Consider the following 288358-nt stretch of genomic DNA (forward strand, 5'->3'; position numbering starts at 1 on the left):
TGACAACTTCCTGAACTCCAAGCATATATCGAAGTTTAGTGAACTTCGCCTCTGTGAGAGCCTTTGTGAAGATGTCTGCAACCTGATCATCTGTTGGACAATATTGCACTTCAAGAACATGGTCATGAATGAGCTTTCTGATGAAGTGCATGTGTAGTTCAATGTGTTTGCTGCGCTGATGCTGGACTGGATCTTTGCATAGCTGAATGGCACTTTGATTATCACACCAAAGTGTGGTTGGATGCTGCTGCTCAAAGCCAAACTCTGATAGGATCTGACGAAGCCACAAGGCTTCCTTACTAGCTTCCACGGCACCACGATACTCTGCTTCTGCTGACGAAAGAGAAATGGCAGCCTGTTTCTTACAAGCCCATGTAATAGGTCCTGAACCAAGAGTGAAGACATAACCGGCAGTAGACTTCCGATCATCATGGTCACCAGCCCAATCAGAATCAGTGAAACCAACTAACAGAGGAGCTGCTTTGGCACTGTAATGAATCCCAAACTGTACTGTACCTCGAACATAACGAAGTATTCTTTTAGCTGCTTTCCAATGACTTTCACGGGGGTTTTGCATAAAACGAGAAACAAGGCCAACAGCAAAGGAAAGATCAGGACGAGTATGGGTTAAATACAAGAGTTTTCCGACAAGTTGACGGTATAAGGTAGCATCAACTTCAGGAGAAGTACAAGAGACTGAAAGTTTGACTCCAGACTGAAAGGGAGAAGGGGCTGGCTTACAGTCTTCCATGTGAAAATGACGAAGAATATCACAAGCATACTTGGACTGGGAAAGGAAAATACCCTCCTGGGATTGCAAGACTTGAAGACCGAGAAAATAGTGTAAGTGTCCTAAGTCTGTCATTTCAAATTTCTTTTTAAGGCTGGACTTCACATGGTTTATAAGGTTGGGATCACTACCAGTAAGAATAAGATCATCAACATAAAGAACAAGGATGATAAGAGAGTTGCCCACTTTCTTGGTGTAGACAGTATTGTCAGAATGACACCTAGAAAAGCCAGATTCTAAAAGAAAGCTATCCATTTTGGCATACCAAGCCCGAGGAGCTTGCTTGAGGCCATAAAGGGATTTCTTAAGTCGACAAACAAGGCTGGAGTCTGTTTGTATGAAGCCAATGGGTTGTTCCATATAGATTTCTTCCTGCAAGTCCCCATGCAAGAAGGCAGATTTAACATCCATCTGATGGACTTCCCATTTTAAAGAGGCAGCAAGGGAAAGAACAAGGCGGATAGAGTTCATTTTGGCAACAGGGGAGAAGGTTTCAGTGTAGTCAATGCCTTCAACCTGTGAAAAGCCCTTAGCAACGAGACGAGCTTTATGTTTATCAACTTTCCCATCTGGTCCATACTTGGTTCTGTAAACCCATTTACATCTAACAAGTTTGCGTCCCTTTGGTAGAGGAACAAGATCCCATGTATCATTTGTCATCAATGAATGATATTCTTCATTCATAGCTGCTTCCCAATGTGGATGGCCTGAAGCTTCTGCAAAAGTGTCAGGATCATGATTTACTGGAGCTTGAGCCAGTAAAGAAGAGGCTCTTTCAAACTGAGAACGTGTACGTCGCTGATCTGTAGGATCACCGGCAAGATCACCTGCTGCATCCCGAGTAGCACGGACCCATCGTGGAAGTTGAGGATCCTGAGAAGGTGGGGGAGGATTATCATCCTCGCTTTCATCATCTGAAGAAGAAATGTTTTCAAAAGTAGAAGAGATAGGAAGAGGTGGCACATCCGCCGGACTAGGCTCGCAGGCCGATTTATTTTCATCAAATTTTACATCTCTTCTAATGATAACATTTTTGGACTTAAATGGAATAAGTCTATAACCTTTTACATCTTCAGAATATCCAACAAAAGTACATTTCTCACTCTTAGGTTCTAAAGCTTTATGCTTTTCATCTGGAATATGGGCCCATGCTTCACTTCCAAACACACGAAAGTGACTTACATCTGGTTTAATGGAACTCCAAGCTTCTTTTGGAGTGATATTCTCTAGAACCTTAGTAGGAGTGCGATTGATTATATAATTTGCACAATTAATTGCTTCGGCCCAAAAACTAAGACTGAGTCCTTTAGATTGCAGCATACAATTAGCCATTTCCTTTAAGGTGCGATTTTTCCTTTCAGCTACACCATTTTGTTGTGGAGTGTATGGAACAGTATGTTGCATTTGAATTCCATTTTCAGTGCAAAAGTTGATGAATGTGTTTTTAACATATTCTCCACCATTATCAGTTCTTAGCTTAAGAATTTGATGTCCAGATTGTTTTTCAACAAAGGCTTTGAAGGCCAAAAAGGTGTTAAATACTTTGCTCTTGAGTTTTAAGAAGTATACCCAAGTGCGTCTGGAGAAATCATCAATGAAAGTTAAGAAGTACTTGCAGCCAGAGAATGAAGCAACAGGAAGAGGACCACATAAATCACTGTGCACAAGCTGTAAAGGGGCTGAGGCGTGCCAAGAGGCACGTTTGTCAAAACTGTCCCGATGATGTTTTCCGAGTACACATCCGGAACAAACACCATCTCTGCAAGATACCATAGGAAGACCTGTCACCATATTTTCTTTACATAGATGCTGAAGGGAGCGATAGTTTAAGTGACCAAATCGCTCATGCCAAAGTTTGCTCACTTCATCATTATGAGCAATAAATACTGAGGGAAGATTTGATGACCCAAAGTTGTGAAACTTATACAACCTTTTGGAATCATCAGCAATACCAGTAGCTAGAATCTGTTTAGGATCTTTTAGATCCTTGATTACAACATCATGAGGTGAAAATTCAACAATTTTACCTTCACCTGAATGAGTTATCTGATAGACAGATAGAAGGTTGCAGGATAAGGTTGGAACACATAATACATCATTAAACTGACCATTGTCTAGATGAACAGTTCCAGTCCCTACAACATTAAGAGATCTATCATCACCAACATATATATTTTTGGTGTTACAATCATTTAAAGAAGAAAACATGGCTTGGTTTTTGGCCATGTGACAAGAGGCTCCAGAATCAATGAGCCACTCATGAGAATGAGAAGAAGAAGAAGATACATTTAATGCATAACCAGACTGAGATGATTGACAATGACATGCAGAAAGTGCCATTCCGGAAGTTGAAGTTGAAGTTGAAGTAGGCTCCACATGGATGTTATGTTTCTTCATTGCGGCTTCCAAGGCTTCCATCTTCTTAAAGCATTTAGATTCTAAGTGGCCATCTCGATTACAAAAGTTACAATGTCTATCAGTCTTCTTCCATTTGTTTTTATTGGTCTTATCATTTTGCTGAAATGATCTTTCATTTTGAGGCTGAGATGGTTTAGGACCATTCTTTTGAGGATATGACTTCTTAGGATTCTTTGAATTTGGTTGTTGCTGGGCGGCTAACGCTTTCGTGGAAGAGTTTCCAAGATTAAGAAGACCAAGGTGTAAGAGTTTTTCTTGTTCTCTTATTAAGGAATCACAAAAGGAGTCAAAGGAAGGGGCCTTGTATTCTTGTCCTTGACAAATGAAAGCTTCCCTTGTAGAATGGAAAGTGGAAACAAATACAGAGTAGGCTGGTCCCAACTTAGTAAGGATGGAATAAATAAGGTTACCATCTTCTTTCTTAACTTTAACACCTTCCAAGAGATATCTAAGGGTCTTGAATTTGGACAAGAAATCTTCAATGCAAGAAAAATTATTAGGATCCAAAGTAAGCAGCTCATTTTCAAGTTGATGGGCTCTAATTTCATTTTTAATCCCAAAAACTTTAGCGAGTTTTTCTAATGCTTCATGAGGAGTCTCAAGTTCTGCAATGTGGAATCTAAGATCAGGAGAAATAGACATCCCTATCAAACCACGTGCTTGATCTTGTCTATTTTCCCATTTGGCAGCCTTGTCTTCATCTTTTGGTTTCTTCTCTTGGTCTGTGGCTATTCTGTAGAGACCTTTACTTCTAAGTAAATCTTCCATGTAGGCTACCCATTGGAAGTAGTTAGTGCTGTCAAGAATGACTTGGCATGGACTTTCCATTTTGAAAAAAACTGAAGCTGAAGATGCTGAAAGTAAGTGTTCCAATGGATAGATCTCGAAAAAATAGGCGGTTTTAAAAAAAACGGCTCTGAAAAAGGCTTCCGGATGAAGAAGTTATGGCTTTTTGAAAAAAAATTGTTGACGTTGCCGGCAAAGTGCGCGAAAGTGCGGGAATGAAAAAATCCGCCCCCACAAAATGGAGACTTGAACCCAAGACCTCTACTCTCTTAAAATAGCTTTGAACCAATTGATCTATACAAAAAATTTGAGAGAGAGAGAGAGAGAGAGAGAGAGAGAGGGGGGGGCCTTGGTTTGCGTGCTTGCCTTGAGAAACCTCTTTTTCCCTACAAAACACAAAACACAAAACCCAACACGAATATACAAAGAAAAACGAACCTTGCGGCTCGAAGTTAGCTTTAGCCAAAAAACTAGAAATTTAAAAAAAAAAATCTCAAAGTTAGCTTTAGCCGAAAAACTAAATATTTTTCTCAATGTTTCTGATTTTCCGAAATCACACTAAGGTGCAGGGAAAAGAGCATACGCATGAGAAAAATCCTTCCTTTCTGTTTCTGATTTGCCCAGATCGCACAGAGTCGCAGGGCAAAGAGCATACGCAGAAATGAAAGGTATAGATTCGGTTAAAAAAAAAAGGTTAAATAAACTGAGACCGAAATATGCAGAGAGAAAATAACAGTAAACTGCAAAAAAAACACTATATACCTCCCGATCTGAAAAATGACGCAGCTAGGGCTACCGGAAACCTTTTCGCGTGAAACGAAAGGGGTTCCTCACTGGAACAGATGCTCCGAACGCAACAGAGCAGTCCTCTCGACCCGAAAGCAGTCAGAAACAGCAGATCTAGGAAACGACAGCCGCATGCAGTTCTACCCGCTTCAGATTTGGATCACCAACGGACGCGGCCCTCAAATAGCTCCGATACCATGTAGGAATTTACAGGGTAAGTTCCTCAGAAAGAACACCAAAAGGACACTGCTCACAACCAGATCTCAAATCAATACACCAGTATTTTTGACGTGGTTAAAACCCTCAAAGTGCAAGGAGGGAAACAGTCCACGGCCTGTCCCAACGTGGGTACTACAGGCAATTTATTAATCAAAGAATGAAAATTTACATAAGCTTCTCTCATGCACGGATTACACGAACAATGACCCTCCATGCGCTTTAAATAGAACTCATGGACCAATCGGGTGTCAAGCCACGGATCAAGTGTCGGTAATACCGAGGTGAGAGTGAACCGTTGGATCACTACATATCGTGACCGTCGGATTGTAAGTTACAAAATGTACAACGGTAAAGAAACACACTTTACCTAACTCTAACCTAACTCTATACTAGACCAAGTTGAACTTAACTATATCCTATGTGTCGGAATATCCTAACAATAGGATTTTGACAGGCATTCTCCAATGGCAGCATTGTGGGGTTTATTGACCTCCCTTTACCTATTTCCCACTTTCAAAAATCCTTTTGGGGCCATCACTGGTCTATCCATACCTGTTTAGGTGTGTACCTTAGCTCTTCATTGTTCATCAAACTTGATACAAATATGTTTGTCTGCACTTTATATAAGAATTTCAGTGTTGTATTTTCATAGGATTGAGTGGGGCGCAGTCATGGATCTTGCCATATTTTTAAACTGCTTAAGCAAGGTTGGGCTTGCTGTATCAACCGGTACTCTGAGCCCAGCAACAGTCCTTACTCTAACCGGCTTCCCAAACAACTTCTCCTTCCAGTTTGGCACAAGGACCTAACATTTCATTTTTTTTTAAATAAGTCCTTCCAGTTTCAAGCGCAAGGACTAGAGCACAATTAGATTTGCCACAGGTATATGACAGTGAGTTTAGCCCATGAAAGGAGGTTTACTTGTGGATAACATGTATTGGACAATTTAGTGTGGTGGATGGGACTAGTGGAGAATGACTGTAAACCTTACAAGCAAGTATATGCTAGGTCTGAGTGGGAGTTATTCAAAATGCAGCGTCCCTCCATGCCAGTCCAGCTGTAGTTACACATTATTGTTTTATAAACATTCCCTTACATGCTCCAGATATCTAAGTTATCAACAGATCTTACCCAGTTCTCAACAGATGCCAATGAGTGGCTTGGTTTGAATTCCACAGCTTATTTTCAAGTTCTCATGGGCTGATAGGAAGTTTGTTTGATTTTCAAGGTAATGATGGATTCAGAAACAATGGAATCATAAATAGGTTAATGAGTAATGGAAAAGCTAGAGGCGGTGCATGAGGGAAAATCTAAGAAAAGTGAGAATATGATGGGAGGGTCATAGTTAGTTGGCTAAAAAAGGAATGTAATTCAAAACAGCAGGAAAATAAACTTTGCAGAAAACAAAAAGGAAAGGACATAAATACAAATAAACTAACAACAAAATGAAATGAACTCTAATCTACTCAAGAGGTAACCACCATGTGGTGGATACTAGAAGTATCTCCTCAAATGATGGCCATTAACAGGGAGTTTTTCAGTTTCTCCCTGCAAAGTTTTCAATCTGTAAGTTCCTTGACCAATTTTTTCCCCAACTTGGAATTGGCTCAACCATAAGTGTTGGAATGTTGTCTTAAGCTGATCTCCATTAGACACCAATGCTTGATTATATCCTGAAAACACATATAATAGGGACTGTTAGCACTCCAAGGAACTCTCCTAGGTTGTAGCTCGGAGATGCCTGGTAACATATAATCTTCAATATTGTTCTCTGAACTATTGGAATGAAAGATGGTTTGGATCAAGCCATATAACCATTTCAACTCTGTTTTTACTCAAGACATGCATGAACATCCTCAACTTTACAAGGCTTTAGACCACTAATGCTCAATAGTTTATAGATTTAATGAATGGATGGAGAATACCTACTGTACCAGCAGATGCATATATAAACACATATGAATGGCCAACTACAGGAAGTAAAATAAACTTGCAAATCTAATTTATCAATGCAGTGATAAGATGACAGTTATATGGCATTAGACACAGAAGAAACATGAACAACCTGTTCAAGTGCAAGCTTGGAACAGAAGAGAAAATGGACATTGAACATATAATAATAAAAGAAGCTTATATTGCTAGAACGAAGATGAGAAGCTTGAGTAGCAAAGTCTCAATAGCCTCCAGAAGTTGAACCCTTGTTACATCTTGTTTTCAGCTATTTATAGCTTGTTTACAATGGTCCTGAGCCTTTTGAGGCTTCAGGTGTCTTAATCTATCCCTCTGTCTTGTTTAACTAATTGATTCCCTCAATAGGCAGGCATGGACCGACGGTTTTCCTCTTTTGACAAAGGAATAACCGCATTCAGATATTTTGGGTAGTTGTTGCGCTGTCTAGGAGCTCTACCGTGCCAGAGATGCCCCACAATCATTCTGTTTGTTTGCTGAGCTGTGTTGTCGATGCCCATGATTGCTTCTCAGCCTCTGTCTCCCGGAATTTATTTCTCGGCCTTTTTTTATGTGATAGAATGGGTCTTTGGGCCTCTGTTATCTTCTAAATGCAAATGGGGACTGCTTTCTGTTATAACGGAGAAATGATGCAACTGTGATAAATACTTCCAAACCGTCAACGTTTCAGACTTCAAAAGTCCTTAACTATGGCATATATATCTATCGGGTCCGCCCTTTGGGTCGCTGTCGCCTATCGCAGATGGCATGGTCCCTTTGTTCCCTTTGTTCCTTGAAATACTTGAAAAAACCCGGGAAATACATGAAAAAGGCCTCCCTCCGGACTTCAAATATTATAGATTTCATTCTTGAACCCTTTCGGGTCCAGGCTTCATCGCTATCGGTGCTAGCGAGTTCCCCTTTGTATTTCATTATATGAAGAAATACATTGAAAATGGGCTTTGGTAGACGTGAAAGATTATACATCTTGCTTCTGAAACCCATCGAGTTCGGGTCTTATCACGTTGTGCACATATACATGTAAAGGCTATGCCCCTTGGCTTTCCCAATTGTGATCCGTTGATGCGATGTGGGTTGTCGATCTGCGTGCGCAATCGACGGTCCACGTTGAATCGCCAATCGCGATCGCTTATTGCATACTGTCTGTGCCGATAACCTCTGACTCGCCTCCCCGACTGCGATCCGCCGATGCGATGTGGGCCGTCAATCTAATCACGTGATCGACGATCCTCGTTTAATAGCCAATCACCGTTGCCCTCGCCCCTTGGTTTCCACCAATGCGATGTGCCGACCCGATCATCAAATATTGCTGATTGGCGATGTCTTGCACCTATTGCCGCTACCTACCTATGTCGATTGTGATTTGCCACTTAGATCTGGGCCATTGATCAGCCAGATCTAACAACTGCTATGATTTGGACTATTTTTCGTGGTTTTTCATGGTTTTGGAGTGTTTTCGCCTCCCGGTAGTGCATTTCCGCCCTTCCAAGGGCTCTTGGCATGCGATGGTTTTGACTTTGAATGGTCCTTAAGAGGCTTTTGAAGACTTCAAGAGAATATATGGATCCATTGGCATGCTTTTAAGCAAATTTGGAGACTTTGGTGCATATTTGGATCCATTTTTTGGGCCATTTGCCAACAAGGCTAACACTGGCTCCTTCTCAGGATGAAAGCCTCCCTGTGAGGTTTCAAGAACTGCAAAGCAATGCCTTTCCTATAAAACAAAATTAAATTCTTCCCCTAGTGTTCCATTGGGCATGGAGTCATTTTAGCATAACATAAAAACTAAAAGAAAAAAAAAAAACATATGTACAATAATAAGGTTTTCGAGCCTTAAATGAAATAGAGTTTCAAGAACTGCCCGTTTACTGGCCTACCAAAAGGGCCTCCTTCCAGATTGTGCAGGATGAATGTATTGTTGCGCTGAACTTGAGCGATGACAAAAGGACCAGTCCATAAGGAGTCAAACTTGCCATGGTTACCTCTCTTTTCCTTCAATGCATCCCATTTGAGCACCCAATCACCAACTTGGAAATTTTCCACTTTTGCCTTCCTGTCAAAGGTTCCTTTGATTTTCTTCTGATGGACCTGTGACTTCTCAATCAGCTGCTCTCTGATCTGCTGTAATTCAACTAGGTTATTCATTCTTCTTACTAAGTCATTCTCTTCATCTTGTTCTTCTTGCAAGAACTTAGCCACAGGGAGGATTAGTTGGATAGGGAAAACAACATCAGCGCCATAAACCAATTTAAATGGAGAGTTCGCTATGGACTTTTTGATGGAAACTCTATCAACCCATAGTGCAAACTTCAACTTGGAATCCCAGCTCTTTTTGTTGTCTTCTAACAGTTTTTTTATTATCCTTACCAAACTCTTGTTAGATGATTCTGCCAGGCCATTTCCTTGAGGATAATATGAGGTAGAATGCACCACTTTAATGCCCATGGATTCAACCATGTCCATCAATTCTTTTGCCTTAAAAGCTGCTTCATTATCAGTGACTAGTTTGGTTGGGCAACCAAATCTAGTGAAAATATTCTCATTCAAGAACTTTATGACAACTTGATGATTGCAATTCTTAGTGGGTATAGCCTCAATCCACTTGGTGAAATAATCAATGGCTACTAAGATCCATTTGTGTTGGCCACTGGAATGTGGGTTAATCTCACCTATAAAGTCCAAGCCCCACTGTTGGATTTAAGGGCAGAGATTTTAGCTGCTGTCTTCCTGCAAATCTCTGACATTTGTCACAAGATTTTACAAAAGAAAACACATCAGAGAACAATGTAGGACAATAATACCCAGCCCTCAAGATCTTGTGAGCCATGGTTTTCCAATAATGATGCCCACCACAGTTGCTAGAATGAAACTGGTGTATGACCTCTACAGATTGTTCTTTATCTAAACACCTCAAGAGGATTCCTGATGGGTCTTTCCAATAAAGCAGATTTTTGTCAATGTAGAATTTGGCTGATCTGAGTCTAGTGGTACGAGCTTGACTTGAACTATGCCTTGGAGGAACTTCCAACTTCTACAAGAAATGAACTATGCTAGCATACCATTTGCATGTGGCTAGATTTTTAGCCACGGACTGATTCTGATTTTGCTCTTCTGATGCTCCCCTTGTTTGCTCATCATCTGAAGTTAAACTCATGAAATTTATGTCTAACAAGCTGCAATTTTCTTCGGCCATGAGCTTAGCCAAGCCCTGGCCTTTGACAAGCTTAGTGGGCTTCACCTCTATGTCAAATTCTATGAATTTTGCAATCCATTTTTCCCTCTTTCCATCAATATCTGGCTGAGTCAAGACATCTCTCACTGAGGCTGAGGGCACATATGCAATTACTTTGGAATGCAGAATATAAATCCTGAATGATTTCAAGGATGATAGCATAAGCTTGCTTCTCAATAAGGTCATACCTTAGTTCAGCATCCCTTAGAGTTTTGCTGAAAAAGGCCACGGGGTGCTCTATGCCTTCATCATTTTTCTGCAATAACACTGCTGATAGTGTATCATAAGAGGAAAAAGAGAAGATACAAAACCCCTTAGTGTAATCTGGGTTGATTAGAGTGGGAGCCTCCATGATAGCTTGCTTGATGGCTTCAAAAGAGCTTCTTGAAGCGGTTGTCCATTTTATCTCTAATCCTTTCTTTAGCATGGAAGTGATGTGCTTTACTAACTCTGAAAAGTTTGGAATGAACCTCCTTACAAAGTTGATCTTACCCAGGAAGGATTGGATATCCCTTTTTGACCTTGGGATGGACAATGTCTGAATGGCTTGAACCCCGGCTGGATCAATCTTCACACCTTCAGTAGAAACAATATGTCCTAGAATTTTTCCTTCTTCTAGAGAAAACTGTGACTTCTTTGGGTTGACTGAAATTCCAAACCGTCTGCACTTCAGAAAGACTTTCTTCAAATGTTGTAAATGATCTTTGTGGCTGCTGGAGAAGACTGTTATGTCATCAAGATAAATAAGGACAAACTTGTCCTTCTCTCCCACGAAGGCTATGTCCATGGCCCTCTGAAAGGTTGCCCCAGCATTCATCAGTCTGAAAGGCATCTTGGAGTACATGAAAGTGCCCCAAGGAGTAGTGAAGGCGGTCTTTTCCTGATCTTCAGGATGTACAACAATCTGATTGTAGCCTGAAAATCCATCTAGGAAAGACATGACTCTAGCCCTTGAAACTCTTTGTAGCAAGTGTTCCATGTTGGGCAGGGGATAATTATCTTTTTTAGAGCACTTATTCAGATTTATGAAGTCGACGCAAAGCATGATTTCTCCATTTTTCTTCCTTACCACTACCAGGTTGGCTATCCACTTCAAATATCTTAGGGGAATTATGATTTTTGCATCCAACAGCTTCTTGATTTCTTTCTCAATCAAAGGCAGTAAGAGAGGGTTGACAGGTCTTAATTTCTGCTTAAAAGGGGTGGTGTTCTTTTCCAGTGGGATCCTATGCTGAATAATGTTTGAGTCATAGGTTTTGAGATCGTTGTATTCCCAGGAAAAAATATCAGTGAATTGCTTCATGAGGGAGCAATACTCGGAATTCTGGGCAGGAGACAAATGAGTAAACAGATTGATGAATTTCGGATGGGTTGGGCTCCCTATATTATGTTTACAAACGGCAGACTCATTCTCTATTGTTGTTGGCTTGTAGGGCACGTCATTATGATTGAAAAGCTTCTTTAGAGGCACCAATCCCTTTGGTATGTGATTATTGGGCAACTAGACGATGCTTTCTCGGCCGATTTCACTTTTTAGCTTGGACTGGTCGACTTCTTCCACGTTTTGATTTTCTTGGTCGATGTGCATTTCAGCGAATTCCTCAACGACTTGTAAAAACCTATTAATCTCCTCATCATCTTCAAAAAATCTCCAATACTTGACATTGTCTGGCAGGGACGGTCTGTATTTTACTTGAACTTCATATGTCAATTTAGGAGGCAAAGGGGGAACAAACGTGCTAGCAGAGACAACAAGGGAGTAAGCAAGCTGGTTCTTCATTCTTGGAATATAAGAAATGCTGAAAACTTTGAAAGAATCTTTAAGCCTCCATACCTCATCCCTGTATTCTTTCAGGCTTGGATGCTTTGCTTGGAATGTTTTATTTACCTGCTGAATGATGAGGTTTGCATCCCCAAACACTTGGAGGCCTTTGATACCCATTTCCTTAGCAGCGCTTAAGCCCAGAATCAAAGCTTCATACTTTGTTATGTTTTTTGTGACCTGAAAGGCTAATTTGAATGACAAATTAACGTATTCCTGTGTTGGGGACACGAGGACTACACCTGCCCCTGCAGCTTATTTGGAGCAAGCCCCGTCAAAGAAAATACCCCAAATCTACAGGTTTCCATCCTTCGTGATCTGGCAAACGGGCTTTTTAAGTTGCGTGGAGGCCAACTAAGACTCTTCAATATGAAGAATACATGCTCCAAAATCAGTATCAACAGCGTAGATGGGATGATTAGTGGGATTCTTCTCATTGTTGATGATGTAAGCCAATTGTGCCTCTCTGTATAATCTCTCGCTCTCACCTCCGAAAACTGGGACAATAGCATAGGTCAGATCATTTTGTAATGATCCACCTAGTCTCTTGATCCAACCTATAGAAAGTAACATGCCAAATTTGGTAGGTACATCTGCCACCACAATATCCATCATCATGCTTTTCATAGGCAGCTGAGAAAAAGTGATGGCTAGGTCCTTGATTAATCCTAGACATTTCACTTTTCTAGAGTCGAAAGAAAAAAAATCATGATAAGGCTTAGTGATGTCGAGACCCAACTCGTCCATGACAGCTTTTGGCATTAAGTTATGGCTAGCTCCGGTGTCCAAAAGGCAGTTGTGGAGGATTTTATCATAAATTTTCAGAGATACATAGAATGATGGGGAGCTGTCCTCACCATTTTCAATCATTGGGCTGAGGATGACAGCTGGCTTGTCATCTTGTAGATTTACATAATCAGTGGAGGCTTGGATGGCTTTAGGCTCAAGGGCTTCGAGGATGGATCTTTTGAAGGACTCACTTTTCACTAGTTCAGTCAGAGGCATAGGTATTCTTAGCTTTTGAATTTCTGATTGAAAACTGAAAGGAGAAGGGGAATTGTCAAGGCCTCTTATCTCATGAGTTGGAGCTTTGAGGATGATAAGGTCAATTGCCGGTTGTTTTTGCTTATTATCTTGTTGTACTGCAGGGTCAGCAGCTCTTTGAACTGGAGCTTGCTTAGCATTATTTATCTTCGACCGCAGATTATATCTGCGCTGATCTTCAGCTTGTAGAGCAGCTTCCCCACCCCATTCTTGGTTAGTCTGGTCATTTCATAATGACTTTTCATAGGCAGCTGCGGTCAAAAAGGAAGCATTGCCTTTGTCTTCAAGGCAATGGATCTCATCGTCCTCTTCAAACTGCTCTTCCTCCATGACTACATTCTAGAAAGGGGTCTTGACCCTTTGGTCTTCATTGGCATCTTTGCTTCTTTGTAATATCTGCAACTGTTCATTAGCTCTTCTATATGGATTTGGATTTCTAGGAGCAAAGGTATTGGGAACTCTCCCTTTCCCAGGGTGCTGCTCAACCTTTAATTTGGAAATTTCGGAGGCTAATGACTCGATCATTTTGGTCATTTTATCTATCTTAGGATCAGAGGAGGATGAAGACTCGCCCCTCTGTCTTCTTCTATCAGCATTTCCCTTGAGTTTTTCTGCAGCCATGATGTTTGATTCTACTTCCAAGGCTGCATCCTACATGTCAGCCAAAGTAGCACACCGCCTCTCTCTCAACAGTAGGTAGAAGTTAGAATCAAAAGCATTAGCATAGGTGAGTTTAGCAGAGGTAGTAGTGGGCTTCACTTCAGCTGGTATCTTGCTATACATGCGGTTAAATCTCTTATTAAATTAGACAACAGTTCACAATTTTCTCTCTTTAAGTTCCCAAACTCAGTGTGGTAATAGAGGAGATCCTTCTTATCCCCCCAATGTTTTAGGAATGTATCATCTAAATCTTCGATATCCGCTATAGATCTTGTGGCTTGTTCTCTGAACCATTTTCTAGCCTCCCCATCCAGGCTTTGGACAAAGACTCTCATCCACACATCACCTTCACCAATATCTAGACTATCAGCATAGTTGTAGAATGACTCAATGTGTTCTTCAGCAGTGACACCTTCAGTTCCAGTGAACTTAGGCTTATAATTCTGATACTCTCCAGTGGGCATAGCATTCAAAGGAGTGGGTAGTATTAGAGGTCCATACCTAGCGGCTATGATTCTTTCCATTTTGGTGGGTGCTTGCGGACCTGCCATAACTGTGGTGACTAAAAGAATACTAGAAGTCTGAATGACAGAAGGCGGAGGAGTGATTGACAGGACCAAAGGAGTATGGTGAATAGGAGGTGAGGTTCCCTTTGGGCTAACAACAAAAGGAGAAACTAAAGAATAAGGAGCTTTATGAATTTCTGAGAGCTTTTCTTCACTGCTAGTATTAGAATCTGTACCCTCAACATGTATTTTTTCTATTGCAAGATCTTTTTGAAGAGATATAGAATATTGTTTAGGTTTACCTTAACCCGATGCTCCTTTCTGCAATACTTTCTTCTCCTTGATGGTCTTTTTCGGGTCACCTACTGGGTTAGCTTGCGATTTTTTAGGATTTCTCTGAGTATGCCTCACAAACTGAGCCAGAATTATGAAGTGGAGTCGCCAAGAGGTTCGGCCTCCGGTAGAGTCGCCAGATAGATGATTACAACCAAAAATGTGCCCAGACTTTTTCTATCATCAAAGTTGGGTCTGTGTCATTTCCCAAGAAAGCTGAGCTTCAGTTTCCTGTCCCCGGCAACGGCGCCAATTAATGTTAGCACTCCAGGAAACTCTCCTAGGTTGCAGCTTGGAGATGCCTGGTAACATATAATCTTCAATATTGTTCTCTGAACTATTGGAATGAAAGATGGTTTGGATCAAGCCAGATAACCATTTCAACTCTGTTTTTACTCAAGACATGCATGAACACCCTCAGCTTTACAAGGCTTTAGACCACTAATGCTCAATAGTTTATAGATTTAATGAATGGATGGAGAATACCTACTGTACCAGTAGATGCATATATAAACACATATGAATGGCCAACTACAGGAAGTAAAAGAAGCTTGAAAATCTAATTTATCAATGCAGAGATAAGATGACAGTTATCTGGCATTAGACACAGAAGAAACATGAACAACCTGTTCAAGTGCAAGCTTGGAACAGAAGAGAAAATGGACATTGAACATATAACAGTAAAAGAAGCTTATATTGCTAGAATGAAGATGAGAAGCTTGAGTAGCAAAGTCTCAATAGTCTCCAGAAGTTGAACCCTTGTTACATCTTGTTTTTAGCTATTTATAGCTTGTTTACAATGGTCTTGAGCCTTTTGAGGCTTCAGGTGTCTTAATCTATCCCTCTGTCTTGTTTAACTGATTGATTCCCTCAATAGGCAGGCATGGCTCGGCGGTTTTCCTCTTCTGACAAAGGAATAACCGCATTCAGATATTTTGGGTAGTTGTTGCGCTATCTAGGAGCTCTACCGTGCCAGAGATGCCCCACAATCATTCTGTTTGTTTGCTGAGCTATGCTGTCAATGCCCATGATTGCTTCTCAGCCTCTGTCTCCCAGAATTTATTTCCCAGCCTTTGTTTATGTGATAGAATGGGTCTTCGGGCCTCTGTTATCTTCTAAATGCAAATGGGGACTGCTTTCTGTTATAACGGAGAAATGATGCAACTGTGAGAAATCCTGCCAAACCTTCAACGTTTCAAACTTCAAAAGTCCTTAACCATGGCATATATATCTATCGGGTCCGCCCTTTGGGTCGTTGTCGCCTATCGCAGACGGCATGGTCCCTTTGTTCCCTTTGTTCCTTGAAATACTTGAAAAAACCTGGGAAATACATGAAAAAGGCCTCCCTCCAGACTTCAAATATTATAGATTTCATTCCCGAACCCTTTTAGGTTCGGGCTTCATCGCTATCGGCGCTACCGAGTTCCCCTTTGTATTTCATTATATAACGAAATACATTGAAAATGGGCTTTGGCAGACGTGAAAGATTATACATCTTGCTTCTGAAACCCATCAGGTCCGGGTCTTATCACATCACGCACATATACATGTAAAGGCTATGCCCCTTGGCTTTCCCAATTATGATCTACCGATGTGATGTGGGCTGTCGATCTGCACGCGCAATCGACGGTCCATGTTGAATTGCCGATCATGATCGCCCATTGCATACTGTCTGTGCCGATAACCTCTAACTCGCCTCCCCAACTGCGATCCATCGATGCGATGTGGACCATGGATGTGATGTCATCCGACGATCTGATTACGTGATCGACGGTCCTCGTTTAATAGCCGATCACCGTTGCCCTCGCCCCTTGGTTTCCGCCGATGCGATGTGCCGACCTGATCATCGGTGATCGTTGAATGGTGATGTCTTACACCTATTGCCGCTACCTGCCTATGTCGATTGTGATTTTCCGCTTAGATCTGGGCCGTTGATCGGCCAGATCTAACAACTACTGTGATTTGGACTATTTTTCATGGTTTTTCATGGTTTTGGAGTGTTTTCGCCTCCCGATAGTGCATTTCCGCCCTTCCAAGGGCTCTTGGCATGCGATGGTTTTGACTTTGAATGGTCCTTAAGAGACTTTTGAAGACTTCAAGAGCATATATGGATCCATTGGCATGATTTTAAGAAAATTTGGAGACTTTGGGGCATATTTGGATCCATTTTTGGGCCATTTGCCAACAAGGCTAACAGGGACAACAATTCAGACCCAGAAACACATTGGAGAATGTGTTCTATAGGAGGGACAGGATAGCTATCTTTCTGGGATGCTTGGTTCAAGTTTCTGAAATTGATACATAGCCTGATGTTCCCAATTTTCTTTCTTACTCGCATGAGATCGGCTACCCAGGGGGTGTGCATGACCAGAGAGATGATTTTGGCACCTAGTGTTTTGTTAAACTCTTTTTTCACCAACGGTCCTGGGCATGGATGCATCTTTTGAAGCTTCTGTTGGTAGGGCTCAACCTCCTCTTTACTCCCATTCACAAGCTTGTCATCTTTGAACACCTGCCAATTTGAGAAGTTATCAGGCATGGGTGGTATAAAAATCAATTCGACATAACATTTGTTCTTCTTTAATCTAAAATCAGGCGAAAGTTTAGCAGCCATACTAGCCATCAGATCATCATTTTGGTTTTTCTTTCGATGTATATATGGGGTATTAAAAGAGTCAAAACTGTCAATTAAGTTTCGTACCTCATGCTGGCACCTTACCAGGTGGGATGAATTGCAATGTATCCTTTTCCTTACCCGATCCACGATTATCTATGAGTCACCAAAAGCTTTAAGATTTTTTACATTCATATCAATGGCTTTCTTCAAGCATTGCAGCAAGCCTCCATATTCTGTTGTATTGTTGGTGCATGCAAACTCCAACCAGCTGACCATCAAATGTTGGTTCCCTTGCAGGTTGATGAGAATGATCCCAGCACCTACACCTTCAAGGCAGTTAGAACCATCAAAATAGAGTGTCCAGAACATAGAATCTAATGTTACATCAATTGAACCACTATCTAAGAGACTATTCCTATCATCTACTATAATACAGGATAGTTTATCAGTTGGATTATGGGAGGGAACTTCCAACTGTGTGTATGTCAAAGTTTCTTCAACTGTTCCTGCATGGAATTCTCCAAAACAGGTTTCTGTAGCATAAACATTGAAACTATAGTTCCCAAGGATGGAGTTGGTAAACATTACAGGTTCATTGGGACCATTTAGTTCTGTTACCACATACTTCATGTATCTTTCTCGATCAATTCTCAGCGTATCATCTTTTCCCTTCTGAGGTAGTAAGAGGTAGGACCAATCAGTTGAGAAATATCCATTGAGTTTTGCTGACCAATCCCTACTAAGCAGCATTCCATAGGCCTCGGGTATATCGACTACCACTATATCAATGACTTGTGTGTACTATGGTTTAGCAGCCATCCGAATCAACACATCTTTCAATTCTCCAATTACTTTCACATTTGTCATGTCCAATTGCATAATTCGAGTCCCAATTTTCTCAGGTATTGCATGTAGTCTTTTAGCAATAGCATAAGGCATCACAGTGGACGAGGCACCAGAATCTACTAGGCAATTGTGTACGTTCATGTTGAGGATTTCAAATGTGATAAGGAAAGGTGGGGTCATGGATTTTGATTTTCTCCCTATCATGGCTGCACTGACATCTTGGGGTTTTCGATTCATTTTGGACATAGTGGCTTTCATAGCTGATGGCATTTGGGCTACAATGGAGGTGTTGATAGGTTTGGACACTGACTTCTTGGTTTGGCTGCTTGGGACGGTGGGAGTTTTCGAATTTCTCTCATTCATAGCTTTCAAGATAAAATCTCTTTACTGCATTAATTTTAGCAAATCAAAGTATGTGATATTAGCCTTAGATTTCTTAAGATCATCCACAATATTGTAATCAATGTTATAAACAGGATAGGGCAAAGCAAACACACCAGTTTTTCCATTCTTGGTGGGGGTTTACCATCTTGAGTAGCCTTCGTTGCAGTGGGAGATGCATTTTCTTTCTCTGGAGGGTTTGCAAAAGGGGCATTCTTGGATTGACCACTGGGTCTACTCTTCTCAACAGGAACTTTGGGAGCAGGTGCCTTCACAGGGTGAACATCTTTCTTGGTCTGATCTACAGGCTTCATCACACCTACGAGTGGCCCTTTACTTCGTGTGTGGATTTCATTAGTGTGGACTTCTGTCATAATATCTCCTTTGTCATCATCGTTCTGATTTGTGTAGAAATCCCACAGTACATTGATTTGTTATTATTCATCCAAGGATTCTTCTACTTGGTATTCTCCCTCATTTTCTTGTTCTAGCTCCAGCTCCACTATAGGTTCTTTATTAAGGAGTGATCCAATAAGAGCAAGCTCTTCCATATTTAAACCCCCTTCATTAGGTGGGGCAAGCAGTGCAAGTTGACCATGACCACCCTCTATCTTTTTATGATAAAAAGGCTTGAAAGGTCTTCTGTTGTTATAATTTCCTCCATTCCCACTAGTACTCTCTCCAGAATTCCTTTTCATATCGATGACTGTGTTGGTCAGTTTCTTGATAAGCCGATGCAAACCTTCCACAACTGTGGTGTCCCTCTCTTTGCCTTCAGCCACTTTGTTATCACTTCCACTACTCTTCTTCGATGACTGAGAGGCTTTCTTTCCTTCAATCGTATGACGACATGTCGTGACACTGATCATTTCATTCTCAACTTTTATTGCTTCCTCAATAGCACCTTGTAAGGTTTGTGCATTACTTCTCTTGACCCACATCGCAGTAGGGATAGGGAGAGCAGAGATGTAGAATTCCATGAGCACCTCATCAGTAGGTCTAGCAGTAGCCAGGATTCTGTTGAACAAAGTATTGAACCAGATGTTAAAATCCTTGACCCTTTCTTTGGTGTCCATTTTCAAACAGGATAGCTCTAAAACTAAGGCCGCAAGTGTTTTGTCATTGTCGAACTTGTTTAATAAGGCCTGTTGAAAGGCACCCCATGAGGTAATGGATCCTATTCTCAAGCTAAAGTACCATGTGGAAGCCGAACCAATCAGAGTAAAAGGGAACAAGCGACATACCACATCCTCATCAGCTACCCCTAACATGCACACAGCCAAGAAGAAAGAGTGAATATGGCCATCCACAGTGTCTCCCTACTCAAGGTCGAATTTGGGCAGTACTCTTTTTTCATTTTTGGGTAAGGCATGCTGTTTTCCAAGTACCGCTACGGCATCCTGTGCAAGCCAAGGAGGGAATGCTCCCAGAGGAGGTGGAGGTTGATTCCCACCTGGAGGAGGTGGTGGAGGTTGATTCCCACCTGGAGGAGGAAGTAGAGGTTGATTCCCACCAGGAGCCGGAACGTTAGCCATATTATGGATAGGGAGGTTCTGGTCGAGGGTTTCTTCATTAGGATTTTCCAAATCAGGCCAGGGATTGCCTTCAGAAGGGGAATCCTTAGGAATTTCTTCCCAAGGAGAGTCAATACTTTGCAAAGAATCAAGCACAATATCTTCAAAGAGAATGGGATGCATATGTCTCTTCGTTTATATGATAGACCCTTGGCTTTCTTTTTGTTATCAGAGGTAAATACTAAAAGATAGGGAGCTGTGGTAGGGAACGAGCGTAAGCCCGAGTAAGTCTTCTGACTAGTTGTTCCCGAGTGACAGGATACTCCCACAGTGTCTCTTCCTTGGGTTACCTAGAAACAGGACTTAGAAGGGTCTTTGTTTTCTCGAAATGAGGCTCTCTCAAATGGGTGGAATGGTCTTTTCAGCCTCTACGATCCATACATTAATCCTTTTGAATCCATGGGTGGCATTTATAGATGAATCTTGAAAAGTTGTGGACGGCAGTTTAGGCCCTCCTTCTAGCGCCAATTTGTTGACATGGCGAATTTTCGCTATACCAACAAGGGGAACTAACCCGATCGCAAGCCCCAATTAGACCTGCTTTCTTTTGGAATGGCTAGTTTGAACGGGTTTTAAGGGACCTCGTAAACTGTTAAATGAGTTAAAAGATGGCTTCTGAGAAGAAGGCTTCAATTAAATCAACAAAATAACAGCTAACCACTCTTTATTAAATCCTATCTACACTTCTTCTAACTACTCTAGTCTATGTCCTAACTATCCTAATCTATCCTGCAGGAGCATGACAAAGAGAGGTTAAACATCATATATGAATCCCAAGTCTAAATGAATCAGTCACTGGTTCACATAAGAACAAGGCTGCATCAATTCGAAGTTGCAATCCAATCACTCATACAAGAATACACATTCCTTTTATGAAATTAAAGCTTGCAACTGATGTTTAACATAGTTTCAAATCAAGGACTACTCATGAATTAACTATGATGAAGAATCACCTTCAAACAACCAAAGCTAATCATAAACTGTAAGTCATCAATGGGCACAAACACAAATCACATTCATATTTATGCTCTCAACAACATCCTGATTCTTAACATATAAAGAAGAGGAAAATCAAACTGAAAAAAGGCTCCTTCTCTGACCCAAACAATCTTCCTTACTCACAATAAACAAAAGCTGTTCTACCAAACGAAAAAACCCTTCTCTCCTATCTGGAGGTAATACTTCACAGCTCAAAATGACCCTCCCCTAACTGAATTTTCACCTCCTTTCTTTACATTACACAGATCCGAACATACAAAGGAGAATGGTCCATGAGGTTGTTGACATGTCGAAGTCATCTTTGCTGGAGAATTCTACTTCCCAGGGGAGGGATAGAGAATGACTGCGTATCATTTTGTTGCACTTGTGTGGGATGGCTATTATTCCTTGTCATTTCTTAAAGGAAACTGAAGATGCTGTGCTTATCATCCCACATCTAGCATGCCTTGAGGTTCATCTGGAGGGAGTGACATCTTGGTGGATCAGCACTGTGCTTCCCTTTCGACACAGAGCGTGCCTCCATTATGCATTGTGGCAGTTCATCCCCCTTTCTGTAGACTACGCTTTTGCAGTATCGACACCAGGGGTGCAGAGGTGTCATCTTGACATACATCGCCTTTATCTGCTACCAGATCCACTCGAATTTGCCTACAAAGATAATTCATATTAGCAGTGATTATGAAAATATGATAAAACGCCCAAGAACAGCTCTCGTCATCATTGAAACTTTAAATGATAAGGCGCAATGCAATCAAAAGGAGCGAGTGTGAAAGAATCAACCCCTGGCTTAGCCAACGTCGCGTTGCGACCGAGTTGCAATCGCACATCTCCACGGGCAATCATGTGCCATATCACCCCTATCGGATTTCCTTCGAGAACCCAGATCATGACATTTCATAGAAAACACAGGAATACATGGAAAAGACCACATTTGCCCACAAGGCCGGATTTCAAAATTTATAAGCCCGGACACATAGTTATCAACGGGTCCGCTTCATGGAATTGGACCTTATGCATAAGCGCTAGACCTTTCCAATAGTGATTTAGCAATGGGGAGGCAGTGTTATGAAACCAGCTCAAGAAAAGATAGAAAAGATAGATCAACGCATTAGAATTCAGCCTCTTCGAGAGGGCAACCTCATTTACATTACATAAATGAACAATTATTGGATGATACAAATGACAAAACCTCCTTTCTATATATAGGAGTCTAAGGAGTCACAATATAATCCAGCCGACCTAACAATAATAATATAAAGCCACAAAAATAACAATAGAGGGATTCTATGGGGCACATAAATAACAATATGGGGGTAATAGGGGCACAACAATATAAATAAGGGGTATAACTACAATAGTAATGGGGTAATCACTAGTATTATAGGGACCCAACATGCCCCTCTCCTTCAAAAAAGTGTTGTCCTCAACGCTTGAGTAGTTCTGGATACTTCTGCATAAAATTCTCATCCTCCCATGTGGAATCTTCAGCGGATAAGTTCTTCCACTTGATAAGATACTCTGAAATTGATCGATTTCGTAGCTGTCGAGTTCTTGTTTCTATGACTGCTTCCGGTTCCAATATAATTTTTCCTTCCTCGTCAAGTTCTGGCAATATTGTTTGAATTGGGAGCTTGTCACCTATAACCTTCTTTAAACATGAAACATGGAAAACTGGGTGCAATCGAGAAGCTGCAGGAAGCTCCAATTTGTATGCCATAGTACCAATCTTTTGCAACACCTTGTACGGACCATAATACTTTGGTGATAATTTATTATCCTTCTTAGCTTGCTTTAGGGACATTTGCTTATATGGTTGTAGCCGTAGGAATACCCAATCACCTACATCAAAACTTCTTTCACTGCGATGTTGATCTGCCTGTTGTTTCATTCTATTTTGTGCCAACACGAGGTTATCCTTTAAGAGTTGGAGGACTTGTTGTTGATGTTCGATGTGATGTTCCACTGCCTGAACCTTAGAATTTTCTCTTAAATATGATGTGATGGATGGTGGTTGATACCCATAAAGTGCCATAAATGGGGTCATTTTTGTTGTTGTATGGAAGGAAGTGTTATACCACCATTCAGCCAGAGGCAACCATTTGACCCATTGTGTCTGTTTATCAGATACAAAGCAACGAAGATATCCTTCCAAACATTTGTTTACTATCTCAGTTTTCCCATCAGATTGAGGATGATAAGATGAGCTATGAGCTAACTGAGTACCAAGACAAGAAAATAATTCTGTCCAAAAATTTCCAGTGAAAATGGGATCTCTGTCACTTACAATAATCTTTGGGTTTCCATGTAGCTTTTGAACTGTTTCCATAAATGCAGTAGAAACTGTACTGGCTTTAAATGGATGTGATAATGCACAAAAGTGTGCATACTTGGTAAGTCTGTCAACTACCACCATGATGACACTCTTTCCCTCAGACTTGGGTAAACCTGTGATAAAATCCATTGAAACCTCCTCCCAACGTTGGCTTGGAATGGATAAAGGTTGTAATAGACCCGGTGTCTTAATTGTTTCAACTTTATTTTGCTGGCAAACCAAACATTCCGCCACAAACTTTTGAATATCTGATTTAAGGCCATCCCAAAAAAATTCCTTCTTAACCCTGTGGTAAGTTTTTAAAAATCCTGAGTGCCCTCCTAAGGGAGAAGTGTGCAATTCCATAAGAATCTTTTGTTTTAGCTGGGAATTCTTACAGAGGTATAAGCGATCTTTGTACCATAACGAATCATTTTTCCAGCTAAATGTATCAGAAGTACTGGAATCTTGTTGTAGCTTTCGAATAAGTGCCCACACTTCTTCGTCATTCTTCCATTCCTCCCTTGCTTCGTTTATCCAATCTGGTTGGATAATAGAAATGGCACACAACAATGCTTCCACATCCTCATCCTTTCTTGAGAGTGCATCTGCCACCACATTTTGCTTCCCTTTTTTGTAGATGATTTCAAAGTCATAACCCAACATCTTTGTGACCCACTTTTGTTGCTCTTCAGAGGATAATCTTTGTTCTAAAAAGTATTTAAGGCTATCATGATCCGTTTTTACCTTGAAGTGTCTTCCCATTAGGTAGGGTCGCCATTTCTTAAGTGCATGGAGTATTGCCAACATTTCCTTCTCATAAATAGCTTTGCTTAAAAACTTTCCCTTGATTGGACGACTTTCAAAAGCAATGGGTCTTTCATCTTGCATTAGAACAGCACCAATTCCATTTCCTGAAGCATCACATTCCACAATAAAGGTTTTTGTGAAGTCCGGTGTAGCTAAGACCGGTGCTTGGCACATTGCCTCTTTAAGATGTTCAAAGGCCTTTGTTGCTTCCGGAGTCCATGAAAATGAATCTTTCTTCAATAATGTTGTTAGAGGTGCTGCTATTCTCCCATAATTCTTAACAAACTTGCGATAATACCCTGTCAACCCAAGAAATCCTCGCAGATGCTTTATGGATGTGGGGATTTTCCATTCCTTAATGGCTTTAATTTTGCTAGGGTCTACCTTAACTCCTTCATGAGATACAATATGACCCAAATATTCCACCTCCTGGACTCCAAAGAAACATTTGGATCTTTTTGCATATAATTGTTTCTCCTCCAATAGTTGTAGCACCCTGTCAACATGTTCAACATGATCCTTCCAAGACTTGTTGTAGATTAGTATATCATCAAAAAATACTAACACAAATTTTCTAAGGAATGGTTTGAAAATTGAATTCATCAAACCTTGAAATGTTGAAGGTGCATTGGTAAGGCCAAAAGGCATGACCAAAAATTCATAATGACCCTCATGAGTTCTAAATGCCGTTTTCGGAATGTCTTCAATCTTCATTCTGATTTGATGATATCCCGAACGAAGATCCAACTTGGTGAAGTAAATTGATCCATGCAATTCATCCAGTAATTCATCAATAACAGGAATGGGGAACTTATCTTTAATAGTGAGCTTGTTGAGCTCCCTATAATCCGGACACATGCGCCATGATCCATCCTTCTTGTGCACCAATACTACTGGAGCTGAGAAAGAACTTTGACTTGGTTGAATTATACCAGCCTCTAGCATTTCTGCAACCATACGTTCAATTTCACTTTTTTGGGCATAGGGATATCTGTACGGCCTGATGTTTGGAGGAACACTTCCTGGAATCAGATGAATAGCATGATCATGATCACGCATAGGTGGGAGACCTTTGGGAGTCTCAAATACCTTGGAATGATTGTCCAGGACTTTTTGGAGATCTGGAGAAATAGATGATTCCAATGTGGAAACATCTAGCGAACATAATTGTGCAATTACACCTCTTTGCTCCTTTTTTAGAAGCTTTGTCATGCCATTAGAGCTGATTATCTTTCCTGGTTTCCCTGCAATACCCCTTAATTCAACTTCCTTTCCTTCCGTAGAAAATTTGATGAAAAGTTCTTGAAAATTAAAAGCTATTGTACCCAAGGATTGTAGCCATTGGACTCCTAGTACAACATCAGCACCTCCCATTGGAATGGAAAGCATTGGGCTAGTCAATACATATTCTCCCATGGATAGCTTGATATTATGGCACTTTCCAGAGCAATTTATTGTTCCTCCATTTGCAATCATCACTTGACACTCTGGTGCTGGATATAGGAAGCAATTCAATTCTTTTGCTACCCTACAATGAATAAAATTGTGGGTGCTTCCTGAATCAATCAACACTATTACCTTTTTCTTCTTGATTTGTCCTTCTATCTTGATGGTTTGAGGAGTGGTAATTCCCGCCAATGCATTACAAGATATGGTCGGATTTATTTGTTCTTCATCTAGGCTTTGTTCCTGGAGTATATCTTTTTCTTTTGACCTTTCTTGCTCCTTTTCTTCTTCCTCTTCACAATCTATGTAGAATAATTTCTTCTCAGCACACTTATGACCTTTAGTGTATTTGCTATCACAACTGTAACAAAGCCCTTTTGCTCTTTTTTCTTCCAATTGTTGTGGTGTCAACCTTATAGGTTGTGGAAGACTAGGGGCAACAACACTTCCGTCTTTATAGTTGTGAGTGGTATGCTTCCTGGTTGCCATAATTTTGCTTTCCATTTTTCTTGCTAACCTGAATGCCTTCTCTAATGAATCAGGTTCCCAAAGGCGAACATCATGTTGGATATTATCCTTTAAAGACCCTATGAACACATCAATCCTATGCTCCTCTGGAATATCTTTTACCCTTATGTTCAATTTTTGGAACTCCTCAATGTGCTCCATTACTGAACCCTTTTGTTTGAGACTTATCAATTGGCTAAAAAAAGTGTTGCTTTTTGTATCTTCATAATGTGCTATCAATTCTTCCGTAAAAATTGCCCAAGTGATAAATTGTTTACGAGAGCAAAGCCATTGATACCATACAAACTGATTTGGTTCCAAATATACAGTTGCCATACGTACCTTTTGTGCATTTTGCACATTATTGAGATCGAAGAATTGCTCCATCTGTAATATCCATGTGGCGGGATCCTTGCCATCAAACTTCCTCATATCGATTTTTGGAATATGGTGATTCTTCGATCCAACATTAGCGTCTATGGAATCATGATTAACATTTCTTTTGTTCTCATCATGAGTTTCCTTTACTACCTTTTCACCATTAGTGACCCTTTCTTGTAGCAACTTCTTCAATTCTTCCATGTCTGTCTTCAAATCTATCTTCAAATCTGCCATCGAATCCTCCATCTTAGCTTCCATTCCCTTTATCTTAGATTCCATGCCATTTATCTTAGATTCCACGCCACTTATCTTAGCTTCTGTTAGCTTTTGTGAGCGTGACATTTGTTGCACTTGTTCTTGTAATTTTGATATATCATGTAGCATTTCTTCCTCTTCTTCATGAGTCATGCTAGAGCTTTCAGGTTCCTTACTAGGTGTTTGCATTTTCTTTCCTCGGGGCATCAGTTACCGATAATAATGCTTTACTATGCCCTTTGAATTCCGTTAAACCAAGCTTAGACAAAAATTTAAAAAAAAACTACACACCTTTTTTCACTTTATAGAAGCCTGATATTGAATCTGATGTATCTCTGTAATTTTGGATCATCCAGTTCTGAAATTTCCACCTGTAGTAGCCTTCTGCGTCCTCTTTTCAATGCCACAAGTCTGAGCCAAATTGGATTCTCCAAGGAAGAGTTATGTGAAATCTCCCACAGTGACTTGCTTTTAGACTGGTTCAGTAGAGCGAACTTGTATGACGTGCCACGAGTCACTGTTTCAACCTTTGAATCTAAAACACACACACAAGAAACTAAAGTCCGTCCTCTTTCTATAACTTCTTACAAAATTTCAATCCGATCCCCAGAGAGAAAGTTATGACGATTTTCCCCAGGTCACCTGTTTTGAATGTAATTCAGGAGTCTGCAAAAAGACCAACTTCCTCAGATCATATCTCCGCAAATATCTCGCGAAAAGCTCTGAAATTTGAACCCAAGGTTCAACGCGATTTCTTCTCAAATGGGTTTTGTTTGTGACTTCTGAAACATCACAGAAAAAAAGTTATAGCGAAAATTCCACGATGACCTGTTTGGAGCAGCGAAACCCTAGAATCCAAAGCTCTGATACCAAATGTTATGAAACCAGCTCAAGAAAAGATAGAAAAGATAGATCAACGCCTTAGAATTCAACCTCTTCGAGGGGGCAACCTCCTTTACATTACATAAATGAACAATTCTTGGATGATACAAATGACAAAACCTCCTTTCTATATATAGGAGTCTAAGGAGTCACAATATAATCCAGCCGACCTAACAATAATAATATAAAGCCACAAAAATAACAATAGAGGGATTCTATGGGGCACAGAAATAACAATATGGGGGTAATAGGGGCACAACAATATAAATAAGGGGTATAAATACAATAGTAATGGGGTAATCACTAGTATTATAAGGACCCAACAGGCAGACCCGATAACATATATATTATGTTTAATAAGATCAGCGGATCCACCAAATCGCATATCATAATGTGCGTAGGCATAGGACCTCGCTGATAGAAAATTAGCGATGGGGAGGTGGACCTGATAACATATATATTCTGTTTAATATGATCGGTGGGTCCGCCAAATCGCATATCGTAATGTGCGCAGGCCTAGGACCTCACCGATAGCGATTTGCGATTCGGCGGGACCCGATATATATATATATATATATATATATATATATATATAGGTTGTGTTTAATAATGCGGTGGGTCCGATGCATTGCGGTTGCGTTACAAATAACCATTGGGTCTTCCTGATTGCGATATGTGATGCGATTGAGGACTGAATCACATAGCAATTATTTATGATAAACAAACCTTTGCCCTTGATCAAAGCGACGTGCGATAAGAGATAAACGGGTAAGTCAAATGTGTTTTGCGAAGCATTTCCCTTGTGAAGAGTTAAAAAAGGGAGATGAATATGCGATAGAAGGTTTTGCGTGTTAAATGCACGAACGGCCCTCGTAAAGGTAGGGGCAATTTTATGTGCAGGCATAAATGTACCATGAATACTTATGAGGATTGAAACCCCTGATGAAGGGACTGAATAAAGGGCTAGGCTAGGTTACGAGTGAACTATGCAGCACAGATTTATTAACGGGGCCTTGTCCATTTAGAATTTGAAGATTTGGCTTGCCAAAGAGTTAAAATCCTTGGGATGAAACAGATCATTCGGAGGAGTGCAAGATCAACTTTTAGGGGACCCATTCAAAATTTCTACTAGGGAAAATTTTAATAGGTTGGTGGTTGTAGCCACAACAAGACATAAAATATCCTCAAGTTTCTCTGATAAAATTCTCATCAAAGGAATCACCGATAGAGAAAGGATGCTAATGTTTTTCATTAGGAATTCCAACTTGTGGGATTCAAGGAAAATATGATGACACAACAAGGAAAGTAGGTATGAAGGATAAATTCCCTTCAGATGAAGCTACTACATGAAGTCGGGATAATGTATGATGACATGGGAGATTAAGCAAATTAAGAAGCCTAGATGACCTAAAGGTAAAATGAGGTATGTATGCTTGTATTTAATATTATAAAGTCATGTCGTATGGTTGCAGGTAGCAAGGATCACTAATTCTATTCTGAGAAGCATGATCAAAGGAAAGGAATCTCCGCCTATGAAAGAATGTTGGAAGGCATGAGTCATACTAGAAAAAAAATCAACATAATATGTCCTTATATGAAGTATGAGGTGGTTGACTATCATTGAGGAACTCTGATTGGAAGACCCTGGGAATGAAGTGAGTGAAAATATAGGAAGAGATCGTGATAATATGCAACGAAGGTAGAAGGAATTCAACAGTCGAAGTCCAAGAAGATTTGACTAGAAAATCTCCTGGAAGAATGTGAAGTCAGAAAAAGATAGAGACCCTTGACACTGAACATCTATGGGAAATGTGTCAATATACATGGAAGATGTTGATCTTTATAGGAAGATATCATGGTGAAATATCATCACAAAGGTAAATATGATTTGAAGTGATTATTTTTGAACTAACATCTGGTTGGGCTTATGTAGGACTGTCAAAGGGAAGATCTGTGAATGACTTAATAGCAGACTATATACAAGGATGTAATGTACTTCCAAGAAATATGGCATGAAAGTAGAATGACATGAAGCAAAGCCAGATGGAAAATTTGATGGATCACCTTCTGATGAGTTTGGGATATGACTAACTCATGGACAAAAGTGATGGATGATTTGTGCCCTATATACAAAAATTCCCAAAATTTGAAGACTCCTTAAAAGAAATTCATGACATCGAAGAAAAGAGCTCTTCATGTCGCTAAGTGTTCTAGAGACACTATAGGTCCATAGTTAAGAGGAAGCCTGAGAAGAAGTTTCTTACTTGGAGGAAACTCAGAAATTTCTAAGTCAAAATCTTAGGTACATTTCTCTGTGATAGGAATGGGTACATCAAAGGAATAAAACCTCCTGGTACAAGGAGCAATATACATGTTGTTTTGTGCTTCACTTGAGAAGACATAATGGAGGATTGTGTAATCATTTGGCACCTGATGCTCTTGTGGGATGAGTTAGGGAATACCATGGAAGAGTAGTCGTGGGGAACCGATATTCTTTTGGGGGCCGGGGATTCCAAGAAAGGAATAACCTTCATGGAGCATATCTTGAGAGAACCTGGGTGGGGTATGTTCTGAGAGAGACAATGATGAGGATGTATATAAATGATTTGTCTCGCCAACATTTTGCTCTATGGAGAGATAGAGTTTTTATTCAAGGCCTTGCTATATAAATGTAGGTTGGTATGATGCTATACAAATGAGTTACAAATCCGAATTATTGTTATGAGATAATCTTTAGATTGAGAAAGTCCAAGGTACCATTATGAATACCTCCCTAGTTAAGAGGGAGTGCTGAAAAAGTGTAACTAGGTTCGATCTTCATAATGACATGTAATTATGATTTTATGTAAAGAGATGTAAATAAGAAAAATGAAATTATTATATTGACTCAATTCAGGGTTTCATCAGCAACGAATTTTGTTTTTGAGTCAAGACTCCCATTAAGAGTCTTTAGGGTTTATTCATCTAGTCTTAAAAGAGTCATTGTCATGTAAATGAAGTCATGTTACAATTGGCAAGAGGTCAATATTGTCTATTCAAAGTATCCTCCAAGAACTTGTCACCAAACCCCTTCAAGTCAACCTAAAAACTATGAGGAAGCTGCAATATGAAGTCGGCCTAAACTCCAATTGTCAAGTTGCCCTAAAGGGCAGTGAAGAAGGGTATATATAGCCCTACTTGACCTCATTAGAGACACACAACTTGTACAAGCATTCACTGGAAAAGAGAAAAGAAGAAGGAAAAAGAAAGAGGGTTACGAGGAGGACGAAGAAGGAGCAGCAAAAGCGAAGGACGAAGATTCTTCTGGGTCATCATCTACTGGGTACAACGAATATTCTTCTCGGAAGTGCGAAGTCTAGGCAGCAGAATCTTATGGGCAGTGCGAAATCGGGGACACAGATTATTCTGGGAAGTGTGAAGTTTGGGCAGAAGATTCTTCTGGGGCAGCAAGAGAGAAACTCTAAGTGATCAAAGTAGAGGTCAAGGTTCACTCTAGAAGAACTAGAGACCGATATTCCCTAGGGAATTCATGGAGGTGTAGTACAATGAGATAAAGACCGAGTTTCTCTAGGAGGAAAGACGAAGAAGGGAAAAGCAGATCAAGGTGGGTGACAAGTGTCTTGGAAGGATACTATAGTCAAAGGTTCAATGTAATGGTCTTGGTACTTATTAATTGAAGGTCTAAAAGAATAATTTTATTGGGTTTTCCTCTCAAGAGGTGAGAGGTTTTGGCTCTGGCAGGAGAAGCCTATATTTTGTGTCACTTGTCTTTATTTTGATAATTGTCTTGATGAAAATAACATACTAATAAGCTAACAAAGTGAAAGATCATAAGTAAAATAAGAACAAGCATATCACAAGCAATTATCAAGCAAAGAAATTGTTAACATTGAATGCCCTAGATTTCTCAACAACCATTACCATCAAACTTGAGTTAAGACAAGTCATGGAGAGACTCATCAGGGATTGAAAGTTCACAAGGGGACAAGTTAGAAAAAACCCCAGAAGTATGAGAGCCATTTCAGATAAGAGGTTCAAAACCGACTCTACGAGCACAACTTGTCATTAGTACCTCCTTCTAGCACCATTTTGTTGACGGTGCTAGAAATCCGTCAACCGAGGGGGTCTCCCCGATGTAAAGTCCCAATTAGATCTCACACCATTTGGAGTAGGAACCCCATCCAGATTATTGGTAGATTTTCCTTGGCTACAAAGTTCAGCACAAGAGAGTAATACACAAGTATCTTCGAATCAACAAGTGAGTATGCCTTGTGAAATTTTTAGTTGCGGAAAGTATCAAGGTCCTTCTACCGAAAGGGGGGAGAAAAGTGGGCCCTTTAAAGACAAGTAATAATACTAATCTAGAAAAGGCACACAAGCACATACATAAGAATGAATCGTTGATCAACCAGCGAAATAGTTCACAAGGAAGAAACAATTGTTAAAGCAAATACAACACACTTTTAACAAGATAAGTACCAAAGCCACCAAAATAGTTCAATTTCCTTAGTACATATGAGAAACAACATACATCGCAAACATTCAAAGAACAATCTTACAATATTCACGACATATGCATGAAAGTGTGTCATCTCAATGAGCTTCTAAATTAAGTAAAAGTTCCAAGATACATCAAGACAATGAACACCACTAGCCCTAATAGTGGAGCATTAGAGTAGTCACTTGCTCCTCCAAAACAACTATCTTCCCATCCAATGCTTGGTAGGAGGAGCTAAGTTAAAAAGTCCTTTGCATGTACAATAAGGGTGTATATATAACAAATGGGGTTATCATTCACTTCCCATGTGACTCTTAGGCTACCCTCATGATTGTTTGACTTATCTATGACCTTTCGACTCCCACATGACTTTTCACATTACATGGATGACTCTTGGAATTCCAATTTACATTAAATTTTCCAATATAGGATTTACCTAATCCAAAAACGATGTGGCACATGATGACTCGTGACATGATATCATACTAATGCCATGGATTGCATGATGACATAGCAATTTCAAGCCACTATTTATTGTTTCTTTGTCTTCAATAAGAGATGTGTAAAGATCCATCTTCATGAGAGATATGCTTTATTCTTCATATCCACCCTCCAAAGGGTTGTGAATCGGATAGAGCCTTCATGCAACCATGATCCTTGATATTCTGTTGTAGTTTGGTGTTCCTTTGTCTTCTTGCCTGATGATCATCTTATCCCTTCAGCTTCATATGTGTCTTCTAGCATGGTCCCCTTCTCCTTTTCCTCCATCATCATCTTGTCATGATAAGATAGAGTACCTGCAACTGAAAACCATTCATGACAAGCCGACATCAGTCTGAAAACCCCTAACCTAACATATTTCATGAACTCACCTGTTAGGGCTAGAATTGGTGATTGGTTGAGTGACTGGTTAAGGGATTGTGTAGTTCCAAAGGCCAAGTTCTAGGATTGAGGCTTGAGACTGCACAATGCACAGTTCAGGATGGTCAGGTTCAAGAGATTGTGCAAATGAGGAGCTTAAGAGCTCACGGATGGGGCTTGAGCATTGAGATTGCGCGATGCACAGTTCTGGAGTCTTGGGCAAAGGGACTACACAGTTGAGGGACTCAAGGACTCAGGATGGAGGGTTGACCCTTGAGTTTTCCCATTGCGTAGTTATGGGAGGCAGGGATGCTAGGTGATTGTGCAATTGCGCAGTTCAAGAGCTCAGGGTTGAGGCCACAGCCTTGACACTGTGCAATACGCAGTACTGATTGGGAAGGAGAGAGAAATTGCATAGTTTTGGAGGTCGGAGGCTGCATTTAAGCACTGTGATTGCGCAGTGCACAATCCTGGAAGGAAGCGACTATGCATTGCACATTTCCAAGGGACAAGGATGTTGCTAGAGGGTGGAGACTGCATAGTGTGAAGTTCAGGCTGGGCAAAATGAGGTTGAGTGACCCAATCAGGGAGCTTTCCCAATTGGACTAAGTGTTAATCAATGAGATGAAAATGAGAAAAAGAGAGATTATGATCATGATCGCACACTTAGATCACTTGATGACACGACAAGGAACACTCAGAATGTATGAAAAACATGCCTTCATCAATGCAACAAGTTTGCGACGACTCTTACCAACTGCGACACAAAAGGTATACTTTGCGACAAAAGTTGTGACACTTGTGGGACAATGTTTGAAACTTTGGAAATGAGTGTGAAACATGTCTACATGATAGGAACAACTCATTATCACAAATATTTCCCCTTGAAACAAGCCAAAACTCTGGTTTACGCGATAAGCAACACTTCCCATGCCCAAAAACGACACATGCGATATGGAAAGAAAAGAGAAAACGACACTTGCAATATGAAAACGACGTTGAAATTGATACATCCCAGATCGAAGCTAACATGATAAAATACACTAATTAGAGTGAAAGAAAGCAAAAGTGACAATCGAAAACATGAAAACGACACTTGCGAGAGCAAAGGTGCGCAAAAGCGACAGTTTGAAAAAATCACCAAAATATAAGTACCAACACAGCTGAAAGTGAGAAACTATCATTGAACATGCACACTAATTGTCAACATGGGTTGAGCATAGCACAAACAATGTCTTGACGACTGCGTTAGGCCTGTTCAAGCTTGCATGAAAGAATGTGCTCATGAATTCATTATAGACTGAGCATGTGTAATCAGGTGACTTTGACACTTGAAATCAGAGAAGGGAAATTGAAATCTTAACAAAGCATTACCATCCAAGAAGTGACTACATAACGACTGATTGCAAGATCCATAGTACGCTCCAAAATTTGAGTGTAGGAAAAATTTTGCAGGGTATTTGTTGCAGTGACAACAATTTTGCATTTTATTTTATGTTCTATCTACATTTACTGTCAATGTGATTTATGGTTAATGTGTTTTTTATTGGAAAACTAAATTGGAAATTGTCACTGGGTTGCTAAAGGAACATTGAATTAATTGTGTTAAGCATAAAACATACCATTGTTAACTAAAATTAACATGGTATCATAACATAGGTGAAGACAAAGCCCAAGCAAGAGAGAGAAAAGCAATCACTAAGGGAGATCTGTTAGACAAGATTATTGGACTAGCCTTAATGGCTACTACATCTTACTTCAAATATGAGGATAATCTCAAGGACAAATCTGGCTATCATGCATGGAAAATGAATTTGGACTTGACTTTGGAAGAGAATGATGCCATGGACTATGTGCAGGGAAGAGTGGTAGAACCTCCTTCAAATGCATATGTTGCTGCAAAGACGAAGTACAATAAAGATGAGGTCAAAGCTAAGAGAATTATCATAGACTCCATTCAAAATCATTTGGTTAGCTATATTTCTAATTTGGGAACATATAAGGAGATGTATGATAAGTTGGTTGGGATGTTCAAAGTAAACAATGCAAATCAAATCCTCTTTGTCAAGAACAAGTTGAAGGACGTCAAGATGGATAAAGGGGAGTCTATCCAATCCTACTTTATGAAAATAACACAAATCAAGAATGACCTACTATCTATTGGAGAAGTTATTGTTGTCAGGGAGCTCACTCTCATTGCACTTGGAGGTCTTTCAAGAGCATGGGATGTGCTTAACACCACCATTCTCAACAATGACAATATTCCTAGTTTCGATGAATTATTGGCTAGATTCACTCAAGAAGAGATGAGGATGATGGAGAGAGACAAACCTTCAAATGGAAATGAACCTACTGCTTTCTTCGCTCATGCTAAGAGGAAAAGTAATGTTGGTCCAAGGACACAAGGTCAAGGATTCAAGCAGGGATTCAAAGAAGGAAGAAAAGGAAGGTGTTGCAATTATAACAAGTTTGACCACTATGTTAGAGATTTTCCTCACAAGAAGGATTCTCTAAGGGATGACAACAACAACAACAACAACAACAATTTCAAAGGAAATGGAAATCAAAGGAACAACACGTTCAAAAAGAAATAGGAATGCTCTCGCAGCTCAACACAGAAATGGTCGACCTCCCAAAAGGATGAGAAATTCCAGGTATGAGGAAAGTAATGTTGTAGAAAAAAAAATGAGCTTTATCTTATTTCTGTTCTATCTACTGCCTCTCCTTTGGATATTTTGGACATTGATTGATTGATAGTGGAGCCTCAAGGCACTTCACTGGGTACAAAGAGGACCTCTCAAATTTGATTGAAAAGATGACTAATTTACAAATCATTCTTGGAGATAATGCCACCTACCCTGTCAAAGGGATAGGTATTGTCACTCTTCACTTAAATCAAGGTCAAACCATTCATCTACAAGAAGTATTCTATGTGCCCAATTTGAAGAAGAACATGGTGTCTATTTCTTTGATGGAAGATAAAGGCTTCAAGGTAGCATTCATTGATGGAAAGGTACGTATTTGGAAAAGAAATCCTAAAGATGCATTTACACTTGGATTTAGGGTTGTTGGTATCTATCAAGTTGGAGGAAGTCCTTTGGGAGCCTTGACTTGCAATACTTCTCTTCAATCTAAATTATGGCACTGGAGATTTTCGCACCTTCATTACAAAGCCTTACCTAGGATAAGGAAGATGGTCACCAGTATGCTCGAGTTCAACATGAATCATGGAGGAATTTGTCAGAGTTGTGCAACTGGGAAACTTACAAGGGGACCATTCCCTTTAAGTGAAAGCCAAAATATTGATACTATTCAATTGGTCCATTCTGGCCTATATGGTATGTTGCATGTAACATCATTGGGAGGATACTTATACTATGCAATTTTTGTGGATGACTTCTCTCAGAAGACATGGATCTATTTCTTGAAGAAAAAGGATGAAGCATTCAAATGGTTTCGTTCTTTCGAAGTGTTGGTGGAAAATCAATCAGGGAAGAAGATTAAAAAATTTAGGATCAACAATGGAACTGAATATGAATCAAATGAATTTAATGAATTTTACAGAGAGGTTTGCATTACGAGGGAGACAATTGTTTCATACACTCCTGAGCAAAATGGAGTTGTTGAAAGGAAGAATCAAACAATCATGGAAGCCACCCGTGCCATGCTCCATGATCAAGGTCTACCGAAGTTCTTATGGGGAGAAGCTTCAAACACTGTCGTGTATGTTCAAAATAGGAACCTGCATCAAGCATTGGATTTCAAGACACCCGAAAAAGTTTTCACTAGTAAGAAACTTGATGTTTCTCATTTTAGAATATTTGGTTGTCCCATGTATTTTCATGTGCCTAAAGAGAAAAGAAACAAGTTAGAAGCATTTGGGAAGAAAGGTATATTTGTGGGCTACAGTGAAAATTCAAAGGCATATAGAATCTATGTGCCTAGTAAAAGAGAAGTGGAAATAAGCCATGATGTCACCTTTGATGAAGATACCACCCTTGGAAAAGCCATAGTTCTCCAAATCCCAAGGAAAGACAATGATGATGCTACAGAAAAACAAGATGTACCTCTGATAGATGAGCCTATGCCCAATGTTGAAGGCCTAATGGATCTCCTTGATCCACCTCCTGGTGATCCCTCTACCTCAAGGAAAATACCTTTGTGGCTCAAAGATACTCTCGAAGATGTTGAAAGACATATTGCTCCAAGAGGGACATTCCGTGAAAGTAAGAAGCCAAACATGTATCAAGGGTACTTAGCTTCTATGAGTACTATTGTTCAAAATGAGCCATGTATGTTTGAAGAAGTCGTAAAGCACCAAGTTTGGAAGGATGCGATGAATGAGGAATATGAATCTATCATGAAAAATGATGTCTGGGATGTGGTGCCTAGACCGAAGGACAAGTTCATAGTCACCTCAAAATGGCTATACAAAATTAAACATGGAGCTGATGGGAGTGCTGAAAAATATAAGCCTCGGTTGGTTGCTCGAGGCTTCTCTCAAAAGGAAGGAGAGGACGATGATGAGATATTTGCATTGGTTGCCCAATATACCACTGTCTAATGCATTATTGCTCTCATTGCCTCTAGAGCATGGAGCCTACATCAAATTAACATTAAGAATACTTTCTTGCATGGCTCGCTTAAGGAAAAAGTCTACAAGAACAAGCTCAGGAGTTCGAAGTACAAGATCAAAGGACACACGTATGCATGTTGAAGAAATCCCTCTATGGGTTGAAGCAAGCCCCTATGGCTTGGTATGAGAGGATTGACAGTTATCTTATGAAGTTGGGCTTTACGAGGAGCGATGTTGATCCTAACCTATACTTCAAGGTTGAAAAGGACATCCATATCATTTCGGTCCTTTATGTAGATGATCTCTTTCTCACAAGCGCAAACCCTCTCATTTATCAATGCAAGAGGGAGTTGGCTTCCAAGTTTGATATGAAATACATAGGACTAATGCACTACTTCCTAGGCCTGGAGGTCTGGCAAAAGCCAGGTGATTTTTCCTTTCTAAAGGAAAATACATTATGAAGTTTCTCAAGAGATGTGGGATGGTGGATTGCAAGTTTGTTTCCACTCTAATGGAACTCAACTTCAAGAAGCTATGTGGAAGTGTTGCTAGACCCGAATTGGAAAATCCTTCGAAATATAGACAACTTGTGGGGGCCCTGATGTTCTTGGTAAACTCTTGTCCAGACATATGCTTCATTGTGAATACGTTGAGTCAATTTATGGTTGAGCCTCATCCCATACATTGGAATGTTCTTAAGATTCTCTTGAGATATCTCCGTGGCATAATCAACTATGGATTGAGATACACTGTCGGGAATTTGAGGCTACATGGATACACTGATGTTGACTGGGATGGAAGTGTGGTGGATCAAAAAAGCACGTTTGGATGTTGCTTCTCATTGGGGTATGCTTACTTTTATTGGATGAGCATGAAGCAGAAATCGGTGGCTCTAAGCACCGCCAAGGTTGAATACATTGCAACTAGTATGGCTTGTTGTTAGCCTGTTTGGTTGAGGAAGCTTTTTAGTGAGCTATTTGAGCACGTGTTGGATACCACCGTGATATTCTGCGACAGCCATAGTGAAATTCTCCTTTATGAAAATCTCGTGTTCCACGACCGTTCCAAGCACATTGATATCAAGTACCACTTTATCCGGGATATGGTACAACAGGGAGCAATAAGGGTCCAACACATCGAGATTGATCAGCAAGTTGCATACATCCTCACGAAGCCCTTAGGGAATGTCATATTCTTAGTCTTCCGAGAGAGACTTGGAGTCGTGGAAAGACCCTCCCATGAGGGTTCCGCTTGAGTTGGACATTAAGCTATGGGAGCTCCTAGGCGCTTGGGGTACTTCTTGGAGCTATGGGAGACCATAAGGTGAGTGGTTTACCTTCCCCTATTAATGTGTTGTGTACAAGGTGAGTGGTTCACCTTCCCCTGTGTTACCCCATGATGGTTGATATGTGTGTAGGGTGAGTGGAACACCTTCCCCTACGATTGACATATGCATAGGATGAGTGGTTCACCTTCTCCTATGGCATATGAGCAGGATGAGTGGTTCACCTTCTCTTGTTGATTCTCTAGCATACATACTACCCATGTAGTGTGGGACTCGTGGGAAGTACCTCTCATTTGACCGATGAGTTGGGAAAGGTGGATAGGGACCATAGGACGCATCATTAACTGTCGTACTCTCAGTGTCTAGGATGCATGGTGTTCAACAAATTGATCTGGGATCAAGACTGATTGAGGTTCCACCTCTTGATTAACTTTTGTCAATGGAGAGTGGTAAGGTCTTGTGACTCACTCTCGATTGATTCTTCTTCATTATTCATATCAGTGTTCAACATAGCAGAGATGAGATGAGATACAAAGATGGTACACGACGACAGGATGGCATGATGATCGATGATGATGGATTGATTTCCAGGTGGAATTATCCCTAGTTGAGAGGGAGTGTTAAAATTGGAAACTAGGGCCAAATTCCACTTTGGACAGCTCATCTAATGGAGATGATAATTGCATTGAATTCCACTTTTCAAGAGGACCAAAATTGATCTAAAGATCATCAAATTTGGACAAACACAAATGTGTTTTTGAATTTATGCCCACACATGTGTAAATTGTCAAAGTCGGACACATCATCATGCAGGCTCATGAATCCTAAGAGACATGTCACGTCACCCTCAAGGTCTTGTATAAATACAAGTGACCTCTCACCTCACTTGGCATCATCATCACTCACACATTCTTCTCACTCCTTCTCTCATTGGTTCATATAACTATTGGGTATTCTCTTTCTCTCACACGTGTGGTGAGGACGAATTTCAGACAACGTATAGGGCCGAAATTTTCAGGAGTTGACTGAAATTTGACTAGCGTTGACCAAGTATTATTTGACCACAATTTTGAAGGGTTTGAACAAACTACATTGATTGGAACATACACCAATATTTTCTGGATTGTTTTACCCACATTGACCACAGCTTTGACCAAGTTGACGAAGTTTGACCGTAGATTTTATCACTATTTTGGGCTGACTTTGACCTATGCTGGATGTTGAGTTGGATTGCCTTTGAGCGATCGTAGGGTGAGTGGTTTACCTTCCCCTATTGGTGTGTTCTGTACAAGGTGAGTGGTTCACCTTCCCCTACGATTGATGACACGTGTGTAGGGTGAGAGGTTCACCTTCCCCTATGATTGACATATGCATAGAATGAGTGGTTCGCCATCTCCTATGCATATGAGAAGGATGAGTGGTTCACCTTCTCTTGTTGATGCTCCAACATACATACTACCCATGTAGTGCGGGACTCATGGGAAGTACCTCTCATTTGGCTAATGAGTTGGAAAAGTGGATAGGGACCATAGGACTATTGATGGACGCATCATTAACTGTCGTACTCCCGATGTCTAGGATGCATGGTGTTCAACAAATTGATCTGGGATCAAGAATAATTAAGGTTCTACCTCTTGATTAACTTTTTTCAGTGGGGAGTGGTAAGGTCTTGTGACTCACTCTCAATTGATTCTTCTTCATTATTCATATCAGTGTTCAGCAAAGCAGAGATGAGATTAGATACATAGATGGTACATGACGATAAGATGGCATAATGATCCATGATGATGGATGGATTGGCAGGTGCAATTCTCCTTAGTAGAGAGGGAGTGTTAAAATTCAAAACTAGGGCCAAATTCCACTTTGGACAACTCATTTGATGGAGATGATAATTAAATGTGTTTTTGAATTTATGCCCACACATATGTAAATTGTCAAAGTCGGCCACATCATCATGTAGGCTCATGAATCCCAAGACACATGTCACTTCACCCTCAAGAACTTGTATAAATACAAGTGACCTCTCACCTCATTTGGCATCATCATCACTTACACATTCTTCTCTCTCCTCCTCCCATTGGTTCATATAACTATTTGGTATTCTCTTTCTCTCACACGTGTGGCAAGGAGGACGAATTTCAAACATATGTATAAGGCCGAAAATTTCAAGAGTTGACTGAACTTTGACCAGCATTGACCAAGGACTATTTGACCGCAATTTTGAAGGGTTTGACTAGACTGCATTGATTGGCACATAAATGAATATTTTCTGGATTGTTTGACTTGCGTTGACCTAGTGTTGACTAGGTTGACAAAGTTTGACCATACATTTTATCACTATTTTGGGTTGACTTTGACCTCTGCTGGAGGCCAAGTTGGATTGCCTTTAAGCGACCATAGGTTGAGTGGTTTACCTTCCCCTATTGATGAATTATGTACAAGGTGAGTGGTTCACCCTCCCCTGTGTAACCCTATGATGGTTGACATGTGTGTAGGGTGAGTGGTTCATCTTCCCCTACGATTGATGACACGTGTTGGGTGAGAGGTTCACCTTCCCCTACGATTGACATATGCATAGGATGAGTGGTTCACCTTCTCCTATGGCATATGAGCAAGATGAGTGGTTCACCTTCTATTGTTGATGCTCCAGCATACACACTACCCATGTAGTGCAGGTCTCATGGGAAGTACCTCTCGTTTGGCCAATGAATTGGGAAAAGTGGATAGGGACCATAAGACTACCGATGGATGCATCATTAACTATCCTACTCCCGATGTCTAGGATGCATGGTGTTCAACAAATTGATCTGGGATCAAGGCTAATTGAGGTTCTACCTCTTGATGAACTTCTGTCAGTGGAGAGTGGTAAGGTCTTGTGACTCACTCTCGATTGATTCTTATTCATTATTCATATCAATCTTCATCAGAGCAAAGATGAGATGAGATACATAGATGGTACATGACGACAGAATGGCATAATGATTGATGGTGATGGATGGATTGGCAGGTGGAATTATCCCTAGTTGAGAGGGAGTGTTAAAATTGGAAACTAGGGCCAAATTCCACTTTGGACAGCTCATCTAATGGAAATGATAATTGCATTGAATTCCTCTTTTCAAGAGGACCAAAATTGATCTAAAGATCATCAAATTTGGACAAGCATAAATGTGTTTTTGAATTTATGCCCACACGTGTAAATTGTCAAAGTCGGCCACATCATCATGTAGGCTCATGAATCCCAAAAGACAAGTCACTTCACCCTCAAGGACTTGTATAAATACAAGTGACCTCTCATCTCATTTGGCATTATCATCACTCACACATTCTTCTCTCTCCTTCTCTCATTGGTTCATATAACTATTGGGCATTCTCTTTCTCTCACACGTGTGGCAAGGACGAATTTCAGACATACGTATAGGGCCAAAAATTTCAAGAGTTGACTGAAGTTTGACCAACATTGACCAAGGACTGTTTGGCCACAATTTTGAAGGGCCTGACCAGATTGCTTTGATTGGCACATAAACCAATATTTTTTGGATTGTTTGACCTGCGTTGACTGCAGTGTTCACCAAGTTGACAAAGTTTGACCGTAAATTTTATCACTATTTTGCGCTGACTTTGACCTCCGCTGGAGGCCGAGTTGGATTACCTTTTACTAAGCTTCAAAGGGGAAGTTTTATTGTTGTATTGACCATCTTTGAATTTCTAGTTAGGGCTAAATTTGACTGCAATTGACTACAAATTTGACAGGGTTGTTTTTACTTTGATTTAGCAAGTCAACTTTGACTTTTTGTACTCTCTCTCTCTCTACTAAACATTTGATATAATAAGAAGAAGAATTGATCAAGGGTCTTCCTCACATTGGGGTTTTTCCCTGGAATCTGCCAAATCTGGTGTCCTCTTGTCTTGGCTTGCCTTCTGCATTTTATTTTATGTTTTATCTACAGTTACTGTCAATGTGATTTATGGTTAATGTGATTACTATTGGAAAACTAAATTGGAAATTGTCATTGCGCTGCTAAAGGAACATTGAAGTAATTGTACTAAGCATAGAACATACCATTGTTAACTAAAATTAACAATATTCGACATCCTTTTCTTCTCTTCATCTAATGTATGTTCGAGTTGTTTCTCGATCAACTTCCTCCTACTTGTTGGCATGGTTGACTTTCGTTGCAGGTCAACTAAATATACTCCCACTCAAGCATCTCACAAACAACTACCCCCGATGGCCAACCCTATGTTACTCTTGCTCAATGAGGGTGCAATTTTTAGCCATATATATTTTTGCAAGTCGTCCCAAGCTTCTTTGGCATCTTTGTAGTTGGCTTCCAAAAAATCTTCCTATTCTTTTTGTCTCTATCTCCAATTGGAAGTAATATGTGTGCTAAGAGGAGGTTGATAGTCTATAATATGGTCAGCTCCCTTGTGAAGGAGAAATTTATGTAGCAAAGAAGCTATAGTACAAAATAAATTGCCTTGAAAGTCATTATAAAATCGAGATATGGTTTGGACAATAGAGGTTTGCTCTTCACAATGGTTCAAATCAACAATGCAAACTCATCCATCCCATCTTTAATTGTTTTTGACACAAATCATTCATTAGTGATGAGATTATTCATGTGGAAGTCTCTCAATGTTCTTATTTATCTATGGAGGGATTGCTTCCAAAAACATTTCGTAGGTTTTCATATAACATAGGACTCTTGTGTCTACTAATGTCAATCGATTCCTTCTCGCGTAATTCTTCAAATAATTATTTATGTTTTCCTCCCACAACTCATGGATCTCTTTCAAACTCAACATCTATATATGTATAATCTATTTTGAAGGACCCCTAATCAAGACTATTGGCAACAGAACCAATGTGTAATCTAGGAGATTATAGATAAGTTACTGATAGTCTTTCACATTAAGTATTATAAAAGTAACATACGATATTATACAAGCACACACATAGAAGAGAGTAAAGAAAAGAAAAGTAATGGAGACAGTAGCAATAAGTAGTTTATACAATATCAACACTACCACAATAACAACCACTATGTTACATAAATGATCTCATATTTATACAATTGATTCAATTATCTAGTAGTTACAACTACTTCACCGCATTGGCCAGTCAACCAACTTACATATTCAACTATCTTCCTTAGGTGATTGTATTTATTCATGTCAACTAGAGGGACTGCCTAGTAGGCCCTCCAACATGCTTGTTGGTTCACAAATTGCAAACATTCAAAAGAAACTCCTAGCAAATATGAAGATTAAGATTTTTAAAGAAACTCATGTTAGTGGAGAACGCATTCCTCACAAATAGAGTGTGTCAATTTTCTTGTTCCTAATGTGTTCCCATTTGCTTAGTTGAGAGGGCAAGTCGGTGATTAAAGAGGGCATATAAGAGTTATATTTTTTTATCAATGCAAGTATGATTGTTCTATACATTCTTTGCACAATTATTACACATTTACAATAGAGTCCTTACATTCTTTGAGGAGATATTCATTGGAAGGCATGGAATATTATTCATTTTAGGTAAGGGATGTGTAAGAACTATTTTGAGATAAGTAGGCTGCATTGCTTAGGCAAGATTCTCTTGCATATTACTGGGCACTCCTAAAGTTATGTTTAGGCAATGGTTTTGTAATTGTTTATATCTTGACAAGTTTGACTAAGTGAAAGATGGTACATTAATTATGGTTTAATTAGTGCATGCACAAGTAGTGCAAAAGACAAATGTCAAAGCTTCTGAAAAGCTATTGTAATCCATCTTGGACAATACCGTAATTTTTCTAGTGTGAATGAAAAGATTGTATTTCTTGTTCCAATTCTCTGTTTTGATGTTCACTACATTAATGTTGCAGATTTTCTAGATTCAGTGATATTGTTTTCAAAGCGGATTCCTTTCATCAATATGATATATCTGCATTCCCAATTCTATTCAATGTATTTGTGAATGCATATCTAAAGTTTTGATTGATGTTTCTAAAGTTAAGTTTTTCGCTGTAGAAAATTCTTTAAATGCACAAGTGTATCATGGGGATGTAAAATTACAACACAATCAGCAACTGAGTTAACCACTAACTCAACAAAGGATGATGCAACTGATTTGACACCCTCAAAATAGACAACCTCCAGTCCTACACATACATAAGCTCTAAAATTTAATGTAGCATTAGGTGTTATCTCCTAAAACATAAATAAATGATCCTTAAAAGTTAACTTTTTTCACACTTCAAATACAATCCTCAACTATTAATATATAAAATTATTATAGTAACATGATTAGTATATATGTTGTAGAGTTCTTAAAAAATTTGTCTTACCAAGAAAACATTGTAACTTAATTTATTTTACTTTCCTAAAATTTATTTATTAGTGATGAAACACTTCAATTATATATTAATCCTATCTCAATTTCCAAATATTTTGAATAAACTAATTGATAACTTAAATAAAGTGATTATGAACACAACACACAATGTTGTAAGTTCTATCCTAGTAATGCTTCAAACGTTTGGGGGTCAACAACTAAGACCAGGTTGACTACCAATAAAATATCACAATGAGATATTAATTTCTTACTAGTGCATCTACACCAACTGATTAATTTTACTTCCACCAAATAATATAAACACAACACACAATGTTGTAAGTTCTATCCTAGTAATGCTTCAAACGTTTGGGGGTCAACAACTAAGACCAGGTTGACTACCAATAAAATATCACAATGAGATATTAATTTCTTACTAGTGCATCTACACCAACTGATTAATTTTACTTCCACCAAATAATATAAGTAATAATAATATAACTTTCACCGCGAGAATGCATTTATCAAAAATAATATTTTTACCATTTTTCTCAATAATAAGCTTTTTCTAACATTTATCTTAACACTATTTTCCATTTTTCTCAATTATTGTATTTAAACGTGCACACTGAAATCTGAAGCAAAAACATTTTCTAACTTTTCTCATTGAAAATGCACTCCGTCGTGACTAGTAAATGTTTGGACAAAAAGGTTTTTTATATAATGCAAATTTTAAAAAAAAGTACTTGAAACATGCATAATTATTACAAACGTCACATATATTGTGAGAGAAAATTAGTTAAATAATATATATATATATAGATGAGAAATAAAATCCTAACACAGATGATAACAATGCCATCATATTGAAAAATTCGCTTCGAGGGCTCTGATGGCGGAAGTGAAGAAAATAATGGTGGCCGTGGACGACAGTGAACTCAGTCATTATGCTCAGCAATGGGCTTTAAACAACCGACATCTTTATGGAAGCGCTGTTTCTCTTGTGATATTTCACGCTCAACCAGTGGTAGCCTTCAACACCGCTGCACCAATGGGGATAACAACTCCTGGATTACTTGAAACGTTTTTGGTTAAACAGAAGCAGGTTTCTCAAGCAATCCTTTCTCGTGCTAAAGAGATATGTGCTCAGGAAAATGATATGGACAGCGAGAGAGCCGGGAAGACAATGAAAGGGAAAGCCTGTATTAACTTTTCTGAAAACCTGTCTGCCCATTCGAGCTGCGCGACAGGATTCAGTCAGCGCGTTGATGTAGATTTACGGCTCAGGGCGAGGGAAGATGGGAATCTGGTAACTTCCGAGGGGTGCCTGGGCATCTGGAATATGCTCATTTGGAGATTCGTTGCCAAATGGGGGCAAATGAAGGTTGCATACAAAGTGTTTGAGAAAAGTCCTGAACGAGATGCTACTGATTGGAATGAGTCGCTTTCTAGTTCTGTGAAGAATGGGAGAGAGGACGACGCATTGGAACTGTTCTGGGCAATGCCTAAGAGAAATGTGGTCTCATGCACTGCCATGTTTACAGGAGATGCGCAGAATTGTTATATGGACAGGGCACTTCTGGCCGGAAGCAAGCAGCGATTCTGCTCCTCATTTTCGCCAGATTTGCTTGCAGAGGTTCCTCTATTGATTCAGCCAGATCTGTTGGAAGAATCTCAGGAATTTCAAATCCAAGTCAAACTACTGGGCAAGACAAGGATGCATTGGGTTCGAACAACAGATCTAGTCCAGGATCTTCTGCAAAAACTGGAAAGCCGGATGGGGATCCCCTCCTCCTTCCTCAGATTGTTATATGAGGGTAAGCAACTAATGAGCCCCCTTCCTCTCTCTTTTTACAGCATTCATAAGGACGCCTCTATCGAGGCTTCTTTTCGCTTAAGAGGTGGTTCCTTTGGGCAGACCTCCTCTGCCCCTTCTTTCTCTTACAAAGATGCAGCTAGCAAAGACGCTGCGCAACCACAGTCCGCTTCGAAAGCAGCCCACCCAAACGCGGCTCCAAAGCCTTTTGTGGTAGACAAATCAGAGGAAATTCCTTCCATCAATTTCTCTCACGCCGAAATTGAAAATCGTTTACAAATTTTTGAAGAATCAGCACTCATCTGCAGATTTAATGGGCTTTGGCCTCGCACAGCAGATCTATACCAATGGATCCACTCCACTTGGACCAAAAAAAGCAAGATTTACTTATGTTCAAAAGGGTTCTTCATTGTGGTTTTTGACTCAAGTGAAGATTACCAGAAGGCCTTAATGGGAGGCCCTTGGTTCTGGGGTGCGGCTGGGCTCTTTCTCACTCCCTGGTTTCCAGAATTTGACCCCTCTACAGCAGTCATCACCAAGCTTCCGATTTGGGTCAGGCTCCCGAATCTTCCAGCTCATCTATGGCATGTATCTGTTTTCATTGCCATTGGAGAGACTTTAGGACGGTACCTGGCTGTAGACAGCTCCAGGAAGGAAAATGGTCTTTTCACCTACGGCAGACTTTGTGCAGAAATAGATATCAGTAAAGGACTACCGGATCAGATTAATCTCAAGATTGGAGATTTCCACTGGACTCAAACCTTGGATTACGAGAACACAGCCTTCAGATGCCGCCATTGCCATCAAACGGGGCACCTCCAGAATACATGTCCTCAGTTCCTCCAAAAAAAGAAGAATCCAAATCGCAAACCCAAAGCCAAGCGCTGGAATCCTTGTGAGCCTCCCCGCTCAATGGGCAGTCTAGATTTCTCTAGTTCGGATGAGGAGGAAACTGAAGCTGTTTTGCAGAAGGATGAGGCTACGGTAGCAGATGTGCAGAATGATGTGATTCCGATAGATACTCCCTCGGGAGCTCCAGCAGTCTCCTCTGACCCTCAGTTTTCTCAGAAACGTACTCATTGTTCTTCTTCCTCAGATTCTGATAAGGAAATTCAGCCGCCAGTGCAGAATAGTCTACAAATTGTCTTGGCTCAGCCAAACTCCACTGGGTGGGTCAAAGTAAACAAGAAAAAAGGCAACAAATGTCGTGTGGATGGAAATGTTTCCTCGGGGTAGTTCTCTGAGTTGAGTTCTTTCTTTTTGTTCTCCTTTGTCTACTGAGTCCTTTCTTGGATTGTCTCTTAGCGCGAGGTGGTAGCCTATCCCCTGTGGCTCCCTTGCTTTTCTGCTTCGCTTGCTTGCAAGCTTGATTGTACTATACTTTTCTTTTTTTAATAGAATTAGTCTTTATTCAGAAAAAAAAAAAAACAATGCCATCATATTACTCAACTTGTAATTATTATAAGTATCACATAGCTAACAACCAAATGGCCATCTACCACAAACTAAAAACAACCCACAAAGCATGACACACTAGCTGTATGTCCAATAACATAGATAACAACTATAAACATTTAACTCTATATCTAATCTATATGAACCAAATAAGTTTTTTTAGTCTAATCGATGAACAGGCTCCCTTTAGCCAACCCAAATGATAGGCATGGAAATTTCAATGCACACGAATTTTATTTCATAGAACCTTTGTTTGATATACATGTGCATATGTATAGTCAATGGAGTAATTTACAATCTAAGAACATGTTGCGTTCAGCACATTGCCATTCCACATGAGTCTATTTTTATAACACATTGTCAAATCTACTAAATCTAATATAGGGATACACCAAGCATAATATACATAGCTACCACAAGCCAAAGGCCCACAAAGCATGATGCTAACCACATGTCTAACCATTAAATAATAATTATGAACATCCAGATACATGTCTGACATATGTAACCCAAAAATGTTTTTTCATTTAGTTTTTGGCTAAGTTGAAACCAAACGATACACATGAAAACAACAATGCATTGCAATTTTATTTGACAGAACCGTCCACCACTATTTGGTACTCGAACAAATGTATAGTCAAGGAGTAAGTCACAATCTATTGAAACCTTGTCTTTTAAACATTGTCATCTATAGTCAAGGGCCGCTTGAATTGCTTTCTAAATTATGTGGTCAGATTTTATGGTAACCACAACAACGGTATTCTTATTGTCAATGCACAGCAATTTCATTTGATCGAATCTTCACCATTTATTCGATATAGATGTACATATGTATTTATTTGATATAGATGTGCATGTTATGACGGTCGGGGCGGTTGGTTTGCACACCCCCCGACCCGTTTCGAATCCTGCAGCGCTGCTGCCGCAGCTCATTTGCCCTGATGCATGAGCCCTGATGCTGGCGTTCATGTGTCCATGGTGATTAATCAATGATATGACGGTTTTCAGCGTAGTTCTGACACGTATTTGTAATATATGTATAAAAAAAAGAGGGCCCATGATGCTTCTGTAGGGAACTAGCCCCGCCCATTCTATAGTCAATAGAGTGATTCACCATCTCTGAATATGTTTCGTTCAGCACATTGCTATTCTACATGAGTCTATTTTTCTAATACAACATCAAATCTACTAAATCCTAATATATGGATACACCAAGTGTAATGTAGATAGCAACCACAAGCCAAAGTAAGGCCCACAAAGCATGACGCTAATTGAGTGTCTAACTATTAAATAATAATTATGAACATCCAGATGCATGTCTAATATAGGTAACCCAAAAATGTTTTTTCATTTAGAAACTCTAATGTCTATATAAACTCCTTTTGGTTAATTTGAACCCAAACGATACAGATGAAGACTTTCATTACATTGCAATTTTATTTAACAGAACCTTCCACTATTATTTGATACTCGTGTACATATGTATGGTCAATGGAGTAATGCACAATCTATGAAAGCCTAGTCTTTTACACATTGCCATCTATGGTCAACGGCCACATGAGTTGCTTTTCAAATTATATAGTCAGAGTTTTTATGGTAACCACAACAACAGTAATCTTATTGTCATCTATGACACTGCATGGTGCACTGAGTAGCTTAATAGTGGACTAGGCACACCCAATTTGTACCAGTGCCTGCCAACAATTTATAAGCACACAAGAATGGAACTTGCAACATAATTCATGCACTTACAACATTTGCCATTTAACAACGTGGACATATCTACCATTAACTTCAAATATGAAGTTTTAAATGATAATCATTACAAGTTTAACTTAACATGTTTTAATCATGAATTACTTGCTTCTCTTACAACATTCCTATATGTATGCACTTACCTTCAGTGTTTAACAAATCCACCAATTTTATGACAAGTTTCCTTCATCCAATATTTACAGTCATCTTCCTTTAGAATGATGCAGTTTTTTAACTCCACTACTTTCATATATGTTTCTATATCCACACTATTAGGGAGGTTTAATACCTACACAAATTATTGGCATCCCTGATTGTTGTAGGAATGCTATTCCTGGTTTTTAATGGCAAAAGGGGACTATTTGTTATGAAGATAATGGAAGAGACATGAACTTCAACGTACAGCTGGAGAAGGCAACAACTGATACTCTGTTGAGTTTTCAGGACTTTGAGATGATGAAGGTGCCGGTGAAGGGGCCTGTGCACTGTTCTGTATAGGTGCTCCATGGACATGGGAATCAATAGGAGAAGGATCATAATCTGAGTAATCATAGTTAGCTACTGTTTCTCCATCTTGCTTCCTTAAATCAGCTGCCAATTCAGCACTGTTACTTGACCCAAAACAGCAATCGATCTGGTAACAACACAATCACATCAGAAAAGATGCTGCTCGAGTATTTGAGTAACAAAAACACAGTACTTTTGCGACAGGGAAACTACAGACATTTAATGAACAATAAAATATGAAACATGTCTAACATCTCTATTTCAGCCAATCATGACAGACTGATTTTCCAAATCTGCAACACTTGCAAAGTTGGAATTCAATGATAAACAATTTAATTTGGAAATGTTCTCTTGAGAGCTCATCAGCGTTGTACTATCCCATTCACATGATATGAAAGTGGCATGTCAATAAACTCTTCAAGTGCCCCTTTGACACTAAGTGTCAATGCCTCATCCAAGAATATGTGTAATAAAAGAGATGCAAACCTAAGTTGAGAAATCAAAAATACTGAAAGTATTCTATGTTTAAAACCAACTTGCAAACAATGAACTGCTAACTGATCAGCAAATCAGCAGCACAATGCAAGGCACAAAAACGTAACTCTTTGGATAAACGTGAATTGAGAAATCACAGTTATCTCTATTGACTAAATAGCCTAACAATTACAATGTACGTGCCCAAAACTCTCCTTTGAATACCACATAGAAGTAGGACCATACAATTTTAATTCCTTGTTATTTCAACCACACAAAAGAAGAAAAAGTTGGGCTGTAACTACACTTGTGGACAAAGAAGTGTGAAAAATCGGTTACCCAATTCCTACTGCAGCAACTGATGTTAATTCTTCTAATTGTTAATTCGATTAACCAATTTACTTGCAGTGTGCTATGGGAAATATCGAATTAAATACATTGCAGCCTACACAAATAAAAACTGCGGAAACTAAATACAACACAGGAGAGAAATAATCATCACACACGTCTACACCACAATTTGTTTCACTGACTTCCAATCCCAGTGCTTTATGTACACCTTCAATCCTCGAAAGAAGATAGCATATCCCTTATCCTGAAACATTGAAACTACAATGAGGTTCATTCCAAAACCTGGCACATGCAATACACCTATAACATGAGTACTCTTGCTTGACTCCCTCTAAAAGGTAATTGTCCCTCTCCCAACTGGAGTACACTTAAGCTTATTTCCTGTTACCCACCACTAGTGGGTGACCCCATAGGAGAAATTTTCTCCTAGAGTTGTCTTCAGTCGACAGCCCCTAACAGTGACAAGTGTAGCTGATGTCATGCCAGATGTCTCTGTTCCCTAAGCCAATGATATATCCCCTCACCCATATGTCGAGATTGTATGTTTCAAGTTGGGCCATCCAATCCTAAAGGTAAGATTTTTCATTATGCAATTAGGTGCTTATGCTTGTTTTTCAAGGGCACACTTGGGTATGGATTATTGGGTGACTTAGAAGAAAGAAGGGTTTTGACTGTAGTCTTGTTACCTTACCTTAACTAGGGGGGTTAATCCTCAACCCTAATCTCGTGGGATCTTCCCTACTAGCTTACAGCTTTAGGATGGGCACCACTGGGGAAACCCCGATTTTGGTAGCATGGTCTTGTTTTCCCGCTTCACATTTTCCACTCCCCTCCGCACATTACATGCCCTATTTCATCATCTTCCTCTTTGGGTCCACATGACCACTAGGTTTGTTGTAACTTATTTTTACTCTTACAATAGTTTGTAAATTTCCTGTTATTTTCAAAAATAAAAACAAACAAGAAAGAGAAAAAGAAAAAAAAAGAGATAAAAATAAGAAAAAGAATAGAAAAATCAAAAGAAAGAAATGAAAAATAAAAATAAAAACAAAAAGAATATTTTACCCCTAGAATAAACGAGCACGTTAAAATGCCACTCTTTGTATTTTTATTTTATTTATCAATTTAAATATTGCTTTTATTGTAATAAAGTTGATTTGATTGCGGCCCGCCGGAGCTTAATTTTTATGCAGCTTTTTACGGCTACGATCAAGCGCACCGAGATCAACAGTATCTGATGCATTGCGGTACCCCCCACATTCTCGAAAGGTAATGGAAGGGGGGCGGGTCCATAAAGTGGTTTCACTCAACTCCACTTTTGCTACGTGTCCACTATTCGTGTATTGCGATACCCCCCACTTGAAACCACAAATAGCTTGCCCCCTCCCCGCGGCACAGTGCTTATCTCATTTTGCCAACACTCCACCGCTATTCCCACCATTATCACCTTCCGCCTACCTTCCACTATGTTTAGCCATGACTATTTCTCCCACTAAATTTAGTAGGGGAACGTTATATCATTTATTTCTCCCACTAACGTTCAAATGCATTAAATCTTCTACGCCATTAACAGTGAATCCAAGAAAAAGTCGTTATGATTTCCTTGATAAAAATTGTTATCCTAGTCAAACCAGATTATTTTGCCATTCTACCTACAACCAGAGCTTCTAGAACGACACCACAGATGAATTTCAAGCAATAGCAACTTCCAATCATCGTTACTTTCAGGTAATTTTTCAATTGTTCTCAATGATTTATTTTTCCCAAATGGCTAGCCACAAAGGAAAATCTAAAGTATCTACAGACAATCCTCTGTTACCCCCTATAATCAATTTAGATGAACTGCCCCTTATTGACACCCATTTCAAAATTATTGAAACCAATTGTGAATTCAACTTGTACAAGCTTCACAATTGGGCGTTTCAAAAATATGAAGATGCCAGTGACGAATTTTCTTTCTAGGAATCCTTACTTCCTCAGTTTTGTTTCCCTCAGACATACCATTTTCCAGAATTTGTCACCTGGTGTGGAGCCCGATACCTTCCCAGTCAGAGAGTTGTAATTGCTCAAAATAATGAGACTCTTTTCTACATAACCTCTGAGTCAATTTGTCAGGCCCTACAGTTAAACCCTCAGGACTCCCTTCACCCTTTTTCCATTGATGCCCTTATGGAGATTTATCAAAAACTTTCTTTTTCAGAAAGAGCGCATATCTTTGAGTCTTTTCTACCAGAAAATTCAGAATTACCCAGAACAAACCCACCTTATCCCTCTGCAATGTTCCCTGAGATGTCTAGGCAGGTTATTTCCTTAGTTTCTTGTCTGTTAGGATATCCCAATGATCAGTGGGTAGATGAAGTTATTTTGGGGTTCTTATCAGTATTTTCTTCTAGTAAAAAACCTTCACTCATGTTCAATTACAGTGGTTCCTAAAGTTCAATGCTGAAGGGCCATTCAAGCACCAATCAGTTTTGGTTTACTTATTTTTATATCATCAGTCAGAAAGGTCCAAGTTTCCTCTACATAAATTGGATGTTGAAGACAAACCACAGCGAGTGATTCATTGGACCTCATTAGTGAGGAAAACTTCTGAAGGAATCTCTTTTAGTAACTTTGTCAATCAATTTTTATATATGGCAATTTGTTTGTCAAGTAGTGATGCAGTCCCCAAAGTTTCCACAGAGATCAAAAGGACTCTACATTTGAGTGAGCAATCCAAAGTTGGAGACTGGTATTTATACCAGCTTTTATAGAGATTAGAATCTATGGTTGCGAGCTTCCACCTTACAAACTACCAATGTTCCTCCCCATGAGGATTTTTGCACTAGAATATATCACACAGATGATGAACATGGATAATGTTCATTTTCTTTCCAGGAAACAAAAATCTCAATTTAAAATGAAGGCACTAGTCGTCCCATTCGTAGTCAACACTAGAGCTGCAGAAAAAAGAATTCAATGATTTGTCAAGACAGATGAAGTTTAGATAGAGTTTCAGTTGGTCATTTGATTCATTAGGAGTAATATCATTAATGAGTTGGACAGAAGTCTACACCATACATGCACATTGCAAAACCTGAGATTGAATAGTATGCCAAAAAAGAAGAATGGGAAGAGAAAACACACTACAGGAAGTTGAGGCGCTAGTTTCCAATCAAACAACATTAGAAACTCCAAGGATGACAAAAAAAGAATTGAAAAGACCGAGAGAAAGTTTATCCCCAGCAGGATCAGAGTTACAGAAGGCAACATTCAAAGTGTTCAAAAGAAGAAAGACAATAAAATGTTGAAGAAGTGTCCCCAGAAGTTCAAACTTCTGAAGAACCTACCACAGTCATACTTTCAGGAGAATCTGCATTTTCATTACAGCAAATTGAAGAAACCACCATAGATTCTCCTTCTTCTCCTTCTTCTTCAAGGCAGCAAAGTATTTTTGCAAAATTCTTAGAGATGAAGAAGAAAAATGAGGCACTAAAAACTTCGACATATGCAAAGTTCTGGAAACAGTCTTCCACAACTCAAACTAAGTTACTTTCTGCCTTAGATAGTGAAAGAGGATAGTTCCAATTAGCATTTTTGGAACCAAAGGTCCCTGTGCCTAAGAGTGTTGAAGATTACAAAACCTTTGTGTTTTCATTTGATACTAAACAGATACATCCTATAGATCAAATTCATCTTCACAAGCAAGCAGGAGAAATGATCTACACATCCTTGAAGAGTTCTTCCATGGCAACATCTAAGCTACAAGCATCTCTGAACAATATTCATTCTCAGCTGAAGCTAGAAAAAATGTCTTCTCTAGCTAAGGATACCAAAACTAAGGGGTTGGAATATCTGGGTTTAAGGTTAGGATTGAATCCTAAATATGCAAAGGCGTCTGAGGAAATAATTAAAAGCAAAAACGTTGCACTAAGGAAACAACTAAGATTACCAACAACTAAACATCATCAAACACAAGAAGTAGGTCAACTGGAGAAGGAAAAGGAAAACATGCTTTGAATGATTGTGAAACAAAATGTGCAGATTCAGAAAATGGAAGAAGAGATGGAAAAATTAGTTAAGAGAACTTCAAATCAACACTGGAGTAGGGACATCTACAGCAGCAGCGTCAACAGCAGAAATAGAGTCTACTAGTCTGAATCCAGCAAAGCAATTATCAAAAGCTATGGGAGACCTATCATTAAAAGATATGGAGATTGAAAAGTTCAGAGTTCAGTTGGAGAAGACCCAAGATAACAAAATAAAGGTTGATAATGCATATCTTGCCAAAGTACAAAAAACTTTAGATTAACCAAGCAACTTGAAAAATATGAAAATGAATCATTGATTGCACAAACATTATCTAAAGCAAAAAAAAAAATATGGATTGATATAAATTCAACCATAACTGAACTCTGGACATCTATTGAAATCATTTTTGAACAGGAGGAACTGGTGACAAGGTCAAAGGCAACCATTATAGAAATCAAAGAAGACTTAGATCACAAGCTAGGAGAAGCAACCAAAATAATCAAAGTGCTAAATTCTAAAACAAAAGAACTGGAGGAATTTGGAATTGAAGACAGGACTGATATAGTCCTAGAAGTAAGAAGAGTTTTGACAAAAAGGAACTTAATGTTACAATTAGAAAATAAATGTCAAAACTTAGAAGCATAGGTTAAAAAATTTCATAGAAAATTTAATGTTTTACACCATAAAGGACTTCCAGCTCTACAAGATTCTAGTGGCCAATTGATTCCACTAGAAAATTACCAGCATGGATTGCATGAGATAGTAGCAGATAGAACAAAGTTTCCTAAAGTGGCAAAGCATTCCTTGAAGGCCTAGAATATGATTGTTTTATCCAACATGAAGTTCAACATTTGTTCATTCCTAGGCCAACATTCGAGAAGTATACAGAATTCAATGAGGCATATAGAAAAGTAACAAAATTTTCTATTCCAGATGATAAAAGATGGGCTAAATTACTTTAACTCATCGAGTAAACAGAATGCAGAAATTCAGCAACCAGTTGCAGGGAAAGGAGCAGAAAGCAAGATAACAAGAGCATAAAGCAAAGAATTCAGTTTGAAGCAGCAGTCATCAAACAACACCCTCGAATTGTGTGTTGATTACTCAAATCAGTTCAAAAAAGCTATTTTTATGTTTTATTTTTGTAATATCCAAATTAGTTTTGGATAATATTCTATTTTGTAATAAATTTTATTAGATTTAGATGTTTTTGAATTACACTCTATAAGTGTTTTGTAATTAGATGAAATAAGGGTTGAACCCTTGTGATGAGCTAGTGACACTATTGTAATACTCTGAAATATTTTTGAAGATAATCAAAGGATTTTGGCTTCATTCTTAACAACTTTTGTGTTCATGTGAGTTTTTCTTGTTTATTCATTTATGTTTTTCATAATTTATTTATGCATATGTTCAAGGTAACATAGGAGTTAGGGTAAGGCTAGATTGAGTATCAATCTCCCTGACAACCCGCTGCAAAGTTATAATCATTATAGAGATTAATTAACTAAACAGTTTGTTTATGTTAGTCCCTCTACATCTTTTAATTGTTGTCTTCTTTCATCTCTTGAACATATATTATTTGGCTGTAGAATTCTTTTGCACACATCAACTATATTTGATTAATTAAATATTCAATATGGATGTTTGATTATCACATATCTTCTTATTTTCCACTTTCAAACTCAATTTAAAGATTTATTCTGTTATGAATGAAAATCAGCCCTTTGAACTTCTCAGAAATATTTAGATTTTACAAGTGTTAAAGGTTTAATACATTGGTCATCCAATTCAATTAAACCCTTACTTAGATGCTTTGGCACAATTTCCTAACCTAAAACTGTCTACAAAGATACAACATTAGATTGGCATCATTATCGAGAAACGAAGTTTGAAGTTTTCCCTTGGACAACAATCAGACTTGCCTCTTAATGGTGAATAAGAGGTCAGCGGGCTAAAATCTTTCCCGTGGCGAATTCACTAGTTAAATCTGGCTTCACGCAGGCATACCAAATCTCATTAAGATCTAGAGCTCCTCTCCTTTATCAAATCCAAAGAGACTTGTGAGAATTGCATCTATCAGATGTAGATTAGAAGTTTCCACTTCTGCTTCTGCCTCTCTTCCACTTGAGATACCCTCACAAACTAAGCCTTTTTAATCAACCCCAATACCTGTTGAATTATCAGATTTGCCACCTAAAGTTTTAGAACTCCTTTCTAAAGGAGTAGATCTTCAATCTGCATTGCTAGTTCATCAGCTTGAGTCCTTTGAGTTTCCTGCTTCCCATTCGGAACCATCTAATACTAAAGCAGATCTTGAAATTGAATTCCCCGAATTGAAACTAGTTGATTTCATTTCCTCTCTCATACATACTTATCCTTCAATTTATGCCAAGCCTAGAAAGGAACTTAGCATTTATACCAATCATCTAACCTTTAAAGATCAAGAGAAAATCATACCTGAAGTTCAGAAATTAGTTGTTCATCCTCAGTTTTTCAAGAAACCTAAACCTCCATCCCAGCCATCTTCAAGCAAAGTTGTCTCTCCAAAACAAATAATTCCATTACAACATCAAATGGTTAGATTTAGGCCAATTGTAATAGCTCGGTATGTATACAGCATTAGTACTTCCACCACCAACCCAACTTCATGATTTTCCTTGAGGGTATTTGAAACATTTGCTTAGATTCAACAGAGAAACAAGGTCATCTGCAGAAGATCATTTGGCTGCATTTCTTGATTTTGCAGACAATATGAACATTGAACATGAGGATGTTTATACAGGACTATTTGTTCAATCATTAGAAGGAAATGTCATGATATGGTTTAGACAATTACAAGAAAATTCTATAAATTCATGGGTTGAATTAACCAACATCTTCAAGAATCAATGGGGAATTAAAAAGGATCATGTTTACTATTTAACAGAATTTGAAGATTTGAGAAGAAACCCTGGTGAACCTGTTGCAGACTTTATCAAAAGATTCAATAAGATTTATAACAAGATGCCACCAGATTGTAAACCCCCAGTCACTGCAGCTAAAGTCATATTTTCTAAAGCATTTGATGATGATTTTGTTGTAATGCTTAGAGAGAGAAAATTTGAAACCTTAGCAAACATGCAAACTAATGCAATTGAGGTGGAAGCTAACAGGTCAGCATCCAGTAAATTGAAAGCAAAGGAAAATGAAAGCCAAAGAGGAAAGTACTTCATCATCAAAGACCAAAGATGAAGAACACAAAATTGATGAAATAACATCTTTATTAAGAAATTTGTCTAATCGAATTTCAAGAATGGAAACTTAGCCTAGAGTAACCCAACAGGTTGCAAATAGACCTCTAGTTCAATATAGAAGACGTTTCCAACCTCAAATTTTGCAAATACCAAACACTGATCAGCAAATTCAACCTACATTAATGATTGATGATCAAGACCCTAAAGAAGTTGTCCCTGTTGTTACAAATGATATCAATTATTTTGAAGATCCATCATCACAAAATGTTATTGTCCCAAATCAGTCAGGACCAGCCTCTTGCTCGAAATCATGAGTCCTCCCAAGTTTCCAAATATCAAGCATTTTTTGAATTTCTCATTGTTGAACTGAATAGAAGATATGACCTAAGACCTAGACAAGATCCTGGTAGACCTGTAAAAAGGTTACCTTTGATGAACCTCAAGTGAAAGCTGTTGAAATACCATCTGTCCAACCACAAAATCAGTTACAAGAACAATCCTCTACTGAAAAACCTATTCCAACTATTTTTAATGTTGAAAGAGAATTAGAAAGGGTTAAAATTCATATTCCCTTATCTGAACTTTCCAGAAATCTAGGTTATAAACAACAAGTCTCCAAATGGATACAATCTTCAAGTGTAGATGCTGAAGGGGATGTCATTAGCCTACAAGATGAGAAGCCTTCAATTGTTTTTGGGCCTAGTTCAGATATGATTGATGAAAGTGTGCCACCTTTCTATGTTACATTAAAAGTTCATGATTTTCTTTTCTACAACTGTATGTTAGATTCTGGTGCTTCCCATAATCTGATGCCTAAAGTTATCATGGACCAACTTCAGTTGCAAATTACCAGGCCATATCATGATCTATACACATTTGATTCAAAGAAAGTACCTTGCTTGGGATTAATCAAAGATTTAGTTGTTACACTTGCTCAAATCCCTGTGACAAGTATAGTATTGGATATAGTTGTTACAGACGTTCCCCCAAAATTTGGCATGTTGTTGTAAAGATCTTGTTGTGCTAATCTTGGAGGAAGCTTGCAGATGGACATGTCCTATGCTACAATACCAGTTTATGGAGGTGAACATCTAAGGTTGTACAGAGAAGTAAGATTCATAAATATTGTCTGTAAAACTAATCAAGCAGTAAATCATCCTATATATGATATTGATCAATTTTGGATGTTTTACTTTAGTTGCAAGTGCTCTATCTAATCCTCAAACCAGAATTGAAGATACTGTCAATATACCTCAGTGTTCAGATAATTGTTGAAATATGTAACTAGGTTCGGTCTTCATAAATGTGAGTCACAATGAAAGGTACTTATCAAAAGAATGAAGAAAATATTTTTATTATTATTATTATGACTTATTAAAGCATCGGTTTCATGCTTGGGTCATCTTGTTTTAGGTCAAAGTCCCCATTGAGGACTTCTAGGATTTATTCCGAGTCATTAGTCATTGTTCATTAAAAGAGACCCTTCTTGGGCTTTTGAATCATGTAAAAAGAATTATTTTTGAGTCAAAAATGAATTTAGTCTCCTCCACACCAACTCGGCCTCAAGAAGGGTGATTTGACCACACTGGAAGGCTATATATACAAGGCAGCTTGAATTCATTTGGAGCAATTCACTCCCTCTCATAGTTTGATATCCTGAAGCTGGAAGTTGGTTAGTGCGAAGTTGGAAAAGAGTTGGAAGAACGCTGGAAAAGGGTAAGAAGTTTGGAGGGAAGAAAGAAAACACCAAGATCGAAATTTTGGGTCATCTATTGTTGGAAATACTGAGGGGGGGTAGTGAATCAGTATTTCTTTTCAATTGATATTTTTACCAGTGAAGATCACTTAAAATTAGAACACAAAATGAACAATGATAGAATAATAATTTTATTAATCAATGACGAGGACTCCAATCCTCTTTACAATGAATCAAGTACAATAACAATTAGGGCTCCAACCCTAGATGAAGACACTAACCTTCAATCCACCAAGCTCCAACCTGTATTTTGCCAAGCACCAACTTGGACTTCACGAGGCTTCAACCTCTAGGACTCCAACCCTATCTTCCCAAGACTCCAAACTTGTCACTTTGAAGAACCAGCCTCTAGGGCTCCAACCCTATCTCTCGTATAGGCTCCAACATGGTCTTCTTAAGGACTCCTATCCTCTAGGGCTCCAATCCACAGCTTCAATTCATCAAGATAAGTTTAATGATTCTTCATAGCTCCCAATATCTTCTGCAAAGAGCCCTGACAATATCTTCACCTTTAGCACTGCCCTTAAACGATCTCCAAGGCACTTAGGTCATCAATGACAACTTTGTCTTCTCATGAAGTTGTCACCACAACTCTTCATTTCACCCAAACAAAATCTCCAAGGTCACCTCATGAGGGCCTTCAACATTGCATCATAGTGTCTTCAATAAGTTGCTCAAAGTTTATACCAAACAATCCTTCAAGTGCTCCACAATGTTTACAACCAAGGTATCACTTCAATGATGCTCCAAGGTCTACTACAAATCCTTAAGTCAATACAAAGGTCTTCTAATTAAGGCCACTCCAAGTTTGTCTTCAAGAGTTGGTCCAAAGGATGTCTTCAGTTGCTCCAAAAGATGTCTACACCAAGCTTCAACTTCAATTAAGCCTCCAACAGGTGGCTGCTCTTCTAGTTTATTATATTAAGCTTGCCTTCAAATGATGCCAATGATGTGCTACTATACAAGCCTTAAGGTGCCACAATTGGTTAATAGATCAAACCCACTTGGTGTCACCACAGAACTATCATGTCATAATACGTGCACCAGATGTAGATAGTTTCAACAAGTTTTGCTCCCAAAAAGGTCTTCTTCAATAGGCCAGAGGTCAAGACCCAACCTCTACACTAGTCAACAAAAATAGTCACATGTCATTGTTTATGTTGAGCCCCCCACAGGTCTAAGCACTGAACCTTCAACTGAGCTGCCCAAGTGACTGTTCCAACATATCTGAACCCTAAAACTGATTCGAGGCAATCTTCCCACAGGTCATTATTCTATAGGTCTGTGCAAGTTCACAAGCTTCTGATCCGAGCTCTTAACTAAGCTTTCAACAGGTAAATTCAACACAGGTCTTGAGCCTTTACACAAGTCTGAGATGAGGTAATTCGAGCTTGTGACTGCCAATCTGGGCTAGAACGCAACCATTGTTTCGAGCTCCCACAAATATACACACAGGTCCGAGATAGAACTGTTCTGAGGTCTTCACTTCTTCAACCGAGTTGTCCACTGTTCCTGAGCTTGAAGCCTTCAACAAATCCAAGCTTGTAAGTGACATTGGTCTTCTTAGACAACTTCAAATTATCACGGAGATGTGAATTGGAGAGCAGTCTTTACTGGCCCGAGTTCTAGATTTGACTGTCCAAGCCTCTCCACAGTTCCGGCCTCTTACAAGATTGTCCTAGATCGGAGCTTGACGCAAATAAAACAGGTTTGAGTTATGTATATTTAGCTTTGAGTGATAACCCAACACAAAAATTAGCCCAAACATTAAACTTTTATGTCCTCTAGGCATCCTGTAATTTTTGTGCCTCTTAATTGTGTTCTTCACAGAAAATTGTTGATCAAATGAAGTGTTTTAGATGTTTATATACACTGGTTTTAGAGTTATATGAATAGACACGTCTATTGATGGGACATGTCAGCCTACACAAGTCGGCTAGGATAAAATATATTATTTTATCTTTAAAAAATCATTTTCTCCCAATCTAAGAAGAGTTAGAGGGCGAGTAATAGCTCATTACAAAGGGAAAAATGCCCTCTATAAGTTGGTGCCATTTTCATACTTGAATGAGGCCAGTTTACCACCAATAAAATTATTTTTGTGAACTATCATCATAATTTTATTCATGGCAATCTTTAGGATATTTGTGTTTTGGACAATGTTAGGGCTTCCTCTAGGATTAAGACATTTATAAGGATTAAGGCTTCCTTAGGGCATCATGAATCAAGCATTTAGGGCTAGGGCTTTAGGATTTTATTTTTTAGGCCTTCAAGTTTATGACATTCAAGAAGAGGGTTTCATGGAAAAGGCTCCTTCATTCATCATTAGATCATGCATCATTAGATTAGGGAATTGTCATCATATAGATAGGGATATATATCTAGGGAATTTGCATCATCTCATGCTTAGGGTTTTCTCCTAGGGTTAGCATGAGGTTAGGGCAACAACGGTTATTCATGTATTACAAGAATATTTGCCATCTTCAACAATGCCATATTGACTTCAATGACAACTTTGACCAACATCTATCTCCCACTTCTGAGGAGTATCTAGGGAGATCGAAGTTTTCATTGTCTAGTCGAAGTTGTTGTTGTTGCTGCTACTGGGTCGAAGTTGCTACTGCAAGTTGATGTTGTTAGGTCGAAGTTGCTTTTAAAGAGTTAACATCTGCAAGAAGGATTGAGGGTTGACTTGGTGTGGAGGAAGTCTTTGTCTAGGTCAAGAGTCTTGGATTATCTCGAGAAACTATTGAAGGTAGAATTGTTGACTTGGTTTTCCCCTAGATAGGGATTTTGCCCTGGCTGTCCACCTACATCTGTTATCCTTGTGCTATTGTTTTGGTAATTGCTTGATGAACTAAAAGATAAAAGAATCACAAGTAATTATCTATATAAAAAAATCGTTCCGCCTTTCTAATTTTCTAACATGGTATCAGAGGCAAGGTGAAGGAGGAAAAAGGCATCTTTGAGTATCTATTGAAAGGGGTCTAAAGGATTGATCAAGGGATCATATAAGGAGCTCTTATAAGAGAAGAAGTTCACTATCTTCAAGGGCAATGTCTAACACAATAAAGAGTGAGAACAAATTGGAAGGAGCATCAAACTACAGGTCATGGAAGACGAGAATTGATCTCATTCTTGAAAAAAACAAGGTCTTGGATTTGGTCAAAGAAAAGGTGAAGAAACCTACCGAAGAATCTAGTGATGCAGACAAATTGACGTATAGAGAGTCAGAAATATTGGTTATGACACTAATGGTAGAAAGCATAAAGGACAATCGTGTCCCATACATTTCTAATATAGACCATGCTCAAGAAATGTATGAAGTCTTATCAAAATTGTTCACTATCAAGAACATCAGCCAAGTAGCAAGTTTGAAGAATGAGTTAAGGACTACAAAAATGACTAAGGATGATATTGTGGCTTCCTTCTTTGTAAGGATATCTAGAATTAGAGATGAACTTCAAGCCATAGATGAAATTGTACCACAAAAGGAGCTAGTAATTACTGCATTATTGGGATTTCCACCTACTTGGAGTTCTTTTGCTTCAGGTCTCAACAGCTGAAAAGAAGCTCCTACCTTCGAGCAATTATGGAATGTTTGCACCCAAGAAGAAATGAGAATCTCATTAGTATCCAACAATGAAGAAGAAAAGGTTTCAAATGCATACTCCGCTTCTCACAAGAAAGGAAACTCCAAGAAGTCAAGAGGGCCAAGAAGGAAGGTTGATATGTCCAAGATAGAATGCTACCAATGTCACAAAATGGGTCACTATAGAAGTGACTATCCTGACAATCCGAAGAACAAGAAAAGAAGCAGAGACCAAGCCAATGTTGTTGAAGAAGGATCTCCAAAGAAGAATAAGCCTGAAGAACTGGATATAAGGGACTTACACTACTAAGTCCTTTGATCTAAGCCTTAGCTACTTCATTGTTTCATTTCTAGTATTTGTAGGTTTAACATATTTCTGGAAAAACATTTTTTATTTGTTCTTAAGATTATAGGAATCCCTCAAGCTTGGAGGGAGCCCACACCAACCTCCAAAAGATAAGTATCTTATTACCTTTTCATTTTTAGTCTTCCTTGCTTATCTAGTTTTTCTTGCATTAAATACTAATCACATTTCTATTCACATTTTCCTTGCTTAGGAAAACTTGTTGAAGACTCAAGGATTATGAAAGAAGGCCTCACAATACAAACTTCAAAGCATTGGAATTACAAGGTTTGTTAAGAAACAAAAAGGTATGCTTTGAACTACAAATTTTTGCTCTCTTCATATTCATTCTTGATAAACTATTACTAACATCATTGTTTCTAGCTTTCTTGAATCTTAAGAGATTCTTGATTGCGTGATTCATCATTATATAAATCTACCCTCCTTATATCTTTGATTGCTCTTGTGGAACCCTAAAAGGTTCTCTGTAAAAAACCCTAACTTAAGGGTATGTCGATGATAATGTGTGAAACTCTAGCTTACCAAGGGTTATTGTTGAAGTCTAGAGAAGATGTTTGATGCTTTGATAATGTCATGTTTAGGGTTTTCGTATCATTATGAAAACCCTAACTTGTTAAGGTTGAATGGTAATGTCTGAAATCTTGAACCTTTGAAGTATTGGTAACTTAGGGTTTGCTATGCTTTGTATTGAAACCCTAGATCATTAGGGTTTGGTAGGGTGTATAAGCAAGACCCTTATTTTAGATATTGTCCTAGTAATGAAATCCTAGGTATATGTGTGGTTGTTCAATCGAAACCCTACTCTAATCAAGTTTGTTATATGTCTAACTTTAATACACTGATGTTTGTATGGGTTTGACTAACACATATGGCATGCTTGTGTATGATGATGAAATCCTAGAAGTATGAGTTGACCTAATGGTTGATGGTCATGAGTCCTAGGGTTTGGAACTAAACCCTAGTTGAAGTTTGATTCTCTAGGATGATAGTATTTGTGAATTCTAGGGTTTTGTAACTAAACCTTAGTAGAAGTTAAAATCTTTGATATATGATGACAGTGTGATAATCTGGGATTTATGAAAAGTTGATAAAACCTGAAATTGTATTGTGGGTATTGAGAATGAGCAAAATCTAGGGTTTACAACAAACCCTAGTGGAATCTAGCCATGTTGTTACTTTAAATTGAGTTGTGATTGGTTTTGATTGTTAAAGCTCATGTATGAAATCTAGGGTTTTGCACTAAATCCTATGGTAGTCTAACATATGAGATCTAAAGTTGTTAGATGCATTGTAGATCTATATGTATTTGAATTGCTTCTAGGGTTTGCAATATTTTGTAGTAGGGTATGTCATACCTTTGGGAGAAATATTGAAACCCTAGATATAATGAAGGTTGTGTTCGAGATGCTCAAAGTCTTGATGATATAGTCTAGGGTTTATGACAAAAATCCTAGGAAGAAGTTGAAAAGTATGTCTCTTGTTTGTAACTAGGTTTGGGTATTTGATGTATAAAGATTGAGTTCTTCCATTATTATATAATTGTGATATGGTTAATTTCACGCTTCTATAGATTTGAGTGTACTTGCTATCTAAGTTGTGCAGGTACATAATCTTCAAGATGGTGAAGATGCTCGTAAAGTAAAGTTGTTATGATAAGCATGATGAAGGAAGTTATGTGAATGATGATGGTCATGATAACTCTGATAAGAAGGATGGAAGCCATGAAGGATTCCCCAATGTCATAGAAAAGAAGTTGATCTCCCTAGGTTAAGAGGGAGCTTAGGTATATTCCTTGTATAGGAATGATTAGATCCTCCTTGGTTAAGAGGGAGTGATGGATATGGTTCTCTAAGTCATGTGTCATGCACTAGACCGAGACTAACAGCCGTAAGTCTTAGTGAAAGTCGTGAGTGAGAGAAGGACACATCACTCTTGTCTTCATGGAAACAAGTCCCTAGTTAAGAGGTAAGGCATATTATAGTCATGATGGACACCTTGAAAGAAGATAATTGGAGAATGCATTTTGAGGAGTTGCTGAGATAAGAAAAGCGGGATCTGTTTGTAGAATATGTTGTTGCATGTGAAGTAGGAAAGGAAGATGTATGATTAAGGAATCTTCTGTCAAGATTTGTTTGAAAGTCCTACTATGATAAATTGAGAAGCAACATCAGTTTTCTGGAAGACCCCGGAGGTTTGTGTTTACTTATGTACATTTGAAAGTTTGTTACTAATTGGGGTTGTGTTTGTACAGGTAAATCTCTCAAAGGTTTGATAGCATGTTGGTTACACGAGAGAGATTTGTTACTGATCTGTTTGATCGGGGAGGATTTGTTACCGATTGGAATAATCGGGAGTGTTGAGGCTTTGTGTGTAAGACACATTGCCTGGGAGGACATCTGGCCGGCACTTTGTGTTGATGTCTAGATCCCAAAGTAGGGAGCATGGCATTGGTCATGGAGCTCTGACATTGGATATGCACCTAGATCCTTGGGTTGATGGTTAGCAAGTAAGCTTGATGGTACCTAGAGAGGTTAAAAGCTTTAGTCCATCTTAGTCCCACCCGGATAGATTGCCATGGTCAAGAACCTAGTTTATGGCATTGCGGTGCCTAAACTGTTGAGAAACCTTGGATAGATTGCACTGGTAAGGAATCTAGTTCATGGCATTGCGGTGCCTAAATTCTTCATGGTTCATGTGTTCTGAGATCTTCCTTGTACTTGTACATATGAATACCTCCCTAATTAAGAGGAAGTGTTGAAATATGTAACTAGGTTCGGTCTTCATAAATGTATTTGGGTCACAATGAAATGTACTTATCAAAAGAATCAAGAAAATATTTTTATTATTATTATTGACTTATTAAATCATGGGTTTCATGCGTGGGTCATCTTGTTTTAGGTCAAAGTCCCCATTGAGGACTTCTAGGATTTATTCTGAGTCATTAGAGTCATTGTCCATTAGAAGAGACCCTTCTTGGGCTTTTGATCATGTAAAAAGAATTATTTTTAAGTCAAAAAAGAATTTAGTCTCCTCCACACCAAGTCGGCCTCAAGAAGGGTAATTCAACCTCACTGGAAGGCTATATATACAATGCAGTTCGAATTCATTTGGAGCAATTCACTCTCTCTCTCATAGCTTGATATCCTGAATCTAGAAGTTGCGAAGTGCGAAGTTGGAAAAGCGATGGAAGAAGGCTAGAAAAGGGTGCGAAGTTTGGAGGGAAGAAAGAAGGCACGAAGGTCGAAATTTTGGGCCATCTCTCTCACTTCTGAGGAGCATCTAGAGAGATAGAAGTTTTCTTTGTCTAGTCGAAGTTGTTGCTACTGCTGCTATTGCAAGTTGATGCTACCAGGTCGAAGTTGCTTTTGAAGAGTTATCATCTGCAAGAAGGATTGAAGGTTGACTTGGTGTGGAGGAAGTCTTTGTCTAGGTCAAGAGTCTTGGATTATCTTAAGAAACTATTGAAGGAAGAATTGTTGACTGCGTAATTGTTGACTGCGTTTTCCCCTAGACAGGGGTTTTGCCCTGGTTGTCCGCCTACATCTGTTGTCCTTGTGCTATTGTTTTGGTAATTGCTTGATGAATTGAAAGATAAAAGAACATAAAAATAAAAGAATCACTAGTAATTATCTATATAAGAAAATATTTCTACCTTTCTGATTTTCTAACAATAACGACATTTGGAAACTGTATTTTGGTGGAGCATTTTCTAAGGATGGAGTTGGCGCAAGAATTGTACTCATTTCTCCTGAAAAGAAAAACATAACCCAGTCCTTCAAATTAGATTTTGAGGTCACAAATAGTGTGGCAGAATACGAGGCTTTAATTTTAGGATTGGAATTAGCTAAAAGTTTAAAAGTGCAAAACCTGGCAATATATGGTGATTCGGAAGTAATTTTAAAACAGATCAGGAATCTCTGTCAAACAAAGCATCCTAGACTCAAAGATTATTGGAATGAAGTATGGGACTGTGTGGAAAACTATTTTCAGGCTTTCAATATCTCATCAATTCCGAGAGAAGATAATAACCATGCAGATTCCTTGGCAACTTTTGCAAGTTCTTTTAAAATACCATCTCCTTTGCACTTACATTACCATATTGAAGTATAGACCTTCAATCCCAGATAATTTAAGACACTGGGAAGTCTTTGAAGATGATGAGCAGTTGAAGAATTTCTTACAGCGAATCAATGAATTTTCTAGTTTACATATTGAAGAAGAAAACAATGATGAAATGAAATCAAATGATGGTGACTTAGATTTGAACTTTAAACAGAAAAATTGTTGATCATGATATCATTCAGTTATCTAATAATTATATTCTAAGGGGATTAGTTCCCCTTGAAAAAAAAATTGATCAGAATGATATATCAAAGACTTCATTGCTAAGTTCACAACAAGAAGATGTACAGGTCTGTAGTATTGGTACTACAAAAGAAACCAAAAATGTCAAAATCTCAGCCAGTTTGCCTCGGGAAATAAAAGAAAAATATGTCAGTTTATTTAAGAAATACAAAGATGTATTTGAATGGTCATTTGAAGAATTGAAAACCTAATTGATATGAATAAAATATATTAAATATAAAATGATAATTGTAATGGTGACTAGTTAATTAGTAATTAGGTTGAAGACGCATGTCTAAATGGGACATGACTTTCCATGAAGGGGCACATACCTAGTATATAAGCAGGCCCATCTTTCTCATTTGTATCATCATCTTATTCATATTTTCTAATGTATATTCTTGTATCTCAATGGAGATATTTATATTCCAAGCCTTTTGGAGTATTTAACTTGAAGAATGAACTTTGTTCGCTACATTTGGTATCAGAGTGGTTCAATCCTTTGGCAGCTCCACCACTACACAGAGCCATGCTCTCTGATCCAGGTCCTTGGCCATCAAGGTTTCGTCAAAATTGTTGTCGTCAAGATTGAATCGTTTCGCTAAACCTTGGAGTTTCTCCTTTGCTGAGTTTGTTAGAGGCCCTTGGCCATTTAAAAAAAAAACCAATAATAAAAAATAAAAGATATTTAAAAACAAAAATAGAGAGAATAAAAAGTAAAATAAAATAAAATTGTTGATAAAAAGAGGGGCATATATTATAGCAAATAATAATAATAATAATAATAAAAATAATTAAATTAAATTACATTTTAAAAAAATTGAAAAATAAAAATAAAAATGAAAACAAAACTAAATAACAGAACAACAACACCATAAGCCCCTGCTATGCCGCTAACACAACACCGCTCTGCCATTAACAACTCCGTAACACTCCTCCGACCCCAATCCACCGCCATCAGTGAACAACGAATTTTGCCATCAACTCGTCTGCTTGCAGTATAATCTAACGCTACCCTCCGCTCTCAAAACCAAATCCTCCTGCACGCCTAGCCACTGAACACATCCCCGTCCTCCAACACTGTGCTGCAACTTCCCTTCATGCCCGTGCAACCAACTATAACCGAGTTCGAGCCCATCACAGCCACCTCTTTCGTCATTATCCATTTTCATCAAACCCCCGAGTCGTCGTCAGCTCGATCCATCATGCACCCACCAGTTCAAACCAAGTCGTCAACCATCTGTCACGCTGTGTCCATCTGATCGTTGTCGTTGGTCAACTGTGTCGTTGTCGTCTATCTCAGCATCAAATTCCGTTGTCATGGTTATTTCCATTAAACCAAAGCATTGCCCTCAGTCAAGGTGACGTATGGTTGGAAGTTGTCATGTCAGCCATTACATACAATTAAAAAAGAAATACACATTAAACGATATAATAGTTATTATAAAGCTTTATAATTATATAATTATATAATTATATAATTAATTTAATTAATTAATTTTATATATATATATATATATATATATATATATATATTAAAAGAATTTATAAAGGTGTTCAAGTTCAAATAAAAAGGAATCTTTCATCAAAGTCAATCATTCAAGAAAAGGAAGAATGGAGTTGAATTCAAAAGGAAATGAAGGAATATTTTCTGATAAAGGTATTCCAATGGTAGATTTCAGATTATTTACATTAAAGGGGTGTATCCAAGGGAAAGAAATTATTATCGCTATTAATACCAATGCCGAGAATAATTACATCAATATTAATTTGGCAAATCAACTATTAGTTCTAGAGCCAAATATAGTCGAACGAGAAGGTCTTTTTGGCGGAAAAGAATATGAAATTAATGATTTACAAGTGACAATTGATCATTATGAGTACATATCTCAATTTCGTGTTGTAACTATGTTTGAAAAAAAGGTTGACATAATCCTCGGTCGACCTTGGTTCAAGGAGTTCCGTACGTTCATTTTAATCTCAAAAAAAGATCTTGATGTTCTCTTACAAGAAGAAGATGGTCACGTTTCAAGACATGACAATGAAATCAAAATTGATAATGCCTTCAGCAAAAGATCTTAAGGATATTTTGAAACTAATGTTTCAAGAGAATCCAGAAACAGTATCAAAGAAGTAAAAAGAGCTTGAAGAAGTCATATCCAACAAAAATAAGGAAAATTCATGTTTGGAGTATAATCAGAAGCTACTTACACAAGTAAGAAAATGTAAAGCTAAGAAACACCAGTTAGAACAAGAAAAGGAAATTTCTGAAAAGAAACTCAACGAAACTCTATCAAGAAAAGAAGAGGAAAGTTTATGCTTAAAGAACCTTAACCAAAGGTTATTAGAACAAATCAAGTGTTTAAAAGTTGAGAAGCTTGAATACCAAAATAAAATTGACTCAGAAAATGAGGAACTTTTACGTCTCAAAAACCATAATCAAAGTCTACTCACTCAAATTAAGAAACTTAAGCGTGATAGGAAATCATTGGCAAACAAGTTAGAAGAACTTATCACGAAAGAAGTATCGAATGTAGTAATCCAAGTTGAAGAGAAAGGAATTAATATTGATCCAGTGAATATCACAACTCAAGAAGAAAACAAGCTAGTTGAAGAAAAGACACACTTAGATGTCACAGTTCAGAGTCCAGACAATGAACATCCCAAGTGAAGGCTTTGTACCCAACTCAGCAACATCGTCACATGAAGTAAATCAGAGTATTTCCACACACATGATAAGGGAAAGACAAACCAAAAGTACCCCTTACCTACGTCTGAATAAGAGGAACTGAAATCTCAATCAATCTACGAATTTGTATCACTTTGAACATAAAACTTATGTTCTAAAGAATACTAATGTTAGTAGAATTCAGTTTTGTGATATCAATTCACATGAAGTATCCAGTAACCACAAGATTCCACAGAAGATTAATTTAGGATGGTCAAATCCATTCTCGGTGCGACAATTTTGTTTATCGCTTAGAACATCATATCGTCTTGTTTCGAAAAAGATGACAGTTTCGAGACAAGAAGACATTCTAAGCAGAACAAAGAGATCAAGCCTTTCAACAGTAAGCTTTGAGGACAAAGATTTTTGAAGAAGAAGGCAATGTTATGAATAAGATATATTAAATATAAAATGATAATTGTAATGGTGATTAGTTAATTAGTAATTAGGTTGAAGAGGCATGTTTAAATGGGACATAACTTTCCATGAAGAGACACTTGCCTAGTATATAAGTGGGCCCATCATTCTCATTTGTATCATCATCATATTCATACTTTCTAATATATATTCTTGTATCTCAATGGAGATCTTTATATTACAAGTCTTTTGGAGTATTTAACTTGAAGAACGAACTTTGTTCGCTACACTATGACAAAGCTATTATTGAACACAAAATTCCTCTTAAACCGAGAGCTAAGCCATTTCAGCAAAAATTAAGAAGAATTAACCCAGACCTACCACCAATTATTGAGAAAGAAGTAAGAAAGTTGTTGGATGCTAAAATAATTGTTCCCTTAAGATATTCTGAATGGATCACTACCCTGGTACTTGTTAGGAAGAAAAATGGAGAAATAAGACTGTATCGATTTTAGAAACTTGAACAAATTGTCCCTGAAAGATAATTATCCATTACCAAAAATGGATCAATTGCTTCAAAGAGTATCAAGTTCTGACAGGATTTTAATGTTGGATGGTTTTTCTAGATACAACTAGATTTTGGTTAATCAACAAGACGGAGAAAAGACAACATTCACAACTCCGTGGGGTACGTTCATGTATGCCAAGATGTCTTTTGGTCTAATCAATGTTGGAGCAACATTTCAAAGGGCAATGGATCTAGCATTTGTTGGTAAGGTAAATAAATTCATAGTGATTTACCTTGATGATTTGATAGTGTTTTCTAATTTTGATGCTAAACACACCAAACACTTGAAGAAAGTTTTTAAAAAATGCAGTAAATTTGGGTTTCTCTTAATCCTAAAAAGTCACTTTTTGCAATGAGGGAAGGAAGATTGTTGGGACAAATAATTTCAAAAGGATTTATAATTGATCCTAAGAGAGTTTCAGCAATTCAGGTAATCAGTTAGCTTAAACAAAAAAACAAAAAATTCAGTCATTCTTAGGGAAGATAGATTTTTTAAGGAGATGCATACCTAATTATGTTGAAATTGTTAAAGATAATACTGATATGCTCAAGAAAGATAATGAAGTTAAATGGACCATCCAAACTAGATACTCTTTCTCACAGATCAAAAAGGCAATTTCAAAATCTCAAGTGCTTGCCAACCCAAATTATTCAAAACTTTTTAGTATTTTCTCCTTCACCTCAGATACTACCATAGCAGCAGTTTTATTGCAGAGAAATGATGATCAACATGAGCAGCCAATTGCTTTCTTTAGTAAGGTTATGAGAGATGCTGAACTAAAATATGACATCATAGAAAAACAAGCTTATGCCTTGGTACAAGCTTTGAAAGCATTTAGGATTTATGTTTTACATTCTCTTGCAATTGCTTATGTGCCTAACAATGTAGTATGACTCATACTGATACAGATGGAAAGACGGGGAGATGGATTGCTCAAATACTTGAGTTTGATTTAGATATCAGACCTACAAAGTTGATGAAAGGAAAGGGTATAGCTAAGCTGTTGAAATGTCACTCTTTATATTTTTATTTTATTTAGCAATTTAAATACTTGATTTTATTGTAATAAAGTTGATTTGATTGTCGCCTACCAGAGCAGAACTTTTTATGCAGCTTTTCACGGCTACGATCAAGCGCTCTAAGATCAACAACATTCGATGCATTGCGAGACCCCTTGCATTCCCAAAAGTTGGGGGAGGGGGGGGGGGGGTGGTCCACAAAGTGCTTTCACTCGACTCCACTTTTGCTACATGTCCACTATTTGTGTATTGCAGTACCCCCTCGGTTGAAACCACAAGCTGCTAGCAGCCCCCACCCCCACACACAAACTGCTTATCTCATTATGCCAACACTCGGCCATTATTCCCGCCATTTTCACCTTCCGCCTACCTTATGTTTAGCCATGACTATTTCTCTCGCTAAATTTAGTAAGCGACTGTTATATCATTTATTTCTCCCACAAATGTTCAAATGTATTAAATCTTTCGCACCATTAATAGTTAAACCAACAAAAAGTCGTAATGATTTCCTTGATAAAAGTTGTTATCCCCGTTAAACCAGATTCTTTTGCCATTCTACCCGCAACCAGAGCTTCTAGAACGACACCACAAGTGAATTTCAATGAATAGCAACTTCCAGTCATCATTACTTCCAGGCAATTTTTCAATTGTTCTCAGTAATTTTATTTTTCCCAAATAGCTAGCTACAAAGGAAAACCTAAAGTATCTGTGGAAAATACTTTGTTACCCCTTGTAATCAATTTAGATGAACTGCCCCTTATTAACACCCATTTCAAAATTATTGAAACCAATTGTGAATTCGAGTGTTTCAAAGCTATGAAGATGCCAATAATGAATTTTCTTTCTGGAAATCTTTACTTCCTCAGTTTTCTTTCCCTCAGACATACCATTTTCCAAAGTTTGTCACCAGGTGTGGACCCTGATACCTTCCCAGTCAAAGAGTTGTAATTGTTCAAAACAATGAGACTCTTTTCTACATAACCTCTAAGTCAATTTGTCAGACCCTACAGTGAAACCCTCAGGACTCCCTTCACTCTTTTTCCACTGATGCCCTTATGGAGATTTATCAAAAACTTTCCTTTTCAGAAAGAGCGCATATTTTTTAGTCTTTTCTACCAAAAAATTCAGAATTACCCATAACAAACCCACTTTATCCCTCTGCAATGTTCCCTGAGATGTCTAGGCAAGTTATTTCCTTAGTTTCTTGTCTGTTAGGATATCCTAATGATCAGTGGGTAGATGAAGTTATTTTGGGGTTCTTATCAATGTTTTCTTCTGGTAAAAAACCTTCAATCATGTTCAATTACAGTCAGTTTCTGTCAGATGCAATTCATGATCAGTTCCTAAAGTTCAGTGCTGAAGGGTCATTCAAGCACCAACCAATTTTGGTTTACTTATTTTTATATCATCAGTCAGAAAGGTTCAAGTTTCCTCTATAGAAATTGGATGCTGAAGGCAAACCATAGTCAGTGATTCATTGGACCTCATTAGTGAGGAAAACTTTTGAAGAATTCTCTTTCAGTGACTTTGTCAATCAATTTTTATATATGGCAATATGTTTGTTAAGTAGTGATGCAATCCCCTAACTTTCCACAGAGATCAAAAGGATCCTACATTTGAGTGAGCAATCTAAAGTTAGAGACTGGTATTTATACCAGAATTTTACAGAGATTAGAATCTATGGTTGCGAGCTTCCACCTTACAAACTACCAGTGTTCCTCCCCATGAGGATTTTTGCACTAGAATATATTAGACAAATGATGAACATGGATGATGTTCATTTTGTTTCCAGGAAACAAAAAGCTCAATTTAAACTAAAGGCACAGGTTGGCCCATTCATAGTCAACACTAGAGCTGCAGAAAAAGAAGTCAATGATTTGTTAAGTCAGATGAAGTTTAGATTGAGTTTTAGTTGGTCATATGATCCATTAGGAGTAATATCATCAATGAGAGTTGGGAAAAAGTCTACACCATATGTGCACATTGCAAAACCTGAGATTGAACAGTATGCCAACAAAGAAGAATGGGAAGAGAACACACTACAGGAAGTTGAGGAGCTAGTTTCCAGTCAAACAACATTGGAAACTCCAAGGATGACAGAAAAAGAATTGAAAAGACCGAGAGAAATTTTATCCCCAGCAGGATCAGAGTTATAGAAGGCGGTATTCAAAGTGTTCAAGAGAAGAAAGACCATAAATGTTGAAGAAGAGTCCTCAGAAGTTCAAACTTCTGAAGAACCTACCACAGTCATACTTTCAGGAGAATCTGCATTTTCATTACAGCAAATTGAAGAAACCACCATAGATTCTCCTTCTGCTTCTTCTTCAAGGCAGTAGAGTATTTTGACAAAATTCTTAGAGACGAAGAATTAAAACAAGTCACTAAAAACTTTGACATATGCAGTGTTCTGGAAACAATATTCCACAACTCATACCAGGTTACTTTCTGCCCTAGATAGTGAGAGAGGATAATTCCAATTAGCATTTTTGGAACCAAAGGTCCCTGTGCCTAAGAGTGTTGAAGATTACAAAATCTCTGTGTTTTCATTTGATATAAACAGGTACATCCTATAGATCAAATTGATCTTCACAAACAAGCAGGAGAAATGATCTACACATCCTTGACAAGTTCTACCATGGCATCATCTAAGCTACAAGCATCTCTAAACAATATTCATTCTCAATTGAAGCTAGAAAAGATGTCTTCTCTAGCTAAGGATACCAAAATTAAGGGGCGGGAAGATTTGGTTTTAAAGTTAGGATTGGATCCTAAAAATGTAAACGCAGTTGAGGAAATAATTAAAAGCAAAAATGTAGACATTACGGCACTAAGGAAACCACTAAGATTACCATCATCTGAACATCCCCAAGCACGAGAAGTAGGTCAGCTGGAGAAGGAAACAGAAAACATGTTTCGAATGATTGTGGAACAAAATGTGCAGATACAGAAAATGGAAGCAGAGATGGAAAAATTAATCAAGGAAAGAGTACTTCAAATCAACATTGGAGAAGGGACATCTACAATAGCAATGTCAACAGCAGAAATAGAGTCTACTAGACAAAATCCAACAGAGCAATTATCAAAAGCTATGGGAGACCTGTCATTAAAAGATATGGAGATTGAAAAACTCAGAGTTCAGAGATAACAAAATAAAGTTTGATAATGCATATCTTGCCGAAGTACAAAAAACTTTAGATTAACCAAACAACTTGAAAAATATGAAAATGAATCATTAATTGCACAAACATTATCTGAAGCAAAAGAAAAAATATGGATTGATATAAATTCAACCATAACTGAACTCTGAACATCTATTGAAATCATTTTTGAACAGGAGGAACTGGTTACAAGATCAAAGGCAGCCATAACAAAAATCAAAGAAGACTTAGATCACAAGCCAGGGGAAGCAACCAGAATAATCAAAGTCCTGAATTCTAAAACAAAAGAAGAACTAGAGGAATTTGGAATTGAAGACAGGACTAATACAATCCTAAAAGTAAGAAGAGTTTTGACAAAAAGGAACTTAATGTTACAGTTAGAAAATAAATGTCAAAACTTAGAAGCACAGGTTAAAAAAATTCATAGAAAATTTAATGTTTTACGCCAGAAAGGACTTCCAGCTCTACGAGATTCTAGTGGCCAATTGATTCCACTAGAAAATTACCAGCACAGATTGCATGAGATAGCAATAGATAGAACAAAGTTTGCTAAAGTCAAAGGGATAATCAGTGGTAAAGCATTCCTTGAAGGCCTAGAATATGATCTTTTTATCCAACATGAAGTTCAACATTTGTTCATTACTAGGCCAACCTTTGAGAAGTATACAGAAGTCGATGAGGCATATAGAAAAGTAACAAAATTTTCTATTCCAAATGATAAAAGATGGGATAAATTACTCGAACTCATCGAGTAAAACAAAATGCAGAAATTTAGTAACCAGTTGCAGGGAAAGAAGGAGCAGAAAGCAGAGAATTCAATTTGAAGCAGTGGTCATCAAACAACGCCCTCAAATTGTGTGTTGATTACTCAAATCAATTCAGAAAAGCTATTTTTGTTCTATTTTTGTAATATCCAAATCAATTTTGGATAATATTCTATTTTGTAATAAATTTTATTCGATTTAGATATTTTTGAATTACACTCTATAAGTATTTTGTAATTTGAATAAAGAAGGGTTGAACCCCTTGTGATGATCCAGCGACACTATTGTAATACTTTGAAATATTTCTGAAGATAATCAAAGGATTTTGGCTTCATTCATAGCAAATTTTGTGTTCATGTGACATTTTCTTGTTTATTCATTTATATTTTTCATAATTTATTTTTGCATGTGTTCAAGTAACATAAGCGTTAGAGTAAGGCTAGATTGATTATCAATCTCCCTGACAGCCCGCTGCAAAGTTATAATCATTATAGATATTAATTAACTAAACAATTTGTTTAAGTTAGTTCCTCTACATCTTTTAGTCGTTGCCCTCTGTCACCCCCTGAACATATATTGTTTCGCTGTAGAATTATTCACCACGCATCAGCTGAATTTGATAAATTAAATGTTCAATATGGATGTTTGATTATCACATATCTTCTTATTTTCTACTTTCAAACTCAGTTTAAAGATTTATTCTGTTATGAATGAAAATCAACCATTTGAACTTCTCAGAAATATTTAGATTTTACAAGTGTTAAAAGTTTAATACATTGGTCATCCAATTCAATTAAACCCTTACTTAGATGCTTTGGCATAGTTCCCCGACCTATAACTCTCTACAAAGATAAATAAGGGTCCACAAGACCGTGATACTCCCCCTCCCGTTGTCCACATGTCTAGGTGGAGCTTGGAACGATGCCCCAAATGTTGATGTAGCTAAAAAAAAAGGTAAAAACATTTCATGGCCACATACAAAAGAAAATGATACCAGAAAATGCAAAAAATGGTCGGGACAATAAATTTAGCATGTGGGCAAAATCCAAACATGAGCTCTACCCCTTATCATTATGGCCATCACCCTGGCTCCTAGGACCCCAACGAGTTCACCCTACATCATTAATGAACCCATGTATGTCCCGACCCCTAGTGGGCAATGAATTGCCCCACCTCAAGGGGGTAATCACTGTTATATCATACACATCATGCTCTCATCCCCTGGAACCCCAAGTAGTGTAATAAAAGAAAAATCAATAAAAGGAAAAAGGAAAATGAAGAATTGTGGGAAAACAAAGATCCAACCATCTCCCAACCTTGGTTTTGAGTTCTGAGTGGTGGCCTTTGAGACCCCTATATCCCAATACACCTCATCATTATTCACAAAACACCTACCACGTGAAGGAAGTACCTTGGACATGTCCTTCCCTTTAGGGACTAGGAACACTTAATAGGATTGTTCATTAACTACTCCCACCTAGGGAGGTAACAACATTACATAATCAAAGCCCCAAATTTCAAAGGGAAGCCCACTATGAAGTCTCATTTCTACCCTTGATTGGCAAGCTTATTCACTCAATTACACTAATGAATTATTGTGTCTAAAGGTGAGGAGACACATTAGATCTTATACAAGATTTGGAGGTGGTTTTATCATGGGTTGGGCAACTTAACTGGAGCCCAAGCCCACTAGAGGGTCATATTGACACTTGTAGGAGAAGCATTGAGAGATATGGGTTTCCATCATGTGACAGGGCATTATCTCATGGCATGGGTAGCCTCAACACCTTCAGCAGCTTGTTCATTGCCCCACATTATATGCGAGATGATGCACTTGGACTAGCAGTGCCCCCAGTCGACTTAGCATTGTATACAGGGTTTGGCAACTGACCTGAGGCCCAAAGAAGGTTTGTTTCATCCTTCAGACATGGGAGGGCAAGCACCATCTTTTGTGCCCTCATATGGAGGAGTCTACGGGCTTATTTGTCATCGGGAGACCCATGAGACCATTACTTGTGCCCCAGAGCCACTTTGGAGCACCACATGATTATTTACATGGATACTAAGGGGCCAACCCCTTGTCCATCATTCTTGGAGCCCTCTCCCTCATTGGGGCACGTTGAGGACTCAAATCGGCCTTCCAACGACCCTTCTACACCAATTTCATCATTTTGGCTCACGTATGGATGGCTTCTTAATCACTTTATGAGCTACTTGGTGGGCTTTCCAACAGGGACTTGTTATTTGCACATTATTTTATAATTGTAGGGGCTATTAGGCTAATTTGAATTAGGAAAGGGATCATATAAATAGAAATGAGTTCCATTTGTAAGAATTCATCATCATCACTTGGATCTCTCTATTGTAAACAAATTCACACTTTTTCTTTGGACACTATTGCAGATTCGTATAGATGCATTTTGACATTTGGAGCTGAAATTTTCAATCTTCTTTGGAGCTACTTCATGATTTGTGGTTGAATATATCATATTTTCATCTTGTAAGTGCTTCTTGTTGAACATTTTTCTTAGAATAATGTCTAATGTATGGAATTGTTGCAACTAGTTAGTGCCCTTGTACCCTAATTTGTTGAATATCATTTTGGAAAGCTATTTGGCTGGAAATCGCATATGTTAATCATTGCATGACAAATGATTAATGTTCCTAATGGATGAGATTTTGTCTTTCTTCTAGGAAACTCCATAAACCTTGAGTGGGTAAATGTTAAAGGTTGGTTGCTAGGGCATCAATCTTTGGCCTCCTTAAGGATCGTTTTGGATAATTTTAAATCATCTACGACTCCATAGCCCAAAAGACTAGGCACTAGTCCAAGAGGTTTGGTGATCAACTCATCTTTTCTCCATATTTTCTCTTCCTAAATATCAGTCCCCTAAAGGTAACGCAGGAATTGAGGGCTTGCAACGAAATTTTAGAGATGATTTTTCGAGAATCCAAAGGTCCACACATCAAGCTTAAGGTCTAGGCTACCTATGCTCCAAGTTTGGTGGGCATCTGCCTGAGTTTCATCCATAAAATCTCTTGCCCAAGGTGCCACTCTAAGAGGGAGGTCTTTCTCTTACACCTTGGGGACATCTTTGAGGGTTGTATGAGCTTAGTATTCATTGGAATAAATCATAACAAGCCCTTTATCCTGCCCTGCCTTGACCTGGCGAGTACCTTGGAAGTATTTCTTCCCACGATTATTCATAAAACCCTAGGTCTAGCGCAAGTCTTTCTTAGGTCTCTTAAAGAGAGCGAAGACCCCTTTGTAAGAGTTAAATCATCAAATAGAGCTTTTTTGAGACGTCATGCCTCATCTCCAGAGTCTTGACCGTAAGAATACCTATTACCATCATCATATCTAAAACCCTAGGTCATAATCTCTTCATTTTGGAAAGCTATTTGGTTGGAAATTGCATATGTTAATCATTGCATGACAAATGATGAATGTTCCTAATGGATGAGATTTTGTCTTCTTCCATGAAACTCCATAAATCTTGTGTCGGTAAATGTTAAAGGTTGGTTGCTAGGGCATCAATCTTTAGCCTCCTTAAGGATGGTTTTGGCTAATTTTAAATCATCTAAGACTCCATAGCCCAAAGGACTAGGCACTACTCCAAGAGGTTTGGTGATCAACTCCTCTTTTCACCATATTTTCTCTTCCTAAATTCTGGTCACCTAAAGGTAAGGCAGAAATTGAGGGCTTGCGGGGAAATTTTAGAGGTGATTTTTCAGGAATTTGGGGCTCCACACATCAAGTTTAGGGTCTAGGCTACCTATGCTCCAAGTTTGGTGAGCATCCACCTGAGTTTCATCCATAAAATCTCTTGCCCTAGGTGCCACTCTAAGAGGGAAAACCTAGGTCTTTCTCTCACACCTTGGGGACTTCTTTCACGGTTGTATGAGCTTAATATTCATTGGAATAAATCATAACAAGCCCTTTATCCTACCCTGCCTTGACCTAGCAAGTACCTTGGAAGTATTTCTTCCCACGATTATTCATAAAACCCTAGGTCTAGTGCAAGTCTTTCTTAGGTCTCTCAAAGAGAGCGAAGACCCCTTTGTAAGAGTTTAATCATCACATAGAGCTTTTTTGAGACGTCATGCCTCGTCTCTAGAGTCTTGACCGTAAGAATACCCATTACCATCATCATATCTAAAACCCTAGATATTTAGCTCTTCATTTTGGAAAGCTATTTATGTTGGACACCTAATCCTAAAGGGTTAGTGTGGAAGCCGAAAAGACTAAGCAGTCCAACAGACCTTGGGATCTGAAACCCAAGAGTCACAACATTGTATTATAAATGTACATCTCCTGTTAATAAGAAAAATGTACTCACTGATTTATCTTTCACATCTGTCTTGCTGTCCATGTGAGTTTAACATGGTATCAGAGCGGGCGAATTCTGGCCCTGCTCATATTTGAGCCACTTGTTTTGTGGCTTCCCTTTGCATGTCAGAACTGCAGACATTTTCATGTCCACTAAATTTATGGCCAGTTATGCCCTCATTGTTTGTCTTTCAACCGTTCTAGCTTGTCAGCGTCTCAAACCTCCTTGCGCATAGCAAATCTACCGCTTCAACCTGTAGTGCCACCTATTATCTGCCATCCCTATTAACAATGCATGTGATTCTTTGCCGATTTTTATGCCGCTGATACATATAATTCTTAAAAGAAATTTGGAAACGGCTCATATCATTTACGAGCGATGATGATATACGCTATTTCTATGAAAATTCTCTGTATCAATGCTCTGTCCTGAGACTGCGCACTGTCCTGAGACTGCGCTCCTCTGTCCTGAGATGCCTCTGTCCTGCGTCTCTGCCACGCCACTGCAATCACTCCATAACGCTCTCTATAACGCATCTGTTGAATAGTCGAGCATCACCACCCTTTGAAGCCGATGGCAAAGGCGAGAATATACTGATTATTGCTGAGAGACCGCGGCCTTGATTATTGTGAGTCGTTGAAACATTGCGGTAAGAGAGTGGAGGCTATGGTAAGAGCCCCAGCAATTCTGGGCTCCTGCACCCGTCACCGCTAAACCGAGGAAGGTTATGGTGTTGGAAGAAGAAGGGCACGGTTTCTACGCTCATTCATTCTGAAATCCACTTTAAAGTTGCATGCGCTGGCTGACAGGCCGAATGGCTGGTCCATTTAGAGCTCAAATTTGTATTGCGTGCTCATTACAATGAATTGCTGCAGTCCGTTGAACGCTGTGTTGGTGTAGCCATTCCAGGAGTTCCTCCTACGGCGGACTGTCAACGTCTCTACGAAAGGACGTGTTGTTTGGTGCTCGAGAATGCTGCTGTCATGTTATATTTTTTGTGTTGCAGTGCGGAGGCTGTATTTCTGAATTTTGAATATGCATTTTCAAGATTCTGGTCGCTTCCATCGCTGAGGAAGGAGAGGATATGACCGAGGAACACTGCATGCAACCATTGAAGCTCGTCTCAACCATCAGAATTTGAGAAGTCCTGAATATTGTGTTAGTTGAAATTCCCAAGTGGTAAAACTCAAATTCAAGTGCTACTTTGGAACTTACAGCATTCGAAGAAATCATCGATGCTTTTGAGGACAACGGAGTCAACATCGAGTTTCTAAACGTTATTCCTGAATTTGAATGTTCTCTATGTCCCTGGAATCTATTCGTCAAAATACGTCAAGTCTGCAACCATTGCTCGAGCCTTTGAAGTTTGGGATTCAAGATTACTGCGAAATGCATGAAAGTTGTGGAGGAATGTTAAGAAATGCGTTGAAGTAGAATTTGTGGAGGAATGTTGAGAAATGTGTTGAAGCAGTAAGTTATTTACAAGTTGATTGCATTGTATTGGTCGTGCATTTAATGTATTGAACACTGTGAAGGTTTGTCCCTCTGCTAGAATTTGGAATGTTCGTTGCATTGAAATAATTGTGTGTTCGCTGCATTATAATGATTGTGAGACCGTGTGCTCAGAGGTCTACGTCTAAATGGTATGCTGCAATGACAGTGCGTTGTGTGTCTTGAAACTCGGTTGATGGGTTGCAGTCAGAGATGTTTACGTGAATCTAGCGTTGCTGCTCCCTACGGGCTTGAGATCCAAGCAGTTTCATTCATCTGCAATTGTAATATCACGCTTGGGGATTTCTTCATTGTTGCCCTTCCACCAAAGCCGCAAGTTTTCTCGACTGTCCAGAAGTAGGGACTGCAGATAATATCACTATACACACCGCTATATGTAGCAAGGCAGACAGTCGGTGAAAAGTAAAAACCGATTGCTGTGCATCCCTTGGTACATTGAGAATTTAGAGGGTCGAAAGCACTCAAAGGTGCGTTGGTTGATGGGCAGAGACAAGGTTTGATACAAACCTACTTAAGCTAATTTTGATGCTGTAAATATTCATTGTTGACCATTTAGAAAACATTGCTTGTATCTTTATTTGATCAGTCATGGGCACTGTTTATATTCTTTAAAGTTGCAGCAATTTGGCATTATTTAAGAATTCATGTGGTGTATTGTGCGCTGTATTTGAATGCTGGACTTATAAAACAGCATAGATTATTCCAGCAGAGAATTATATGTGCCCTATATCGGTTTGGTTTCTACATTACAAGTGATGTTTTTTATATTTGGAATATTCAACACGCTGGGATTTGTCTAGTCATGTTAGACAGCTAAGCCTCCATTTCCATTCATCAATATTGGCGACAGACGAATATACACTGGGCATTCAGATAAATCATTATCAAAAGTATGTGTTGACACCTCTTCTGGATCTGGAATCAAAACTTTGGGTCAACTTTCAGCAGAAACGCATAAATATCAACCTAGAGCTGATAGAGCAGAAAAAGCAGTGCTACCAACTTCTGCTAGTGGTTGATGTACATCTCTAGCCTCTTGCTCAGGTTCTTCATTGATAGACTCAAATTCCTTCTGCTCTGCAATTATTGGCTCCTTATGGTATTCAGCATTCAGTGCTTTTTCTAGAAGTGATACCCTCTTTCTAATAAACTCAAGGAGCATCTTTTGTATATCTCTTAATTGGGCAAGAAGACTCTCTGAAGATCCAGCTTGAGGCAGCCGGCTTCTCTTCTCAGTTGCAAATGGTGCAGTTGCTGCTGCCCCAGTTGTGGAACTGTATTTAAAACTCATTATAGTTTATGTTCCTTGATTCATTTGCTGCACATTTTTCTGTATCTTTGTACTGTGAGTGGGCGCCATTTTTACTCATTGGGTCATAGTTGTAATCAGTGTTTTAAAGGGGTGTAATTTTGATAATGAAGAATATGCCTCGAATTACTGAAATATTAGAGTTCTTAAAAACTCTGATATATTCCTCTAATCATGAAACGTTCCAAATCAGCAAAAGATCTCTCTCAGAAATTCAAACATGTTTACAAAATGCACAGGAAAAGATCGATTTTTTGCATCTTGAATCACAGCTACAGCAAGAAGAGCTACATCAAAATAGACACCATTCTGAACCTGTTTTTGTTCAGAACATTGAGACAACCACCCATCAGCAGCATGTTAATAATGTTACAGTTCATTCAAATAAAGCAGCAGTTGTATATGCAGATGCAGAAACCCAGTCTGCACTTCCCAAGCCCATCATCAGACCTTGGGAACAGCTTGTCCACAACAAGCACAGAACTGGTCTTGGATATGACAAGGACTTGTCCTTCCATATTCCAGACTATGCCAAGCCCATTCAGTTTCAGAGTGCTGGATTCATTCATGACAGTTCACTTGCTCCTCATGACAGTTCACCTGCTCCTTATGACAGTTCAGTTTCAGCTGTTCCAGATTCTACTCCTTATGACAGTTCAGTTTCAGCTGTTCCAGATTCTACTCCTCTTCCACAGCAACAACAACAACAACAACAACAGATCGTGAAATGCCAACACTGTGACCGAGTTGGCCATTTGAAAGATCACTGTTTTGATCTTCATCCATGTAAGCACTGTCATAAAACCAGTCATTCTTCACACAGATGCTTCAGAAACAAACGTCCTGCAAGAACAAAGATTCATCTTGGATGGATCGCTTCTTGGCAATGGGCATCAACAGCCAAGAAGATATTCCAAACACATGTCAGAACTTGTTCTAGAGTATTGAACAGTCTTGCAGTTGAGTTTTCTCCATCTTCTCACCTTGTACCTGACAGGGGGGGAAATGATGGTCATCTACAAGCTTCCAAGTCACATCAAGCGAGCCTGAGCCACAACCTGCCACACCAGTTTCAGAGTTGTAGCCAGAGACAAAGATGTCTGAACATGCCTTTAGTTGGCAATCTGGGACACTTCCTCTAGCAGGAGACTCCAGCTTCTTGCCAGTTTTGGAAGAGTTCCAGGAATCGCAGAGTTGTTGGTCATCCTTAAACCATCACAGATTGAGAACACTTCCTCTAGCAGAAAACTTCAGTTTCTTGCCAGTTTTGGAAGAGTTCCGGGAACTGCACTAAGCGTTCCAGTGTTGGTGGTCATCCTTAAACCACCGCCCTTTATACCAACATTTCATAGAGCACATTCAGCCTAGTGCTGCCATGCATTTTTTGCACATTTTGTATTACAGCGCTCTTCTTGGACTCATACATAACCCTTCGGATTAAGGGGGGGAATGTTGAACACCTAATCCTAAAGGGTTAGTGTGGAAGCCGAAAAGACTAAGCAGTCCAACAGACCTTGGGATCTGAAACCCAAGAGTCACAACATTGTATTATAAATGTACATCTCCTGTTAATAAGAAAAATGTACTCACTGATTTATCTTTCACATCTGTCTTGCTGTCCATGTGAGTTTAACAATTTAGTTGTAAATTGCATATGTTAATCATTGCATGACAAATGATGAATGTTCCTAATGGATGAGATTTTGTCTTTCTTCCATGAAACTCCATAAATCTTGTGTCGGTAAATGTTAAAGGTTGGTTGCTAGGGCATCAATCTTTAGCCTCCTTAAGGATGGTTTTGGCTAATTTTAAATCATCTAAGACTCGATAGCCCAAAGGACTGGGCACTAGTCCAAGAGGTTTGGTGATCAACTCATCTTTTCCCCATATTTTCTCTTCCTAAATTTCGGTCCCCTAAAGGTAAGGCAGAAATTGAGGGCTTGTGGCAAAATTTTAGAGGTGATTTTTCGGGAATCCGAGGGTCCATGTATCAAGCTTAGGGTCTAGGCTAACTATGCTCCATGTTTGGTGGGCATCCCCCTGAGTTTCATCCATAAAATCTCTTTCCCTAGGTGCCACTCTAAGAGGGAAAACCTAGGTCTTTCTCTCACACCTTGGGGACTTCTTTGAGGATTGTATGAACTTAATATTCATTGGAATAAATCATAACAAGCCCTTTCTCCTACCCTACCTTGTGTTGAAGGAAATGTAACTAGGTTTGGTCTTCATAGATGTACTTTTTATATTTGTATTTATTCAAGAAAATAAATATTATTTTTACAATATATATCAATGAGTTTCTTGCTCATTGAAATAGGTCTAGCACATGTTAAGTGCTATAGGTGAGTCAAATAGTCAAAAGTAAATGTTGAAGGCCCTAAGGGCATGTTACACCATGTATTAGGGTCAAGAGAATACCTCCAAGCAAAGTGAAGTCCCCTCCTATTCAAAGGTGTAATATCCCATATCAGGAATATACCCCAAACACAAACAAACTCTAACCAAAGATGGACTGGGGGGCATTTACCAGATATGTCGCCTCTAAAAAGAGGATGAGTTCCGGAGGCTACCTGGCCCTTTCCAGACTCTATCTAAGAGTATAATAGAAACACACAAGTGGTATAATAGCCGAGAATGCTCACAAAGATACAAGTAACAATGATACTATATCTATCAAATAAACCATAAGCAGATACACAAGAAATGCAGAGAGAATGCTAAGCCATTTTATTATACTGAGTAATAAAATGAGTACAGGAGGTGATCAGGAAGATGGCACCTCTACTTGCACAAGGCAAGTGAAGAAATACACTCAGAATAACAAAGGAATGGCCCTTCTCTGATCTGCGTCCAAGCTGCTGGGAAACTGTTGTGCCGCTATTGCTGCTAGAAATCAAACGAGGATTTGGGGCTGCTCCCCTCCTCAGAAAAAGCTGAAACTCTGGAATCGGACTCTACTCGAGAAACCCAGAAAAACCCAGAAAGCTCTCGTGGAATGGCCGACCCCTGAAAATCACCCCCTTGGGGTTCTACGCAGTTCCTCACTGCTCTGCGCTGCCACTGAATAAAACCCTCCGAAACTCAGCCCCGAACTCTGCCAGACTCCTCCAATATGCAAGAGCTGATCTCTTGCTCAATCCCTCGGCTCAAATCCTCCACAAACCCTCAGTCTAGAACTGCGTCCCTCTCCCAGTGCTACGCAGTCCTCCAGAACACTGATAAAACTGCTGCTAAAATGTTGAAGATATCGCTACTGAAATGCCAACGAAAATACCTTGCCCGAGCAGGCACTCGAAGTCCCCCGGGGCTAAGGGTGACATCTCCGAACAGAGACACTCAATGCACTAAACAGTGCTGCAGATTAGCTAAACAGCCAGCATGCTCTAAAGCCAAAACGACTATCACAAATGCACATAACCGAATGATCAAAATGAGGGGGCTCCTCTCTCTTTTATAGCTTCTGCCTCTCTTAATCCCAATGGTCACCTTCTCCTGCGTGATTCCCCTTTTGCCACGTGTTCCTCCCCTCCTACGCAGTCCCTCTATGTGTCTGCGTGGGCTCCATTTCTGCGTCCCCCCTTTTGGCCCCCTTGGCTCTCCCTTTAAGTCACAACGTTGTGCTACTAGGAAGTGACTTTTATTCTAAAAGTGAGTTATGTCCCCCTTTCTCACTTTTTTTATTTACAAAATAACTATAGAAGGCAAATTGGCAAAATCGAATATTCCAATTAGCTGGGGCTAATTAGGAATATTACAAAAGGCACCATCAAAGAAGCTCCTTCAAGCATGTTACACCACCAAAGAAGCCATCCAAAGCAAGCTCAACAAGTTAGCCTGCAAACTTTCCTCAAGTCGACCTTCTAGTCGACCTAAAAGGAGGGACAATCCTCTATATATAGAGGTTGTCCACTCCATTATAACGCGTTGAAATATCTCTAAAATCAGCGAAGGGAAGTAGCCGAAAAAGAGAAGGAAAAGCCTAGTCTAAAGGGTCTTCTAGGGCAGCAAAGGAAGAGAGAAAGAAGTCGAGGTGGAAGGGTTTGTTTTTCTAGGGTTAACACAGCCACACGTGCAAGAAAGCAAGCGTCTACCCGCGGTTATAACAACAAAAACCCACAATAACATATCTCCTTGTTTTGGGCTAGTAAACAAGGCCTATAAGCCCTCCCAATCAAGCGAAGAGGAAGGGCACTCAAGCGAAGAAGGAAAGAGGCCACAACAAGAAGTAAACCACCACACGTGCGAGAATTTAGCACTGCAAGACAGTCACATCAAGTCTGCACCTACACCTTGAAGAAGGAGCTCATTTGGTCAAGAATAAGGAAAGGATCATCACACGAAAAGGGGCTCATCAAAAGTTGTCTCTTCTAGAGCAAGTGCAACAAGGTCTATCAACAGTTGAAAGAAGAACGAAGTGCCGGAAGAAGTAAGATGAAGTGCCGAAAGGAGATGGACAAAGTGTCGGAAAATAAAGTGCAAGAAAGAGGAAGGACTTGACTTGTGCTTGGAGGATATTCAAGCTAGGGGTCTAGGGTTTGGCATTGATCAATAAGAAGCTTCAATAAGAGAAACTTACTAAAGAGTTTTCCTCTCAAGAGAAGAGAGGTTTTGGCCCTGGCAAAGAGCCAACATCTTGTGTTCTTGTTCTTATCTTTTGGTAGCAGTGTGATGATGTTAAAATTGGCAACTAGGGCCAAACTCCATGTGGGTCATCTTATTTATGGCAGCGGATATTTTTCTTGGATTCCATTCGTTGAGAAGTGTAGTGTTGATGTAAATATCATCTGATTCCGACATGTATTCTTGGAAATATGAATTTATTCGTGTTATGTGACAATTTGTCAAAGGTCGGCCAGCAACCAAATTAGCCCCACTTGACCTCAATGTTGCACCATAAATAGAGGTGAGCTTCAAGTCATTTGGTCAATCATCTCTCGTGATCTCTCTCCACTTGTTTTTGGGTTTTGGTGGTAGGAGAGATCCAAAGAGAATACGCTGCCCTAGAGGAGATGCCCTAGCCCTAGACGTTATCAAAAGAGAAGGCTATATACAGTCCTAGGTGGAGACACCTCTACACAGTCAAGGAGGGTTTATCTACGCAGCAAGGAGAGGCCTTCTATACGCAGTCTAAGGAATTCATATGTTGTCCAAAGCCACAGTCAAGGAGGGTTCTTTATGCAGCTAGAGGAGGCTTCTATCCGCAGCATTTAAGGGTGCCCTAGCCGCAGCATTTAAGGGTGCCCTAGGCCGCAGTCAATGAGGGTTTATACGCAGCAAGAAGGGACACTTATACACAGTAAAGGGGAGGCCTTAAACCACAGTCTCAAGAGGCTTTTATCTAGCCCTAACCGCAGTGAAGGAGGTCTATTCTCAGCTGAAGATACGCAGCCCTAAGTGCCCTAACCGCAGGCCTGATCCGCAACTATTGTAGAGCCCTCATCCACAGTCCAAACAAGGAGTCTTTAACGCTGTCATATCTGGCCCTTATCCGCTGTAAGGAGCAGCACTTATCCGCAACAAGTGTAAGGTCACTTAGCCGCAGTCAAGGAAGTTTGAACGTTGTCCAGAAGTGAGCTGAGGCCTCAAGACGCTGTTAAGGAGTCCTAAACGCAGCCAGAATCACAGTAGATGACAGCGTTGTGTCAAGGTCATGAATAGGCATGAATTCAAGATTTAACTAGGCCTGTTGGAAGAATTTATAAGCTACAGCTAGCTGCTTTGCTAGGCTGCAAGCCATAGCAAGCAGCTAAGGCTGTCCTGAGGTAACATTGCAGTGTGTATTGACTTCAGGTGGCAGCGTGGATTAGGAGAGTCTCTCCTTGGTGGATTGCAGCTCTTGAAGGGGCTAGTTGTCTGACAGTGTGGAAGGTTACAGAGTTTCTCCTTGTGCCCTATCTAGAATTACAGGAGCAGGCATTCAGAGGAATATTGTTGCTGCATTGATGATCATCTAAAAGGATTAGTTACAGCACTCCTTGTGACTATTTGAAGTCTGATTGGTGTTGCATCTTAGAAAAGTCGTCATTATCAGAATGATGGACTTATTGATGTTGTCATACAATATCTAATTTGTATATTTGTACCATCTCTCTCTCTGCTGAACTATTGAAGAATATAAGAAGAATTGATCAAGGGTTTCCCCACATTGGGGTTTGTCCCTGGCTAGCGCCACATATTGTGTCCTCTTGTCTTCTGTTGTTTATGTTTATGTTCTATCTGCACTTTATTATCACGTTGATGTGATTGCTAATCTGAAATTGATATTGAACTAATGTGAAAAATTGAAGTAAATTGCTCTAAGCATAGAACATACCTAAAATTAACAGATGAAGTACACACACATGCATTAATAAGAAGAAGAAGAAGATTAAGCTAACAAGAAAAAGTAAAAAGACTCCACAAATTGTTATCAAGTAATGAAGAATCACACTACACCTAATTGCCCTAGATTCTTCAACATGGTATCAGAGCTAAGGTGACACATCAAGGAAAGGGCAACTCAAGAACACTCATCAAGGAAAGTCATCTACAAGGTTGAAGCATCAAGCCAAATCTACTCAAGGAAAAGAAGGCCTACCACCTATCATTCACCATGGAAGAATACATAGCAAGAAGAAGAGCCTTACATAAAGGCACCTACAAAGAAGAGCAGATTGAAGCAGGACCTACATCAAGCTACAAGTCATCAAGTGAATCTCATCATCAAGCAAGTCCACTTGGAGAAGGCAACTTGAAGAACATCAAGATCCTAGGAAGGCAAACCATCAAGTCTTCAAGGAGAAAGCAAATCCACTACATCTCAAATTCTATCAAGTACATGTCCCCTTCTGAATATACATCAATTTCGTTTTGCAAGGAAAGCAATAAATTGGTAGGTATCAATAACTTTCTTGCATGGAAGAAGAGGATTGATTTACTTCTCAATGAGAATGAACTTCTAGAACATATCAAAAAAGGGAATATCATTATCCCTGCTAAGGAACAAACTCAAGCCTTAGCTAAGTACAATAAGGATGAGACAAGAGCGCAAAGGATTCTAATAGTATCAATCAAAGACTCTCTAGTTCCTTATGTCTCCAAATTTGAAACATCAAAAGAAATTTATGATAAGCTAGTAGAGCTATTCTCGGTATCCACAACCGAAGAAGTAATATCTCTAAGGAATGAATTGTACAAGATGAAGATAACAAAGGAAGGAATAGCTCCCTACTTCATGAAAATCTCTGAAATGAGAGATCAACTTCAAGAGCTTGGGGAAGTCATGTCTGACAGAGAGATGACAACTATAGTACTCAATGCTCTACCTGAGGATTGGGGCAACTTCACATCAAGCATATATGCCAAGAAGGAAGCAACCACACTCAGTGAAATGTGGTCTCTATGCAAGACAGAGGAAACCAGACTTAAAGCAAAGGAAGATGTGGGATCAAAGGAATAAGCATTCGCTACCATGGCCAAGACAAAAGGAAAATTTTGCAAATTTGGTCCACGAAGAACAAACAACAAAGACATGTCCAAAATCCAATGTTTTGGATGCCAAGAATATGGACACTACAAAATGAATTGTCCTAAGCCTAAGAAGGACAACAACAACAAAAGAAAGAGGGAAGAAGCTCACATGACTCAAGAGGTGAAAGAAGAAGAAAAGAAGAAAAAGAAGGAAGATCCTCCAGATCTCTACTATGACTAGGTTGAACTCTTTACTTCAAGTCTTCTTTCAAGGTTTTGAGTAGGATAGGAGCATGTAGGAATAAAATAAAATTGCATAGCTAGAAATATCTTCTAGACTCTAGAAACATGAAGTACATAGAGTTCTAGATACTCATGTAGAAAGAGTATACCTAGAATAGGACCTCATCCACTATGAAAGAAAATTGATCATGAAAAAGAATCTTAGAATACCTCCATCATCAAAAGAAAAGAAACATTTGCAATGCAAGGGTCTTTAAGATCCTATGATGGAATCTTCAAAAGAAGGTTCGTAAACCAAAGCAAATGTCTCATTGGGAATCCCATTCATGGGATTCAAGAAAAGAATGATATGCAGGCAAGCTAAGATGAAGCAAGAAGGGCCACACCAAGGACAACCAAATGAAGCTAAGATGATCAAAGGAGAATCAAGATGAGGTATGTATGCATCAAAGTTTAGTCATGTTATCATTTGTATATTATTGAGTCATGGGAATAGTTCTATAACATGATAAAGTATGAAAGAATCTTTTGCACCAAGGACATGCTCGAAGGCATGTACTACAATACAATGAAGGTCAACAAAAGAATATGCTCATATAAGGAGTATAAGATTGTTGACTAAGAAGCAAGAAGAAAAGTTGACTAGTCCAAGAAGCAAGAAATGAAGAACTGCTCTCACAAGGAGCATAAGGCGGTTGACCAATCCATCCAAGAAGAGGCAAATGAAGAAAGAGATCAAGCATGTGAAGAACACCATGATCACCGAGAATCACTATCTGACAAGAAGATATCTCCCAAAAGAAGGCAAGACAAATCTGACAAAGGAAAGAAGGACCCTTGACACCTATGATGGCCTTGGAGATATGAAAGGTACAGATAATTGATTCTACTCTACAAAAGATGTCGTGATGAAGAAGCCATCTAGCTAAAGAAAAAGCAATGTCAGGATGAAGTCATGATGGGATACTACGTCGAAGCATGTAAACAAGCAAGTACAACAAAGCATCCATGAAAAGAGTATCTCGAAGCATGGACAAATAACAACAAAAATTGATGTATGGCAAGAAATCCACTTTCCACGAAGGAAACAATGACATGACAAACCATGAAGGAAAGTGATCAATGGATGTTGCCCTACCTAGAAGAAGTTCGAACAAAGACTTCATGACCTCAAAGAAAGGAAAGAGATCAAGCAGCTGAAGGACCCACGAAGGAGAAGTTGTTGATGAATTAAAGAGTCCCTAGCTAAGAGGTAGCTTTGACAAGTCCCTGATCAAGAGGGAGCTTTGGACCACCCCTGATTACAAAGGAGTGACAATTGTGTTTTTCCATTTCATGGGTCATGCACTAGACCAGGACTAACAACCGTAAGTCTAGATGAAGGCCATGAATGGAAATGTAGACACAAGATAAACACAACATTCTTGTCTTCACTTCGGAAGAAAGAATGGGAGGATTAGGTAATCATCTGGCATCTGATACTCTTTGAGGATGTGTAGGATATCCAAGACAAGAGTAGGGAAGAGGATCGATATTCTTTGAGGGCTGGGAACCCAAGATAAGAATAGTCCTAGAAGGTCATACTCAGAGAACACCCGGGTGGGTATGTACCTTGAGAGACAATGATGAAGGTGTCTATAAATCATTGGTCTTGCCAGCATTGTAGCTCATGATCTCATGAAGAGATGGAGTTATTAGTCAAGGCCTTGCACTGTGACAATGTTGATGGATATGATGCTATAACAGATGGATTGCAAATCCAGTTTCTCTTATGTGAATTCTTCATAAATTGATAACACCCAAACACATTGTAATATTGTATGAATACCTCCCTAGTTAATAGGGATTGTTGAAGGAAATGTAACTAGGTTCGCTCTTCATAAATGTACTTTTGATATTTGTATTTATTCAAGAAAAGAAATATTATTTTTATAATATATATCGATGAGTTTCTTGCTCATTGAAATAGGTCTAGCACATGTTAAGTGCTATAGGTGAGTCAAATAGTCAAAAGGAAATGTTGAAGGCCTTAAGGGCATGTTACACCATGTATTAGAGTCAGGGGAATACCTTCAAGCAAAGTCAAATCCCCTCCTATGCAAAGGCACCATCAAAGAAGCTCCTTCAAGCATGTTACACCACAAAATAAGCCATCTGAAGCAAGCTCAACAAGTCAACCGGCAAACTATCCTCAAGTCAGCCTAACAGGAGGGACAATCCTCTATATATAGAGGTTGTCCACTCCATTATAGTGCACTGAAATATCTCTCAAATCAGCAAAGGGAAGTAGATGAAAAAGAGAAGGAAAAGCCTAATCTGACTCTCAAGTGTCTTCTAGGGCAGTGAAGGAAGAGAGAAGGAAGCTGAGGTGGAAGGGACTGTTTTTCTAGCGTTAACACAGCCACACGTGTGAGAAAGGAAGGGTCTACCTACGGTTATAATAGCAGAAACCCATAGTAACATATTTCTTTGTTTTGGGCTAGTAAACAAGGCCTATAAGGCCTCCCAATCAAGCGAAGAGGAAGGGCACTCAAGCGAAGAAGGAAAGAGGCCACAACAACAAGTAAACCACCACACGTACGAGAATTTAGGGCTGCAAGACAATCACATCAAGTCTGCACCTACACCTTGAAGAAGGAGCTCATTTGGTCAAGAAGAAGGAAGGGATCATCACAAGAAAAGGGGCTCATCAAAAGGTGTCTGTTCTAGAGCAAGTGCAACAAGGTCTATCAACAGTCTAAAGAAGAACGAAGTGTCAGAAGAAGTAAGACGAAGTGCCAAAAGGAGAAGGACAAAGTGCCAGAAAATAAAGTGCAAGAAAGAGGAAGGGCTTGACTTGTGCTTGGAAGATATTTAAAGTCAAGGGGGGTCTAGAGTTTGGCATTGATCAATAAGAAGCTTCAATAAGAGAAACTTACTAAAGGGTTTTCCTCTCAAGAGAAGAGAGGTTTTAACCCTGGCATAGAGCCAACATCTTGTGTTCTTGTTCTTATGTTTTGGTAGCAGTTTGATGAAGTACAGACACATGCATTAATAAGAAGAAGAAGAAGATTAAGCTAACAAGAAAAAGTAAAAAGACTCCACAAATTGTTATCAAGTAACGAAGAATCACACTACATCTAATTACCCTAGATTCTTCAACACCTTGACCTAGCGAGTACCTTGGAAGTATTTCTTCCCACTATTATTCATAAAACCCTAGGTCTAGCACAAGACTTTCTTAGATCTCTCAAACAGAGCAAAGATCCCTTTGGAAGAGTTAAATCATCACATAGAGCTTTTTTGAGACATCCCGCCACATCTCCATAGTCTTGACCATAAGAATACATATTACCATCATCATATCTAAAACCCGAGGTCTTCATCTCTTCATCTTAAAGCTTTTCTTGGAGAGCTTTTAGGTTCTTTGAAGCATCAAACCATTATTGTGTCTCTCCTTGAATGGGCTTTATGGAATCACATCACACCTAAATCATTGATGTACTCATTCTAAGTGATTCCCTTCTCACCAGGACTCCTCCCATCAGTGAAAGTCCGTAAAGAGCAGGGGACATTGACTAAGGTGATAGTGGGTCATTGTCCCATTGTTTCCACTTGGTCTAATCGTTGTCCCATAGATTTCCCTCCTTAGGGCCCTTGCTAGATTGTGTGGTAACATTTCCCGTCTAAATCTGGTAGCCTATCTCCTCTTACAATGTGCCTTTTCCTCCACTCCAACTAGGCAATTTGAATTTCATGCATGACTAGGTTTATTTTTAGTGAATTGATCAGTTAATTGAGAGATCAATGAGTTTAAAACTGTTATAACTACTCAACTGAACCCCTATTGACTCCACTAAAGACTAGAACTCAGTTAACTGAGTTCAACTAACAATAACTCCACTAGATTGCTAAATTTTAGCAATCAACCCATGCACAACTCTACTTCTAGCCTATAACTCGAATTTACTGACTTAACTAGGAGACAAAGCCATGTCACTCCAGCTAACTGCAATCCAAGTCATCCTACTGATGTGGAAAATCAAATTTCTCCATTTGACTAAGGCACAAGTCAAATGAAGCCTTTTCTTGCTACATTTTAACACTCCCTCTTAGCAAGAAAAGGGTTCTACACCACCCCTATCCTGCACCTGTGGAACTCGAATTTGCCTCTTGACAATGCCTTTGTCAAAATATTTACATCCTGCTCCTCTGTGGGAATGTACTGCAACATCATGATTCTCCTCTTAAAACAATCTCTCAAGTGATATTACCCGATATCAATGTGCTTGGACTTGTCATGAAATACTGGATTTTCAGAGAGTTTGATACAACTCTGATTATCACAGTAAATCACAGTAGGATCCATCTCTTGACTGAAAAGACCAACAAGAATTTTCCTCATCCAAATGGCCTCGCATGTTGCTTGACTAGCAACCATATACTCGGCCTCTACTGAGTTGAGTGCAACAGATCTTTGTTTCTTGCTATACCAAGAAATCGCTACTAACCCAACACTAAAGACAGCTCTTGAAGTGCTCTTCCTGTCTGATGAACTCCATACCCAATCACACCATCAGTCCTCCTGTACCATACCCCAAAATTTGTTGTGCCTTTGAAGTATCTAAAGCACATGTTTTCTTGATTTCCAGTGAAGCTTCGTAGGCTTCACCATAAACTAACTCGGTTGATTTACATAAAATATGTCAGGCCTTGTGTTCACTAGATACATCAAGGACCCCACCAACTGTCTGTAGATGGTAGCATCTACTGCCTCTCCTGTAGAAGCATCCTCCTTCCTCCAGTTGGTAGCTAGAGGAGTGTCCATAGGCTTGCAGTCCTGCATATGGAATCTTTGAAGAATTCAAAGGTATACTTCCCTTGACCCACAAACAACTCTCCATCTCCTTGCCATACCTCCAAACCAAGGAAGTAGTGCATCAAGCCCATGTCCTTCATCTTGAACTCTTTTGCAAGGTCCTCCTTGAAAGACTAGATCAGCTTCTCATCCCCTACCAATATCAAGTCATCTACATACAGGACTAGAATGAGCAATTTTCCATCTAACACAATGTAGTAGAGATTGGCATCTGCTTCACTCTTGGTGAAGCCCAATCCACTAAGATATGTGTCTATCCGAGTGTACCAAGCACAGGGTGCTTACTTGAGACCATAAAGGGCTCTCCTAAGTCTACACACATGTCTCCCTATCAAATGTCTCAAATCCCTCGAGCTACTTTATGTAAATCTCTTCCTCAACCACTCCATTGAGGAAGGCAGTCTTCACATCCATTTGGTGGATCTTCCACCCCATCTGCGCAGCTAATGCTAGAATGGTTCTAATGGAGGAGTATCTTGCCACAAGGGAAAATGTCTCCTCATAATCAACTCCCTCTACCTGTGAGAAGCCTTTGGCCACAAATTTGGCCTTGTACTTCTCGATACTGCCATCAGCTACATGTTTCACTTTGTATATCCATCTGGAACCAACCATTGACTTGTTCTCTGGTCTCGGCACCACCTCCCATACATTGTTCTTCATGATGGAGTCATACTCCTCCACCATGGCATCTACCCACACTGGTTGGGAAACTGCCTCCTCAAATGAAGAAGGCTCAGAATCAATGAGTTTTGTCATAAGTGCCATATAACCAGTATACCTATCTAGTGATATCCTCTACCTGCGCAAGGATGTAGGAGCTCCCACATGCTCCTATGCATCTTGCACCAACCTGTCAGCCTCTCTGGCTCTCTTCCTCCCCTCTCCGGAAGATTCTTGTTGAGTGGGTGCCTCCACTCGGCCTCCTTTCTGCTCCCCCACATGTGGTTGCTCCATAACATCCTGAGGCTTTAACTGAGGCTCCTCCTTTGGAGCAAGAAGCTCCTCCTATGGTGGAATACTCGGCTCTCGCTCTAGAGAGCTTCTCATAGCCTTCTCCTCATCAAATCTAACATCTCTCCTCATCATTGTCATCTTGATTGAGGGCAAATACACCCGATATTTATGAGGTGTCTCTGTGTATCCTACAAAGGTCCCATCTTAGTTGTAGGCTCCAACTTTTTCCTGTTATCCTTGGGGACATGACAATACTCTGTAGCTTCAAAAATTCGAAAACGGGATACATATGGCTTCCTCCCAGAGAAAGCTTCTTCAAGTGTGATCATGCCAAGTATTTTGTGAGGGCTTCAGTTCTGCAAATACACTGTTGTATTGCATGCTTCTGTCCACAAATATTGTGGCAGTGTCTGATCATGCAACATTACTCTTGTAGCCCTACAATGCTTCTGTTTTTCCTCTCTTCCACCCCATTTCGTTGAGGATTGTGGGCTGAAATCAGTTCTCTTCTAATGCCTTCCTTGGCACAAAAATCTTTGAAAGCATTAGACAAATTCTCCTCCATTATCACTTCTCAGGAATTTAATTTTCTGACCAGTCAAATTTTCAACCAACGCTTTGAATTCAACAAATTTTGCAAACACTTCATCTTTCTTCTTCAAAAAATAGATCCAGCACTTGAGGGAAAAGTCATCTATGAAAATTACATAATACCTGTGTTTTGCAACTGAGACTATAGAAAATGGCCCACACACATTAGAGTGGACCCACTCCAAGGTTGCTCCATCTCTATTATCTCAGCCTTGGAAGGATGCTTTGACATATTTTCCAAGAGTGCATCCCTTGCAAACATCATGTTCGTCAATGGTGCATTTTGGAAGTCTCGTGCTGATCTACTGCATGATTTTCAAAGCTCCATGGCGTAGGTGACACATGCGCCTATGCCAAAGTTCTCCAACATCTTGACTCTGAACATGTTCTGCTTTGCTGCTCAATGCTGCGCATGCATCCACCTCTAGCTTGTAGAGATTTTTCGCTCTAAAACCAATTTGTTTTACTTGTCCAATAGCAACATGCTTCAAAAAGGCTTTCCCTTTACTGAACACCACGTCATATCTTCTATCCTCCAATACAGTGATAGAAATCAAATTTCTCTTCAACCCAGGAACATACATCACATTTTCTAGGCGAAGATCGGAGACTGACTCCCTCTTAAAGGTGATAGTATCAATCCCTTTGGTGCTATACCGCCTGTTACCACTCAAACTAGCAGGGGACCTAAGGGGCATCCCTACAGGGCAAATGTTAGGCCAAAGGCAACAAATGGAGACTTAGCCCACTATCACCTCAGGTAAGGCTCCCTTTTATTTACGGACTTTCACCGATGGGAGGAAACCCCGTATCTATGGAGTCACCAATGAAGGATAAGTCAATGAGTGAATATGAGTGACCCAAATAAACCCTTTCCCAGAAGGGTTTGAAGGATGGAGCTTGCTTACTTTCTAACCAAGGTACTATGTATTCTAGGGAAAGGAAGAGAGGATTTGTGGGTTAGGTTTATGAGATAAGATTGTGAAGGAGTTTCCCAATCCCTAAAATCCTTGTTGGACTTTGAAATCCCAGATGGTTTTTGAAGAATGATCTTTCAAAGGAATGGGACCACACGAGACCAAGTGGACCCAATCTAGACTCTAGAGTATGAGGAAAGAATGTAGCAACCAATGATATTCTTACCCTAGACAAGGTGGGGAAGGATCAAAGAAAGAATTTTCGAAGTTCTTGTTTTGACCATATGAGGTACTAGCCTTGGGGATGGCAAGGCAAGATTTGATCCCGGAGCTAGGACTTGTCTTTTCTCCCAACTCCATTGTTGGAATGGCTTCAAAATTGGAGGAAAGCTTGAGGAAAGGCCAGCGCAGGAGACCCTGGGAGATCGAACATTTTGGAGGGCTAGCTTGTCGGGAAATTGATGCCCTAAGTACCCCAACTTGGCTAGACCTGGGAGGAGGTGAAGAAAAATGATTTTTAGTGACCACCATTTGTAGATCAGAGCCTTAATCTTTGGGAGAATGGAGTCTATGATGAATATGACTACAATTTCTTGGTCCCTAGTCAAAGAGGCCTCAAAATCACTTCACTAGCCTTCTAGGTCAAGAAGAAGAAACCTTGCAGCTTTTATACTTCGATGTGCAAAGGAAATGGCATCAAGGTCAAATTCTTTGATAGAATTACCCCTAAGGAGATTTCAATCATATTGCATGGCCCATACATTGAGAAATGCTATAAGAGAGATAAATTCCACAATTTTAAGCAATAAATGCATGCAACAATTAGCCCTAGAACAACGAAAATCCCAGTCCAAAGTATATGACAAAAGTAAACAAGAATAACATTAAAAAGCATGTACTTACATGTAACAGAGTATATCTAACCATTCACAATTGCCAAGAGAGAAGCTCGAAGAGAAGATAGACCAATATCCACACATCAAAACTCATCCATAAAGCTCCAATTCATCCTCTAGAAAAAACGCGAAAATCTCAAGAGAGATAAGAGATCCAAACCCAAGTGATGATGAGAAATGAACTCATCCCACTTGTATTTATACACAACTTAGGATTTCAAATTAGCCTCCTTGGCCTATATAAGCCCCAAAAATAAACTAATGTTCTAATAATTCAACTTTTTGTGACAAGCCCACCAAACTAGCTCATAAATGAAAAAGTAAGCCTCTCAAGAGGTCATATAATAACCTATGCATGTTGTAGGGCCCGTTAAGAGACCCAATGGGGTCCATGGGTGCCACAATGAAGAGTAGGACCTTCAAAAGCAGTGGACAAAGGGGTGGCCCCTTGTAATAACCTGTGGTGTTCCAAATGACATGTGAGGGCACACAAGTGTCCTCATGGGTCTCCAAACAAATCAAAAATGTTTGTAGATCGCGTGCAAGGGCTAGGATGATGGTATAGATGATGAAACATCATCTTGCAAGTCCTGGATCATCTGCCAAGTGCATTGTGCAAATCTGGGGCCAGTTGGGCATGACAGATCAAGTGCATCTTCTTCGTCCAAAAAGTGAACCATGAGCAATCTTTCAATCGCTGTGGAGATCCACAGAGTGTTGTCTGTTGTTGTGGAAGCCCATGGCTCTCAACGCACACCCTACATGTGCCAATGTAGCCCTCTGGAGGATTAGGACCCTGTATAGAGAGAACAAACCCAAAATGGAGACCAACTGCAATCTTGCATAAGATCCAATGCGTCCCCTAGCCTTCCAACACAACAAGTCATTAGAGAAATCAAGTAAATGAGCTTACCAATCATGGACCACAGTTGGGGACTTCATAATGGCCTGTCCTTCCATAATGGGCTTCGGGGTGTGCCAATGTCTCCTAAACTCCAAATGGGGTTAATCAAAAATCCTATTAGATGGTTTCTAATTCTATAAAGGGGATGATATAGTCAAGGTGCATCCTTCAAAAGGTGGTGGCATGTGACAAATAGGTGAATGAAATAGGGGATGAGAAGGGCAGCCCTGGGTCACATGCAGGGGTACAAGGGTAGCTAATAAGAGGGAAGCCCACACTTGGGTTTATAATGTGTAGGAGGGAGAAATCGTGGTACATGAGGTGCCTTGGCCTTGATTTTTCCACCCTTCTTTATATTCCTTTTGCCTTTTTATGATTTTCTTTGATTAACTACTCGGGGCTCAAAAGGACTAAGAGCATGATGTATAAGATATGGCAGTGAATATCCCCCTTTTAAGGTGGGGTGGTTCATTGCCCACCAGGTGCTAGGACAGTCATGGGTTCCTATATGATGAAGGAGGATCATAGAACATGTAGGAACCACAGTGATGGCTATGATGATGGGGTAGAGCTCATGTGTTGGCTTGCCCACGTGCTGAATGTGTTTGTCCTAGCCATCTTTTGCATTTTTGGTACATTTTTCCTGTTGAATGTGGCCATATATGCTTTTATCTTTCTTTTTTAGCTACATCAACTTCCGAGCTTCATTCCAAGACATGACCCAAGGTATGGGCAAGGGGAAGGGGTGTGCTAACCCTATGTGTACCCAGTAGAGGGATGTGGACCCAAGTGGGAGAAATGATGAATGGGTAATAATGAACGGAAAGGGGGGAATATAAGCAGATAAGGGAGCGGGACCACAAAACCTAAATCGGGGTTTCCCATGAAATACCATCCCTAGAGCTAAATGGTCAATAAAAGAGATCACACGAGACTAGAATCCACAGTTAAGACCTAAAAGGGGTCTAAGGGACAAGAGCACAGACCGAGCCCATTCTTTCTGTCGAATCCCCCTATTAATCCATGCCCAAAAGTGTCCATGACAAGCAAACTACACTATTTAATTTCCAAATGAGAAGACATGCCTTTAGGTTCGATAGGCGCACCTTCAAATATACGATCATGGCAGATGGGCAAGGGACCGCATGGTTGGCTCAGGGGGCAAAGAAATGGCACAATGAGCAAGTTGGTCACTGTAAGGGGTTGTTGGCTACCAGCTGAGGACCATCTTAGAGAAAAAAAATCTCCAGGGGATGTTACCCACAAAATGGTGGGTAACCACACCCATCATCTCCAAGTTCTATGTCTAATTGTAGGTCCTTCTCCGCCAGGTTGCTGAAGAACTCCTTAGAACCTGTCATATGAAATGAGGCTCTAGAGTCCAAGTACCATACACTGCCTCATACAGTACTTGCCATGCATTCAATGAGGGTGAAATCCATTTCGAACTGTGATGCAAGAGCACCACCTCCTGCTCCTCCTGCATGCTTCTTCCCAGATTTCTTGTGCGGACACTTGGTTGCATAGTGTCCATATTCATGGCAGTGAAAACATTTCATTTTGTTGATGTCCTCCTTTTTTCCCTGGTTCTGGCAAGATTCTGCCTTGCCTTGGGCCTTCTTGCCTCGCCTTTCTTTCCCTTGCCTGCCAAGGCAAAGTTTTCTTCCTCAACTCTAGATGTGACACCATCTCTAGTGTTTCTTCTTATCTCCTCCTGCACCAAATCAACCCAAAGTCTCTCTCAATTTGGTAGCTTGTCTCTTTCTTTAACTGAAATCTTGATAGTTGTGGTAAGATTTGAGAAGGCCAAGGAGTGCTAAGCTCACAAGTTCGAATGTTGGCACATTTTCTCCTATTCCTCCAAGTTAATCTCGAACCCGAGTGAATCTAGATAAGTATTGTAGAATGGTTTCATTTTTCTGCATTCGAATGCTCCTGAGTTTATCTCTCAATGCCAATTTCTTGGCAACGCTGCTACTCTAGAATAGATCTGTGACAGTTTTCCACATTGCAAAAGGAGTCTCCTTTCCATGCAAGTTCGAAACCACATGATCTCTGACACCCTCCAAAATAATCCTCTTGGCTTTTGTTGTGTCTTTCTTCCACTGAGCAAGTGCTTGTGCATCTGATGTTGTTGGTTTTGGAATATCAATTTGTGTATATTCCCATACTCCATTGTCATCCAGGACAACTTCCATCCTGTCTTTCCAAGCACAAAAATTCGAGGTGCCTCCAATGCATACTCCAGTCTTAATCCATTGAAAGATATTTTTCCTGCGCTGAAGAGAATCTGCAACAAAAACTTTGTAAATCAAAATTTCTCTGCGAGAAGATCTGCAACAAGGTTTTTATGTAGTCTTTTGATGCTCTGGGACCATGTAGAAATTGCAAGAAATTTGCTATTGCTAATGAAATCAAACTAAAATGAAGAGAAAAAAAATTTCTTCTACTATTATGCGAAAAGGAAAACACATGATAGAAACACATGCAATAACATTCAACCATCAAAACACAAGGAACATAATGATTTTACAGGGGAACCCAACTCGGAAAAACCCCTCCACTGCTTTGCGTTAATTCGGATGTGAATATGGATCAATTACAATGTCTTGCTTCAATCCTGAAGCACACCCTGCACTACAGTTTTGATTTCCTGCTCTAACCAAGACTTAGGCCAAAATAGGCCTTTGCTCCCCTTATATTTCCTTGCACAATCCTAGAGGAAATTAGCCCCTTAAAAATACGAGAATTCTCTATTTCCTTGTGCAAATCCTGAAGGAATTGACCCCCTTTTCAATGCAAAAACACTACTATACAATTGATAATTATAATGTTCCTTTTCCTCCACTCCAACTAGGCAATTCGAATTCCATGCATGACTGGGTTTTATTTTAGTAAATTTATTAGTTAACTGAGAGATTAGTGAGTTAACAATTGTTATAACTACACAATTGAACTCCTACTAACTCCACTAAAGACTAAAGCTCAATTAACTGAGTTCAACTAACAATAACTCCACTAGATTGCTAAATTTTAGCAATCAACCCATGCACAACTCTACTTCTAGCCTATAACTCGAATTTGCTGACTTAACTATGAGACAAAGTCATGTCACTCCAGCTAACTACAATCCAAGTCATCCTGTCGATGACAAATATCGAATTTCTCCATTTGGCTAAGGCACAAGACAAATGAAGCCTTTTCTTACTACATTTTAACAATAATTTCTCTTGCAGTACTTACAGAGAACAATTCCACCAATTTTTCATAAATCTCTTTCTATGTCTTCAACTTTGCTACATAAGGAATGAGAGAATCCTTGATTGACTCAATAAGGATTCTTTGAGCTTTTACTTCTCCTTTCATATGCTTTGATAGTGCTTGAGATTGCTCTTGAGGAGGTTTGGTGATTGAGCATGTGACATATTCACTAACATCATTTTCTATGAGGATCAAATCTATTCTCTTCTTCCATGCGAGGTAATTCGATATCCCAACAAGTTTGTTGTTCTCCTTGCAAAAAGAAGTCATTGTAGATTGAGACATAAAATATAGAATACTTACTTGTTAAGTGAAGATGCTTCTTTGAGGATGATGTCTTTCACTAGATAAATGTTGCAGGGGAGCGCCCCCCCACTCGATCCCACTCCCAATCCACGCTCCGGGCGGGAGCGACTCGAGAGCAAGTCGAGAGCGCACTCCCATAAAAAAACTTGCGCTCCCTGCTTATTTCCAGAGCGAAGCAAGGAGCGTCGCTCCGGGAGCGATATTTATAACCCGGGAGTGGTCAGGGAGCGATCGCTCCCGGGTTGTAAAAATCGCTCCTGAAGCGACGAGAGCGAGCGGGAGAGACGCGCGGGTGAAAAATAAAAAATAAAAAAATCGGCGAACACAACTAACAAAACAAATATAACAAAAAAAAAATTTGCTTTTTGTGGAAATAAAGTGAAGGAGGGAGGGTTAAATAAACCCTCCCTCATTTCATTTCATCATTGTAATGAGTGAGAGTGAGAGTGAGATTGAGAGAGGGTGAGAGTGAGGAGCAAGGAGAGAGTGAGAGAGAGCAAGGAGAGAGCAAGAGAGAGCAAGGAAAGAGTGAGGAGCAAAGAGAGAGCAAGGAGCAAGAGAGTGAGAGAGTAAGAGAAAGCAAGGAGAAAGGGGAGATTGAAGAGCTTGCAAGGGAAGATTAGATGCCAAAGAGGTAGGCTCTACAATATTGAATAGAGTGTCTATCAATTTTTTTTTAATGTTTATTCTTCAATAAATAAATAAATTTTTCTCTATTTCCCATTCCATTTTTTTAAATTTTGCAAATTCAAAACTTCAAATTTCAAACATCATGGTTATATTTCTTGGAATTTTCTTCTTCTTGGTTCCTTTTTTGGTTATTATGGTGTTGGAGAGTAGAAAAAGGAAGGTTGAAATTGAAAATGAAGAAGGGGATGAAGAAGGGGGGCATAGTGGATTTGATGAAAACCCCGGTGAAGAGGAGCTGGAGGAGAGTGAACATGAGTCAGCTCAAAAAACTAAACAATACCAAACCCCATTGTGGAAATATGTTAACAAGCCTAACGCAGGGAAAGGGAGTGGAACCACTAAATTTCATTGCCCCCATTGCAACAATAATTACACAGGTTCATACACCCGTGCCAAAAAACACCTCTTCAGGAAAATGCCATGGGATGGAGATAAACAAATAGGAATCAAACTTGTACAGGTGTGTCAGCAACAGATAGAGCCAAATACATAAGGGAAGAGGAGGAAGCCCAATACAAATCTAAAAAATCGAAGGGTTTCTTTGAACCAAGCTCACAATCACATGCACAAAGAAGTCCTTCAGCGTCCTTCCAAGGCAGTGGATATGGAGGCACAGGGTCACCAGTTTTAAGGCGTAGAAGCATATCAAATTTCCTTGATGAAGGGTGTAGGAATGATGTGGATTCAAAAGTTTACAGGTTTCTCTATGCATGTGGGATACCATTCAATGTTCTTCGCTCACCTTATTGGCACGAAATGGTTTCTGCCATAAATGATGCCCCTAAAGGATACAAGAGCCTTGGGTATGACAAGGCAAGAACCATTGGACTTGATCATGAAAAAGCAAAAATATCACATTCTTTGAATAGAATGACAAGTTCTTGTACTGACCATGGGGTGTCCATTGTATCTGATGGATGGACAAATGTAAAAGGCAAGCCATTGATAAATGTTCTTACTGTGTCTGTTAGTGGTGCCATCTTTCTTTCAGCATATGATTACTCAGACAAGTTCAAGACCGGCATCAACATTGCAGAACCATTACTTGAAACAATTGAGCGTATTGGGCCATACAATGTCATCCAAGTCATCACTGATAATGCTCCTAATTGTAAGGCAGCGGGAGCAATTATTGAGGATAAATACCCCAACATATTTTGGTCTGGGTGTTTGGTTCACACAATGAACCTTTTGACGCATGATATTGTTAAGAACAAAAACGAACAATACAAACGGATTGGTGATTTGTACAAGAAAGGCAAACAAATGATGAAATTTATTACAAATCATAGCAATACCCATGGCCTTTTCTACAGTCACTCAAGATTGGAGTTGTTGAAGATTGCAAGGACTAGATTTGGTAGCTATTACCTCACCTTCAAGGGCCTTTTGAAGGTAAGAGAGTCATTGGCTAGCATGGTATCAAGTCCACAATGGCAGGTATTAAAGGAAAGGGCTACAAATGCAGCTAACAGGCAAGGTTTTGAACAGGTGGAGGAGGCCATTCTTGATGATATGTTTTGGGCACGTGTGACGCAAGTATTGGATTTCACCAAGCCCATTTATCACATGATTCGGTTTGCAGATACAGATAAACCAGTGATTGGCGAGGTGTATGAGCAGATGGATACCATGTTGGGGAAAATAAAAGATATTGTTCATAATAATGATCCCAACTTGTATACACTGATTCACGATTGTGTGTGTATACAGTGGGATAAACTTAACGCTCCACTACATTGCTTGGCGTATATCCTTACGCCAAAATACTACTCTACATCTTGGTTGGCCCAACCTGCACCAGGGGTCAAACCCCATATAGATGAAGAGGTATCTACAGGATATTTGCAAGCATTAGAAAAGTTGATACCTGACAGGGAGGAATGTGCTAGTGTGCGTCTTGAATTAGGCAGATACTTCAGTTGCACTGGTTTGTTTGGTATCTTTCGTGTAATGGAAGATAGAGACAGATTTTATGCTCTCACATGGTGGGAATCATATGGTAGCCATGGACTTTTGCCAAAATTGGAAAAAAAAGTTCTCACACAGGTTGTAAATACTTCTTCTACAGAGAGGTGTTGGAGCACCTACAGCTTCATACATAATGTGAAAAGAAACTGCCCCAATGAAAACCGGGCAGAAAGCTTGGCTTATGTGCACTACAACTTGAGGTTGTTGAGTCATTATTGTGATCGAGCTTATGAGGATCCAACATATAAAATTTGGGGTAACCACCCAGAGGATGATAATTTGGAGGATGGCACTATACATCTTGAAGAACTAGAAGCGGAACTTATGATGAGGAAGATGAAGCAACAACCATGCCACCTCCACCATCCAGTAGCAGTGCTCGAGTTTCGAGGCTTGTTCCTTTGTTGTCGTCGCCTCCATCTATACCCTCACGTGGAGGGCATGTGCCTTCTAGTTCTGGTCATCGGTCTGTGCGAGAGACTCCTAGAAGACCACCACGACCTGTTCATACATTAGACAATTCTCGTGGCAAGGGCCACATGTAGTAGTAAATAATAGATTTACAGTTTACTTGTCTTTTCTAGTTTCTATTAGTTTTCATAACTATTGAGTCTTGACTCTTTCATATCATAATGATATTTTTTGTAAACAATATATGACTATGACAATTTAAGTTTGAAGTTTGAAGTTGGCAATTATAACTCATTGGTAATGATTTTGAATTATGAATATGATGCTTCATGAAAGTTGTTTCATTTCATTTCATAATTCATTTTATAACATTTCAATTCATGTTAGATATTATTTCTTGTAAAGGTTAAACTTTAAACTTTAAACTTTAAACTTAGCTTACAAGTACAACTTTGGTGATCAATGATGATAAATGCTATATATTGAATTTTCAAGTTTGAAAGCTTGAAGTTGAAACTTTAAGATTGATGAATCATGATTCACGAGACTCAATATGTTGTATGTTACTAACTTGTGGACGTGGTTGATGAAGATTATTACTTCTAGATGATCGATATTATATGGTTGATGGTTCAATGATCAATCTATGTTTTTTTTAATGTTTTTTATATCTAATTCATCATTCTACATGTTTTTGTTGACATATATGTATCAAAATAAAAAATATATATATATTATATAAAAATCGCTCTGAGATTCGCTCCCAAACCAAGAGCTTTTGAAAATGTCGCTCCCACTCCCAAGTAACACTGTCGCTGACTTAGGTGGCGGAGAAATGGCACAATGAACTAGTTAGTGGCTATTGGCTGCTAGTTGAAGACCATCTTGGAGAAAAAAAATTCTCCTAGGGATATCACCCACAAAATGGTGGGTAACAAGCATCATGTATCAAGTCAAAGGAATTTATGTAAGTCAATTTTTGTCATAAAGACCCTCCAAGATCAAGACGGCCTAGTAATCATCAAGTTGGCCTAACAATCTACAAGTTGGCCTACAAGAGATGTCAAGTGGGCCTAATTAGGGCTCCCAGGAATCCTATATATAAGAGGCACTCAACCTCATTTGAAGAATAAATATCAAGCAAGAAGAAGATCGATCAAGGGTAAGAAGAAGACCTAAAAGATGAATGAAGAAGAGGAGAGATAATGAAAGAGAAAGCGAAGTTTAGAGGGCAGTTTTGGGCTACATATCTTCACATGTGTGAAAGGTCTAAGGGCATCAGTTGCATAAAATTACAGTCATCAAAGGAGTCGAAATAAGGTGTCAAGAAGATCAGTTTGAAAGCCCAGTTACCATGGGAAGAGGATCAAGCCAAGCGAAGAAGAAAAGGAACATAAACTCTGTCCTAAACCATTCACACATGCAAAATTACAGAGATTGCAGGAGGCCCGAAAAGTGCAGACCTGAAGCAGAAGCCGAAAATCTGAAGTGAGGTTGAAATCTGAAGAGTTGAAGCTATTTTGGCTTGGGTTGACTTTGTGAGGACAAGTTGATCAAAGGAGAAATTGACTTGGTCTTGGAGGAGTCTTTGTCAAGGGTCTTAGGTCTTGGAATTCGTCGTTTGAAAATTCTATAAGAAGAGAAGAATTCTTGTGGGTTTTGCTCTCAAGAGAAGAGGTTTCGGCCCTAGCTAGCAGCACATATTTTTTGTTTTCTTGTTCTTTTGATATTCATAGTTTGGTAGCTATTTGATGATAAGAACACTATAATAATCAATTAAAGAAGAAGCTAACTTCAAAGTACATTAAGTTAAGTAAAAGAACATCACAAGCAGTTATCAAAGTAAGAGAAATCACCCTAATCTAGCTGCCCTTGATTTCTCAACATGGTATCAGAGCTAAGGTAACAAGAAGAAGAGGTAGCTTGAAGATCACTCCATTGAAGAAGGATACATAAGGGCCAAACATAATAAGAGCATCAAGGAAATCAAGTCATCAAGGAAAGCTAAAGAGCATCAAGGAAGGCTAGTCTACATATCATCTTGAAGGAAGGAACTCGTGAAAGAAGAAAGACCTCAAGGACCCCACCTCCACTCGAAAGACTCTACACACTTCAAGTACTCTTGGAAGCATTCTCATTCTATCCAAAAGAAGCAAGAAGAAGCACTTCATCATCATCAAAGGAATCAAAGTGATCTCCCTCACATTGAAGAAATGATCACATCTCAAAACATCCTTGAAAGAAATCATCTCTCCCCATCTAGAAAAAGAAGCATTGTCTTTTTGAAGAAAGAAGATCATAGAGAAAGCAATCATCATCAAGGAGGCATCTTCAATTGTCAACAACAAAGGAGGAGAGGAAGTCAACATCATCAAGAAGGCATCTAGACTCAGCCATGTGGTCCCTCGCCCATCTACCATGATCGTATGTTTGAAGGCAGGCCTCCCAAACCTAAAGGTATTCCTTGTCATTTGGTAATTGAGTTTTATAGTTTGCTTATCATGGACACTTCTGGGCATGGATTAATCGGGGGATTCCGCAGAAATAATGGGCTAGGTCTGTACTCCTGTCTCCTAGACGCCATTTGGATATTAATCTTGGATTCTAGTCCTGTGGGATCTCTATTACTGACCATTTGGTTTTAAACATGGTATTTCACGGGAAAACTTGATTTGGTTGTGTGGTCCCGCTCCCATGTTCGCTTATTTTACCCCCTTTCCACTCATTATTACTCCATTCATCAGTTCTCCCACCTGTGTCCACATTCCTCCACTAGGTCCACATAGGGCTAGTTGACTGCTTCCCCTTGCCCCCACCTTGGGTTAGGCCTAGAATCATGCATCGGAGGTTGATGCAGCTAAAAAGAAGGATAAAAGCATATTTGGCCACATTCAACAGAGAAATGTACCACAAAATGCAAAAGATGGCCGGCACAAACAAATTTAGCACGTGGGAAAAAGCCAATACATGAGCTCTACCCCATCATCATGGCCATCACACCAGTTCCTACAGGTTCTATGAACCTCCTTCATCATATAGGAACCCATGATTGTCCCAACCCCTGGTGGGCAACGAACCACCCTACCATTAAAGGGGGCATTCACTGCTATATCTTGTACATCATGCTCTTACCCCTTGAGCCCCGAGCAATTAATCAAAGAAAATCATAGAAAGGCAAAAGGAATATAAAAAATGGTGTAAAAATCAAGGTCGAGGCACCTCATGTACCACGATTTCTCCCTCCTATACATTATAAACCCAAGCGTGGGCTTCCCTTTTATTAGTTACCCTTGTACCCCAACATGTGGCCCAAGGTTGCCCCTTCTCATCCCCTAACTCATTCACCTATCTGTCCAATGCCACCACCTTTCGAAGGATGTACCTTGAATACATAATCCCCTTTAGAAGTAGAAACCACCTAATAGGATACTTGGTTAACCCCATTTGGAGTTTAGGAGACACTGGCACATCCCGAAGCCCATTATGGAAGGGCGGACCATTATGAAGTCCCCACCTATGGTCCAGGATTGGTAAGCTCATTTACTCTATTTCTCTAATGACTTGTTGTACTGAAAGGCTAGGGGACGCATCGGATCTTATGCAGTATTGTAGATGGTCTTCATCTTAGGTTTGGTCTCCCTATATGGGGTCCTAATCCTCCAAAGGGCTACATCGACTCATGTAGGGTATGTGTCGAGAGCCATGGGCCTCCATTGCAGTAGATAGGATTCCATGGATCCTCGAGGATTGTCAGAGATGCTCGCAATTGCTCCTATTGTACGAGGAAGATGCACCTGCTTCACCATTGCCCTTCCGGCCCCACAGATCTACCATGCACTTGGCAGTTGACCCTGGACTTGTAGGGTAATGTGGCATCACCTACACCATCATCAAAGCCCTTGCAGACAATCTACAAGCATCTTTGACTCATTTGGAAACCCATGAAGTTATTATTGTGCCCCCACACCCATTGCGAGCACCACAGGTTTATTGTTTAGAGAACAAGGGGCCAACCCTTTGTCAGGCCTCTTGGAGGGCCCTATGACATGTATTATGTTGAAAAGTATAACTAGGTTCGGTCTTCATAATGACGTGTAATTGTATTTTTATGTAAAGAGATGAAAATAAAAAAAAAAAATTATTGTAATGCTTGCATCATGGGTTTCATGAGCAAGAGATTCTATTTTTGAGTCAAGACTCCCATTGAGAGCCATTAGGAATTTTGTTATCTAGTCATGAAAGAATAAAAGAGTCATTGTCATGTAATGAAGTCATGTTACACATTGTAAAGAGTCTCACTTATCTATGTAAACTCATCCTCCAAGACCTTCTCACTAGCCCTCTCCAAGTTGGCCTACAACGAATGAAGAAACCTAGAAGATGATGCCGGCTCTCCTCCTTATGATCATGTCGGCCTAAAGGACATGAGGCAACGTGTATATATAGCCACACTCGGCCTCACTTGGAGGCAAGCAATTCGGTGAAGAAGAGCCTACAAGCATAAGTGCGAAGAAGGAGTAGAAAAGAGAAGCGAAGGACAAAGGAAGGAGGGCAAAGAAATGGATATTTATGGGAAGTCTAATTTGGGCTTGTATACTCTCCCACGTGCGAAGGTAACAGATCCGAGGGCATATAGAGAAGGTCGAAGAACTTGTTGCTGCATTGAGGTGACATTGTTTGGGTAGACAATCTCGCAAGGGGAATTCGAGGAGAAGTGCTATAGGTCTCTCTCTCTTGAAAAGAATAAACAAGGAGCGAAGAGTGTTCTAGGGTTTTTGCAATAGGGTTAACCTAGGAGACCAAGATTCTCTAGGAAGACCAAGAAGAGTAGTGTGAAGAGAGGGGATCGAGACTCTCTAGGAAGCCGAGAAGAGAAATTCGAGACTCTAGAAGGAAGTCAAGAAAGAGAAGAGGAAGAACATCAAGGAGGCTACTGACTGTCTTGGGAGGACTCTAATGTCAAGGGTCTTTGTCATAGTCTTGGTATTCGTCACTTGAAGATCTATAAAAAGAATTTCTGATTTGGTTTTCCTCTCAAAGAGTGAGAGGTTTTGGCCCTATCTGACAAGCCTACATGCTATGTCTCTTGTCTTCTATTGTTTATTTGGTAATTGTCTTGATGAAAAGAACACAATAATAACAAGTCAAAGAGGAGAACATAATTGAAGAACAAAAAGTATATCACAAGAAATTATCAAGAAGAGAAATCTCCTAACTTATGATGCCCTAGATTTCTCAACTTGGTTTCAGAGCTTAGGTGCTGAAGTCAAGAAGGGGCATCTAATCAAGAAGACACACAATAATCAAGTTTCAAAGAAGGAGCAAAGCAAGTAGAAGTACACCAAGCAATAAATCAAGATCTTCATCATACTAAAACCATAAATCGAAGAAATCTACTCTAGCAAAAAGTCTTGAAATCATATTCAAGAAGGAAGCAGAAAGAAAGACCAAAACCTAGAAGCATTTATAAGACCGTCATCTAAAGAAGGCTAGAACATTCAAGAAGGATCGTGAAGCAAACCCTCTCTCAATCTTTCAAGGAGTAATCTTCTATCAACATCAAGATTAAGGAGGAAGCAAGCAGCAAATACTCAAGTAAGTTTATGACTTCATCTGATACTATCAAAATGTCTTTTTGCAAGGAAAGCAACAAACTAGTTGGGGCTGCAAACTTCCTTGCATGGAAGAAAAGAACAAACCTAAATCTCATTGAGAATGAAGTCATGGACCACATCAAAGGGTCAATAACTCAACCTCCCAAAGAAGATACTCAAGCACATGCTAGATTCATGAAGGGAGAAGTGAGAGCCCAGAGGATTCTTATAGAATCCATCAAAGACTCTCATCCCATATGTATCAAAATTAGACATTGCAAAAGCTATATATGACAAATTGGTAGAGTTATTTTCTGTAAGTATTGTTGGAGAAGTAATCTCTCTAAGGCAAGAACTCTACAAATTGAAGATCTCAAGGGAAGAAGGAATAGCCTCATATTTTATGAGGATTTCTGAAATAAGAGATCAACTTCAAGATCTAGGTGAAATAATGTCTGACAAAGAAATGACCACTGTAGTATTGAATGCACTACCGGAGGAATGGGGCAACTTCACTTCAAGTATCTATGGGAAGAAAGAAGCCACTCCTTTTCAAGATCTATGGTCATTGTGTAAGATTGAAGAAAATAAACTAAAGGCAAAGTCGGATGTAGGAACAAATGCACAGAATCAAGCGTATGCTGTTATGTCAAGAAGAAAAGGAAAGTTTGGAAAATTTGGTCCTCAAAAGAAGAAGAAGAACATGGCTAACGTACAATGCTATGGATGTCAAGAATATGGGCACTATCAAAGAAATTGTCCTAAGCTAACAAGAGGAATAAGGAAGAAGCCCATATTACCAAAGAAGTTGAAGAGCCCAACACAAAGAATCCTAACAAGGAGGAAGTGAAAGATCTCTACCATGACCAAGAGAATCTCCTTCACTAAAAGGTACTTTTCTGTTGTATTAAAGATAGGAAGCTTTGAAAATAAGATAGGATGCATCATATCAGAGAATGGCATCATGATAGAAGCATTAGAAGTAAGAACTCGTGACATATGTAATATGATGAATGTTTGCAACAAAACCTATGGAAGTCAACTATGTAGGATATAGCTCTTGGTAAACCTCATTAGAAGCTCAAGTGATACTTATGAAGAAGGAAGAAGTCATCTAGAAAAAGGGTTATCATACATCTGTCAAAAGATAACATCTGCAAGATAAGATATGCAAGATCCTCAAGATTCTCTGATGGAATCTTCATTGTAAGATTCATCGATCAAGAGGAAAAGTAAGTGGTTCTTCAAGAATTCCAATCTTGTGGAATTCATAGAATGATGGTATGATAACATGACAATGAAGCAGATCAAGGGAATGAAGTCCCTTCATTCAAAGGAAACTGTTGCAGGAAGTCTGGATGATCCAAAAGAAAGATGAGGTATGTATGCTCACATTTGATATTATGGAAGTCATGTCATATGGTTGCAGACAACAGGGATCATTGAGGCATGATCAAAGAAAGGATCTCCTCCCTTAAAGGGATGCAAGAATGCATGGTTCACATATTTAATTAGATAAAATCAACATAATATGTCCTCATATGGAGTATGAGGTAGTTGACTACAACTGAGGAACTCTAAAGTTCCTATGAATGAAATATGTAAAGAAAGGAAGGAAGAAATCATATGCAACAATCGTAAAGGCAGTGAACATCTAAAAGGCCAAGAAGATTTCACTATGATATCCCCCATAAAGATATGGAGACTCTGATGGAAGTCTGGAAAAAGATGGAAACCCTTAACAATACATATCTTTAGGAGATGGGTCAACATATATGCAGGATGTTGATGCCTACAAGAAGATGTCATGATGAAAGACCATCACAAAGGTAATTATGATTTAAATGTTCATTATTGATGAACTAGTATCTGGATGGGCTTATGCAGGGCTACCAAAGGGAAGAACTATGAATGTCTTCTATGAAGAACCATGTAGAAGGATGCAAGAACCTTTTGGAAACATGATGAAGGTAGCATAACATGAAGCAATGCCAGATGAAGATTGATGGATCACTTTCTAATGAAATGAATGATGACATGGCTGACTCATGGATAAAAGTGATGGATGGTCTGTGCCCTATGAAGAAATCCCAAAAGATGAAGACTCTGTGACAAAGAAATTCATGAAATCGAAGGAAGGAGTTCTTCAAGCAGCTAGATGTCCCATCTTCTCCACCTGAGGAGCTGTTGTAGGTCCCTATTCCTAGAGGGAGCCTGGAAAGTCTCTTACTTGGAATAAACTTGGAAATTCCTAAGCCAAGAGGGAGTTTAGGTACATTCCCTGTGAAGGAATGAGTAAATTCCTTTATTAGAATAGATATGTCCTCCCTAACTGAGAGGGAGAGATAGACACATCATTCTAGTCTTCACTTGGGAAGACAGAATGAGAGGATTGGGTAATCATTTGGCATCTGATACTATTTGAGGATGAGATAGGGCATCAAAGATAAGAGTAGTCGTGGAGGACCAACATTCTTTGAGGACTGGGAATCCAAGATAAGAATAGTCCTAATGAAACACACCCTGAGAACTCGGGTGGGGTATGTTCTGAGAGAGACAATGATAAGAGTGTCTACAAATCATTAGTCTCACCAACATTGAGCTCAGATCTTGTGGAGAGATAGAGTTGTTAGTCAAGGCCTTTCTATGTGACAATGTTGGTTAATATGATGCTAAACAACTGGGTTAGCAATCCGATTCTTCTTACGAGAAATTCTTCAGATTGAGAATGACCAAGTACTATTATGAATACCTCCCTAGATAAGAGGGAGTGTTGAAAAGAGTAACTAGGTGCGGTCTTCATAATGACATGTAATTGTATTTTTGTAAAGAGTTGAAAAGAAGAAAAATAAAATTATTGTAATGCTTGCATCATGGGTTTCATGCGCAAGAGATTTTATTTTTGAGTCAAGGCTCCCATTGAGAGCCTCTAGGAATTTTGTCATCTAGTCATGAAAGAATAAAAGAGTCATTGTCATGTAATGAAGTCATGTTACACATTGTAAAGAGTCACACTTATCTATGTAAAGTCATCCTCCAAGACCTTGTCACTAGCCCTCTCCAAGTTGGCCTACAACGAATGAAGAAACCTAGAAGATGATGTCGGCTCTCATCCTTATGATCATGCAGCCTAAAGGACATGAGGCAACGTGTATATATAGCCACACTCGGCCTCACTTGGAGGCAAGCAATTCGGTGAAGAAGAGCCTACAAGCATAAGTGCGAAGAAGGACTAGAAAAGAGAAGCGAAGGACAAAGGAAGGAGAGCGAAGAAAGGGATACTTCTGGGAAGTTTGATTTGGGCTTGTATACTCTCCCACGTGCGAAGGTAGCAGATCTAAGGGCATATAGAGAAGGTCGAAGAACTTGTTGCTGCATTGAGGTGACCTTGTTTGGGTAAAGAATCTCGCAAGAGGAAGCTAAGGAGAAGTGTTATAGGTCTCTCTCTCTTGAAGAGACTAATCAAGGAGCGAAGAGTGTTCTAGGGTTTCTGGAATAGGGTTAACCTAAGAGACCGAGATTCTCTAAGGAGACCGAGAAGAGCATTGTGAAGAGAAGGGATCGAGACTCTCTAGGAAGCCGAGAAGAGAAGTTCAAGACTCTAGAAGGAGGCCGAGGAAGAACATCAAGGAGGCTAGTGACTTGGTCTTGGGAGGACTCTAGTGTCAAGGGTATTTTTCATAGTCTTGGTATTCGTCAATTGAAGATTTATAAGAAGAATTTCTGATTGGGTTTTCCTCTCAAAGAGTGAGAGGTTTTGGCCCTCGCTGACAAGCCTACATACTATGTCTCTTATCTTCTATTATTTATTTGGTAATTGTCTTGATGAAAAGAACACAATAATAACAAGTTAAAGAGAAGATCATAATTAAAGAACAAAAAGTATATCACAAGCAATTATCAATAAGAGAAATCTCATAACTTATGATGCCCTAGATTTCTCAACATATTATTCATCATCTAACCTCTTAAGAGGCTTATTCTTTCAATCTGTGAGCTAGTTTGGTGGGCTTGACACAAAAAGTTAGATTATTAGCACATTATTTTATTTTTCGAGCTTATGTAGGCCAAGGAGACTAATTCAAACTCCTCATTAGTGTATAAATACAAGGGAGAGGAGTTCATTTGTTCATCATCACTTTGGATTGGATCTCTTCTCTCTATAGAATTTCACACTTTTTCTTACAGGATGAATGGAACTTTATTGATGAATTTTGATGTGTGGATTTGGTTTATCTTATCTTGGAGCTTCTCTATTATCAAATTGTGGAAGGTTGGATATACTCTCTTACATGTAAGTACATGCTTTTAATGTTATTCTTGTTTTACTTTGTCATATACATTGTACTGGGATTTTCGCTATTTCTAGGTCTAATTGTTGCATGCATTAACTGCTTAAATTGTGGAATTTTGTCTCTATATAGCATCTCTCAATGTATGGGCCATGTAATTTGAATGAAATCTCCTATGAGTAATTCTATCAGCGAATTCATCTTGATAAGCCATCAACTTTTACACATCGAAGTATAAAAGCTGTGAGATTGCTTCTCTTTGACCTAGAAGGCTAGTGAAGTGGTCTTGAGGCCTCCTTGACTAAGAACCAAAGGTCCTCATTCATATTTATCATAGACTCCATTCTCCCAAGACTAAGGCACTGATCTACCAAGAGGTGGTCACCTAAAATCAACTCCTTTTCACCTTTCCCTAGGTCTAGCCAAGTTGGGTCATCTAGGGCATCATTTTCCCAACAAAATAGCCCTCCAAAAATTTCGATCTCCTAGCTCCTCATGTGTTAGTGTCTCCTCAAGGCCTCCTCCAATTTTGAAGCCATTCCACGGTGGAGTTGTGAGAAAAGCCAATCCCTAGCTCTGAGATCAAACTTTTCCCTAGTATCCCCAAGGCTAGTGCCTCATAGGATCAATTCAACACCTTTGAGTGAATATTCTTTCTTTGATCCTTCCCCCACCTTGTCTAGGTTAAGAACATCATTGATTGCTAAACTATTCCCTCCTAACCTAGGTTGGGTCCACTTGGTCCCGTGTGGTCCCATTCCTTTGAAAGGGTAATCCTTCAAGAACCATCCAAGATACCAATTTCAATAAGGATTTTAGGGATTGGGAAACTCTTTCACAAGTCATATCCCCTAAACCTAACCCTCAAATCCTCCCATTCCTCTCCTAGAAGACATTGTACCTTGCTTAAAAAGCAAGCAAGCTCTATCCTTCAACCTCTTCTGGAAAGGGATCATTTGGGTCACTCCACATCCACTCATCGATTTATCCTTCACTGGTGACTCCATAATATGTCGGGTATCCTCCCATCGATGAAAGTCAATAAGTAGCAGGGAGTCTTAGCTGAGGTGATAGTGGGCTAAGTCTCCATTTGTTGCCCTTGGTCAAGCATTTTTCCTTTAGGGATCCCCTTTACATCCCCTGCTAGTTTGAGCAGCAACATTTTGGCGTCGTTGTCGGGGAGGAAGCAGATCTACCTCCCTAGTCAATCATTGAGGAATTGATTCATTGACGACATCTATAAAGCATTCCTCTAGCGACTCCACTCATTGTCCAAACCCCTAGTTTACTTGAAGGCGACAACATTCCTCCTTTAACTAGGGCTACTGCAAAAAGGGGAGAGCGAACTCCATCACCTATTGGAACCGCTCTTTTCCCTGAATTTGAGAAGGTCAATGATCCATCTCCAAATATGCCATCTAGTTCAAACACAAACCCCGTACAAGATCAACCCAAGATGACCAAGAGTGAAAGACACTTGGTTAGTGTCTTTGCCCCTTTGAAATTAAGTGATGATCCCAAGCCACTACCTGAAAAATATAACCAATGGTTACCGAAATTCAAAGGGGATACTACTTGGACTGCCCATGGTTTTATTGAAGAATTTGATTGGAAAATCTCCCCCAGAATGATCTTTGATGGAGATAGGCTCATGATGCTCTTTGCCTTATCACTTGCAGGACAAGCAACATATTGATACCTTAGCCTCCCCCCGCATGCATACAGGACTCCGATGAATTTGAAGACCTGTTCATGAAAAGGTAGTCATGCAATACCCAAGGGACCTTCAACATCGAAAAAATCTACCAAATAACCAAGGGAAGGGAGGATGTACAAGAATTCATTCAAAGGTTTGATAGGTTAGTCAAAGATATACCTGATCGTTTGAAGCCATATGAAGCCAATATCCTTGATAAATTCGTAAAGGCGGTGGGTGGCCACTTCACCTATGTGTTAAGAGATAAGAAACCTTCCACTTTGACTGAAGCTAAAGAGATAGCAATGGAAGTCGAAGAAAACATACGAATCTCCAAGGTTGATGTCAACGACCACCCTAGGGATAAAATTGAAGTCAAGAAGGAGAAATCCAAAGATCAACATCAGGAAACTCTCCTTTCCAACCTCAAAAGGATGGAAAAGTTCATCGAAGAAGCCAATGCACGTGACAGTGTTATCATGAACAAAATCACCGCCTTGGAAAGGACCCAAAAATTTAGTTAGATCCTTGAAGGAAAGCCTTTTCCCAAAAAGCAAAGTGAAGAAGATAAGCCCAGCTCTTCTCAAATCCCGAATACTTTGGCTCCAACTAATGTTGTTGAGCCAGACTCCTCATCTGGGGATGAGGAAAGTGAAGGAGAAGAGAGTGAGGATGAACAAACTGATGAGCAGGGCAACCTTGTGGAATCTGACATCTTCAACATTTTACTAGGGGGGTCATATACACATCCTTCCATTAGTGAGGTCACCCTTAAAGAGAAAAAGGAAGAACCCATTCTTAACTCTAATAGCCAGGGAAGATTCAAAGGGGTCCAATATTCACGAAAAGAAAACGGCAAAGACCCCTCGACTCTTGAGGAACCACCTAAAGAAGATCCATCACCTAAGAAAGCCCCTTTCAAAGAATCCATCCCCAAAATTTCTCCCAAGAAGGATTCCCCAACAAAAGCCAATCTAAAAAAGTATCCTTCAAGGAAAGAATTCATCAAGAAGAAAGAAAAAGGGAAAGAAATTAAACCTGACATCGACATAGGTGTTGAAATTTCTAAGTCTGACACGTTAGAAATCCTTACTGCATTATCTAGTTTATTTCTCCTACTTGTTTATTCCATTAGCAAGTTATTTATAAATATAAATACTGAAAATAAACACAAATGCAGCCTTAACTCATATACAGATCAGCAACTGAAATACTGAGACAAACCACAACGGACATCGTTATTTTTGGACAATTGTCCCCGGAAAAACCCAATGCGGGAAAACCGATGCAGCAGTTCTCAGGGTTTTATTATTATGCAGATTTCTTCAGTACAACTAGGGTGATCAAATGGATCACCCAACAAAGATTGTTACACGATAATAATACCTCTTCTCGGAGACAGATATTCGGCCTCTCAGCTCTAGTCTGCCCCACGAAAATCCTTCTGGCACTTCGTCTTGGCTCTGAGTCAACCCTGATAGCTTCAGCTTAGCTCCTAAACCCTCTGCGTCAGCCTTCTGCCTCTCTACGTCTGCTCTCTAGCCCTTTGCATCACCCACGCAGGCCCCTCAGCCTCTATGTAGTCTCTAGCTGCCTCTGCATAGCTCTAGCTGCCTCTGCGTCAGCCTCTCCAGGCTTTGCGCTGACCCTCTGGCACTATCTCTACCTCTCTCTACTATCTACTCACTGCCCTTCGCTGCAACAAATCACTTGTTCGAATTTTCTCAGCAAGCCCCGCTCTAGAAAATTGAACTGACTGATCAATCTTGGTGTGTTCTCCAACTGACCCTCAAACCTCTTCTTATACTTTTCTCATTGACAATTCAACGGCCGAGATCAAGTCCCTAATCAACGACTAAGATTAGATCTGGCTTGATCCATGTCTTTTGGACCATTCTAACTCAGTTTTATATTAATTCAAATTAATATTTTATTTTCCATAAGTTTAGACTTGGGGACTCCATTAGAAATATTAATTATTTTAATATCTCCCAAACTGGTTAGATTTTGCCCAAACCATTTCTGGGTCTTGGAGATCTCATGTGCTTTAGCCTCTCCACCAATTTTCAAGGCTAGAGCATATCTGATGCTACCCCAAATCAACAACAGGGGTTGTCGTAGGAAGGATGACTATACCCATCCCTTTGAAGGAGATTGCTAAGCTTCCTGAACAACAACAACAAATTAAGAAGTCCCTGGGAATTCAGGAAGAAGAACTACCTGAAGAATTGCAAAACATTAATATTCCTAACCGAAACCCTGAGCATGAACCTTTCTTCTTTACTTTGGCTATCAATGACCTCTTCTTACACAATTGTATGTTAGACTCAAGGGATTCCGCAAATATCATGCCTTTGATAGATATGAAACAATTGGGTATTAGCATCACTCGATTGTACAAGAAGGTGTGTGGTTTTAATTCCAAACCTATGGAAGTGGAAGGTATCATCAAAGACCTTAAGGTTTCTTTAGCTAGCAATCCCGATATATCCCTCCTCATAGACGTTATTGTTATTGATATTCCTGATGTGTGGGGGATGCTATTATCTAGGAAATAGGGGATGCCCCGTGTTTTTCTTCTATCATATGTGCAAGTGACAGCTCTACGGTAACCAAGAGATTGTTGGAGTTCTAGTGACCTCTCGTTCAAGTAGCTTCGCCCACTTCTTCGAGAGATCACATCCCAATTGGAGCCAGATGTTACCCACCATTTTGTGGGTGATATCCCTAGGAGAATTTTTTTGTCCAGATGGTCTTCTGTCGGCAACCAACAGCCCCTTGTCGCCACCAACTAGCTTATTGTGCCATTTCTCTGCAACCTGAGCCAGCGATGTGGTCCCTCATCCATCTACCATGATCGTATGTTTGAAGGTGGGCCTCCCGAACCTAAACGTATGCCTTGTCAATTGGTAATTGAGTATTGTAGTTTGCTTATCATAAACACTTCTGGGCATGGATTAATGGGGTAATTCGGCGGAAAGAATGGGCTAAGTCTGTGCTTCTATCCCCTGAACCCCTTTTGGATATTAACCTTGGATTCTAGTCCCGTGGGATCTCTTTTACTGACCATTTGGTTTTAAGGATGGTATTTCATGGGAAACCCCGATTTTGGTCGTGTGGTCTTGCTCCCTTGTCCGCTTATATTACCCCCTTTCATTATCACCTCATTCATCATTTCTCCCACCTAGGTCCACATAGGGTTAGCTCACCCCTTTCCCTTGCCCCCACCTTGGGCCAGGCCTGGAATCATGCCGTGGAGGTTGATGCAGCTAAAAAGAAGGATAAAAACATATTTGGCCACATTCAACAGGAAAATGTACCACAAAATGCAAAAGATGGCCAAACAAACACATTTAGCACATGGAAAACAGCCAATACATGAGCTCTACCCCATCATCATGGCCATCACCCTAGTTCCTACAGGTTCTATGAACCTCGCTCATCATATAGGAACCCATGATTGTCCCAACCCCTAGTGGGCAATGAACTACTCTACCATTAAAGAGGGTATTCACTGCTATATCTTATGCATCATGCTCTTACCCCTTGAGCCCCAAGCAGTTAATCAAAGAAAATCATAAAAAGGCAAAAGGCATATAAAGAAAGGTGGGAAAATCAAGGTCGGGGCACCTCATGTACCACGATTGCTCCCCCTATACATCATAAACCCAAGTGTGAGCTTCCCTTTTATTAGCTACCTTTGTACCCCTGCATGTGGTCCAGGGTTGCCCCTTCTCATCCCCTACTTCATTCACCTATCTGTCACATGCCACCAGCTTTTGAAGGATGTACCTTGAATATATTATCCCCTTTAGAAGTAAAAACCACCTAATAGGATACTTGGTTAACCCCATTTGGAGTTTAGGTGACATTGGCACATCCCGAAGCCCATTATGGAAGGGCAGGCCACTATGAAGTCCCTACCTGTGGTCCAAAATTGGTAAGCTCATTTACTCGATTTCTCTAATGACTTGTTGCACTGGAAGGCTAGGGGACGCATTGGATATTATGCAGGATTGCAGATGGTCTTCATCTTGGGTTTGGTCTCCCTATACGGGACCCTAATCCTCCAGAGCGCTGCATAGGCACATGTAGGGTGTGTGTCGAGAGCCATGGGCCTCCACAGTAGTAGATAGCATTCCATGGATCCCTGAGGACGGTCAGATATGCTCGCAATACTCCTATTGGACGAGGAAGATGCACCTAATTCACCTTTGCCTAGTCGGCCCCATAAATGTACCATGCACTTGGCAGCTGAACCAGGACTTGTAGGATGATTTAGCATCTGTTACACCATCATCAGAGCCCTTGCAGACGATCTATAGGCATCTTTGACTCATTTGGAGACCCATGAGGTTATTATTGTGCCCCCACATCCATTTGGAGCACCCCAAGTTTATTGTTTGGGAAACAAAGGGCCAACCCCTTGTCCATCACTTTTAAGGGTTCTACTCTTGATTATGGCACCCATGGACCTCATCAAGCTTCTTGGAGGGCCCTACAACATGTATTATTCATCATTTGACCTCTTAAGAGGCTTATTCTTCAATTTGTGAGCTAGTTTGGTGGGCTTGTCACCAAAAGTTAGATTATTAGCACATTATTTTATTTTTGGGGCTTATGTAAGCCAAGGAGACTAATTCGAACTCCTCATTAGCGTATAAATACTAGCGAGATGAGTTCATTTGTTCATCATCATTTTGGATTGGATCTTTTCTCTCTTTGGCGAATTTCACACTTTTTCTTAGATGATGAATTGGAGATTATGGATGAATTTTGATATGTGGATTTGGTTATCTTATCTTGGATCTTCTCTATTATCAATTGTGGATGGTTGGATATACTCTATTACATGTAAGTAAATGCTTTTAATGCTATTCTTGTTTTACTTTGTCATATACATTGTACTGGGATTTTCGCTATTTTTAGGGCTAATTGATGCATGCATTTAGTGCTTAAATTGTGGAATTTCGTCTCTATATAGTATCTCTCAATGTATGGGCCATGTAATTTGAATGGAATCTCCTAGGGGTAATTCTATCAACGAATTCATCTTGATAAGCCGTCACCTTTTGCACCTCAAGGTATAAAAGTTGCGAGATTGCTTCTCTTTGACCTAGAAGGCTAGCGAAGTGGTCTTGAGGCCTCCTTGACTAAGAACCAAAGGTCCTCATTCTAATTTATCATAGACTCCATTCTCCAAAGACTAGGACACTGATCTACCAAGAGGTGGTCACCTTAAAAACAACTATTTTTTACCTTTTCCTAGGTCCCTTGACCTAATTGCTTGCCTCTAAATGGGAGTCGATTTGCCTATATATAGTGATTTTCCCATGCATATAAGTAGACTTGATAGGGATCTAGGCCGACATGTCCTTTGGTGAAGATCATTTATACTATTTTGTAGCCGACTTGAAGGAGATGTCTTTGCTTGGTCTTGGAGGGCTTCTTATTCATTTAATGACTCGTACAAAAATGTAACATGCCCAAGAAAGGTCCTTTATACATGACATTGACTCAATTTGACTTTTATGACTTGATAACACAACTTAAAGGTTCACAATGGAAACCTTAACTAAAATAAATTCCTTGATCATGAAACCCATGATTCAGGTACTACAAAAATAATTTTGTTTTCTTCTTGACATCAATTACATAAAATCACAAGTACATGTGTCATTATGAAGACCGAACCTAGTTACACTTTTCAACACTCCCTCTTAATTAGGGAGGTATTCATAATAATACTTGGTCATTCTCAATCTGAAGAAATCTCTTAAGACGAGTCGGATTGGTAACCCATCTGTTTAGCATCATATCAACCAGCATTGTCACATAGCAAGGCCTTGACTAACAATGTTATAACTCCACAAGATCTAAGCTCAATGCTGGCGAGACCAATGATTTATAGACACCCTCATCATTGTCCCCTCGGAACATACCCCACCAAGGTTCTCAAGGTGTGTTCCAACAGGACTATTCTTATCTTGGATTCCCAATCCTCAAAGAATATCGATCCTCTACGACTGCTCCTATCTTGGATGCCCTAACTCATCCTTAAAGAGCATCGGATGTCAAATGTTTATCCAATCCTCCATTCTATCTTCCCAAGTGAAGACAAGAATGATGCGTCTATGTCTCCCTCTTAATTAGGGAGGACATACCTATTCCAATAAAGGAATGTATTCATTCCTACGGAAGGAATGTACCTAAGCTCCTTCTTGGCTTAGGAATTTGGTTCCAAGTTTCTACCAAGTAAGAAACTTGTTTTCCAGACTCCCTCCTAATTGGGGACTTATAGCAGCTCCTCAGGTGGAGATGATGGGACAACCAGCTACTAGACGAACTCCTCCTCAAGATGTCATGAACTTCTCCTTTATTTAAGAGTCTTCATGTTTTTGAGACTTCCTTGTAGGGCACAGACCATCCATCTCTTTTATACATGAGTTAGTCATGTCATCACTCCGTTCATCGGAAAGTGATCCATCAATCTATATCTGGCCTTTCTCCATGCCATGTTTTAAGAGGGATCTCACATCTTGCTATATGGTCTTCTCAGCTCGAAGACATCCACAGTTCTTCCCTTGGCAGCCTTGCATAAGTCAACCAAATATTATTCAAAAATAAAGGAATGAACATTAAATCAAAATTACCCTTGTGATGGGCTTTCATCATGACATCTTCTAGTTTGCATCAGTATCCTGCATACGCATTGACATATCTCCCAAAGATATATATTGTCAAGGGTCTCTTTTTCAGACTTCATCAAAGTCCTCATATCTTTCATGGAGTTATCCCAGTCAAACCTTCTAGTCCTTGGATGTTGATTGTCTTTTCCATGGTTGCATATTCCACAATCTCTTCCTTCCTTTCTTCACACATTTCATTCCCAAGAACTTCCAATCAGAGTTCCTCCAATTATTGTCAACCACCTCATATTACATATGAGGGCATAATATGTTGATTTCATCTAAACAATATGTGACCCATGCCTTCCTTCATCCTTTCAGAGGAGAAGATCCTTTCTTTTGATCATGCTCTCAAGATAGAGCATTTACCCATGATCCCTGCAACCATATGAAATGACTCAAATATATCAAATACAAGCATACATACCTCATTTTTCTTTAGATCATCTGTACTTCCTTCCATAGCTTCCTTGGTTGAAGGAACTTCAATCCCATGGTCTGCTTCACCTTTTCTGCCATCATACCATCATCTTATGAATTCCACAAGTTGGAGTTCTTGATGAAACCCTTGCTTCCTTTTGATTTGTGAACCTTCCGACGAAGAATCCAATAGAGAATCTTGAGTATCCTCATCCAACAGATGTTTCCTTTTGACAGATATATGATGAGCCTTGTATTAGATGACTTTCCTTAAGTGCTTTGAATGAGGTTTCCAAGAGCTATATTCTACTTTAGCTATCATTCATGCTTTCCTATGACGATGTCACAAGCTCTTGCTTCTAATGCTTCTTATGATACATTTTCCTAACATGATGCATCATATCATGCTTCTAATGGTTCCTAATAGTTATAATTTACAATAGGAACACTTGAAAACATAATTTGAAAAGAGCTGGGAGAGAGACTATCTCAATCATAATAGAGATCTTTTACTTCCTCTTTCTTGGACCTCTTCTTTTCAGCTTCCTCCACTTCCTCAATGATATGGGCTTCTTCTCTTCTTCTTTTTTTATTGTCCTGTTGACGGTGTTGGACCCACCAACATGTCAGGGGATCTCCCCGGTATCAAGTCCCAATTAGACCTCAGACATTTGATGTAGGAGTCCCAACAGTGGATCGTACGGTAATGCCTTGACCACGGTTCTGCACAAAGGCAAGTAAGATGTCCCTGTTGGTAGCAAGGGTGTGACATATGCGGTAAGTCAAGGAAGGTGCATGAACAGTCCTAACACATGGAAAGTGAGGTGAGTGCACCCCTTGGAAACCTGTGATAGCACGGAGTTAAGAAGGGAACACACGAGCAAAGATGCATCACAACATGGAAGGCAAGTTAGCTAGCAATCCAAAGTGATGGTTAAACCAACAACACATTTCAGAAAGATTCATACATACATATACAGAAATAGCTACACATGCATGCGTAAGCAAACAGATACATATATCATTTAGAGTACTCAAGATAGTTGAAATACAATACAACATATGCATGAAACGTGATGGCTCTATTATATTAAGAAGTGTAAGTTCCAGTCATACAACACATCCATATCCAACCAACCACTAGTTCCGACAGCGGAACATTATAGCCACAACCGCCTACTCCTCCAAAGAGATATACTAGCGCTGCGCAGTGGAGAAGCCAAGGCTCGTTACAATACTATCCAAGCTTTCTCTAAGATATTCCTATTGGAAGGGCTTACCAAAAGCCTTTACAATGAGTTGAGGGACTATTTATGGCAAAGGGTGGGGTGACTCGTGACATTCCCGTTTGAGACCGCTCATCTATCCTCATGACTCTTCAACTACTCTATGACTGTTACATTCAACTATCGACACTTGAACTTTCACTTGACAAGACGTTACATTACAATGCACATGTGCCCATGTGAGACAAAATCGCTTGAGCAAGCCATGCAAGACATCATTGATACTCGGACCATTGTGGTGAGACCAACTCTTTGACATCCTTGTGATGGTCGAAGGTGGTGAGCTGATGCCAAGCTTGGTCATCTGTGATGGTGTCCGTGCGCCCAATGGTAACATCTTGCTCAAGCGAACTTTTGCCTCCATTGCATCCGGGTGCACTGATATGGCTCCTCTTTCCAACTCGTCTGATAGCATGCGCATGGTCATCCTGGGTGCAACTGGACCGGCAACATGTTGATGCATAGTGTCTACGCTGCTCTCCAAGCATGTGTTAGTGGTTGTGTGCATCATCTTGACAAAATACATGTTCAGCTCCAGTTGGACTTGCTTCTTGTCTTCGCCTTAGTGAGTGTGCCAAATGGGCGGGATCGCATGCGTGCGCACAATGACATGCATGTTGTTGAATTCCCTTGTATGCGATCAACAACACTGCTCACCTTGTCTGCTCTGTGCCAGCTGTTGGGATGGATCTATAACTTGTACGGGCGCAGTTTTATCCGTTTAAGCATGTTGCGCCCCCTGTTGTACATGTTCCTACTGCAACTCATTCTCTTGTCTATGCAACTCCTGTTCTTCCTTGAGTTGCTGCATCAGCACATGCAACTCCTTCTCTATTTCTCTCTCTGCCCTCACGCGATCGTCTTGTCACGCCATCACCTCATAGCCTCAATCTCCAAAGCTACTCTGGTCATGAGTGGATTTGCTTTGAACATGCAGCTTTGCTCTGCCTCTATGTTGTCAGCAACCTTCCTCTTGCATTCGTTGCATGCAGGTGTGTTGCCTTCTGCTCCTGGTGATCGTGTTGCTCGCTGTGATGATGTTTCCATCTTATCTTGGTGTCCTTGTCTATGAACAACTTGATGTCTTCATAGGTAGGCAAGCTCATAGACACTTGCTTGGCTGCAACTCGTTGTGCTCTCAACGGTGTCCTTTGACTCTATTCTCCTGAAGGCCATTGTACTTGTGTTGTTGAGAAACAGATGAACACTTGCAATGCCTAGATACATAGCAACACTCATGGCAAGCAATCTGTCAGTCGAAAACCAAAACGAACTTGAGGGCTAACTTGCAACATATCTGTGTGATCGATCGTGAAGGTTGCATAATTTTCGTCGAGAGGTTGGGGGCTCACTGCCAAAACTGCGTAAGGCACAGTCCGAGCTATCAGGAGGCTAACTCACTGCGGGAACTGCGCAATGCATAGTCCAGCCTGGCCTGCTGAGGACTGAAACTGTGCAATGCGCAATTTCAATCCGTAGTGACATGCAACCAATAAACTGCATTGCGCAGTTTCTGGGGCCAGCAGGACATTGCCTCCAAGAATTGCGCAATCCAAGTCTGGAGGTCAGAGTTGGGCTAGAAATGCGCAATTTCTGGAGGGAAGGCAGAGCCTTCGCTTCCGAAAATGCGCAGTGCTAGCCGGCCAAGGCAGCCCAGACCGACCGATGAGCGACTGAAAACATGAGAAGTCTGGATGCATGGTGAGATGAGTGCAAACAAGAGTGAATGATCATTCATGCAAACAGCAAGTGCAGGACTCAGAAAACGGGAAAGCATGCATGTGTGTGAAGTGAGTCGTCGTAACGACAACCGTCCTTGCAAAACAGTTTCATGCATGCGACAACAGTGAGATGTGAACGAAAACTAAAACGGTGCTTCTACAAGCTAGCATACATCAAAACGACATAAAACACTCACTGAAATCAAGCACACAGTACTCACATGGAGCGAAACACAAAAAGCGATAGAAACGCAACGCAAGTCATGAAAAGCGGGCTTACCCAAAACAACTCCTAGATGCAATGTGGGATGTCAGAGCTACAAGGTCAATGTGAGGAATGAGCTTTGCAGCATCGGTTGATGAGTTTCGATAAAATCGAAGTTGTGACGCGCATGCCACAAATCTAGGGAAAGTGACACCTAGCGGAAGGTTTCTGAAATGATCCTTGCATGTAACCTCCAACTGCTAAAAATAGATCCCTGAATCATGGGATGTCTTTGCATGTTGCCTTGGGAGAAGCAGTCCATGCATGCAAATCGGTTTTGCTCGATCCCGGAGGGAACCAGTCCACCTGAAGGCACATGTAACAGCCTGCTTGACTGATGGGAAATTTTGCACATTTCTGGGAGGGAGTTGGGTTGGCTGCCCAAAGGGATTGCGCAATTTCTGGGCTGAGCAGCTGACTGCTACCCAAAATTGCGCAATTTTTGGGCTGAGCAGTCCTGCTAGGACAGATTGCGTAGTTTTTTGAGTGAAGCTTGACAGGCAGAATTGCGCAATTCTGGAGCTCAGTAGGTTGCCAATCAGGATTGCGCAATTTCTGGAGGGAAGGCCAGTTCCCCTCCAGAATTGCGCAATTTCTTGAGGGAGTTGCTCAACCTGCAGTTGGACCAAGTCCTGAGAAACAGCCTATGAGAGGGATGTAACAAGCTATCATGCACAGGTTGGCAATCTGCTAGAAAACCACTAAAGCTCATGTACTTGACAATGCAAGACACGCTGCTAAGGATGGTTGGTAGGGAGGCTCCAAAACGAAGCTAAGGCAAAATTTTGGAGGGTGGTTGTAGCTGCTACAACACTTGGCGACACACTAGTAGAACTCCAACTCTCTGAATCAACCTTGTTCGTTAAATCAAGTCTAACACCTCCAGAAGTATTGTTCAGTTCTTTGTTCATCTTGGTTTCCACACTTGCTTGATTGTAAGATGTAGCATCACCAAGCCCTTGGTCGGTCAACACACATTCCAAGCCAAGCCAACACAGTTGTTTCGATTGGGGATGAGGGGTATATTAGTGCACAAGCAGTATAGTCGTCAGAGTTTTAGTTTCATCTCTGGTGTTGCTCCGCTGCCAGCAAGCCTGGACAGTACCCCGGCGGAGTCACGCAGGAACACAAGCATCACTCCGCTGCCAGCAAGCCTGGTCAGTACCCCGACGGAGTTACTTGCATCACCTCTCTGCACAAGAAGCCTTTCTCTTCTTTCGCCTTATTCATTTTTCATTTTTTTGGAAATTTTTCACTTTTTCATTTTTTTTCATTTTTCATTTTCATAACTGTGCATAGCACTTATTCATTTCAGAGGTGGAAGAGGGATCCCGACTTATTGAGAGCAGAAGAGGTTGTTCCTTCAGAGAAGTAGTTTATGTATACCTCTAACGTGCTTGTTAAGGTTTTCCCCCTCACCTTACTCTACTTCACTGAGTTGACAAGGATTAACCCAAAAACAACTGACTAGAGTAGGTGATACCAGTTAGCGCACAAGCGTCGTGTTTTCACCAAGGTTCACTTCGAACAGTACTTATTTTCCATCGTTGTATCATGGATTGAAGACAACATAAGAGAGCGAGCAACAGATACCCAAATGTTGATAGTTGTACAAGTGCTCTCGTACTTTACATGGCGTGTTTCAAGAGTCGCACACGGTCCATGTGAAACTAACCTACGGACAATAACAAGCAAACTAATCAAAAGGTAAAGCAAGAAGTAGAAACAAATGAGAAAGCAATGCGAGTAAGCAAACAAACAAACACACAAAGAAAGAAGCTAACATGCGTGCCAGCAAACAACTCAAAAGCAAAAACTACCACTCCTAAGCTAACAATACATGGGCCTGATCACGTGAAGTGATATTTCCAATGCAGCCAACGGCGCATTGGTCGACCCATGTTGGTGAAGGCGTGGTTTGCGATCATCGCAGTTGCACAAACCAGCAAGCATGAAAGATATAACAGTGAAGACAAACATACTCCGAGCTTACAAGTGTCCACAGAACAAAAATGAGTGAAAGCGCATGACATGCACTCTGTGGACTTGCCATGGTGCTGTGCTACACTGTGTGCAGATGTTGAGTGTATGCATTCCCTTGACTGTGACATGCAAGCAAACGTGAGAAAGGTAGACCACTTACGTTGTGCAAGTGTACTTGTTGTGTAAGATTCCTCTAATGCATGAGCGATGGGATCGTGTAGTTCAAGTCGAGGAAGTGAAATCTGAGTGTTTGGTTGATCTTCAATGCAAAGCGCAGAGTGATAAGGAGCCTTACATGTTTCAACAATTTCCTAATCGGAAGTGAAACCAACCTCAGGACAACGAGGGCCTGACTTAACCATCAGCTCGAGCTGAAATGCCTCGACAGTTTGGGGGTTTCGACTTCGTCGACAGATCGATCATCGTAGACCAATGTCTTAGACAGATTAACAACGATTGAGTCGACATCGTGATCGTATGAAGAAGTAGAGAGATCACAACAACCAAGATCAGAAAATTCGGGATGTTTTTCGGCATCCTCATGATTTGATGAATCGTGCAGAGGGGTAGATGAGAAGCAAGGATGTTCACCCTCTGTGTTTTCAGGCCTGAAAGATGACAAATTGGACAGATTTCTGGAGGAAGATGTGTCCTCTCCGCAATGTAATGACAGACTAACATCTGACGTGTCATGTGAATGATTGGAAGTAGAAACATCCGGAAATAAGTTTTCACAGGGGAAATCAATAGTGGCAAAATCACAAGGGATGTCAAGATAAAGCGGCTGAGGCGTGGGTGGAAGGGAATCATCCTTCACTGTGGGTTCTTCTTTAGATTCCCACACACACTCATCATGAATGATGACGCAGGTTGGCAAAATAACACCAACTCCGTCGACAACTTGATCCTCATTCACAGTAGGTGAGGAGTCGGGAATGGAAGAACACAAGACAGTACAATCCGGAGGATCAACAGAAAGCGGGGATAGAGGTTGAGGAAATGAATCCAAGTGACAACCAACAGGCTTGCAAGCCAAATCTGCGCAGATATTAAGAGCAGGTGGGGTGGGAGGATGCGATAGTTCAACATATGTGTGTGCATAATCTCTCACATCACTCTGCAGTGGTGGAGTTGTCTGATGAGGTGAAGGCGGATAGTTACTTGTGACAACAATTGTGTTTGCCTGTGATTGCGCAGCTCCATCACCAAAGTGTGTTGAGCGCGATCCGAATGATTTCAAGAATTGTAGATTTTTAGATATGTAAAGAAGATACTCAAATCTCCCATTGAGAAATTCCCAATCAATTTCATCTTCAGGGAATCGGTATGCAAGATTACAAAAGCGTGTGTGAAACTGTTCAACAAATTCATTGGGTTCTTTTCGTAATTTCAAAATTTCTTGATCGAGTGCTTTACAGTTAAAGAGATTGAAAGCACGGTCTATATCTGCGACCAGATGAGCAAGAGAATGAATAGAATTTTCAGGCAACGTGGCACACCAGTGCACTGGGTACCCTCGAAGCGTGTAGACGAACAGTGCGCAGGTCATATATTCTTCAAAGATTCCATGTCTTTCGCATGAGCCTACAACGTCGATCGCGTGCCTAACCAAGGCTACGTGGCATCCACCATCATATGTTTTATGTGACAAGTTATCCGAGAGCTTTTCCGAGATAATGAAATCGTTTCCATAAGACATACATTCTGGAAGAGCAACTCTATAGTTAGTCATGACAGATATGCAGAGATTCAAAACAAATGTGAGGACTTAGCCTGTCATCTGGCCCTCCTTCTAGCACCAAAATGTTGACGGTGTTGGACCCACCAACATGTCAGGGGATCTCCTCAGTAAGAAGTCCCAATTAGACCTCAAACCGTTTGGTGTAGGAGTCCCAGCAGTTGGTCGTACAGTAATGCCTTGACCGCGACTGCACACAGAGGCAAGTAAGATGTCCTTGTTGGTAGCAAGGGTGTGACATATGCAGTAGGTCAAGAAAGGTGCATGAACAGTGCTAACACACAGAAAGTGAGGTGAGTGCGCCCCTTGGAAACCTGTGGTAGCACGGAGTTAAGAAGGGAACACACGAGCAAAGATGCATCACAACATGGAAGGCGAGTTAGCTAGCAATCCAAAGTGATGGTTAAACCAACAGCACATTTCAAAATGATTCATACATACATATACAGAAATAGCTACACATGCATGCGTAAAAAAACAGATACATATATCATTTAGAGTACTCAAGATAGTTGAAATACAATACAACATATGCATGAAACGTGCTAGCTCTATTATATTAAGAAGTGTAAGTTCCAGACATACAATACATCCATGTCCAACCACTAATTCTGACAGCGGAACGTTACACCCACAACTGCATGCTCCTCCAAAGAGATATACTAGCTCTGCGCAGTGGAGAAGCCAAGGCTCGTTACAATACTATCCAAGCTTTCTCTAAGATATTCTTATTGGAAGCTTGGCTGACCAAAAGCCTTTACAACGAGTTATGAAGGACTATTTATCGCAAAGGGTGGGGTGACCCTTGACATTCCCCTTTGAGACCGTTCATCTATCGTCATGACTCTTCAACTACTCTATGACTATTATATTCAACTATCGACACTTGAACTTCCACTTAACAAGACGATACATTACAATGCACATGTGCCCATGTGAGACAAAATGGCTTGAGCAAGCCATGCAAGACATCACTGGTACTCGGACCGTTGTGGTGAGACCAACTCTTTGAAATCTGTGTGATGGTCGAAAGTGGTGAGCTGATGCCAAGCTTGGTCGTCCTGATGGCGTCTGTGCGCTCAATGGTAACATCTCGTTGAAGCGAACTCTTGCCTTCGTTACATGTGGGCGCACTAGTATGGCTCCTCTATCCAACTCGTCTAATAGTATGCGCATGGTCGTCCTAAGTGTGAACGGACCGATAACATGTTGATGCATAGTGTCTATGTTGCTCTCCAAGCATGTGTTGGTGGTCGTGTGCATCATCTTGTCAAGATACATGTTCAGCTCTAGTTGGACTTGCTTCTTGTCTTTGCCACGGTGAGTGTGCAAAATGGGCGGGATCGCATGCGTGCGCACAATGACATGCACGTTGTTGAATTCCCTTGCATGCTATCAACAGCACTGCTCACCTTGTCTGCTCCGTGCCAGCTGTTGGGATGGATCTATAACTTGTACGGGCGCAGTTTCAACCGTTTGTGCATGTTGCGCCCCCTATTGTACCTGTTCCTACTGCAACTCATTCTCTTGTTTGTTTCTCTCTCTGCCCTCGCACAATTGTCTTGTCGCGCTGTCACCTCATAGCCTCAATCTTTAAAGCTGCTTTGGTCATGAGTGGATCTGCTTTGAACTTACAACTTTGCTCCGCCTCTATGTTGTCAACAACCTTCCTCTTGCATTTGTGGCATGCAAGTGTGTAGCCTTTTGCTGCTGGTGATGGTGTTGCTCATTGTGATGTCGCTGCCATCATATCTTGATGTCCTTGTCTACCAACAACTTGATGTCTTCATAGGTAGGTAAGCTCATAGACACTTGCTTGGCTGTAATCCCGTTATGCTCTCAACAGTGTCCTTTGACTCTGTTCTCCTAAAGGCCATTGTACTTGTGCCGCTGAGAGACAGACGAACACCTGTGATGCCTGGATACATAGCAACACTCAAGGGAAGCAATCTGTCAGTTGAAAACCAAAACAAACTTGAGGACTGACTTGCAACATACCTGTGTGATCGATCGTGAAGGTTGCCCAATTTCCGCCGGGAGGTCGGGAGACTGATTGCCAAAACTGCGCAAGGCACAATACGAGCTGTCAGGGGGCTGACTGACTACTGGAAATGCACAATGAACAGTGCATCCTGGCTTGCTGAGGACTGAAATTGACATGCAACTAGCAAACTACATTGCGCAGTTTCTGGGGCCAGCAAGACATTGCCTCCAAGAATTGCGCAATGCAAATCTGGAGGTCAGTGTTGGGCCAGATTTGCACAATTTTTGGAGGGAAGGCAGAGCCTTCGCTTCCGGATATGCGCAGTGCTAGCCGACCAAGGGACGGTCCAGGCCAAGGCAACCCAGACCGGCCAACGGGCGACTGAAAACATGAGAAGTCTGGATGCATGGTGAGATGAGTGCAAACAAGAGTGAATGATCATTCATGCAAACAGCAAGTGCAGGATTCAGAAAATGGGAAAGCATGCATGTGTGTGAAGCGAGTTGCCGCAACGACGACCGTCCGTGCAAAACAGTGTCATGCATGCAACAGCAGTGAGATGCAAACAAAAACTGAAACGGTGTTTCTACAAGCTAACATACATCAAAACGATAGCAAGCACTCACTGAAATCAAGCAGACAGCACTCACACGAAGCGAAACACAAAAAGCGATAGAAACGCAACACAAGACATGAAAAGCGGGCTTACCCCAAAACAGTTGAGTTGAATGTGTCGACGACTCCTAGATGCAATGTGGGATGTCAGAGCTGCAAGGTCGATGTGAGGAATGAGCTCTGCAGCGTCTGGTTGATGAGTTTCGATAAAATCGAGGTTGTGACGCGCATGCCACAAATCTAGGAAAAGCAACACTTGGCGGGAGGTTTCTGAAATGATCCTTGCATGTGACCTCCAATTTCTAAACATAGATCCCTGAATCAAGAGATGCCTTTGCATGCTTCCTTCGGAGAAGCAGTCCATGCATGCAAATCAGCTTTGCTCGGTCCCGGAGGGAACCGGTCCACCTTAAGGCACATGCAACACCCTGCTTGACTGATGGGAAAATTTGCGCATCTCTGAGAGGTAGTTGGGCTAGCTGCCCAGAGGGATTGCGCAATTTTTGGGCTGAACAACTGACTGTTGCCCAGAATTGCGCAATTTTTGGGTTAAGCAGTTGACTTCTACCCAGAATTGCGCAATTTATGGTTTGACCAGTCCTGCTAGGACAGATTGTGCAGTTTTTCCAGTGAAGCTTGACAAGTAGAATTGCACAATTCTACCTATCAAGTAGGCTACCAGTCAGGATTGCGCAATTTCTAGAGGGAAGGTTGGTTCCCCTCCAGAATTGCGCAATTTCTTGAGGGAGCTGCTCAGCCTGCAGCTGGACCAAGTCTGGAGAAACAGCTTGTGAGGGGGATGCAACAAGCCATCATGCACAGGCTAGCAATCTACTAGAAAACCACTGAAGCTCGTGTACTTGACAATGCAAGACATGCTGCTGAGGATGGTTGTAGGGAGGCTCCAAAACGAAGCTAAGGCAAAAGTTTGGAGGGTGGTTGTAGCCGCTACAACATGTCCTTCTTGATCTAGGACAATCTCTTTTGTAATGCCCATATCCTTGAAATCCATAGCATTGAATCTTAGCCATGTCCCTTTTCTTTTTTCTGAGAACCAGACTTTCCAAATCTTCCCTTTCTTCTTGTCATTGTAGCATAAGCTTGATTTTGCTCCCATGATCCTACATCAAATTTGGCCTTTAGCCTATATTCTTCAATCTTGCATAGAGACCATAGATCATGGAATTGAGTAGCTTCTTTCTTCCCATAAATGCTTGAAGTAAAGTTACCCCACTCCTCTGGTAGTGCATTTAGTACAACTGTACTCCTCTATCAGACATGACTTCTCCCAAATCTTGAAGTTGATCCCTGATTTTAGATATCCTCATAAAGTATGAGGTTATTCTTTCTTCTCTTGACATATTTAGCTTGTAGAGTTCTTGCCTTAATGAGATGACTTCTCCAACAATGCTTATGGAATACAATTCTACCAGTTTGTAATAGATTTCTTTTGAAGTTTTGAGTTTTGATACATATGGAATGAGGGGATCATTGATGGATTCTATGAAATCCTTTGAGACCTAACTTCCGCTTTCATATACTTCGTAAGTGCTTGAGCATCTTCCTTTGCTTGTTTGGTGATAGATCCTTTGACATGTTCCATAACCTCATTTTCAATGAGATTCAAATCTGTCCTTTTCTTCCAAGCAAGATAGTTTGAAGCCCCAACCAATTTGTTGTTTTCCTTGCAAAATACATTTTGACAGATTCAGATGTGGACATAAATATACTTACTTGATAGCATGCTCCTTCCTCTTGTTGCTTCCTTGATGTTGATGATGATATAAAGGATAGAAAACTTCTCCTTTATGAAGACAGTTTTTCTTCAAGAACAATCCTTGATCCCACAAAGAGGGAGATCTCTTTGGATCCTTTAATGGTGACGTCTTTGTTGATGAAGATCAATCATGATTTCTTGATGATTTCTTTACATCAATTACATAAAATCACAATTACACATGTCATTATGAAGACCGAACCTAGTTACACTTTTCAACACCTAGTCGAAACGATCTACCAATCTTAGGGTGAAGTCTACATATGAGGTTATGTCGGAGTGCCCCAAGGTGACCTGTCCATGGTACCACCATTCATGTGCTTCCCCTTCCAAGCGTAATGAGGAAAATTTGATAGTGTCTACTTTCAGCATGGGATTAAGTTGGAAATAGGTGTCAACTTTTGTACCCAAGCCCTTGCTAAACACTTAGATGATCCATCAAAAGAGGGAATGGATACTTTACCTACTTTGCATATTAGACCATTATTATCTTGTCCCCTAGGTCCATTCCTGTATTTGATGTTATTGTACTCTTGAAAAGTCATCCCTACTCGTGCATTTTTCCCGAATGTTGCATACTCCTGAAAGTATTCATTAAAGAGTCCATTATGTTTTGTTGTTCCTTGGGTTGTCGTTGTCTGACAGTCTAAAAATAGAGGAAGTAAGGGTCTATAATTCCTTCCATTCGTTGTCCCTGTGTTAGGTTGTGCAAATATATTGAAAGAGCCAAGATTATGGCTATTGCTCCCTTCAACATAAGTCCTGTTACCAATATTCAGTCTACCTATGTTGTTTAGATTTCCCATGGCCTAGGCAAAGAACTACGTCATTTGTTGTTGTCCTTGGGCTATTTGTTGTTGCCCTTACATTAACAGTTGGGCTATTTGTTGCAACCCTTGGATTAGCACATTCAAGAGGTTACTAGATCTTGTTCTTCTTGTCCTCCCCTATCATCCATAGTTGAACTGTGGGTAATCCTTTTCCTTCTAACTATAATGTTACTACTATCTTCTAGAATCATATAAGGCTCATATACTCAGGCTCGCAAGATGCACAACTCTGATACCATCGTAATGTCCCTAAGTAATTTTTTCCCTTAGGGTTATTAGTTCACAAGATAAATTGTGTTTTTCTTCACAATATTCCTTTAAAATTCAGACAGAGATAATATAAAATACTCAACAATGTAGTTAAACAATGAATTTCACAATTCATCAACAGCATCAATTTAACAACAGCACCTGGTTATTACACTAGCAATCCTAGCTTTATAACAGTGGCAAGCCTCCAACATAAACAATAGCAATTTATAAATTATTACAACACAGTTAACATTCTAAACCAACGACTAGCTTATAGATCTGTTTGAACCTATGAGACAACTTAATGGCGGTTCGTTGTTAATTTTCATAATCCAATGATGCCCTAACAGAGCAATACTAGGTTGACAATGCCTTCTGCTACATATTCCACTACTAATCTTGATGCGATGTTAAATGAAAGCCTGGAATCCTGCTTGGTCAACACTACCTCACAATTCGTTTTCAGTTGTCTCCAACATAGATAGTCATCCACTAATCCATCCGATGGGAAGGTTGTGGCTGCCCTAAACTCCTTCGCTACCAAAGTTGCTCAACTAAACCACATGCTAGCATATGCTCTACTAGGGACGAGCCACTATTACAACTATCACACTCACTAATATGCTTGCAAGGTAAACTACACAGTGGATGTTTCATTGTCCAAACCGCCTTCAAACCCTCGTGCTAAAGAGCAACCTCACAACTTTCACACCAAACGAATCTAAGTGAAGAATAACCCACTCTTCGCTATTTAGGAATGTTTGCTCTCCCTGTATTAATGTTGTCGCAGAGAAAGTTACAAAAGAATTCCTTGTTGAATTGCCACAAATAGACATGTTGACCACACTTTGTCAACAGTTCAAAGAAGTAGGATACAAAGACGTGAAGAAATTTTCTCAAGGTTCAAATTCATCAGCCAGCAATATTGTATCATTATAAACTCAATTTATGCAAGTTGTATTGTAAATGATGCTAGTATGACCTTCTGTTTATGTAACAACACCTAGGTAAGCCTTTGATTTTGGCAAGGGATTTCATTCTAGGAAGTTTTTTAACCTCACTGAATTATTTGTGTTTCTAAACACGGATAATCGGCAGAGTTTTTCTTTTAGTTTAAACTAGGGTGGAATTCATTGACAAGGTCTTAGGTGCATCCTAGTGTTGTATCAAGTATATTGTAAAAGTGTGTTTGGGAATAATTTTAGCACACTTGGCTAAAATATTTTACTACAAACACACCTGGTCTATACTAGATCATATTGTATCGCAAAATGGGTAAATTATTGAGGGTCTAAGTCTAAATGTGTATTTCCCCTTCTAAGGGTTGAATTTGTAATATTTTGATTTAAAAAATATTTTAGTGCATGTTTCCTCATAGTTAGACACCATCGCTAAAATATTTGTGGGTGGAAAATTTGTTAATCCCCTCTAGTGTCAATTAATTAATTTTTTAGACTAAATCAAATAAAAATCCTAAGCCAGGAAATTTATTAATTTTGAGTCAAAAATAATTATAGAAAAATTAAGTTCTCTCCAAGTGGAAAATATTCTAAAATTCGTGGATCAAAAATAAATCAATTTTTGGAGGTCCCCCACCAAGGGAAAAATGGATATTTTAAGAAAATTTGAGCCCTTGGACCTTGGTGGTTAAGTCAAAGTCAAATTTTTGAGAAAATTAATCCAAAATATTAATTTTTGGATTAATTAAAAGTGGGTTTTAAGAAAAATTCGAATTTTTCCTCAAAATTAAAAATTTGATGGTGGAAATTACAAGATGATCAAGTTATTTTCAACGATTGAGATTATTTTAACGAAGATCAAGCCAACTCGCCGTTATTTTCCACTTGGAGGGGTTTCTCTATATAAAGAAGTCATTTAGCTTCTATTTTCTCTCTTTGGATGATGTAATTCTTGAACGTTGGTATTGAGCTATTGCTCTCCTAGGAACATTATTTTATCCTAATAGAAAGACTTTGGGGTAATTCATGGTGTTCTTCTTCTGTTGATTTGTGGTATGTGTTAGTTATGTGTGATCATATATTGTGCTAAATAGTGTTAAATAAATTGTTATTTCATTTGTCGGTGATAAAAACATTTTATTGGTACATGCTATCTTAGGTGATGTTATTCACCATATGATCTAACAATTTTACTTTGAGAAAATTATAGAGATTTACAAGTACGCTAGCCGTTGGGCTCCAATTTCACGAACTGTGGGGGAGAGTCGACTATATTTGGGCTCTAAGATTTCATTGTGGTAATTGATTTTGCAGGAGGGTTTTGGCCAATATCTATTTCGAAATTAATTCATCCTCTTTAACTTCTCTGATTACATATAAAATCCTTTGCAACTATTGTTAAGATTTTAGGTATTTTTGATGCCTATCTCTTTGTTTACCTGTTAATCGGTGTGTTTGAATGCACAAGTAATTTATTCAAATATATTTCTCCAAAATTATTATTTTGTAAATATTGTACATTTGTAAATAATTTGTAAAATATTTTTCTAACCCATTTTATTTTGCAGCACTTGGGTATTTGGGGTTTCATATATATATATATATATATATTTGGGGTTTGGCATTCTTTGATTCATTTTTGAAGGTGATAGCTCAAGGGTTTGAAGCAACAAATTTTTCTAGGCTATTCAACCAAGCAAGGAAGGTTGATCTAGGCCCTTGAGGGTAAGATCTAGCCTCCCCAGCTTCCAGCAACTCAACGTCCAGCATCTTAAATTTTCTTAGAGCGACATTGTTCTTTGCTATGATAGTTTCATTTCATCATTAATACATTAAGTTCACCCCATATCATCATTGCATTATTCAGATCTACACCATTATACATCAGCATATGCAATTACATAGAAAGAAACAACATCATCAATGCAGTGGAACATAAAAGGAATAGTAGAAGAAAAGCATGCACACATATAGACACCAGGATTGGTCCAAGACTAGGGCAAAACCCACTATGGGGAAAACACATGCAAATCTTCTTCTTCTTAGATCGTCATCAAATGATGCAGCAAAAGAGAGTACAATGATCCATAACTTTGTCTATGCAGCAAAACAATAATGATATCTATGAAACAGATCTAATCATGCTAGGAATCAAAACCCTCATACTAATGGTTGTAATGTGTTGTCACAAACTGATGTCAACTGTTGTATACTGTTGTCACTGTGTTGAACACTATTGAGCATTGTTGTCATTTTCAATGAGCCCAATACATATGTTTGCAACAGAAACTAACAAATCAGATCTACAGATCTATATCACAGTAGAGAGGAACTCAAATCTACCAAATCACTGAAGTCAACTGAATCCAAGATGTCAAATCTTAGATCTGAACTCTGGTCGCCCTCATCACGACTGTCTGTGTGCGACCGAAACTCCTTGGTGGTTCTCTCAGTCACTGTATGCAAGCAACTGTGACTGCAGGGTCACTCTCAGGAAGTCTTTATGCGTGCGACTGTGGCCCAATACAACTAAAACCCAAAGTCGCTCCCTTACAGTTGTTGTGTGAGAGACTAAGATGTCCTGGTCACTCTCAAGACTATCCTATGCGAACAATTGGGGACTTGAACCTTCTGGTCTGCCTCTAAAGCCATAGTCACTCCCACAAGCCTCTATGTCAGCGTCCAAGAGTCTATAGTTGCTCTCATAGGCTTGTGTGCCAACGACCAGGGACCAAAATGCCCAGTTCTATGCTAGCGACCGAGATCTAAAAAACCCTAACCCAGAGCGAACCTTTCGCCTGTGATTTCAGACCCTTGAGCAAACTCCTTCCATCGAACCTATGCGAACCAAGACAAAAGATAAGAGAAGATGTGTCCTAATGACCTTGACGTCTCTTCTATTTATAGGCTTTCCTGAGGGTTCACTTGGGGTTAAGACTGACCCAAGCAATTACTCGTGGTCATGGCCGACCCATTCCATAATACATGTATGAATAAAATAATTCATAATTTAGCTTCCGCTTCCGCTTAACCAAATTGGGTGATCTTTAGGTTGATTTTGGTCCTCTCGAAAAGAGGAATCTAATGAAATCATCATCTCGGTCATATGAGTTGTCCAAGGTGGAATTTTACCGTAGTTACAAAAATTAACACTCTCTCTCAACTAGGGAGAATTCCACCTGCCAATATCTGTCCATCGAACAATATGCCATTCTGAAATCTTCGAGTGTCATCACGTATCATCACGGATAATCTCTGTCATGTAGTTGTTGTGCCATGTCCATCTCAAGTGTCTCATCATCATAAATCATCATTGAACATCTTGATCTATCCCTTGCTTATTCCTGCTTATCACTTGATTGTTGCTGCGCATATGCTGAACATTCTCGGATCTAGAAGAAGAAGAATTTGTTACCGGAGGGGAGCTCAAGCTACCTCCCTCTATCCATCAGGTTGTTATCTGGAACCTTTGCTAAAGGGCTACTACCCAAAATATCATCATCAATCGTCATCGGAGAGCATGCTGCATATCATCAAGGAGCACATCTCAACCTGCAACCACATCAAGGAGCAAAAGCTTCCACCCATACCAAGCAATAGGATAACTCAAAACACAGGGGAGTACACCCTCGACCCTGGAATTTCATCGGGGAGCTTACCCTCAACCCAGAATCATATCGGGTTATCTCAACCCATCCTATTGGCTACTGATATTACCATCAATGACCCTAAATAGTCATGTGGTAGAACACCTGCATCATAATCGACTTGGGTTGTACAACCCAAGTACACTCTCAACTCGTTGGCCAAAACAAGGAGCGAATTTCCATCAAGCTGGCCTGCTTGAGGGTATGATGCCAACTGGGTTATACTCTACAAAGACCAAGAGGGGAGCAGCATTCTCCGACCCTATAAAGATAGGGGAGCAACATTCTTCAACGCTGGGTAAAAGATAGGGTAATGCCCTATTGTACAGAGTTCCCTCAACCTCGGGAACCCTCCATCTCAATTCCTCACCCTGGGAGCTCACGCAGCGTAGGAAGAGTTTGCTCAGTGTCCTCGATCAACACTACTCTCATCATCAGCTTGTCTCAATAGTAGTTGTTTCATGTTCATACAGAACATCAAATCAAATATCATGTCAGATCATATATAATCATATGAATCACAAAAGGATATCATAATCATCCTCCCTCTCAAGGAGGTGCCAACCACAAGCCTGAGCTTATTTTGAACAATTGCCATGTCTCAATATATGGGAGTATCTTGGTCCCAACTCTAAATATGGGACTTATTGCCAATCAGATCATCACAAAATATCCATGTCATATCCATATCATGCTCAAACAACTCTATAAGGAGCTTTTGTATCCTGCCTCACAGTTAGCCATGCTAGCGACATCATGATCAACCTTGGTCATGATATGGACCTTTCATCGAAGATATCATGGCAAATCGCATACTAAAGCAGCATCCAAATGTGCTTATCAACAATAATCTCAAACATATGTGCAGACACATATCATAGGAGAAATATCTTATTCTCAAAACTAGAACACCTCATGCAGATATTTCAAAGCATGCTTGGTGGCAACTCTATATGAGTGAAGCAACTCACTCATGAATTCATTAAAGTTCTGTGCACATCATACATATACAAATGGATGTTCAAAACGGAACATCAATGCTTCAACCATCGGGTGCCATGTCAAGTTCAACAACATCTAAATCAGAGTATCCAAGGATTTGCAACTTTCATTATTCAAAAACATTTTCCAATAGCTTTGCAATATGGAATTTCTTTCCCAAATTCCAAAAATCGATTCATCATGCCATGATGTGTCATTTCGAGCTTCATAATCCATCTCTCTGATTTAGATCATCAGAGGCTCATCACCTGTCACAAGTAGATCAAGATATAAAACCAAAACCATAATCAATATCAAAGCCATACCTTGGAACTCATCATCCTGACTTCATCAGATAACTGTCAAATCTAGACATATCTGGATTGCAATGCTCTAAGCATAATGCCTTGCTAAGCCAACATAATCATCCTTACATAACTCAATGTTGTACCATCAACAACAAAATCAACTCATCAGAGTTTAGAAGCCAGATCACGACCATTATCAAAGTCATCATTATCATAGTATTAATACTTTCAACTAGGAGACAGGTGGAGCTCATATCAAATCATGACTTCATCATGCCAACAAGTCATGCATTATCAATCCGAACTTGATTAAGTCATTCTCATAATCATAATACAAGTAATCCTGTCACTAGGTGCAAATGCTTATATCAAGGATGAGTAGTGTAGGTTCCATTTTTCATGCCAAATCACAGTTATCATTACTTCAACCATTGTGCTAACAATAATGAGGCCAATCTCCAAATACCCACATAAGTCATCATGCCCTCATAGTATTGATATCAGGGCAAATCAACAATCGTCAAATCAGATCACTAGACATCAGGTCAAGTCCAAATGTTATTATAGTCAAAGCACATCTCAATCATCAATTCAAAGTTATTGTCAAGCATCATGACAAAACACCAGTAATGCCAAATCATGCCAACATAGTGACATATCTATATGTATGTCCCAGTCACCTGCAAACACAAGTTCAGTCTGCATGTTCATGTTATGGCAAACATTCAACCTTTTCCCGCTAGCAAATCTTGTTGTTATCTGCAATACATCTGTGGTACTGATATCTTCTAGGTGACCATCCGATTTCATGCACAATACTTCATTATATGATCAACAACTTCAAAAACCAGTTAACAGTTCATGATTCAGAGTTCAGACAGCTTCAGAAAGCTTCAAATGATGGTCAACAACAGTGAAACCCCTAGTCGCTCTCTTCAGATTAGCATGGGAGCGACTTTAGCTGCCTGGACGTTGTCTAGGCCTTAGCATGAGTGTCCAAGGATGAAATCTCCTAGATTTGGGACTGCGTCCGGAGTAGAAACCCTGATTTTTGTAAGGGCTTCAAATCTAGGACTCTCTTGCAGATCAATACTGTCAGATGCACATAAATCATACTTCAATAGCATAGAATACAAATAGTAATAAGGGTAAGAATCTTGAGAAGAGATTCTCCCTCTGACTAGGGATCTACATCATTCATCTTCATTCATGTAAGCAACCTGTCTCTACTAGAGTCATGCAATAGTAGATTTGTTAGATCATAAACATATGGCTATCAACATCATGACATCAATCTTTCATCAAAGGTTTAGACTCAAAGCAGCAGATAGATGCAACATCATATCTCAAAGATTATGAACACAATAACATTTTTTGTCAAGTCATTCCATCAAGTTACTGCATCCAATTTAACCATATGCCATCAAGACAAGACCATAGGCAGTAAAAGGTCTAGAATATCAATCTTACACTTATACCTCTCACATCAAGGTTATCATGCTCTTCATGACCAATGAGATCAAATTAGGTCATTCAATAAAGCTTTATCAAAACAAGAAGAGTGTCAATCACTTTTTCCATATGATTTCATCATGCTTAGCGCAAACATTACCAGCAAACTCATGTATAGGAGTCAATGAGATATCCTTCTATGCCAAGTATCAAGAGTATCATTTTCTAGAGTCAAGGCGCTAGCCTTCTTTATAGGATCAAGATATTCAACAGATAGATCATAGATGTTAGCCAAACATCAAGTGTATCAATGTATCAATATTAGATAAGAAGTTCGACACCAAGTGCATAATTTCATCATAGGAGACTGTAGCATAAAAACTTTCGCTGAAGCACGAAAACTTGATAGCTGGTAACTTGAATGTTAAAATACACAGAAGGTATTTAAAATAATTATTTATTATTATATAAAAAAAATGTATAAGATGGTTTGAATGTACAATGAGGACCCTACTTTTATACCTCAGCAGGTGACCTTTCGTGAAGGGGCATGTCTTTTAGACATGCCCTTTCACTTAATTAATGACTTATTTAACCTAAATAATATTTAATTATTTAATATTAATATTTATTTTATTTAGCTAATTGTTATGAATTATATTCATAACATAGCCTCTCCCTTCGGAAGCTTTGTCCTCAAAGCTTTAATACTCGGGTTTTCTTCACTTAGTTGTTGTCGATGTATATAACTTGGTCATTGATTCTTCAGGTAGCTTATAAGTACTATTTCCTTGGAATTTTTTTTATATATTTTTTTAAACACTGAATTTTATTTTTTTTTAGGAGTCTAAATTTTTTTTTCTATTTTTTTAACTCTATAATTTTTTTATTTTTTTATAACTTTTTTTATTATAATAATAATTTTTTTTATTATAAATATATATATATATATACTATACAATTATAAGTTATATATATAATATAATTATAATTATATAATTTTTTATTTTTTTTAAATTCGTTCCATTATATCAACACAATCGTCATTTCTTGTCGATACGGTAACGTCTGTTGACAACAACTCCGTTCGCGATGATATCTGGCTACGAACACTGTTTGACGGCTTTGACTGTTCGATTGTTTCTGACCTCAAACTCCGCTTGAGCCTGTTCCACCGGAAACAATGTCGGCTTTCTGCGCAAGGCACAATGGTTTGGTCGTCCACGCTACGGAGTAGACGTGTCGCCACTGTGAGTCTTGAAGAAGGAATAGGGTACTATAGGGACACTCACATCTTGATTTCTTTGATCGGGAAACCACTGTAGCATAAAAAGTAAATTCTAGAACGAGGTTGGACGCATAGTTTTCAGGTTTCAAAATTATTTTGTTGGGCCACAGACTTCCAGTTGTTGTTGGAATAGTGGCACGATTGGTGGCCTTCTGTCGGAACAGTGGACACAATGACTTGACACTGCCCGCATGACTTTTCATGTAATTTTCTCGCAAGTTGTCACGATGATGTTCGCAGTAACTACTATTCTCTGTTCGGTGTTTCGAACAACGCCAGCTCTTGTTATCAGTCCGTCTACACCTCAACTCATCAGGGAAATTGCATTTGACCTTCGATTTCTTCATTGTGATTATGGTGATATCTTGTTGTTTGCAGAGCGATCAGGCTTTAATGAAGAGGTCGATGAGCTTTAGGGATGCCATTACTGTCTTCACCTCTCGGACCAGATATTTTTCACCTTTAATTAGGGGATTCACCTCTCGGACCAAATATTTTCCACCTTCAATTAGGGGATGCTGAGACTGAGCATAAAAGGCCTCTAACACAGAATGATATGCCAGTAACTCTTCATCATGTGTTTCTAGTCTTTCCTCTGCCACCATGTTCAACGGATTATTCCTCTGAGCTTTGTTGTCAAGCTCAGTTCTAGGAGAACCAAGTATTGCACTCCCTGTACATCTTTCAACAGGAGTCTCGGTGTATTTTAAGATTTGATCCATGGATTCTGTTGGCTCTGTAACTTTAAATCTTTTGACATCATTACCTGGTGTAGCTTTAATGCCTCTATACTTTCCATCCTTTCTATCATCATAAACATACAGTCGTTTAACACCTATCGAATGAGGAGCAAGTGAATTTCCTTTCTGATTTTGTTCCGCATCATTTCTCTTCTTCCTAGATAGGGCTACATCATTCTTCAATATTGCATTTGCGTGATTGAAAGTGTTGGGCCTTCCTGAATCTCTATCTCTACTTGCTTGAAAAGAACATTCTTCAACGTCTAATGTTGCCCTGTTTTCTTTCCAATCATAATTCCTTCTCTGCTTTTTAACTTTTTCTTCAAACTTCCTTTGAGATTGTGCATTAGTTTGCATATCCCAGGGAGATGATGCTATCGAAGTTGTCTCACTATTTGCAGCCATGGGATATTTTCCTTCATATATGATATTGTTTGTTTGCTGTGAGGGTAGCGGGTACCATTTTCCTTTGAGCCATTCTTGAGCAGGTCTTAATTTGGAGTAATGATACATTTTCTGTATATGATTGTGAGGAAAATATATAAGGAAAAACTCAGAATTGGTGCTCATAGCTTGGGTGATGATGCCCGGCCACCAGCACCCTTTGTCAGAAGCTTCAACTGCGTCTCGGATGGAGTAATTGTAATTGTGGGGTGCCTGAGGGGGAATGGGTCTGACTCGGGTATAGGGAACATCTTCTTTCTCACTGTCTGAAGCCGTATTTTCCACTGATTTCTGACCAACAACCTCATCAGGTTGTACAGTTTTGGCTACTGAAGGTTCATGCTCCGAATCTTGAATTGGTATTCCCATTTTAACCAACTCCGTTCCTTCTGGATCATCTGCTATTTGGGCTTCTTCCACAAGTCCCTTCTCTTTAGAGTTTTCAGGTGGATGCAGGTCATCTTCCTGCTCACGACAATCTCCATTTGTAACTTCTGCAATTAATTTTTTCAAATGCTGAAATGCTTCTTGAATACTAAATTGTTCAACGTAATCAAGATGCGAACGTAATGGCACATTGTGCGGCGAACTACGTTCAAAGGCCCGCAAGATTATATAGAGTGTCATGGCTTTGATACCACTGTAGCATAAAAACTTTTGCTGAAGCACGAAAACTTGATAGCTAGTAACTTGAATGTTAAAATACACAGAAAGTATTTAAAATAATTATTTATTATTAAATAAAAAAAAATGTATAAGATGGTTTGAATATACAATGAGGACCCTGCGTTTATACCTCAGTAGGTGACCTTTCGTGAAGGGGCATGTCTTTTAGACATGCCCTTTCACTTAATTAACGACTTATTTAACCTAAATAATATTTAATTATTTAATATTAATATTTATTTTATTTAGCTAATTGTTATGAATTATATTCATAACAGAGACATATATCCAAGTCACTTTCATATGCATGTATGAGCCATTAAAGAAAGAGGCAATCTCATCATACCTTAGGGCTTACCGAGCCAATAGCTAGAACACAACATACCATGCATATCTTGTGGTATTCAAATACCTAAGCACCTACTCATTAGATATAGGTCGCTTGAAGCACTTTGTCATCTTTTCATCAAGTACCTCTTTATCTCTTTCCAGATTTGCATCTCAAAATGATCCTCAAGAAGAATCTACACATTCCATCTCATAAAGGAGGTTAGAAACATCCATATACTCAAATACATATGCAGGAAGTACAAGCAATAATCATCAGATCCACAAGTCTAACAAGTCAAAAGCATCGTAAGTCAAGAAATACTTATCTTCAATGAGAGGTGATCCTCTCCCTCTTGAACCAATCTTCAAGAGCCATCAATGTCCATGGTCCATATACCAATGTTGTCTTCAAGTATCCAACCAGATCTGCTAGGGATTATCCCATCTAGGGCTTGAGCATCTTCACATTGACCAGCTAGGTTCCATATCTCATATGGTTTCCATAAACCAGGGTTTTCTCTCCAACCCTAACCTCATAGAATCCATCAAACCCTAATCATCAAGATGCCTAGGGTTTTCTTCAAACCCTAGAATTCTTTTAGGTCTCCACCATCCTCTTCTTGCTTCCATCAAAGGTGTCATTATCGAGGTGATTTCCATGGCTTTTCTTCAACCCACCTCAGATACCATGTTAAATTTTCTTAGAGTGGCATTGTTCTTTTCTATGATAATTGCATTTCGTCATTAACACATTAAGTTCACCCCATATCATCATCGCATTATTTAAATCTACACCATTATACATTAGCATATGCAATTACATAGAAAGAAACAACATCACCAACATCATCAATGCAGCGGATAATAAAAGGAACAGAAGAAGAAAAGCATGCACACATTTAGAGACACAAGGATTGATCCAAGACTAGGGCACAACCCACTATGGAGAAAACCCATGCAAATCTTCTTCTTCTTAGATCGTCATCAAATGACGCAGCAAAAGAGAGTACAATGATCCATAACTTTGTCTATGCAACAAAACAATAATGATATCTATGAAACAAATCTAATCATGCTAGGAATCATAACCCTCATACTGATTGCTATAATGTGATGTCAACTGTTGTATACTGTTGTCACTATGTCGAACACTGTTGAGCATTGTTGTCACTGTCAATGAGCGCAATACATATGTTTGCAGCAAAAACTAACAAATTAGATCTATAGATCTGTATAATAGTAGAGAGGAACCCCGATCTACCAGATCATTGAAGTCATTGAATCCAAGATGTCAAATCTTAGATCTAAACTCTAGTCGCCCTCATCACGACTGTCTGTGTGCGACCGAAACTCCTTGGTCGCTCTCTCAGCCACTGTATGCAAGCGACTGTCACTGCAAGGTCACTCTTAGGAAGTCTTTATGCGTGCGACTGTGGCCCAATACAGCTAAAACCCAGAGTTGCTCTCTTACAGTTGTTGTGCGAGCGACTAAGATGTCCTAGTCGCTCTCAGGACTACCCTATGCGAGCGAATACAGACCTGAACCTTTCGATTTGCCTCTAAAGCCATAGTCATTCCCATAAGCCTTTGTGCCAATGTCCAAGGGTCTATAGTCGCTCTCATAGGCTTATGTGCCAGTGACTAGGGACCAGAATGCCTTGTTCTGTGCCAGTGACCGAGATCCAGAAAACCCTAACCCAAAGCGAACCTTTTGCCTGTGATTTCAGACCCATGAGCGAACTCCCTTCATCGAACCTATGCGAACCAGGACAAAATAGAAGACAAGATGTGTCCAAATGGTCTTGAGGTCTCTTCTATTTATAAGCTTTCTTGAGGGTTCACTTGGGGTTAAGACTGACCCAAGCAGTTACACATGTGGTTAGGGCCGACCCATTCCTTAATACATGCATGAATAAAATAATTCATAATTCAACTTCCGCTTAACCAAATTGGGTGATCTTTAGGTCAATTTTGGTCCTCTTGAAAAAAGGAATCTAATGAAATCATCATCTTGGTCATTTGAGCTATCCAAGATGGTATTTTACTGCAGTTGCAAAAATTAACATTAAGAAAGGAAGTCATCCAAATTTTTTGAAGTTAATTGTGGCCAATTTTTCTGTTTGCAGGGGTTTGAAATATTTTTTTACGCCCTAAGGCCTAGCCATCCTCCTTTTTTGCAATAGTCATGAGGCCTAGAGGCCTTCTAGGGCACTCACCCCCACTCCTTTGCTTGGTCACATCCCCCAAGGATATTTTTCTTAGGTCGCTAGCCTTCTAGGGTTAGCAGAAACCCTTTTTAGGGCCTTTCACCTAGACGAAATCCCTTTTAAGGCCTGTCTTGAGCCTTAAAGGCTCTTTCCCTTGAGCCGCAACCCCTTGTGGGGCTTCCCTTGCCTAGTCGTAACCCTTGCATACTTGGTAAGTCTGTCAACTACCACCATGATGACACTCTTTCCTTCGGACTTGGGTAAACCTGTGATAAAATCCATTGAAACCTCCTCCCAACATTGGCTTGGAATGGATAAAGGTTGTAATAAACCTGGGGTCTTAATTGTTTCAACTTTATTTTGTTGGCAAACCAAACATTCGGCCACAAACTTTTGAATATCCGATTTAAGGCCATCCCAAAAAAATTCCTTCTTAACCCTACAGTAAGTTTTTAAAAATCCTGAGTGCCCTCCTAAGGGAGAGGTGTGCAATTCCATAAGAATCTTTTGTTTGAGTTGGGAATTTTTACATAGGTATAAGCGATCTTTGTACCATAACGAATCATTTTTACAGCTAAATGTATCAGATGTACTAGGATATTGTTGTAACTTTTGAATAAGTGCCCACACTTCTTCATCATTCTTCCATTCATCCCTTACTTCGTTTATCCAATCTAGTTCGATAATAGAAATGGTGCAAAGCAATGTTTCCACATCCTCATCCTTTCTTGAGAGTGCATCTGCCCCAACATTTTGCTTCCTTTTCTTGTAGATGATTTCAGAGTCATAACCCAACATCTTTGTGACCCATTTTTGTTGTTATTCTGAAGATAATCTTTGTTCTAAAAAGTATTTAAGACTATCATAATCCGTTTTTACCTTGAGGTGTCTTCTCATTAGGTAAGGTCACCATTTCTTAAGTGCATGTAGTATTGCCAACATTTCCTTCTCATAAATTGCTTTGTGTAAATACTTTCCTTTGATTGGACGACTTTCGAAAACAATGGGTCTTTCTTCTTGCATTACAACAACACCAATTCCATTTCTTGAGGCATCACATTCCACAATAAAGGTTTTTGTGAAGTCCGGCGTAACTAAGACCGGTGCTTGGCACATTGCCTCTTTAAGATGTTCAAAGGCTCTCGTTGCTTCTGGAGTCCATGAAAATGCATCTTTCTTCAATAATGTTTTAGAGGTGTTGTTATTCTCCCATAATTCTTAACACACTGTGATAATACCCTGTCAACCCGAGAAATCCTCGTAGATGCTTTATGGATGTGGGAATTTTCCATTCCTTAATGGATTTAATTTTTCTAGGGTCTACCTTAACACCTTCATGAGATACAATATGACCTAGATATTCCACCTCTTGTACTCTAAAGAAACATTTGGAGCTTTTTGCATATAATTGTTTCTCCTCCAATAGTTTGAGCACCCTGTCAACATGTTGAACATGATCCTTATAAGACTTGTTGTAGATTAGTATATCATCAAAAAATACTAACACAAATTTTCTAAGGAAGGGTTTAAAAATGGAATTCATCAAACCTTGAGATGTAGAAGGTGCATTGGTAAGGACAAGACGCATGACCAAAAATTCATAATGACCCTCATGAGTTCTAAATGTTGTTTTCGGAATGTCTTTAGTCTTCATTGTGATTTATTGATATCCTCAACGAAAATCCAACTTGATGAAGTAAATTGATCCATGCAATTCATCCAATAATTCATTGATGACAGGAATGGGAAATTTATCTTTAATAGTGAGCATGTTGATCTCCCTATAATCCGGACACATGCACCATGACCCATCCTTCTTGTGCGCCAATACTACTGGAGCGTAGAAAGAACTTTGACTAGGTTGAATTATACCAGCCTCTAGCATTTCTGCAACCATATGTTCAATTTCACTCTTTTGGGCATAGCGATATCTATAAGCTCTGATGTTTGGAGGAACACTTCTTGGAATCAAATCAATAGCATGATCATAATCACGAATAGGTGGGAGGCCTTTGGGAGTCTCAAATACCTTGGAATGATTGTCCAAGACTTTTTGGAGATCTAGAGAAATAGATGATTTCGATGTGGGAACCTCTAGCGAACATAATTGTGCAATTATGCCTCGTTGTTCTTTCTTTAGAAGCTTTGTTATTTTGTTAGAGCTGATTATCTTTCCCGGGTTCTCTGTGATACCCCTTAATTCAAATTCCTTTCCTTCTGAAGAAAATTTCATGAAAAGTTCTTGAAAATTAAAAGCTATTGTACCCAGCCTTTGGGAGTCTCAAATACCTTGGAATGATTGTCCAAGACTTTTTGGAGATCTAGAGAAATAGATGATTTCGATGTGGGAACCTCTAGCGAACATAATTGTGCAATTATGCCTTGTTGTTCTTTCTTTAGAAGCTTTGTTATTTTGTTAGAGCTGATTATCTTTCCCGGGTTCTCTGTGATACCCCTTAATTCAACTTCTTCTCCTTCTGAAGAAAATTTCATGAAAAGTTCTTGAAAATTAAAAGCTATTGTACCCAAGGATTGTAGCCATTGGACTCCTAGTACAACATCAGCACCACCCATTGGAACAGAAAGCATTGGACTATTCAATACATATTCTCCCATGGATAGTTTGATATTATGGAACTTTCCAAAGCAATTTATGGTTCCTCCGCTTGCAATCATCACTTGACACTCTGGTGCTAGATATATAAAGCAATTCAATTCCTTGGCTATCTTATAATAAATAAAATTATGGGTACTGCCTAAATCAATCAACACTATTACCTTTTTCTTCTTGATGTGTCATTTTATCTTGATAGTTTGAGTAGTAATTCCGGCAAATGCATTACAAGATATGTCTAGATTCATGTCTTCTTTCTCTAAGGTTTGTTCTTGGTGTATATCCTCTTCTTTTGACATTTCTTGTTCCTTTTCTTCCTCCTCTTCACAATCTATGTAAAATAATTTCTTCTCAGCACACTTATGACCTTTAGTGTATCTGCTATCACAACTGTAACAAAGCCCTTTTGCTCTTTTTCCTTCCAATTGTTGTGGTGTCAACCTTGTAGGTTGTGGAAGGCTAAGAGCAACAACACTTCCATCTTTATAGTTGTGAGTGGTAAGCTTCCTTGTTGCCATAATTTTGCTTTCCATTTTTCTTACCAACCTGAATGCCTTCTCCAATGAATCAGGTTCCCAAAAGCGAACCTCATGTTGGATGTTATCCTTTAAAGTCCCTATGAACACATCAATCCTATGCTCCTCTGGAATATCTTTTACCCTTATATTCAATTTTTGGAAGTCCTCAATGTGCTCCATCATTGAACCTTTTTGTTTGAGATTTATCAATTGGCTAAAAAAAGTGTTGCTTTTGTATCTTCATAATGTGCTATCATTTCTTCCGTAAAAATTGCCCAAATGACAATTTGTTTACGAGAGCAAAGCAATCGATACCATACAAATTGATTTGGTTCCAAATATAAAGTTGCAATACGTACCTTTTGTGTGTTTTGCACATTATGGAGATCGAAATATTGTTCCATCTGTAGTATCCATGTTATGGGATCCTTGCCATCAAACTTCCTCATATCGATCTTTGGAACGTGGTGGGTCTTTGTTCCAACATTAGAGTCTATGAAATCATGATTAACATTTCTTTTGTTCTCATCATGAGTTTCCTCTACTACCTTTTCACCATTAAGAAGCTTTTTTTGTAACAACTTTGTCAAAACTTCCTTCAAACCTTCCACGTCTTTCTTCAAATCTTTAATGTTGTCATTCTTCGAATCATGATTAACATTTCTTTTGTTCTCATTATGAGTTTCCTCTACTACCTTTTCGCCATTAGGAAGCCTTTCTTGTAGCAACTTTGTCAAACCTTCCTTCCAACCTTCCATGTCTTTCTTCCAATCTTCAATGTTGTCTTTCATACCATCTATCTTAGCTTCCACGCCTTTCTTTAAACCATCCATCTTAGCTTCTGTTACTTTTTGTGAGAGTGAAATTTGTTGCACTTGGTCTCGTAATTTTGATATCTCATGTTGCATTTATTCTTCTTCATGAGTCATGCTAGAGCTTTCAGGTTGCTTACTAGGTGTTTCCATTTTCTTTCTTCAAGGCATCAATTAAAAATAATAATGCTTCACTATGCCCTTTGAATTCCTTCGAACTAATTTTTCAAACCAAACTTACGCAAAATTTTAAAAAAACTACACGCATTTTTTCACTTTGTAGAAGCTCGATATTGAATTTGTTGTAACTTTGTAATTTCGAATCTCCTAGATCTGAAATTGCGTTGTGCAGTAGCCCTTTGAGTCCTCTTTCTAACCCCGCAAGTCTTATCAAGATTGGATTCTCCAAGAAAGAGCTATGCTAAATCTCCCACGATGACCTGATTATCAACTGGTTCAGTAGAGCGAACTTGTACAAAAGTGTCGTGTGTCATCGTTTCGACCTCAAGACCTGAAACCGATACACAGAAAACTACAAGTCGTCCTCTTTCTATAAATTTTTACGAAATTTCAATCTGATGCTCAGAGAGAAAGTTATGACGATTTTCCCCAATTCACCTGTTTGAGATATATTTGAGAGCCTGCAAAAACCCTAACTTCCTTGGACCTATCTCCAAAAATATAGCGAGAAAAGATTTGAAATTCGGACCCGAGGTTCATCAAAATTTCCACTCAAATGGGTTTTAATTTCAACTTCTGAAACGTCGTAGAAAAAAAGTTACAGCAAAAATGCCACAATGACCTGTTTGGAGCAGCGAAACCCTAGAATCCAAAGCTCTGGTACCAAATGTTATGTAATCAACTCACAAAATAGAAGAAAAGATAGATCAACGACTTCAAAATCAGCCTCTTCGACAGAGCAACCTCCCTTACATTACAGAAATGAACAATTCTTGGATGATACAAACGACAAACCTCCTTTCTATATATAAGAGTCTAAGGGGTCACAATATAATCAAAGCCGACATAACAATAATAATATAAGGGCACAACAATAACAATAGTGGGCTTCTATGGGGCACAATAATAACAATCTGGGGGCAATAGAGGCACAACAATAACAATAAAGTCTACAATGACAATAGTAATGGGGGAATCACTAGTATTATAGGGACCTAACATCACTGTCCTCATTTTTTAATTCTGAAGTATTTTATGGCAGCAGCATATTTAAGGCCTAAACACATTTTTAAATAATCCTAAATTCATTAACAGTTCACCTAAGGCATTGAGAACTAACCTAAAGTCAATTTGAGTGCATATAAGTGAATTTCTTGTGGACCGTTAGATTTATTTCAGATTTGATATGTTTTCTACAGCCACATAAAAACAATTGTACCAGTGATAAAATTATATAGCAATGGCATAATAACTCATTCACAGTCATATTTCATCATTATATTGTCAATTGCACTCATTGGGCAGCGGGTTAACATTTCTTGGCATATTTGATTATTTTTTAAGGCTCTAATAAATATTTGAGGTCTGAAATTTATTGAGTAAAGGTTTGATATAAATATTACATTGGAGTTAAAAGTGGTTGACAGTTATTTAATTCCACTTGGCTATTGTTTTTTGCATCTTGTGCATCTCGAATATTTGTTTTCTAATGGAATTGGGTATTTTTCCTATTGTTGCAATCGTATGTCTCTTGGCTGATCTATATTGTATTTCTACATCACTGGCATCTATTTGCACTCTTGCATTAAGACATATAAGTGCTCTAATTGATTTGATAATTGTTTAATAAGATTGGCTTAGCAAATAACATTGTGATTAATGCTCTTGTTTCTCATTGCTATTATTGGATAAGTGGATACAATGCTCATTGTTGAGTTAAATAGCTCTTGCAGATTAATAATCTAAGTCACTCTTAAAGCACCTTAATCGAATTGTTATACTAGATCTAATTATGTCCATAAGGAGCTTTTCATTGTATCTCATTGGCATATCGATGATTCATTGTTATAATCTTGAAGGTTGTTAATTGTGTTTATCTCTTAAACAATTGTCTTTTGGTATTATTGGCAACATTTTTTGGCATTTGTTTATTCTGAGCACTTTCTCTTGTGGTGAACATTATCACTTGTTCATTGTCTAAGTACTTCATTGTTTCAAATTGAAAATCATTGTAACTTATCTTTAAGTACTTAAGAAACTCAATAATCTCACCATAAAAGCACTCATTCATATCTTGCATTTGCATTTTAGAACTAGCCCCGTGCATTAATTAATTAACTTCCAAGCATAAGCTTGGTTGATAGAGAGATAGGTTCGCCTTTCTCACCCAGCTTATGAAGTCTAGAACCTCTTTAGTGGACCTTGCAGTTGTTAGAGCCATAGTCTCTGCACCGCTAGACGCATCGGGTGGTTAGAACTCAAGGGGAGGGATTGTTAATCAAACCATAGCTTGCTTCCCCTTGGTTTCTCTCTCACAACCTACTCTAGAGATTAGTTGCAAAACAGTTGAGAGGAAGGATACACTTCGATAAGCATATAACTTGAAATAAACCACGATTTTGCATCTCACTTAGATTGTAGAATTTGCATTTCTTATAGGATAGTGAAGCATCTGTGAAGCAACAATTGCTCATCCAGTGACTTGGTAAACAATTTGTCTTAAGCAAGTAATTGACTCCATTTTAGGCATTGGTCTTCCACAATAATCTAATCAAATCATTTAACTTGCTAATTCAACCAAGTTGCTAGGCCATTAAGGTGTGTTTCCCAGACTTGTTGGTTGCCAACGAGTCTCTCATCTTCACATTTCATATGGACTACCCCCCATAGCTTGTTGTAGGGAGACAGCTAGAACGGAGAGGGCGGGGATCAAAGTGACAGCCCCCACCCCAAGCGTTGTCACGTATTGCCTATACAATTTGAACAACAACAAGACATATAGGGGGGCTTAGAATATTTCCACGATCATTACAAAGATCTCTCAGAAAACTAGACTCCACAACTACTTAATCCTCAGAAGTTCCTCATTTGTGAGAAACAAAATAGAAATGTCTCAAAGAGATTATGCCAAACAAATTTAGAGAAATAGAAAAGACTAGCTAGGGTGAGATCATCACCATCGAAACTAATCAAAAGAAGAAATGGTCTTAAAACCCTTAGAGCCTCAACTCAAAAAACAAAGATATCCTAATCCAACCAATCAATCATGAGAACAATTATTCCATATCTCTTTTACTTATAGATTCCTTATGGAGTCCCTCCTTATTTTAGTGTGAGGGGGTTACAGGTTTCTCTCCATTTGACACCCAAATTTGGCTTCCTACACAAGATTTGTCCCAATTACCCCAAATTTACCCAATGTTGCCCCAAAACATTGAATAATGAGTTTCCCCATTTATCATTGACTATAGTCTACAAGGTTGGATAGGCTACTTCGTCCTCATTAGGGCAAATAATTAGGAGGGAACATTACATAAAAAGTATAAAAATAGATCAAGATAGAGGGTTTGGATATAGTTTAACAATCGAGCAAGTTGAGTGCCCAAGAGAGAGAGGGAGAGAGAATAAGGATTCAGTAAAGAACAGGTGGCATAGTTCGAGTTCGAATTCGAGTTCAGCGATGTTTAAGTTTGATTCAAATTTGAATTTTCCGATGAGGTTTGACATTAAGTTCGACTATACATATTTTTCAATATATATAATAATTCTTACTCATGTGTTTATTGATTAATTTTGATTTTATTTATATATATATATATATATATAAATAAATAAAATCAAAATTAATCAATAAACACGTATGAGTAAGAATTATTATTAGTAAACATACATGAATAACTATGTGACATAGTTCGAGTTTGAATTCGAGTTCAGCAATGTTTAAGTTCGATTCAAATTTGAATTTTCTGATGAGGTTTGACATTAAGTTCGACTATACATATTTTTCAATATATATAATAATTCTTACTCATATGTGTTTATTGATTAATTTTGATTTTATATATATATATATATATATATAATCAAAATTAATCAATAAAACATGAGTAAGAATTATTATTAGTAAACATACATGAATAACTCAATCATAGTAACATCTAATTATCAATGACATTAGTTAAATACACGCATACACCATAGTAGTTTGCAAATGCAAAAAGAAATGGCATAATTTTTAGTCTTCAAAATTTAAAAGAATGTCTATAATGTCAAATACTTGTAATCTCTGAAAAAAATTACAAAATTAAAACTTAATCGAAATTTAAACATGCAAATTACAATACAACTATATTGCAAAATCATGGAGAACATATTCAAATTTCAAAATTTAACTAGGGAAGTCAATAATGTCAAGTAGTTATAATCCATAAGCCCAAACCTCAAATTTTTTTTATCAAATTCGACCTTAGATTTGACTTGAGTTTCTAATTCGATTAGATTAAAGTTCGTCAAGTTCGACCTTCAGGTTCGGATTTCAGGTTTGGCAAACCTAAACGAATTTGAAAATTTTTTTGGGGTGGGTTGAATTTCGAACTTCAAGATTCAAATTCGGCGAACCCTGTGACATTGGTGACAATAACCCCTTCCACTTTTGTCAAGGGGCTGCAATGATTTACTCAGACATTAAGGGATGCTCAAGAGTATGCTGAGACTCCTGGGAGCACATTTAGAGAGAGTAGACCTCCAAATAAGTTTTTAGACTACACAATATTAAAGAGCGACATTCTAGATTCTAACCCTTTCAACTTTCAAAAGGCAACAAACCAATAGGTATGGTGGGATGACATGGTGGAGGAGTGCCAAGATAGAAGAGGAAGTCAGTTGTGAGTTTCGGGTGGTTCTACAACATCAAGCTTGTAGCAAATAGCAGCATTGAGAAGTTCAAAGTGAGGTTCATGGCAAGAGGGTTCTCCCAGAAAGAGGGAGTGGGCTATGATGAGACATTTGCTCCTATAATCAAATTCACTTGCATTAGAGTAGTCATGTCCATTTCATTTATGGGATAGAGGATACATCAGATCGATGTGAAGATAGCTTTCCATAATGGGATTGTTACCCCTTCTTTCAACAAGGGTACCCTACAATTTTTAGCCGAAGCCAACACCACTTGTAAGCCTAAATGTGTGCAAATTTATGGCCCTACAGGCCATGGTATGAAGTGTACAAGAGTTATCATAGTTCCCCCTAGGTGGAAAGTTATGATTGATCCTCTTAGTCCCCATCTTCACTATCTCTAGGTCCATGGCATTTGCATTGCCTACCCCCCTATTAAGTAGTAACTCCTTCCTTGATGGGCATTCTTATGTGCTAGGTAGGCTTTGGAGGTAGTGGGGTGGGATTTAGTAAGACACATGGCTTACAAGAGCACTATTATTTTTGGCCTTGTAAAGGTGATCACACTATGTAAGGCCATTCATCATTATCTTAGCACACCTACTTCTTATCCCCCATTCAACCATTTATCTTTTCTAGGCACACCGCTTTGGCCATGTTCCTCATTTTGCATGGCAATCTCACAATTCACAATAATTTCATTCTCCAAGACAAGAAAGAGACCCACTGCACTCTTCATGGCATGCCAAGTCAAAGCATCCAAAACGCCCTCCACAATATGCCTTTTCTAGTTGATTTTATCCCCTTAGGAGAGGGCGACTTCTCTTTGGGGAAGTTGTGGAGCTAAATGTGGCAACATGGTACATTCTACAAGTGAAATAAGGATCCAAACAAGTCAATAAAGCATCTATGGACCATTCTCAAGCAAAGAAGAAAGGAAAACAAGCCTTAACACATCAAATGAAGCAAAGTCAAAGGAAAGTCAAGCAAATTCAATGAGCCATCCATCTAATATCGGAATGTTGAGCCTCCTCCATGGAGCGTTGAGAAAGATAAGGGGAACATTGGACCTTTCTTGACTTTGGAAGATTTCTAAACATCAATCCAAGCCATTTTCAAGCAAAATGTTGGCCAAGTAAAGCAAATTATTACCTCTTCCAAGCAAGTTGACTTCCTCTTTTGAGGTTTTAAGTGATGTAATGATGAATTTTAATGTAATGACATAGTCTCCAAGTATAATGTGGATGACAAATCGATAATTCTTGAAGTTTCTTACCATAAGGCGCTAAAGGAGGAGAGTTGTTAGAAGCCACATCTATAAATACGAGAGTTCCCTCTCCCAAATTGTTGGAATTGTTAAAATCGTTATCCCATAATGTAGAATTTTATGAAGCTTTGGTGTCAAATTTGAAGTCTCTCTTTCTTGGCTATTCATAATTCTAAAGACAATATTGTGTTAATTCAAGACTACCAAGATCAATCCATTTGAAGGGCAACTTTGTCACTTAGAATCATTGTCTATCCTAGCGAAACCACCAATTAAAGCAGTAGTTGACCACATTTATAAATAAGGTTCAAGAAGCAGTCTCCCAAGTAGCTAGTGCAATGTAAGAAGCAATACCTAAGAATAAAATCATTAGGGAAAATCAAATAGCTAGAGCCTTTTTCTCTAAGTCAATGAAGAGGTGGATTGTGTGGTCCACCCATAGAAGTCGAAGAAGCATATGAAATCATGGCCCACCAAAGATGATGTATATGTAGGATGAAAGGGAGACATCTAGTGTAAATATTTCACTTATCCTTGGTGTGAGGTAAGCATTAAATCACCCTGTTGGGCCACACCCAAGAGGTTCCTCAACAAGGGTTTTGATTTTATTTCATTCCATAATTGATCATGTGGTTGAAGGCTTTCCCCCTGGGGGGGTCCCTTCTAGTGAGAATTGGTTTCATTATTTGTCTTGATTAAACAAGAGGTTAATTTAACTTCTAGGGTTCTATCATCTTGCCCTAATCCACAAGCATTAAATAACCAACTTAAGAGGGACATTCATCTTGACCCCTTTAAGCCCTGGTGAAGATAAGGCATTGGCCCTAAATCCAACCACCAACCACATTTTTTACAAAATTTTAGTTGTTTTTTTCCAAAATCCATAAAAATATGAAACACAAAAATACAACAAAAGTCGAAAAAATAGAAGTACCAAAATTTTCATCTTCTAGGTTGACAACTTGGGATTTGTGCCATTTTTACATAATCTAACGGCCCAAGTACAAATCAGCCCTCTTGTGTATGGTTTAAATTGCTATAACATCTGTTGCTAAGGATTTTGTTGTAAATCATGTTGGTGAACTTTGGTGGAAGCTTTTGTCATTTTGATGGTTCACCCTGTTCTAGGTAACAAATTTGTTCTTCTTCCTTGGTGTTGTGTTTTCTTGGTTGGTCTGGTGCTGCGTTCTTAGCTCTGTGCCTGTCAATTTGGGAAATTTCTGGGGGCAGTTCTATGGGCTTGTATGTTTGTCTGGCTTCAAATTCTCAATTCGTTTCTAGCGCTGCTCTAGTACTATAGTTTTGCTTATGGATTTTAGGGAGCTGCAAGAAATTAGGAGAATTCTTCAATACCACAAAGAATAAATTAAATACAATAGAACTCTCATATTTCCAGCCACCTCAAAAGTCCATGACAATGAACATTAGTCCAATTCTCAATTTGCATCTATTATTGGTACCCTGATAGAGCAGAAACAACAAATTGCCAATCAGTGCAACCTGTTAAGGAATGTGGCAGTCAACTTGTGCAAAGATGCACAATCAGGGGAATCCAACCAATGGATGCCAGAGAACTTAGGACAAGGGAGTTAAAGGAAGAGGATAATGTGCACCAGCTGATTGACGACAAGGGGATTGGGAACCTGTACTGTGTCCCAACCAACAGAGGCCTCGAAGAGGCTACAAGCCATCACATTTTTAATTAAGCTCATGTTTTCTAAAGTTGTTAGAATCCTAGGCATTTACTTTAGAATCTAAGGTTGCAGCAAGTACTAGGAAATTTTGTCATCTAATATATGTAAATTTTGTATTTCGTAAGCAAGGAACTATTCATCTTGCTTACAATTTTTGGACCAATAGTATGATGTAATTGTGATATCTAGCATAGCTATAGCTTTTTGATACTGCAATTCCCTAGTTTCAGTTTAAAAAAAATAACTTCATGCAAGTTGATATAGGGGTAGTAGAAACAACTTCTCAATTTATGGCTAGGAGTATAAATGTTATACTTGTTCCATAGCCTCTGGAAAAGTAGCTAAAGCTCTAAGTCTCTTCTCTAATCTTTCCATGTACCAACAAAAGATAACCAACCTTGAAGGTGTCCTAATTGCTCCTCCATCTTCTTCACATGATCATGTGCTAAATAATAACTAACAAATATGTTGAAATAGTTCACTAATATGAGTAAGGCAAATATACAAATCATAAAATGTTTAAAGATTTTATCTTCCTCCATTGCAATTTCCTTCTTTGCACATGAGCTTTTTTTGTCGGGTTTGCTATCACCCACCCACAAAGGTGAAGCACCTTAAAATTTTGCATTCATTGGCTAGAATAACAATAGAACAATACCACCAACACCAAAACATTCAAAGTGAAGGCATACAACATAGACATACAATGTCTGAACAAATAGGAAAAAGTAGGAACTTCACTACCAATGCATCATGTAGGCACAGGGAGGTTTAACCGTTGGATTCCCTTTCACATTATTTATACAATTCCATAGAAGTTAAGGGTAGTTGTTTACCGAATGAACTACCAAATTAAAGGTCTCAACTCTCATTTTAAAAAGACCTTGCTACAACCAAAAGAGAAGTAGGGAATTGAGCTGCTTGGAAAATTGGGAAGGGTAGAAAGGTTCAGATAGGGAAGAATCCTTGGATAGGTGTTAAAGACAATTTCAGATTATCTAAGGACTTGCTGGACTCTCATGATCAAGGGATTTCTAACCTAAGAGAGGCAGCATATCAATTTGTAAGGAATGCTTGGTTACAAGTATGGATGACAGCAGATAGTTTAAATCTGCAGGGCGATTGGCGATTTGGTGAAGGAATGGGGTCATTATGTCAGTCTAAGAACCAACGGTGCTAACAAATTGATAAAGGAGAAGGATCAATTAAATTGGTCCAATAATTTAGGCTTAGGGGATTACACTGTCCAGCTAGGTTATGCAGCAAGAATAGAAGAAGATCTGAATGTGGAAAGAATTTGGAGGTAGAGATCAGTTTGGAAGATGACTTGTCCATTACAATCAAAAAATTTCCTTTCATTGGCTTCGGTAAATAGAATTCTAACCTAGGATAATGGGTAAAAGGGATAATGGATTTGGCCAGGTAGATGCATTATATGTAAATGTAACAAGGAAACTGTGAATCATTTGTTTATGTCCTAACCTCTTTTGAGAACCTTGTGGCTTTGAGGTTACACCAGTCACAGTCAGTGAGATTAAATGGGATAAACTGACCTTGATAGACTGTTTTTTAGATTGTTAAAATTGGCAACTAGGGCCAAATTCCACTTTAGACAGCTCATTTGATGGAGATGATGATTTCATTAAATTCCTCTTTTCGAGAAGACCAAAATTGACCTAAAGATCATCAAATTGGGACAAGCAGAAAAGTGTTTTTGAATTGATGCCCACATGTGCAAATTGTTCAGGTCGGCCACACCATCACGTAGGCTCGTGATGCCCAAGAGAAATGTCACTTCACCCTCAACGACTTGTACTATAAATACAAGTAACCTCTCACCTCATTTGGCATCATCATCACTCACACATTCTTCTCTCTCCTTCTCTCATTGGTTCGTACAGCTATTGGGCATTCTCTTTCTCTCACACGTGGCAAGGAGGACAAATTTCAGACTGAAGTATAGGGCCGAAAATTTCAGGAGTTGACTGAAGTTTGACCAGCATTGACCAAGGACTGTTTGACCAAGTTTGACTGCGATTTTGGAGGGTTTGACTCTGTTTGACCAGACTGCATTAATTGGCACAGAAGCCGAGATTTTCTGGGTTGGTTGACCTGCGTTGACTGCAGACCTGTTTGACCGTAGGGTTGACTTCAGGTTGACCAAGTTTGACCACAGATTTTATGACTGTTTGGGCTGACTTTGACCACTGCTGAGGGCTGATTCTGACTGCCTTTGACCGAGCTTCAAAGGAGAAGTTATGTTGCTGTGTTGACCATCTTTGACTTTCTGGTTAGGGCTGAATTTGACTGCAGTTGACTTCAGATTTGACAGAGTTGTTTTGCCTTTGATTTGGCAAGTCAACTTTGACTTTTTGTACTCTCTCTCTCTGCTGAACATTTGATATAATAATAAGAACTGATCAAAGGGTTTTCCCCACATTGGAGGTTTTCCCTAGCATCTGCCAAATCTGGTGTCCTCTTGTCCTCTGCATTTTATTTTATGTTTTATCGACAGTTATTGTCAATGTGATATATGGCTAATGTGATTGTTATTGGAAACTAATTATGAAATTGTCATTGGGCTGCTTAAAGTACATTGAAGTAATTGCGCTAGGCATAGAACATACCATTGTTAACTAAAATTAACATGATATCAGAGCCCAAGTGAAGACAAAGCCCAAGCAAGAGAGAGAAAAGCAATCACCAAGAAAGATTTATTGGACAAGTTTCAGTGGCTTCTTCATCTTACTTTAAGACTGAGGACAAGCACAATGACAAATCTGACTATTATGCATGGAAGATGACTTTGGACCTAGCTTTGGAGGAGCATGAAGTATTGGACTATGTGCAGGGAAAAGTGGTGGAGCCTCCTTCAAATGCACCGGCTGCTGCTAAGACAAAGTATAGAAAATGTGAGGTCAAAGCAAAGAAAATTTTGGTTGACTCTATTCAAAAGCATTTGGTTGCCTATATTTCTGATTTGGGAACTTCTAAGGAGATATATGATAAGTTGGTTGGGATGTTCAAAGTGAACAATGCAAATCAAATCCTCTTTCTCAAAAATAAGTTGAAGGACATCAAGATGGATAAAGAGTAGTCTATCCAATCCTACTTCATGAGGATCACACAAATCAAGAATGACCTTCTATCTATTGGAGAAGTTATTGCTGACAAGCAGTTCACTCTCATTGCACTTGGAGGTCTTTCAAGAGCATGGGATGTGTTTAACACCACCATTCTCAACAATGACAAGAATACTAGTTTCAATGAATTATTGGCTAGATGCACTCAAGAGGAGGCAAGGATGATGGAGAGAGACAAGCCCTCAAATGGAAATGAACCTACAGCTTTCTCCGCTCATGCAAAGAAAAAAAATAATGTTGGTCCAAGGAGACAGGGTCAAAGGTTCAAGCAGGTATTCAAAGAAGGAAGAAAAGGAAGGTGCTACAATTGTAACAGGTTTGGCAACTATGCTAGAAAGTGTCCTCACAAGAAGAATTCTCAGGAAATGGCAATCAAAGGAACAACAAGTTCAACAATAAAAGAAAGAGTAATGCTCCCGCTACTCGATATGGAAATGGTCGACCTCCCAAAAGGACAAGAAATTCCAGGTATGAGGAAAGTAATGTTGTAGAGAAACAAAAGGAGTTTTATCTTATTTCCGCTCTATCTATTGTCTCTCCTCTCGATACTTTGGATCATTGGTTGATTGATAGTGGAGCCTCAAGGCACTTCACTAGGTACAAAGAGGCCCGCTCAAATTTGACTAAAAAGAAGACTAATTTAGAGATCATACTTGTAGATAATGCCACCTACCTCATGAAGGGATAGGTATTATCACTCTTCACTTGAATCAAGGTCAAACCATTCATCTACAAGAAGTATTGTATGTGCCCGATTTGAAGAAGAACCTGGTGTCTATTTCTGCGATGGAAGATAAAGGATTCAATATAGCATTCATTGATGGCAAGGTACATATTTGGTAAAGAAACCCTAAAGATGAATTCACATTGGGATTTAGGATTGATGGTCTCTATCAAGTTGGAGGAAGTCCTTTAGGAGCCTTGACTTGCGATACTTCTCTTCAATCTGAATTATGGCACCGTAGATTTGTCCACCTTCATTACAAAGCCTTACCTGGGATAAGGAATGTTGGAAAATCAAAGATATAATATTGGGGTTTGATTCTCCTTTTCTTGATAATTACTTGTGAGTGTGTTGGCTTCTTTTACTTCTTTATTATCTTATCTTTCATCAAGTAATTATACATGTATGAAGATCACAAAACAAGAGACACAAGATATAGGCACATGCCAGGGAAAAACCCCCCTCGAGGGGAAAACCCAGTCAAGATAATTCTTCCTTTCAATAGTATTCTTTGAGACTCTTTACCCTAGACAAAGACCAGACTTTCCCTCCACACCATGTCAACCTCCAAGATCTTCGACCCCTTCAAGCAACTTTGACTAGGCAGCAGCTTCTAGCAACAGCGAAATCTTAGGAGACTTCGATCTCCCAAACCACGAAACAGAGAGAGAGAGAGGCACCAAAAGTTTGATTTTCTTCTTCTCTAGAGACTTCCCCAAACTCGCACTTCTTTCGTCCTCCCGGCAACAGACTTCGTACTTCTCCAGCTCTTCTTGAGATATCGAACTTGCTTAAGAGTGAGTGATCCAAATGACTTCAACCTCCAATATATAGGCTTCTTGTGAGTCGAATGGGGGTCCTTAGGCCGGCATGATGTGGAAGGTACATAATTCATATTTGATTTGATACAAGACTTTTTTACATGGTCTGAAAGCCCAAGAAGGGTCTCTTCGAATATACAATGACTCTATAAACTCAATATTATAGACATTTTTGGGCCCTACAACCCCAAGCTTGAAATGTCCATAAACCAAGGGCTCCTAAGTCCCTAAAAGTGTTGTTCTAACCCCTAAAGGAACAAGGTCAACAGATTACAACTTCTCCCAGAAGTTCTCCATGAAAAACTGCTCAGAATCGGTCAAAACAGGATCATTTCAGCAGCTCCACAGGCCAGGTGCGTTGCATCTCACCTAAATACACTATGTGGGTGCGTTGCATTTCGAAAAGCCCTTCTATGGGGTGCGATGGGCGAGAAATGACAAATCGCAGTGTCATTCCGCGAGGTGGAGAGGCAATGGAAGCTTCCAGAAACTTCTCCTGTGACACTTGCCTCTCTGAATTCGACCAAAGATGAGTAAGAGATCATCAATCTCCAAATGGAAACAAGAACTATCAGAAAGAAGACACTAATCAAATCACAAGCTGACTCATCTCCCTTACAGATATCTATATATGGATCCCTCATCCCAAAGATCCAGAGGCTGGAATTTTTCATATTGTAAGGAATTGTTGTTGGTTTCTTGAGACAAACATCAGATTGTTGGGTGATCTAAGCTTTGTATGAGGTGAAGAGGGGCTTCCTTGCTGAGAGGTTGATGCTGGGTCAGAACAACTGGTTGTAACTCCTCTTGGCTCTTTCTTGTTTATCAATAAAAGCTATTCAAGTTTTCCTCCATACTTTTGTGTTATTCATGTTTGCTGCATTTGTATGGTCAATTTACATCTGATCCTAGATTGTTTATGATTATAGATCCATGTCTTTGTATAGTGCTATGCTACTGTGATCAGTGTTTTAAAAACCGTTTTCAAAAACCGGTTACCGGTCAAACCGGCCGGTTAGCAAGGCTGCCGGTCCGAACCGGCCAAAAAACCCGGTTTGATAGGGCATTTCACCTTTTTTCAGCCCTAACCGGTGAAAACCGGCCGGTTTAGGACGGAACCGGCCGGTTTGTATCAAACCGGCTGGTTCTGTCCTAAACCGGCCGGTTTTTGGCACGCCCACCGTAAAGTTAAAAAATCATATTTTTCACTTTGTTTCAGGGGTTTTGGGGGGAAACTAAGGGTGTTTCAACCCTAACAATGTTAGCAATTAATGGTAATGTTAAATTCTTAAAGTAAAAGTGACATTTCCTTTAATTTTCATTTTCATCCTTTTACTTAAATTTTTAACATTACCATGAAATGACTCAGGATGTTTGAGAGTGGTTTCGACCTCATTGGATTTCATATGGAGAAACTAGAATTTTAGATTTCACTCAAAATTCAGCAGACTTAATGGTTTTCAGGATTTCATGGTTTGGGGCTAAACAATAAATGCAATCGGAGCTCCAAATGATGAGAAAAAATCCTGATCTAGATGCCATTGTGTGGGACGATATTGATCCAACATCAGAATGGGTGGAGGAGACTGAAGAACCTGTGTTTGAGGCTGATTTTGATATCGACATGGCTTTAGCAGGGGATGATGCAGATTATGTGGTGGCATCAGAACTAGGATCAATAGCGGCATCAAGGAAAGGCAAAGAACCAATGGAAGGCACTAGTCATGCAGGTCGACAAACTCGTGCTTCCATTAGGTCCACTTCTATTGTCATTGGTGGCATTGATACTGAGGTTGCAGATCAGGCTGAGGCATCCTTAGACTCTAAACTAGATGATGTCTATGTAGCTCCTGATGATGATCCTGTGTCTAGTAGTGGTGATGAACTTGATGATTGACCATGTGTACACTGTAGAATTGTAGTAGGTCAATGGCCTCATAGCTTGCAGCATTGTTTTTGGACCTTATAGGCCATTTAGAGCCTCATTTCTTATGTATTTTGCTATTTTTTCGATGATATGTATTGTACTCGATGCCATTTTGATATATTCACCTTTACATGGTATATAAATGAGCAAACTTTGCATATTTTGTCTCTATTGGCTTGGAATCATGGTTTTACATCTTAAAAATGGTTTTGTTTCATTAAAATTAATTATTTAATGTATTTTTTTAAAACCGGTTCGTTTAGACCAAACCAGTCCCGGTTAGACCGGTTCCGGTCGGTAAACCGGTTCATTAGGTGGACCGGTCCGGTCATCGGTTCCGGTTTTAAAAACATTGACTGTGATCTTACAGGTACTTTGTGAAGCTGGGCATGCAAGGGAACAAGTAGCGAAAGACTATCAAGGAAGAGAGGAATCAAATCAGGAGATTAGCGCAAGACAGAGGTTGGCCTTTTTTGTTCCTCTCTATCTATAATTCATAAAGGAAAAACGAAAGTAGTTTTACTCTGTTTGTTTCTAAGGCAGCTGTCACACCTTAGTGGGATAAGCAGTTCTGAGTAGACACTTTTCCCTGTAACAAAATGGCGACTCCGCTGGGGACGAATTAGTTTGTTTGTTTATCTTCCTTGTTGTCTATTTCATAAACTTACAGGTAGCATTCGAACTGCATTTGCCATAGCAAATGCAAAGTAGATAAATGCTACTTCAGTCCATCTACGGGATCTGTTTATGATTTAAACAACTGGTTCACAAACTCTCTGATTGCCCTTGTGATAGCTCTTAGATCCTCCTTAGATCTACCCCTGATTGTTGAATTACTGATTACCTTTTGCTCGGCCAAAACCCATGAACTGAACTGCAAACTGTGACCCGGAACCCAAACAGAGTCTCGTTTCTGGCCCAGCGCAGGTACTGTTCTGAGAATCTGAAATTCAGCGCACTTCCCGAGTGTAGAAGGTGTGCTGCATTTCAAATTCCCTGTGTTACAGGTGCGCTGATCAGGCTAGGCTTTGTGCAGTTTTGGTTTCTGTGATTCATTCTTTCCAGTTCTATTCCTGAATTTTGCTGCCTGTGATCAGTATATGTCTGTTTGAAATCCCTTCTCCTTGCTGTTATTCCGCCTCCTTTGTACAAAAGAACTGTAAATGTTTTTGTGTGTTTGTTGAGTCATTTTCAGTTCTCCTTTGCAAAAGTAGCGTAATCGTACTGTCGTCCTTTGATTTGAAACTGTCGCAAGTGACGATTTCAATCATAGGAAAGAGTTTGATTGCTGTTGATAGTCGATTACCCTGTTACTATTGTTTTTGGTCTGAATTTGTAATTTTTCTAGTGTCAAAACAAGTATTCATTTCAAGATCGTAAGGTGTTGTGATCGTCTCCATTTTTTATTTCGAAAAGAAACTTGGTGATATTTGTCGCTTGAAAAGAAATTCAGATTTGTGCATCAACTTTCTTCTTATCATTCATATACTAAGAAAGTCGAAAACAAATACATGCATGTGCGTTTGCATTTAGACAGTCTGATTGGTTTGATTTAGGAAAGTGCATTTAGAGTGTGCTCTTTGCTCTCTGTGAAAGAATTATGTCTTTCTTTCCTTAGTAGCTAGGATTTTCATTGCACAAAGAAGATAAAAAAAATTGTTTATCATTTTAGATTGCATTTTAGGAATTACATCTACATCTCGCGGTGAACCTGAAAGGCAAACTTCATAAACAAGATCAACTATAAAATAAATTCAATGAATCTAACAACGCTTTGGAACCTAACGCACAACATTTAGAAGTCTAGGCTAGAGACGTATTCTGGCGTCGTAAAGCCTGGTAACTATTGTTCTCACTGATGGTTGGGTGATTCCTCCACTTTGAGACGATAAGTGCCAGTACGGACTTGTGCTCCCATGTACCGTCGAGTATATTTTGGGAGACCACAATAGGCTTAATCCTTTATCCATAGGAAGCCGTGTCTGCCGCCCTATCGATCGCAATGCACTGAACACAGCATTCGGGAAGATTGACTGTCGTACCGTAAAAAGTATTCTGCAGTTTTGCGATTGGTTTGGTAATCCCTCTACCTAGATTTCCAGAGCAGTCCCTTTCGTTCCTTTTCAGACTCTTTAATAGAAAAGGTCCATCTGAGCACTTGTCACTTCAGGCTCATTAAAAATCGAAGGAGACTAGAGTCATCTTTTGTTTTTTTCTCGACTCTTAAAAATTGAAAAAACAAGTTGTGTCAAAGCGTCTAAAATTTATTTTAAACGGAATATTCATTACCCTTTCTTACGTTGATCTTGGGTTGAGAAAATAGAATCCACCAACCAAGGAATTCCCCTTGGAGGAAATCCTAGTCCCTTCTCCTCTTGGGGAGATGTTGGTGCACCCCATATGGCCACATTGTCGCTTCCAGGACTGACGATCGGCTTGCCTGTATGGCTCTTCTCAACCTCTGTCGTTCAGAACACCGCAATTCCTGAACAATCGAGTCAGCAACTAGACGAGTCCAGAGTTACCCACCAACCTTCTACTTCCTCTAATTCTTCTTCTCCTCCTTCCTCTTCGCTTGATGGGGCTGGTAAAGCCAAAAGTCAAGTACCTGAGAAGAAGGAAAAGAAGAAGAAAGAGAAGAAGAAGAAGAAGGAGCCAAAAGCGAATGGGGGCAAACGAGCGTCGTCTAGCGAAAATCCACACACTGCACCGACCAAGCCTAAATCGCCATGTGTCATTTGCAAAGGAGACCACTATCATAGAGATTGTCCTTGCATCCCTCGGATCTTAAGGGACTGGTCTCCTCGTTTGCACAACTCGGTGTCGTCAACCTCTGATGATCATGTTGAAAACACACCGTCGACTAGTGAAAGTGAAGCCCCAGGACAAAAAGGAAAATATAGATTTCCTTGTAAACTGTGCGAAGGCGATCATGCCATCCACCGTTGTCCCTTCTTAGACGAGGCTAAAAGAGTTTTGGACGATCGTCCGGTTTCACCGTTACGACTTCCTCCTGGATATAAAAAACTCTTGCCAAGTCCGTCACTAGTCGAAAATTCGGCTGGCCCGCTCAGGTGGTTGGCTAAAGCATCTATCATTGAAGACAAACCATCTGAACCCATACCAGACGAAAGTCAAAAGGTCGAGGCGGCAGTTGACCCAGTCTTGCCTTCAGAGGTTCCATCTTCAGATGATACAGTCACCGAAGAGAACAAGGATGACACCGTCCAAATTCTTTTCGTAAGCACAGACTCCAATGAACATGGGGGCAATTTACCGGTTCCTTTACCGCAAGAAGGAAGTTCGTCAGAGTCATACCCAGCCGTCTATTCGGTCCCACCTCCAAGCAACCTAGTTGTCTCCTTTGATTCGAATCAACTAGGCAGACCCCGTTTACCAGCTAGTGTACCATTCCGAATTATTGTTCAAATATATAGAATGGTTATGGCTAGTACCATCATAGATGAAGGGGCTTCTATGAGTATCCTTTCCTCAACTGCTTGGAAAGCGCTTGGTTCGCCATCGCTTTTGCCTGAGATGAGAAATCTAACAGGCTTTGATAAAGGAACCAGTCGACCGTTAGGGATCCTTCCCAATGTGCCAATAACATTGAGAGGGAAAACTGTTCAAATGAACGTAATGGTAGTTCAAGGACCCCTGGATTATAATCTACTCCTTGGACGAGACTATATTTATTGCATGGGAGCGATTGTCTTCTCACTCTTTAGAGTAATGTGTTTTCCGCACAAAGGAAGAGTGGTCAAGCTCATAGACCAGCTTTCATTTCCGGGATCGCACAGAGCAAATAGTCATATACCATCCCTGAATGGTCTTTTCACGCAAGAAATGTCTCAATCCCCAGTCCGTCCGCCCGATGAGCGTGAGTAATCCGGGGGACATGACTGAAACCCAGGGGGCATGCATCCTGGCCTGCTTCAGCAGGAAAACTTCGGATATAGGGTAGGTTTCCGCGAGAGAATATGACTAGTCGGTACTCTCGTCTGTGATTGGAAGAGGGGGTTATTCTGGAATAAGATTCTCTTGTCAAAGTTATGTGGGTTGGCAGGCATTGCCACTCACCTTTGTTTATTTCGATAAACATCGCCGAAGAAGTGTTTTGTTTATGCCGTAAATAGAGCAATCTTTGGTAACCTGTAAGAGGTAGACCTCTCCCGGTAAAACAAATGTTTTAACGGAAAGAAGAAGGGGTAACCTTGAAACTCTGTTTTATACCTGGGGGCATGCAAACCTTTTGGCATGCAAGCAAAGAGCGATCATTTATCTGTTTTTTGGATTGGTCGTTTCCTAACTTGCATAAAGAAAGGATGTGGGGCAAAACTCTAAAAGTTGTCGTTTTTATATATGAGACATTCTTATCACACGACTAGATTAATCGAGCAGTTTTAGAGCAGACTTCATGCTCGTTAAAAAATAAACATAAGCAATGAGCACATGTTCCCCCAGAGTTTAAGCTCATTAAAAAATGAACCAATTTCCGATAAATAACCATCGTGAATGTAATACTTCAACCTTTAAAGCCTTGGTCGTGTTTGCACCGTCACCTCCACTTTTACATTGGCCGATCATTCACCTCCATTTGATTGTTTACCCATTTTGAGGAACAACTGCGAAGAGTGATCTCACTAGCCATCCTTGTAACACTGCCGTGATTGGAAAATTCCAAACCTTACCTGGAATCAGTTGCTACCCATTTTATCACTCGTTCCTCAAAAGACGAGTCTCCTTTAAGCTCTTTTCAATTGACTCGTAAAATATGAAAAGATTGCCGAGCCATTGGCCTCTCCAGCTCGTTAAAGGGACCGGAAGTGCTATCCCTCCTCTAAATTTTAATCTTTTTGGACCTGAGGGATTATTACACAAAAAGATCGAGCGCTTGTTTTGTTCGGCTCGTTAAAAGTATCGAAAATTCATCCCTTCTGTATTGTTTTATACTTTTTCGGACTTAAGGGATTAGATGACGAAAAAGGAATTTTGGAGTTACCTTTACGTTCCTTTTCAGACTCTCTAAAATTGAAAAGGACCGAGTTATCTTTGTCGTTAAACTCGTTAAAAAAATTTTAGCGACAAACTTGTCTATAGACGAGAACGAGTTTCACTATCGCTAAGCTCATTAAAACATAGCGATGGGTTTGCCCGAAGGGTAAATTATAGAACAAGCATATGTTATCCTCCTCAAGCTTGATAAAAATAAAGAGGTACTGGTCAGCAATGACTGGGGAAAAATTGGGAAGAAAACTTGAAGAAACTTTATTGGTAGCAAGTCGCTCTTGAACATGACACTTTCACTCCGCATCCAAGTCGGGTTGGGTTGTTTCATTCACCGGTCACATCACCATGGTCCCATCATACCATCCACATTTGGGGTTAATGCTACCAATCCATCACGTCAGTGTCGCCGATATGTTCAAGAGAAGTCATTCAGAGAATTCACCTGTGTCTCACCCACTACAATACATTTATACTCCATTCTTTCATGACCACCACCCTGAACCTTATATCACCAGATCGTTTTCACCTCCATTAAAATCATTTGCTCCGTTCCGTGTCATTGATGTGGGATTCATTAAGGCCCTCCTGTGACGGATCACTTCTTGTCGACATCAGCTCATTATCCAAGAAGTTGATCTAGGAACACCCCGTTCAGTACTTTGAAGCTTGCATGCCTCAATGGCAAGTTTCTCACTTCCGGCGACAGGTTTACATCAATGACCTTCGACCGAAAGATTTTGCGTGGTGTTCGACGCCAAGTCCTTTATTCACACCACGTGAATTGTACTGCAGTACCTTGAGGGTCATTATCATTATCGGTGATTCCTCTCGCGCTTGTTAACAGCTTATATTATTGGCTGGTAATCAAGCGATGTCTTTCCATGTTCGACTTCAGAACATCTCTCACATGGATAGACTTGTACTTTGAGTGAAGATCGAACGAGATTGAAGACCCCGGATCTAGTTTCATCCATCCGAGCTGCGATATATATTCAGGAAAATAAAGACATCGAATGTACATCATTGCTGCACAGATAATCATCCAATCAAAGGGATGATGGATCTATCAGAATCATCAGTCTACACTCAAACGATTGTCTGTCTTATGTACATGAAAATGAATTTATAAAACTGAGCATGGGAATGCCCGCCTCAGCTAGATCATGAAAATATTATGAAGATAATGTATTGTATTGTATCTTATTACAGGTCTCCTCCCAGCTTGAAAGAACTTTGGATCCTCATAATAAAGCATTTCACTTGACATCAAAAGATTAACGACCTCATGCTTTAGGGGGCAACTGTTATAGACATTTTTGGGCCCTATAACCCCAAGCTTGAAATGTCCATAAACCAAGGGCTCCTAAGTCCCTAAAAGTGTTGTTCTAACCCCTAAAGGAACAAGGTCAACAGATTACAGCTTCTCCCAGAAGTTCTCCATGAAAAACTGCTCAAAATTGGTCAAAACATAATCATTTCAGCAGCTCCACAGGCCAGGTGCGTTGCATCTCACCTAAATACACTATGTGGGTGCGTTGCATTTCAAAAAGCCCTTCTATGGGGTGCGATGGGCGAGAAATGACAAATCGCAGTGTCATTCCGCGAGGTGGAGAGGCAATGGAAGCTTCCAGAAACTTCTCCTGTGACACTTGCCTCTCTGAATTCGACCAAAGATGAGTAAGAGATCATCAATCTCCAAATGGAAACAAGAACTATCAGAAAGAAGACACTAATCAAATCACAAGCTGACTCATCTCCCTTACAGATATCTATATATGGATCCCTCATCCCAGAGATCCAGAGGCTGGAATTTTTCATATTGTAAGGAATTGTTGTTGGTTTCTTGAGACAAACATCAGATTGTTGGGTGATCTAAGCTTTGTATGAGGTGAAGAGGGGCTTCCTTGCTGAGAGGTTGATGCTGGGTCAGAACAACTGGTTGTAACTCCTCTTGGCTCTTTCTTGTTTATCAATAAAAGCTATTCAAGTTTTCCTCCATACTTTTGTGTTATTCATGTTTGCTGCATTTGTATGGTCAATTTACATCTGATCCTAGATTGTTTATGATTATAGATCCATGTCTTTGTATAGTGCTATGCTACTGTGATCTTACAGGTACTCTGTGAAGCTGGGCGTGCAAGGGAACAAGTAGCGAAAGACTATCAAGGAAGAGAGGAATCAAATCAGGAGATTAGCGCAAGACAGAGGTTGGTCTTTTTTGTTCCTCTCTATCTATAATTCATAAAGGAAAAACGAAAGTAGCTTTACTCTGTTTGTTTCTAAGGCAGCTGTCACACCTTAGTGGGATAAGCAGTTCTGATTTGACACTTTTCCCTGTAACACCAAGCATGAAACCCATGTTTGAATAAGTCATTGTTACAATAATAAAAAATCTTTTCTTTATTCTTTTTGACAAGGACATTACATAATGACTCAAGTACATTATTGAAGACCGAACATAATTACATTTTCTAACACTCCCTCTTAACTAGGGAGGTATTCATAATGTACATATACGATAGAAGATACTACATGAAAACATGGAGAACTTTTAGGCACCGCAATGCCATGGACTAGATTCCTGACTAGGGCAATCTATCCAACCAATCACTCAACAATTTAGGCGCCGCAATGCCATGGACTAGATTCCTGACCAGGGCAATCTATCCAAGTGGGACTAAAGTGGACTCAAGATTTCAGCCCCTCTAGGTACCATCAAGCTTACTTGCTAACCACCAACCCAAACATACAAGTGTATATCCAAAACACAGCTCAATAAACAATGCCACCTTTTCAATTCCAGGATTCCAAACATCAACACAGAGTGTTGGCCTGATGTCTCCCTAGGCAATGCTTCACTTGCAAAGCCTCAACAATTCTCTTCCATTTCCTTAGCATTAATACAATCACCAATATCTACCAAACCCAGCAAGTTCCTTAGATATTCGAACTTCTTATTAGGAAGAGGCTTTGTCAATACGTCTGCTATCTGTTCATCTATCGGAACATACTCTAACTTCACGATCCCATCCTGCACCAAATTCCTAATAAGGTGGAACTTAATATTGATATGTTTTGTCCTCGAATGAAACACGGGATCTCCAGACATCTTGATACAACTTTGATTGCCACAATTAATCACAGTAGGACCCAGAGACTTCCAAACAAATTTGTCAGAAGTTTCCTTAACCAAATAGCCTCTTTTCATACTTCACATGCAACCACATATTCTGCCTCGGCACTACTCAATGCAATGGGATCTTGCTTCCTACTCATCCATGAGATCATAGCAGCTCCCAGACTAAAGCATCCTCCGGTAGTGCTCCTTCCATCGGTCTCACTGCCACCCCAATCAGAGTCTGTGAAGCCAATTAGCTTGACTTCCTTACTATCATATTTTAGGCAGTGATGTATAGTGCCACGAAGATAGCTCAAAATATGTTTGGCAGCTATCCAGTGATCATAACGAGGCTCCAACTGAAACTGGCTAAGAATGTTCACTGCAAAACATATATCTGGCCTAGTATTTACCAGATACATCAGGGAACCCACCAACTGTCAATATGAGGTAGGATCCATGAGACTAGAGTTGGAGCTCCTCAACTTCTTGAGCTTGGTGATCATAGGAGTAATCATCGACTTGGAGTCCATCATCCCAAATTTCTGCAATAACTTGATGATGTATTTTCCTTGCCCCAAATATATCTCCCCAAGTCTCTGCCATCTCAAATTCAGCTGCCAACATCTTCTTGCATTCTTGAATTCTTCGTTCTACACCAGTGATGAATAGATCATCCACATATAGTAGAATAATGACGAGCTCATCAATCACGGCCTTGATATATAGATTCAGATCACAGTACTCTTCAAGAACCCAATTTTGAGAAGATATGCATCCATTCTTGCATACCATGCCCTCAGTGCTTGCTTCAAGCCATATAAGGCCTTCTTGAGTCTGCAAACATGAGAGTCCCTGTTTTTCACTTCAAATCCTTTAGGTTGTTTGATGTACACTTCCTCATTAATGGTCCCATTTAAAAATGCATTTTAACATCCATTTGATGGATATTCCATCCCATTGTAGCAGCAAATGAAACCAACGATCTAATGGTAGTGTACCTTGTTGTAGGTGCAAAGGTTTCTTCATAGTCAATGCCTTCCTTTTGAGAGAAACCCCTTGCGACGAACCTTGCTTTGTACTTGTCTATACTTCCATCAACAGCATGTTTGATCTTATAGATCCACTTCGATGTGACAACCGATTTGTCACTAGTCCTAGGAACGATTTCCCAAACCCCATTCTTCATGATGGATTGATATTCTTCATGCATAGCTTTCTTCCAAACCTCTTCATGCTCAACTTCCTTGAATGTAGATGGTTCGGCTTCAATCAACTTTGTCATATATGCAGCATAACCAGAATACCTTTTCGATTTCTTACTTTCCTTGGAGGACCCTTTCGTAGCTTCATGTCCTTCAACATCTTCTAATGTAGCTTTCAACTAGTTTGGCATTTTCCTTGTGGTTGGCATAACCACCGATTGAATAGGCTCACTTGGTCCTTCTTCAACATTTGTAGTAGAGTTCTCATGATGAACCTCTTCTTCAAATACGAGAACTTCTTCGTCATCAGAATCAATAGGAATATCCTTTGATTTCTTGTAAGATTGATTCTCATCGAATATGACATCCCTGCTTACTTCAATGTGTCTTCCTTCCTTTATGTAAATTCTATATGCTTTTGAGGAAAGACTATAACCAACAAATATTCCCTTGATGCTTGTCGAGTCCAACTTCTTTCGCTTGTCTTTCAAAACATGGATATATGTTGGACTTCCAAATATACGAAGATGATCCACACTCGGCTTCTTCCCTGTGAATACTTCTTCGAGTGTAGTATTATCAAGACTCTTATGAGGACTTCTATTTTGAATGTACACGGTAGTCATCGCTGCTTCACCCCATAAGAACTTTGGTAGATCTTGATCAAGGAGCATCATTCGAATGCCTTCTTCAATTGACCTATTCTTCCTTTCAGCCAATCCATTTTGTTCAGGAGTGTAGGGAACAATGAGCTCCCTCTTAATACCTGCATCCTTACAATATGCAATTAACTTTTTAGCAGTGTATTCCCCACCATTGTCAAACCTTAGTTTTTATCTTTCTTTCGGTTAGGGTTTCCACTTCAGCCCTGAACTCCTTGAACTTATCAAATACTTCATCTTCACTGCCTTTCGAATTTTTGATTTTCTTCTTCTCTAGAGACTTCCCCAAACTCACAATTCTTTCGTCCACCCAACAATAGACTTCGCACTTCTCCAGCTCTTCTTGAGATATCGAACTTGCTTGATAGTGGGTGATCCAAATGACTTCGACCTCTGTCAATATATAGGCTTTTGTGGGTCTAAATGTTGATTTTGGGTAGCATCGGATGTGCTCTAGCTCCAAAATTTTGTGGAGGGGCTAGAATACATGAGATCTCCAAAACCCAGAAATCGTTTGGTGAAATTCCACCCGGTTTGTGTTTTATTAAAATAATTAATATTTTTAATGGGGTTCCTAAGTCTAAACTTAGGAAAATAAAAATATTAATGGGTATTAATAAAAATATGGGTGAGAAGCTTCTAAGAGACGAGGATCAAGTCTGTTTTAATCTTAGTCGTTGATTAGGGACTTAATCTCGGTTGTTGATTTGTCAATAGGAAAAGTATAAGAGGAGGCTTGAGGGTCAGTTGGAGATACACCAAGTTGATCAGTCAGTTCGATTTTTCTGGGGTGTGGTTTGCTGAGAAAATCGAACAAGTGATCTGAGTTGCAGTGAGAGGGGCAGAAGCAGAGATTTGGATCAGAGAGGAAGTTCCGAGCCAAAGAGTACGTAGCAGAGAGGCAGCTTGAGCATCAGGGAGGCAGCGCAGAGGTCTACGCAGCCTAGGAAGGGCTCATGCAGAGTTGACGCAGTCCATAGGGGCTCTTGCAGTGGCAGTGCAGAGTATTCGTTAGTAGTCCGAGATTTTGCTGGAGAAGCGAGGTTCTGAGCCGGGAGGGCTGAACAGCAGTCTTCATCCAACAAATCGATCCAACAGAAGAGGTGACGCAATCTTCTGAAGGCAAGACGCTGGCCCATGCAGTGATAGCGTAGGGACTTCGCAGTATTTACTGGGAGGAGCTAGATCACTCATTGGATCAGCTGTGACTTGAGGAATGAGGTAAACCCTCGTATGTATTTCTTATTATCATGATTTCTCTAAAAGGTTAGTCGGTGTGAGAGGCAACCTATTGTACGTAGATTCTGCTTGCTTAATAATACAAACCCTCTATCTGTTGCACCAATTTGTTGAAATTTCTGAATATAACACATCAGAAATCCCTATTGCATTATCTGGTTTATTTCACCTACTTGTTTATTCTTTAATAAGTTATTTATTCATATAATACTGAAAATAAATACAAATGCAGCCTTAACTCATATACAGATCAGCAACTGAAATACTAGACAAACACACAAGGGACACCGTTATTTTTGGACAATCGTCCCCAGAAAAACCCAATGCAGGAAAATCGGTGCAGCAGTGTTGAGGGTTTTATTATTATAAAGATTTCTTGAGTACAACTAGGGTGCCAAACTGGCTCACCCAATAGAGATTTTTACACGGCAGTAATACCTCTTCTCGGAAGCAAATATTCAGCTTCTCAACACTAGTCTGCCCTACAAAAATCTTTATGGCGCTTCTCCAAGGCTCTGTGTTAACCTTGCTAGCCTCTACGTAGCTCTGGAACCCTCTGCGTTAGCCTTCTGCCTCTCTGCGTCAACTCTCTAGCCTTCTGCGTCACCCACGCAAGCCCCTCAGCCTCTGTGTAGTCTCTAGCTGCCTCTACGTGGCTCCTGCTGCCTCTGCGTAGCCTCCTCAGTCACTGCGTTGACCCTCTGGCACTATCTCTGCCTCTCTGCTATGTACTCACTGCCCCTCGCTGCAACTCAGATCACTTGTTTGAATTTTCTCAGCAAACCCTGCTCCAAAAATCGAACTAACTGATCAATCTTGGTGTATCTCCAACTAACCCTCAAGCCTCCTCTTATACTTTTCCTGTTGAGTCTTCAACGGCCGAAATGAAGTCTCTAATCAACGGCTACGATTAGATTTGGCTTTATCCATGTCATTTAGAACATTCTCACCCAGTTTCATATTAATACCCATTAATATTTTAATTTTCCTAAGTTTAGACTTAGGAACTCCATTAAAAATATTAATTATTTTAATATCTCTCTAACCGGGTGGAATTTCCCCAAACCATTTCTGGGTCTTGGAGACCTCATGTCCTTTAGTTGCTCCACCAATTTTCATGGCTAGAGCACATCCGATGCTACCCCAAATCAAGACTCCCTCTTGGCGAGGAATGTGCTCTAGTAACGCTCCACCACTGAACATCACACTGATCCTTCCGCACCGATACCTGTGTTGATGCTTGGCCTGATGACCAACATCTACTGCATTGCTGCCTCTTGTACTACTGCCCATGGTTCCGCCACTGCCACTGCTACATCTGTACTGCAGCTCCCTCTCAACATGTTGCATCATTCTGCCCATAGCACTACCACTGCTAACTGTTGCATTGCAACTCAATTACTGAGAAGTAAGTAAATGATCTACCCAACTACTGACATCCTTGTCAGTCCGGAAGCCTCCTGATGATAAAGCTACCTCTGCTGTTATCATGTGTTCCCTCTGCTACCTCTGCGTTGCTGCAAACACCTTTGTGCCTCTCTCACTGTTGCAACCACCTTTGTGCCTCTTGCATTGTTGCAAACACCTTTGTGCCTCTCACACTGCTGCAACCCCCACTACGCTGCCACAGACCTCTGCACTCTAGCACTGCCTTGTCACTCCATCGCATCTTGCTTCTACCGACATCCATCATCCTGCTACTGTCATTCGGGGCTCCCGTAGCCAGATATGATCCAAGAGTTTGGGTACCTCAAGGATCCTGCCCCTCATCTTCTATAGTCCTCCTGACTACAGCTCGATGTCACCCCACCTCTTCTCTAGAGGTGCATGAGCACTCATGGCACAGTCGTCATCAGTCTCGACTTCTTTCTCCGCCTTAGCCGGAGCTGCCTTGGAGTCAGAAGCCTCTCCCTTATTCTTCTTCTTGGGACACTGGGTTGCATAATGACCCAGCTCCCCACAATGGAAGCACTTCACCTTGGAGATGTCCTTCTTCTTCCTCTTCCCCTACTGTCCCGCAAATGCCAGAGCTGCATCCTCCTCCTCTTTCTTGATTCGACCCCCTTTGCTACTACTCCCCGCCTTGGTCAACCGTATGATCTCTTCTTGGCGAAGAGCTGCCCACATCTCTTCCAGTCCTGGAAGGTTAGCTCTGCCCAAAATGCTTTGGACAAATGTCTCCCAATCCTCGGAGACTTCATTCAAGGCGATCCTCACCATGAACTCTTGATCCAGCGTGGCCCCTATGGAAGTAAGTCAGTCTCAAATCTCCTATAATCTGAGGAGGTATAGATCTATTTGCTCCCCCTTCTGCATCTGATACAACCGCAGTTGATTCTCTAATAGCATCTTCCGCTGCACAGAAGTGCCTTGATACAATGTCGTCAAAGTATCCCACATCTCCTTTGCTATATTCTTCTCGACAATATGTGGTACGACATGATCCTTGACCCCATCAAGGATTATGCACTTTGCCTTCGCCGTTGCATCCTCATACTTCTCATTATCAATTGGGTCGACTGGGATAGCCACAATTCTCAAGGCGAAGCCCTTGATGCGATGTTTATCCAACACTGATAGGATCCTGGCCTTCCAAATGACAAAGTTGAAAGCCCCATCCAACCTGTCCTGATCCCTTAGTACGTTCACTGCCATCTCCGCTCCTTCTGGACTCCCTCTGAGATTCGACTTCCCTCCTAGAAATCTCCCTCGAAGTCCTAATTTCCCTGTTGGAAATCTTCCTGCCAACTGTCGATCTGCCCCTCTTCGATCCTCTTTGCAACTACAACTTGGATCTGGATTTCTTGGCTAGAAATCCATCAAGGCAACGATTCCCTCTCCCTTGGTTTTGTCCCGTTAGTTATTGTTCTGCTTCAGCAGCAACATCACCCCACCAGCTTCCTAATCCACAATCTGCCCACAACTCCCTATGACCCAGCAACTGAAGAAACTGAGCCTTCCAGCTCTGCGCAATCCCAGCAAAGGCTGAATCACTCCTCAGGCCAACTGCGTCAACGCTACCTGACTGAGTAGGATGACGTGGCTCTTCGTAAGCTTCTTCTGCCTCTCTCTGCCTCTGCGCTGGCCCTCTCTCTGATTCGAAATGATGACGTAGGCCCTCTGCATCACTCCTTCTCTGCTACTTTCTGCGTGGGAGTAGCTCTATCTCTTGGGACAACTGCTACTGCTGCAAATACTTTTGATTATGCTGGTGCCTTTTGATACCATGTTGAAATTTTTGAATCTAACACATCAGAAATCCCTATTGCATTATCTAGTTTATTTCACCTACTTGTTTATTCTTTAACAAGTTATTTATTCATATAAATACTAAAAATAAACACAAATGCAGCCTTAACTCATATACAGACCAGCAACTGAAAACCTAGACAAACACACAAGGGACACCATTATTTTTGGACAATCGTCCCCAGAAAAACCCAATGCAGGAAAACTGGTGCAGCAATTATGAGGGTTTTATTATTATAAAGATTTCTTGAGTATAACTAAGGTGCCAAACTAGCTCACCCAACAGAGATTTTTACACGGCAATAATACCTCTTCTCGGAAGCATATATTCAGCTTCTCAGCACTAGTCTGCCCCACGAAAATCCTTTCAGTGCTTCTCCAAGGCTCTGTGTCAACCCTACTAGCCTCTGCATAGCTCTGGAACCCTTTGTGTTAGCCTTCTGCCTCTGCATCAGCTCTCTGGCCTTCTGCGTCACCCACGCAGGCCCCTCAGCCTCTGCGCAGTCTCTAGCTACCTCTGCGTGGCTCCTGCTGCCTTTGCGTAGCCTCCTTAATCACTGCGTTGACCCTTTGGCACTATCTCTGCCTCTCTGCTATGTACTCACTGCCCCTCGCTGCAACTCAGATCACTTGTTCGAATTTTCTCAGCAAACCCCGCTCCAGAAAATCGAACTGACTAATCAATCTTGGTGTATCTCCAACTGACCCTCAAGCCTCCTCTTATACTTTTCCTGTTGAGTTTTCAACGGCCGAGATTAAGTCTCTAATCAATGGCTAAGATTAGATTTGGCTTGATCCATGTCATTTAGAACATTCTCACCCAGTTTTATATTAATACCCATTAATATTTTAATTTTCCTAAGTTTAGACTTAGGAACTCCATTAAAAATATTAATTATTTTAATATCTCTCTAACCGGGTGGAATTTCCCCAAACCATTTCTGGGTCTTGGAGATCTCATGTGCTTTAGCCTCTCCACCAATTTTCATGGCTAGAGCACATCAGATTTTTCTGGGGCGTGGTTTGCTGAGAAAATCGAACAAGTGATATGAGTCGTTGTGAGAGGGGCGAAAACAAAGATTTGGATCGGAAAGGAAGTTTTGAGCCAAAGTGTGCATAGTAGAGAGGCAGCTTGAGCATCAGGGAGGTAGCGCAGAGGCCTACGCAGCCCAGGAGGGGCTCACGCAGAGCTAACGCAGTCCAGAGGGGCTCTTGCATTGGCAATGCACAGTATTCGTCAATAGTCCGAGATTTTGTTGGAGAAGCAAGGTTCTGAGCCGGAAGGGCTGAACAACAATCTTCATCCAACAAATCGATCCAGCAGAAGGGGTGACACAATCTTCTAAAGGCAAGACGCTGGCCCACATAGTGATTGCGTAGGGACTTTGCAGTATCTACCAAAAGGAGCTAGATCACTCATTGGATCAGTTGTGACTTGAGTAATGAGGTAAACCCTCATATGTATTTATTGTTGTCATGATTTCTCTGAAAGGTTAGTTGGTGTAAGAGGCAACCTATTGTACTCAGATTCTTCTTGCTTAATAATACAAACCCTCTATCTGTTGCACCAGTTTTCTTGCATTGGGTTTTTCCGGGGACGTGTTGTCCAAAAATAACAGTGTCCCTTGTGTGTTTGTCTCATCTATTGTTTCAATTTATCATCTGTATGTCAGTGTAGTCTACAGTAGTGTTTTTCATCATTGTTTATAAATTAAATAACTTGTTGAATGAAATAACAAGTAGGAGATGTTAAACCAGTGACTGCAGTAGGATTTTTGTTTGTAAAGATTCAGAAATTTTCACACGAATGGGGCTCTTTAGGCCGACTTGATCTCCCTTAGGCTGACATGGTGTGGAGGGTACATAATTCATATTTAACTTAATATAAGACCTTTTTACATGGTTCGAAAGCCCATGAAGGGTCTCTTCGAATATACAATGACTCTATAAACTCAATATTAATCATAGGAGTCCACAATGGGAACTTTGACTAATATAATGATGACCCAAGCATGAAACCCATGCTTTAATAAGTCATTGCTACAATAATAAAAAGTTTGTTCTTTATTCTTTTTTACAAGTACATTACATAATGAATCAAGTACATTATTGAAGACCGACAATAGTTACATTTGCTAACAAGGAAGATGGCCACAGGTATGCCCAATTTCAACATGAATCATGAAAGAGTTTGTCAGGGTTATGCCGTTGGGAAACTTACAAGGGGACCATTCCCTTCAAGTGAAAGCCAAACTACCGATATTCTTCAATTGGTCCATTCTGATCTATCTGGTATGTTGCCCGTAACATCACTCAGAGGATACTTATACTATGCAATTTTTGTGGATGACTTCTCTCACAAAACATAGATCTATTTCTTGAAGAAGAAAGATGAAGTGTTCAGATGGTTCCATTCTTTCAAAGCCTTGGTGGAAAATCAAACAGGGAAGAAGATCAAAATATTGAGGACCGACAATGGAACCAAGTATGAATCAAATGAATTCAGTGACTTTTGCAAAGAAGTTGGCATTAAGAGAGAGACAACCGTTCCATACACTCCTGAGCAAAATGGAGCTGCCGAAAAGAAGAATCGAACAATCATGGAAGCCACCCATGCCATGCTCCATGATCAAGGTCTACCAAAGTTATTATGGGGAGAAGTTGCCAACATTGTCATGTATGTTCAAAATACGAGTCTGCATCAAGCTTTGGATTTCAAGATTCCCGAGGAGATCTTCACTGGTAAGAAACTTGATGTTTCTCATTTTAGAATTTTTGGTTGTCCTGTGTATTTTCATGTGCCTAAAGAGAAAAGAAACAAGTTAGAAGCATCTGGGAAGAAAGGTACATTTGTGGACTAGAGTGAAAATTCAAAGGCATATAGAATCTATGTCCCTGGTCAAAGAGATGTGGAAGTAAGCCATGATGTCACCTTCGATGAAGACACTGCTCTTGGGAAAGCCAGAGATCTCCCCATTCCAAGGAAGGATAATGATGATGCTGCAGAAAATCAGGATGAACCTTCGACAGATGAGCCTATGCCCAATGGATTCCATTTATCCACCTCCTAGTGATCCCTCTACCTCAAGGAAAAGACCTTTGTGGCTCAAAGATACTCTCAAAGCTGCTAAAGGACATATTGCTCCAAGAGGGACATTCCATGAAAGTAAGAAGCCGAACAAGTATCAAGGGTACGTAGCTACTATGAGTATTATTGTTCAAACTGAGCCATGTATGTTCGAAGAAGTCGTAAAGCACCAAGTCTAGAAGGATGTGATGAATGAGGAATATGAATCTATAATGAAAAATGATGTATGGGATGTGATGCCTAGACCAAAGAACAAGTCCATAGTCACCTCAAAATGGCTATACAAAATCAAACACAGAGCAGATGGGAGTGCTAAGAAATATAAGGCTAGGTTCATTGCTCAAGGCTTCTCTCAAAAGGAAGGAGTGGACTATGACGAAATATTTGCACCAATTGCCCGACATACCACTATTTGATCTATTATTGCTCTTGCTGCCACTCGAGGATGGAGCCAACATCAAATGGACATTAAGACTACTTTCTTGCATGGCTCGCTTAAGGAGGAAGTCTACTTTGAACAACCTCAGGGGTTCGAAGTACAAGCTCGAAAGACACATGTATGCAGGTTGAAGAAATCCCTCTATGGGTTGAAGCAAGCCCCTAGGGCTTGGTATGAGAGGATTGATAGCTACCCTATGAAGCTCAGATTTACGAGGAGAGATGTTGATCCTAACCTATACTTCAAAGTCGAAAAGGACATGCCTCTCTTTTTGGTCCTTTATGTAGATGATCTCTTTCTGACAGGTGCAGACCCTCTCATTTATCAATGCAAGAGGGAGTTGGCTTCTAAGTTCGAGATGAAGAACCTAGGACTGATGCACTACTTCCTAGGCCTAGAGGTTTGGAAAAAGCCAGGTGAGATTTTCCTTTCTCAAGGAAAATACATTGTGAACTTGCTCGAGAGACGTGGGATGCTGGATTGCAAGTCTTTTTTTACTCCGATGGAACTCAACTTTAAGAAGCTATGTGGTAGTGTTGTTGGGCCCGAATTGGCAAACCCTTCTGAATATAGACAACTTATGGGGGCCCTGATGTTCTTGGTAAACTCCCGTCTGGACATATGCTTCGTTGTGAATACGTTGAGTCAATTTATGGTCGAACCTCATCACATACATTGGATTGCTGCTAAGAATCTCTTGAGATATCTTCGTGGCACAATCAACTATGCACTGAGATACGCTGTCGAGAATTTGAAGCTACATGAATATACTGATGTTGATCGGGATGGCAGTGTGGTGGATCGAAAGTGCACATCAGGATGTTGCTTCTCATTGGGGTCTGCTTCGATTTCGTGGATGAGCAAGAAGCAGAAATCTACTGCTCTAAGCACCGCCGAGGCCTAATACATTACAGCTAGTATGGCCGGTTGTGAGGTTGTTTGGTTGAGGAAGCTCTTCAGTGAGTTATTTAAGCACGTGTTGGATACCACCTTGATCTTCTGCGACAACAAGAGTGGGATTCATCATTCAGAGGATCTCGTGTTCAACGACTCCTCCAAGCACATTAATATCAGGTACCACTTTATCCGGGATATGGTACAACAGGGAGCAATAAAGCTCCAACACATCAAGACTGATGAACAGGTTGCAAACATCCTCACGAATCCCTTAGGGAAGGTCAAATTCTTAGCCTTCCAAGAACGACATAGAGTCGTGGAAAGACCCTCCCATGAGGGTCCCGCTTGAGTTGAACATTGAGCTATGGGAGCTCCGAGGGCTTGGGGTACTTCTTGGAGCTATGAAAGACGATAGGGTGAGTGGTTCACCTTCCCCTATTGGTGCACTATGTAAAAGGTGAGTGGTTCACCTTCCCCTGTGATACCCCATGATGGTTTACATGTGTGTAGGGTGAATGGTTCACCTTCCCCTACGATTGATGACACGTGTGTAAGGTGAGTGGTTCACCTTCCCCTACGATTGACATATGCATAGGATGAGTGGTTCACCTTCTCCTATGGCATATGAGCAAGATGAGTGGTTCACCTTCTCCTGTTGATGCCCCAGCATACATCCTACCCATGTAGTTTGGGACTCATGGGAAGTACCTCTCATCTGGCCAATGAGTTGGGAAAAGTAGATAGGGACCATAGCACTACCGATGGACACATCGTGTACTATCGTATTCCCTATGTCTAGGATGCATGGTGTCCAACAACTTGATCTGGGATCAAGATTGATTGAGGTTCTACCTCTAGACTAACTCTTGTCAGTGGAGAGTGGTAGGGTCTTGTGACTCACTCTCGATCAATTCTTCTTCATTATTCATATCAGTGCTCAGCAAAGCAGAGATGAAATGAGATACAGAGATGGTTCATGGCAACAGGATGGCATGATGATCGATGATGATGGATGGATTGGCAGGTGGAATTCTCCCTAATTGAGAGGGAGTGTTAAAATTAGCTACTAGGGCCAAATTCCACTTTAGATAGCTCATTTGACAGAGATTATGATTGCATTAAATTTCTCTTTTTGAGAGGACCAAAATCGACCTAAAGATCATCAAATTTGGACAATCAAAAATGTGTTTTTGAATTTATGCCCACACGTGCAAATTGTTCAAGTCGGCCACATCATCATGTAGGCTCATGAAGCCCAAGAGACATGTCACTTCACCCTCAACGACTTGTATAAATACAAGTAACCTCTTACCTCATTTGGCATCATCATCACTCACACACTCTTCTTCTCCTTCTCTCATTGGTTTGTACAACTATTGGGCATTCTCAAAGCTCTCACACGTGTGGCAAGGAGGACGAATTTCAAACTGAAGTACAGGGCCGAAAATTTCAGGAGTTGACTGAAGTTTGACCAGTGTTGACCAGGAACTGTTTGACCAAGTTTGACTGTGATTTTGGAGGGTTTGATTCTGTTTCACCAAGCCGCATTAATTGGCACAAAACTGAGATTTTCTGGGCTGTTTGACCTGCGTTGACTGCAGGCCTGTTAGACCGCAGGGGTGGCTTCATGTTGACCAAGTTTGACCACAGATTTTATGATTGTTTTGGGTGGACTTTGACCACTACTAAAGGCCGAGTTTGACTGCATTTCACTGAGATTCAAAGGAGAAGTTTTGCTGTTGCATTGACCATCTTTGACTTTCTGGTTAGGGCTGAGTTTGACTGCAGTTGACTGCAGATTTGACAGGGTTGTTTTGACTTTGATTTGGCAAGTCAATTTTGACTTTTTGTACTCTCTCTCTTTGCTGAACATTTGATATAATAATAAGAAGAATTGATCAAAGGGTTTTCCCCACATTGGGGTTTTTCTCTGGCATCCCCGCCAAATCTGGTGTCCTCTTGTCTTGGCTTGTCTTTTGCATTTTATTTTATATTCTATCTACAGTCACTGTCAATGTGATTTATGGCTAATGTGATTGCAATTGGAAACTAATTTGGAAATTGTCATTGGATTGCTTAAAGTACATTGAAGCAATTGTGCTAAGCATAGAACATACCATTGTTAACTAAAATTAACACTAACTAACAAGGGTATAGCAACATGTAAGGCACTCCCCTGTCTATTTACATATGGGATTTGGTGGATTGGAAAACAAATGGTTTTCCTGGACTTGGATTTCTCTCCTGCGTAGATCGCTGACAAGGTTAGATTGGGAATGGAATGTAATAGAAGCCCCTGCAAAAAGAAAAACATCAGATGTTTATTAATGCCAAGTATAGACCAAGAGAAGCCATGGCATTTCTTCGATGGAGTATCATACGGAACTCCAAGTATTTGTGGTGCATGGACTGTACTTTTCCTCGACTAATCATATTTCATTTACCTAAAGTATGCTGATGGACAAAGGACCAACAATTGTGTTAAATTTTATGTTTTCTGGTTATTGTTAAAATCAGCAGAGGAAATGGGGAGGCAGGAGCGGGAGAGGTTATCCTCCACCCTGATGAAGAAACAGAGACTCAATTTGCTTGGAGTTTAGGAAAGTCAACTAATAACCAAGCCAAATTTTTAGCATTATGGCAAAGTTTGGAGACTGCAATAGCAAAGCAAATTCGACATTTGGTGGTTTTTGATGATTCCATGATCATCATCCAACAGATACACCAAATTAAAAATAAATCAGATAATGATCTAACTCCCGTTGATATTCAGAATCAGCATGCAAATCCAGAAATTTGAAAGCGTGGAATTTTATCATATTAAGAGACAGCATAACCAAGTGGCGGACTTCTTGGCTAACCAAGAAACTACCCTTGAACAAGGTTTGTTCATCCAAGACAAAGGAACTCCAATTTTAAAGTTTATACCATGATTTCATATTTAAAAATTTATAAGTTTTGGGTTCACATAATCCGAACCTCTCGAATACAGAGCCCAGGCGGTGGTGAAGACAGGTGCATCAGGCCCACTAATGGTAATATTTCTCAAAAAAGCCTTATGCAAAGAATTCGACGGCTCTCATCTATGATGAAAGGTAATAGTGGATCTGACAACTGGCTTATCATGGTGAATCACACCGTATCTCAGGACAGATGGCCGGCGTTTCTCTGTTTAATTGGCAGTCCTGCAGAGAAGCCTGACTGCAATTTTCAAGCTCAGAGGTCATTAAATAGTAAAATACACACGAATTTCGCAGGAGGGATGATCTATCAATGGCTCATCTAGTCCAGCAGTTGCAGAGATATGACCCGAGCAGTGAATGCTCTCAGGGTCTTGATGGATGGAGCGAGGTTGGAATTGGTGGCTCTAAATGGAGGTCCCTCGCGATGGTTTATTCACCAGTGTATTGCAGTATAAAAGAGGCCACTTATAGTTCAACGGAGCGACCTGTTAGCACGGAGAAAGCTGGCGAGAATCACCTGTTGGCACAATTGGACACAAGTATGGCCTTCATCACCTCCCTCATATCCAAGCAAGGTGAATTGGTGGTCACTGAGGCGAGTGCATTTTGCTCTGTTGAACCAGAAGTTTGTGTGCAGGCCACGGTGGATAGCTTGATTGTCAAAATGGAAAGTATTGAGTTAACTGCTGAAATGGCGACAATTGGAATCCTCAAAGAGATCTGTGGAATCGAGGACAAATGTCTAGGCAAAACGACGGCTCAACCAGAGATTGAAGGGATTGCAGTGCGAAGCTTGAATGCAGCTACTCCCTCTCAGGCAGAAAATGATCAGGTTGAACATGCAGGCAGCTTTGAAGCAGGAATGACTAGCACTGCTTAAGTAGTTTAATATATGTTTTGTAAATACGTAGTGTATTTAGGAGTCTTTTGGAGACTCTATAAAATAAGCTCTGTAAGAGATTACAGATATAGATGGTAGAAGGCAGCGTAGAAAAGGGTGTTTTGTTTTGAAATTGTGGAACTTAGTAGATGAAGAACTTGCTCGAGATGTAATGTAAAGGTGCTGGCCTGTAAACCAGTTGATTAAATATAATATAACCGTCCCTTTAAGTATAATATAACCGTCCCTTTAAGGTTATTAAAAAAAATGCAGCAGAGGACAAAGGGCCAATACATCTCCAAGTGTTTGGAGATTCAAAGCTCTTGATGGCATGGAGTAATAACCAAGTGTTTGGAGATTCAAAGCTCTTGATGGCATGGACTAATAAGCAGTATAGCATTGGAAACTTGGGCTTGTTACCCATTATGACACAAGTTCAGGAGGTAAAAAATACTTTTGAAGTTATTCCTTTTTCAAATGTTTACCAAGAATTCAACACTTGAGCTGATAAATTCTCTAAAGAAGCTTTTCTCTTGCAGGAGGGCCGCTTAACTGAACATGAATTCAGAGGAGGCACTCTCCTTTCGGCCTTAAAAAAAAAATTGTACTAATTGTCTTGTGATAGCAAGTCACCTGTCGAAGAAGTGATACAGATCTCTGGATTGTATCATGATTTGATCTAATTTGATATCTGTTTCTCTGTGACGATGGTCTTTAGTACATTCAATGTGCTACAGGAAGGCTATCATCTGTGATATGTAGACTTAGTATTTTTTTATATAGGCAGGGCCTAGATAGTTCTTGATTTTAGTTTTTGGAGTCCGTACACGACAATCAAATGTATATATTGATTTCAAATTTCAACCTCTGAAATATCAAATATAAGGATTTTTTTTCTTTGGAAGAAATAAATAAATAAAGGAAAAGATAAATTACGCCAAACTTGTAAACTTGGATGAAATAAGCTAGTAATTTGTCGTTTACTCAGAAAACTCACCAAATTGACTTGATTCACTGGCTTGCCATGAAACTTATGCTGCATGGCATGACTTGGCCAAAATGGATAAGTGTCATTTCAAATCAAAAGTAATCAAACTCACGACTCATCTAGAAGTTAAAACTAGCAAGACCAAGTTGGTTACACTTCAATCAAACTGGTAGAATTCGGTCAAATTAGTGAGCCTTTGTTGCCATTTTGCTTGCGCTTGTCTTGTGTTGGCCCATCCTTGTGGTCCTTTTTTATTTTCAATGCCTTAAATTTAAATGGCCGTTAATAATAAATATTCAGTCAAATTAGTGGGCCTTTGTTGCCATTTTGCTTGCGCTTGTGTTGGCCCATCCTTGTGGTCCTTTTTATTTAAATGGTCTTTAATAATAAATATTAATGGAAACCCAGGAAGTTAGCTCAACCGGTTGTGGCCAATGCTTTTGGGCATCTGGCTCCATCCCAGCAGGTGCCTACTAATGGGTTTACTGGGATGCCATCCATGAATGTGAGAAGTACATGGATGTGAGAAGTATTCTTCGGATTTCATATTTTTTTTCTTATATTAATAGCAAAACAGACGCAGGTTTTCCTAACCTTTAAAAAAATAGAATGGAGAGATATGTGTGCCACGAAAATATGACCCTAATAAACTGTGTTTTAAAACATAAGTCCGGCAACTATAGCTATTTTTTACCTATTCATAGGACTAGCCATCCCAAAGACAGTCATAGCATGCTCTTGCAAAATCTGGGATAGCTGCATCCATATGGCACAAGTTTCACTCGGGGACAAATGAAAGATGCCATCAAAGATTATGTGTCCGGTAAACTCTGCTAAGATCTGCCCACCAAGTCTACTTAACAAATATGGCCATAATCAACAAGTGTGTAGAAATAGTCACCCCGGACAATCAATCCATCCCAGAAACCATACAATTTGCAATTCAAGATTGTGGGTTTGATCTGGTGGCCAAACGCAAGATAGCAGGTGCATTCGCTAAGGATGTGTTCCACTCTCACAGTCACACGACAAAATATCTACCCAAATTAACCCACCTGTCCCTTTACCATCTGGAGTTGAGAAAAAAGCGGGGGTGAGGATTCTACACAAGTCAACGAAGTGGGTTTCATGATCATCCACTGGTTCTGAAAATGAATGTTCTTGATCTCTAAGTCAATTGCCACTTAATCCCCATCAGGATTTTACTCCAATTCCACTAGATCATCATTTGAATTTCAATGTCCCTTGCAAAAATTTAGTAATTTAAACGGGAAAAATGTAATCAGAAACCTAACCGACTCCCTCTCACTGAATCCAATTACAACATTTTAATCTCAATTCATTTAAAAACCAGGGGTAGTTCTGTTCAAACACAACAGAAAGAACGGCCGCTATTCGCAGGAAATAAATGAATAGTTTTCAACTTCTCATCGTTTGAGTAGCTCTACTCGTGAATTAAAATGAAAGCGCCCACAAAAAGACCAGGGAACGAATACTCTATATGACGGAATGCTACCCACGCACCTTTGGAAGAACGTCGGCGTAGGCCGAAGTGCAGTTGAATGTGATCCCATTGAACATCCAACCTCCGGTGAGGATGCAAGCCAATGCAAGCAGAGGCGACCTCATGGCACGCATTTAAAGCCTACCCACAAAACAAACCCAAATATTATTCAGAAGATGCTGCTTTAAAGTATGTATGCAGTAGGCTGGCAGAACACTAGAGATCCAAGCGGGACAAGAGAGCCAGTCCAATGCGGAACGAGTGAAGGTAAAATCATAGCAGAGGGAATGACCGTGAGGCGAGGCAGCTGTTGGTATTCGAGGGTTCTGGTACAGAGGCCTCTGATGATGTTGACTGTGGTGGATTGCATTGAATTCATGTCTGCTCGCATTGAATGTGGTAGTTGTGTTAAGATTTTGCTTCGAATAAGCAAGTTTTGATGTTAATTTATCGGACGAATGCTGTCAGACTGTCGTGTGGAGTTTGTTCAGGCGTCTCACCGGACTCCAGCTTTCGATCAAATGGGCTGCAGCCTGCGATGTGGATTTTTATTTAGAAAGCGTTAATGGCGTGTTTAGAATTGGATTCTGGGTGGCTAAATTGTACTGGAATCATTTATAAAATATTATCCAGAACACAAACCATACTTGCTGAAGCGGAAAGAGAACGTAATTGGCAAGGAGTCAATTAATTTATCTATGCCTTCCAAATAGATTTTTAACCCTGATGGAATGCCACTTAAAAAGTAAAGGTAACGTGATGGCAAAATCCATTAACTTTTTTAATATATAATTATTTTTAAAACAAAAATCATGATAAACTAATAATAAATTTTATAATTCATTAAATTAATTATAATGAATATTAAATTTATGGAACTTAAATAAATAGTGAGTGGGTGTATTATTAAGGTATTTGTTAATATTAAAATTATCAAAATTTATATGTAGTTTTACTTATATATATATATATATATATATATCACGGTCTTTCTAGTTGGGTGTTTAGTGGATATATATATATATATATATCACGGTCTCTCTAGTTGGGTGTTTAGTGGATATATATATATATATATATATATCACGGCTTCACTAGTTGGGTGCTTAGTGGATATATGGCAAACGCAATAGTTAGTGATAGGCCTTCAACATAGGTTGATGCATACTCCACATATAGGACCTCAAGCTTCGCTCCTACATCCCTGCACACCACAAACGACATTCATGTTAACATGCATGGGGAGTATACGCCATGCAAGCTTGGGAACAATGAAGTACAAGGTGATTTGATGTAGGAACAAGAGGGAGTTAATGACACTACTCAACATCACGGAAATGATTGGCAAGTAAAATAGAGTAGTACAATGGATCAGGCTCAAATCTTACCCACCCTTGATGATTATGTGGTTCATTATAACTCTGGTAGAGGGATTTAGGGAGACCCACAAGGAATGTCACCTACATTTAACTGCATCCACCATGCCAACCATAGCTAACATCTTCCAAATTTAAGTAGAAGATCATCTCTTTAGTTCCATGGTGCAAAGACAAATCCCTCTGTAATCCCCCTCCTCAATGGATTGAGGCTTAAACAAACATAATGGTTGCACAGTAAGCATTTTGTCACTCCACTCCACCTCACCAATTCAACAACATCAAGTGCAATTGATTGAGGAAGGAGTTCAAGGTTCTTGAACTCTCCAGGACAAGGCCCAAATTGAGTAGAAACACTCCCTTTTGTCATAGACCTAAGTTTCACCCACACTAGAGAAACGAAATATCAACGACTTCTAGAGCTATATTGGCACATGAAGACTTTCATGGCCCATGTTCTACAAGGTCAACACTAGGATAAGTAGGACATCTATGCACACTTGGAGATACTAGAGAAGCGAAATTAGCTATTAAACACCTTGGTTTCATGGTTGGTTAAGAAATAGAAAGGCAAAATAGTGGCATAGGTGTGTAGGTCATCTTAGCGTACCCTCATTGTATTATGGTCTTCCTAAAAGAGGGCACGTCACACCACCCTTATTTGATACTTACTTGCATGCTGTTTCTTTTGGCACATAGTCTACCACTATGGAGAACTACATTGTGACAATTAAAGGACCCTTTGGTTTCCTTCAAGGGAAGGCCTGAAGGAGTCACACCAATATGTTTTTGTTTAAGCAAACCCGGTTTCCCATTATGGTCAGGTCTTGAATTTGCCATGATTAAGCCTAGTTTCCCATCTTAGGTAGGTCTGGATGTTTTGATGCTTTTTCTTTCTACATGTTCTAGCTATGCTTTTCAGTCTTTAGTCCAACATGTTAGGCCATTTTGAAAAGTGGGTGACTAGAATGAAAAATGATTTGCCTCTTGGGACAATTTTTAACCCCTACAAATCGCTACCAGTATCATCCCCTCTTTACAACAATATTTTTTTGTATAAGCAAACCCGGTTTCCCATTATGGCCAATTCTTGACTTTGCCATGATTAGGCCTAGTTTCCCATCTTTGGTAGGTCTCAATGTTTTGATGCTTTTTCTATCTACATGTTCTAGCTATGCTTGTTAGTCTTTAGTCCAACATGTTAGCCATTTTGAAAAGTGGTTTACTAGAATGAAAAATGATTTGCCTCTTGGGACAATTTTTAACCCCTACAAATCGCTACCAGCCTCATCCCCTCTTTACGAGATTTGAACGAGTGACCTAAAGGGGACTAACGCCTACACAAACCAACTAGTCTAAATCTCATGGCTAAAGCTCTCAATGAGTATATTGTTACAATCACTTTAGCCATGTTGTTGATTGACCTTGTGTCTTGAAGATTCTAAAGTTTATCATGGATACCATCCTTGAAAATAATGGAAAGTATCAAGTGTTTTCCCCAAACAATTTAACATGGGAAAACAAAAAAAACATATCTTGTTAATTGAAATGAAGTGAAAAAGAAGTGTTATCCTAGCCATATTTCATTTTAATAAGTAACATATTGAATTCATGATAAACACTATGATAATTATCATTTAATTAAAATTAATTTTAATATATCTCATTTTTTAATTAATTAAGCTATATATAAAATAAAATTTCAAATATTTTTATTTTTTTGCAACGAGTGTATAGGGTAGATGTGTAGGGGTGAGATGGTAATGTTATATGTATGACATGAAAATATATAACTTATAAATAGTAGTTATAAATTAACATCCATACAAATCAAAATAATGTTTGCCATATTTAAATTTAATTAATAAGCACATAAAACTTTAATATTCACAATATAACAATATTCTTAACCGCATACCCAGGAACCATAACTCACTTTAAAATCAATTTTTTTATAGATATTTTACTTTAATTTAATTTTATAATATTTTTTAAAATAAAACCTAATACTAAACATGTTGAAATTAGCAACAAGAAATGATAAAAATAGAATCAAGAAATTCAAGTTTAATTTATCCTTGACTTAAACTGAGAATTAAAATCGAATTTTATCCTTATAGCAACTTGTAATAGTTAACTAGAGCCGACTTAGTTAACTTAGGAATTTCAAGTTAGAAGTATTTGACGTCATGTATATGTTCTCCCTATGTTATAGGGTCCACGATGAGTTAAGTATGAGTTGTAATTAATTAACTCAGTTTACTGAGTTAAGTCCAGTTAAATTAGTTCCAAACTATTTTAGGAACTAATAGTGAGTTAAGAGTGAGTTGGTGCACTAATGCATTAACTACTGCTACTCCAGTTAACTAAAGATTCTCTCATCAGAAACTCATGCATGTCAATTCTGAGAAAGACCCAGTTGAGACTAGAGTGCAAGGACATTGTATTATTTGTTGTATAATTTTCTGAGTTGTACAGATAGTCCATGCAATCATGAATTGATCCTTGAAGGGATTGTGCAATTTTGGATGCATTGGTTTCCCTTTAAGATGGCCTAATCAACCATAGGAATTGCGCAAGGAAATAGGGACTTGGAGAGCAAGAGAATTGGCTAAGTGTTAACCAATAGTTTGCTTGTGAGTTGGAGATTGATTTTACTGAGTGTTGGGATTGTTCTTGTGAGAACAAGCATTGTAATCTCATCTTAGATTTCTGATTAATGCAATACAGATAGTGGGGTTTTGAGTTGTGGCTTTCCCTGGATATTTATTGTGTTATGTGACATTGATTTGTCTTCCTCTTGCAATTATTGTTTTCATCGATCTATTGGCTTATGTTGGTTGAAAGTAGAAGTAGATTCTTGTCATGTGCTTTAGTAAATTGCATGAGCTTGTGAATCTACAAGATTTTCTACATGGTATCAAAGTTGAGAATAATATACTAGAGGAGATTTCAAAGTTTTGAGTTTTGGGTTACAAGTGAAATTCGAATTTGCAATACATCCTTGAGGATCAACAGATGACATTCTACGGTTTGCGGCTCGAGTATGCCTTGGATGGCAGCTCGAATTATATAGCCTAGAAGGATAGGATAGAGGTTGTGTTGGAGGATAATGGCTTGAAGGAATTCATTGATCAGGACATTCCTAAGGCACCAACATCGGATGCTCGGAATTTGGCGAAATGGAAGAAGTGTGTGGCACGAGCGAGGTGGAAAATCCTTGAGGGAGTTCGAGACCACATTATCTCGAATCTCCATGGGAAGGAACTTCGGATGTTATATGGAAAGCAGTGAAGGACCTTTTCCATAACAACAGTGACCAAAGGAAGTTGGCACTAAAAGATAAAATTCGAAAAATCAAGATGGAGGTGGGCAACTCAATTCCAAATTACTTGACCAAGTTCACTCAATGTCGTGATGAACTTGGAAGTGTTGGAATCACGGTTGTTGAGGATGATATGGTGAGCCTAGCTCTTCTAGGACTCCCAAAGAGTTGGCATAGTTATCAGGACTCTGTCAATGGTTGGGAGAAGCTTCCAGATTGGGAACAACTGTGGTCAGATTTGATGCAAGAAGAGATCAGGAGGAACATCAGATATGGGACCTATTCCAAGGAAGCGTAAGCGGATATTTCCTTAGCGAGTAAGGCAAAGAAGGCCAAGGGAAAGATGTCCCAAGCCAAGGAGGGTGGAAAGAAGATGGACTTGACGAAAGTCAAGTGTTTTCATTGTCATGAGCACGGGCACTATGCCAAGAACTGCCCACAAAAGAAAGCAAGCAAGAAGGAGCTGACAGTAGCAGCAGCAGGTGAAGCTCTAGCTTCACAATTTGAACTTGATTTCACTCTCATTGCATGCATGGCCGACACTACCATGGGAGGCATGTGGTATCTTGACAACGGTGCCTCATTCCATATGACGAGGAATAGAGATCTCTTTAGTGATTTTGAGGAGAAAGACCTCAAGTAGAGCATAGAGTTTGGAGATGACGAGAGGTATAGAGCTATCGGGATCGGTACGGTTACCTTTCAGAGGGAGTCTGGCTCCCCTCTTAGGATCACAGATGTGATGTATGTTCCAGGACTAAAGAAGAATCTTGTTTCAGTCGCGGTATTGGAAGACCGTGGCTATGATGTGGTTTTTAGTAAGGGAAAGGTTTTCCTTAGACACATCACCACGAGACAGGTGAAACAGATCGGTGCACAGTCAAGAACCTGTATGCTCTTGAGCTTCAAGATAAATGCAAAGCCTTGAGGAGCGAGGCAAAGGTTAGAGACTTGGTGGTTGAGAGGGAGAGAAAATTACCTCTCAACATGCAGCCCTAGAATAAGCCTCTGAAGCAGCTTCAGAAAGTTGTGGAGTAGCCACATCTAGAGAAGCTAAGAGGAGACCGAGTGGAGAGATCCACTTAAGTAGAGAAGAAGAAGTCTCAGACAATTGTGGAGCAGCCACAATTGGAGATGCTAAGAGGAGACCGAGTGGAGGCATCCAGTCATGCAGAGAGCTCTAGTAGGGGGGAATTTCAAGCCAGGTGAGCAAAGGGATCACATGCAACCATACCTCTAGGTGTGAGGTGGGGTGATGTGAAGTGATAGTCCCAAGAGGGCTGAAATTGGGCAGGGTCCATTGAGTGGTTTTATCTCATGGATCATACCTTGCTACAAGAGCCCAAAGTACATAGTAGCAAGAGGAATCAGTGGGATTGATGCAGTCAAAAATCAAAGTGACAAAGGTTAGAGCAGTCAGATACTAAAGAAGCATAGAGAAGGGTTGCCAATAGTGCAAAAAGGCAGAGTCAAAAGAAGCGCAGAGTTTTCAGTCGACAGAGGCAATAGTAGTCAGAGACTTTGATGACAGAGGCATCATTCTAATTCAGGTTGGATGTTTTTTGTTTCTGGGGTTGCTAGAGCAACAACACTAGACAGAAGTGTTGCATGCAAAACATTCCAAAGGTTCAAGATCAAGATCGAGTTGAATTCCTTTCTTGTTGAGAGGGAGTGTTGAAAATAGCAACAAGAAATGATAAAAATATAATTCAGAAATTTTAGTTTAATTTATCCTTGAATTAAATTGAGAATTAAAATTGATTTTTATTCTCGTAGCAACTTGTAATAGTTAACTAGAGGGAATTGACTCAGTTAACTTAGGAATTCGAATGTATATGTTCTCCCTATATTATAGGGGTCCATGATGAGTTAAGTATAAGTTGTAATTAGTTAACTCAGTTTATTGAGTTAAGTCCAGTTAAATTAGTTCCAAACTATTCGAGGAACTAATGGTGAGTTAATAGTCAGTTGGTGCAATAATGCATTAACTAGTGCTACTCCAGTTAACTAAAGATTCCCTCATCAAAAACTCATGCATGTCGATTTTGAGAAAGACCTAGTTGAGACTAGAGTGCAGGGACAGTGTAATATTTGTTGTATAATTTTTCGAATTGTACAGATAGTGCATGCAATCATGAACTGATCCTTGAAGGGATTGTGTAGTTTTGGATGCACTGGTTTCCCTTTAATATGGGCTAATCAGCCATAGGAATTACACAAGAAAATAGGGACTTGGAGAGCAAGAGAATTGGCTAAGTGTTGGCCAAGGGTTTGCTTGTGAGTTGGAGATTGATTTTACTGAGTGCTAAGATTGTTCTTGTGAGAACAAGCATTGTAATGTCATCTTGGATTTCTCATTAATGCAATATAGATAGTGGGGTTTTGAGCTTTGGCTTTCCCTGGATATTTATTGTGTTATGTGCCATTGATTTGTCTTCCTCTTGCTATTATTGTTTTCATCGATCTATTGGCTTCCGCTAGTTGAAAGTAGAAGTAGATTCTTGTCATGTGCTTTAGTAAATTGCATGAGCTTGTGAATCTACATGATTTTCTACATATAATATAACAAAAATTTAACTTTTGATATTCACCCCATTTTACCATGGATATCATTAACTTGTAAATAGGGTTTGTTATAATACCCTAGGTGAATATCATGGCTTATCAATACCACTTACCCAAAAAACCATAATTCATTTCAAAATCAAAATATTTTATAAATATTTTATTTTTTTAATTAAATTTAAAAGCTATTGGGGATTTGTTGTAGTGGTGTAAATGTTTGTAAACATTTACATGTGGTATCAATTAAAAAATAATAAAAGGTTACATTGAGGTGAAATCTTGATTTGTGTTATTTAAATTGGTTTTTTGACTGTATATATGGATTCAGTGCCGTGAAAAACCCCTAGGGCACTTGCATTGTGCAGGGGTTACCCATCAAAATTGTGATTTCAATAAATTTCTACGGATTTTAGAGAAATTAGACGAAAAAAACCCACCGGAAAAGCTTCCAAAAAGTCTCACTAAGGACAACTCAAAAAAGAATTTCCTAGAGAGGCACTCGTAGGCATGTTGTAATGTCCTTTGAACATATTGACTCAGTCAAAATAATGTAAAAATAAAAAATCTCTTGACATCAAACCTTTTTTAAAGTGAAAAGATATAGATCCAGAGTTAAGATTGATCTAGACTAGTTTTAATATGAAATAAAATTGTTATGTAATCTATTTATTGTTAATACCAAAAGTGTGTATTTCAAATAATTAAAAAAATCAAACATTGTAAGTAAAAATAAATTTATTGTAATATTATTAAATATAAAATAAATGTAATGTATAATTTATAATGTTACAAAACTTTATTGTATAGATATTGAAATTTAAAATTGAGAAATGAGCTATTAATATTATTTTGAATTTAAAAAATTACAATATTAAAATGAAATATTAAATTATTATTGTGTCCTTTTTTAGACATTACATGTAAATATTTTTTAAATTCAATTTTCTTACGTTATAATTTTGTTTTTATTAATAAAATTATAAACAATTGTTTAGATAAAAGAAAATCGTAATATACATATGACATGAAAATATATAACATATAAATAGTAGTTATAAATTAACATCCATTTTACCATATAATCAAAATAATGATTTTGTAAACATACTTAAATTTAATTAATAAGTGTCCAAGGGGTCTTGGATAGATGGTGATCTCGTCTCCTTGATGTGAAGTCACCGGTCCAATTCCCCACCCGATCAGGGTGATATATTGGACATGATGAAGATATAGTCCTACCAAGCTTGCAAAAATAAATAAATTAATAAACATATAAAAAATTAATATGTACAATATAACAAGATTCTTAACCGTGAATATTCACCTAATTTTACAAGCATATTATTAACTTCTAAATAGATTTTCTTACAATACAATGGGCCAATACCATGACTTATCAATACCACATATCCAAAAACCATAACTCGTTTTAAAATCAAATTTTTATATAAATACTTTAGTTTAATTTAATTATATAACATTTTTTAAATTAATATATTGGACATGATGTCCACAAGGGGTAGCTCAAGTGGCAGTGGCCGTGGAATGAAGTCTCACCGAATCGGAGATCTTGGGTTCGATTCTTGTGCTACCTTCCTAAAAAATGGGGTGAATAACGGACATGTAAAATCTCGAAAATGAGAGAGAGTCCTACCAAGCTTATCAAAAAAAATATATATTGGACATGATGATGATGTAGTCTGCCAATCTTACAAAAAAATGAATTAATAAGCATATAAAATATTATATATTTACAATATAAAAAGATTCTTAACTATGTTTAAAAATTAAAACTTAATAATTACAGTGAACATACAATATAACAAAATTCTTAACCATAGATATTCAACCCCATTTAACCATGAATATTATTAACTTGTAAATAGGCTTTGTTACAATATCATGGCTTATCAATACCACTTGCCCAAAAACCATAACTCATTTCTATAATATTTTATTTTATAGCATTTTTAAAATTAAATTTAAGAGTTATTAAGGAGATGTTATAGTAGTGTAAATCATTGTAAACATTTACTTGTGGGATCAATTAAAAATTAATAGAAGGTTGAGAGTAATTGCCTACAGAGACACTCTCAAGCCCAGTTTGTAGAGATGTTCTAATGTCCTTTACACATTTTGACTAGTTCAAAAAAAAATAAAAATTCATGATAATTATCAATAAAACATTTTGACTAGTCAAATTACATAAAACTAAAAATAAAATAAAATATAAAATTAATAATTATAATTATAATTAATAATAAAACCAACCTAGATTCATCTTAACTTTAGATCTACCAAGCGCGGAGAGGGATCAAATCTCTTGAGATGCAAACCTCTTTTAAAGTGTAAGGAGATTTGATCCCTGTAGGGGTTTGGTAGATCTGGAGTTAAGATGGATCTAGGATAGTTTTAATCATGTTTAATGTTTATTGAGATTGTAATTAATTCATTGGACATTAAAAAAGGTAAAGATGATTTAGATTTCTTTGTAATTTTATTTCTACATTCAAAATGTAGTAAAAGAAGCGTTTCGAGATTACCATGATTTTGATGACTAAGAAGTTTAAGAAGGCCAATATTATAACAAATATTTTGAAATTGAGTTCTAATTTGGGTATATACAAAGCACCCCATGAGAAAGTGACTTTCATCTTCAATCCTTTTAGTGTCACAAAGATGACATATTCTTGCATCCCATGGTGTTTTGGGATATATTCGACACCCAATTTTGTTATATAGGTTATGGAAGTTGGTTCATATTTTAGCAATGTTAATTTGTTTTTCTTTGTGTTAGTAAAAAATTGAAAGATATGTTGATCTTTCACATTAAGGTTCACCACCTCCTAGTAGTATCTTAGCTTCATTTTCTTCTCTAACTCTTTATTGTGCCATAAATTCTCTTTAAAACTAAATGTAATATTTTTAATAGTATTGATATCCTATAGGATGTCATTTTCTTGTATTCCCCGATGATTTAGTAGAAACTTGGCATCTTGATGCCATCCTTGATTTAGCTACTAGTGTTTATGGTTGGAGTTGGAAGCAATTTTGGAAGCCTCTTGCTATTAGTGTTTATCTTATTCTTATACATTAAGTACCTAATCATGGTGATGCACTCAATAAGGGAGATGTTCATTTCTATGAGGAGGATATGATACGGTGTATTGCTTTTAATATTGAAATTATATGTTATAAATTTCTTTTATATTTTCTCTATCCTTCTCCAAGATTCTTTGGAGATATTGCATCACCAAACTTTGCACTTGTATAAAATAAAAAGAGTGACAAGAGTATCGAATAGGAGTTTTTTCTTATCCCACAAACGAAATTGTGTTAATTTACATTCATTTTCAAGCCCCCTCTATTTATCCTTTTATCCCGTTTTCAACACTATAGTTATAATTGAGTTCATGATGAATACCAATTCCAATATATTTGTATGAAGACACTTCAAAATATTATTATCATATATGAAAGTGTCATCAATGATCTTTTGGGATTTGATTATGAGGACCTTTTTTTGTGTATGCTCACAGTCACACCAACCTAGAGCAAAAGTCCTTAAGAATTTTTAGATGATTATTGAAGCCATAGGGATTCCATCAAGGAAAATTTTAAAAACGAAAATTTATCTGAAAGTGTAGAAACCTTAGCGAATCTTACTAGTCCCTAATATGCAAACTATAAAATATTTAGCAATATTTTTGTAGAAATATTCAAATTTCTAATGATCTTATGTAGTCTCTATACGTTTTTGGTAATTTCTAAGGTAAAATAATATTATTCTATAAAATTTGGGCAAATTGGTTTAGAAAAAAATGGAAATTAGTAATTATTTTCTTTGGAAAAAGTATAGAAAATTAACTCGTCTGTGAAATTTATCCCTTAAAATTTTCCTTGGATTCCATGCCGTAAGAATAATGTCATCGGCATAAAGAAGAAGAATAATGACTATGTGATCCAGGTGAATCCTCACGATTAATAAAAAGTGATATCTTCAAATGTTGATGCAAAGTTCTCCATGTCGAAGAGCTTGTTGAGAGCTTTCAAACAACACTTGAACAAAGTCAAATGGATGTCATAAGAGAAAGTTATTGTGTTCTAAAGTTTTTGAGAAACGGGCAAAAAATTTGTGGGGTGTGACATGTGGCAGCACCATAGGAGAACACGTGGTTATACATCTAGTATGGATGTTGATGTGGCACTATGAATGTTAACAAGTAGCAAGATAGGTGGCCCAATTAACATGTAGATCATACGAGTGATCACATGGCAAAGTGATGTGATGTTGACGTGGCAGTGATGTGGTAGGTTGACGCATCATGACATGGAAGGCTGATTGGCAAGGTGATTATACATAACATGGGCCAATCAAGAGTCATCACGTGGTAGCCTCCACTTGGCCAAGAAGGTTTAAAATGATTGTGAAAGGGTCGATGGGGTGGTTCGAACTCCTGACCTCGGCAAAAAATCCAATGGACTTTTGTTATTTCAACTAATGTTGTTTGATATGGATATGACTGAACCTTTATTTAAAGTTTATTAACATTCCAGTTGTCTATAAATGGCAATGGCAGGGATTAACCTTGCGACCTTCCTCAACCAACCAATCCTTGTTACCATTGCACCAACGATTTTTCTTGTCGTTGAATCGACAATAACTATATTTAAAGTTTGCAACACCAAAAGGTCTGGAATAGAAGGTTTGTGGGGTTGAACCCATAACCTCCTTGGTAACAACCAATGGTAATATTACCAAGTTTGAAATATCCTGATGATCCACAAGCTCGACCCCGGGACCTCCAACATATTAACAAAGCGCTTTCACTACTATGTTAGGGGGGTAACTTGTGGAAAGATTATGAACCAAAGTTCTTTTAAGTTGTGTGTTACTTTGTGTATGTTGGAAAAATAATGGTTTTGGAGCCCTATTTTAGTTGTTTGAGGGAAAGTAAGTGGTTTTCTAGAAACCACCATCTTTGTAGCAAGCTAGAGGATGAGTTTTGTTGCAAGTTGAAAATTTGGTGAATGTAAACTTCATTCTTTGCATCACATAATGAAGCGATCACTCGTTGGAAGTTGGGCCGAAGACATAGCTCACATTGGGTTAACTCTGTGAACAACCTAAACTCTTCTTGTCTCTCTCTTTGTTACTCTTTATTTCGTCAGTTTAGTCTTTTCATGCACTCATTAAGATAATCACACTTATATTTGCAAATCAAGTCATAGATTTTTGGATCACTATGCGAGGAAGAGTTAAGCCAGTACAACCAACATTTTAACTTATCAATTTAAATGCCAAAGAGAGTAGGGTATACAGGACAACCTTGCTCGACTCCTATATTACAATAAATGTTTTCCAACCACTCCTTAGTGTTCCTATACTTAGTAATGGCACTTTCATACACCCTTACAACAATTGTTTGCATTTCATAAGGAACTTTTAGCTCTTTTAGCACATTCCAAAGGTTAGTCCTACGCATAGTGTCAAAAGCTTTTCTAAGATCAACAAAACAACAAAAGAGACTAGTTTTATTATTAAGACACTCTTTTGCAATAATCCTTAACGTAACAATATGATCCACAGTCAAATGATATCCTATAAAACTAGCTTGAATTTTAGTTCTTTTTTCATGGCTTTCAAGCCATTTGCTTATCTTTCTTTAAAAGTACTTTTCCAAAGCTTGGATGAGACGGGGCTACTCATAATGGTCATGTGTGATTAGATGGATTACTTTTATCCCTGCTTTTAAAACAAGAAGCAATGAGACTTTGAGTCTAGGGTTTAGGGGAGCCCTACTTGATTGTTGTGTTGAAGAGCTCGTGTATATAAGGGATAAGGGTAGGCCCTCCTATTTTCAAGATTTTAGCTTGGTAGCCTTCAATGTCCTTAGATTTCCCTTTTACAAGTTGCTTAATCCCAAACTTTATGTCTTCTATAAAAAAACACTTCATTCTCTATATAAGCATTGGAAATGATGTCTACAATAATAAGGGATTCATAAAGGCTTTTAAGGTAGGACGTCCATTTCTTAAAGGGAATCATATTACTTTCTTTAGTTTTACAAGTCAAAAATTGCCTCCAAAATCTCCTAAGGTTAATCTTTGATAGGTGGAGAAGCTTCTATTATACCTATTAATATAGTGCCTTTTTTCCTTTTAATTAGAGCTTTGTATCATTTTATCAATTCATTATGGTTGAGTGTTTTACAAGTTAAACTCTATGACTTCGTAGTCCTTTTCAAATTTCTAAAACATATATTTAAAAACTAATCAAATTGTACTTACTTCTATATTATTTTTTTCTTATTTTTCTTTATTTTTCCCCTTACACTTATACTTATATATGAAATCAATATATTAGAGACATTGTAAAAAAAAAATATTATGGAAAATTAAATAATTTGGAACTGGTTATGTAAATTTGTATTCAAAAATTCCCAAATGTGAGTGTTTTTCAAGGTTAATGGAGGAGTGGGGGACTCTGCTCGCCACCCCACGAAAAGTACGAGAATTAATGAAGGGGGTGGCATGGCCACCCCCATGCTTGCTTAAGCATGCAAGCTATGGTTACTCCACCGCCCATGACTTACAACAAATGTAAAGGGAGAGGAACGAGTTGTGACCGGAGGACTTGGGTCTCTGGGAGGAAACAACTAGAAATTCTAAAGAAAGAGGTCCAATCTAATGTAGAGAAGAATTTAGGGGCAACAACTAATATACTTTTTATTGGGACTTTAGTTGGTGGTTTGTCATGGTATGCCAAGAGTTAATTTTATTACCAACCTACAGTAGATATCAGGACATATGGACAGTGTTCGACAACAATCTCAGCACAGATTTGGGGGTAGTTATATATTTTTCAAGTGAAATAGATACAAACACTAATTTATGAAAAACTGAGAATTACTTATAATGATGTAGATATTCTCTTAGCACTTCCAATTTATCATTAAGTAAATACACTTCGAAAATTCAACCATAAACCCATAAGGATAGTAGAGATCACAATGCACAAAGACAACACAAGATTTACCCTGGGAAAACCTATTTGGGGGGGGGGGAACCAACAACCTTTTCCTTAGAGAAATTCTTCAGTTCAACGAGAGATACACCTAATTATGTTAGTCAATTATGATAGTCAATCTGACCAACAATTCTATGGTCAAAATTGATTAAACAACCCTATTTTCAAGTCAATCTTCAACCCAATAAACTTGCACTTCTCTGATCTATCTTAGATGAAGTTCGACCTCCCAAAATCTGCCCAAAAACTTGGCCCTACTGCCCATAATATGCTACCCAGAAATTTGGTATCTTGCCCATAAATTTCACTTGTTGTCTAGAATATGCCGAGAAAGTCACATGTGCGAAATCAAATATAGAAAGAGAAATACTTGAGATGAATTTTCCCTTCTTCATCCTTCTTCTTCTTCTCTTGGATGCCCAAAATATATCTTATGTGTGAGTGATCAAATGGTTCCTTGTGGAGGAGGTTGCATGCCTTATACATAGTGTTATGCCGATCTGAATGGGTGTCTGGTCATTGGGGCCGACTTGACACTGTTTGGAGCCAAAAATTCAAAATTCAAAATTTTCTCTTTTGAAACCAACATGCAAAACATGTCTTACATTAATGATTTCAAGGGCTAATCAATAAAAATGATATGAAGAACGTGTCTTACATTTTCATTATATATTTCAAGGGCTAAAAAATAAATTATGAATATCGAAAATAGCTACAAAATTCAACACTCCCTCTTAGCCAGGGAGGTATTCATAATGACTATTGAGATATTCTCTTGTTGACAACTTTCTCTAAGAAAAGGTTATAACAATTCATTATCAACATCATACAATTACCATAATTATGGTCAACAACTTTGACATATGGTAAATCAACAACATCAACAAGTTACCATAATGTTGGTGGGTATATTTGACCTATGGTGTATCCTCACCATAATCATGATCGGTACTCCTAACAACTGGTATATCATTAGCATCAACTAGTCACCATAATTCTCATCCCTCCGACACATGGTATGTAAACTAGTCTTAGTTCACCATCATTCTGGTCAATATATTTCACACATGGTGAATCTCCAAAGGCCACACTCTACATGAGTAATTTTTGACCTGATGTTATGTATGCTCACTCAACCTATCTGGAGCATTCTGAGCCTGATGCTGAAAGGCGCCCACTCAAATGACTACTTGGGCCTGTATGACTATTCTTCCTAATTCCATTCATCATACTTGATACAGGAAGAATATTTTTCCTATGTTGGACCATTCTCCTTAATTTTGGACATACTTGACACAAGGAGAATGTTTGTCCCTGATGTTGTCACATCAACACTCCCTCTCATTAAGGGATGCATTCTCAACAAGTCCAAGCTTGTCCCTGAAGTATACAAACTTTGTTTTGGATAGAGGCTTTGTAAGAATATCAAATATTTTCTCATTAGTAAAGATGTATTGGAGCTTCATTGCTCCCTTATGCACCATGTCACTGATGAAGTGGTACTTGATGTCCATGTGCTTCAACTTTTCATGTAAAACAAGATTCTCTGAAAGGTTCACACAACTTTGATTGTCATGATATACCATGATCAAGTCCAACACTTGATCAATAGTCCTACAAGTAACTTTTGAAGCCACATTACTTCACAACTTGCTAAATTGGATACAATATACTCTGCCTCGGCAGTGCTGAGTGCAATAGATGTTTGCTTCCTGCTCATCCAAGAAATCATGGCAGAGCCCAAATTGAAGCAACCTCCAGATGTACTCATTATGTCTTTTGCACTCCCTACCCAACCAGAATTTGTATATCCCTACAGTTGCATATCATTGTTTGAGACATATCTCAATCCACAATCAATTGTACCACACAGATATCTCAACACATTCTTTGTTGCAATCCAATGATCATGCATGTGTTCCACCTGGAAATGGCTCAGATTGTTCATTTATAAAGCAAATGTCTGGCCTAGTATTAACCAAATACATCAACGAGCCAATCAAGTTCTGATACATGGATGGATCTACCAAATTTGACTCAAAGTCTCTCAACTTCCTTAGATTAGTCACCATGGGAGTTGTCATAGATTTATAGTCCATCATTCCAAACTTCTGAAGGATCTTGATAATATAGTTTCCTTGACTAAGGAATATTTCACCAAGCTTTTGCCATCCTTCTTGTTATGGTCTTAACCTGTAAGACGATACCGGAATACCAAATATGCGAAGAAAGATACTGAAAACATAGAACAATGAGAAATAACAACAAGTATTTTATTATTCAGAAAGCAATGTTCACTTGCCTCTTCGAGGGGGCAACCTCCAATAGAGCTGAGCTCAATTACAAAATAAGACACGATGCTCCTCAAGGGGAGTCTCTATCCTTTATATAGGATTCATACATGCAATACCATGGTTCTTATTAATACCATCTATCTAATACCATGGCCCATTTGCAACTAACTGTGGTCCCTTCATTAAATGCGGGTTAACCACTTACAATTATTAATATGGGCTTTATTGACTCTTTACTTAACTATAACTATGACTCGATCCTATTACATAAATAAGGGGGTTAGGGATGGACCCTAACATGCCCTCCCCCATAAGAATAGCCTTGTCCTCAAGGCTGAAGCTGCGGAAACTACTGAAGGATAGTAGCTGGTTCCCAAGTTGCATCTTCCGGAGAGGTGTCTTTCCACTTGACGAGGACTTCCTTGATCGTGTGGCCACGCAGGTGCCGTTCTCGTGTGTCAAGAACCCATTCAGGTTGGAGCCAGATTGACCCTTCTTCATCCACTTCAGGTAGACTAGTTTGAACTCTGCAATGGTTCCCAATCACTCTCTTGAGGCATGAGACATGGAAGAGTAGATGGATTTTTGTAGTGGGTGGCAAAGCTAGCTTGTAGGCGACTTATCTAATGCGTTGAAGTACTTGATACGGTGCGTAGAATTTTGGAGATAATTTTTGACAACCCTTGTCTTTGAGTGATGTTTGCTTATATGGTTGCAGCCTCAAAAATACCTGATCCCCTTCTTGAAATTGGCGTTCTGAGCGATGTTGATCTGCCTATTGCTTCATGTGGTTTTGGGCTTGACGAAGATTACCTCTAAGGTGGGCCAACATGGTTGTGCGGTTCTGTAGGAGTTGATCCACTGCTTGTACCTTCTAGCATCCCTTGATATAAGAAGTAGGGGAAGGAGGGAGTTGACAATAAACTACTTCATATGGAGTCATTTTGGTGGTGGCATGATAGTTGGTGTTATACCACCATTCGCTTAGAGGTAACCACTATACCCAGAGATGTTTCTTTTCTGAATTGAAACACCTAAGGTAGGTCTCCAGACATTTGTTGACTACTTCAGTTTGACCATCAGTTTGTGGATGATAAGAAGTACTGAGTTTTAGTTGGGTACCTTGTAGTCGGAAGAGTTCCTGCCAAAAGTTACTGGTGAAGATCGGGTCACAATAAGACACAATGGAAGTGGGCATGCCATGCAATTTGAAGATCTGATCCATGAAAGATTGAGCGACTAAAGTTGGTGGAAAAGGGTGGGGTAGGGCACAAAAATGAGCATACTTAGAAAGTCTATCCACAACCACCATGATTACTAACTTGTTTCCTGACTTTGGAAGACCCATAATGAAATCCATAGAAACCTCGGTCTAGATTGAGGCAGGGATGGGCAATGGTTGTAATGTGCCTGGGGATTTGACTGTTTCTCCTTTGTGGCACTGACAGATGTCGCATTTAGCTACAAAAGTAAGAATGTCCTTTTTCATGCCTGTCCAAAAAAATGATCTTCGAGTGCGAGCATACGTCTTTTGAAAGCCTGAATGTCCTGCAGTGGGAGATGAGTGCAACTCCGCCAAAATGCGGCTTTTGAGGGTGCATGTTGGTGATATTATGACACAATCCTTGTAGCGAAGAATCTCATCCTGCCACGAGTAGCCTGCTGTGGAATTTGGATCCGCCTGCAATTGATTAATGAGTTGGGAGAGCCAGGGATGTGAAAACCATTCCTTGCGAGCCTCTTCAATCCATTATGGAATGGGAAGGGAAATTGCGAGTAGGGTACTTTCCTCCTCAAATTGGTGGGATAACGCATTTGCTACAATAATTTCGCGCCCTTTCTTGTAAATTATCTCATAATCATATCCCAGCATTTTGGCGAGCCATTTATTTTGTTGTGGCGAGGATAGGCGTTGCTTCAAAAAATATTTAAGGCTTTGATGGTCTGTGCAGGTTTGGAAACGTCACCCCAATAAGTATGGTCGCCAGGTATCTACTACATGTAAGATGGCCATCATCTCCTTCTCATAGGTAGATTGTCCTAGATTCTTCCCACTTAGTTGTTGGCTCGTGAAGGCCAAGGGTCAACCTTCCTGCATTAAGACCGCTCCAATACCCGTACCAGAAGCATCACATTCAATCACAGAAGATTTGGTGAATTCGGGTAGTGATAAGACTAGAGTGGAACACATGGCATGTTTGAGAGCTATAAAGGCCTTTTGTGCTTCATCATTCTAGAGGAATGAATTTTTCTTGAGGAGTTGAGTGAGGGGCCTAGCAATGTGACCATAATTGCAGACAAATTTGCGATAATATCCTGTGAGACCCAAAAATCCTCTCAAGCTCTTCAAGGTCTTTGGTTTAGGCCAATCCTGCATTGCCTGGATATTTTTGGGGTCCACCCTGACACCGTCACGCCCCACAATGTGGCCAAAATTCTCAACTTCTTCCATGCCAAAAGAGCACTTGGACATCTTGACAAATAATTTATGCTTGCGGAGCAGTTGCAAGAGTAGATATACATGCTGAAGATGTGTGGCCCAGGTGCGACTGTAGATGAGGATGTCATCAAAGAAAACAAGGACAAATTTTCTGAGATATGGTTTGAGCAGGTGGTTCATAAGGCTCTGAAAAGTGGATGGGGCTTTACAAAGACCAAATGGCATGACTAGGAACTCATAATGGCCTTCATGAGTTCGGAAAGCAGTCTTTGGAATGTCTACTTCCTTCATGCGAATTTGGTGATAGCCCGAGGGAAGGTCGAGCTTAGTAAAGAATTGAGCCCCATTTAGTTCATCCAACAAATCATCGACAACATTTATCTTTGACCGTCAACTTATTGAGGGCCTTGAAGTATGGACACATACGCCATTCCCCATCTTTCTTGAGCACCATGACCACCGGCGATGAATAAGGACTAATGCTGGGACGAATGACGCCTGCTTCTAAGAGTTCCTTGATGATTTTTTCAATTTCATTCTTTTGGGCGAATAGATATCTATATGGGCGCGCATTTGGTGGTTGGGCCCCTCGGACCAAAGTAATGCTATGATCATGTTCCCCTTGCGAGGGTGGAAGCTCATGAGGCTTGTCAAAGACTAGTATATGGTTGTTTAAGATCTGTTGCATCTTAGGATGAATATGAAGAGAATTGGGTTCGAAGGCCTGGATGGCATTAAATTGGGCTATAACTCCATGGTGGCCCTTTTTTAACAATTTTTCCATCCGATGTGAGCTAATGATAGAGGGAGCTCCCGCCTGGAGTCCGCGGAGGGTATGTGTGTGGTTGTTCTGCTTAAAGCTCATATATAACTCCTGGAAATCCATTGTGATTGGGCCAAGTGTGCGAAGCCATTCAGCACCTAGGACAATGTCGCATCCTCCCATGTGTATGGCAAACATGTGGGTCTTTAACTGATAATCCCCCATTTGAAGTTTGACATTTACACAGCGGCCTTCACATTTCATTGTCCCCCCATCAGCTATTTGGACCTGGAAGTTAGAAACTGCTTGGACAAAACAATGCATTACTTCCGCGACTCTTTGATGGATAAAGTTATGTGTGCTGCCACTATCAATCAATACTACTACTGGGTGATGCTTAATAAAACCTTTGATTTTGAGAGTTTGTGGGGAAGAAATCCCTGCCAAAGCATGCAGCGAGATAACTGGTCCTTCAGGTACATTGTCCTGCTGGTTGTCCTCTTCTTCCTCCTCTGGTTCCTTAAGTGGTGGGGCTTCCCCCGATGAATTGTGATTAGTAGCATCAATTTGAAAGAATTTGGGCTCCTTGCATTTATGTCCGGGGGAGTATTTCTCATCATAGTAGTAACACAACCCTTGCTTTCTTCTTTTGCCATTTCTGCTGGTGACACCTTTTGAACCTTGATTGTTTGGGTAGTGCTTTGAGCCTAGGTGGGGCGACCCTTGGCTATGAAATTTGGTCGATTGGACTAGGTCACTAATGCACGTTCTACTTCACGAGCTACCCTGCAAGCATGCAACCATGAGATAGGGTGTTGCAATCGGACGTGGGCTTGTATGGCTTCTTTGAGACCACTGACAAAACATTCCACGTAGAACTCATCGTGTAGACCTCCTGTGTGGAAAGCTAAGGCTTCAAAGGCTGTAATATATTCGTTCACTGTTCCTGTCTGTCGAAGCTTAGTGAGACGACCCAAAAAATTAGATTCATGGTCAAAGCGATCCGTAAGAGCTTTTTTGAATGTCTGCCAAGTCAAGGGTCTTCCATAGCAACGTTGATGCCATTTCCACCATTGCCATCTTTCATTGTCCAAGTACATGCTACCCACACTAAGTTGAGTTGCATCATCCATGATATAATTCAGTGTGAAATATTGCTCCATTTGTGCTATCCATGTGGCCGGGTGAGAGCCATCAAATTTATACATGTCCAGCTTGGGTGGTCGTGGCTGGGATTGTTGGTGGGTGCCAAAGAGGTGAAGAGACTGGCTAGACTCACCCTCAATGTTTTCATTGCCGATATATGCCTCCGCGCGTTCTACCACCTTGCCCTTTGAGAGTGTTTCATTTAAGTTCTTCAGCTACAACAGTACATCTTTCAATGTTGATTCAAGGTTGTAAGTCCTCTCGTTGGCCATAGCTTGAGCTCTAGTTTGTACCATGCACCGATCCGATGTATTTGAAATTTGGGACCGCCTGAAATTTTTGGCACTAACGATTGAATGTTACCACCTTGCTCAGCTCGTCGACCTGATTCTTATGGGCTAAGTCTTCAATAAGCATCCCGGGGGGTCTCCAATAAGCGACTTCGAATCCCAGAAAATTCAATGCTACCCAAAGTCCTGAGAAAATCACGCCCGGGTATAGGAACCCACACAATTAGTCAGATCTGAATGGCGGATCTGATTGTTGCGACGACTATAGAGCCCAAACTGCTAGATCTGGATGGCAGATTTGATGGATCTGATAGATCTGAACAGCGGAACTGATTGTTGTTGCTACGACAAAACCCCACCTGCGAGATCTGATCTGGCAAAGATGATGCGTGATCCAGAGATAGAGAAGGGAACTATTGTCTCTAGGAGTGTCAGGTGCTACAAATCGCAATATACATAAGGGTCTGACAGTAGTACTCGACCCAATCTTTTAGGGCACTAACCAAGGAGGATCAACCGTACCCTTAGCCGTACAACCCGACTACCCTATCGTATGTGTGAGTAATCTCCCGAGTGTTGTTCTCAGTGTACTGTAGCAGCAAGACGACTGACAGTTTATCTGTGGCGAGGTTTCAAGGGAGCTAGGGGGTTTTCGATATACCCAAAGGGTACTTGGAAGACAGTCCGTGCACGGTTCTGTCTAATGCGCTACTACTCGAAGGGGTACCCACAGGGGTTACAAGGGAGTCCAACAAGCGTGACCACCTCTTATATTTCCTGCATGCATGCCTTCCCAAATCTGCAGGTTTATGCGCTCAACGACAGATCCAGTGGTTTAAAGACGCCGGAACACGTCTCTAGCCAAAAAAATAATTGCTAAAAATTGGAAATCCCACCAGCCCTGGAAAGCGCTTTGATACCACTTGTTATGCTCTTAACCTGCAAAACGATACCAGAATACCAAATATGCGAAGAAAGATACCCAGAACATAGAACAATGAGAAATAAAAACAAGTATTTTATTATTCAGAAAGCAATGTTCACTTGCCTCTTCGAGGGGGCAACCTCCAATAGAGCTGAGCTCAATTACAAAATAAGACATGATGCTCCTCGAGGGGAGTCTCTATCCTTTATATAGGATTCATACATGCAATACCATGGTTCTTATTAATACCATCTATCTAATACCATGGCCCATTTGCAACTAACTGTGGTCCCTTCATTAAATGCAGGTTAACCACTTACAATTATTAATATGGGCTTTATTGACTCTTTACTTAACTATAACTATGACTCGATCCTATTACATAAATAAGGGGGTTAGGGTTGGACCCTAACACTTTTAGTCCCAAATAGTAATGCATCAAGCCAAGATCCTTCATATCAAATTCAAATGCCAACTCCATCTAACACTGAATACACCAAACAATGAGATGATCCACACTTGTCAGAAATAAGTCATCAACATATAACAATAAAATCACAGGTTCATTTTTCTTAACCTTGATATATAGGTGCAGATCAACATCAATTTTGGAGAATCCAAGTCTTGTCAAGTAGCCATCAATTTGAGAATACCAAGCTCTAGGTGCCTCCTTAAGTCCATACAAGTATTTCCTCAATCTGCAAACGTGAGACTCTTTCCCAAGAACCTCATAACCTTGAGGTTGTTCTATGTACACTTCTTCCTCAATCATACCATTGAGGAAAGTAGTAGTTACATCCAGTTGATGTAAAGTCCAACCCACAGAAGAAGCAATATAAATAATAGATCTAATAGCAGTGTACTTGACAACTGGTGAAAAACTCTCATCATAATCCTCTCCCTCTTTATAGGAGAATCCTCTAGCCACAAATCTTGCCTTATACTTGTCAATAGTGCCATCCACTGCATTTCTTAATCTTGTATACCCATTTGGAGGTCACAAATAATTTCCCATCAGTTCTAGGAACAATCTCCCATATGTAATTCTTCATGATATATTCGTATTCTTCCAACATCACATCCTTCCAAACTTGTTGGCTAGTTGCCTCTTCATAGTTTGAAAGTTTAGAACCAATGAGATCTGGAATACCTCTTCAGTATCTTGCTTTCCCTGAAGGTGACACATATCATTGCATGTCCTTATGCTTCCTACAAGGTAGATCTAAAACAATCTAGCCTCTTCTTGATTTCAGGAACAACAACTGGATTCATTGCTTCACTAGGCCCTTCTAGCTCTTCTTGATGATATATGGGATGTTCTAAAGGATTGAATGGACCTAAACCTTCTTCCTTGGGAGCTTCATGTTCTTCATCATCATTGGGGTCCATGGAACTTCTTTAGACTTACTATAGGAAATATTCTCATTGAAGGTAACATCCCAATTGACTTTGACCTAGAACATAGATTCTATAGGCCTTTGATGACTCGCTATATCCAACGAATATTCGTTTCTTTCCAAAAGGCTCTAGTTTCTTCCTCTTATTTTTGGGTACATGAATGTAAACTGGACAACCAAAAATTCTCAAGTGTCCAACCTTTGGTTTTTGTTCAATGAACGCTTCTTTAGGAGTCTTATCTTCCAAATTTTGATGAGGACTTATATTTCAATATATACTACTGTCATGAATGCTTCACTCCATATAAACATGGGCAAGTCTTGATCATCCATCAATGCCTTAATAGATTCTTCAATGGACGTGTTCTTTCTTTCAGCAACTCCATTTTGGTGTGGGTTGTAAGGGACTATCAACTCCATCTTAATCCCAAATTCTTTACAAAAGGAAACGATTTCCTTAGATGTACATTCTCCTCCATTATCTGATCTCAAAATCTTGATTTCCTTTCCAGTCAAGTTTTCTACTTCAGCCTTAAATTATTGAAACTTGTCAAAGACTTCATCTTTAGTCTTCACGAAGTAAATCCATGTCTTGTGAGAGACTTTATCACTAAAGGTTACATAATACAGAGAGCCTCCAAGATATTTCATTGGAATTAGACCACATACATTAGATTGAACTAGGTCTCAGATTTCCTTGGACCTACTTTCACTACTTGGAAAAGGCTTCTTGACATTCTTTCCAAGCGCACAACCTTTACATACTCCTTCATGTTTCACTTGCAATTCTGGAACACTTGAAACCATCTAATTTAAAGCTGGAAAATATCTATAATGAAGGTGGGCATATATTTTATGCCATAGTTCACATGGATTGACATCATTATGCACTAATGCTTGAGTTGGTTGTTTCAAGACTCTAAACAACCTTCCTTCACGAACCCCAATTATTATAGTAGAGTTTATACTTTAACCCTTGGGGCATACAAGGAATTTACCACCAAAAAATGCTACTTTATCTCCTTTATCTTTGATCTGCGTGGATCCCTAATGGCCCAAAAATCAAAGTCCTCGAAATGTTGTGAAACTAGGACTTGGTTGAAGAGCTTGTCGCAAGGAATCTAATAGCATGAACGTCGCCTCAATCCGAGCCCGTATGTGAAAGTTATTCCCTTCGTAAGTTTGTGGCAAATAATAAATTTTTTGATAATAAGTGGAACCACAAGGTGCCATGTGGCACTCCCACAAGTTGCCACATGGCATCCCGTTAGCACATATGTTATGCAACCAACTAACAAATAGATAGATCCATGATTTAAAAATTAGCCTCTTCGAGGGGGAAACCTCCTTTACATTACACAAATGAACAATTCTTGGATGATTTGAATGAAAAAACCTCCTTTCTATTTATAGGAGTCTAAGGGATCACAATATAATTAGAGCCAACATAACAATAATAATGTAAGGGCACAACAATAACAATAGTGGACTTATATGGCACACAATAATAACAATATGGGGACTACATGGGCACAACAATAACAATAAGGGGGCTACATTGTTGGCATTATGATGCATGTGTTGTCCTTGATGGCAACTAACCTGTATATGGTAACTAGATGAATCTACAGGACGGATCAGAGGTGACAAATGATGGAACATAGAGATATCAGAGGTGACTGAATGATGGAACAAAATAATGGTTAAAGGTTTGGTGCAAGAATATTGTGTTAGTGTTGTCCTTGATAGACAACCTATTTGATGAATGGACTGCATGATAAAGATATAAACAAGATGTGAAAAAATGCATGGCAGTTGTGTTTATAGATGTGACAAAATGTAGGGCAGTTCAGAGGAATCAGTTCAGAAATGATAATATGATGACAACTCACATTATAACAAGTCTATTCAAATGAAACAGAGTAATGGGATAAAGGATCTCAGATCATAATCAAGCAATTGAAGAAAAAGAATGATTTAAGTTGTATTAAGTTGTATATGTTGTTTCACCTAGTCCAAGTAGCATATACAAGTGGGTTCACAGAACAAAAGGAGTGTATACATATACACACACTTTCACAGAAGGAAAGGTGCGTATGGGATGGAAAATTAAGGTTAAATAATACCAAGGGTCTATACCATGGTATTAGCCCACAATATTGAGTGGAATAACGATTACTTGATCCCGTCTAAGAATACCACAGGTTCTAAGTGTTGTTTTGGTCTGAGGTATTGATAAAAGGCTAAATCTATATAAGGAAGTGAAGATCGAAGTGTGAGGGAGTCCAAGTAATGAATATCTCATGAACCTGGGTTTCTGATGCTTTGCTTAATCTGAACTAAGTATGCACCTGAGTGTTTGATGATGGATGAGATCTAATGATGGATTGGGATCATAAGACCTGAAAGGACTTATCATTATGTGATCTGATATTGGATAGGATAGATTTGAGTGCTAATAAATGTTTTGTCCTTTAAATGCTATGATATGGGTATATCTGAAGTTTGGAATAGCTGCGAAGTTATAAGTTATTATTTGTAAATATATACATTGATTTACCTCAGTGAAGGCATGTATACACATTGGTTTGGCTCTTCCAAGTAGCGTACGCAGAAGAAAAGTTTGTTGTTCAGAGATGATTGATCTACTGATCAATGTTGTTGTTTTATTGTTGTTTGGCAATGATGTCTTCTTTGGATTTGAAAGTAAAATTGATTGTATAAGGAGATTGAGTCTAGTTGATTGGCTGATTGAGTTAGAAGGGTGATCTTTGTTGCTATCTGTTTAGAACTCTGTAATATGATAGTAGATCTTCAGAATGTCTTTGGGAAGTATAGTTTATGGTTTAGAAGTTTTACGATTCAGTATCTTTAGAGGTATACGCAGGTTGGGTTACAGAAAGTAGCATATACATGTAGGTTGGCTTCACTGAAGTAGTGTATTCATTCTAACATGTGATTTTTGAGGTTGCAGTTGGTTCTGGTTGTTGATGCAGTGTTGTGGGTTCAAATCTGTGTATTGTTTACAGTGATGTATCTGTTCAAGTTGACTGGTTTAATTTTGATTAAATGTCATTTGATTGAGTTTTCAGTGATTGATTGATTAAATTGTGGTTGATTCAGAAATTGATAATTGGGTGATTCAATTATGTCAGAGATTTAGTGATTGATTGATTCAATTGAGGTTGACTCAGAGATTGATGATTGGGTTTCAGTTATATCAGAGATTGATGATTGGGTTTCAATGATTGGTTGATGCAAATGCATTTGATGGTTGTGTTGTAGTGGTGATTGATTTTGAGCTTTAATGTTACTAATGGGTCTAGTATGAAAATTTGATGAAACGTGCCCTACATATTGTGTTGTTGTGTATTAGGAGTATCCAGTCTGAAAATTTATGAAACGTGGTCCTTGGAGGAAGAATGAAGGTGGTAGCCTTATGTAGGTCAACACCTACATACTGGTAAACATATCAGCTAGTACAAGAGCTAGGGGGTTGGAGATCCCTTCTAATAGCAGCTGGAGAACGAGCAAAGGTAGTAGCCTTTTGTAGGTTGGCGCCTATGTACTGGTAAACATATTATTGATTTGGGTTAGCAACAGATGTTCTCTAGCTACGAAAATTGGTGGATAGGATAAAGCACACGAGATCTCAAATACCCAGAAATGGTTTGGGCAGAATCTAGCCAGTTTGGGAGATATTATAATAATTAATATTTTTAATGGAGTCCCTAAGTCTAAACTTAGGGAAAATAAAATATTAATGTGGATTAATATAAAATTGAGTTAGAATGGTCTAAAAGACATGGATCAAGTGAGATCTCATCTTAGTTGTTGATTAAGGACTTAATCTCGGTCGTTGAATATTCACCGAGAAAAGTATTAAGAGGAGGCTTGAGGGTCACTTGGAGAACACACCGAGTTGATCAAGAATTCGATTTTCTGGGGCAGGGCTTGCTGAGGAAATTGAAGGAGTGATCAAAGTTACAGTTGAAGGGCAGTGAATATAGAAGCAGAGAGGAAGAGAGGGTACTGGGAGCATCAGCGCAGAAGCCGGAGATAGAGGGATGCAGAGCCAACTAGAAACCATGCAGAGGCAGCTAGGAGTTGTGCAGTGCCTGAGAAGAGCCAGCGTGGGTGATGCAGAGCCTCCAGAGGCTGATGCAAGGCTAGTTGGGCTGATTCTGGGCTAGAGAGGCTGACGCAGTCCCTAGAGGCAGACGTTGGGATATTTCTTGTGGCAGATTGGAGCTGAGAGTTGTGGGATTATTCATCTAGGGTTTTTAGTCGGAATATCTGTCTCTGACTAAGAGGTACTACTGAGGAATTCTCTATTGGGTGAGCCATTTCTGGCACCAAGATTGTATTCTGAAACTGCTTAATAATAAAACCCTCAGATAGCTACACCAGTTTTCTCGCATTGGTTTTTTCGGGGACAATAGTCCAAAAATAACAGTGCCACTTGTGTGTTTGTTTTTCCTTCAATTGATGATATGTATGTGTTGAGCATGTACTTGTATTTATTTTCAGTATTTACATGGTAAATAACTTGTTAATTAACAAAACAACTAGGAAGAAATAAATCAGAAAGTACATGAAGGGTTTCTAAAAAATAAACTTAAAAATTCCAACATGGTATTAGAGCGTGGTTGCAGATCGCAGGAGAACTGAGGGCATCACCTGAGCATAGTAGCAACAACAGAAATAGTTGTCTCGAGTGATAGAAGTTGTTCCTAGCATAAAAGAAGCAAGGAAGGGGTGATGTAGTGCCTGTGTCATCAAGTTTGAGCCAGAAGAAGGATTAGTGTAGTGGCTTAAAGGAGAAGACCTGACCTACGTAGTGCCCGATCATCTTTCTCAGTCAGGAAGGATTGACACCCGCGAACAGGAGGTGTAGATTTTGCTGGTGCTGGGATTGTGCAGATCCTAGAGGCTCTAACCTTCAGTTTGCTAGGGCATAGGAGGTTGTGGAGAAGTTGCGGAGTGAAGTTGGTGGGGTACTATGTTTCGAACAATACCTAACAATGCAAGACCAAGGAGGAGGGAGTTGCTACAAAGGATTTCTAGCCAAGAAATCCGGATCAATGGTGCAGCTGCACTAACGAATGGAGTGGGGGCATCTCTACATTGGCAGAGGGGTTTCCAGGAGGGAAATCGAGGTTCAGAGGGAATCACACTGAAAACTTCCAGGAGGGAAGTAGAGAGACCCAAAAGAATCGAAAGAGGAGCAGCGAGATGGTAGTAAACGGGGTAAGAGATCATGAAAGACTGGACGAAGCCTCAAACTTCTTAGTCTGGAAGGTTAGGATCTTGTCCGTTCTAGACAGGAATTGTCTCAAGGACTTCGCCTTGAAAATGATAGCGATTCTAGTTGACTCGACTAAGAACGATAAGTACAAGGAGGCAATGGCAAGGGCCAAGAGCATCATTCTTGACGGGGTTAAGGACCATGTAGTACCACATATTGTCAAAAAGGACAAGAAAAATGTGATGTGGGAGGCCCTAACGAAATTGTATCAGCATACTTCCGTGTAGAGGAAGATGCTACTAGAAAATCAACTACGTGATATCAGATGTAGAAAGGAGAACATATCAACATCTTCCTCGGTTGATTGAAGGAGATCCGAGATTAGGTGACTTCCATAGGGGCCACTCCGGATCAAGAATTAATGGTGAGGACCACATCGAACACAATCTCAGAGGACTGGGAGGTATTTGTCCAGAGCATACTGGGCAGATCAACCATTCTAGATTGGGTGGAACTGTGGGCAGCTCTTCGTCAGGAAGAGATCAGAAGGCTAACCAAGGCAGGAAACAGTGGCAAGGGGGTCAAAATCAAGAAGGAGGAAGAGGAGGATGCTTCCCTAACATTTGAGGGAAAGCAGGAGAAACGAAAGAAAGACCACTCCAAGTTCAAATGCTTCCACTATGGGGAGCTGGGTCATTATGTGAGCCAGTGTCCGAGGAAGAAGAGCAAGGGAGAGGCTTCTGAGACCAAGGCTGTGTCAACAAGGGTAGAGAAAGAAGTGGAGACAAATGATGATTGTGCCATGAGTGCTCATGCACCTCGTGAGAGGAAGTGGGGAGACATCGAGCTTTAGTCAGACGGACTATAGGCGATGAGGGGCAGGATCCTCAAGGTACCCAACCTCTTGGATTATACCTTACTACGGGAGCCCCGAAGAGGAGTAGCAGAACTAACGGAGATGTCAGAGTTGGGAGATCAGATACTTCTTCTCAGTAACTGAGTTGCAATGCAACAGTTAGCACTGGCAGTGCTATGGGAAGCACGATGCAACATGATGAGAGGGATTACAGTGTAGATGTAGCAGTGCTAGTGGCAGGGCCATGGGAAACAACATAGATGCAGAGGGAGCTATTATACAGATGCAGCAGTGGCAGTGGCAAGGCCATGGGTAGTAGTATATGATGCAGTAGTACAGAGGATGTTGGGCAGCAGGCCTAGCATCAACACAAGGACTGATGCTGGATGATTAGGGTGATACTTAGTGAGGAGTATTACTAGAGCACAATCCTTTCTAAGAGGGAGTGTTGATTTGGGGTATCACCGGATGTGATCTAGCCATGAAAATTGGTGGAGAGGCTAAAGCACAAGAGATCTTCAATACCCAGTAATGGTTTGGGCAAAATCTAACCAGTTTGGGAGATATTAATATTTTTAATGGAGTCCCTAAGTCTAAACTTAGGGAAAATAAAATATTAATGCGAATTAATATAAAACTGAGTTAGAATGGTCCAAAATATATGGATTTAGCCATATCTAATCTTAGCCATTGATTAGGGACTTAATCTCGGCCGTTTAATTGTCAATGAGAAAAGTATAAGAGGAGGCTTGAGGGTCACTTGGGGAACACACAGAGTTGATCAAGAATTCAATTTTCTGGGGCAGGGCTTGCTGAGGAAATCGAAGGATTGATCAAAGTTGTAGCTGAGGGGTAGTGAATACAAAAGCAAAGAGGCAGAGAGGGTACTCAGAGCATCAACACAGAAGTCAGAGAGAGAGGGATGCAAAGCCAACTAGAGGCCACACAGAGGCAGACAAGAGTTACGCAATGCCTTAGGAGAGCCAGTGTGGGTGGCGCAGAGGCTCCAGAGGCTGACGCAAGGCTAGTTGGGCTGACGTTGGGCCAGAGAGGTTGACACAGTCCCTAGAGACAAACACTGGGAGATTTCGTGGGGTAGATTTGAGCTGAAAGCTGTGGGATTGTTCATCTGGGGTTTTTAGCTAGAATATTTGTCTCCGACTGAGAGGTACTAATGCTGAGAGCATTCTCTGTTGGGTGAACCATTTCTGGCACCCAAACTGTATTCTGAAACTGCTTAATAATAAAACCCTCAGATAGTTGCACCGGTTTTCTCGCATTGGGTTTTTCCAAGGACAATAGTCCAAAAATAATGGTGTCACTTGTGTGCTTGCTTTTCCTTCAGTTGATGATCTGTATGTGTTGAGCATGTACTTGTATTTATTTTCAGTACTTACATGGTAAATAACTTGTTAATTAACATAACAAGTAGGAAGAAATAAATCAAAAAGTACGTGAAGGATTTCTAACAGATAGAGTTAGAAATTCCAACACATATCAGCTAGTACAAGAGCTACGGGGTTGTAGTTCCCTTCCAGTAGAAGCTGGAGAATGAGAGAATGTTGTAGCCTTCTGTAGGTGGGTTCATGTGTACTGGTATGAGTTTGCACCAGTACAAGATTGTAGAGAACATTTTTCTATTAAAAAGAAGACGGAGACAACAACAGCAGGTGGTTTTCTCCCGCATTGGGTTTCCACCTTAAATCTTGGTGTTCGTGTGTGTTTGTTATGTGAGATGGTTTATTTATTACATCACATGTTTAATGCTTATCTAATGGTTAATAAGTACTAGTGCACTAGTTGAAGACAAACATATGATGGATTAACTGAATTATAAGTTTATTGGATATACACTAATTGTCTTAAGAACAGTGGCGTGCACACACAGGTTCAATTCAGTAAAGTCGCGTATAGAAATCTCAATATGAAATGTAAACAATAATTGATTTGTAAATATTGATTCACCCCCTCCCCCCCACCCTCTCAGTATTTTTCCCAACAATTGGTATCAGAGCATGTCCTTTGGCGGAAGCTTGAACGGTTGAAGGAGATCCGTTGTAAGAATGGGAAAGAAGCAAAAGAAGAAATCACCTCAAAAGAATAAGACATCTCAAAGTTACAGTGACAACATGAGAGAATTGAATATGAACAAGCAAAAGGAGTATTAGGTACTATTTTTTGGTCTTCTGGTGATACATTTATTTGTTCATGCAATATTGAAGATAATGAAAATAACAGTGAAACAACTGAATTTTCTCTTATGGGTGAAAGTGAAAGAAATCTAATAGAGACAGAAGTTAAAATGCTCACACATAAAATTAGAGATCAACAAGATCTATTTGACAAAAGGGAGTGTACCTTCAAAGAAGAAGTTACAAAGTTAAAAGCTCAGTTGGAGGAAGGAAACAAAGTAAGGAAGCAATATAAGGAAAAGGAAGATCAATGTCAAAGGCTGCAGGATGAAGTAACATAATTGAGAAATGAAGTAAATGAAAAGGATACAACAATCAAGAAACTTAAACATAGATCCATTTACTAAGACAATCTTGAAGTTGAGGTCATCTCTCGAAAATAAGATCTTGAAAATTCAAATAAGCAGAATGAAGAACTACCTCAAGCAGATGAAGAACAAGAAAATGAGATTCTCAAATTAAAAAAACAAGTGGAATAAGGAAGAAACGTTGAAGAAATCATGAAGAAGCAGTTCTGGAAAAGGAAGAGAAATATTAGGTTGAGGTAAATATCCTAAAAGGTAAATTAGCATAAAAGGATAAACTTTTATGATTTCAAGATAGTACTAAGATTTTGGATAGTATTCTTAGTAGTCAAAGGTCTTGCGCCATCAAATCTAGTTTTGTTTTTCATGAAATTGTTAAAGGTGAATCTAGCTCACAAACTGAGGCAAGGAACTCTAATGCAAAATCTGAAATGCTCAACAAAGAGATAAAAGGGAAATCCCATCAACAACCAAGGAAAGAAAGTCTTCAAAGAAAATCATTTACTCTTATCTATGGAAGTGTTAATCGATTCTTTCCTGTAATGAATAATGTTGAATGTTTTAGATGTCATAATTTTGGACATGTTGCAGCCAGATGTAGAAGTAGAATGTTTCAAGCTAATAACCGTCACACAAAAAGATCATCAGCTTCTAGGTGCTTTAAGGGATATTGTTTTTCTTGCAATATTTTTGGTCACAAAGCCATTGATTGCTATAGAAGGAATATTAAACATATAATATGCTATGCTTGTAACAAGTTTGGGCATATAGCAAAAGAATGCAAGGACAATTCTATGGATTATCGTAGACAATATGGTAAGCAATCAAATAAGCAGATTTATATCAGAAAATCTGAAAAAGATGAATCCACCAAGAATCAAGAAAAGGAAGATCAGATAAGGTGTGATCTTGCTCACTTTTCATTCGAAGACAAAGATGACAATGGATGTGCTCATAACATGACTAGAGACAAGAGAAAAATGGAGTTTCTGATAAAGAACCATCATATTATTGGAACTGATACTTCAAAAAAAGTTTTAGGACCAGGTACAATCAAAACAAACTTAGGAGGAACTGAAAGTATGAAATTTCAGTGTTCTAATTCTCATACGCAAATATTATGAAGAAAAGTAACCTATATACGCTAGTTTGAAACTACGCAGTTGCGTATATGTTGGTTTGATGAAGAAGAAGTGGGGAATACTTAGAAAAAGGGTCCGCTGTGGTTCAGACAACTATCAAGTGTCTTTTCTTTTTTGATGGTTGATGATTACAGTATGTGGATGTTATTTCGAAGTGTCATTGACCCTCATAAGTTGTTGTTGACTTGATGTATAACTAGTTGATGATGATGCCTTGATGATTCTTACTGATATATGCAATAATCAGATCTGACAGTGAACAATGGGCACAGGTTAAGGGGGAGAATATGTTATGCTTCTAATAATGCACTGTTCGAATTATGTTTAGAAGTCTTGGTACCTAATGATTCTTATCAATGGTGAGGATTCTTATATGTTTGAAGTGTTTTAAATGATGCATCATGCTATGTTGCGGTCATGGGTTTCCTATGATGAAATCTCAGATGATACTTATATTGCTTGGGCCACATAGTTGTTATTCAGATAAGATTTATGGATGATTAGATGATTCTTTTGATGATGCATATTGTACATGTGTTATGTTGCTTACATGGTGATCTTCATAAGTTCAAGGAGAAGAATAAAGCTTGAGTACACAACTTCATTAGTTGATGATGATAAGTGTCACTCATTTCTTTTATAATGTCATCATGCCTTCAAAGATGCATAAAGTTCATATGGTGCATATATGAATAAGGATTCCTATAGTTCTTGGCTCTCACATGATATATTGTTTGAGGATTGTTGCACTCGATGGTATCAAGAAAGTTTGACAAAATGATTGTGAGCTCATAGTTTGCTTTTCGATGAGAATCTAGATACATATTGATGCTAGATACATGGATGATTACTTAAGTTGCAGATTGGTAAATATTGTTGGTTGGCCAAGAGAATGGTGTTATTGTAGGTTTCATGAAGACATGGCTATTTGGAGACATGGCTTACTTAGTCACATAATGATGATGACTTCTTACTTTATGATGATAGGTTTGATACTCACATATGTTGATTATCATGGTTGATGCTTATCAGATGTGGGATGTTAGAAAACTCCCTAGTGATGATACATGGTTGATATACTGAGGGTTCTTATGGAAAGATCGTGTATTTCTTGCTACGATGATGATGTTATGGTCATAGATGATGACTATGGTAGTTTCACATGTATATATGTGAACGATTTTGTATTATTGCTTGGAGATATGACATATGCTTGATTGATTCATGGAAGGCTATGTTAAGGCTTTTTCTACTAAGGAAACAGAGCAAGTTGATCTTGATAAGATCAAGAGGGTGAGTTGATATCTATATGTGGCATACTTAGTCACAGGTTGATGATATTAAAGTTACATTGTCTTATCTTGTGAACTCATGATGGACTTATGCAGGTTGTTGCTCTTGATGTTGCTGACAGATGCTTATGGTGGAGATCATATATGATGAATGATAGTTGATGATTACTGTCATGATACTGTTTAGGTCTTTGGCCTTTGTTATAAATGTCATGTATATCATTTTATGTAAAGGTCATGTAAAGACCTATGATGTAATAATTGTCATATTCAATCATGTATGGACTTTTGAGATCATGTCAAATATGTAATCCCACTTGGTTGAGTGGTTGAGTCATTTGGTGTATCCCCACTTGGCTAGGTGATTGATGTATGTATGAGTCATTGGTGATAGGAAGGTTATACTCACATAGTTGAGTTATAGAGTCATGTTATTATTTCAAAAATATTTCTGCAGACTCTGCATATGCTTAGGGGGAGCATGGACGGTATAGTGCATCTCAGCATGTACTAAGGGGGAGTTTGATTAGAGAATTCAGCATATGCCTAGGGGAAGCATGATCAATGTTCATATTCAGTAGTTCAGATATGGAAGTATTCATTTCACATTGGTCATCCCTTTTCCCTTAATGTCAAAGTGGGAGAGTAGTTTGGTGTTTGGAGAGTAGCTTGATGTTTTGAAAAGCTTGGTGCTTGTCTTGATGTTATTTACAGGTTGTGGTGACAAAACACCAAAGTGGTTGCCATAAAGTCCAAAGGGGGAGATTGTTGGCATTATGATGCATGTGTTGTCCTTGATGACAACTCACTTGTATATGGTAACTAGAAGAATATACCAGACAGATTAGAGGTGACAAAATAATCGAACACAGAGATATTAGAGGTGACTGAATGATGGAACAAAATAATGGTTAAAGGTTTGATACAGGAAGATTGTGTTAATGTTGTCCTTGATAGACAACCTATTTGATGAATGGACTACTTGATAAAGGTATAAACAGGATGTGACGGAATGCATGGCAGTTGTGTTTATAGATGTAATAAAATGTAGGGCAGTTCAGAGGAATCAGTTCAGAAATGATATAATGATGATAACTCACATTGTAATAGGTTTATTCAAAGGTAACCGAGTAATGAGATAAAGGATCTCAGATCATAATCAAGCAATTAAAGAAAAAAATGATTTAAGTTGTATTAAGTTGTTTCGCCTAGTCCAAGTAGTGTATATAAACGGGTTCACAGAAAAAAAGGAGTGTATACGTATGCATGCACTTTCATAGAAGGAAAAGCGCGTATGGGATGGAAAATTAAGTTTAAAGAATACCAAGGGTCCATACCATGGTATTAGCCGAAAATATTGAGTGGAATAATGGTTACTTGATCTCGTCTAAGAATACCACAAGTTCTAAGTGTTGTTTTGGTCTGAGGTATTGATAAAAGGCTAAATCTATATAAGGAAGTGAAGATCGAAGCGTAAGGGAGTGCAAGAAATGATTATCTCATAAAGAGTTAGATCAAAAGAAAATATGTATGTTATGGGTTTCTAATGCTTTGCTTAATCTAAACTAAGTATGCATGTGAGTGTTTGATGATGGATGAGATCTAATGATGGATCAGGATCATAAGACGTGAAATGACTTATCATTATGTGATCTAATATTGGATAGGATAGATTTTAGTACTAACTAATGTTTTGTCCTTTAAATTCTATGATATGGGTATATACGAAGTCTGGAACAACTGCGAAGTTATAAGTTATTATTTGTAGATATATACATTGGTCTACCTTGGTGAAGGCGCGTATACTCGCTAGTTTGTCTCTTCCAAGTAGCGTATGCAGAAGAAAAGTTTGTTGTTCAGAGATGACTAATCTATATAATCAGTGTTGCTATTTTACTGTTGTTTGTCAATGATGTCTTCTTTGGATTTGAAAGTAAACCTGATTGTATAAGGAGATTGAGTCTGGTTGATTGATTGATTGAGTTAGAAGGGTGATATTTGCTTCTATTCATTTACAACTCTATAATATGACAGTAGATCTTCAGAATGTCTTTGGGAAGTACAGTTTATGGTTTAGAAGTTTTATGATTCAGTATCTTTAGAGGTATACAAAGGTTGGGTTACAAAAAGTAGCGTATACATGTAGGTGGCTTCATTGAAGTAGCATATGCATTATGACATATGATTTTTGAGGTTACAGTTGGTTCTGGTAGTTGATGTAGTGTTTCGGGTTCAGATCTGTGTACTGGTTACATTGATCTATATGTTCTAGTTGATTGGTTGAATTTTGATTAAGTGTCGGTTGATTGAGTTTTCAATGATTGATTGATTCAGTTGTGGTTGATTCAGAAATTGATGATTGGGTGATTCAGTTATGTCAGAGGTTTCAGTGATTGATTGATTTAGTTGTGGTTGATTCAGAGATTGATGATTGGGTTTCAGTGATATCATAGATTGATGATTGGGTTTCAGTGATTGGTTGATGCAGATACATTTGATGGTTTTATTACAGTGGTGATTGATTTTGAGCTTCAATGTTACTAATGGGTCTAGTATGAAAATTTGATGAAACGTGCCCTACATATTGTGTTATTGTGTACCAGGAGTATCTAGTCTGAAAATTTATGAAACGTGGTCCCTGGAGGAAGAATGAATGTGGTAGGATTATGTAGATCGGCGCCTTACTGGTAAACATATCAGCCAGTACAAGGGCTAGGGGGTTGGAGCTCCCTTCCTGTAGCAGCTGGAGAACGAGCAAAGATAATAGCCTTTTGTAGGTTGGTGCCTATGTACTGGTAAACATATCAACCAGTACAAGAGCTAGGGGGTTGTAGTTCACTTCCAGTAGAAGCTAGAGAACGAGAGAATGTCGTAGCCTTCTGCAGGTGGGTTCTTGTGTACTAGTATGAGTCTGCACCAGTACAAGATATTAAACAACTTTTTTCTATTAAAAAGAAGATAGAGACAATAGCAACAGGTGGCTTTCTCCTGCATAGGTTTCCACCTTAAATCTTGGTGTTCATGTGTGTCTCTTATGTGTGATGTTTTATTTATTACAACACATGGTTAATGTTTATCTAATGGTTAATAAAGTACTAATGAACTAGCTGAAACAAACATATGATGGATTAAATGAATTGTAAGTTTATTGGAGATACGCTAATTGTCTTAAGAATAGTCGCGTGCACATGAAGGTTCGATTTAGTAAAGTTGCGTATAGAAATCTAAATATGAAATGTAAAAAGTAATTGATTTATAAATACTGATTCACCCCCCACCTTCCCCTCTCAGTATTTTTCCCAACAATTGGTATCAAAGCAGGTCCTTTGACAGAGGCTTGATCGCTTGAAGGAGATCTGTTGTAAGAATGGGAAGAAGCAAAAGAAGAAAGCACCTCAAAAGAAGAAGACATCTCAAAGGAAGAGTGACAGCATGAGAGACAATTAGCTATTAGATGGAAGCAAGTATTCAGATTCAGAATCACCTCAGATTGAAGATGAACAAGCAAAAGGAGTATCAGGTACTAATTTTTGGTCTTCTGATGATACATTTCTCTGTGCAAGCAATATTGAAGATAATGAAAGTGACAGTGAAACAACTAAATTTTCTCTTATGGGTGAAAGTGAAAGAAATCTAATGGAGACAAAAGTTAAAAAGCTCATAGATAACATTAGAGATCAACAAGATCTATTTGAAAAAAGGGAGTGTACCTTCAAAGAAGAAGTTACCAGGTTAAAAGCTCAGTTGGAGGAAGGAAACAAAGTAAGGAATTAGTACAAGGAAAAGGAAGATCAATGTCAAAGGCTGCAGGATGAAGTAACACCATTGAGAAATGAAGTAAATGAAAAGGATACAACAATCAAGAAACTTATATATAGATCCAATTACTATGAAAGTCTTGAAGTTGAGGTCGTCTCTCTAAAAGAAGATCAAATAAGCATAATGAAGAACTACCTCAAGCAGATGAAGAACAAGAAAATGAGATTCTCAAATTAAAACAAGTGGAAGAAGGAAGAAAGGCTGAAGAATTCATGAAGAAACAATATGTGGAAAAGGAAGAGCAATATCAAGTTGAGGTAAATATCCTAAAAGGTAAATAGAAGAAAAAGATAAACTTTTACCATTTCAAGATAGTACTAAGATTTTGGATAATAGTCTTAGTAGTCAAAGGTCTCTTTCCATCAAATCTGGTCTTCGTTTTAATGAATCTGTTAAAGTTGAATCTAGCTCACAAAATGAGGCAAGGAACTCCAATGCAAAATCTGAAATGCTCAACAAAGAGATAAGAGGGCAACCCCATCAACGACTAAGCAAAGAAAGTCTTCAAAGAAAATGATTTACTCCTATTTATGGAAGTGTTAATTGATTCTTTCCTCTAATGAATAATGTTGAATGTTTTAGATGTCATAATTTTGGACATGTTGTACCCAGATGCAAAAGTAGAATGTTTCAAGCTAATAGCCGTCACACAAAAAGATCATCAACTTCCAAGTACTGTAAGGGATATTATTTTTCTTGCAACATGTTTGGTCTCAAAGCCATTGATATCTATAGAAGGAATATGAAACATATAAGATGTTATGCTTGTAATAAGTATGGGCATATAGCAAAAGAATGCATGGACAAGTCTATGGATCATCGTAGACAATATGGTAAGAAATCAATGTTGGCATTATGGTTCAAGTGTTGTCCTTGATGGCAACTCACTCAGTGGATGGTACAGGTGCTCAAAGGTTAGTACAGGTGATGGCAACTCAATTAGAAGACAGATCTCAGTACAGCATGGCAAGAAAGCTCATACACGCTCTTTCGTTAAGCCCAAGTCGCGTGTACACGCAAGTTAGATTCAGAAAAAGCGCGTGTATGTGGAAAGGTTCCTTTGGTTCATGGTGGTTAGACCTTGAAAGTTGTGCCTATGATTTCGGACCATTATGTCTCGACGGGCGTGTCGATCCCTAGTTTTAAAGTTGATGGTATTGTGTTACTATGGTTTTGGCTCTTGGTATTGAGAAAGGCCTAAGGCTATATAAGGAGAAGAAGATCATTAGGCAAAGATCATCTTTCGACAAGGCATGAATATCTAAGAGAGAAAGAGATCTGATATGCAGGTTCTGAGTTGGTTGATCTGAGCTAAGGAGAGATCTCATCGGTTGATGGTGAACTAGATCGGGATCAAATGGTTTGAAATGCACTATCATGTTGATTATGCGTATTTCTAGATCTGCATATTGTCGCAATGTTACGTTCTGAGTCTAACTAATATCTGGTACAGCTGCAAGTTGAGAAAGTTTATTTTTAGATCTGTACGCAGGTTGGCTTCGGTAAAAGCGCGTGTATACGCGGTTTCTGCTCATTAAAGTAGCGTATATCTTTTGAAGCTTGATTTGGGTTTACAGTGGGATCTGACTGTTATTACAGAGTTCTGTAGTCTGCTCTGTGTTCTGGTAACTGGTGATTGACAGGGTTCAGTGGTTCAGTGATTCAAAGTTGGTTGTTTTATGCTTCAATGATCTGTTGTGAAAATTGAATGAATTGTGGTCTTCAGATTGTAATGTTGTGCTTCAGGAATATCCAAGTCTGAAAATGTATGAAAAGTGATACCTGGAAGAAGTAAGATTGTAGGTCAGCACCTACATACTAGTATTTTAGCTAGTACAAAAGAAAAGGGGGTTGGAGCTCCCTTCCAAGGAAGTTTGGAGAACGAGAGAAGGTTGAAGCCTTCTGCAGGTTGTAGCCTGCGTACTGGTATAAGGCTGCACCAGTACAAAAGATTGTAAACTGAAGTTTCATATTAAGAAAGATAGAGACAACTTGCAGCAGGTGGTTTTCACCCACATTGGGTTTCCACCTTATATCTTGGTGTTCATGTGTGTGGCTTTTTATCTGTTCTGTTATACTGCACATGTTTACTGTTAATATGATGAATAATGTCCTGATGCACTTAATTAAAGAATAAGCCAACTAAATTGTGAGTTTTCTGCTTATACGCTGTTTTACTTCGTCACAGTAGCGTGTACACGCTGGTTCACTTAACTGAAGTAGCGTATATGTTTTGGGCATTTGAAAAGTTTGATTAATCTGATAATACTGATTCACCCCCCCTCTCAGTATTATTTCCAACAATTGGTATCAGAGCAGGTCCTTCAGAGAAGCTTGATCGCTTGAAGGAAGATCATTCATCATGAGCAACTACGAGAAAGAAGCATCAATCAGGCCACCGGTTTTTGATGGAACAAATTTCAATTATTGGAAGGTAAGAGTTACTGCATATCTTCAATCTCTTGGTACAGAAGTTTGGGACATTGTAGAAAAAGGTTATGCTTTTCCTTCAGCTACTCCTACAGATCCAGATGGAAAAAAGGCATATGAAACAAATGCAAAAGCAGTTGCTACCCTATTAGGAAGTATATCTCAAACAGAATTCATGAAGGTCATGCACTTCAAATCAGCAAAAGAAATATGGGACAAAATGATCACTAGCTATGAAGGAGATGAACAGGTAAAGGAAGCTAAACTTCAAACACTCAGGATTCAATATGAGACTCTCAGGATGTATAATGATGAAAGTGTGGCTAATTATTTTCTCCGGGTAGATGAGATTGTTAATTGTATGAAAAACTTGGGTGAAGAAATAAGAGAAACTATAGTAGTTCAAAAGGTTCTAAGATCTTTATCCCCCAAGTTTGAATCTAAAGTATCTGCAATAGAAGAAAAAGAAAATCTCCGTGTTCTCACTATGTCTCAGCTACATGGAATTCTAACCGCTTATGAAATGAGAAAGGGAGGTCCATCTGACAGAAGGGAAGCTGCTTTTAAGGCATCAGGAAAAGAAGATTACTATGAAGCAAGCCATGTTCCAGAAGAAGAGGAAGAAGAATCAAATTTTGTCAGAAATCTTCAAAGGGGTTCTGGAAGGTTCAGAGGTAAGCTCCCTTTCAAATGTTTTGCTTGTGGGAAAGTAGGTCATTATGCTGCAAAATGTCCTTATAAGGATAAAGGAAAAGAACCTGCTAGATGGAACAAGAAACAAAGTGCAAATAGGAAAAGCTACTACACCCATGAAGATAGTGATGGCTTATCAAACAGTGATGAAGATGAACAAGGTAATAAATATAAGCTGTTAATGGCATTTGAAGATGATGATTATGAGGATGCTATAGATGTGGATAATCTCTATAATGAAATCACTAGACTCAAGAGAAGCATAGAAGAAAGGAATGTGATTATTGATACTTTGCAATTTCAAATTGATGAAAAGGAAAAACATCTTGAAAAACTAGAAGGTGAAATTGTTGGTCTCAGAAAAGAAATTGAGAAAACAAAAACTATTAATCTTAAATTTGTCAAAGGATCTGAAACCTTGGATGAGATTATTAGTGTGCAGCGGTCTCCTCTAAACAAAACAGGTTTGGGCTATAATGGAGAAACCTCTCAAGCATCCACCTCAAAAAGTTATCTTGATGCAGCAAGAGGAAATGAGCGGAAGAACAATGAAGATAATCAGGTAAAGCAGGGACGAGTTACAAACAGAAACTATCAGGGACAATCCTCCTTAAGGATGAACAAAAGCTACAACCAACCACAGGTAAAATCTTCTCAGTTTGGCTCAAGAATAGATGAAAATAGAAATTACAATCAGTTGGCTGGTAGATTCAATAACCGCAGAAGCTTCTTCAATGGACAATGCTTTTCTTGCCACAACTTTGGTCACAGAGCAGCTCAATGTGTTGCATATAAAACAATCATGACTAGGGAAGCTCAAAAACAAAGAAGTATGACAGGGATTACAAAAAGGACCTATAACAACTTTTCGGTGCTTGAAAATGAAGTTGAATGTTCTATTTGCAATAATTTTGGTCATAAAGACTCTGAATGCAGGAGCAGGTTTCAGGAGAAAAAGGAACAAGCCACAAGCACCAAAACATGGAGAATAAAGGAACCTCAAACAGAAAGATGTGGGATAGCATTTTATGCAGAAGGACAGGAAAATCTATGGTACATTGACAGTGGATGTTCGAAACATATGACAGGTGATAAAGAAAAACTTGAATCTTATTCTACTTTAGAAAAGGGAAAGAAAGTCTCTTTTGGAAATGATACTCCTGCTACTATAAAAGGAAAAGGTATTGCTCCTTTAAAAGAAAAGGTCAAGGCTGGAAATGTTTTGTATGTTGATGGATTGAAACATAATCTTCTAAGTGTCAGCCAGATGTGTGATCAAAAAACAGAGGTTATTTTCAGATCGAATGGATGTCTTGTTCGTGATCTTGATACAGGTAAAACAGTTCTCAAAGGCAAAAGAACTCCAAATAATCTGTACATATTTGAAGAAGAACAACAACAATGCTATCTTAGCAAGGATGAAGAGCACTGGTTATGGCATCGAAGGTTGGGACATCTAAGCTTCTCACAAATAAGGAAAGCATGCAAATATCAGGCAGTTCGCGATCTTCCAGATATCAAAATTCCAGACAACACCATATGCAAATCTTGTCAGTTTGGAAAACAGACCAGAACTAACTTTCCAGAGAAGGAAGGGTCAGCTAGCTTGCCTCTTGAGCTAGTCCATACAGATGTATGTGGTCCATTTAGGAAAAGGTCACCTCGAGGAGAAGAATATCTGATATTATTCATTGATGATTTCTCAAGGTTTGTTTGGTTAGGGCTTATGAAGCACAAAGATGAAGCATTCGAAAAATTCAAATCCTTCAAAGCATTGGCCGAAAATGAATCAGGACACAAAATCAAGTGCCTCAGATCTGACAGAGGTGGGGAGTTCACATCAAATGAATTTTTTGATTTCTGCGATGAACATGGGATAAGAAGAGAATTCTCTACAGCTAGAACTCCTCAGCAAAATGGGGTTGTGGAAAGAATGAACAGAACTATCCAACAAATGGCTCGTGCTATGCTCGATGAATCAGGTACTCCTGCAACCTTCTGGGGAGAAGCCGCACATGCTGCTGTTATCATTCTTAACAAAACAAATGTCCGAGTAAACAGCACTCAAACACCTCATGAGCTTTGGAGTGGTAAAACTCCTTCCGTGAAGCATTTCAAAATCTTTGGGAGCAAATGTTATATTAAGAACACTGATGAGCAACTTGGCAAACTTGAACCTAGAGCAGATGAGGGCATTCTTCTTGGTTATTCTCCACATAGCAAAGCATACAAGTGCTACAATAAAAGACTTGGCAGAATTGTTGACAGTATTGATATAGTGGTTGATGAGAAGGGATATATTCCTAGGCAAGTTCATCATGAAGAAGATGAAGGTTACTCTCAAAGGTGAAATGATGAAGAAGAAGAACCTCAAGAAGGAGAAGAATCTCAAGAAGAACCAGAGGAGCAGACAAGAATAGAAGAGAAGACTCCATCCAGATATGTCCAAAAGAATCATCCAGAAACTCAGATTGTGGGGCAGAAAGAAGCAGGAGTACAAACAAGAAGGACACTTGCAGAAGCTTCAAGCTACTTGGCTCTACTTTCCTCCATTGAACCACAAAATGTGAAAGAAGCATGCAAAGATGAATGTTGGGTCAAAGCAATGGATGAAGAACTTGAGCAAATCGAAAGGAACAACACTTGGGAATTGGTTCCTAGACCAAAAGATAAGAATGTAATAGGAACAAAATGGGTCTTCAAGAATAAGTTAAATGAAAATGGAGAAGTAATTAGAAACAAGGCCAGACTTGTTTGTAAAGGGTATGCACAGCAAGAAGGAATAGATTTTGAAGAGACCTTTGCTCCTGTGGCAAGACTAGAGGCCATCCGAATGTTCCTTGCTCTCTCAAGCTTTCAAAACTTCAAGGTATTTCAAATGGACGTGAAATCAGCCTTCCTGAATGGAGACTTAGAAGAAGAAGTATATATTGAGCAGCCAGATGGGTTCATTCTTGGGAATGATCCAAACCTTGTATGCAGATTGAAAAAGGCTCTTTATGGGCTCAAACAAGCCCCAAGGGCTTGGTACTATCGGTTGGACAAATATCTTCACCAACAAGGCTTTTCAAAAGGATCAGCAGATAGCAATCTCTATATAAAAATTGAAAATAACAAATTGCTAATTCTTGTTGTTTATGTAGATGATATTATTTTTGGCAGCAATGAAGAGACTATGAGTCAAAACTTTGCCTTGGTTATGCAGAAAGAATTCGAAATGTCACTTCTTGGAGAATTGACATATTTTCTTGGATTGCAAATCCAACAAAATGAAGGAGGTATCTTCTTGTCTCAAACCAAATACCTCAAGCAGATCTTGAAGAAGTATGGCATGGAAGAGTCAAAACCAGTATGTACACCCATGGTTACAGGATGCAGCCTCAGTGCAAATGATGAATCAGCAGCAGTCCACCAACCCACTTATAGATCCATGATTGGGAGTTTGCTTTATTTGACAGGTACTCGACCAGATATTACACATGCAGTAGGAATGGTTGGAAGATTTCAAGCCAACCCAAAGGAAACTCATCTTCAGGCAGTCAAAAGAATCTTCAAATATCTTCAAGGGACCCAAAACTATGGCTTATGGTATCCTAGAAATACTGATCTCACTCTTCATGCTTACACAGATGCAGATTGGGCTGGAAGTGTGGATGATAGGAAAAGCACAAGTGGAGGTGCTTTCTTCATGGGTTCCAGATTAGTATCTTGGTTCAGCAAGAAACAAAGTTCGATTGCCTTATCTACAGCTGAAGCAGAATATGTAGCTGCAGCATCTTGTTGTACACAACTTCCTTGGATGATGCAGACCTTGCAGGACTTTCAAATCACTTGCACTCCACCTGTCTCTATCTTATGTGATAATACAAGTGCAATCAGCATTTCAAAGAATCCAGTCATGCACTCAAAGACCAAGCACATACCAATCAAGTACCATTTTCTTCGGGAACAAGTGCTTGAACAGAAGGTCAAGATGGAGTATGTTCCTTCTAAGGAACAAGTTGCTGATATTCTCACAAAACCACTGCCCAGGGAAACTTTTGAATATCTCAGACAAAAGCTGGGAGTAGTTAATGCTTCATCCTGTTGTTGAAATTTGTTTGTTCTACAGAAAAGTTGGTATACGCAGGTTACGGAAGTAATAGGAGCGTATACACGCGGATTCATGGTGGGAAAGTCGCGTGTATTCTGGACGCTTGTTGCAGAAAGAATATCCGCGTACATACGCTGTTTTATACAGGAGAAAACGCGTATGTAAAGTTCTGAACAACAAGGGAAAACTCTGAAGTTCTGAACAGCAATAGGAATGTCAGAATTATTCAGGCACAGTTTCAGGGAGTGCAACAGGCACAGGTTCAGGGGGAGCAGCTCAAAAGTCTCATAAAGCATTGTTGGCATTCAGATGTTTTTGGTTGTTGGTTTCAGGAGAAGGAGCTCAGAAAGAAATTCTAGTTGCTGATCTAACAAGATGTTTATCAGATGCTGCTGATGTCTTTCCTAAGTCTTGGTCTAGATCTGTTGTCTCTATGTCATGTATCTCTCTTGTCTCTTTTATGGTGTCAAGGTCATGTAACGGCCTTTGTTGGTTTCCCCACTATGCCTGGGATGAATGATGAAATGTTCATGTATTATCATGGTTAGGTGGATGAGTCAATATTGATGTATCCCCACTTGGTTGGGTGGATAAGTCATTTTTTTTTTTGTATATCCTCACTTAGTTGAGAAATGGATGTATGTATGAGTCTTTGGTGATAGGAAGGTCTTTTATGATGTATAGAGTCATGTTCTTCTTGAAGAACATCTTTTGCAGATCTTGCCTACAGTCAAGGGGAGCATGAACAGCACTTGGTGAGCAGGATGGATAGATTGGTACTCTTTGGCATTCACAAAGGGGGAGCACACTTGGAGATTTCAGCATGTACTCAGGGGGAGTATGGACAGCAGTATGGACAGCAGAAGGATTACCAAGGAAGAGAATATCTTGGTCCTCCCTTTGCCCTTGATGTCAAAGGGGGAGAGTGACACTTGGTGTGGTGTGTGGTGGTTGCCATCAAGTCCAAAGGGGGAGATTGTTGGCATTATGGTTCAAGTGTTGTCCTTGATGGCAACTCACTCAGTGGATGGTACAGGTGCTCAAAGGTTAGTACAGGTGATGGCAACTCAATTAGAAGACAGATCTCAGTACAGCATGGCAAGAAAGCTCATACACGCTCTTTCGTTAAGCCCAAGTCGCGTGTACACGCAAGTTAGATTCAGAAAAAGCGCGTGTATGTGGAAAGGTTCCTTTGGTTCATGGTGGTTAGACCTTGAAAGTTGTGCCTATGATTTCGGACCATTATGTCTCGACGGGCGTGTCGATCCCTAGTTTTAAAGTTGATGGTATTGTGTTACTATGGTTTTGGCTCTTGGTATTGAGAAAGGCCTAAGGCTATATAAGGAGAAGAAGATCATTAGGCAAAGATCATCTTTCGACAAGGCATGAATATCTAAGAGAGAAAGAGATCTGATATGCAGGTTCTGAGTTGGTTGATCTGAGCTAAGGAGAGATCTCATCGGTTGATGGTGAACTAGATCGGGATCAAATGGTTTGAAATGCACTATCATGTTGATTATGCGTATTTCTAGATCTGCATATTGTCGCAATGTTACGTTCTGAGTCTAACTAATATCTGGTACAGCTGCAAGTTGAGAAAGTTTATTTTTAGATCTGTACGCAGGTTGGCTTCGGTAAAAGCGCGTGTATACGCGGTTTCTGCTCATTAAAGTAGCGTATATCTTTTGAAGCTTGATTTGGGTTTACAGTGGGATCTGACTGTTATTACAGAGTTCTGTAGTCTGCTCTGTGTTCTGGTAACTGGTGATTGACAGGGTTCAGTGGTTCAGTGATTCAAAGTTGGTTGTTTTATGCTTCAATGATCTGTTGTGAAAATTGAATGAATTGTGGTCTTCAGATTGTAATGTTGTGCTTCAGGAATATCCAAGTCTGAAAATGTATGAAAAGTGATACCTGGAAGAAGTAAGATTGTAGGTCAGCACCTACATACTAGTATTTTAGCTAGTACAAAAGAAAAGGGGGTTGGAGCTCCCTTCCAAGGAAGTTTGGAGAACGAGAGAAGGTTGAAGCCTTCTGCAGGTTGTAGCCTGCGTACTGGTATAAGGCTGCACCAGTACAAAAGATTGTAAACTGAAGTTTCATATTAAGAAAGATAGAGACAACTTGCAGCAGGTGGTTTTCACCCACATTGGGTTTCCACCTTATATCTTGGTGTTCATGTGTGTGGCTTTTTATCTGTTCTGTTATACTGCACATGTTTACTGTTAATATGATGAATAATGTCCTGATGCACTTAATTAAAGAATAAGCCAACTAAATTGTGAGTTTTCTGCTTATACGCTGTTTTACTTCGTCACAGTAGCGTGTACACGCTGGTTCACTTAACTGAAGTAGCGTATATGTTTTGGGCATTTGAAAAGTTTGATTAATCTGATAATACTGATTCACCCCCCCCTCTCAGTATTATTTCCAACAATCAAATAAGTAAATTTATATCGAAAAATCTGAAAAAGATGAATCCACCAAGAATCAAGAAAAGGAAGATCAGATAAGGTGTGTTCTTTCTCTCTACTCATTCGAAGACAAAGATGATAGTGGATGTGCTCATCACATGACTAGAGACAAAAGAAAAATGGAGTCTCTGATAAAGAACCATCATATTATTGGAACTGATGCTTCAACAAAAGTTCTAGGACCAAGTAAAGTCAGAACAGACTCAGGAGGAACTGAAATTATGAAATTTTAGTGTTCTAATTCTTAGACACAAATATTATGAATACAAGTAGCATATATAAACTGGTTTGAAATTGCACAGTCGCGTATATGTTGGTTTGATGAAGAAGCAGTGGGACAAACTCAGATAAAAGGTCTGATATGATTCAGACAACTATCAAGTGTCTTTTTTGTTTTGATGGTTGGTGATTATAGTCTACGTATGTTATTTAGAAGTGCTATTGACCCTCATAAGTTTTTGATGACTTGGTGTATCACTAGTTGATGATGATGCCTTGATGATTCTTACTGATATATGCAATCATCAGATTTGACAGTGAACAGTGGACATAGGTTCAGGGGGAGAATATGATATGCTTCTAATAATGCATTGTTGACACTATGTTTAGAAGTCTTTGGTACCTAATGATTCTTATCAATGGTGAGGATGCTTATGTTGTTGAAGTGTTTTAAATGATGCATCATGCTATGTTGCGATCATGGGTTGCCTATGATGAAATCTTAGATGATACTTATATTTCTTGGGCCACATAGTTATTATTCAAATAAGATTTATGGATGATTTAGATGATTATTTTGATGATGCATATAGTACATGTGTTATGTTTCTTACATAGTGCTCTTCATAAGTTCAAGGATAAGAACAAAGCTTAAGTACACAACTTCATTAGTTGATGATGATAAGTGTCACTCATTTCTTCTATGTTGTCATCATGCCTTCAAAGATGCATAAAATTCATATGGTGTGGCTATCAATAAGGATTCCTATAGTTCTTGGCTCTCACATGGAATATTGTTTGAGGATTGTTGCACTTGATGGTATCAAGAAAGTTTGACAAAATGGCTGTGAGGTCATAATCTGCTTCTCGATGAGAATCTAGATACATACTGATGTTGGATACATGGATGATTACTTAAGTTGAATATTGGTAAATATTGTTGGTTGGCCAAGAGAATGGTCTTATTGTAGGTTTCATGAAGACATGGCTATTTGGAGATATGGCTTACTTAGTCACATAATGATGATGACTTACTACTTTATGATGATAGGTTTGATTCTCACATATGTTGATTATTGTGGTTGATGCTTATCAGATGTGGGATGTTAGAAAACTCCCTACTGATTATACATTGTTGATATATTAAGGGTTCTTGTGGAAAGATCATGCAGTTCTTGCTACGATGATGATGTTATGGTCATAGATGATGACTATGGTAGTTTCACATATATATATGTGAATGGTTTTGTATTACTGCTTGGAGATATGACATATGCTTAGTTGATTCATGGAAGGCTATGTTAAGGCTTTTTCTACTAAGGAAACAGAGCAAGTTGATCTTGATAAGATCAAGAGGATGAGTTGATATCTATATGCAGCATACTTAGTCACAGGTTGATGATATTAAAGTTACATTGTCTTATCTTGTGAACTGATGATGGACTTATACAGGTTGTTACTCTTGATGTTGCTGACAGATGCTTATGGTGAAGATCATATATGACGAACGATAGTTGCTGATAACTATCATGATCTTGTTTAGGTATGTGGTATTTGTTATAAATGTCATGTATGATGTAGAGGTCATGTAAAGACCTATGATGTAATATTTGTCATATTCAGTCATGTATGTACTTGTGAGATCATGTCAAATACGTAATCCCACTTGGTTGAGTGGTTGAGTCATTTGGTGTATCACCACTTGGCTGGGTGACTGATGTATGTATGAGCCATTGGTGATAGGAAGGTTATACTCACATAGTTGAGTTACAAAGTCATGTTATTCTTTCAAAAATATTTCTGCAGACTCTGCATATGCTTAGGGGGAGCATGGACGGTATAGTGCATCTCAGCATGTACTAAGGGGGAGTTTGATTAGAGAATTCAACATGTGCCTAGGGGAGCATGATCAGTGTTCATATTCAGTAGTTCAGATATGGAAGTCTTCATTTAACATTGGTCAACCCTTTGCCTTTGATGTCAAAGGGGGAGAGTAGTTTGGTGTTTGAAGAGTAGCTTGAGTAGGTTGGTTTGGGGAGTAGCTTGATGTTTTGAAAAGCTTGGTGCTCGTCTTGATGTTATTTACTAGCTATGGTGACCAAACACCAAAGTGGTTGCCATCAACTCCAAAGGGGGAGATTGTTGGCATTATGATGGATGTGTTGTCCTTGATGGCAACTCACTTGTATATGGTAACTAGATGAATCTACATGATAGATCAGAGGTGACAGAATGATGGAACACAAAGATATTAGAAGTGACTGAATGATGGAAACAAAATGATGGAACAAAATAATGGTTAAAGGTTTGATATAGGAAGATTGTTTTAGTGTTGTTCTTGATAGACAACCTATTTGATGAATGGACTACCTGATAAAGATATAAACATGATGACAGAATGCATGGCAGTTGTGTTTATAGATGTGACAAAATGCAGGGAAGTTCAGAGGAATCAGTTCAGAAATGATATAATAATGACAACTCACATTGTAACAGGTCTATTCAAAGGTAGCACAGTAATGGGAAAAAGGATATCAGATCAAAATCAAGCAATTGAAGAAAAAGAATGATTTGAGTTGTATTAAGTTGTATACGTTGTTTCACCTAGTCCAAGTAGCGTATACAAGCGGGTTCACATAAAAAATTGATCACATACATATGCACGCACTTTGACAGAAGGAAAAGTGCATATGGGATGGAAAATTAAGGTTAAAGAATACCATGGTATTAACCCACAATATTGAGTTGAATAATGGTTACTTGATCCCATCTAAGAATACCACAAGTTCTAAGTTTTGTTTTGGTCTGAGGTATTGATAAAAGGCTAAATCTATATAAGTAAGTGAAGATCGAAGTGTGAGGGAGTGCAAGTAATGAATATCTCATAAAGAGTTAGATCAAAAGCAAATATGCATGTTATGGGTTTTAAGTATGCACCTGAGTGTTTGATGATGGATGAGATCTAATGATGGATCAGGATCATAAGACCTGAAAGACTTATCATTATGTGATCTAATATTAGATAGGCTAGATATGAGTGCTAACAAATGTTTTTCATTTAAATGTTATGATATGGGTATATTTGAAGTTTGGAATAGCTGCGAAGTTATAAGTTATTATTTGCAAATCTATACGCTGGTTTACCTTGGTGCAGGCGCGTATACACGTTGGTTCGACTCTTCCAAGTAGTGTATGCAGAAGAAAAGTTTGTTGTTCAGAGATGACTGATCTATCTTATCAGTGCAACTATTTTATTATTGTTTTTCAATGATGTCTTCTTTGGATTTGAAAGTAAAACTAATTTTATAAGGAGATTGAGTCTGGTTGATTGATTGATTGAGTTAGAAGGTTGATCTTTGCTGCTATCTGTTAATAACTCTAGAATATGATAGTAGATCTTTAGAATGTCTTTGGGAAGTACATTTTATGGTTCAAAAGTTTTATGATTCAGTATCTTTAGAGGTATACGTAGGTTGGGTTACAGAAAGTAGCATATACATGCAGGTTGGCTTCATTGAAGTAGCGTATGCATTCTGACATATGATTTTTGAGGTTGCAGTTGGTTCTGGTTGTTGATGTAGTGTTCTGGGTTCAGATTTGTGTACTAGTTACAGTGATCTATCTGTTCCAGTTGATTGGCTGAATTTTGATGAAGTATTGGTTGATTGAATTTTCAATGATTGATTGATTGATTTAGTTATGGTTGATTCAGAAATTAATGATTGAGTGATTCAATTATGTTAGAGGTTTCAGTGATCGATTGATTCAGTTAAGGTTGATTCAGAGATTGATGATTGGGCTTCATTTATATCATAGATTGATGATCAATTTTCAGTGATTGGTTGACGTAGATGCAGTTGATGGTTGTATTGCAATGGTGATTGATTTTGAGCTTCAATGTTATTGATGGGTCCAGTATGAAAATTTAATGAAACGTGCCCTACATATTGTGTTGTTGTGTATCAGGAGTATCCAGTCTGAAAATTTATGAAACGTGGTCCCTGGAGGAAGAATGAAGGTGGTAGCCTTATGTAGGCCGGTGCCTACGTACTAGTAAACATATTAACCAGTACAAGAGCTAGGGGGTTGGAGCTCCCTTCCAGTAGCAGCTGGAGAACGAGCGAAGGTAGTAGCCTTCTGTAGGTTGGCACCTATGTACTGGTAAACATATCAGCCAATACAAGAGCTAGGGGGTTGTAACTCCCTTCCAGTAGAAGCTGGAGAATGAGAGAAGGTTGTAGCCTTCTGCAGGTGGGTGCGCACATACTGGTATGTGTCTGCACCAGTACAAGGTTGTAAACAACTTTTTTATTTTAAAAAGAAGACGGAAACAACAACAGCATGTGGTTTTCTCCCCCATTGGGTTTCCACCTTAAATCTTATTGTTCATGTGTGTTGCTTATGTGTGATGGTTTACTTATTACAACACATGGTTAATGTTTATCTAATGGTTAATAAAGTACTAATGCACTAGTTGAAGACAAACATATGATGGATTAACTGAATTGTAAGTTTACTGGATATACACTAATTGTCTTAAGAACAATCACGTGCATAGGTTGGTTCGATTCAGTAAAGTCGCGTATAGAAAACTAAATATGAAATGTAAAAATTAATTGATATGTAAACACTGATCCACACCCCCCCCTTTTTCCCAATATACATTGATAATAACAATGAGGGAATACACTTGTATTATAGGGACCTAACATGCCCCTCTCATTCAAAAAAGTGTTGTCCTCAACGCTTGAGTAGTTCTAGATGCTTCTATATAACATTGTCATCCTTTCATGTGGAATCTTCAGTGGGTAAGTTCTTCCACTTGATGAGATACACTGAAATTGATCGATTTCGTATCTGTCGAGTTCTTGTTTGCATGACTGCTTTAGGTTCCAATATGATTTTTCCTTCATCGTCAAGTTCTAGAAATATTGTTTGAATTGGGAGCTTGTCACTTATAACCTTATTTAAGCATGAAACATGGAAAACTGGGTGCACTAGGGAAGATGTAGGAAGATCCAATTTGGATGCCATAGTACCAATCTTTTGCAACACCTTGTAAGGACCATAATACTTTGGTGATAATTTATTATCCTTATTAGCTTGCTTGGGGGACATTTGTTTGTATGGTTGTAGTCGTAAAAATACTCAGTCACCTATATCAAAGCTTCTTTCGCTGCGATGTTGATCTACCTGTTGTTTCATTCTATTTTGCGCCAAAATGAGGTTATCCTTTAAAAGTTGGAGAACTTGTTGATGATGTTCGATGTGATCTTCTACTGCTTGAACCTGAGAATGATTGTCCATGAAATTTTGGAGATCTGGAGAAATAGATGATTTTGATGTTTGAACCTCTAGTGAACATAAGTGTGCAATTACGCCCCATTGTTATTTTTTTAGAAGGTTTGTCAAGTCGTTAGAGCTGATTATCTTTCCTAGTTTCCCTACGATATGATCCAGGATGTTTTCACTTATAGACGTATAGAAAAGAATTGCATATAAAATTGCAGCATAACACATAAATGTGCACATATAAAAAGAAGAAGAAGACATATAAAAAGGCACAAAAGAGAACACCAAGGCTTGATAACGGAGTTCATCCAATTTGGACTATGTCTCCAGGCCTAGCTCAACAATGGGGAGGCCTTTCTTATTAAATGGCACGAAAGAAAGAGGATTACAATCATCAACTGTCCACAAAGAGGCTTATACCTCCAATATGCCTTATGGCTATGAAATGAATTCCAGAGATGGAGTGGTGTGCAACGCCAAAGCTTCCCCGCAGCAATAGAAGAGACTGGAACTATGTAACTGTTCAAAATAGCTCAACAGATGCTCTCGGCCTCTGAGAAATAGCGTGCTACAACCATACAAAAAATGCCTCTCCCATGCTCTTCCATCCACTGTGTTTTGTAATGGGTTCTTTGGACAAAACCCCATTCAAATCAGGGTTGTCTGGTTAATAATGGAGGTTGGTAGAGTGGCGGGTGTAACTACCACTCAAAATGGTCTTTTTATCGTTGAATGAAAAAGCTTCAAAATCCCGAAAACACTGCAAATCCGCCCAAAAACCATATGCCCCGACCGAGCTTATAGTCTGTATCGGGTCTGCACCGAAGTCGCAAATCGGCATATCGCTATGTCCTTGTTCTGGTCCTCGGGAATGACCAACCGCCGATCGCCGATATCGGTGTCGACCGATCGTGTCGGCACCCCGCACATATATCACCCCAACAGCCTGTTGGAGGTTCCGCCGATCGGTGTATCGATGATATAACTTATACATACATACATACATATACATATACATATACATATACATATACATATACATATACATATACATATATATATATATATGACCGCTGATTGCAATTGCTTCCGATGCGCCGATCCAATCTGATCGAAGATTGGCAATTAGGGGTTCCATGGTCCAATGCTTAAGTCCGCCCTCATGCGACCTCCGATTGTGATTTGCCTTTAAGGCTTTAAGACCCATTTCTAAAGGAAATTCCTCTTTTTCTTAAGGATTGAGGAGCCCTTCTTTTTGCAATAACTTCATCATTCGGACTCGGATTGAAGTACTGTTTGCACTGTTGGAATTAGGAAGACGAGATCTACATTTTGGTCTTGAGTTGACTTCATTCTGATCATTTTGATTTTTGAGTTTCCATGCCATTATCTGAAGATCCACCTGGATCAATCCTCCCCATTGAGGAGCTTTTGGACCGCCAAAAGCTTTTCATTAGTCAATTGGCAAGTGAGGGTACTATGCCCTCACTTTCTCTTTCTCCAGCCATCTGGCCTTGCTGGGATGCATTCCCTTGAATCCAACTCAAAGGTACTCTACATCTCCTTTCCGTGAAGTTCTGGTTCTTCTGTCGAGGATGATGTCTTTGGGCAACTCATCGAGATATTCAGGTGCAAAATCGTCGACGGTAGGAACTGTGCCCACCTCATCAGTGTCCATGATCAAAGGAGGTTCATACAGCTTCAGGTTCTCCACATTCACTACTGAGTACATCTACATATATACTGGTAAGTCAAGATGAAAGGCATTGTTCTCAATCTTCTCCAATATGGTGAATGGTCCATACCGGATTGGCCGCAACTTGCTTCCTTCTCCCTTCATCCTATATTTGTTGATGTGGAACCACACCTTGTCGCCCACTTGGAATTGATGGTCAACTTGATGTTTATCTTGTCGAGCCTGGTAACAGGCTTGACTCTTTTCCAACTGTTCTTGCACTACTTGGTGAATCATTTGGATTCGCTGAATGAACTGTTGAGCTTTATCTTTATCATTACGTCCACTGGAGCCATCCTCCCTTCCAAAGACCATGTCTAAAGGGTCCTTTGGCAGGTAACCAAAGCATGTCTCAAATGGTGAACGTTGTGTCGATGAATGCACTGCTTGGTTATAGGAATGTTGTATATAGGGGAGATGTTCATCCCACAACTTGGGATGCTTCCCAAAATAGCCTCGTAATAGATGTCCCACGATACAATTAACAACCTCTATCTGCCCATCGGTTTGTGGGTGGAATGTCGTACTTTTTTTTCAGTTTGGTGTCCATCATCCTCCACAAGCTAGTCCAAAACTCTCCAAGGAAGCGAGAGTCTCAATTCGACACAATTGATGTGGGTAATCCAAAGTGGACCCAAACATATTGAAAGAAAAGAGAAGCAGTCTGCTTTGCAGTAATCTACTTTTTACAAAGCATAAGATTACACATTTGCTAAACCGGTCAACGACGACGTACAAATAGTCGTGACCCTTCCTAGACAAAGGTAGACCTCCTACAAAGTCCATTGACACACTTTCCCATGGACGACTTGGAATAGGGAGTGGTGTGTAGAGCCCAAGTTTTCTATTAGAGGGATTTGAAACAGAACACATCACACAACCCTTTACATAGCGAGTCATAATGTTTTTCATATGAGGCCAAAAGAAAAATCTTTGTACATGACTTAAAGTCTTCTCGACACCAAAGTGTCCAAACACAAGAGAGGTGTGGGCCTCTCGAATTACATGCACTCTTTCTCCTGTGGGAATACAAAATTTACCAAGGTGATACAACAATTTCCCCTGCAAGTGATAATTGTCCACCTGTGAACCATGGGTTAGTTTTGCATAAACCTCCTTAAAATCATCATTGTTAGCACACTGTTCAACATAACTTTCGAAAGACAATAAAACATTATGCAAAATAACAGAAGCAGAAATAGGAGGGTGAGATAGCATATCGGCCACTTTATTGCTCGTGCCATTCTTACACTTTATTACCAAATGAAACTGTTGAAGAAAGCCCATCCACTTGAAATGACGAGTTTGCTACAACTTGGTTTGTGACTGAAGGTACTGCAAGGGCTGATGATCTGTATGGATGATGGTCTCCTTGCCGATCAGGTAGTGTTTTCACTTTTTCACACTCTGCACCAAGGCGTAAAGCTCCTTGTCATAGGTGGGATAGTTTATAACAGCTTGAGAAAACTTCTCAGAATGGTAACAAATTGGTTTCTTTTGCTGCATCAGTACAACTCCCATGGCATAACCGCTGGCATTGGTTTCGATCTCAAATTGCTGTTGGAGATCAGGTAAGGCTAAGACTGACACGATGCTAATTTTTTCCTTCAAGGTTTTGAAGGACTTCTGCTGTCTTCCTCCCCATTGGAAGACCTGTTTCACACTTGTCAGTGTGTGCAAAGGTGTTGCAATAATAGAGAAATTAGCAATAAATCTCCTCCAATACTGAACTACACCTAGAAAGTTATAGACCTCAGTAACGCTAGTAGGATTAGGCCAATTTACAATTGCTTCAACTTTAGCGAGATCAATTTTTAACTGACCATGACCAACAATATGACCTAGGTAACCCAAAGAGGTTTTCCCAAACTCACACTTTGACAATTTTACAAAGAGTTTTTCTTTCTTTAGCACATCAAGCACTTTCTTTACATGACTCAGATGTTCAAACCAACTCCTGTCGAAAACTAATATATCATCTAAATATACAAGAACAAATTCATCAATGAAAGACTGAAATAAATTATTCATAACCCGCATAAAGGTGGCTGGAGCATTGCAAAGCCCGAATGGCATTACCATCCATTCGAACAACCCCTGCTTGGTTTTGAAAGCGGTTTTCCACACGTCCTGCTCTCCAATTCGGACCTGGTGATAGCCACTGCGCAAATCCAATTTTGTGAAATATACAACACTTTTTAACTAATCCAATAAATCATCTATGCGTGGGAGGGGATAGCGATTTTTTTACTGATATTTTATTGAGCGCGCAGTAGTCCACACACATCCTCCAACTGTCTTCCTTCTTTGGCACTAGAATAATCAGCAACCCGCATGGAGAGGAGTTCGGCCTGATCACGCCTTGGTCCAGCAATTCTTGTACTTGACGCTTGATCTCCTCCATTTTGATTGCTGACATTATGTACATGCCGATATTCGGCAGAGGGGCATCATGCAACAGGTGGATCTTGTGTTGGATCTCCCTCTATGGAGATAGTCCTCGTGGCTCCTGAAACAATGCATTATAATCAGCAGTTAACTCCATCAATTCTTGTTTTTGCTTACCATCGCAACCTTGGAATGCATCTACGAATTCAGCCTCCTTTTCCCTGACGACCATAAGCATGCATGCCTTGCTGGAGTTCACCAGTTGTTTCATCTGCCTAGCGCTTACAAGGCTGGCGTTAATTTTGTTTTGATGAGCCCGCACTATGTACTCTATCCCATCCTTAGTGATGTGGTATTTATTTTCATGGCGGAAAAAGACAGCTTTTCTGTCATACAGGTAGGGGCTCCCTAATACCATGCCACATATGTCCAGTGGTATAACATCCATCTATACTTCATCTAACAGCTTAGAAGCAATCACAAATTTTACCTTACACTTCTGGGTTACATTCAATTTAGCTTTATGATGTATCCATCCCAACGGGTAAGGCTTTGGGTGCGGTTTTGTTTCTAAGCCTAGCTTCTTTACCAGAGATTCTGCAATTAAATTTGCTTGGGACCCCGTATGGTTTACTACTTTGGTATGGTTTACTACTACTCTAATATGAAATAATTCAATCCTTTTTCTATCATTTGAAATGGACTCATCTATAAAACTGGTGCTTACCTATGATTTAGAATCAATAGGAGGTGTAAAGGTACCTTTTGTTCCCGCTGCTGTGACCAACGCTTCATCTCCTGAATCTAATCTAAGGTCTTGCTGTGCTACTGCCACTATTTTCTGCTTCCCTTTTTCTCCATACTTCTTTGGGCGTTTCTCTGGGTGCTGCTTCCAATAGTGATCATCATCGCGACCTTCTTTCTTGCAATGATTGCAATAAGGCTGCTCTCCTTCTTTGGCTGCTGCTGTTTTCTTTTCCTTCCCTTTTCATTTCACTTTGGATTTGGCATTGGGAGGTTTGAACGGTGGTTTTCTGGACTGGTCCTCTCTTTCATTCTTGCCCCTGTTCTCAATATGAATTGCTTTCACACTAGCTGTGTCAATAGTGGTTGGTTCAAACAACAATAATGAATGCTGAATATAACTATGCAATGAGCCAATATACTTAGTTACAACTTCAGGTGTATCTAGTGCAATACCCAAATTCAGTGCTTGCTTCCTAAATTCTTCTGTAAAACTTTGAACATCTTGCCCTTTGCCTTGCCTCAAATATTGCCAAGTCATCAAAGCTCTATGTTTGTATCCTAAGGGATAAAACTGTTCCTTTAACGCAGAAGTAAAATCAGACCATGAGGAAAAGAGCTTACCCACATTTTTACTGCTCTGTAATTTACTCTCCCACCAAACGAGAGTTGTGCTGCCCAGCCGTAGAGAGGCCAGCTAGATTTTCGCCTCATCCTCTACGATTTGTTGAATCCTACAATAAACCTCAATTTGCCTGTTCCAATTGTTAAGCTTTTCTGCGTTACTTTCACCATAAAACACAGGAAAATCAAATTTAACATCTAATTTTAAAAAAGGTTTCTTAGATGCATCCTTTGGATTTCACTGATTATGGTGGTGAGGGGAAGAAGAACCTTCACCACCAGAAGGAGAAGGAGGGGGTTCTTCTCCATCATTCCCATGTGCTGATCCTTGTCCTTCTGGATTCCTCTCTTCAGCTTTTTCCAGTCTTATAACCAGCTGACTGATATTCTCTGCCATTGAGTAGAAAGTCTTTCTGAAATTGTGCTCCTCTTCAATACGAGCTTCCTCTTCAGCCATGTTTCTTCTTCGAGGTGCACGCCTGACCTCTAGATCGAAAGGTTCTAGATTCCCTTCGCCTCTTTGAAGCCTACGTCTTTTTAGCATACAAACATGCAATTCACATCTAAAAAGCCCTACTCTGATGCCACTTGATCCAGGATGTTTTCGCTTATAGATGTACATAAAATAATTGCATATAAAATTGCAGCTTAACACATAAATGTGCACATATAAGAAGAAGAAGAAGACACATAAAAAGGCACAAAAGAGAACACCAAGGCTTGATAATAGAGTTCGTCCAATGTGGACTACGTCTCCGGGCCCAACTCAACAATGGGGAGGCCTTTCTTATTAAATGGCATGAAAGAAAGAGGATTACAATCATCAACTGTCCACAAAGAGGCTTATACCTCCAATCTGCCTAATGGATATGAAATGAATGCCGAAGATGGAGTTTTGTGCAACGCCAAAGCTTCCCCGCAGTAATAGAAGAGACTAGAATTGTGTAACTGTTCAAAACAGCTCAACAGATGCTCTCGAACTCTGCGAAATAGCGTGCTGCAACCATACAAAAAAAACGCCTCTCCTGTGCTCTTCCATCGACTGTGTTTTATAATGGGTTCTTTGGACATAACCCCATTCAAATCGGGGATGTTTGGTTAATAATGGAGATTGGTAAAGTGGCGGGTGCAACTGCCGGTTAAAATGGTCTTTTTATCATTGAATGACAAAGCTTCAAAATCCCAAAAATACTACAAATCCACCCAAAAACCATATGCCTGGACCTCAAATATTATTAAATCGGGCTTATAGTTTGTATCGTGTCCGTGTCGAAGTCGCAGATCGGCATATCGCTATGTCCCTTTCTTGGTCCTCGGGAATGACCGACTGCCGATCATCGATTGCCGATATTAGCGTTGGCCGATCGCGTCAGCACCCCGCACATATATCGCCCCATCAGCCTGTTGGAGGTTCCTTCGATTGGTGTATCACCGATCCGACTGCCCGATTGCCGATATAGCTTACACACACACACATAGATATATATATGACCGCCGATTGCGTCTGCCTCCGATCCATTGATTCGATTTGATCAGAGATCAACGATCGGGGGTTCCATGGTCCAATGCTTAAGTCTGCCCTCATGCGACCTCCGATTGCGATTTTCCTTTAAGGATTTAAGACCCATTTCTAAAGGAAATTCCTCTTTTTCTTAAGGATTGAGGAGCTCTTCTTTTTGCAATAACTTCATCATCCGAACTCGGATTGAAGTACCTTGCGCCGTTGGAATCAGGAAGACAAGATCTACATTCTGGTCTTGAGTTGAATTCATTCCGATCATTTTGATTTTTGAATTTCCATGCCATTATCTGAAGATCCATCTGGATCACAATACCCCTTAATTCAACTTCCTTTCTTTCCCAAAATTTTTCAAGAAAAGTTCTTGAAAATTAAAAGCTATTGTACCCAAAGATTGTAACCATTGGACTCCTCGTACAACATCAACACCACCCATTGGAATGGAAATCATTGGAATATTCAATACATATTCTCCTATGTATAGTTTCATATTATGACACTTTCCAGAGCAATTTATGGTTCCTCTATTTGCAACCATCACTTGACACTCTGTTGCTGGATATAAGAAGTAGTCCAATTCCTTGGTTATCTTACAATGAATAAAATTATGGGTACTACCTGAATGAATCAACACTATTACCTTTTTCTTCTTGATATGTCCTTCTATCTTAAGAGTTTGAGGAATGGGAAACCCTGCCAATGCATTACAAGTTATGGTCAGATTCATTTCTTATTTCTCTGGGGTTGGTTCCTGGTGTATATCCTCTACTTTTGACATTTCTTGTTCCTTTTCTTCCTCCTCTTCACAATCTATGCAAATTAATTTCTTCTCAACACACATATGTCCTTTAGTGTATTTGCTATCACAATTGTAACAAAGCCCTTTTTCTCTTTTTTCTTCCAATTGTTTTGGTGCAACCTTGTAGGTTGTGGAAGGCTAGGAGCAACAACACTTCGATCTTTATAGTTGTGAGTGGTAGGCTTCCTTGCAACCTGAATGCCTTCTCCAATGAATTAAGTTCCCAAATTCGAACCTCATGTTGGAGGTTATCCTTTAAAGTCCCTATGAAGACATTGATCCTATGTTCCTCTGGAATATCATTTACCCTTATATTCAATTTTTGGAAGTCATCAATGTGCTTCACCATTGAATCCTTTTGTTTGAGATTTATCAATTGGCTAAAGAAGATGTTTCTCTTTGTATCGTTATAATGTGCTATCATTTCCTCTGTAAAAACTGCCCAAGTGACAAGTGGTTTACGAGAACAAATTCATCGATACAATACAAGTTGATTGGGTTCTAAATATAAAGTGCAATGTGTACCTTTTGTGTGTGTTGCACATTATGCAGATCAAAATATTGCTCCATCTATAGTATCCATGTTACCGGATCCTTGCCATCAAACTTCCTCATATCCATCTTTGGAATACAGTGGGTCATCAATCTAATGTTAGAGTCTATGAAATCATGATTAACATTTTTTTTTCTCATCATGAAATCAAGTCTGATGATAGAGTCTATGAAATCAAGTAAATACTATCAAATGAATAATTAGATTTCTGAGTTCTCTGGTTTACCTAAATAACAACTTTGTTAAATTTTGCTAATAGAAAATTAAGGCTTTTCCTGAGCAACAGTGTCATTAAATTATGTTAATTGAGAAACTTTACATAGTGGTATCAAAGCTCGGTGTCAGACTCTGCGAATATTAAGGCCTCTTTTAATCATCTTTATGGGTTTCCAAGCTTGTATTGCCTCCTCTCTATTGCAGCCTTTTAGCGATGTGTTTACTATTTTCAACTTCACATAATGTAGGGCTTTATCAAAGGCTAAAAGTATGACTGTTAAGAGTATCCCTTTGACCGTCAGTCAGAAAAAATAAATAAATAAAATTGTCAGAAAAATCATACATTAGTTTTGATATCATGTCGCCATACGAAATAATTAATTAAATAAAAGCTCATGCCCAGGTGAAAGTGATTTGATTTTTTTATCGACTTCAAAAAATTTAAGTTGAAAGGTTTGAATTCAGGTAAAGTGAGTGGTATAGTTCATTCCATGGTAATATTGAATCCCCTTTTAAATACAAATAAATAAATTTATCTGAGTTGTTATCAATATTATTAGGTTCGATTCCTGAAACGAGGAGTTTTTTTTAAATACAAGTGAATAAATTAACCTGAGTTGTTATCGGTATTGATGTGCTTATATAACAGCGGAAGAAACTGGGTGGCGTTGCATTTTGTTTTCACTTTTTGAATTATAAGATTCTTCATAATGATACTTTAATTTTAATGCGATGTTCAAGTTAAATTTTAAATTGGTATATGATCTTTTGTTTGAGCGAGGACTTGGCAGTGGCCAAATCTCTTTTTCTAGATAAGGCATCCTCATAGTATATTTGTCAAGTAATTAAATAAGTATAATCCATAGAATATAACTAGTATGAGAGAAATTGTAGATGTATACCAGGATTATTTACATTGGTTAAATATACATTTTATTTATCAATTATAATAAAATTTAGATGGAATTTTAAGATAGAAAAAAATGATATATATATAATTTTAAATATAAATATTTTGTAAGATAAGATAAGATGAAATTAATTAAAAATATTGTTATTAAAAAATAAAAATAAAAACAAAATTGGCGCTCGTTTTCCCTAGTTTAAAGATGTGTTTATAATGACATTTAAGACTAGAAAATGTTAGGCAAATATTACGAAGTGATACTATGGTCTATGAAGATCCATGCATTTTTCTAAGTATTATTACGCATCATGATAGAACACTATGCATTAGGACAATAAGGTAGTGATGCCACCCTCCTTGACCTCATGACCAATAAGACCTACTTGCAAGTAATAATAGAAGAAAAAATATACCCGCATGTGAGTTTAATTTATGAAATTATACCTCAGATATTCATAATCTTATTGCATGACCAAGCAAAAGATGCGATAGTAAATACATATCAATGACGACACCATCGGGTAGAATGACCATCACCATTACCATCACCATCACCATCACTGTCACCATCGCCATCACCGTCACCATCGCCATTGCCACCACCGATACTATCATCAACACCAACTGCTTCAGTTCCTGAGCGAACCATTATAATGCGCTCATTAGAAGCCATCTTGGAAGCATTAAAAAGGTCGTCGATAACCAATACCAAGGAAGAGCAACCTCAACTTGAGGAAAGAAACCCAAAATATTCCTAAGGTTTAGATTATAAACAACCATGAGAAGACATTTATGGAGAGTTGCAGAAGATTAAGCTTCCAGAATTTTCAGAAGGGTGAGCCGATGAACGTGCTGAAGCATGGTTAGAAGAAATGACAAGCTGTTTCACGCTAAGAGAATATTCTTCCACCTCTAAGACAAATATTGTTATATTTTATCTTAGAGAAAGTGCTTTGATTTGGTGGGGAAATTTAGAAAAGTAATGGCTTCTCATGTATTGTGTTTTGAAACCAATAATATTGTTGGTTTTATTTCATATGTTGAGTCTTAGCAAGTGAATTTCAACCTAGATGATTAAAATTAAATCCACTACCTGCTATGGTTGGAATTTCTAACATTGCTAGTAAACATGTTTCACCTTGTTGATTTCTTTTCCCACTAGTTTAGCGAGTTACGACAATGTTATTCTTCTTGTGTGAATATATAAGTGTGCATGGAAGTTGACTTGAAGAAGAAACTTTTTCCCATCATCTCACTTTGCAATATTGTTATAGTGAGGTGCAAAAAGGTGTAGTATCTTAATCTACCATATGCATCTTGCATGTCAAGCACTTATATAATATTTCCCTCTTTGTAGGTCCAAGACCAAGGAAGAAATGAATGAGGGAGGTGTGATTGTACTCCCTATTTTTCAAGGAATAGGATTAGGTGGTAATTCATTGGATTCAAGCTAGAGTGGTTCTCATTTATCAATAACAGTGGGTTTAGGAGTCATTGACATTCCTTGTAGTGGTTTAAGATTAGGTTCAATATGAGTACCTAGTGGTATGGTGGTACAAGTAATTATGTGGCTTGGGAATTGAAATAACATCTCTTCCTTATTGGTTGGTTAGTCTTGATAGAGTCAGAATCCTAATTGCATTACAAAGGGTACACCCATCTCCCTAGATACATGAAGGTGGGTAAAGTATAACAAGCAGAAGGAGGCTTCCTCCCCAATTTGTGTGGACAAGCCAAGGGGTATTTGAGCACTAAAGTATAAATGAATTCCTATAGGGATTCATTAATACACTTTAATGATCCATGTACCCTAACCTTAGAAGGATCTTGGGTGGATAATTGGTTGAATGGTTTAGGCCTTCATCTTCCTTTGGCATGAAGTCATCCTTACTATCCTAGAGTGTGTGCAGGATCACATGTAGAAATTAAGATGTAGATTTTCAATTGCTTATGAAGTTTTAATAAAAATCACAAGACACAAACCTACTCTATTGCTCTGCAGACATTAATTCACAATTTTGAAAAAAAATATCATACATGCAAATAGTATTTTTCCCAGGGAAAGCAAACTGTTAAAAACCCCAATGTCTACTTGCATTAATATGATGAATAGAGATGTATTACAATTTCTTTGCTCAATTGAGCACAACCTGCAAGTGCATAACCTATCTCTCTGCTCACTGAGAAGCTCTAACCCAAACTTACTCAATTTCCGCCTATGTTTCAACCCCTATTTCCTTGAGCAATTCCTTGAGAAATTAGTCCCCTATTATTTAATAATTTCTCCAAAATGAATTGTGCAATTCGTCAATTTGATCATCAAGTTGCTTGCAACACCTATACACTCCAAAATAGTATACAACTGATGTTACACTGCCTTTGAATCTCCACCTCAATTGGGTAACTCGAATTCTCTACATGCATTAGATATTTTGGTTTGATTGATTAGTTAACTAGATGGTCATTGAGTTTGACTAAATTCCCGCTGCACAATTGACCTTCCACTAGTTCCTCCAACAGTTGGAACTAGTTTAACTGAAAAAAACTTGAGATAATTGGCTTTGATTACTACAAATTAGCAATCAAACATGCTTAATTGAAATCTAACTCCTCCAACTCAAATTTACTGAGTAAACTAGGTGACACAAGCCATGTCACACAAGTTAATTACATCCAAGTTGTCTGCTAATGTGGAAATTCGAATTTTCTCAATTTAATCAAGGAAAAATCAAATTGAGAATTTCTTCCTGCATTTTTCAACACCCTCTCTCAGCAAGAAAGGGATTATCAAGCATGCCTAGCCTACACCCATGGAACTCAAACTCCCCTCTTGACAAGGCCTTTTTTAAGATGTCAGCTTCTTGTTCTTCTGTCGGAATGTACTGCAACAACATTATCCACCTCTTCACACAGTCTCGTAAATAGTGATACTAGATATCTATATGCTTGGATCGATCATGAAAAATAGGATTCTGAGAGAGCTTGATGCAACTCTAATTATCACAATAGATTAAAATGGGATCCATCATCTGACCAAATAATCCAACAAGTATCTTTCTCTTCTAGATCGCCTCACATGTTGCTTTACTTGTAGCAATGTATTCTACTTTTGTCGAGTTGAATGCCACAGATCTTTGCTTCCTGTTGTACTAGGAAACTGCTTCGAACCCAACGCTGAAAATTCCACCTAATGTACTCTTTCAGTATGTTGGAATCCTCGCCCAATCTGCATCTGTGAAGCCACACAACTTCACTCCCTCTATCTGTCTATACCATATTCCAAAATGGGTAGTTCCTCTAAGGTACCATAAGACATGCTTAGTTGCCTTCCAAAATAATTTGGTTGGCCTAACCATAGATTGGCTCAGCTGGTTGACTGCATAGCACATGGTCATGTGTTCACAAGATACATCAATGAACCCACTAGTTATTGATAAATGGTAGTATCCACTTCTTAACATAAAGTAGCATCCTCCTTCTTCTAGTTGGTCACTAGAGGTGTCTCCATGGGTTTTCAACTATCCATGCAGAACCTTTGTAGTAGCTCATTTGCATACTTTCCTTGAGAGACAAATAGTTCCCGGTCACCTTACCATACTTCCAACCTGAGGAAGTAGTGCATGACACCCATGTCTTTCATTTCAAACTCCCTTACAATGTCCTCCTTGCAAGATTTGATTAGATGCTCATCACCAGTTGAAATTAAATCATCAACATATAATTCAATAATTAGAAACTTACCTTCTACCAAAATATGATAGAGGTTTGCATCCGCCTCACTTTTGGTGAAGCCAAAAACCGGTGAGATAGTTATTGATCTTGGTGTACCAAGCATAGGGTGCTTGTTTAAGACTGTATAATGCTCGTGTGATTCTGCACACGAGACTCTCGATCAAAGGTATCAAAGCCTTCTGGTTTCTTGATGTACACCTCCTCAATAAATCCATTTAGGAATGTTGTTTTTACATCCATTTGGTGGATCTTCCACACCATCTGCGCAACCAGACCAAGAATTGATCTAATGGATGAGTACCTTGCTTCAGGAGCAATGGTCTCCTCATAGCCAATTCCTTTAACTTAAGAGTACCCCTTGGCAAAAAATCAGGCCTTATACCTCTCTATGATTCTGTCTTCTTCGTACTTCACCTTGAAGATCCATCTCGAACCCATAACTGATTTATCTATTGGTCTTGGGACCACTTCCCAAACATTGTTATTACAATGGATTTGTATTCCTCCACCATTGCATTAACCCATACAGGTTACTCTATTGCTTCCTCGAAAGAGGATGTCTCAATCTCTGCAAGCTCAGTCATTAGAGAGATGTAGCCAGTGTACTGATCATATGACCTTCTCTGCCTGCGCTGATTTGAAGGATCAACCACATTCTCACTCACATCCTGCATAAGTCTCTCAGCTTCCCTGGTTCTTTTTCTACATTCTTTGGATGGTTCTTCTTGAGTGGTTGTATCCACTCTTTGCTCCTTAATTTTTGGTTGTTCCACAACTTCTTGAGGTTCCTCCTTTGGAGCTAAAATCTCCTCTTCTGGTGGGATCTAAAGCTCCCTCTAAAGATAGCACCGCATGGCTTTCTCCTCATCAAATTTTGCATCCCTTCGCACAACTGTCATTCTGAGGGATGGCAAGTACACACGGTAGTTGTGGGGAGTTTATGTGTAACCCAAAAATACCCCCAATTTTGTTGTTGGCTCTATCTTGTTCCTTGATTCTTTGGAGACATGGCAGCAAACATAGGCTCCAAAAATATTCAAGTGCGACACATTTGACTTCCTCCCTGAGAAGGCCTCCTCTAGTGTAATCATGCCCATAATCTGATGAGGACTCTGGTTCTCTAAATAGACTGTTATGTTGCATGCTTTAGCCCACCAATACAGAGGTAGGCCTTGGTCATGCAACATTGCCCTTGTTGCTCCCACAATGCTATGGTTCTCTCTCTTAGCCACCCCATTCTGCTGTGGATTGTGGGGTGTTGTCAACTCTCATCGAATGCCTTCTTTTCCACAATTTGTTTTGAATTCATTCGACACATATTCACCTCCATTATCGCTTTTGAGAGAATTCACCTTCTTGCCAGTTTCTTTCTCAACAAGGGCCTAGAATTCTACGAACTTGGAGAATGTATCATATTTATTATGCATGAAGAAGATCGAACACTTCCGTGAGAATTCATCGATAAAAATGAAAAAATGTTTGTGCCTAATGGTGGAGGTTGTCAAGAAAGGTCCATAGACAGTAGAGTGGATCCTTTCAAGGACTGTATGTACTTTGTTGTCCCGATCATGGAATGTGGATTTTTTGTACTTCCCCAAAGTACATCCTTTGCATAGAGTCCTGCTGCTCATGTCCTCCTTTGGGGAGGCTTGTGGTTATCTGCTACATAATATTTAGGGCGCCATGATCCAAATAGCCAAGTATTTTGTGCCAAAATTCATGGAAATTGAGGCTCTTCACCTTCTCCGCCTTTGTGCTTAATGCAACACAATCTTCCACATCTAGCTTATACTTGTTCTTCACACGAACCCTGATTTGCTTCACCTGTCCTGTGGCTATATGTCTCAGGAATGCCTTTCCTTTGTTGAAGATCACATCATAACCACAGTGTTCCAAAATAGCAACAGAGATGAGATTTTTCTTTTGGCCCAGAATGAACATGACATCCTTGAGCCTGAGGGGGGAGACTAACTCCATAAGAAAGGTGATTGTACAAATCCTGGTCGCTTTATACCTTTCGTCATCCCCCATCTCGATGTGCATCTGCAAATATTTAACCTCTAGGTCACTGAAAAAATATCTACACTCTGTCATGTTGAATGATGCACCTGAGTCCAAGTACCACACCCTCCCCATCATTGTGTTGGTGATGCACACAATAAGGGTAAAGTCAAGCTCAAACTGTGAAGCCAAGGCTTCCCCTGCTGCTCCTTCTGAGGTCTTCTTGCTTGCCTTTCTATGTGCACACTTTGTGGCATGATGCCTAAATTCATGACAATGGAAGCATTTAATTTTGGACAAATCTTTCTTCTTTCCCCCTTGACTGGATTTCGATTTGGATTGAGATTTACTCCCTTTTCCCTTCTTTTCCTTTCTAGCCAAAGCAATTTTTTCTTCATCCTCACCCTTGGATGAAGTTCCATCTTTGGTATTCTACCTTATTTCCTCCTATACCAAATCACACCATAAGTGCTCCCAATTCGGTAGTTTCTCCCTCCTATTCACTGAATCTTGATAGCCATGCCAACACTTTGGAAGATCCAAAAGGGCTAGGATTACCAAGTCTTTGTTACACAATATTTTGTCCTGCCTCCTGCACTTCCCTGTGACATACCCAGAAGTACCCAAAACATGACCATTATACAGTATACTCATCCATGTATACAACTCAGATTCTTCCTAAGACTTTGTTTGGAAAATGCCTTAAGCTTTCCCTGAAGAAATAGCTCTTAAAACCGTAAAATGAGGATCATCGCTCTTATCAGGCATAAAACAACGATGGTCACCTGTTGCACTATACTTGACTAGCGATGGCAGCGCTCTGTTCCCTTGCATACCCGCAATGATCCCAAAAAGGTAATTTTCCCAAAGAGGATGAGAAGCTTCGTGATCTAGAAGCTTCCATAGCGGTGAGTTGGAGGTTGTTTCACATAGATGAGGGCCTAATCCTATCTTTGGAGAAGTCCTAACTCCCTCTTCCAACCTATAAATTCATCTTCTCCCATTCCCAAATGGTTCATCTATGTCTATTTTCACGCTTATGTTAAGCTTGTACCTAGAGGATATTCATTAGACTTAGAGAAGGAGTGCTTGGAAAATTCTTGGCTTGGACTTGGATTACCACTCATGGAGAACCTTTCAACATCAAGGCTTTGGTTGTAAGCTTCCCTTCATTTCTTAATAATATACAACTGTTGGTTCATCTTCCCAAAATATATATGCTCATGTATTATTCAGCTTGACATTCCTTGATCAGTTAAGTAGGTTGTTATTGGCTTTCCTATTGGTTTTGGCATGCTTTGTTGTCTCTTGATCACTTGTGAAGGTACATAAATGTTGAGAGAAGCAGGAACAGGTTCGTGATGCAAGCAGTTCAAGGCCCTCAACGAAAGAAATTGGAATAGCATCAAAACGAGGTAGGTCTTCTCTTTCTTTCTACTTTTCAATTATAGCATAGGAATATGTCTAGTTGATTGTCACTTCAGTTGCTAGACCCACTCATTGGGCTAGAGGGATTGTCTCTGTCTGTAGAGAGGATTAACCTTGTCAACAAAATGGCGACTCCACTCGGGAGCCTATGATCTTTTCCTTCCATTTATTCACCTTGTCTTTTGATGAGTTTTATCAACTATTCATCCGTAGACTTCATTGCTTGTCTGTAGTTAGTCGCACTTTCTGGTAGATGTTTGAAGATTGTTGATTTGAGCTATTCTTGAAGATTTTCTATTTTTTCTTTGTTTTTTTTGCCCATCGCATTTTTAGCTCTGACAGTAATGATGATATCGCGGGTTTGTTGATTACAGTAGTGATGATCGTTTATTTTCTCTTAACAGGTGCGATGATTGCAGAAGTTGGAGAAATTTAGGGTTTGTCTTCTTGTTGTTAGTTCTTTTTGCCTTCTCCCAATGATTTACTAGTGTGATCTTAGTTGACTCTTTTATTTTCTAATTGCAATCACCTTTTAACTTTGTTTAAGTTTGCTTGAAGTTTGATTAGCCTTTTAGGGTTTCTAGGTCTTCTAGGTCAACCTCTGTCCATTCGTTGGTCTTCTCATCAGAGATCAATTACCTGTGTTAAAGAGTCTTTGTGTGTTCAGACATCCTTTGCAAATCACTTTTGGTTCTTGTGTCTTAAGTTTTTTTCATTAGTATCGGATTGAGTAGATGTTGTGGAGGTCACTTAAGTTTTGTTTGACAAACAATAGATTACAAATTGATTGTCTTATTTGAATCGAAGGGAAGTGTTTACTTAGAGTTTTATGTTTCGAAAAAGTGAAAGTGAAGTGTTTATCTTTTCATAGTTTTCAAAGCATTTTTAGGTTGCATTCAAATCATTAATGTGAAAGAGATATTCATGTTTTTTGGCTAGCTTGCATTCTCTTTTACTTTTTAACTAGATTACATTGATCGCATTTAAGTGAAAAAGAGAAAAATCATCATTATATCTTAAAGTAGTTTTGCTTTGAGGTTTGTTTTGGCATTGCATTTGCTTATCATATGAAAGATTAGATTTCATGTTTTGTATTTAGCATTTGAAAGTTGCCATTTGCACTTTTGCATTGGTTTGATGCATGATTTGGGTGATTTTCTTCCCTACATAGATAGCTTTCATCGAATTGAAGGATTTCTTTTCGTCATCTAGTTGCATTTTATGAACAGGTAACATCGTTAAGGCCTTGAAATCGAAACATAATTCCAAGATTAACTTTAAAATCTATCAATCAATCTAAGGAGCATTTGAAACATTAATGTTCATACTTAGTGGTCTAGCCTAGAGACGTGTTTTGACATCTATAAAATGTAGCAACTGTCGTTCGCTTCGACATTAGATAGTGCTAGCACAGACTTGTGCTCCCCGTACCGGCGTGTATATAAAGGGAGACCCCATAGGTTGCAAACCTTTATCCATATGAAGACGATTTTCCGCCTTGTAAACATGATACACCGAACACAACATTCGCGGAGATTTCCTTCACGTACATCAAGTCCTTGGTAAATTTATTTTTTGAGGTGTATATTGCAGTTCACAGTTACTTGGTACTCCTTTTACCTAAATTCACGTGAGTGGTCATTTTGATCTTTTTTACTCTTTAAATTTGAAAAGATCATCTAGCAACTTGTCCTTTCAAGCTTGCTAAACCATCGAAACTGACTAGAGTCACCTTTTCATCCTTTTCTCGACTCTTAGAAGATGAAAAGGCAAAGTTTCTGTTTCTAAAGATAATTTCCCACAATAAACATGTTGAACCCAAGCAGTTGCTTCTTGGACCAATATTGAGTAATTCCCTATTAATTTCAAGATTGGTAAAAAGCCCTCAATGAATATCCTTTCCTTTTGCTTTTGAGAGGAAATCATCGTGGCTGAACCATTGAGTTCATCTCATAGTTCCCCTTCATTGTCTGATACTGAAGGGTCCTCCCAAGGAGTTCATTCAGAGCTTCCTCAGTCACTTGAAGATCAAGGTTTTGAACTTGGGATTATTCCAAGTATTCAACCCTTGTCTTATCGTCCTCCTCCATCGGATTCCTGGTCACCTCAAGAATCTGATCCTGATACCCCTCATAATCCTATTCAGACCCCTGAGAGTTTGCAAACTCCTAAGAGTCCATATAGGCTTGTTGTATATTCGTCGAATCTGCTATTTGATTATGTTGTGATATCTCCTCAGCGTCCTTACAATCCTTCCGATCGGCCTGGTATTCCTTTGGAGTTATCTCCTCACACATCTTGGGTTCCTCGTCACCAGTTTTTTCCATTTATGGAGTCAGAAGGTTAGATACCAACCTATTGTCTGGGTCATTTGGAAGTTTCTGCTACCCATACTCCTCACATCGATGATGAACAAGGGTATGAATTTCCTCCATAAGGCTTTCCTTATACAGGAAGAGTCTCGTCTCTCACATTTCCTGAAACTAGTGGACCCATGTTGCCACATGGTTATACCACCTTAGCTCAGTTAGTTTCGGGTACTCCTAGTGCTTCGTCATTGTATCAAAACCCCATTTGGTCTTCAAATGCTATGCCTACATCTGGTCCGTTCATTCAAAATGTGACCTCTTGAAATTCTGTACAAACTGTTGTTACATCAGTTCCTGTTCAACCTATGATTCTGTCACAGCCTGTCTCGTCATTTCAACTGACCCTTCCGGTACAACCGACTGTTTCAGGTCAGGTTTCAGTTAGTTCTTCTACCCCTCTGTCAAGTGGACAGAATGTGCCACCGCCTAGGGGGCAAGATCCAAATACTCCTCTTGTGTCAGGTGAAACCAATGTGAGTGGATTACAAACTCACATGGTTGGAGTTAATAAACCTTATTATGGTGGTATTCCTAACCCTGTTGGTCCATCCGGGTCAAGTAACATCCAATATCAGCAGCCTTATATGGCTCAATTTCCTATCCAACAGGCTTATGTCCCATATGGTTCACAAGCCTTGGTTAATCTTTCCTACATCCCTCAAGCAGGAGCTTATGTCTAGCCTGGTCAATATGCTATTCCTGGTGGATATGGTCAGATTCAATTCGAACATTACCAATACCCACAAGGTATATCCCAAGGAACAGTCCAACAACCCTTGCAGCAATAAGGACAGTCTTTGTAGCAGCAAGGGCAGTCTCTCCAACAACAAGGGAAAACATTGCAGCAGCAAGGGCGGTCTCTCCAACAACAAGGGAAAACATTGCAGCAGCAAGGGAAGTCTCTCCAACAACAAGGGAAAACATTGCAGCAGCAAGGGCGGTCTCTCCAACAACAAGGGAAAACATTGCAGCAGCAAGGGCAGTCTCTCCAACAACAAGGGAAAACATTGCAGCAGCAAGGGCAATTGTTACAGTAGCAGGGGCAACCTTTGCTGTAGTCTCAGCAGCCTTTGCAGCAGAAAACTTAGTTTGTTCAACAATCTACTCAACCTTTGTCCTCACAAGGCCAACATTTGCAATAACAAGGTCAACCTTTACAGCATCAAAGTCAGACTTTGTAGCAACAAGGCAGCCTTTGCAAGCCCAAGGTCAACCCCTGCAGCAGTAGAGTCAGTCTCCTTATGTCCAAGGTCAACAGGTTCAACAACCTTATAACTCGTATGTCATGTACAATGCTTATCAGCGACCTATGGTAGGCCAATTTCAAAACTTCCTTGGACCGAATCCACATTATGGTCAAGGTAACCCTCAGTGGGGACAAAATTAGGTCTCGTATGGACAAAATCCTACACTATGGGGCCAAAATCCTTACCAGAAAGGATGGAATCCACAGTTTGGGTCTCCTAAAAGGCCCTATATGTCGTTTAACACGTAATTTACTTTCTTGGCTACATTGGAGCTGCCCAATGTCTCGAGGCTCACAAATGATGCCATTCTTCATTCGCCTTACTAGCCTCTAGTTCCAACTAAAATTCCAAGCGATTGTCCCAAGTCCCAAATTTGAGGGAAAATCTAAAGAGGATCTACAGGCCCATGTGATGATATATCACCTATGGTGATCCTCCAATTAGTATGTTGACGATTCGATCCTTCTTCACCTCTTTCAGAGAACCCTCAGAGGTGTTGCCGTAAAATGGTATATCAAGTTGCCTTGAGGTACCTATGCTGACTTCAACTCTCTGGCTATGGCCTTCCTCACCCACTTCCAATTTCCAGTTCGGTATGAAACAGACACTCATTTGCTCACATCCCTTAAGAAAGACACCACGACCCACATCTCCGATCATATCCATGAATGGAGACGTCGACGTCGCCTCATCAAATTCGAAATTTGTGATGAGTTGTTGATTGAATGGTTCACAAAATCATTCGTTAACAAGATTTCTAAGCATATAACTATGGGTGGATGTGTTACTGAAGAGAAAGCTATCACCCATGCCCAATATCTAGACTTAGTTTATTCGCAATCTCGCACATTGTATGAGATGTTTCCTAATGCTCTAAGGCCATCTTCAGATCTAACAACATCAAAGTCTCCTGATATACCACCTGTGGATGGTGTGATTTGTTCTGTGTCTCAGACTTCCACAAAATATTCTTCAAAGAAAAAATTTGTCTCAAACACTGGTTCCAATAATCCCTCAAAGAATTCATCTAGTTCTGGTAAAATCTGTGAGGTACATGTTGTTCAGTCTACCGCAGCAGATAAGGCCTCGAAAGGTAAGAAAAAGAGAAAAGATAAAGCCAAAGTCGATGCACCAAAACATGACCCTCCTAAATCATCTGTTGATGATGCTTCTAAAAGAAAGTCGAAATATCCTTGCCTCATCTGTGAGGAAGATCATTACACCAAGGATTGTCGCCGATGTTCTGAAGTTAACCGCTTGTTGAATGGACTCTGACTATCTTAAAAGAACCTTTTCGATCTCAACAGACACAATTGGTAGACCAACCACAATCCTCTACTTCCTCAGGTTCCAAGGTTTTCATGATGCAAGTTTCATCACCTATCTCAATTGCTACTCGCACAAAAGACTATTAAACCACACATAAGTAGATGGTGGAGAAAGAAGCTACCTATATTCCTTCTACTTGTACTCCGTCTAGTTCTGGTTCACTCCATAGTGAGTGCCCTAATAGTGAGTCCGTAATCCGAACACCTCCCAAATGTGTTCTTTAGAAATCATCTTTTAATCCGAATTCTAGAGCTGCGCAACATTACAATATTGTTGAGGATTTAGCTCAGGCACCTTCGACGATATCTGCCTTGGAGGTTCTCTAATCCTATCCAAAGCAGCGAAAGTCACTATTGTCTACTATAGGTGCTATTGATTCTTCTTATTCGAGTCTGATTACCTTTGATATTGAAAACCAAGTGCCTCGTCTTCCTCATCAGATTTCTTTTCTGATACAGTTTCCTGTCAAAGGAAAGACGATCCATCAAACTATTATTGATGAAGGTGCTTCCACCTGCATAATGTCTGTTTCGTGTTGGAAGGCCATTGGCTCTCCTTCCCTTAACCACACCCTGAACACCTTGGAAGCCTTTGCTATCAGAGGTTCACGTCCATACAATATTCTCACGAACTTGTTGATTACATTGGAAGGAAAGACTGTTGAATTAGAAGTAGAAGTTGTAGATGCAAATATCAACTACAACCTTCTTCTCAGGCGAAGCTGGACACAGGTTATGTTTTGTGTGGTTTCTTCTTTGTTCGAGTGCTTTGTTTTCCTCATGAAGGAAAAATCGTCACTATTGATCAACTGTCTTTCTTTTCTTCTGGTTCATCGAACGACAACGTCCCTTACGTGGGAAATTCTGATATTCCTTATGAGAGTGTGGGGGGAGGTCTCTTCAAAGACTCTGCTTTGATGGGTACTTTTACTCTCTCACCTCTAAATCTTACTTTAATCAATATGATCTCGGTTTCTATAGATCCTTGGATTATTCCTACCTCGAATCAAATTGATTCATTTGGCGATGCTATGCCTTTAATTCCATTGGAACAAAATTATCAAGGAATTTTCTTGGCTTTGATGGCCGCTTCAGAAAGTCATATTGTTTTCAGTATGAACCTGGACACTTATGTGCCATCTCCTTGGCTTGGTTCTTGGGATTCTATGGATCCTTTGAACAAGATATTCCCCACCGACGAGAGTATCGTTGAGGTCATGTCTTTAGACGAAACTCCTTGGAATGGTCTCCATCATCGTTCTTCATTTCTTCCCAGCCTCAGGGAGATGCCTTCGTGTCTTGAAGCGTTTGTTTCTCATTGCCCCACGCTTCCACTTCAGACACCTGTCTTGGTACATGAAGTCTTGTCGGAGGGTAATATGGGAAACATTACTGCAACCATACCCATTGAAATTTCAGCTCACCCTGAAATTGTCAAAATATTTCAACTGGGGGCACCTTTTCCTCGTCATGAGATCAAGTTTTTCATGCCTCCTTTCATGATATTTTTCCACCGAGTCTCTACCATTTGCCCATTATCACAATGGGGTTTTCATCTTATGACTCGTAACCCTCACTCACCCAGGGGGCATGGGGGCATAACCTTTTATAAGATTTACTCTATTATTTGACTGAGTCGATGCTTACACGTCACATCAACGGTGAAACTTCGGTTTTATTCTCTCTTGATTGATTACTCGAGTCTGAAAATGGACTCTATCTAAACTTTTTACGCGAGGTTATCTGTGTAAATTTACTTTTTGTACATTAGTGCACATCTTTTTATATTTTTAGTGTGTTTGTTTGCTTTGCAAACATGTGTTTTGTTGCTTACCCTGTGTTCCACTCGGTTTGCAGATGTCGTCAAGCCATTACGTTCATTTTGCTGATGGTGCTTGTCGTAGCACACAAAACCTGTCTTTCACAACATGGGTACTCTATGACCCTAATGACGAGATGATTAACTTACAAGGTTTATGCCTTGGTTGAACAACCAATAATATTGCTGAATACGATGTAGTTATTGAACTCTTGTTCGAAGTAGTTGCTCTTGGCATTAGGGATTTAGTTTTCAAGTTGGATTCACAACTCGTTGTGTTATAATTAAACAATCATTACTTAGTGAGAAATCCACAAATATTGCATATGTATGTACATGTTAGATTACTGGAAATAAATTTTGATTTCATTATATATCAACATATTCCACGTAATTTAAATACATTAACAAATGCATTAGCAAACTTTGTCCTTTATAGGAATTTGGGTCATTTATAAAACTGATCGTATTATGGACACATAAGTAGGAAATAAAACATGTGTGTGTATATATACTCAGTGAGAAATCCACAAATATTGTGTATGTATCTACATGTTAGATTTGGAAAGAAATTTTGATCTCATTACATATCAACATATCCCATGTAATTTAAATACATTAACAGATGCATTAACAAATTTTTTCCTTGATAGGCATTTGCATCATTTATAAAACTAATCGTATGATGGACACACAAGTAGGAAATAAAACATGTGTGTGTGTGTGTATGTATCGCATTTGTCAGAGTGTTTAAATCAAGATATCAAAAAATAAAGTGTTCTGGGACACTTGGCCTTAAAATCCTACAAAATGTGTAAAAGAGCTAGATAGGCTATCAATGTACACGATGCTCATGATAACACGAGACTGCTCTGATCACTCGGCCTAACAGCCGATGCATTCTCGCAGAGACTCTCACTGTGTGTCTCTACCAACGCAGTGGAACATCATCAATAGTGGCATACTCTAGAACTCCTCGAGTTATCGCCTCCAGATTGTGCTCCATCTCAACTAAGGCGTCTGCCCCTTCTTCATAGTTTGCGCCCACTATCTGATGTGAAACTCGTCATGTTATTGGCGACATGCCTGGTGATCTCTCTGGTCCCACATCTGCACATTTATAACAAGCTGAGTCTCAGTTTACACTTTTGCAAGAAAAAAATCATAAAACTTGAAAAATCCAAAAAACTAGTTTTTACTTACATCGGTCCACTATTCTCCCGGTGGCAGAGGTAGATCTGGATCCCACCTGAAATCCGTGCCAACGTAAGCATAATCATCTACCATGAGTAGCTGGCATTATAGCCAAGTGAAAAATTGTGGTGGATAATGCATGTGCTAACCCAATCCTCCTCGGGGCATGAGTTGACTCCATCTCACAAGTCTGGGATCTCCGGGGGTAGGATCTGATACCTCTGCCCACTGATACCAGAATTAGGGCACTCGCTATAAAAGGAAGGTCACCAATATTGAACCAAACCCAAATTGCATAAGGTGTCCATGCTTCCGTTTAGTCAGTTGCCTTTTCATATTTAACAGAAGGCCTTCACACCAGTTAAATATGGTGGGAGTCAAAAATGCAATAGGGTACTGGAATTGGGATTTTGAAGCCTCATGCAAGGCTTTTTTGCTGGATACACACGCTATGGTGAACAAGATTGTTCTCAAGGCGAGGTTGTTAGTGATTGGTGCTACCTTCACCTTCTCTCCATTGGTGATTTCGACACTTGGACAATGCCTCTGGACTAGAGTCCTTGTACTTTCACCTCCTTGGCGAGATCCAAAGAGTTGGATTGCTTCCCCTCGTTGGGACAATCTTGTGATGAAGTAGATATCTATCTCCTCAAGTTCTAGTTCCTGGCCTTAACCCTATGGTCCTGAAAATTTTTAGCAACCGACAATCCCTCAGAGCATTTATGCATTCAGGATTTTGAGCTACTTGGTGGTCTTCAGCCTCATGGCCTCTTTCCTTCCATTCCAAGACCATGATCTCCTGTAAAACATCATTTAACATCAATTAATGTTTTTTTCATGGATTAAAATCATCAATTTTTGCTTCAAAAGAGGTTTTCTTTCAAAAAAATCTGTATCGGTGCCATCACGCATGTTTTTACAAATAGAGCGATGGCATCGCGTGAGCCTTTGGGCTCGAGCGTGATCATCGCGGGTTCAATGACCCTACCTGTGATGATTGTCAGTGCCCTAGAAATTTAAAATCCTCCCTTATAGCATAAAAATTACCATTTAAAATGCATAAAAAGATGATAAAATGCAAGAGTAGGAATGCGCCTCTTACCTATTGCAGACGGTTCGCAAAATGGCGCCCTGGATCTCCCGTAACAGCCACTGGAAAATCAAGAGAATTAGGGCATAAATGCACTTTCAGAGCTTACTATGGTAAAATGGTAAAAAATAAAATAACTTTTGGCTATTTATAAGTTTTGCAAATATTTTTTGTCAATATTTTCATAATATTTTAATATTTTTTCTCTCGATATCAGCGATGGGTGCGTTTCTTGTGTAGTTATAAGTGTTGTAGCATTTTTTGGTTTTGGTAAGTTAAAATAAATTAGTCCAAAAAATGAAAATATTTTTCCAAAAATGTTAAGCTAGGATATGGAACAAAAAGAATACTGAATAAAAACGTTAGGAAATATTTTGATAAATATGTCCATATCAAAGAAAATGTTAGAATAGATGCACTAAAAAATGAAGGCAAAAATAAAATGTTAGGTTAGAGAGAAAAGAAAAAAGCAATAAACTCTGAAAGTGTTGCAAATATAAATACCACTACTTTTACTCTAATTCACTTTTGAAAATAATAGTTGTGTGCAACTTGTTTAGATGCCACACTAGTTTATTTAATACAATTATACAGTTTAATCATAATTGGATTTGTTTTAAATTGATTGTCATAGGTAGAAAATAAAATTGGCTCAACAGTTTAATCTGAGCCAATGGAGAGAATAAGGTATAGAGGTAGATTATTCATGAAAAGAAATATTGGGTTGCTAGCTTAAATGCACTATGAAAAATAAGTAAAAAAATGTTAGGATAAGTAAAGGGTAGGTAGAAGAAAGGTTGCAGAAATACAAGGTTATTAAAGCATAAGCACATTTATCATGTTTGATCCAACATTTCAGTGTGCATGAGAAGTTATGAAAGTGAAGAGATGTTCACTAGCTGATTTGATTAGCTTCCCCTCATTTCATTTCACCCCCCACTACATACTTACTAATTTCCCATTGTCCCATCATTTCTTATGAAAATACCCTTTTCCCTTCATTTTCACCCTTGCCCTTTGGTTTCACACATTTTCCTAGCAAATTACCCTCCAAACTCATTCCCCTACCCAAAAACCCATTTTCCCTAGTGTGAAACCCTTTCCCCTCATTTTAACATTTTCCCCTTAATTTTAACCCTTTTCCCTAGACATTTCCCTTTGAAAATCATCCCCCGCATTATTTAACTTTAACTCCGCCATTCATATTTTTCCCGACAAAACCCTTTTAACCTATAAAGACCCTTTATCCTAAGTTTTGTCTCCCCCCCACTTTATCTTAATTAACTCCGCAAATTCACTTTTTCCTGATATAAATCCTTTTAACCCACCACCCTTGGTGCGGTTAATAAACCTCCGCTATATTTTAACCCTGGTCCCATTGTATTAAACTCGCTCATTATATTTTCAACCCGCACTTTATTCATTAAATTAATTACAAATCACTTGTAATTAACCCTTGGGCCCCGCTAATCTCTGCCGATTTCCCTCCGTGCATCTCGACCGCGCGAAAGCCCTCCACTCACCCGCTTCAAAATCCAATGACCCACATCCATATCACGCGCTCCCAATGTCCGACAGTTAAAAGCCCGAGAGCACGCGAGATTCATGGTTTTGCTCGGGCCCCTTTCGATTACGTGGCAGCTTTAGGTTAACTCGCGTGCTCTCATAAAAAAACTGCTCGAGTGCCAAAAGCGGTGCGATGAACCTTAATACCGCCTCCTTGCGTAGGCCAAAACCATCCACTATTCACTTATCGAATTCCGCGCCAAATTTTAAACGTTACCCGTTAAAAAGCCAAAGACCCTCATTTTCACTCTTTTTGCTCATTTTTTCACTGAAAGCCACCTAAGCCTTCCTGCGCTGCCCTGAGCATCTGCAAACCAATTTCATTGTTGTTTTCCTCCCAAACACGCTCCGGACTTCGTCCACAGACTTTCCTATTCCCTGAAACCATTATCACCTCCCTGCCAACCTGTGTTTTTATTAATAAATTATTTTATTTTGCAAGTGATTAGAAGGCCAGAAGCTTGGATAAACAGTTTTGATACTAGCTCCAAAACCTATTTACTCCAAGATTCGTAAACAAATCTACTCAAAAGGCTTTATTCAGAAGGAAAAGATAATTATACACAGAGCAGAAGAAATCATTTACACAAAGGCAATAACTGTTAAAACAGAGATGTAACAACATATCACATTTTCACATGAAGTCAAACAGGTCTTTAGTGAAATTCACTTTTACTAAAGACATAAATGCAGGATAAGAGTAAAATATACCAGATGATGTGATTTACTGTGATTGGTAAAAGTAAAAGCAGGTGACAGAGCATTCATGGTAAAAGACTAAACAGAGGAGACAGATAAAGAAATACAAGTCAAAGTGTATCAGATGAAAGGTCATCAGTAAATATGACATCCAACGTGAAAATCGAATAACATTCAACTTTTGGAGGAACAGTCAGCAAACTTCAACAATTTTCAGTTTTTTCAACGATAGTCACCAACAATGCGACATCAAAATAGTGCCAGATCAACTAGTAGTATTTATTTTGATTTTATAATAATCTATTTTTGTAAAAACAATTTAGGATATTTTCTTAGTTCTACTGTTTTATAAATAACTCTCTCCACGAGTTATTAAGGGTTGCACCCTTGAAGAAGTATTTCTAAACATTTTATGTACTTGACTTTTCTGGATCATTAATACAAAGCAAATTATTCTGAATTCTATTTTACACAATTTGTGTTTCCTCTAAGTTTTTCCAGTATTACTCATTATGTTTTTCTTCATATTCTTATGTCTTATAGAGATAACTAGGTAGGAATAATTGGTTTTCAATCTATTCCTATAAGCTTCTGAAGTGATAATCTATAAACAAAATGAATTAATGGACTGTTTGTTTAATTAATTCCCTCTGAATCAATAAATCATCAACATCTTTTGTAAGCTTAAGCATATTCTCTTCAACCTTCTGAACATAGTTTAAAGGTTTTCATACTTATGATTATTTAATTTTCAAATTGAAAACTGTGATAATCATATTATTTCTCTATTTCTGCTCGCCACCATACAACCTATATCACTGTGTGAGATTTTATAGTGCCCTCTGCTTTGATATTAATATTATTCACAAGGTTAGGCATTACAATGTTACATCTGTTTTATTCATTGGTCCTCCAAATTAAACCAAAACCCCCAAAACAATTATCTTAGATGCTCTGGCATGATAGCTAACCATTATCATCTCAGAGATACAACATCAGGTACCTTCAAACTGAATAGTGATCATTATTGACTTATTCTTGCGAGTTTTATTTTATGTATTTTTCAGACTTATTAAATAAACGAAAAAGGAACTTCCCTAGAGTCATCTTTGAACTCTTTTCTGACTCTCGAAAACTGAAAATATTTTCGAGTACTTGTCGTTTTGAACTCGTTAAAGTAGATGAATCGACATCACCTCAGTATACTTTTACTCCTTTTTCGCGTTGAGATTGACTATTTACGAAAAAGGTACACCTTGATCGACATGGTCAAGAGGTTCTCTTGGATATTGTTTTCTACCTTTTTCAGATTCGAGGGACAAATTACGAAAAGGGACATGATGGAGTTTTATTTTTCATCTCTTTTTCAAACTCTCTAAATGTGAAAAAGATACCGAGTTATTCTTACGTCGAACTCGTTAAAAATTTACAACGACAGACTCGTCACCATGATGAGATCGAGCTTCTCCTTCCTAGGGCTCTTAAAACTTATTAGGATGGTTTCATTCAAAGAATGAACTTACATTACAAGCATATGATATCCCCTTCAAGCTTGTGATAAAAATAATTGGGGTACTCACTAGAAATAACGGGGAAAAATGAAGATGACACATCCTTTGTATGGGCAGCATGTCGCTCTTGAACATGACATTCTTCTGCTCTCATGTTGGGTTTGGGATATCCTCACTTAGTCACTTGTCCTCCCAGATTTGGGTGATCCATTTTGCCTTTCATTTGAATATTCCATTCTGTCGTCATTATCTTTAGTCCTATGTTGAGTCAAATGCTTCCACACTCCGGAGTCATGTCGTCAATGTTCAAGAGAAGTCCAATATGCAGTTATTTACCTATACATTGTTTCAGTCACTGTTACAGTCTTGAAAATTATTCCACTTTATTCCTTGTTTCGTGTTGATGATGGGGGATTCATCATTGCCCTCCTTTGACAGGTCGCTTGCTGTCGACTTTGTCTCATTATCTAGGAAGATGACTTAGAAACTCTGTTAACGGGAAAAGTGTCTACTCAGAACGCCCCTATCCCACTAAGGTGTGACAGTACCTTAGAAACAAACAGAGAAAACTATTTTCGTATTCTTCTTTATGAACTATAAACGAAGAGGAATAGGATGAACCAACCTGTGTCTTGCGCTAGTCCTTTGATCCAATCTCTCTCCTCTTTGATAGCTTCCAGCTACCTAACCCTTACTTGCCCAGCTTCACCAAGTTCCTGCAAGATCACAGAAGAAGAAAACTACACAAAGACATGGATTTATATTCATAAATAGCTCAGGATCAGATTTAAGCTAAACATGCAAATATAACAAAACATCATTGATACACAAGCATGTAGGAGAAACTCAAATAGTTTTATTGATATAACAAGAAGGTCCAGGAGGAGTTACAACCGATGATTCCTGATCCAGCATCAACCCCCCAGCAAAGGAATCCCCTCTTCACCTCCAACAAAGCATAAGTCACCCAATACACTGATCTCTATCTCAAAACCAACAGCAATTCTCTGCAATGTACAAAATTCCAGCCTCCGGATCTCTGGGATGAGGGATCCATATATAGATGTATGCAAAGAGGATGAGTCAGCTTATGATTTGACTAGTGGCTTCTCTTTGTCAGTTCTTGCTTCCACTTGGAGACTGAGAGCCTCTTACTCATCCTTGGTCGAACTTAGTGAGGCAAGTGTCATTGGGGAAGATTCTGGAAGCTTCCATTGTCTGTCCACCTCGTGGAATGACACTGCCATTTGTCATTTCCCGCTCAGCGCACCCTGGTAGTGCATTTAGGTGCATTGCAACGCACCTAGCTAGTGTACTTGGGTGCTATGCAACGCAGCTAGCTAGTGGAGCAGTTGAAATGATCCTTATTTGACTGATTCTGAGCAGTTTCTGGTGGAGAACTTCTGGGAGAAGCTGTAATTGGTTGACCTTGTTCCTTTAGGGGTAGGAACAACACTTTTAGGGACTTAGGATCCCTTGGTTTATGGACATTTCATGCTTAGAGCTGTAAGGCACAAAAATGTCTATAACAGTTTCCCCCTAAAGTATGAGGCCGTTTATCGGGTGAAATGCTTTATTAGGAGGATCCGAAGTTCTTTCAATGCTGGGAGGAGACCTGTAATAAGATACAATACAATACATTATCTTCATACTGTTTTCATGATCTAGCTGAGGCGGGCATTCCCATGCTCAGCTTTATAAATTCATTTTTATGTACACAGGATAGACAATCGTCTGATGGTAGACTGATGATTCTGATGAAGTCATCATCCTTTTGGTAGGATGATTATCTGTGCTGCAATGCTGTACATGTCAATGTATTTATTTTTCCTGAATATATATCGCAGCCCGGATGGATGGAACTAGATCCGGGGTCTTCAATCTCGTCCGATCTTCACTCGAAGTACAAGTCGATCCATGTGAGAAATGTTTTGAAGTTGAACATGGAAAGACATCGCTTGATTACCAGTCGATGATGTAAACTGTTAACAAGCGCGAGAGGAATCACCGATAATGATGATGACCCTCAAGGTACTGCAGTACAATTCACGTGGTGTGAATAAAGGACTTGGCGTCGAACACCACGCAAAATCTTTCGGTCGAAGGTCATTGATGTATACCTATCGCCGGAAGTGAGAAACTTGCCATTGAGGCATGCAAGCTTCAAAGTACTGAATGGGGTGTTCCTAGATCAACTTCTTGGATAATGAGCTGATGTTGACAAGAAGCGATCCGTCAAAGGAGGGCCTTGATGAATCCCACATCAATGACACGGAACAAAGCAAATGATTTTGATGGAGGTGAAAACGATCTGATGATATATGGTTCAGGATGGCGGTCATGAAAGAATGAAGTGTAATGTATGGTAGTGGATGGGACGCGGATGACTTCTCTGGATGACTTCTCTTGAACGTGTCGGCGACACTTATGTGATGGATTGGTAGCATTTACCCCAAATGTGGATGGTATGGCGTGACCATGCGATGTGACCGGTGAATGAAACAACCCAACCCGACTTAGGCACGGAGTGGAAGTGTCATGTTCAAGAGCGACTTGCTACCAATAAAGATTCTTTCAGTTTCTTCCCAATTTTTCCCCAGTCATTGCTGACCAGTACCTCTTTATTTTTGTCAAGCTTGAGGAGGATAACATATGCTTGTTATATAATTTGCCCTTCGGGCAAACCCATCGCTATGTTTTAACGAGCCTAGCGATAGTGAAACTCGTTCTCGTCTAAAGACAAGTTTGTCGCTATTAATCTTTTTAACGAGTTTAACGACAAAGATAACTCGGTCCTTTTCATTTTTAGAGAGTCTGAAAAGGTACGTAAAGGTAACTCCGAAATTCCTTTTTCGTCATCTAATCCCTTAAGTCCGAAAAAGTATAAAACAATACAGAAGGGATGAATTTTCGATAGTTTTAACGAGCCGAACAAAACAAGCGCTCGATCTTTTTGTGCAATAATCCCTCAGGTCAAAAAAGATTAAAATCTAGAGGAGGGATAGCACTTCCGGTCGCTTTAACGAGCTGGAAGGCCAAAACTCGGCAATCTTTTCATATTTTATGAGTCAGTTGAAAAGAGCTTAAAGAAGACTCGTCTTTTGAGGAACGAGTGATAAAATGGGTAGTAGCTGATTCTAGGTAAGGGTTGGAATTTTCCAATCACGGCAGTGTCACAAGGATGGCTAGTGAAATCACTCTTCGCAGCTGTTCCTCAAAATGGGTAAACAATCAAATGGAGGTGAATGATCGGCCAATGGAAAAGTGGAGGTGACGGTGCAAACACGACCAAGGATTTAATGGCTGAAATGCTTCATTCACGGTGGTTATTTACCGGGGAATAGTTCATTTTTTAACGAGCTTAAACGCGGGTGGAAACATTTGCTCATGTCTTATGTTTATTTTTTAACGAGCTTGAACTATGTGCTAAAACTGCTCGATTAGATGGTCTTGTTTTGATTTTTACCATGAATATCTTCGTCTTTCCAAAGATAGTACTGTATTTTCAACTGCTCCATCAAACTAGTTAGAAATGAACAATATTTGCTTGAAAATGAGATTAAAACGCTAATATTTTACTTTGAACTACGTAAAAGCAATTAAAAAGTGTTTTTTACCTCTCATTTTACCATTTCATTTGAACTTGGTTTGTTGGAGCTTTGGAGGTGCCTTTTCCCCCTCGATTTTCATCAGCTAATTTCGGGAGATTCTGTGGACGATTCTCAGCGCCGTCTGGACCAGGTAGGAGCTAAACCCGAGCTCTTTCATTTCATGGTTTCCTTTTTGCATTCTGTGCTTCATTCCCTGCTTTTCTGAGCCCCTGGGGTTTGAGGGGTTCGTTCTGCCATCAACGCACCCTTAGTACATCGAAACCTACGCTGAATGTTGGCCTGTATGAAGGCAGTTTGACATTCAACGCAGCTGGAACACTGCTGCAGGTGCGTTGGGCGCAGAAAGGGAATTTGTTGCACAGTTTTTGATGGAATTTTTGCCTGTTTCTCATCAAAATCAGGATCTAACTCCTCTCTTGTTTGTTTTTCAGAGATCTCGGAGCAAGATGACCCTTACATGGCGAGAACGAGAACATGAAGAAGAGGACATGATTGCCCTACATGATCCAGTTACAGTGAACGCGCTGCGGAATTGTGGCTTGCTGAAGTTCTTCTGCATCTCTAGCATGAGACATCAGATCAACTTGTTGCAGTATTTGCTCGATGCTTGGGATCCTATCAATCAAGTTTTCCAGATTAGGGGAAAATCTATCCCCTTGACTGCAGTAGACATCTACTTCTTGACTGGCTTGTCGAGGCGGGGTGCCCCCATCTCTTTGTCAGGTTCGGCCCGAGGAGGTGACTCTGTGAGAGATTATGTTCGCCAGTATTGCAGGGAAGGATCTTAGCCGAGTAAAGACGGCAAGATCATCATCCGTGATGTCACTGACAGGTCCCTTAGGTCTATCCTGTTTACTTTTGGTAGGATGGCCGGTAGTGCGTCTCTTCATGTAGCCAACAGATCCTATATGCAGCATGCCTTGGAATGCCTCCAACCGAAAGTATTCAACTGGTGCGACGCAGTACTTCTTGTGATGAAAGATCAGTTGACCAAGATAAAGAACGGGAGGTTGAAGAACTTTGGGTTCGGTTCTATTTTGACCGCCTTTGCCTTGGAGAAGATACCACTGATGTAGCCGCAGTACATTGCACTCGACTTACCTTCTCCTACTGAACCACGTATGCAGAGATGGGTTGACCATATGTCTAGGCATGCTGGCCAGTCTCAGATTTCGTTTTCTGATACCTTCTTCAGGTGGTTTGATCGTCAGGAGATGGTTTATGCCGAGTATCCATATGCTGGCATGGACTTCCGGGGTGATCCAGATTTAGTACTGCCGGAGGGCGAGCAGTGGGGTGCTATTGGTAAAATCTCTGACCATATTTCTGTTTACTATTTTTGTTTATAATGTCCTTGTGCTTTATTCTATCAAGACTTTAATCAAACTCATGTGTACATGCAGATGTTGGTCCTGTTCATCCAGTAGTTCGCCTGAGAGTGCCAGCTGTTTCCCCAGCAGGAGAGGCCGCCGGGAGGGTTATTCTTCGTGACCTTGATGTGGCCGAGACTCTCACAGCTGTGCAGGAGTAGGTTGAGAGCCTTACTCTCGGTATTCTAGATGTGAGGATCGACCAGCTACCTTTGCAGTTACAGCGGCATACTACTGGTGTGCCCAGACGATGGACTCGTCTCTTACGCATGATCGCACAGGCTGTGACTTGCTATCACGAGCATCATTAGACTAGGGTGCCCCCTAGCATTTTGAGTTTTTGGGTCATGTGACCGATTTTGTCTTGGTTAAAGAACATTATATGTAAACCATAAACAACTATATATATATTTTGATTTTCAAGGTTTTATTCTGGTTGAGCTATATGATCCACATGTAAAACATTGATGATGTGTTTCTTTTTATAAATGTTGCAAATGTCTATCTAACACATAGTTTGCTAATGAGTCGGTTAATGTGTTTAAGTTTCTGGAAATATGTTGGTATTGAATAAGATCAAATTGTCTTTCCAAAATCTTAACCCTTAGGAACATTCGATAAATAGCTGGGTTTCGGACGGAATATATACCATTGAGTTGTAGTATTACGAGTTGTGAATCTAGCCTAACAATTAGTCGGCGTATACCATGGGTGATGGCATTAGAGAGAAGTTCTATCAACGCGCTATACTCAACGATGTTATTCGTTGATTGACCAATACATACACCTCTGAAACTTACTAACTCGCCGCTTGGATAAAAAACGGCCCAGGCTGCGGAGGACAGGTTCCGCGAACTACGACTCGCTCTGTCGGCATATCCAACACATGGCTCCAAAAGGTTTGACATCTGCAATAAATGTAAAAGGGTGGATTATTCAACCAAAACAAACACTTTAGCGAAAACAAAATACAACAAAAGCATATTGGTTACTATTTAAGCATAGTAACACTTGAGGTACAACCCATTACGAGGTTGCGCCAGTGGAACTCCATCATAATCCATTAACTCGTAGGCTCCTTTTGCTAACACTCGTTTAACAATATAGGGGCCCATCCATAAAGACTTAAATTTACCTGCTCCCAATTTATCGGATTCTTGGTCGTAAAGCAAGACCAAGTCACCTTCTGAGAAGACACGGGGTTTGACATTTTTGTCGAACTGCGCCTTGACTCGTTTCTTATGGGCTTCGTTAGCCAAAGTGGCATCACGACGGGTTTCATCCAATTGGATTAATTCCAAGAAACAAGCCTCTTCTTCTGAAGTTCCGGGGAGGAGATCGATTGCGAGTTTAAGAGACGAGATTTCACACTGGACTGGTAAGACTGCTTCCAGGCCATATACCAGTTGGAAGGGTGTGAACCCGGTTGCATTCCTTACCGATGTTTGGTAAGCCCACAAGGTTGAGTACAGGATTAGGTGCCACCTTCTTTTGTGAACTCCGATCATCCTTTGCAACATGCGCTTCAGGACCTTGTTGATCGCTTCAACTTGTCCGTTGGCTTGTGGATAATACGGAGTAGAGCTGTCGTGAGACAATCCTAGTTTGGCAGCTAATTCGAGCATCCTGTGATTGTGAAAATGCGATCCATGATCTGTGACTATAGCCTGTGGTACGCCGAATCTGGCAACTACATGATTGAAAAAGAAAAGGGCAGCTGTTTCACCAGTATTATCTAATGTAGGCATCGCCTCGGCCCATTTGGTAAAATAGTCAACTGCGACTATGATATACCCATGCCCCCCGTTCGAGGTGGGGTTACATGTCATGAAATCGATGCCCCATTTGGCGAACGGCCCAACAACAACTATTGGCTGTAGAGGTGCGGGTGGTCTTCTAGTTTTGCTATAAAAATTTTGACAAGCATGGCAACTTCTGACTGCGGTTATGCAATATTTGAACATTGTTGGCCAGAAGTATCCTGCTCGTAAGATTTTTTGTGCTGTAGCATATCCAGATTGATGCCCCCCACAGGCTCCTGAATGACACTCATTCAGGGCTTTTTCGGCCTCCTCATGGGTGAGACACCTTCTCAGAACTGTATCGATACCACGACGGTAAAGTGTATCACCGACGATCATGTAGTCTTTTGCTTGGTATCGAATACGTTTTTGTTCAGAGTGTGAGGTGTTTGGCCTAAACTTTTGGGTTTGGAGATAAATTATTATATCTCCATACCACTCATTGCTTGTAGATATCAGAAACAAATTTTCATCCACGATTGATTCTTCGGATGTTTCATCGTTGGACGACGATGGGAGATCGCATAATAATTCTGCAAAAACTAGAGCTTTCTTTGATTTGGATTTTACAAATTCCAGATCAAACTCTTGAAGGATCGCTATCCATTTTGAATATTTGCCCCCCAGCAACTGTCGCGACAATATATAAGTCATGGGGTTGCAATCGGACAGAATGGTAGTTTTCCGAAAGAGGACATAGTGTCGAAATCTTTGTATCGCTTGAACAGCTGCAAGCGCTAGTTTTTCAACATAAGAATATTTTCTTTCTGTATCATTTAAGTTCTTACTTAAATAATATATAGGATGTTCAATTCCATCGACTTCTTGAACTAAAACCATTGCGATGGTTGTATCTGCTGCAGCCAGATACAGGTTAAAATCTCTTTGATAATCGGGGGCGTACATTAAAGATGCTTTCATTAGGGAATCTTTTAAAGCATCAAAGGAAGCTTGCGCGACCTGATCCCAGACAAAGGGTACCTCCTTTTTCAAAAGACGCGTATAACCTTTAGCAAGTTCGGCGTAATTTGGAATGAACCTCCTCAGAAAGTTTGCTTTCCCTTGGAGTTTTTGAATCTGAAGCAAATTTGAAGGTGGAGGCAAATTTATGATTGCCTGGACCTTGCACGGGTCGAGACGAATTCCATCCTTGGAGACTACAAAGCCAAGTAAACGACCAGAACTGACACAAAATACACATTTGTGTGGATTGAGTCGTATCTTGTAGTGTCGGCAACGTAGAAATATCGCTCTTAAATGCTGCGGATGATCAGTCCGCTTTCGCGAATGAGTCGGAAGGTCGTCGAGGCATGGTTGAACGATGTTTTTGATGTCATGGAAGGCATAATTCATTGCCCTCTGAAACGTCGCCCCTGCGTTCTTTAAGCCAAAGGGTAATTTCCGATACGCGAATGTGCCCCACGGACAAATGAATGCAGTCTTTGACTGGTCCTGCGGCGGATATTTATTTGATTATACCCGGAAAATCCATCCATGAATGAAAAGATTTCGCATCCGGCGCATTCATCAATTATCTGGTCGATGAAGGGTGTAGGGTAGTTGTCTTTTGGACAAGCTTGATTTACATCCCTATAATCGACACACACTCTAATTGTCCCTTGTTTCTTCATAACAGGGACAATATTCGATACCCAATCGGTTAGAGGAACCGGGTAGATGAAACCAGCATGGAGAAGTTTTTCAACTTCTGCCTTAATGGCAGCGGCTTTCTTGGGGTGCACCTGCCTTAGCCGTTGTCGTACTGGTTTAACATCTGGATACATCTTAATTTCGTGTTCAACGATACTCGAGTCGATGCCTGGCATTTCACTGTATGACCAAGCAAAGACATCTTTGAATTCGCGAAAAAGAGCGTTATATATTTCCAGTTCTGAAGGAGAACAACATTTGCCAACATAAATATTCTCTACAACATCTGTTTTAGTCGAGATATTTATGGCTATAGTCTCTTCAATGTTGGATAATTTTCGCTCGGAATCCACCGTATTTACAGTATTTGAAAGAAAATCAAATACTGAGGGATGATAAAGGTCATGTTGAGTCTCTTCTTCACAATCCGGAAGAAGGGAACGATGGTAGGAATCATTCCATGGTGCTCCTTCAACTACCATAGCTTGGAGAATTCCTTCGTCGGTGACATGCACTTGCGACCAAGGATCTGAAGGAGTACCATATTCTCTAGACCTATCTATCCAAACGCTTGATGAGCGTTGATTTGGGTTTGCCTCCCATGCTAGAAACATTGATTGCTATAATATTTTGATATCGTTTTCTGAGATCTTTGTAGAAGATATCATATTGCATGTTCCTATCAATGCTACTTCCGCCAGATTGATTGGAGGTGGAAGAGCGAAAGTTCCCATTAGTATAGGATCTTTTAGTAGGCCTACTCCGATATTCTGAAGCGAATGGGGGCTTCCATGGATCATGGGAATGCTTCCTCTAACTTGAGAACCATTGGGGAGGAAGTTTTGTTGATCGACGATTGTAATCCCTCCTTGAAAGGGAAATGCAATCTTTCTAAAATAGGTTGACACAACAGCTGCCATGGCATATATCCATGGTCTTCCTAGTAGGATGTTGTAATCAAGATTCCCATTGATGACTTCAACATCTATTTCTACCGTTTTTCCCCCTAGTTCAACTTTCAAGTTATTTAGAATACCATATGGGGTATATGTCCTTCCATCGAATGCTTTTAACGTCGTCGCAGATCGCGACAATGTTGGAG

At 39.3% G+C, this 288358-nt stretch overlaps 1 protein-coding gene across 1 annotated transcript; it reads right to left on the minus strand.

The window, feature by feature from the left end:
• Positions 1–49918: 49918 nt before the first annotated feature.
• LOC149147216 (uncharacterized) lies at positions 49919–196413 on the minus strand. The gene is made up of 4 exons (XM_089441225.1): positions 196396–196413; positions 196041–196281; positions 195769–195889; positions 49919–50766 (listed from the first exon to the last, which is right to left on the minus strand). The coding sequence occupies exons 3-4, from the start codon at positions 195880–195882 to the stop codon at positions 50527–50529; spliced, it is 354 nt and encodes a 117-aa protein (XP_089297351.1). The 5' UTR covers positions 195883–195889; positions 196041–196281; positions 196396–196413; the 3' UTR covers positions 49919–50526.
• Positions 196414–288358: the final 91945 nt, after the last annotated feature.

This window comes from Pinus tabuliformis, chromosome 9, assembly GCF_031772625.1.
Source record: "Pinus tabuliformis cultivar Carrire ecotype Pingquan chromosome 9, CPIR1, whole genome shotgun sequence".
NCBI classification, from domain to species: Eukaryota; Viridiplantae; Streptophyta; class Pinopsida; order Pinales; family Pinaceae; genus Pinus; species Pinus tabuliformis.

Bases quoted from the DNA above. Each gene is read 5' to 3' on its own strand.
- LOC149147216 (XM_089441225.1), bottom strand. From the start codon at position 195,882: ATGCGTGCCATGAGGTCGCCTCTGCTTGCATTGGCTTGCATCCTCACC. The intron at 50,767-195,768 runs GTGCGTGGGTAG...TGTTGTTACCAG, and splicing joins ACGCCGACGTTCTTCCAAAG to ATCGATTGCTGTTTTGGGTC.